Source organism: Peromyscus leucopus, chromosome 4, assembly GCF_004664715.2.
Source record: "Peromyscus leucopus breed LL Stock chromosome 4, UCI_PerLeu_2.1, whole genome shotgun sequence".
Classification (NCBI taxonomy): Eukaryota; Metazoa; Chordata; class Mammalia; order Rodentia; family Cricetidae; genus Peromyscus; species Peromyscus leucopus.
Genome location: NC_051066.1, coordinates 50,517,960 through 50,789,103, shown reverse-complemented (window position 1 = coordinate 50,789,103; position 271,144 = coordinate 50,517,960). Strand labels below are relative to the sequence as shown.

Genomic DNA, 271,144 nt, shown 5'->3' with positions numbered 1-271,144 from the left:
TTTCTCTTAATTGTTTTTAATTTTTTATTGAAAATAGATTTTTTTCATACAATATATTCTAATTGCCTCCCCCAACCCCTCCCAAGTCCTCCCTACCTCCCCACCCACCGAAATCCACAGCCTTTCTCATTAGAAAACAAACAGGCACCTAAAAAATAGTAAAGACAAACAGAAAAAAGGAGCCAAAGAAAAAGCACAGGCAACAGACTCAGACACACACACAGAAATCCCATAAAAACAGAACCAGAAACCGTAACAGAAGCAAAAGAGCTGTAAAGTTTTAGAGAATAAATGCCACACAAAGATTCTAAAACCCAAACCAGCATCGAGCTTATTCGTGGTGCCCGTGTGCTGCTGGGCATGGGCCCTGCCCTGAAGTCATCACCATTTTTCAGCAGTACTTCAATGTGTGCATGTTGCCTTTGTGCATTAACAGGCTATTATCTAACAGAAACACCACTTTCCCATGTGAAGGAGAGACCCAGAACTTCTTACTGTACTGCAGTGATACGGAGACAAACCCACTCTATCCCCAAAGCTGGGTTTGTTTTTTCTCTGAGAAGATTTTCTCTAATTTTCAGTAAATGAGGGATGCTTTGAAATTTCAGATTTGTGTTTTCTTGACTTCCGGGGACAGGAAAGATAATTGCTAGTTAGTATTAAAGGTTTTGTGAGTCCCCCATCTATAAAACTTAGTTTGATGCCTGGTACTTTGTGAAAATATAGGAAAACCCCCTTCACTCCGAGGACTTAGGACTTCAATTTTGGTAAATCTACATGCAAACACACAATACTTAGAGAACATAGTTGCCTAAAACAGTACTTTGAAGATATTTTGAAAAAATAACTTTTAAATCTGACATTTCTAGATTACTGACAGAGTTAGACCATTTTGTGGCTGACGGTTGTGAAAGCTCATTTCTTTAAATACAAATGAACTTTCTCCATAAGTACTCCATATGCTTGTCTGTGTGCTTTTGAAGTACAGCAGGACTTTCCAGTTACCAGAGCTATAAACTGAGGCGTGGGTGTTTGGAGAGTTAATATCCTTTTTCTGTGTGAGGAGAGATGGAGACTAGAATCCTTTGTAAAGAAATGTTTCAACTCTTTAGTAAATTCAGTATGCAAGTAACATCTACTGACACAAAATTCGGCCAGTGGAAATGTTAGTAGTGCTCAGGGGATGGACCAGGTGCTTCCAGGTTCTTGGTCTCTTAGCCAAAGAATAAAAAGTAAGGACCCATACCAATTTGCAAAGAAGTAAGATAATTTTATTTGGAGTAAAGTAGTTCGTATTAAAGGGGTACATTGTCAAGATTGATAGTAGACACGGGAGTTAATGATTCTATGGGGCCTTAGGTGAGGGGTGCTGGTTTCTAAGAGTTGTGGTTTGGATGGTTTTTTTTATTTTGATTGATAGGTGATATTATATAATAATTTCCTACACATGGCTCTTCCAATAATACATCTGCTTTTATTCATATCCATACCCAGTTATGCATAGTCATAAGATGATAAATAGAGTCTCTCAAAGATTTTTTGCTTTACTGTGTATATTAGGGTTCTCCAGAGTCACAATGTTACAACTTATGGAATGGATTTTATATATATAAATATACAAATATATATATAAAGGACCAAGCAGATGCCATAACAGGCTGCTCAGGCTTCTCCCAGAGGTCAGGCCTCAATTTCAGTTTCCTGAGACTTAAGCAAGCAGTTTCTGGGAGGGCCATGAACAAAAGACATAGTCCTTGCAGAAGCTCCCTTTCTGCATGTACTCTGATTGCTCAAGGTTCAGTCAGTCGATTGTTTACTGTCTGGGACCCCTCACCAACTTAGAGCTATGTGCATGGGTCAATGTGAACATGCTAGGCCAGCCTGCCTTTATGGCAGCTCAAGGACAGAGCCTGGGCCACTGAGTCAGCCCCCACAGTCAGCACGTGCTTGGCCAGCCAGCCCCCATAGCAGCTCAAGGACAAAGCCTGGGACTTGTCTCGGACAGCCCCCAAAATGATAATTGTAACCCCCAACCAGTAAATTCAAAGGTTACATACCCTCACCCAATTAAAAGAGAGCAGAGACCTTCAAAAATAAAAATAAACCAATCCGAGTTGCACCCATGCAAACCTGCCCCTGCAACCACCCTGAAGGGCTTGCTGTTTTTTGCCTTTAAATAGCTAGCCTCACAAAGAAAGCAACTCCTCCCTGCCTCACTGTATTGGGTGTAGGAACGAGTTCCCTGTCTAGATTTGTATCTATAAAATGAACCTTGCTGTTGCATTCTGGACATTTTTGGTCTTCAGTGGTCTCTTTGGGGTCATGATCTGGGCATAACGTGTGTGTGTGTGTGTGTGTGTGTGTGTGTGTGTGTGTGTGTGTGTGTGTGTGTGTTTATATACATATAGACATACACATACATGGGATTTGTTAGAATGACTTATAGGCTGCAGTCCATCTAATCCAACAATGCCTGGTTGTGAGCAGAAAATCCAAGAATCCAGTAGTTGCTCAGTCCACAAGGCTGGGTATCTCAGCTGGTCTTCAGTATATGCTGGAATCCTGAAGAAGTAGACTCCAATACTAGTGAAGGAATGGATGTGCAAGCAAGGTGAGGGCAAGCAGGCAAAGAGCAAAACTATCCTTCTATGTCCTTATATATAGACTTCCAGCGGGAGGCATGACGGTGTCTTCCCGCCTCAAGATTTGGATTAAAGGTTCGTGTCTTTCCGCCTCAAGATCCAGACTAGAAGTGGATTCACCCACTTCAAAGCAAGCAGAAAAATCTCTCACAAGTGTGTCCTCCATTTCTGGATTGTAGATCATTCCAGATAAAGTCAAGTTGACAACCAAGAGTAGCCATCACACTGCATGCACACAGAACCAGTTCAAGACAGATGAGCCCTTCTCTTCTTCACAGTCAGATACATTGGGAATATACTTAAAATGTTCAATTTGTTACCAGAAGTAGGAAATGTACATCATTGCTCAAAGACAGGAGTATGTGTAGCCCAATGCGGGTGTGCAATGAAGGGTATGGTGGTTTGAATGAGGTGCCCCACCCCCATACTCTGGTATGGCCTTGTTTGGGGAGGCTTATGAGGTGTAGCCTTGCTGAAGGAAATATGTCACTGGGGACAAGTTTTTTGTTGTTGTTGTTGGGTTTTGTTTTTTGGTTTTTGGTTTTGTTTTGTTTTGTTTTGTTTTGAGCTGAGGACTGAACCCAGGGCCTTGCCCTTGCTAGGCAAACACTCTACCACTGAGCTAAATCCCCAACTCCTTTTGTTTTGTTTTGCTTGGTAGGTTTTTTTGTTTTGTTTTTTTGGGACAGGATTTCAATATGTAGCTCTGGCTGTCCTGGAACTCAGTATGTGCACCAGGCTGGCCTCAAATCCACAGAGATCTGCCTGCCTCTGCCTCCCAAGTGCTGGAATTAAAAGGCATGTACCACAATGCCAGCTTTGGGACAGGTTTTAAAACCTTAAGAGACTTGTGCCATTTGGAGTTCACTCTCTTTGCTTGCTGTTTGTGGTTTGAAATGGGAGCTCTCAGCTGTGCCCGCTGCCCCGTGCCTTACTTCCTAGTTGTGATGGCATTGAACTCGCCCTCTGGCACTATAAGCCCTTCTACAAGTTGATCTGCTCATGGTGTTTTATCACAGCAATAGAAAAGTTCTAATGCAGAGGGATTCCAAAGTGCTAGGTGCACTGTTCAGAGAGACGTGTGTGTGTGTGTGTGTGTGTGTGTGTGTGTGTGTGTGTGTGTGTGCGCGTGCCTTGCCTTGGAGGAGGTGGGAATGGGGGGTGTATTGGGGGGGGAGGGAGGACAGGGGAATCCAAGGCTGATATGTAAAATTAAGTTAAGTATAAAATTAAAAAAAAATAGCTACTTGTATACATAACACCATGTGTCACTCAAACCTACAATAAAAGAAAAAATACACATTGCTTTATTCTGTTATCACAGTCGAGAGCACCAACTCAAAGGTTAAATTTTTTTTTTAATGACAAATTCCAGCCAACAAGCCGCAAAAGTTCTGTAATGTAATAGGCCAAACACTTGCATGGTTTTGCCTCCAGCTGATGAAAGTGGCTTTCTGGGTGTGTTCTCATTTCCATCATAGCATCCTTGCTAGAAACTCACGAAGATGCCTTACCTATCTTCTGCATCCGATTTTACATTTACATTGAGACAGAACTTTTAAAAATCATCTTTGTGGTTTCACTATGCACAACCTCAACTGTTTGGGAAAGTATTTCTGACTCTAAATGTCATAATAACATTGGCTTATTTTATTCACTTAGCACTTAGTTTTTCTGGGGTTTGCTTTCTGTGAAAGTGCACAAATGAGAATGTTCCCCCAAATGAGCTCTTGTTAAAGCTACTTTTGCTTACTTTAATGTTAATTACAAAGAGACGCTCTTTTCCAACGGCAATCCCTTTGTCTTAGGTCTTATATTGCTGTGATGAAACATTGTGACCAAAAGCACTGGGGGGGGGGGGAGGTTATTTCATCTCACAACTTGTAGTCCATTATACAGAGATGTCAGGGCAGGAACAGATACAGAGACCAAGGAGTGATGCTCACTGGCTTGTTCCCCATTACTTGCTCGGCCTGCTTACTTATAGCACCCAGGACCACCAGCCCAGGGGTGATACCACCCACAGTGAACTGGGCCCTTCCATATCATTATCAATCAAGAAAATGCACCAAAGCCTTGCCCACAGGCCTATCTGGCAAGGGTATTTTCTCAGTTGACATTCCCTCTTCCTAAGTGACTCTAGCATGCTTCAAGTTGACATAAAACTAGCCAATGCATCCTTATTTGGTATAAATTACTTGGCAGAGTTTAGGAGGATAGCACTGTCCATTACAAGTTTTCATAATGGACAACAAATGCAGTCTGTGATGCTTATGAGGAAATATGTTATTGTCTTCAGAAATAAATTCTGATTATTATCCATTAATACTGTGTTATCTTTGGTTTGGTTTCATTTCTTTACCAATAATTTTTTGGTAATCTATGTAATCTAAATATATAGGTAGGTAGTCCATTTTGGGGGGTCATGTTTGTTAAAATTCATTACCACAGGGTCTAATTAACACCAATTCCAATTAAATGAGTTATGTATGACAGCATGGTTAATTTGAACACTCAAAAGATTATTCGACACATACTTACCAACTTACCCCAATGTCTAAACTCTGTTACACATCAAGTTACCCGACCAGTGCTTTCGAAGCTGTCTTCGGGCATCCTGAGGCGGTCTGCTGACCCAAACAACCATGGCAAATAGACCAGCCTACAAGCAAAGACCCTCAGGTCATTCTCATGGCCTGAAGTCTAATGCAAATAAAACTGGCTGCAGTTCTTTATGGACTAAAATGTATCTGTGACAAGACAGTATTCTGAAAATCAGATGTGTTCCCATTGTCATTTTTATTGTTAAATATCTTCTTTACCTATAGAAGCTTTCTATGTGCCTCAGAAGTAGTGAGTGGTTTTTGAAAATGGTATTGATCAATAATTCAACAACTTGAATAAAATAAATTTGTATTTTGTCGTGGCTGTCTAGAAGTACATTGGCATGTAAAATTCAAGTCATAATTTAAACTTTTTGCATCTTGCTTGAAATCTACACACACACACACACACACACACACACACACACACACACACACACACGATCTCTTAACACATAAAAAACTGATTTATTTTACAGGTGAAGGTACTTATGAGTTCACTGAGGCTGTGGAAAAGATGACTTTGGCTAGTAAAGACGCATTAAGCATCTGCTTTGTGCTTAAGTGTTAGATGCTGTCAGGACTACAGTGTAAAAAAAGACCTTACCTGCAAGTAGGGTCCATTTGGAAAGACAACGTGTTTGCTATATGTCTATCCAGAAAATAAATCCTAACAACTAACAGAAACAATTTGGTTTTTCAGATGATCTCTTGTCACCCAGGATGGTCTTAAACCCACTGGATAGCTGAGGATGACCTTGCATGCCTGATCCTCCTGCCTCCACTTCCCAAGTGCTAGGTATAGATAGGCATGTACCACTAGACTAGGGATCAAATGCAGCCTTGTACATGCTAAGCAAGTACTCTATCAACACAAGCTACAGCCCCAGCCATAAAATGGGTTTTATGAGATTAAAAAAATAAAGGCTAAGTCACATTCAGTCTGGGATTCACTTGGAATTATGGATGGGATTAGGAAAAAGGAAATAAACACGGGCGTAAGTTTTCAACAAACAAATGTGCTTTATTCATGCTCCATGGGGCAACAGGAAGAAGTGTGTTGGGAGTGAGAAACTGTTGTAACTCCTCCAGAGAACACAAGGACTCTTAAAGTCAGTGAGAAGTCTTCACTCGTTGGCCAGAGGGCTACACAGAAACTTGCCCAATCATGTAGCCTTACTGATCTTGGCTTTTTATGCACAAAAATCATATCCTGACTGACACACTTCAATTAGCAAGAATAATTAACAGTAAGAGGTAACAGAAGCCAAAAAGCAAGCTTAGTGCATTTTGGGACTTGCCCAGAACTGTGGACTGTGATGGATGAGGTTTTTTTTTGTTGTTGTTCTCATCGGGCAGCTGTTGGGGTCCACGTGTGGGGCTCTTCAGTCAGAATGGTGCCTGATGCCTCTAACATGCCATCAGTTGGGCTAAGGTCTGGGGACCTGTTACCAAAAAAAGTTCCATAGATAAATTAGTACAAGAAATTTTATAGTCTGAAATATTTAAAAAATCTCTTCCACAAGCAATGGTGGCACAAGCCTTTAATCCTAGCACTAGGGAGGCAAAGACAAGCAGATCTCTGTGAGTTCGAGGCCAGCCTGGTCTACAAAGCAAGTCTGAGGACTGTTACATAAAGAAACCCTGTCTCAAAAAAAAAAAAAAACCAAAAAACAAAAAACAAAGTTTCTTCCTTTATCAGCCTTTCTTGGTAACAATATAATTCAAGGAACTGTGAAGAAAACAACCATGAAAAGTCAAAAGTAAAATAGAATAAATAACAATGGGAATTTATTTTTAAAGTAAAGAAGAAACCAAGTACATTGACTCACACATACATGTAAAGTGCATTGGGTGCTTTTGTGACATTGCTAATTCTGCTGGTTTTCCCCCAAACATCACAAAATGAAACAGTTTAATCTCACAGAATTCCAGAAGAGACGGGGACACAGGCCGGATTGTGACAGGTGCTCCACTCAGAGACAGTGGAAACTGGGGAGCTAGTGAATTGGATAGCATGAGATGACAGACTGGGGACCTTATTTGGTAGGTGAGTAAACCAGGAGGCAAGGCCGGGCGGTGATGGCGCACACCTTTAATCCCAGCACTAGGGAGGCAGAGCCAGGTGGATCTCTGTGAGTTCGAGGCCAAACAAACAAAGCAAGCAAACAAAAAAAAAAAAAAAGGAGGCAATAAAGATGGCTGTAGTACAGTTGTGATGCTACAGGGACCTAACTCCGCCATCCAACTCTTCATCCATGCCTCAGCACCATAGAATGTTGAGTGTGCTCAGAAGTCATGCGGCAAAGGAGAAGGTGTGGGGCTTCCCTCTGGGCTCAAAGTTGTTATCAAGAAGACCCAGACTCTTCAATTTCCAGCACCCATATAGCAGCTTACACCCATCTGTAACTTCAGTCACAGGAAATCCAATGTCCTCTTCTGACCCCTGAGAGCCCTGCATGGATGTGGTGCACAGACATTCATGCAGGCAAAATATTCATGCACACAAAAATGTTTAAATAAATGAATACACAAAAGTCACATTTATTATGTATGAATGTATTTATCGTGTGGACGATGTTTGGATGTCAGTTCTCTCCTTCCACCAGGAGGGCTCCAGGGATGCAACTCAGGTCTGTAGCCTTGGTAACAACACCTTTACCCTTTGAGCCATCTTTGGCCTGGGGAAGCTTTGGCCTCTTTCAGATGCAAAAATTTGTGTTTAGGACAAATTTCACCAAGATATTGGAGTACAGAGTACTCTGAGTAATGAGCCACCTAAGGTTATTTCTTGTGGCGGCTGGAAAATCAGCTGATTGCCTGGATTCCTGGGCGTTGGCAGGGAAAGGATCTATTTAAATGAGCCAGCCCTCCGTTTGTGATTTCCCTCTCTCCCACAGTCCCACTGGCCTTTCACTGCCCACCAAGAGTGAAAGCAACAGAGAAGCCTCACCCGAGGCAGCCACCAGTTTTGGACTTCTCGGCCTCCAAAATCATGAACCCAAAAATCTATGTCCTTTATCAATTACTCAGTCTTGTGTATCCTGCTAACCAATAGAAGATGAGCTGGGACCTACGCAGAGTCAAGGCTCAAACCCAGGTAGAACACAGGCGAAAAGGAAGTTCTGTGGTAATCACATGAGGTCCTATTTTGCACCCATAGAGAAATAAAACATTTATTTCCCCTAAATAGTTGCCTGATTAACTGAAAACACTTTAAGTGATTCTTAATTAGGCAGCTTGGCTTTTAATGAAGGGTTTTAGTAATGAACTTGACGAACACGTGGGAATGATAGAAACAAAGAGTCTTAAAAAACCAGTAAGCATCTTCAGCGTGTAAAGAATGCAGGAGCAGTGATATCCCAGAGCCTGTGCAGCGGGGCTGGCCTCCGCATACATGTCCTTGTTGTGGCACATGTGTGCAAACACCAATGATGATGGTGGTGGTGGTGATGGTAATTATAGTGGTGGTGATGGTGTGGTGGTGGTGATGATGGTGGTAATGGTGATGGTGGTGGTGGTGATGGTGATGATGATGGTGGTGGTGGTAATTGTGGTGGTGATGGTGATGGTGGTGGTGGTAATTGTGGTGGTGATGATGGTAGTGATGGTGATGATGATGGTAGTGATGGTAATTATAGTGATAGTGATAATGGTAGTGATGGCTATGGTGATGGTGGGGGGGGTTGATGCTGGTGGTGGTAATACTTTTAAGGAACTTTAAGCATAAAAAATTTGTTTCAAAAGAACTATAAATTCAAAAAGATTTCTCAGGTAGGCAACGAGTCACATTTCTGTCACGTGTCTGGTCTCTCTCATCATTTATTCCCCTACTCTTAAAAGAAAAAAGAACCCCATCCTCATCCCATTTCCTTTAGAGACAAATTGAACAGGAGGTAACACTTAAGCAAAGCAAAGTTTTCATTTATCCTGTAGCTGGTCTGGAAAATTGATATTAGCCAGAAAATAAACATTAGAAGCAGTACGCAGCTGGTAGAGCATTTACCTTTCAAGCATAGCTCATTCTGAAATTGGAGTCAAAAGAAAAATTAATTGAGCAAAACATCACCTGGTGGTAGCAGAAAATTCTTTAAAAGTGAAGGGAACATTGGCTCTTGGGAGAAATTTGGGAGTCAGTGCAGTATCAATCTATTTTATATTAGGTAGATATATTTAGTATTAAATACTAAAGGGCTTGGTTTACTGGTTTGCAGTTTAGGAGGTGGCTATGACTGGCTGGACAGATGTAATCCTGAGGCACAAATGTTCACCCTGCACTCCTTTGTGCCTGTTCCAGCTCAGTGAGTGGAACTGTGTTAGGTTCACGTCTGCTGCGGTGTCAAAATACCCCCAAAAAAAGCCACTCAGGGGAGAAAGCATCTAAAAGGTTTAGTTCTTAATTCCGGGTTACCGTCCATCATAGCAGGGAAGCCAGGCATCAGGAACTTAAAAAGTCAAGTTACATCCACAGTAAGGAACAGAGAGAAACAAAAGCTTGGGTGCTACTCAGCATCCTTTCTCCACTCTCACGCAACCCAAGGGGAAGGCGCCACGCCCAGTGGACAGCGGTCTTCCTTCAGCAGTTAAGGTAATCAAAACTGTCTCTCACAGATGCAGCTACAGGCCAATCTGCTCTAGACAATCCCTCCCTGAGACTCTGCCCAAGGTGATCCTAGAATCTGTCAGGCTGATAATTAAAACTAGCCACCAAAGTGGTCAGTGAGATTTGTGCAGGCTCTCTATTTTGAAACCCAGAATAACAGGTTTCCAATGTTTTAGAATTTTAGAATTAAACTACAGTGATCATTTGCTCCATTAGGAATAGCAGTGTCCCACAGAACCTCTCCCTGAACAGTCTCCGGTACCACTTTACTCTTCTCAGACCCAAACCCATGCCCCCATCTTCCAGAAGGTGCTGGCTCTGCCTATTCACGGGGAACAGAGAAGCCACCTGATAGATCTGACTCAACTCCCCACCACCTCCCCTCCCCTTCCTGTACATGACCATCTCTCTGGACCCATCTTCTCCCTGCTGCCAGGACAGAGATTTCTTTTTCTGTCGAAGCTGGAGTCCTATGTTTCTACCTGCTTCAGGTATCTTCCCCAAAGCGCCAGGTTCCTCTACCTTTCTCCTTCTCTCCTACTGACCCATTTGAAAGTTGGTAAGTGCCGGGATGTAGGCCCCATCTTAGAGACATAAAACTCCCATGACTCGCTCTGGGGTGCCCTGTTGCCTTGACCGCCAGGCTTCTTTGAAAAGGTAGTCTACTCTTGCTGTCCCCAAATCTTTATCTTGACTCCTTAACCCAGTGGTACCTGCACGTTGCAAGGCTCTTGGCAGGATTTACCGTGGGTCATTTATCCTTCCTGTAATCCTTGTGCCTCATGCCATCACATTCCCCTGGTTTCCCTATCACGAACCTTCTGAAGTTCCCACTTCCTCCGGAGGCCTTTAAACATTGGTGTGCTTTACTCTGGTACCGTCTCCGGGTATAAGTACCTGGGTGGTCTGAGAGTCTACCAGCTGTTAGTGCTTTCCACGTAAACAATTACCTCACTGTTGCTTAAAACATTTAGTACATTCTTTTGACAGCCATTCAAGTCTACTTTGTTGCAAAATGGAATTGGGATAAGTCTTCCAAACCAAGAACTCAGCCCAATATATTACATTGACTCTCTGGGAATTGCCTGGTAATCTGTAGAACAAATGTGAGAATAAGCTTTCATTTCTCTTTCCTATTTTGCATCTGAGGAAACAAAAACCCTCCCACAGTGTTAGAAAGCAACAGAGCTGGGATTCTTTTTTTCCCCTTATTTTTTTAAACATAATTTCTTTGGGAATTTCACATCATGCACCCCAATTCCACTCACCTCCCAGCCCCTCCACATCCTCTCCTCCCCCTTGCAGCAGCTCCCCCAAACAAAAATTAAAAAAAAAAATCAATCAAACCAAACCAAACAAACAAAAACAGAAAACAAAGGAAGAAAAACAACAACAAAAACCCTCTTTCCTCCTCCACCCTTCCCTCCTCTCCAGCACCTCTGCATCCGTCCTGGAGGCGCTGGGAGCCGCGGTGTGTCACACAGTATACATAATACCCTTTGTCCTATCAGCTGTCCTAGCAAATGTTCATTGCAATGAGTCACTGGATCGGTTCAAGGCCTCTGGTTTCTGGTTCACCATCCTCACCAAACTCTGCTCGGATACCCCGCTGCCACCCCCATCAGACACTAACAGTTTTCTAGGGCATGACTTACAGAAGCCGTATTGGAAACAGTCTGGAACAAGTGAGTTATCCCGTAAGATATCAATAAAAACAGAGAGTTCAAAGGCCATGTTAAGAAAAGTAGCAACGAGAGGCTGGAGAGATGGCTCAGGTTAAGAGCACTGGCTGCTCTTCCAGAGGACAGGGTCTGATTGATGGACGGCTCTCAACCTTCTGGAACTCCAGCTCCAGCAGATCACGTGCACTCTTCTGGTCCCTGCAGCACCAGGCATACATGGGGTTCACATATTTGTAACAAAATACCCACACACATGTAAAAAATTAATGCTAACAATTAAATAAATTTAAAGTAGCAATGAGCAGCTGGCCTTCTGTCTCCAAACACTGAGAAATGAGCTTGGAGGTTTACTCAAGGGTTCACCATAAACCACTGAAAAGAGACGCTGCAGAATGGGCCATAGCAAGCCCAACTGCCAGGCTGGGAGAGGATCTTGCAGAAACCTGGGGGCCTAAGTGTCACATGTGTAGCCCTATTCCTCAGTTCCATTGGGGCCAACATGACTGATGGCAGGCAGCAGATAGAGATGTAGAAATGGCCACATGGCTAGTTTCCTGTTTCCTGGTGCAAGATGCAGTGATTGTTGCAAAGCTCCTACCAATTCCTGGGTTTGGAACACTGTCCCAACACAGGATCGCACGAAATGAAACAGAAGTGGATAAGAGAACCCTGAGACAGAACCATACCAGATTCCCTTGGGCTGTGCCCCTCTCGGGGGGGGGGGCAGGGAGTATAGACAAAATGTCCTGCACTCCCTCCACAGGCATGGGCATGCTGAAAGACAGGAGCCTGCAGGAACCTTAGAGTCAGGAGAGTGCAGACTCAGCCTTGAGCTCACAATCAGGTGCTCAGGTAGGAGTCCCCAAGAGCACCAAGGCTTGTACACACATATCAGAGGCCGGAGGGCTCCAGGCCATATGAGGGAAAGACCTCAGGCGATTCCAGCAAGGGCACACAGGATAGGATCACAACAGAGAGACTAGGGCATCCTTCCCCACGGCCATTATATTATTTGAGCCAAAAATGTTTGTTTCTTGCGAAGAAAAGCAGGATGAATGGGAAGCAAACGCCCTGGAAGATGGAGCGCTCCTGCCGCAGAAACGTGGTGAGCTTAGTTCAGGAGGCATGGTAAGACTGGAGTTCAAGAGAACCTGGGAGAGAGGGAGGAAAAACTCTAGGCATGGAACTAAGAGGTCTTGGGAAAGATGCCATTGGCACATCTCTAGAGCTCTGTTTTTCTGCCTTGAAGTGACCAGACTCAGCAAGCCCGGCAGCCAACTATCCTAGACCCATTTAGGAAAATAAAGCTGCTTTTTTCTTTCCATGAAAAAATAAAAATGCTGAAAAGAAGCATCTGAGGGGAAGAGGACGTGCTGGCTTACAGTCTGAGGTGGCCCAGGCCATGAGGGCTCAGAAGGCAGGTGACTGCGGCTTGAGGCAGGTGACCACGCGGTGGCTACAGTCGGGAAGCAGACAGATAGAGAGATAGATGGGGTGCTCAGCTCGCTTCTCCTTACACCTGCTAGGACTTCATCCCGATGGTGCCACCCACATTCAGGATGAGTCTACCCTTGTCAGTTAAACCCCTCTGGAAATGCCCTCAAAGACACTGTTTCCAGAGCTGTTTCCATGGTGATTCTAGACCCAGTCAAGCAGACAATGAGGATAAACTATCACATGGTTTTTATTTCTTTGTTTATTTGTAATTTTATTTAATTTATTCTTTTATTCATTCATTTATTTACTAACTAATTTATTTATTTTTAAGTAAGTTTCTCTCTGCATAGTCTGACTGTCCTGGAATTTACTGCGTAGACTACACTGGCCTCAAAATCACAACTTGCCTCCTTCGTGCTGGGACCAAAGGCGTGGGTCACTGTGCCTGGCTTGGCTTAGTTTTTATTTCTAAGTAAAGAAATAGTTTATTTCTAAGGAAGATGGTAGTATGAATGTAAATACTTTGTGGGGGGGGGCGTTAGTAAGAGATCGTGGTGGTTTTACTAAAGATTAAAAGTCAGTCCGTCTGAAGCAACGCTGATTGGACGGTTTGTCGTTGCTGAGTCTTCTAAGTGTGACCGAACATCTCAGGGTGGGAGCAGGGAGTTCATTCTTCTCCAGAGTCCACTGCATCCGGCCTCAGGCATGCGTGGGCTCCAGCAACCTGTTCTTGTCATCCCAAGCCCTTCGAAGGAGACACACAGCCACAGACTAAATTCTGGCCCCCCCCCCCCCCCCCCCCCCCGAATAAATGAGGCAACAGCTGTTGGGCAGGTCCTAGGAGAGTTTTCAAATGACATCTGTGTTTGTTTTCTGAGACTGACATAAGAAAAGTACCACAACTGGGTGACTTAAATAACAGGTACTTATTGTTCCAAATTTCTGAAGGCTGAAAGTGTGAAACTGGGAGCTGGAGAGTTATCTCAGGCGTTAAGAACACTTGCTGCTTTCCCAGAGGACCTGGGTTCAACTCCCAGCACTCACATGACAACTCCCAACTGTCTACTTCCAGAAGATCCAACACCCTCTTCTGGCTTCTGAGGGCACTACATGCATGGTATGTAGACATACAAGCAGACAAAACACCCATACACATAAAATAAAAATAAACCTTTTAAAAAAAAATGTGCAATCACAGTGTTGGCTGAGGAGGCTCCTCCTTAAGGGCTGACCTGTGCCCAGTCATCCTCGTGTTCACACTGTGTTATTTCCATGTCCAGATTCCTCCTTGTAGAATACAGTTCAAGGGACCCAGAGCCCACCTTAACTGATCTGTTTAATCTGCCTTTGTAAGACTATTTCCAAGTAGGGGTCACATGCTGAAGTTTGGGGATTAGAGCTCCAAGATGGGATTTTAGTGCACACAACTCATACAGATATCTCTTACAAGCTTTGGTTCAATCAGAAGGCACCAGACCCTGCCCCTGTATGTCTAAGGGGTCCTTGAGTAAGACTTGGGGGTCTCTCCTGTCTCTCTGTGACTCAAATGTGCAGCTCTTCCGTTCTTAGGACAGCCTCTTTTCCTGACTCCCAGGTCACTACCCCCTTGTTGTCCTTTTCTGTTTCTCTCCATCTCCCCGGCAGACCTGTGTTAACCTGTCTTGTTCCTTCTATAGATGATTCCCACAGCCAGTGGCTCCCCTCCATCTACCCACAGATGACTCCAGCATCTGGATTTCTTCTGCCCTGGATCTCCTTCCTATAAATCCAGATGCGTAACTGCCTGATGAATATCTCCACCTGAGGTCACTTAGAGTTATTATCCCATGTGCCTCTCACTCATCTCAGCAGATACCGTCCTCATCAGGTGGAGGCAGAGTAGAGGTAGACTGTGGAAAACAAAGACTCCCAGTAGGTACTGAGAAGTTGGCGAGACTCTGAGTACCAACAGTGAAGCGGTCATTCAACATCTTCGCAAAGGCAGGTGTCACTGAGGACAGTGGGTGCTCTGATGGAGCACAGAAAACAGCTTTGATAACGAACAAAGGCTCCCCACAAGCCCACCATCATCTGGGTCTTCCCTTTGCCTCTGCCGCCTTCCTTCACCCCTTGACTCTGTTTCTTTTCCTACACCAAGGCTGTGCATGGATTCATCTCTACATTTTACATCCTGTTTGTTTTAACGCTTACCGGGAACATGACCTTGTTTGCACATAGCTGTCAGCTTTATCCGTCAGGTTGTTAAGGGCAACGACCCAATGTTTCAGCCTTTTCTCCAGGTCATTCTGCTCCAGGTAGCAAGTGAAGTTACACTTGGCAAAAGGCAGTATAAACAGTGATTTAAGTGAGCCACCAAATTAATCAATAAAGCAGTATCTAATGATTAATCTTTTTACCGTATTCTACTTTAATGAGGCAAGCCTGGCTGTTAGTAATTTCCTACTCTAAACTTTTGAGTGGGTGGGGTAACCTGACCAACAGAGTTTGGGGGGGATAACTAGATGAGAGCAGGGGGTCCAGAGTTTTCTGTTTATCTGCAATTAGACATAAACTGACTCAAGACACTTTTATTTTAAGATGGGAGAGTCTACAATAAACACTAAGAGTAGTTATAGCACGCATTACTGCTGTGGGATGTCTTTCTGTATGTTGTAAATATGTGTTGCTCTGATTGGTTGATAATAAAATGCTGATTGGCCAGTAGCCAGACAGGAAGTATAGGCAGGGTAAGCAGATGAGGAGAATTCTGGGAAGAGGAAGGCTGAGTCAGGAGTCACCAGCCAGACACAGAGGAAGCAAGATTCAAGGCAGAACTGAGAAAAGATACCAAGCCATGTGGCTAAACACAGATAAGAATTATGGGTTAATTTAAGTGTAAGAGCTAGTCAGTATTATGTCTGAGTTAATGGTCAAGCAGTTATAATTAATATAAGCTTCTGAGTGAATATTTTATAAGCAGGCCCCTGGACTGTGGGGGGCCTGTCAGGACCAAGGAAACTTTCCGACAACACATTATAATCTCACTAAATTAGCTATTGAGAGATATAATTGAGACCCAACCTTGATTTCCATATTTAACAAATCATAAACATAAATTATGTTTCTATACTGTCTCCCTACTGTCTCTTGAATCTTTTCAAGAAGGGAGAGGTTATCAGTCATGAGAGTGAACATATGGCTGCTGTTACCACCTTCATTCAGGCCACAGCTAGTTCTCAGCAGCATGAATATAATCACTTCCTACATGGGTTCTCACTTCCAACTGCACTCCACGGGCAATTTCTGTTCAACATAAATATCATAATACTTTTCATTCTTTTAAGACAAAGCCTCATGTAGCCCAGGCTGGCCTTGGACGGCTGTGTAAGTGAGGATGGCTTTGAATCCCTAATTCTCCTGCCTTCACTTCCCAAGTGCTGGGAGTATAAATGTGTGCCAACTCCCCTGACTATTACAGGAAGTCTTCACACCAGTCAGTACTATCCCTCTGCCTTCAAAGTGAACCCCTGCTCCTCACTGGGAACTCAGGCATTCGTGAGGCTTCTTCCTTCCCTCTCAGACCCGTGCCTCGCTGTCTTCAACCGTGCACTCTCAGCTCTAGCTAGAGCTATTTGCAGATCATGAAGACAACCAATTACCGTGTATGCTGCTGCCTGCCACTGAGGCTCTCTGCTTAGGAGTCATTCTCTCCAGAAGGGTTTCCTCAACTAAGTTCTATGTGTGTTTGCACAGATTTTTGTACTGTATATCTCCAGAGAGTGTTTTTGTTTGTTTTTACAAAAACTGATGAATCAACGTGGAGAACCATTTGCAAAAGATGAATGGTCTTTTGGAATCTGGAATCCTTTCTATATATTCCCTTACACCCTGCAACACATGCATTCCTCACATTATTTTAATGTTCTTTCCATTAGACTGTAAACTTTATGAAGGCCTGAATCATGGTGACTTCTCTGTGTATGATTAATGTCTACATTCTGGAGATCTGATACACAGTGTGTGTTCAGTGAATACTTGTTGAATGGGATAAATGAATTTATCAGGACGTGAATTTGCACACTGCTTTTGAAATGATGCCTTTTAGTTCAGTGATGGGTGATTCAATTTCATTCTACATGGTGATGATAAAAGCCCTTCTTTAGGTTTCCAAAGCTGATAGAGATATATAAAGCTCCCCTGGGTGGCTTTTTCTGTTGGGAATGTCTGGTAGGCCCTCTGAAATTCAGAATCAGAGTGGTGGGCTCATAGTTGACCTCTGCTATCACCTCCTGGGCAGAGTCCAAGAATCAGGAGGCACACAGCTTTCTCCTCATGCCTTTTTAGCATGCCCTGCCATGTTCTCTCTGCCCAAGTAGCTAATAGGGGGAAGACTTCCCTGCTAGCAGCCAAGGCTCAAAGATACATACCCCTTTCTCACAGCACTGCTCTCTTACGGTGCAGCCTCCTTTTCCTCTGACCTCCACCACTCAAAGTGAAAAAACAAAAACAAAAACAAAAACAAGAGCAGTGGCGCACGCCTTTAATCCCAGCACTCGTGGAGGCAGAGGCAAGAGGACCTCTGAGTTCAAGGCCAGACTGGTCTAGAGTTTCAGAGTTTCAGGACAGCCAGAGTTACGCAGAGAAACCAAAACTAAAACAACAATGGAATCCTTTTTTTTTTTTTTTCTGGTACTGAAGGTTGAACCCAAGGCCTCCTTCATACACACACACACACACACACACACACACACACACACACACACACACACACAGAGCAGGTGCCCTGCTGTGGGATGGTCTGTATGCCAAATTGCTCTGATTGGTCAATAAATAAAACAGTGATTGGCCAGTGGCCAGGCAGGAAGTATAGGTGGGACTAACAGAGAGGAGAAAAGAAAGAACAGGAAGGCAGAAGGAATCACTGCCAGCCACCACCATGACAAGAAGCATGTGAAGATGCCAGTAAGCCACGAGCCATGTGGCAAGGTATAGATTTATGGAAATGGATTAATTTAAGCTATAAGAAGAGTTAGCGGCCGGGCGGTGGTGGCGCATGCCTTTAATCCCAGCACTCGGGAGGTAGAGGCATGCAGATCTCTGTGAGTTCGAGGCCAGCCTGGGCTACCAAAATGAGTTCCAGGACAGGTGCAAAGCTACACAGAGAAACCCTGTCTCGAAAAAAACAAAAAACAAAAAAAAAAAAAGAAAAGAAAAAAAGAACAGTTAGCAAGAAGCCTGCCATGGCCATACAGTTTGTAAGCAATATAAGTCTCTGTGTTTACTTGGTTGGGTCTGAGCGGCTGTGGGACTGGCGGGTGACAGAGATTTGTCCTGACTGTGGGCAAGACAGGAAAACTCTAGCTACAGTGAGCTATATATCATGAGCTATATTTCCACCCCTTTTGTACTTTTCATTCTGAGAGCAGAGTCTTGCTGGGCTGGCCAGGCTGTTGGCCAGGCTCATTCTATGGCACAGACAGCTCTTGAACCTCCCGCTTCAGCCTCCCACATAGCTGGTGTCAGAGACCTCTGTTCTCAGACCCAGCCTCACCTCCTGCATAGCTGGTGTCAGAGACCCTCCTGCATCAGCCTCTGAGCTGTTCATAGTTAGACCTCTGTTCTCAGACCCAGCTTCAGCCTCCTGCATAGCTGGTGTCAGAGACCTCTGTTCTCAGACCCAGCCTCACCTCCTGCATAGCTGGTGTCAGAGACCTCTGTTCTCAGACCCAGCTTCAGCCTCCTGCATAGCTGGTGTCATAGACCTCTGTTCTCAGACCCAGCTTCAGCCTCACTGCATAGCTGTGTCGAGTGTTCAATAGACCTCTGCTATGCTTCTCAGACCCAGCTTCAGCCTCCTGCATAGCTGGTGTCATAGACCTCTGTTCTCAGACCCAGCCTCACCTCCTTCTTCCCTCATGCTCAATAACGATGCTAACAGCTGCACAGCACTTAACGTTTGGTCGACAGAGTTGCCAGTGACTGGGGCTACACTTGTCAAACCTCACATCAGCCTTGAACCCTCTGCCACACTGTTGCCAGAGAGACAACATGACATTACTTTTCTGCCAAAATGTCTTTGTTGCTCAGTTACAGAGTGAGAGCGGAGGTTCATCATTGTAATTATTATCTATAGGCAGTAAAAGAGTTACCTCTGTCGAACTTGGGTATGTAGAAACCTCAACTATCCAGAATATAACAAGGAACTAAGAAGAGTGGAGACTAATGCATTTCAGGAAAGCGAGTCTAAGGTAAGATTCAGGCGGACACACGCTGTTTTTTGGACAATGTTTTATAATTAAAAAACCAGAGCACGGCAGACACATTCATGTGGTGGACTGTTTACTGCGCATGTGCAAGGCACCAGGCGCAATCACCCGTGAGAGCGAGAACAAGCGTGCATGTCTGCCGGCCTAATGGAAGAAGGGACATGGAAACACAAAGGACGTCTAAGACTGTAAGCAACATAGAACTCTAGGGACATTTTGCACCAGGACAAGCTGCTTTATGCCCGTCTGTAGACAGCAAGGACATTCACTGCATCGTGGTGCAGAATAACCCTTGATACTTCCCAAGACAGTTCTTTGCTATACAGAAACAGTTCAATGGTGGTTAGTTCGTGATGTTAGGAAAAGGAGCATGGAACATTTTTGAAGGAGCAGCAGGATGGCTCTGTGTGTAAATGCTTGCCTAGCAAGCCTGACAATCTGACTTCATTTCTTCTTTCTTTCTTTCTTTCTTTCTTTCTTTCTTTCTTTCTTTCTTTCTTAAGATTTATTTATTTATTATGTATATGTGTATCCCTGCAAGCTAGAAGAGGGCGCCCAGATCTCATTACAGGTGGCTGTGAACCACCATGTGGTTGCTGGGAATTGAACTCAGGACCTCTGGAAGAGCAGCCAGTGCTCTTAACCTCTGAGCCATCTCTCCAACCCAGTCATCATTTCTTGGAACCCAAGGGAAAGAGCTGAGTGACGTGGCACGCACCTGTGATCCCATCATCTGCGCTGAGATGGGAGGGAGAGGTGGAGCCATGAGCAAGCTCCTGGGCCTGCAAGCCTGTAGCGAAGGCACAGCAAACAAGCTGGACTGACTCAAAAAGGTGGAAGCCGAGAGTCCACTCCCAAATGTCCTTGGACCTTCATACAAGCACACACACACACACACACACGCACACGCACACGCACACGCACATGCACACGCACATGCGCACGCACACGCACACCAGTTATAAAATGTTGAAATGTATTTGCACGACCTCCATTATAGACAGATGCCTTCACTTAGGTCACTGAGCACAAAGCAGTTGTTCCCAACCAGGAACGATTCCCCCTCTTCGAGGATATCTGGCAACACCTGGAGACATGTTGGGCTATCACAACTGATTGTTATTTACTGGCATATAGTGGATGAAGGTCCAGGATGCCACTACACATGATCACAGTGTGATGCTCCAGAGAGCTTCCCTCTCCTGAGTATGCAGCCCAACAGCGCTGGGCTTGGAGAGTAGATGGTTTCCCTGGGTCTTTTCTCCCTCTTTGGAACTTTATTCAGCATGAATGGAGATTGCTAAAGATTTAGGAGCAGCAAGTAGCAAGGCGTTGGGTCAGAGCCATAGGAGCTAAGTGGAGACTACAAATTTCTGTTAGGTTTTCTATAAAGCCACATTGCAGAACCATTAATGTTCACACCCACCTTAAAGTCAGCTTGCATAGGGGGCGCCTTAATTTATTCTTTGGAGATTTTTCATTAGTGCAAGAACTATAAAATTTCTTAAGCAACAGAAAAGTTACTGTGGTAAGAATACCTTTTCTAAACCAACCTCTTGCTTTGTTTCCCGTCCCCCCCCCCCTCTCACTCAGTATTGAATCCAGGGTTTTGCATGTGTAAACAAGTGCTTCATTCCCAAGCTCGCATCTCCAGCCCTCCCTCACCTTTTCTGATCAAGCAGAATGCAGCGTCAAGGCTCTTCCAGGAGGCTTGGCTCACTAATTGGCCCATTCTCTAGGCCTCCGCTTGCCTCATTCGTGGAGACAGGTTGCATGGAATAAGCTGGATGCACTTCCATCAGATGTTGGTTACGTCTTCGGCACGCTGACATCAGTGAAGACCAGGAGTGAGGAAGGGCTGCCAGTAGCCCCTTGCCCTTCCTTGAAGTGGTGTTGAGTGAAGAGGACCCATCCTGGAAAAATACTTCCTTGCACAGTTGAATAAATACCCAGCAGGGGAAGAGGGACAGGGCAAAGCAACAGGTATGAGTTTACTTTGTTCTTTTGGTCCAGATCTTAATGGATAATAACACGTCAAAAGAATTGTGTTGAAATGAGAAGTACTAATTTTATTATCTCTTAGGTCCTAAGTTCCATGGTGACCTTCACTGTCAACTTGGCGAGATTTAGAATGAACTAGAAGATGGTGTGTCTGTAAGGGTGCTTTCGGAGATGGTTAAATGAGAGCCCAGACGCGCCTTGAGTGTGAACGGCACCATCCCACGTGTAAATGGAATAAAAGGGAATGAAGAACACCAGCAGCGGGCTGGCTTTGCCCTTTGTCTGCCTCCTAGGCCACTGTGATGTGAGCAGCCCCCAGCACACGCCATGACCTGAACTGTCCTACGCGCCTTCCCGACCACGGTAGACGGAAACCCTCTAAGCTACGAGTCCCAGTGATGCTTTCCTCCTCTGTCGGATTTGCTGTGTGTTCTGTCAGAGATGTAAAAGCTGTTGATGCAGTCACGTTCACAGAAGTGGGCTTCCTGACACAGTCAACATTCTCCAGGATCGACTCTTCAGGTGTATGCACGTGTCCTCATGAGTTTATATGCGCCAAGGGCACGTGGTTGCCCATGGAGAGCAGAGGGAGTCAGGAGTGGAGTTCCAGGCAGTTGTAAGCTGACTGACAGGAATGCTGGGAGCCGGAGCCAGCCAGGACTTCTTTCTGCAAGAGCAGTATGTCCTCTGAACAGCTGGGCCATCTCTCCATTCCTGAGTCAACATTATTTTATTTCTGTTCTGATAACTAAAGAACTAATTGTAGAATATCTGCTTGCTACATGGGCCAAAAAGGTAGCATGAGAAAGACTGTTGCTAGACTATATTGGTCGGCAGGTTACCACAGCACAGTTATGAGTGGGCAATACAAGATTTGGATCATCTACAAACTTCATATGTCTGCACTGAGGGATTGCCTCTGGTAATTAAAATTCCTAGGACACAGCAGGAGATAACAATGACACCAATTGAACAACCATCACTGTGTGGTAAGAACTTACCAAAGGGTTCTATGAAGAGACTAAATGAGGTGTTAGCTGTTTTCTGAATGAATCAACTTTTTAAGATTCTACAAGTTTTGCTGACTTCTCTATTTTCAGATCTTTTGTGTATTTCATTAACAGAGAAGGATTCTGTTAAATCCTCCTACTCTGAGTTCGAATTTCAGGAGTCATGTTTCTTTACTTGGGTAAATCAGCAGCTTTAGACTAAACGGCTGCCGAGCAATGGTGGCGCACGCCTTTGATCCCAGCACCCGGGATAGAGAGGCAGGTGGAGCTCTCTGAGTTCGAGACCAGCCTGGTCTACAAAGTGAGTTCCAGGACAGCCAGGACTGTTACATAGAGAAACCCTGTCTCGAAAAACCAACCAACCAAACAAAAACAAAAGCAAACAAACAACAACAATCAAAACCCAGAAAACTATTTTAAACAGTCCTAGCAATTAACACGGGGAGCATTCCTGAACAGAAAGGCAAACTTCCTGCCTTGGTGCCTTTTGATGTGGTTCTTACAAGATGCTACAGGCTTGGCTTGGGTCTTAGAGGCCAAAGATGGACGCTCACGATTCAGAATTAGACCTAGTTTACAGTTGAAGGGCACATCCAGAGTTTGGGACAAAGAGCTCCGGAGCAATACTCTCCGGCTGAGGTGTTCTAGGAAGTCCCATAATCCAATGAGCCTGTAGACAGGAAGCTGCCGGGCCTCTTCTGATGCTGCCTTCCCACAACCAGGCTACACTGTTGTCCCCGAGAGTCGTTTCTGAATAGCGCCTCATCTTTGCACTCCTGCTCAGTTATCACACTGATCACAGCAGCAGCTGGGGCACTGGGAGAAGGGATTCCCAGGCTCCCCAGGGACAGAGAAGGTGTTCTCTGTCTCTTTGAGATTCTAGAGAGGAGAGGAGGCCTTTCCCAGCAAGAGCTCACCAAACTCAGAAATAAGGCTTGGATGCGGAGTAGCCAAGGGAAGCAGGCATCCATCCTAGTGAGGCAAGTAAAATAAACAGAGGTAAAACTGAGTACGAGCTGGCTCCCACACCCCTGGGGCTGCTTCCAAGGTTGCAGTGGCCTGAAAATGAAGGGAAACTATGATTTCGATGGGAAAGTTCTTACGATGCTTGTCTACATTGCTGGGCAGGGTGGAGCCTGGAAGACACCTTGCGGGGAGTTCTTAAAAGTCACCCCTAACTCAGAAGGTGAAGGGAAACAGAAAACAATGGTAAGGACTCCAAAGCTGGCTTTGAGGCGCCTCCATGTGGCTGGAACATGAGCAGCAGGTGTGATAGTTTGGCCTCTGGGTCCACCTGCTGGCTCGCTTTTCTTTCACTGAGATCCCTAGACATGGCTGCTGTTTTCCTGTGGTGTGGCCCTTAGCAACACAGCTCAGGATGTAAAAAAGCCTGAGTGAGTTCCCTGAAAACCGAAGAGGGAGTGTGCTTGATGGAGAAGGCGAGTCTCTGTCAGGCAGGATGGGAGTGAGAGAGCTCAGTGGATGCGTTTTCATTTCCGAGGACACAGGAGATCACCCTCCCCCCCCCCACACACACACACACACACACACCCCGTAAAGAATTTCTGCAGTTCTGTGGCTGGTTGCTGCACAGTTGACTCCAACGCTATCAGGAGCTTCACTTTACCACCACTGAAGGCCAAGGCAGCCAGCAGGTGCCTGCAGGAGCTGCAGTCCAGCGGGACCTGTGTGAGACCCATGTATAAGTCCCCTCTCTCCACCCCCCTCCCAACCCCCAACAGTCCACTGCTGACCTATGTCCCTCTCGGGGGCCACATCACGGAGGACATGCTGCCTGAGCAGGTCTGCTGTCGATGCTTGTGTCTAACATGGTGTCTGGCACAGCCTCTGTGCCTAAGACTTACATGCGCTGGCCAGTCAGCTCGATTTAATCTCTGCTTCCTAAATTTCCCATGCTTTCCAGTTTCGTCCTACCTGCTGATTTAGATGGCACATTTGGGTGTCTCCAGGTGATACCTCACAACCCGACATACACTCAGGATGATGTAGCACTTAGAAGTCACTCACTGGTAAACTGCATTAGCTACTTACCCCCTGAGGGCTGCTGCAGACAGATCCTTGGTTGGCAGTATGTGAAATGGCCCATGATGGCAGGTTAGATATCCTGGCGAGACAGAGAACAGGACTGCTGTGTCTAAGGTGGCTGGGCTTAATTAATCACCTCCATTCAGAGGGACAAAGTGAGCCCCAAACAACTTCAGAAATTTAACTGGCTTGTTACTGTGTTTTAAATATAGGCTTAATTAAATCCAGCAAAATGCATACATTCGAAATGGAGATCTGTGAGTAGTCTAACAGGTGTGGAGACCTGCTCCCGAACCGCTACATGTACATGCAGTTTGTGAAGCAGTTAGAGTCAATTCCAGCGTGGGTGTGTGGAGGGTGGGATGGTGGTACCCAAGTAGTGAGCATCACAGTCACCTGGAGGGCATGTCACCAGGTGCTGTGAGCATGCCGACTCAGGGACCATGCTCACAATCAGGGTCAGGCTAACCAGGAGTTAAGCTACTCATATGTATACAGAACAGTCAGGCAAGTGTTGTGCTCCTGTCTCCTACTTGAGACAGAGGCAGGAAGACTGTGTGAGTCCAGGAGTTTGAAACCAGTCTTGGCGATATAGTGAGACTCTGACTTAAGAAAGGAAAAAGGGGCAGAGGCAGGCAGAACTCTGTAAGTTTGAGGCCAGCCTGGTCTACAGAGCAAGATCCAGGACAGGCTCCAAAGCTACACAGAAAAACCCTGTCTTGAAAAACAACAAAACAAAACAAAACAAAACAAAAAACAAAAAAAGGAAGAAAGAAAGAAGAACAAAAAGAAAAGAAAACTAACCATACATAGGAAGGAGGAAAGCCTTTTATACAATTTCAATTAAAATGAATTTAACATTAAATTAATGTTAAATTTTAAAAATTTAATGAATTTTTAAAAAATTATTTGTTTAAATCCCGACTACAGTTTCCCCTCCCTCCTCTCCTCCCAGTCCCTCCTACTCACCTCCCCTACCCCATTCCACTTCTCCTCCATTTCTCTCCAGAAAAGGGCAGGCCTCCCATGGATACCAACCAAACATGGCATATCAAGTTGCAGTAAGACTAGGCACCTCCCCTCATGTTAAGGCTGGGTGAGGGAACCTAGCATGAGGACTAGGGTCCCAAAAGCCGGCAAAAGTCAGAGACAGCCCCTGCTTCCACTGTTAGGAGTCCCACAAGAGGACCAAGCTACACAACTGTAACATACAGGCAGAGGGCCTAGGTGAGTCCCATGCAGGCTCTCTGGTTGTCAGTTCAGTCTCTGTGAGCCTCTATGAGCCCAGGTTAGTTGATTCTGTGGATTTTCTTGTGGTGTCCTTGACCCTCTGGCTCCTACAATCCTTCCTCCCTCTCTTCAGCAGGGTTCCCTAAGCTCAGGCTAATGTTTGGCTGTGGGTCTGCATCTGTTTCCATCAGTTGCTGGATGAATCCTCTCTGATGACAGTTGGGCTAGGCACCGATCTATGAGTATAGCAGAATATCATTAGCAGTCATTTCATTGACTCCCCCGCCCCAGTCATGTTTGGCTCTATAGTAGGTCTCTGGGCCATCCAGCTTCCCGGTCCTGGCCCTCCAGGCAGTATCAGGGGTAAGCTTCCTCTTGTGGCATGGGTCTCAAGCTGGACAAATCATTAGCTAACCACTCCCACAGTTTCAGTGCCACCTTTACCCCAGCACATCTTGTAGGCAGAATAAATTGTAGGTCGAAGGTTATGTGGCTGGGTTGGTGTTTTAGTCAGGGTTTCTACTGCTGTGAAGGGACACCATGACCAGGGCAACTCTTATAAAGGAAAACATTTAATTGAGGTGGCTTAGGTTTAGTCCATTATCATGGCAGGAAGCAAGGCAGCATGCAGGCAGATATTGTGCTGGAGATGGAGCTGATAGTTCTCATATCTTGACCTGCAGGCAACAGGAAGTGGTCTGAAACACTGAGCATGGCTTAAGCATATATGAGACCTCAAAGCCTGCCTCCACAGTGACACACTTCCTCCAAGAAGACCTACTCCATAAAGGTCACGCCTCCTAATAATGCCACTTCCTTTGGGGGCCATTTTCCTTCAAACTACCACAATTGGCGCCCCAATCCCTCACTGAAAGTCTTGCCTGGCTATAGGAGATGACCAGTTCAGGCTCTGTAACCCCCATTGCTAGGAGTCTTAGCTAAGGTCACCCTCATAGATTCCTGGAAGTTTCCATAGCACGTTTCTAGCTCATCCCTGAGACGCCCACTCCCCAATTCCAGTTGTCTCTCCCAGATCCCTCTCCCTCCATCTTCCCCCACCTGATCCCTCCGATTCCCATGTTCCCACCATCTGTCCACCTGAGATGTCTCACCTGATCCCTCCAATTCCCATGCTCCCGCCATCTGTCCACCTGAGATGTCTGTTCTATTTCCCCTTCCCAGGGAGATTCATGAGTTCCCCCTTGAGCCCTACTTGTTACTTAGCTTCTCTGGGTCTGTGGATTGTAGCCTGGTTCTCCTTTACTTTACAGCTAACATCCACTTATGAGTACATTCCATGTCTGTGTTTCTGGGTCTGAGTGACCTCACTCAGGATCACCTTATCTAGTTCCATCCATTTGACTGCAATTTTCATGACTTTTTTTTCAGCAGGGTAATACTCCATTGTGTATATGTACCACATTTTCTTTATCCATTCTTCAGTTGAGGGACATCTACGTTGTTTCAAGTTCCCGGCTACTACAAATAAAGGTGCTATGAACATAGCTGAGCAGGTGTCGTTATGGTATGATGGAATATCCTTTGGGTATATGCCCAGTAGTAGTATAGCTGTGTTTTGAGGTAGATCAATTCTCAATTTTCTGAGATACCACCATATTGATTTACAAAGTGGCTGTACAAGTTTGCACTCCCACCAGCAATAGAGGAGTGTTTCCCTTGCTCCACAGCCTTGCCAACAAGAGCTGTCATTTGTGTTTTTGAGCTTAGCCATTCTGACAGGTGTAAGATTTCTGAATCTCTGTTTAGATCTGTATCCCATTTTTAATTGGATTATTTGGTTTGTTGATGTCTAGTTTCTTGAGTTCTTTATACATTTTGGAAATTAGCTCTCTGTCAGATGTGGGGTTGGTGAGGTTTTTTGGTTTTGTTTTGCCATTCTGTAGGCTGCCATGTTGTTCTATTGATGGTGTCCTTTGCCTTACAGAAACTTTTCAGTTTCATGAGGTTCCATTTGTTAAGTGTTGATCTCAGTGCCTGTGCCGTTGGTATTTTGTTCAGGAAGTTGTCTCCTGTGCCAATGCGTTCAAAGCCATTCTCCACGTTCTCTTCTGGCAGATTCAGTCTCTCTGGTTTTACGTTGAGGCCTTTGATCCACTTGGACTTGAGTTTTGTGCACAGGAATAAATATGGATCTATTTGCATTCTTCTGCATACTGACATCCAGTTAGACCGGCACCATTTGGTGAAGATGCTTTCTTTTTTCCACTGTATAATTTTGGCTTCTTTGTCAAAAATCAGGTGTACATAGGTGTGTAGATTTTTGTCTGGGTCTTCATTTTAATTCTGTTGATCAACCTGTCTGTTTTTATGCCAGTATGATGTGGTTTGTATTATTAGAGCTCTGTAGTAGTAGAGCTTGAAATCAGGGACAGTGATACCTCCAGAAGTTCTTGAATTGTACAGGATTGTTTTAGCTATCTTGTTTTTTTTTTTTGTTGTTGTTGTTCCATATGAAGTTGTGTATTGTCCTTTCAAGGTCTGTAAATAATTGTGCTGGGATTTTGATGGGGATTTCATTGAATCTGTAGATTGCTTTTGGTAGGATGGTCACTTTAACCATGTTAATCCTACCAATCCATGAGCATGGGAGATATTTCCATCTTCTGATATATTCACCAATTTCTTTCTTCAAAGACTTGAAGTTATTGTGATACAGGCCTTTCATTTGCTTGATTAGAGTTACACCAAGATATTTTATATTATTTGTGCTTATTGTGAAGGGTGTTGTTTTCATGATTTCTTTCTCAGCCCACTTACCATTTGTATATACTGATTGTATTACTGATTTTTTTTTTTAGTTAATCTTGTATCCAGCTACTTAGCTGAAGGTGTTCTCTGGTAGAATTTTTGGGGTCACGTATGTATACTATCATATCTTCTGCAAATAGAGATACTTTGAATTCTTCCTTTCCAATTTGTATCCCCTTCATCTCTTTTAACTGTCTTGTTTTTCTAGCTAGAACTTTGAGTACTGTATTGAATAGGTATGGAGAGAGTGGACAACCTCATCTTGTTCCTCATTTTAGAAGAATTGCTTTGAGTTTCATTCAATTTAATTTGATGTTGGCTATCAGCTTGCTATATATTGTCTTTATTATGTTTAGGTATGTTCCTTGTATCCCTGATCATTCCAAGACCTTTATCATGAAGGGGTGTTAGATTTTGTCAAAGGCTTTTTCAGCATCTAATGAGAGGATCATGTGGCTTTTTTTCTTTCAGTTTGTTTATCTGGTGGGTTACATTGACAGATTTTCATATGTTGAACCATCCCTGTATCTCTGGGGTGAAGCCTACTTGGTCATGGTGGATGGTCTTTTTGATGTGTTCTTGGATTGGTTTTGAGAGTATTTTGTTGAGTATTTTTGCATCTACGTTCATGAGGGAAATTGGTCTGTAACTCTCTTTTTTTTTTTTCGAGACAGGGTTTCTCTGCGTAGCTTTGCGCTTCCTGGAGCTCACTTGGTAGCCAGCTGCTCGAACTCACAGAGATCTGCCTGGCTCTGCCTTCCAAGTGCTGGGATTAAAGGCGTGCGCCACCACCGCCCGGCCAGTCTGTAACTCTCTTTGTTGAGTCTTTGTGTGGTTTGGGTATCAGGGTGACTGTGGCCTCATAAAATGAATTTGGCAATGTTCTTTCTGTTTCTATTTTGTGGAATAATTTGAGGAGTATTGGTATTAGGTCCTCTTTGAAAGTCTGGTAGAATTCTGTGCTAAAATGGTCTGCCTGGGCATTTTTTGATTAGGAGACTTAGGGATTATAGGTCTATTTAAATTGTTTATCTGATCTTGATTTAACTTTGGTAAGTGTTATCAAGAAATTTGTCCATTTCTTTTAGATTTTCCAATTTTGTGGAGTACAGGTTTTTGAAACATGACCTAATGATTCTTTGGATTTTCTTGGTGTCTGTTATGCCCCCCCCTTTTGTTTCTGGTTTTGATGTGGCTTTAAGGAATGTTAGCTGGTGCTTACCTGGGGTTCCTAGTAACTTGGTCTCTGGTGGAGCAGGGGTATTCTGTCAGAGTTGTGGGCCAGAATATGGAGCTGGGGAGTGGGGGGGGGGGGGGGCAGAGAGGGAGAGTATTGGTTACTTTTAAAATTGGTCTTCTAATGTCTGGTCTAGAATCCTTTAACCCTTCCCTTATTGCTAGCAAAATGGTCAACAGAGTTGTAAGTATGGATTGGATCATTATATTGCCTGTTCAGTGCTTCTTTCTAGTGAATTAATCAGTATTGAGGCCCCAGTGAGTTGAAAAGGATCAGCAAGTGTTTGAAGACTGTGTCCTTCACCAGCTGGAGAAAGGACACTGCTGAGCTGCTTTGTGATCTCTGGGGGTGGGGGCCTTGGGCAGCAGGGCAGGGAGGAAGCTTAGGGTCAGCACTCATCACTAGGACAATTTAACATTTAAAAGTAATAGAGGTAATGAGTAACACTGAACTGGTGTGGTGGCACACCACTGCAATCCCAGAACCTGAGAGTCTGACGCAGGAGGATTTCAAATTCCAGGCCAAGTACAGAGTGAGTCTCTCTCTCACATACACAAACATACACAAGCCCAGTGTAAAAGTTACTACAAAATATGTGATATTTTTGAGTTATATTTATTTCTATTACTCTAAAATGTTCAATAATTTTTATATAACTGCTAATTACATAAAAGATTTCCTAATTATATAAAAACGTTTCTAGGATAAAAACTGGTTCTTGATGCCTCTATTTGATCAAACAAACTGAAAAAGTGCATTTAAAGAAGCTAACACGGGGTGGGGCAGGGGCTGGAGAGATGGCTCAGCAGTTAAGAGCACTGGCTGTTCTTCCAGAAGATCGGGGTTCAATTCCCAGCACCCATATGGCAGCTCACAACTGTCTGTAACTCCAGGTCCAGGGGATCTGACACTTTCACACCAATGCACATAAATTAATTAAAGAAGAAGAAAAGGAGAAGAAGAAGAAGAAAGAAGAAGAAGAAGAAAGAAGAAGAAGAAAGAAGAAGAAGAAGAAAAGAAGAAGAAGAAGAAGAAGAAGAAGAAGAAGAAGAAGAAGAAGAAGAAGAAGAAGAAGAAGAAGAAGAAGAAGCTAATACCATACTTGCAGTTACAGAGCTGATACACTGAAGAGCTGGGATTCAAACCCAGGTAGCCTGCCTTCTAAAGAAGTGTGCTTGGCCACTGCTTCTGGATGCAACCTTTCCAGTTTTCTGTCATACAGAGATCTGATGAAGATGTCTTTTTTGAAGAGGTTGGCTTTCAGCCTGGGCTATAGCTCAGTAGTACAGTGCTTGCCTAGAATACATGAAGCCCTGGATTCAATCCCCAGTGCAGAAAACAGAGACTGGCCTTTGTCCAGCATTTTCTGGCTCCCAGACCTTACACTTGGCAGTGGGTATATAATATCCAACACTGATGAGGGAAAAAGGTTAGGCACAGGGTGAGTTGAGTTCCCAGTGCCAGATATATGATCAAGCCACAAGGGTTTAGTTTGGTTTGTATGCCCAAAGGGAAATAAATTGTGCTTCAGAGACAATAGGATCTATAGGACTGAATGTGTAACAAGGAGGTGTGACATGTGGTTTACCAGTGAAAGATGAGGGAAAGCTTGCCTTTCGGGAAACTAAGGGGCAGGGATGTAGCCAGGGCTAGACCACCGACGACCTGTACAATGTGTGTGAAGCCAGCACTAAAAACAACAACAAAACTCAACACAACATACACACACATAAAAACAACAACAAAACAACCCCCATTCTACAAAGGACCAACTCAAGACCTGGCAAAGAAGCTGGGCATAGCAGTCCCTGCCTGCAGTCCCAGCTACTGTAAATGACAGTACAGGGGCCCCTTCTCTGCCCACTTGTCTTGCATACGCCTCCTTCACCATGTAGTCTGGGCCACTGCAGTCCCAGCTGCTGTAAACGACACTACAGTAGGGGGGCCCACTTCCCTTGTATATGCTTTCTTCATCATTAGCTTGCCCACTGTTGAGGAATTAGAGTGAGCCCAGGGCCCCACACACACGCTAATCACATGACCTGCCACTGAGCTGTGCCCCACCATTTTCTTAGTGTTTGTTTTGTAATTTAGCCTTGGGAGGTGTTTACTTCTGCCGGTTTGATCTCGCACGAATGCTCACGCACAGGTACACACAGGGAGGCCAGGCTGACATCACATCTTCTCCTCAGTTGCTTTCTACCTTCGCTTTCCAATTGTGTTTCTTTCCCGGTGGGTGCTTGCCCGCCTGTATGTGTGTGCACACTTCCATGCCTGGTGCCCTTGGAGCGCAGAAGGCAGCATGGGATCTCCTAGAACTGGAGTTAAGATGACTGTGAGTCACCATTGGGTACCGGAATTAAATACTCTGGAGGAGCAGAGTGTGCTTTTAACTGCCATCTCTCCAGTCAGCTACTTTAGTTTTTGAAACATCTCTTATTGAACCTAGAGCTCACCAATTGGCCAGCACTGATGGTCTGCCCATCTCTCCACTCCACTGCTCCAGCACTGTGGCTGCAGATGCCACCGAGGGTTAGGATCTGACCTCAGAGGAGGCTGGGATCTGACCACAGAGGGGCTGGGATCTGACCACAGAGGGGGTTGGGATCCGACCACAGAGGGGGTTGGGATCTGACCACAGAGGGGGCTGGGATCTGACCACAGAGGGGGCTGGGATCCGACCACAGAGGGGGCTGGGATCTGACCACAGAGGGGGCTGGGATCTGACCACAGAGGGGGCTGGGATCTGACCACAGAGGGGGCTGGGATCTGACCACAGAGGTTATTGGGATCTGACCACAGAGGTTATTGGGATCTGACCACAGAGGGGGCTGGGATCTGACCACAGAGGGGCTGGGATCTGACCACAGAGGGGGCTGGGATCTGACCACAGAGGGGGCTGGGATCTGACCACAGAGGGGGCTGGGATCTGACCACAGAGGGGGCTGGGATCTGACCACAGAGGGGTTAGGATCTGACCACAGAGGGGTTAGGATCTGACCACAGAGGGGTTAGGATCTGACCATAGATGGGGCTGGGACCTGACCACAGAGGGGGTTGGGATCTGACCTCAGAGGGGCCTGGGATCTGACCACAGAGGGGTTTAGGATCTGACCACAGAGGGGGTTGGGATCTGACCTCTGAGGGGGTTAGGATCTGACCTCAGAGGGGGTTAGGATCTGACCTCAGAGGGGCTGGGATCTGACCACGGAGGGTTTGGAATCTGACCACAGAGCCTTGTGCTTGTGTACAGGCATTTTCCTGACTCAGCCCTACCTTGAAGGATTTTAAATGCCCTGAGAAGTTTAATATTTGATGTTTCATACAACACAATATATTCCTACATGGGAAAGCAGTAGTTTAGAATTTTATGTTACAGAAGCACTAGAAATTATCTGGCTCAACTGGCATTTAGTATAATTTGGTTACTTGACCCAATTTAACATTTTTTAAAATTGTTTCATTTATTTATTTATTTATTTATTTATTTATTTATTTATTTAGGTTCTGGGGATGAACCTAGGTCCTTGTGGATGTTTGCCTAAGTACTTAGATCATCTTTTTAAAATTACCATATATCAGCCAGCTGGTGGTGGCACACACCTTTAATCCCAGCATGCAGGAGACAGAGGCGGATCTCTGTGAGTTCAAGACCAGCCTGATCGACAGAGTGAGTTCCAGGACAGCCAGGGCAGTTATGCAGAGAAACCCTGTCTGGAAAAACCAAAACCAAAATAAACAAATTACCATATAACTAATTACTTACAAATTACTTTAGCTGGCAAAGACAAACCCTTTAAATAAGTACTAGTTGGCCACCAAGATGGCTTAGTCGGTAAGTTGCTTAACCCACAAACCAAACTCTCTGAGTTTGACACCAGAACCACCCCCACAAAAAAAAAATAAGAAAAGGTAAATAATATTGTAATAGGAAAATCCGCAAAGACCTTAAATAGGCTACTTCACGCACGCACGCACGCACGCACGCACGCACACATCTATATATGTATTATATATCGTATATAGAAAATATCCAGGTGAAAAATGATCATAATGATCATTGACACACTCTCTGGTCAAGAGATAGGTAGACTCCATTACTCGTCTCTCACTTCTAATTTAATACACCAGACAGGGTATACCCTTGAATCATATATAGGACTACATCGCTCTCCACAATCCTGCCAGTGGCTCTCCATGTCACCTGGAGCAGACCAGAGTCCTCGGGACCTAGTGACAACTGGCATCACCTCACTAGCCTCCACCTCTCCTATTTGTTCTCTCCTCCTCCTTCCTGTCTCCTTACACACAGTACAGCCTTCAGAACGCTAGCTCCCCCTGCCCAAAATACTTTTCCTGGGGCTGGGGCTCAATGGTTAAGAACACTGACTGCTCTTCCAGAAGACCTGGGTTCAATACCCAGCACCCACATGGCAGCTCACAACTGTCTGTAACTTCAGTTCTAGGGGACTGACACCTTCCCACAGACATACATACAGGCAAAACACCAATACACATGAAATAAATAAATAATTTTAAAAATCTGACTTGACTTTACAAAGCTCGGCCCATTGAACCACAAACAAACTAGACAGGGAAAGCCAAGCCCTCAGCAGTTACAACCTTCCGTATCCTGGTGCACCCTAGACTGCTATCATGCAACCACGCGGCAAGCTGAACTTTAAAGAAAACTCCCTGTTTTGCTTTTATCAAAAGTGTTGGCTGGAGCAAGGCAATGCAAACCATTGAGCAGAATGCTAGCCATATCCAAGCATCCTCTCTCTACGACATCCAGTCCATATGCAGCCAGTTTCAAATCAGTGTGAATGCTCGTGTTTATGTTAGGTAATGTACTTACCAGTTCATTCAGCGGCTGCTTGCTGAATATTTATAAGCTGGGAATATAAAGAAAGGCTCACCAGTAAGAAAAGCTTAGTCTTAAGGGTCCAGGATGGAGCAGGTGAAAGGAGGAAGAGAATGAGAATAAAAAATATATTTGCATAAATAATTATAAGACACATACAATGTAAACTGCACTAAGATGCATATTTAAAGAGTTCTCTGGGAGTCCAAATAAGGATGAACTACTTCAGGATAGCGTCCTGGAGAATCTCAGATAACAGGGATGTGTTGAGGTCTCAGCTAAACAATGTCTGCTTGTCACTGTACTGGCTGGTTTTGTGTGTCAACCTGACACAAGCTTGAGCCATTCGAAAGGAAGGAGCCTCAGTTGAGGAAATGCCTCCATGAGATCTGGCTGTAAGACATTTTCTCAATTAGTGATCAATGGGAGAGGGCCCAGCCCATGGTGGGTGGGGCAACCCCGGTGCTGGTGGTCCTGGGTTCTATTAGAAAGCAGGCTGAGCAAGCCAGGAGAAGCAAGCCAGTAAGCAGCATCCCTCCATGGCCTCTGCATCAGCTCCTGCCTCCAGGATCCTATCGTGTCTGAGTTCCGGTCCTGACTTCCTTCAGTGATGAACAGCAATGCTGGAGTGTCAGCCTCCCAACCTGCTTTTTGGTCATGGTGTTTAGTTGCAGCACTGGAAACCCTAAGACAGGCATCGACCTGCTCACCTTCTTGTAAACAACCATCTGAATGGCTGCATTCCGTCAACTGCCACAGGATGCCCAGGCCTGAGAGCAATAGGGAGCTCAAAGAACCGATGGGAAATATTGTTAAAAGATTTTATTTATTTTATGTAGATGAGTGCTCTATCTGCATGAATGCCTGCGTGACCGAAGGGGGCATCAGACTCCACTATAGATGGTGGTGAGCCACCATACCGTTGCTGGGTGCTGGGAATTGAACTCAAGAACTCTGGAAGAGCAGCTAGTGCTCTTAACTGCTGAGTCATCTCTCCAGCCCTGATAGGAAATATTTTCAATTACAGAAACTCTCTCAGTTAACAGAGGCAGAGGGTTGGGGTGAAGCCCCGGAGTGCCGCCCCGCTGAATGAGAAAGACTGCTAAGCCTAAGACTCTCACTAAGGGATAGCTGGTCACTAGGACAAGCAAACACCAGCACTTCCCTTCAAGAGACTGTACTGTACCAAAAGATAAGCCGAAGGACTGAGTTAAACAACTCCATTAGGTAATGGAATCGGTGGAATAAAAATATTTCTCACTATAGTTGCATTAAAAAAAAACGTTTTAGACAAAGGGAAACCTGGCATGAATGTGCAGGGAAACGTGACAAAATGCAGAGGACAGAAAAGGGTGGTGGACAGAACCACTGCCAAGTCCAGTGACAGGCATGGAAAGCTTCTGGTCGGGAAGAGCACATTATGTCATCCTGTCGCTGGAGGTCATCTTTCTCCAGCTTCCATTGTTCCTCAGGAGAAACACAGGAAGCCATTCCCGGGACAGGCACCTTCCCTCACAGCGCACGCGGCAGCAAGCCCTTACATATCCTTACAGCCTAGCAATCAGGCTGGGAGCAAAGATGAGAAAGGAAGAGGCCTCAGTGAAGTCCCTCGTGACTAGACAGTAATGGGTAGGAAACTGTTCCACCTAAGGAAGTTTAAAGTCATGCTTCTCGGCAGAATAAACTTTGTCCTGTCATTCATCTGCTGAAGGACTTAGCAGCTTAATTTCCGATAGTCTTGGTGGCACTGGTGATCTAATGACAGGCAGACTCAAACGACCCCTTTCCATGCTTCTCTCCCTCTCTGTACAGCTGGGCCAGCTGTTTCCCACCAGTCACCATTTCACAGAGAGGTCTGAAGGCAAGAGATGCAGGTTGACCATCCCTAGAAACTGTTCTGTGGGACTGGAGCTCAAACGCAGGATCCAAGAACACACTAGACAAACACTAGCCCTCATATTCTTCTCTTTTCAAACTTTTGAATTCTTTTCATCTGTCATCTTTCTTACCAGTTCAGTCTCTAATTTAAAAATGTATTTCTCAGCTGTTGGGGTGGTATACAACAGCTTTGTGAGCATAGAGACCAGAACCAAGGGCAGAGAACACGGAAGATTCTTGCTTGCTGGGCCAGTTCCTACGTCCCATAGGCAGGGAAGAACTCAGCAATAGTTGAAGGGTAAGGAAAGCAAACAGAAAGCAGAGACCAAGCTGCATAAGAATGGGGGTATGGGATGTGGCAGGAAAGCTAATGGGACTGAGATGTGGGGGGATGGTGGGGTTAAGAGTGTTTTGCTCTAGGTCAACTGTAGGTTGGGGGGGGAGAGAAAGGAGTTTTTAAGGTGTATATATGGTGTGTGGTATAAATTGGATACTTAGAATATAAAATATCAATAAAAACTTTGATTTTTTTGTTTGTTTTTTGTTTTTTGAGACAGGGTTTCTCTGTGTAGCTTTGCGCCTTTCCTGGAACTCGCTTTGGAGACCAGGCTGGCCTCGAACTCACAGAGATCTGCCTGCCTCTGCCTCCTGGGATTAAAGGCATATGCCACCACCACCTAGCTTGATTATTGGTTTTTTTGAGGCAGGGTCTTGCTGTATAGACCAGGCTGGCCTTGCACTCACAGAGATCCATCTGCCTCTGCTTCACTAATGCTGGAATTAAAGGGGTGTGCCATCATACCTGGCAAAATCTGATCTTTACAAAATACTTTTGCTAGGTGTAACTTTCTGCAGAGATAGGCTGTGATATACCGGAATCTGTTCACTGGTGAAAGCTGGAGTTACAAGCTGATCACTGGCATACTTAGCACTTGCCTGTCTTAGGAAGACCTCCAGTCCGACATATCCAACTGGAGATCCTAAAGCACAGAGGAAGCAATCTCCCTGATGTTGAATCAATTACATCTTCAGAAGAGACTGAAATTACTTTGAAACTGAAAAACAGGATGGAACAAATGGCCAGTTTAATGAAAAGGATCCACCAGTCTGGTTGGCATCGCATAGTAGACAGACACACTTATCAAACAATGCAGCTCAATTGATATTTCCAGTAGGCTTGTTATAATGATGTCACCTTAACTGTTGAGCAGGGGAGCAAATGCCTGCGGGGGAAGATGGAACACATTTGTTTAATGTCCATTCTGGCTTCGTTAATCCTAAGACTAACCCAGAAGGTGTGGTCACGGTACATCCCTGTTCTCTCCTCAGCAGTTTCCTGGCTCACCTCTGCCATGCTGAGCACATGAACCTGTGGCTGGCATGTATTCACTCTCTGCCTCTACCACAGTGGGGATTTATGGATCAGACACAAACCAATACAAGTCAATGGCAGGGAGATTCCAGACCAGGGCAAGACTCCAGCAACACATACACACAAACGGGGCAGTAAGAAAAATTTCAAAGTAGAATTTATATGATGAACTCAAATTCCTAGCTGTCTTAAGTGTTTGTAGAAGGCTGGCAGAGTTCATGAAACTATGCTAAGACTTACCAGCTCAGTGATCTCATCTACATCTTTTGCACTGCTTCCTCCCTAGGCACAGCCATGTCCTGCCTGCTTTGCCCATGATTTCCTCACAGTCCTCCATTTCCTCCAATTTAAACTCTAAGTCTCCCTTTCGATGGTTTGCTTAATTCCTCATCCCTCAAGGCACAGCTTGCTCCTTCATGAAGCCTTCTAGGATCTGAATATGCTTTTAGGTTCTTTTGCCCGAATCTTGCACGAGGCCTCGTATGTTAATGGTACATTTGTTGAATGGATGAAAGGTGGATGTATGAATCTAAATTTGTTCATTGTCACAAATGTCTGGGAAAGTCCTAGACAACTGGATACAAGGGAGCTTTATGAAAACTCCATCATAGGAACAGAACCAGACTGTGATTTCAATTACGGGAATTCACTACATCCCTTTCAGCTGCTACTTACTAGATATTTAATTTTCACACAGAGATCACAGGCATTTTGCTGATTTATAATTCCCAATGTAATCACCTTGAATAAGTCACCCTTACTATGGACACTCACATTAGCCAGAAAAACCACGGCCATGTTGGAGAGATTTGATTTGTAGCCAAATCCGCTTATACACTCTTGAGCAAAGCTGGCAGAAATCCAACTGCCCAAGTTAAATAGACATTTAGCCACACTGTGCATTAGATATGCCTGGTAACCTCAGGAAAATACACTTGAATAGCAATGCTGGCTTAACTGACTATAATATGATTGTAGTATAGAACAAAAACTTACTGGCAACCGAATCATTGTGGTTTTATCTAACATGTATTTGAGAATATAGTGAATTGTGAGTCTATATAAAAATCCCAAGAGATCTGCTACACTACTTACCAGAAAGTAAGTATTCTTTTTAAAAGCATTTATTCAAAACCAAATTAAAAATAGACTTTCCTCCTTCTTCTTCCTTCCCACCCCCTCCAAACAGTGGTCACTCTGATACATCAGAACAAACTGTTGCCAGGCGGTGGTGGTACAGCACTCAGGAGGCAAAGTCAGGAGGATCTCTGTGAGATCGAGGCCAGCCTGGTTATAGCGTGGGTTCCAGGACAGCCAGGGCTACGAAGAGAAACTCTGTCTCAAACAAGAAAACAAAACAAAACCAATCACAATTATTTCTTTAAAAGGACCTGTGGCTTTTAGAATGTTCTAACCTAGGTTGTATAGTAATCCCCAAGACTCGAGCACCAACTGACCTGAGATCTCTTCTTACTGAGTAACTAAAGAAACTTACTATCCTGGGCCATTCTGATTTTTGAATTGAATTCCCCTTTGTGTTGCTCCTCTCATCCTAAACACAGGGCTGCACAAACGCTAGTTGGTTTGCTTAATTTGGAAGGCCTTAGTAAGATGCCATCAGAAGCCAGATGGCCTCTAGCATACTTTTGATGTAAGGCATTGAATAGAAAGCCTCGTCTTTGATTCTTATGGTTTCTTATGTATTTTTCTCAGATTGAGTTTCATGCCATTTCTAAGGCACAATATTACTCCGGTGGATATAATTTAGGCACCCTCTGGTGGTCAACAGAACACAATCAATTCTTCTGATTGTTTAATTAATTTAAATTATTTAAGTGTAATGGCCAGTTTTATAGTTTGTGATGCATTTCCCCTCTTAGTTTTCTGATCGAAATCCTTATGTTCGAGGTAAGTGCATCTTAGTTACTTTTGTATGTTTAAAGCTGTGTCCTTTTCGGCCAGGCGGTGGTGGCACACGCCTTTAATCCCAGCACTCGGGAGGCAGAGGTAGGCGGATCTCTGTGAGTTCGAGGCCAGCCTGGGCTATCAAGTGAGTTTCAGGAAAGGCGCAAAGCTACACAAGAGAAACCCTGTCTCGAAAAACCAAAAAAAAAAAAAAAAAAAAAAAAAAAGCTGTGTCCTTTCAAAATGCTTCTTCCAAGTCATGAAATGCCACAAATATCAGGCAGAGTATTTATTCAGAATACCTTCGATAAAAGGGAGGAGCAACGTCATCCTCACTAAGGGTTTAAGGAAAATGTTATTAATTGCAAACCCAAACCACTTTAAACTAACTCACACAATGGAAACAAAGCTGTCAGCTGGAGACCTAAGCACAGGACAGAGCTGTCACACATGGGCAGACACTGTTAAAACTCAGAGAAAGCACTTCCAGACCTTTGTAACCGCTGTGTGAACAGAAAGATTTCTATCGAGTTAGCGAAAGCAAACGGCGTCATTTTTTACTTCAACAGCAAACTGCGGCACTACTTTGGGAACTGTGCTAATACCGCTGGTATTCCAGTGTTTAAAGCTGTGCTGACATGATAAAGTGCTATAATTTTAACCTGTTATTGTGAGACAGAAGCTGCCTCATTAATTTCCGCTTCACTCAAAACCGAGGAACAAATCAATGTTTACCAATGGGAATGACGGTAAACGAGCAGCAGGAAACCTAAACACTGTGATACGCCATTAGCTCACCACGTTAAAAAAAAATAGTTCAAAGGCTTGTCTAAGTTCTGTTCAATCAACAAATCAGATAAAAATGAGAAACTGTTTTAGTCATTTTAAAATAGGTTTTCCACATATATTTAATTTTAAATGCTGTTGAACCTGAAAAAGATTCTTTTATGCAATAATGGAATTATTATTAGTATAACCCATAATGAATGAAAGAAGAGTGTCAGTGCTCTCAGAAATGTGGCCTCTTAGTTATAGTGAACACTTACGAACTTCACAGTACCTTAAAGATACTAAAGATCCAAGCATCTTCCAGTTTACCCATAATCCACTTGAAGACTTTAAGATCTCTGAGCAGCAGATACACCTAAGGAAGGTGTTAGAATTAATCTGCTCCCACCATTCGATCCTTTCATTTTATGAATGAGAGAGATAAGGACTAGAAAGAGTAAAATGTTTGTTTAAAATCTAAGAACTAATTAGTAACAGAACAAACAGATCTGGCTCTTCTAATTACTTTCCTGTTAAGCATAAAATTAAATTTGTGAATGAAACCATGTGTGTTTTGAAAAGTCAATTCTTTCTTTGTCTGGTTTATAAATGACCAAAGCCACCACCCATAATGATCACTTTTGGGTAGTTAACGCCCTTCCTCACATTGAATCTGAAGTAGAAGGCTGTTGCTTGATTTCCAGCTAAGTGAGCAAAGACACACACTCATTTCTCAATGGCTAAGATAATATTAAAAGCACCAGTGTTACTGACAAGAGAGGACACTTGGATTGAGTATGGAGAGCATTTTTGTTGACATCAAACTATCCGGAAGTCAGTGGGAAAACATCACAAGAGCTAGATGTTGAGAAGAAAGAGGGCAACACTGTGTTCACCCCGTGTTGCCTCAGTTTCCTACAGACAGCTGTCTGTGTGGCGTGTGGTTTACTAAGGTCTTGGATAGACAGGAGGAAGGCAATGGGAAACTCTCCACGGAAGTCTCAGCTGGGTCTGTTACTACTACTAGGACTCAGCCCTGTTTAGCTGCTGTTAGTAAAGAGTGAAATGTTGGTCCGGAGACCAAAGCCTGACTGTACAATGGGTGAATCGGAGCCTGAGCCAAGGGTACTGAGTTCCCTCTGACTGACCCTCAGGGTAACTCAAGGGGCAGAGAAAACTCCCAGCAAACTGGACAGTAACACCCAAAGTCTTAATGCTCTTTAATTTCATTAAACTGACCCCCCCCCCAGAAAAAAGGCACTTTTCTGTTCTTAGCCTCCATAGACATACAGTTCTGAAGAGAGGTGTGTATGAATAAAGACCCTGGGCAAGATGGAGCCTCCTGAACTGGAAGAGGACCCGGATGTGTGAAACTGCTGGGGACAAAGTAGATACCTTGCTTCTTTGCTTCTAATAGCAAACAGATAAGTCTTTTTTAATTCAAACTAAACATGCTCTAAACTGGTGGGGAACTGGGACGGGTGAAGGAGGTTGTCTGGGAGAACAGCATAAACCCAAGATTTTCTTGTTAGTTGTCATTAAGTAGGTAAGATCTGGGGGAAAACCTCAAACCATTAGGTCTTCAATTTTTCTGTCTTCTTTAAATCTGTTCAAAATAAGGTGAAAGATTCTTTAGATTATAAAAGTCAAAACCCTTCTGAGATTAAAAACCTTTCTGAAATTGTGCAAAAACAAACAAACAAACAAACAAAAAACTGGTGTGCTTATGTGTAAAAACACTTTTCTAGGAAGAAGGACATATATTTCCACTAGAACCTCAAAGAAATCAGGCGACTGAAAAAGTGGAAGACGGCTGGTTGAGACAATGGGGTCTCTAGATACTGATTTATCTGGTTGCAGAGAAGTCAGCAGAGATCTTAATATGGTTATAAAATCTGTCTCACAAAGCCTTCTTGAGTTTCCATTTATCTTGATGAGCTGTATGTGATTTATTTTTTTTCTCGAAAAAAAGGGAGGGGGATGAATAAAATCAAATCGAGTATATTCTCAATAAAGATTTAAAACGCCAGAGATTTCAAGAAGTATTTTATACCAGTGGCAAATGAAATTTTATTTTATATAAGATCAGACTCTTAGACATTTGTCCACTCGTGAATTATTTTAACATTTCTTTCTTTTTGAGTTAACTGACTTGAAACAAAAGGCTTGGCTCCTCCTTCCAACCGTTTTTTTTTTTCCTTCCCCTATCTGATGCTTGAGTATGATGTGAAATAATGATGGATTAGCTGTAGTTCTATTTGAGGTAGTAATTACCATTCTAATAAGATTTGATCCCTGAGATATATTAAATAGAAGCTATTTATATAATCTCACAATAACTGGTTGAAAATTAGAGAAAAAGAGGAAACCGACACGAGGGAACTCGAGGAGCTTGTAAAACGTGAGGTGCATGCAGGAGAAAATGAGAAGCTAAGAGAAAGCGAACACGATTATACATCGAAACAGTATCAAACCCTAAACAGAAACTAGGGGGAGGAAAGACTGCCTTAAGAGGAACAAAGGTAGCAACGAGAGAAATAAAGTGAAAACGACGAAAACATCACAGTTGAGCCTTTCAAAAAATCGCAAGGCCTCTCGCTAATTAAGGCGAAGACAAGGCAAGGAGAAAACATCGGAGCGTGAGACGTTGCCTGTGATTATCAGATAAAATACCAAAAGCTCAGGGGAATAATCTTTTGTGGCAGAGACGTGCCAGGCAGGAAGGAACGCTGATTTTTCCCAGACAACATCCACAAGGTATAATGTAAAAAGGAGAAAGTGGGTTTAAGCACCTGCCTTTTAACAATTATTTTAGGTAACTCCTGATGCTTTTCAATTACCCGTTTCCGGGTATACTGATCGGAAGCATGAGGGGCTCCTCGATCCCAAGGGAAGGCTGGCACCATCCACAGGCAGGGACCGCTCGCCGGTTAACCCTGACGGCGCCGGCAGGAGCCCCTATCCTCAGACGAACCCGGTCCTCAGGCGACCCCGCTTGCCGGCGAGCCCCAGCATCTTCCTCCCGGCTCTCATCCCATTCAAGAAAAAGCCTGGGATTTCAGGAACCGCCACCACCACCACCACCTCCGGGCGGCCGCCGCCTCCCTGGTGGTGGGGGGCGTAGCCTCACTCGGCGCGGCGCGGCGCGGCTGGGGCGCGCCCCCGTGGGCCGCGCGCTCCCGCTCCCGCTCGTGCGCGCCGCCCCGTTGCCATGGTAACGCCCGCCCGGCCGCCCGAGGGGCCCGCGGGAGAGCGGCGCGCTCTGGCAAGATGGCGTCCGCGAGGTCGCGGGGTGCGCAGTGAGCGGCCCTCGCCGTCGCTCCGCCCGGCCCGCCGCGCCTCGGGTCCGCCCGCCCGCCCGCCCGCGCGCGCGCGCGCCCCCGCGGGCCCATGGCGGCGACAGGTGCGGGCGCGCGGCGGGCTGCCGGGCGGCCGCGGGCCGGGCGCGCCCCTCGCTGCTAGCGCGCGCGTAACTTTTCCTCGCCGCGGCCCCCCGCGGCCTCCGCGCCACGCCCCCCGGGCCGCCGCCCCGCCGAGGTGCCGTCTGCCGGCCGCCGCGGGAGCGAGGAGCGCCGGGAGGCGCGGCCCCACCATGGCCCTGACCCTGTTCGGTGAGTGCGGTCCCCGGCTCCCCGCCGCGGGTGGGCGGCGCCCCGGAGCCGCGTGCGGGGGCCGGGGGGCGCGGGGCGGGCCGGCCGCCGAGTCGGGGCTCCCGGAGCGCAGGCCCCGCGCGCCGCTCCCATTGTCTCCTCTCAGGCAGGGCCGATGGGCGTGAGCTCCCGGGCCAGTCCTGGGGTCGTGGTCAAGGCATGGTGCCTCGCAGACATGCCAACTTGAGAGGGAAGTTGGCTAGTTATTTGCAAACCAATTTTTCCCCGAGTCGGTAAATAAAGATCCTGGAAAGTTTATTTATTTTGGACAAGACGTGAGAGCATCCCCAGCCTCTCTAGAATTGCCCCGTCCATGTGTTGATTCCTGCTGGATTGTTGGGCATTTTGAGGGGCGGGAGGGACTTGGGACATTGCATTGGAATAATATGTGAACTTAATTTGGTATTGGTTACGATTGAAAGTGTGTGTTCTGACGAAAGAGGACAGCAGAAAGTTGGTTACTGGAGGGTAACTGATCAGAATCGTAATTTTGAGTATGGGAGGGGAAATGTTATTTGGTGGATGTAGTTACTGTAACACTATTGTTTCAGTGGCTTGGGAAAAAGCACTGAAAAGATACATTGTTTCCTTTTACAAAAACAGGCTTTGGTACATCATTTCAATAAAATTCATTTTGTCAAAACTTAGATTTGCAAATAATTCAGTTTTTCCAAATAGTAAGGTACAATGATGTATTACCGATGGCCACGAGAACATTTCTCCTAAGTTATTCAGCACATGCAGTTTCCAGTTAAGTTTTAATTATGTCATCTGATCAGGCACGTTATGTTGCCACATACCATAAATGCTTTTTTGTTGTAAATACCTCCAAGTGAATCCAGCTGCTGGAATCAGTTACTTCTGTCTCTTCTTCACTGACAAATATAATCTCACTGTTGCTTTGCCCTACCTTGTATTTAATCGGCATTATTTAGCAGAAATGGGGACGTTTTTTGTACAAAGGTTACAGATGATGTAAGGCTTACTCTTAGTTGATAATTTTTTTAGAAGCAATGGTGGCAGCTACTTAGCAACTGTTGCAGCTGAGACATAGAGCAGGATTTCCAGAGGAAGATCTTTTTAAAACTGTATCTGATTAATCTGTCCTAGTTCCTAGTGAGGTAGTTTGCGGTTTTTAGGGATTTCCAAAGTAAGTTGTACTCATCTAGTATTTTTTTAGACTATTGACAGTTCTGATAAATAAAGCAGTTAAACTGGGAAAACAATACTCTTTTTTAAAGGATTCCTAACTTGGAAGACTTTATCTAGGTGGAAATATGGAAAAGAAGGGTGTGTGGTTCTACCTGTATGAAAAATTCCTCCTGCCCCTCAGCACAGATGACTTGGTTTCTATATTCTAATAGGTGCTTGTGGAAAATAGAATTCGGTTTACAAAAATTCACTTTGCTACAATGTGAATGTTGGTGTATTGTAAAGCATACTTCTGAACAGAAAGAAGTAGGGGTGGGAGAGAGGGGGAGGAAGAGTGAGAGAGGGAAGAGGGGGGAGGTGGGAGAGCAAGATGGAGAGAGGGAGGGAGGGAGAGACTGAGACTGACTGACTCTGTAGCCTAGGTGCCAGGATTGTAGGAATAAGCCACCACACCCACTTTTTCTGTCTTCCTTTGGTAGTGATGGAACAGCAGCTGTTTTTAAGTGTGTCAGTTGCAGACCACACTCCCGTCTCCTGTGTCTTCTGTAGGTCTGTTAAATGTAGATGCTTTTGTCAAAGTCTGGGGGGAAAGGGATTTTTAAAGGGACTCTCATGATTCTCTTAGGCACGAGCACAAGTTTGAGAGCTATTGGATTACAGGAAAATTCCAGGACATTGGATCAACTTAGCCCAGTTCACAAAACCTTTTTGCGTATGAGAAGAGAAGTACCTGAAAGTTAGAAGAAGAGGATTTTATTTTAGATTTTACTGCTGTTTACTTGGGTTTAGAAGCCCTTCTTGTCTTTTCAGAGTTGGAAGAGGACATGCTCACGGCCTCCATCATGCTACACCCTAGCCTATTTTTCTTTTCTCTATTCTGCTTTTGTTTTGTTTTTGAGACAGGGCCTTGAACTCAGCGATCCGCCTGCTCCAGAAGGCTAAGACTGCAGGTGCATTTACTCTCGACTACACACTGACAGGATCGGTAGGAAAGTTCTGTGAGATGGTGATAAGGACGTGCGGATAAGAATGGAGGTTAGATGAATGAACGTGCTGTCAGTCATCGGGGAGAGTGCAACAGTTTGCACTTGGCCTTCCCAGAGTAACCCCTGCTGACAGTCTGCCTTGAGTGTCTTGGTTTCGTTGGTTTACCCCAACAATAGAATATGGTCCAGTTCCTCAAGTTGTGTTTTAAATTTTCATTCACACTTTTCTTAGATGTAATATTTTTATTGGTAATTACTAGAAGTTAATTTAGATAATTTTAAAAGCTCTTATTTAGTGTTTCAGTGTGTATATGTGCACCTGTTTGCAAGTGTGCAGTATCTGTGTGTGTGTGCATGTGTATGTGTTCATGTGGAGGTCAAAGGTCAACCTCAGGTTTCATTCCTTGGGCACCATCCTCTGTGATTATGTGTTTGTCCCACTGTGCATTTAAACTTCAGTGTAGTCCATCAGGTTCCTTTTACCGTATGTTCAAGCAGGGTCTCTCACTGGCTAGAGCTTTGCCAACCTTGCCAGTAGCTCTAGGGATCCACGGGTTTCCATCTGTCACCATGGGTTTTCAGGATCTGAACTCAGGATAAGCATCGTGTAAGGCAGGATCTTTACCTGCTAAGTTGTCTCTCAGCCTGACTCTGTGTGTGTGTGTGTGTGTGTGTGTGTGTGTGTGTGTGTGTGTGTGTGTGTGCAATCTCATGTTCATGCATGGGGCAGTCAGAGGGTATCTTCCTTTATTGCTTCCAGGTTATATTTTGAGGCAGAGTGTTGTTTTGAACCTAAATCTCAATTTTGGGATTTTACCAATGAAGACTCAGGAGGCAGATGCTGAGGTGAAAGCCTGCTAGCTCAGAGAGGCAAAGGAGCAACCATCTGACCTTCCTCCTTAGCTGGCGTCTCATAAAGAACTTCCCTTCCGCCATCCCAAACCAAAAAGGACCTCCAAACTCAAAGTCCCTCCTCACTACTTCCTGTGTGTTTCTCTATCCATTTTGTGGACTCCCTCTAACTCTCCATGGCTACTTCCTGTCAACTAGTTGCTGGCTCTGCCTTTTGACCCAAGGTTGATTTTATTTAATTAACACAATCTTGGGGTTCACAGTGCGATCAAATGCCTGAAACAGCAGAGTCTCTCATGAACCATTGTTTCAGTTAGAGTGGTTGGCTGGCAAACTCCCAAGATCCTCCTGTCCCCCTAGTGTGAGGGAGGGGGGATTACAGATGTGTCTGCTACACCCACTTTTACCTGGGTGCTGGGGATCCAAACTCAGATACTTGGGCTTACCCAATGAGCACGTGGCCACTTTCCCCAGCTCCCTCTTAGTTTTGGAGACAGTCTCCCGGCCACCTGGGGTTTGCTGTGTAGGCTAGACTGGCTGGCCGGAAAGCATAGTGATCCTCCTACCTGTGTCTCTAGTGCTGAGAATATAGGAACTGGCCTCCAGTCTTGACCTTTTTATTTGGGTCCCGGGGATTGAACTCAGGTCCCTGTACTTTGTGGGCAGCCATTTGACCTATTGTTTCCAGCCCTAAGGGTTTTATTTTCACTTTTTAATACTCGAATATGCATTGAAAATGTTCATCTTTGAAAATTCAGAGATTTGAAACTGTTTTTCTCTGCCTTTCAAATAAATCCATGTCTCACTATCAACTCTGCTACAGTTTATTTTTGTTTTAAAATTACATTTACTTATGGGGGAGGAAGGGGAAAGGGGCATGCTAGGGTGCCTGTGTAGAGGTCAGAGAACATCTTTTGGTAGTCAGTTCTCTTCTTTCAACCCGTGAGTCCTGGGGATTGAATTGTCAAAATGCTTGGCAGCGGGCTGGAGAGATGGCTCAGAGGTTAAGAGGACTGACTGCTCTTCCAGAGGTCCTGAGTTCAATTCCCAGCAACCACATGGTGGCTACCAACCATCTGTAATGAGATCTGGCGCCCTCTTCTGGTGTGCATACATACATACAAACAGAACACTGTATACATAATAAACAAATAAATCTTTAAAAAAAAAATGCTTGGCAGCAAGTGCATTTATCTGCTGAACAGCTGTCTTACTGGTGCAAAGTTAGGTTTTTGTTGTTGTTGTTTGAGACAGGGTCCCTCTGTGTAGCCCTGGCTGTCCTGGATCTCATAGAGATCCGCCTGCCTCTGCCTCCCAAGTGCTAGGACTAAAGGCATGCACCACCACCAAAGTTAGTTTTTGTTTTGTTTTGTATTTGGTATTGAACCCAAGACCTCATTCATGCATGGTAGGCAAATGTTCTTCTAACAGAGTCACATCTCCAGCTTGATACAGTTTTAAAATCTTTGCCCTCAAAAATAGCCAAACATATTTCAGATAGACTTATCTCACTGACTTTGGTCTGCAGACCTCTGTTGCAGTGTTCAGGATGTGTGACACCTTCTGTGGTACTGCTTGTCTCTTCCAGGGCTCTAGTGCATCCTTGCAGTTCCGCACCAATGGTTCTATAGTCAGTCATACACCTTGGCCATTTTGCTGGAATCAACAGATAGGGGAGTGCTTGTTCCCTAGTAATTACTAGGGTAGTAGGGAAGTCTGAGATCATCTAATTTAGGCCTTTTGCTGCTGTGCCTGACAGGATGTTGGGACAGGCCACACCTGTAGAGCTCTAGTTGGCAGAAGTGGGTGAATTTCCACCCTACCAGGTCATCCTTTGGCAGGACTTTCATCATTTATTGCTTAAGGGGCTGTGGTCTGTACCAGGCCAGTGATGAGGCAGGGAGTTCAGGACAGTCCCTGCCTGCCTGAACCTTGGACAGTGCTTGTCTCTGTCCTGGTAGCTGGTACCAGTGCCACCTCACCCCACTGCCGTGTGGTTGCCGTCATTATAATCATAGGTCTCTTAGAGCACTTTCTTACCATTTGTGGTGGTTTGAAGGAGAATGCCCCAGTGGCTCATATATTTGCATACCTGATCCCTAGTTGGTGGAACTGTTTGAGAAGGATTAGACAGTGTGGCCTTGTTAGAGGTATGACTGGGGGTGGGATTTGAGATTTCAGAAGACTTGAGGCATTCCCAGTGTGCTCTCTCTGTCTTGTGGTTATGAGTCAAGAGGTAAGCTCTCAGCTGTTCCTGCCACCATGCCTTTGCTCTGTCATCAGGAACTGTGGTAGTTTGAATGTGATTGGTCCCCATAATCTCATAGGGAGTGGCACTGTTAGGAAATAGGACTTTGTTGGAGTGGGTGTGGCCTTGCTGGAGGAAGTGTGTCACTGTGGGGGAGGGCTTTGAGGTTTCCTATGCCCAGGATACCACCCAGTTTGTCAGTTGGCTTCTGTTGCCTGAAAGATGTAGTTCTTTTAACTCTATCACCACATCTGCCTGCACACCACCATGCTGTCCGTTGTGATGATAATGGACTGGACCTCTGAAACTGTAATCTGCCACCCCAATTACATGTTTTCTTTGTAAGAGTTACTATGGTCATGGTGTCTCTTCATAGCGATAAAAACCCTAAGACATGGACCCTAACCCTCTGAAACTTCTAAATTAATTGTCTTCTTTCTTTCTTTCTCTCTTTCTTTCTCTCTCTCTCTCTCTCTTTCTTTCTTTCTTTCTTTCTTTCTTTCTTCCTTCCTTCCTTCCTTCCTTCCTTCCTTCCTTCCTTTCTTTCTTTCTTTTTGTTTGTTTTTGTTTTTTGAGACAGGGTTTCTCTGTGTAGCCCTGGTTGTCTTGGAACTCACTATGTAGACCAGGTTGGCCTCAAACTCAGAGATCTGCCTGCCTCTGCCTCCCTAGTGTTAGGGTTAAAGGTGTCACTACTGCCTGGCAAATGGCTTTCTTTTATAAATTGCCTTGGCCATGATGGGGGTCTTATCATAGCAATAGAAAAGTCACTAAGACAGAATTTGGTAGCAGGGATTGGGCTATTGCTGTGACATGCCTGACCGTGCTCATTTTGGAGGAATGTGGAAGGCTTAGGACCTTGGGGGAAAGTGACTGAACACTGTAAATGGGTCTTAATGAACTGGGAAGACAGTGGTGCTAACAGCAGTGAGGGCTATGCAAGCCCAGCTCAGGATGGTTCAGAGGAGAACGGTCTTAGCACTGAGCTCCAGAATATTCTTGTGATAGTCTGCCCTGTCCTAAGAGATTGCCTGAGGCTAAACTGAAAAGTATTGGATTAATTTCCTTGGTGGAGGAGATTTCAAGACAGCCTACTATGGACTCTGTCACATGGTTATTAGTAATCACTATTATGCAGGTTTACAATGGAAAAGAGCAAGTTGGGCAAAAAGAAATGCAAAATGTAGTTTGAGGAGAAAATGGCACCATGAAATTTACAGAGTCCAAAGCTGTGCTAGAGGAGATGAGAAGAGTAAAAAAAAGCCTAATCTGCAGTGGAATAAAGGGAGGGCTGACTTCAGGGCAAGACCCCTCGTAGCTAAGTTTCTAACGTGTAAAAAGGAAAAGCTTGCTTCTAGAAATTGCCAACAGAGAAGCTTCTGCAACCGTGAGTCAGGAGAGCTGCTGAGGCCAGGTGTGTGGCAGGGAAGTCCCTGCTTGGAGGCCCAGAGAGGTCATTTCTTGAAGCTATGAAAGAAGCTTGGATTGTGTTAAAGATCCCAAGATGTTGAAGATGCTAGAGCTCTGGGATGTCTGCTGAGGAGAGCTTCAAACGGTGTGAAGCCAGCCCAGGAGAAGGAAGTGTGGTTTAGTCAGCAAAGCTGGAGGGGCAGGGCCATCTAAGACTCAAGCCGTCAGACATCAATTACAGGATTCGGGGTTTCCCTGGCTAGTTTGTGGTCTTACTTTGGCTCAGTATTTTCTCCCTGTGCCCTGATTCCTCCCTTTTGGGATGGTCATCTATATTCTGTGCCACTGTATGTTGGAACTATGTAATTTGATTTTTGATTTTACAGGGGGCTACAGTTAAGAGATTGGCTTGAGTCTCCAAAGAGACTGGACTTTTAAGAAGTGTTGAGGCTGTAAATGACTATGAGGACTTTTGAAGTTGTATTGACTATATTTTGCATTATGATATTTGTACAGGCCTTTGGGGGCCAGGCTATGGAATGTGGTGGTTTTCGTGAGAATAGCTCACATAGGCTCAGATATTTGAATGTTTGGCTCATTGGTGGAACTGTTTTGGGAAGATTTAGGAGGTGTGTCCTTGTTGGAGGAGGTGTGTCACTGGGCCCCCAAAATGAACACTTTCTCTTATAAGTTGCCTTGGTCAGGGTGCTTTGTCGTAGTAACTAAGAACTAAGACACCATCTTTTCTTAGCCCTTTGGCCACCGAAACCTTTCGGGATCGTCTTAGTTTATGTAGGATTTGTCACTGTCCTGACTCACTTGCTTATAGGCATCTCTATAGAAGAAGTCCTTCAGAGCAGTTAAATGGGAATGGTGTGTGTGTGTGTGTGTGTGTGTGTTGTGTGTGTGTGTGTGATGTGTTTAGCAAATTTTGGTTGTCCTGAAGTCAAAATTTATTTTCAAAAAGACAAGTCCACTGAGTGCTTTCAGCATCTGTGTGACCAAAAGCTAATTGCAAAGGAAACTCCCACTTCACTCTCTGCTGACATTTTTCACATGTACATTTTGTGTGTGTGTGTGTGTGTGTGTGTGTGTGTGTGTGTGTGTGTGTGTGTGTGTGTGTGTGTGTGTGTGTGTGTGTGTGTGTGAGAGAGAGAGAGAGAGAGAGAGAGAGAGAGAGAGAGAGAGAGTGTGTGTGTTCTGTCTGCATATATGTGTGTGCATGCCTGGTGCCTGAGGACGTCAGAAGAGGACATCTGATCCCTTTGAACTGAAGTTACAGATGGTTGTGCGCTGCCATGTGGGTGCTGGGAACTGAATCTCTACAAGAACATTAGTGTGCTTAACTGCTGAGCCCTCTCCAGCCCTCTGCTGACATTTTTGTCTTTCCTTATTCTAAAGGATATGAGAGGGGAGCCTGATGGTCTGAGCCCATTGCCTTTCTCAGGCTTGCAGATTTTCATCTGTCATCAAAACCACTGCCCTAATCATAAGTATTTCTCCTCACTCTTTTTTTTTAACTGATGTCAAATACTTAACGTTTCTGTTTTAAAATTTATCTTTAACCTGGTATTGTGTAAAAGAGTGAAAAGAACCCGTTGTTATAACTGATGTTTACATCTGTGTGCAACATGTAAAGGACTATGATGACACACACCTGCCCCTTGAGGGTACCAGTCTGTAAATCACTTAATCCTTGGAGGTAGAAGTTGGGAACATATATGGTTACAAAAAGTTAATGTTTGTTGTTAAGAAAAGACTTAACTTTTCACATCCATGTTTGTCAACATTTTCTGTTTTAACATCATTCTGCCCACAGACTCTTTATCTTCTTCAGTTCTCTGCATGGAAACGTAGTGGCCCCAGAGGCACACCTCAGACTGGGCATCTCTTTATAGACTGTGGCTATTTTACTCATGCAGAAAAGGAGGCTAGGAGTGGAGGTGCACTCTTTTAGTCCCAGAACATGAGAGTCGGAGGCAGGAGGATTACCAGGAACTTGAGGCTAGCCTGAATTACTTGGTGAAACCCTGTCTCAAAGGGGGGTGGGGTGCAAATTATTTGTCTTTTGACAAATACAGCTACCTCTGTATTTTAGACTGATTTAAAGCAGGTGTAAGACAATTTTGGTAGAAAAATACTCTTTGAGCATGCTTTCTAGGTTGTAGTAATAGTTCCAAAGAGATGGCTTAAGAAAAATAAGTTGTTCTTTTTTAACCAGGTTGCTATAATGTGGGGATTGCACTTTGCTAGTATTTTGAGACATCTGAACCAAACAGGACCTTGCTGGGGCTGAGCTGGTGTAACTTTTCTCAGTTTCTCTAAGTGGTTTTCCTTGATGTGGCTAAAGGATGCTTCCTTACTCTCACACGAAGTGTTAACACTCTTCAGAATTTTATTTCCAAAATATGTAAATGAGACCAAATCAGTAAACTTTCTGTGTAAAACCTTAACTTATTCCTACTTAGAAAATGGCTCCTTTAAGCTGTGATTCCTTCCTTTCTTCATTCTAAGTACTGAGATTACAGTCTCGAGTCACCACATCCAGATCTTTGATTTTTATTGGTTGATGTAAATCTTTTTCTTTTTTCTGTCTTTATTTTTGTTTTTGTTTGTTTGTTTGAAGACATGGTTTCTCTGTGTAGCCCTGACTGTCCTGGATGCTTCTGTAGATCATCAGGCTGGCCTCAAACTCACAGAGATCTACCTGCTTCTGCCTCCTGAGTGCTGGGATTACAGGTGTGGCCACCGCCGCCTGGCTGGTGTAAATCTTACACTCTTTATTTATGTGTGCTTTCCACTTTTCCTGTGCACACCGTGGCACACATGTGGAGGGCAGAGAACAACTTGTGAGAACCAGGTCTCCCCTTCTACCATGTGGTTTTGGGGATCAGACTCTGGTCCTCAGTCTTGGTAGCAAATGACCTTACCTGCTGAGCTATCTCACTGGCCTAATTGTTACTCTCAAATGAAAAATAGGAAGAAAGTAATAGGATAAAGTGGCCATATTTAACATGGAAAAATCATGTTAAGTAAATTATGTCAGACAGCGTTATAATTTATATTCCTTCGTGGACTTTTTGTTATAAAAACAAGTACTTCCCAATAACACTGAAAACCCACTGTGTGACACTTTGAAAGGATGAGTGTTACAGGATGTGAAGTAGATTTCAGCTAAGTTCTCATTAGTGAAAGACCCTCTGAGTTTAAAACATAAGCTAAAATGAAAGGGAAAATTACACCCCTCCCCCATCAGACGGAGTCTTGTGTAGCTCAGGTCCACCTCAAACTGTGTGGTCAACTCCAGGTGGCTGGCCTCTATTTCTCAAGTGGTGGGATTACAGGAATGAATGTCTCTTCCACTGTAAAACACACTGCAGTAGCATTAGGAGAATAGCTTTGTATCCAAGAACCTCTAAGAAAATTTCGTATTTGTAGATAGCTTTTTCCTTTCCCCAGAGAACAAAAATGCCCCTGTGTGTTTTGAGTAGTTGTTTTAAACGGAGAGAAGTGTGCACTTGTTGAGAGATAGGCTGTGATTTGTGGAGAAGGGACAGTGAGTCAGGGCAAGTGCATGGTGTGGTCCACAGCTGCCTTATTGTTCTTCATCCAGATGATCTGCAGGTTGTTCCTTCCTCTTTCCTGACTTCACCTTTCTCGTTTAGATTGTATTCTTGATGTAAAGCAGGACAACAAAGATGTCGTCAAGAACGATTGTTACTCGAGTAGATTTTCTGACCATAAACTAAAGGGGTCTGCTAGGCTCGCTCAGCAGCTACCCTCCTCCTTGGTGTCCCAGTTTACATTAGCACTTTCCCTCAGCCTGTGCTGCATGTGCCTTCTGTTTGCTCCTGTGATGGGATCTTGTCCCTGGCTCCATGCGGCTGTGAAATGACTTTGGTAGAGGTGACTTCGGATTGCAGTGACTTAGACGGGATAGACAGCAGGTGAGTGCTGTCAGTGTCTAGCCAAGGGTTGTGCTTGGCTTAGTATTTCCCCTGCAGTCTGTATGACAAAGCAAAAAACAAAAACACAACTTTAGGGCATAATAGTAGAGCTGAGGCTGATGTTTGCATGCTACCTGTGAAGAATACCATGTTAATTCTGCAGAGAGCCTGAAATTTAATTTACAGTCTGAGGACCGTGAAGGGGCAAGACAGGATACAGGGCAAGTATTTGATAAAGGAATCGCACTGTAAGAGAAAATAAAGCAGTTTTATTTAGAGGGTGAGGTATTACTAAAACGGGTTTATGGAGGCTGGTGTAAGAAAGAAAACCATACTGGAAACACACAGAGCCCATGAGGTCGGAGGAGGGGATAGATGGTAGCACCGAGAGGAGGAAGTCAGCACGTACTTTTGCTTTTGAGTGGCTCTGGGGCTGCAGGTGTGTTTTTCTGCTTTTTGATTTGTTTACTATCTATTTGATGAATATTGATTGGGTGTTCAATATGAGCCAGGCAGGTATTAGTTTCTGCCTTTAAAGAATCCATAATTACAGAAGGGAAAGCAGAGACAAAATGTATATAGTATGCCAAGTGTCAGGGGCTGCGGGGAAGGGTAAAGCAGAGTGAGAGGATCAGGTGCTCTGTGTCAGTGTCGGAGAAGGTGCAGCAGCTATGACAGACAGGCAGCCAGGGGTGTTTCTAAATGACCTGACATCATTAGAGAATAATGTCTACTTCGTTAAACTAGTGTTCATTTTTATTTCAGCAGCACAAAGGCATCGCATGTAAACTAGCTTGTTTGTTTGTGCTTTACCTCTGCAGTAGGGAACATAAATAATCAAATTGAATTGGAGTTCCTTATCAAAATGGCTGACTCAATTTTTCAGGGCTCAGAAAGTAAAAGCAGTCCAATGTTTTGTCATAGTAAATATTTGGGCTACATGCCTGTTAGTTTTCAAATGACTTTTGTTATACATGTTTAAACATTTTTATTTCCTGTGGATTAAAGGATTTTATTTCTGTTATTTATTAGTATCTCTTGTTTGTTCAGGAAGATTTGAGGTGACTCAGAAGATATGGTGCAGGAAGATAGAAAACAGGTTCTGGGGGAATTCATCTTTCTACACTTTGAATCATTAGTTTCTTTCTCTCCCCTGAATTGTTTCCCTCTTATTATGATTATGCTCTGTTTTTTATGTAATAAAGGCTTCCCTCAGCCTTTGGTGCCCTTGTAATGATCATAAATAATCAGTATTCACCAATTAGAGTTTCGGGGGTACAAAGAAACTAAATGTAGTTAAAGAGTGAGGCAGGTAGACAGTGAGAATTATGAGAACATGAAGAGGATGGGATCCCCTCAGCCTGGGTTTGGTTGAAGTCTCTTGCTTTCTGAGGATCAAGAATTTAACACGGTTAACAGCATTTGCTAAGGCTGCTGGCATAGAGACACTTCTTAGCTGGGCATCTTAATCCCAGGACTCGGGGGTGGGGGGGCAGAGGCAGGCACATAGCTGAGTTGGAGGCCAGCCTGGGCTACAGAGTGAGTTCCAGGACAGCCAGGGCTACACAGAGAAACCCTGTCTTGAAAAACCAAAACTGAAAAAAAAAGGACACTATTCCTTTTATGTAGAAATATTTTTGAGCGAGAATATTAACATTCTTAAAGGCCTCCTTTCCCAGCTGTTGACCTGCAGTTTTCTTGGACTTACACCAGAAACCCCATAAACACTTAAAGAACATGGAAATCTTCTTGTGCAACCTCTGTGGCCCATGGTTTATCAGCTTGTAATCCTATCCAAGGTAACACTGGAGTCACCCTATATCTCATTTATCATAAAAGAGAGAGCAAGCAAAAGGAAAGAAGTCCTGATAACCCTTTGGGATGTAACTTGAGAGCCACCAAGAGGAGACTCTTCTGAGATCTCCACACTCATGCTCTTGGGTGTGCTTTTTTGTTTTTTGTTTTTCCCCTGAGTGACTCTTATTCTGCTAACCTTCATGCTCAAATCTGTGTTAAAAAAATGAATCTCATTTTAATAACCTCCAACTCTGCTTGTGCTGTTTAGTTCTGCAATTCTTTTCTGTGGTGCACTCCAGGATCTGGCTTTACCTAAGCAGAGGTTCCCGAGGGATAAGGGGCTCCTCAGGCTGTGGGTACAGTTTTGCACTGCTCCTGAGAAGAGCAGCCTGCTCACCCCACTGTGGCCTTCTGCATGCCTGCTTATCCTTTCCTCATCTCCCATCTTTCCTGCACAGTGCACTGGGCAGTGTTTCCTTCCCAACTAAGATGGGGTGTTTGTGAGTGTGTGTCACCCCTGGTGGAAAGGGAGGTTAAAGAAAGAATTCTGAGACTTACTAAGACATAAGAAAGTTACTCAGATGGCCGTGTTAAGTGTCAGTACTATTACAGTAGTGGAGAAAGAGGTTTTATATCCTACATTATAACAGCATATAACCAAGAAACAGGTGTGTGGTGGGAACAGGAGGGTGACAGCGGGAAGAGGAGACATCAAGGATGGGGGAGAAGTCCTTGCTAACCTCACCTACCAGGATATAAGCACCCACACTTACTGGGCCAAGGTCACCTGATATGGCTGAAAGGAATGAAATCAGGCCGGTTGGAGGGCCGCAGCACAACTGAGGCAGTGACAATTTTATTGAGAGCGACCAGACTTTTATACCTTTATCAGAGACAGAATACAGTGGCGATGGCCAGGATCAATACAGTTGTAGTTGACAGGATACAGTGATTTTTGTAAACTCTACAGGGTACACAAGGTTAATGTCTGAGACCAATTGTCCTGTCAGGTCTCCACGTTTTCCTTGACTTCCAAGGAAACATGCAGACTAACACAAAGGGGCCTGAACACTTCCTTGCTTGAGGGAGGGCAGCCATCTCTCAGGAACTGGAAGGCACATTGTGCTCCAGGAGCCATGCACTCTAACCTGAAGACTATGATGCATGTCTCTCAAGGCAGCTAGGCCAAGCCAGCTCCATGGTTCTCTGCGGTTGAGGGTTCTTGTTGAGAGTTGCCAGGTGACTAGATATCAAGTGGGAATTTAAGTAGATAACAAGAGTGATTAGGTACCACAGGTGGAGGGAATTAACCAGCAGCGATGGTAGGCTTGCTTCTTGCCAAGTCTGGGCTATGCTGGTCTGACAAGAATGATGGCTAAGGAGAAGGTCTGTCCAAGGACCTAGAGCAGTGGTTCTCAGCCTTCCTAATGCTTCAACCCTTTAATACAGTTCCTCATGCTGTGTCCCAGCCTGCCGGCTGTCAGGACAGATCTCTCCCATTCCTGTCCCCCAAGTAAACACACAGAGACTTATATTACTTATAAACTGTATGGCCATGGCACACTTCTTGCTCTCTGTTCTTATATCTTAAATTAACCCATTTCTATAAATCTATACTTTGCCACGTGGCTTGTGGCTTACTGATATCTTACATCATGCTTCTCCTCATGGCGGTTGGCAGCGTCTCTCTGCCTCAACCTTCCACCTCCCAGAATTCTCCTCTCTCCTTGTCCTGCCTACACTATCCTTCCTGCCTGGCTACTGGCCAGTCAGCGTTTTATTTATCAATCAATCATAGCAACATATATTCACAGCATACAGGACATCCCATAGCACTTCCCCTTTTCTGTTTTTTCAAAAAGGAAGATTTTATCTTTAACATAGTAAAATTACATATAACAAAACAATTATCAAGCAAGAATTACAGTTACAATATCTAGTCTATTTATATATATCTAGTCTATTTATATTTGGCAGAATTAAAGAAAATATCCTATCTATATATATCCTATATCCTATATAGGTTTCATATCTAACTTATTTTTTATCATAACTAAGGAAATTATAACTATCTAGTCTTCAACTACATCAAAGACCTCAGAAGGATATAATATTACCTGAGAAATGGGAAAAGGACACAAGCAACTTTTGAGTAGACAGAGACAGCCTGGACAGTCATCCAAAGTTCTTTTGTAAAGTTGGGGCATCTGTCTTCAGCCCACATGTCTAGAGTCTCTCAGTCCCTTTTCTCTGTGTCCTGTAGAATGTCTGGCAGTTTCCTCTGTGAAGTAGGAACCTGAAGGGCCATTTTGCCAAGCAAAGTTCAGTGGTCACCTTCCTATGGGTCCTGCATGTCCAGTCAATCAAGCAATCCAGGCAAGAACAGTTTTTTGGCCAAATGGCTATTTTTGCCAAGAAGAAGATAAACTCCATATAGAGTGTCTTCAGTGCCCATCCTCCTCTCTGAAGTAAATCAGTGCTGCCAGGAGCAGACATGTCTCACTGTCCAGAAAGTCTAAATTTTTAAAACATTTTAAATGCCATATTCTATAGGTCTTTGAAGTGTTTGAAGATTACCTACCTAATTGAATTAAATCTATGTATACCTAGAAAACTTAACATGACTATAAGTTTGACTATCATAGAAGGCTAATTATTAATCTGTATTTCTTAATTATCCATTACAATTTCAAAAGAGCAGGCTGGAGAGATGGCTCAGTGGTTAAGAGCACCGACTGCTCTTCCAAAGGTCCTGAGTTCATCTCCCAGCAACCTCATGGTATCTCACAACTACCTGTGATGAGATCTGGTGCCCTCTTCTGGCCTGCAGGGAATACTGTATACATAATAAATAAATCTTTAAAAAAAAAAAAGCGCCAGGCGGTGGTGGTACACACCTTTAATCCCAGCACTTGGGAGGCAGAGGCATGTGGATCTCCTTGAGTTCGAGGCCAGCCTGGTCTACAGAGTGAGTTCTAGGACAGACTCCAAAGCTACAGAGAAGCCCTGTCTTGAAAAACAAAACAAAACAAAAAACAACAACAACATCAAATGAGCTGTACAAACATAATACCTTAAACAAGAGTAGAAATATACATACAGTATAACAAAATTAAGTTTAAACTTGTATCAATAAACTAAAATCTATATTAATGTAAAACATTTTAAACAAGTTGTTCTTTAAAAGTAGGTTAATAATCTACCCTTTCATCCTATCATATCTAAACTATCCCTTTTTTTCTTTAGAAAGAGATTGCATTTATAATCAACCTGCTTTAAATAAAAATATTGGTTTTTCTCTGTCCCACATCAAAAGATGCTTGGGGGGGGGCTGAGTGGGACTGGAGAAAACTCCAGCTACAGGTGACCAACCATAAAACTATTTTCACTGCTACTTCATAACTGTAATTTTTCTGTTATGAATCATAATGTAAACATTATGTTTTCCACTGGTCTCAGGTGAACCCTGTGAGGGCCGATGGACCCTTAAGGTTGAGAACCACTGGCCTAGAGGAAGCTGGCTAAAGTTTGGTCAAGGAGAGCATCTTCCACCAGCTCTCCTTACATTCTGCTGCTGTTCAGCTGGAAGTGCTTTGTCAGTGGCCAGTACCTGGTGGTCCCTTCTCAGTTCTCCTGTGGCTCTCTCTGCATTATTTGATCTTTCAGCGCTCTTTTGCTGTTCTCTTTCTTCCCCTGGCTGTTCTCCCTGCTGCAGTGTACATGGTGTTCTTTAAGAGCTGCCTCTCCCATCTGTCTTGGAAGTCCTTGGCCTTCAGCAGGAGCAGTGTAGATGAGTCCCAGCTCTCTAGCATTGTCTTCCTGGACACTCCAAGTCTGTCTGGACTTCCTATAAACACTCAGATAGTGTGTTCCACCCCAGAGCTTAGTGTCGCTCTTCTGTCCTCCCCTACCTTGGATGCCCAGCCATTTGCTAACTCCTGCAGCAGGTCTTTGCAAGGCTTTCACATCTGTGTGCGCTTGCTTTTGTGTTCTCTCTTCTCTCCCCTCTCCTTCCCTCACTCCCTCTCTCTATGTGCTCATGTAGGTGTGTGTACGTGTGTTTGTGTGTACGTGAGGAAGCCATAGGTCAGCCTTAGATGTCATTCCTCAATAACTTTTCACAGTATATTTTGAGACAGCATCTCACTGAATTTGAAGATTGTTGATTCAGCTAGACTGACTTGCCAGTGAGCTCTAGCGATTAGCCTCTTCCTCATCCCACACCACCACTTGGGTTACGGATGAATACCACAGTGCCACCTTCTATGTGACTTATGGGCATCCAAACTCAGGTCCTTCTGCATGGATGGTAGCATTTAAACTGAGCCATCTCCCTAGCCTCACCTGTTACTTCTCTGTTCTCATCTATGGCACCCCCCATTCCTTTCAGGTCAGACAACCCTCTCTCTCCACTTTCTGCCCCCATCAAAAGTAGTCCCTTTATCTTCTGAGTATTTTTATTTTTTTATCATTTTACTTGTGAGCCTATGTCCTTTAGTAGTACACTGGGGTTTTTTGTTTGTTTGTTTTGGATTTGTCAAGACAGGATTTCTCTGTGTAGCCCTGGCTGTCCTAGAACTCGGTCTGTAGACTGTGCTGGACTCTAACTCACAGAGATCCCCCTGCCTCTGCCTCCGGGTGCTGGGATTAGAGGGGTGTGTCACCACCGTCCCTCAGGTAGTACTGTGTTCACAGTAGTTCTGTATCTTGCCATTGCCCTACCTTTTCTCTCACAGATCCCTGGGTAAGCTTCCTTCTTTCGTCCATACTGTGTTCAAACTGGGCACAGTGCTTCACACAGTGTAGTACTCAAGAAGTGCTTGTCCAGTGAGCCAAGTAACCTGTAAAACAAGGGAATGGGAATGCTTTTTCCTTTTTTAAGCTTAGTACACTTTATTTCCCTTTTAATGTATATATGTATGTGTGTACACATGTCATGGTGCCCATGTGGAGATCAGAGACTAGGAATTGTCAAATAGGAATTTTTTATGTTCTTCCACCATGTAGTTTCTGGGGATTGAAACTTAAGTCTTGGTGGCCTAAACCAATGCACTTCTGTAGTTTGTGTTCAGGGTTGAAAATTCATGTTTTTGTCACTTTGTAGTTTTAACTGAGTTAGCTACAGACCATAGCTCAGAATGCTTCTTTCATATTTTCGTTGTTGACCCATTATCTTATTTTCAGTAAAGGGAAGATACATGTATATTCTTGCAATTGTATGGCCTGTAAAGGCAATCGTATCTCTTACTATGAAATTGGTTTCTTTTGTCAACACAGTTGTTCAGGTTGATGGTGAAACAGTGATTGGATTTACACTGTTTTATAGATAGCATCTAACAACCTCTCCAGTTGACAGCAGAGAACAGCATCTGCACACAGTGTTCTGTGTGTCTAATGCAGTGTTGGAAACGAAGCCTCCTCTGGAGGGGCTTTGCTCTCCAGAGAGAAGAAACGCAGGGGAGAGAAATGCAGGAAGCTTCAGGTGTCATAGTTCTCAGTTCTTTCAGAGCTTTGCAGGCTGTTCTCAAGGAGCAGTGACGGGAAGTCCTTTCTCTAAGCCTCCCTTTCAGACCTGGTGGGTAACCTCTAGATGGAATTCTGAACGGTTTTATTAAATAAAAACACAGAGCCAAATGCAGAGTTAAAAGCCCAAGAGGTCAGAGCAGTAGCCAAAAGATGAGACTTAAAACCACCTTCTTACCACCCGCTGCCGTCCTTCCCCTCAGAAAGAGACCTACTTCCTGACCTACTTCCTGTGTGTCTGTCTTTTTACTGACTTTCTGTTCTGCCTTCTCATTGGTTATAAACCCAACCACATGACCTCCTCATCACTGCTTGTCTATACAGACTTCCAGGTCTCTATGGTTGGTATTGAGATTAAAGGCGTGTGTCTCCATCCTGGCTGTATCCTTGAACACACAGACTCTGCCTGCCATGTGATCGGGATTAAGGGAGTGTGCTACCACTGCCAGACTTCTGCTATGGCTAGCTATTAGCTCTGACCCCCAGGCACTTTTATTTATTAACATACAAATAAAATCACATTTCAGTACAAATAAAATATCACCATAGTAACCAGATTCAGAGAGCATTCACAGACATCCTCTACCTAGACACCGGCTGGAGTGGTTTTGTTTTTCTTTCTTTCTGTTTTTACTTTGGTAGAGTAACCCATGTTAAGCCTTAAATTCTATGTAGTCCAGGCTTGACCAGAATTTATAACCCTCCTGCTTCTGCTCCCTGAGTGCTGCATTTACAACTGTACCACTGTGCCCAGCTCCCTGAGTGTTTTCAATATTGCTCAGGAGAAAAGAATAAACAGTAGGACACAAAGCTCACACAATTGTTTTTCAAAATGGGCTAGAATATATTAAGCTGTGGTCACTAAAGAAAGCAAATCCAGTAGCCAGGCATAGTGGTGCACATCTGTAATCGCAGCACTTGGGACATAGAAGCAGTGAAGTGTGGAGGTCAAGGTCTTGCTCAGTTGCGTAGTGAGATGGAGGCCAGCACACACCACAGAAGACAGTGTTAAAAAGCAAGGGAGGTCCTCAGTGGCTTACAGGACATTCCATGTATTGCTTATAACATTCATTTAATAGTGAAACTTGATGGAGTTGCCTTTGCTACTTCTCTTTGTTGTGGTGGTGATGTTTTGGCTTTGGTTGTTTGATGGCATTTGTTAACTCCTTAAGGTTCCAGAGATGCTCATGGTGTGTGTGCAGCCTATACAGCTAAAGAAGAGAACCTTTAATCCCAGCACTCAGGAGGCAGAGGCAGGTGGATCTCTGAGTTCAAGGCCAGCCTGGGCTACAAAGTGAGTTCCAGGACAGCCAGGGCTACACAGAGAAACCCTGTCTCGAAAAAAACAAACAAAAAGCTCCAAACAACAGCAACAAAGGAGAACTTTTAAAAGACAAAATTTATACTTTTTCTTCATTGTGGTGTTTAAAAGTTAATCCTAGACTTTAAACTCCTTGACAAAAACCAGATCCTCTGGTCTTGTCATCTTATTCTTTCAGTTGAATTTCATTTGAAATCATAACGATAAATTATCTCAGAGTTTTCTAGGCTGACGGAAGCCATGCTCTAGAGTGCCCGCCCAGCCTCTCCTGTTGCTTTCCTAGGTCCGTCCAGACAGGGGAGCTCTGAGCTCTTGCTCTCTCTGTCTCCCTGTCTCCACCCTTCCCTTCCTTCCCTCTCCACACAGGCACACACAAGTGTTCCAGCTTCCGGAGGGCTTGGTGGGGAAAGAAGGCAGTGACTGCTCAAGCTACTCAATCCCCAGCCCTTGTTTCTTTGAGCTGTGACTACACACACCCTCTTAATGCTGGGTGATTTCACTCTTCAATCAAGACAAAAGCATTTGCAATTTTCCTACAGTTTTTGAAATAATTAAAAATGATAAGATTTCAGTAGATAACAGCTGCATTTTTTAATCTTATAATAAGCTGTTTTCTGCTATCAGATGAGGAAGGAAAATTAATGCATTTTAAGTATGTTAATATTAGATGATTTAAGAAAGAGATGCCCTAAAATGGTTTTCTCATAGGCAAGTTTGGCTAGACAGGTTGACCACTGAGCTCCAGGATCCTGCCTCTACAACTTTGGGGTTGCAGACACGTGCCACTATACCTTGCTTTTTATGTGGGTGCTAGCTATCTGAACTTAGGTACTTTTTACCAATAGCCATTTCCCCACCCCTGCTATGTGTTCCCATCTGACATCTTTTACATGACAGGAAACAGTTACTATATCGGGTAGTGCCAGGAATCAAACCTAGGGCCTGGACTTGTTAGGCAAGATCCATGTTTTTTAAAATCCAGACAGGTTGTGGTAATATTGCTGAACCACAAGGTCTCCAAATTAAGAGGCCACACTGTTTAGCGGGTGGGCATCATTCACTGTTGTGAGAAAGTGGAGCTGTTCATGTTTTTTGTTTGTTTGTTTGTTTGTTTTTGGTGTGTGTGTGTGTGTGTGTGTGTGTGTGTGTGTGTGTGTGTGTGCGCGCGCTACATGATAGCTCTTTTATGGAGCTAGGATCAAACTCAGGCCTCACCTTACATTACCACTGAGCTGGGACCCCAACCTACATCTTCTGCTTATCAGACAGATGAGCAAAGGTTATGGACTTATGGGTGTATCATCCATCCCACTGTATTTTAGATTTATGATAACTTCTTTTGGTTTGGTTTTTGTGAAAAGTCCCCTCCCCCATTTTTATGAGACACAGTGTTTTATAACTTTGTTTGCTATATCATAAAATTGGAAGAATTATTCTAACTTCTCCACCAACTAGTTGCTTTTTAAAGTCTATTTGATAGACAGGGGTCTCAAACTTCATCCAGCCTAATTCCTGAAGGTTAAGGGTTACATATTGTGGTGTGACTATAACTATTCCAAGTTCTTTAGAAAGATCTTACGCCAATCCATCAATGTGCTGGGTATGGTAGTGCATGGCTGTAATCTCAGCAACTGAGAGGCTGAGGCAGGCAGAACACAGGAGTTTGAGGCCAGCCTGCACTATATGTGTTCCAGGACAGCCTGGACTGAACTGTCTCAACTCCCTCCTCCCACAAATGTGGCTTATTATAGTTATTGACATAAGGTCCTGGCAAAGTTAACCTTGATTTAAGTTACAGTAACATTTTGGTTATTTAGAACCTTGTAAACATTTGTAATAATTAGCTCTGGAATTCTGAAACAAAAGAGAACAATTTCTAGGCAGTCCACAAGATGGCACTTGCTACTCTGCTTCCTCTTCCCCTTCAGCTTAAGGAGATTCAGTAAAATGTAAGAAGTTTGAATCTTAAATTTAGTACTTGGAAAAATGTTCATTTCTAGAGAGGAGCCAGTTCCTCTGTGGAAGATGTTAAGGTTATGTTGAAAGCACAGTGGGATCGCTAGACTAGAAAGGGGCTGCCTCTGCATTGTATTTGCCCTGTAAACATCTTAAAAAGAAAAGAGGTTTATTTTTTGTACCTATTTAACGTATAGAGTCTATTATGAAATGGAAGCCATTTATAAACATAACACACATTGCATGCATATTATCAGTGGAATATGTAATATTCTGGAGCCACTCAAAATTTAATATATCAATAATAGCCTTTACGATAATGGTGTCTCCACAGGCACCACACTCCCAGCTTCATTTCCTTATGAAAAGGCATTGTCCTCCTATTTCATGGTAGTATCTCCAGTTACCCAAATCCAATGAGGAGCCAGAGCACAAGTCTGTAGATACCAACCTTTTGGAGCACAGAGTAAACAGAACTAGCCAGAGTGGATCTGGATGGACTGATATAAATGGCCATTGGTAATCTATATGTTTCATATAAGTCATTTATTCTCTCCCATACTGTTTTCATTTTAACTTTTCTTTGTGAAATGGGGAACACAGCACTCTAGCTACTTTATGTTATAAAGAAATTGTAATTTAATGATACTTCTAATAGAATCCTGTATTATGGTTGGTACCACTAATAAAAATGCTTCATTGTAAGAAAACCTGGGAAATGAAGATAGACAATATAGGTTTATATGACAATTTATAGTTCATAAAACAATTGCCACTAGCAATTGTCTCCAGGTAATTGTGTTATTTTTATATCTAAAGACACAAGAAAGCATATTTGAAATATGCTATGGAATATTTCTAGTTCTAATAATTAGGAATTCCTAATTCTAATTATGATTGAGATTTGCTGAGTGGAACAACAGTGCAGTCGAGGAATCATAATATGATCGTAACATGAATTACTTGAGGCTCCTTTTTACCCCGTGTATGTAGCGTTTAACTGATACGGTTTTTCCTGTTTGCTATTTACATTAACGTTATGCTGTGTGAAGGGAAGGATGCTGAGCTGCTGGTGAGATTGGTAGAGAAATGTACATTGTGCTCATCTGAAAAACCCTGTCAGCAGTTTCCCTGGAAGGAACACTGTGTTCCTAGTGGCCGAGGGAGGAAAGTACATTCAGTATACTTCAGTGCTGGAGCATGGCTTCTTGGGGACATTCTGAGTTTCTCTGCCTCTTCATAGGGATCAAGCAGGAAAAGCAAAGCCATAGAATGAGAGCGGTAGAAGGAACTTCCTTTGTCGCCAGCTGAATCAGATTTACAAATGTCTACATTTAAGCCCCTAAGCTAACACTTTGGCAGATTTTGAAAGTGCTCCTTTTCCACCATTCTTAGGAAGGTTTGTGAAGAAGAAAGAATCGTAAAGCTTGCTTTCTCAGAACAGCTGTTGCAGGTCCTTGCTAAGCTGCCCACTGACTGCTCTGTGGGCAGGCCGCACACAGAAAGCATTCCTTTGTTAGCCTGCCCTTTCCAGTGCCAAGGGCTCAGTGTTCTGTTTCAGGTTGGTTACTGACACCATATCATTTAGCACAAGATCTCCTTTTAAAAGCTTGTGAAACATCCTTTTTTAAAGTTCAATTTTCATCGACTTCATGTATACATTGCATTTCATCATTTGATTTCTGAACTAGTAACTAGAGAAATTCTGGTCAGAGGAATGCAGTATGGGAACAGATAAGGGGCAGTTTGCCAGCGTCTGGGGCTTGTTTACCCACTGGCATAGTTGAGTTCTAAGATGGTAATGTTTTATTTATAAAGTGACTTAGTTACTTTTTTCATTGATAAAATAAAAACCATGCTTTCAATTGTATCCATTTCCAGTTTGTTTTTTGGGAAGGGGGGGCAGAGAGGGGTGGATGACCAATGATAACAAACCTTTTACACTGTAAACATTCTAGTCTTTATTTTGTTTTCTGTGTTTAGGTTTGTAGTCTGCAGTTGACATCAGGTGGATATTACATAGCTTAAATGGAGTTCTCTTCTTTGTGCATTGTTTTGCCATGTCTTGTGAAATGCAAATGTGTGCACTTTGTCAAGGAAAGACTTACCTTTTTACGTGGATAGCTGCCTAACTGGGCTTTGAAGCATGTGCTACAGTGTTCTGGTTTATACTCAGATGCATTTTGTTCATTTCTTCTAATTCCTCATTATTGTCATCTGAAAACTCTTGTATGGGAGGGGTCTCCTTGATTTGCTGTGGCCTCTGGCAACCCTGTCTGTGGTCTTGACACCCTCTTTACCCTTGGTCCAGTGTAACTAACTGTAAGGAGTCATGTTTGCTAATTTCTCAATGTTAAACCAACGAAGTGCAGACATACATACAGAAAAACAAAAACAGAGAATAGATAATGTTCTTAAATGAAATACACATAAAATGAGAGAGTAGGTAAAGGACACAAAATGTAAGCTCTGGATTATTTCTAAGCGAGCACACCTTAGTTCATCTCCCTGGAAAGCTCCTCGGTCCTGATACGATTTGATGGTTAGTTATGAACTATCAGAGAATCATGTATTTTGTCATATTACAGGAATTTAAAATCTCATTAATGATACATATTCATCTCTTACAGAATATAAAAGCAATGGAAATGTTTTTTCCATTGCTATTATTTCTCTGTGCCTAGTGTTGGTTTGAATCACATAATACTTTTCACTTTCCAGTGACAATGACCCTTTGTTTTCCAGGCTCTAGGACCCCACATTTTGGAGGGCACTCTAACAGTGCTAGTGCAGTAAAGCATGCATATAGTATTTTAGACTAAATGCTTGTGCACAGCTGTTTGACATCAAACACTCAGTCTTCTTTTAGAATAGCCATGTTGTTTACTAGGAAGTTTTAACTTGAATTTCAAATTAAACAAAAGAATCTATTTAGATTTTTAAGACTAGGATAATGTTTGCCTGTCCATTTTGGAAACCCTACTGGACCACATTTCAAACATGAAGTATATTTGGCATTGTCCAGTATCTGGGTCCTGTGGTAGAATGAAAACAATGTAGCTTAAATAAAGATATCTTGGAAGGTTCTTCCAAGTGTAATGTCTTCTAATTATTCTGTTGACATGTGTCTTCTTATTAGTTGGTAGGAATTCACTTACTTCTAATTGTGTTCATATGAGAGGTCTCTTACACTGCTTATAAATCACCCCTTGCTTTATATGGCTTTAACTAGTATCTGGATCTGCACTGTGTTTCGTGCTTGATTTGAATGTGTATATTTGTGTGCGTATGTGACGTGTGCATATATTATACACACATATTATGTCACACGCACTTTTGTCAGGCTCTTTGCTGTTTGTTGTATAGGAAATGCGTAGGAGCTGTTTGCTGCCGAGTGCCAGCAAGGAGCTTTCCTCTGTTTTTCTGTAGACTCTGGCATCACTAGTGTCCTAAAGACTTTATTTGGAAATCTTTCTAATGACATCTATGTGTATTTTCCTGAAAATTTCTTTAATATTGGATATCTCAGGGGGAATAGTAATAATAATGACAAATATTCATTTGCCCTTGACTTGCCCAAAGTAAAATTCTGCTTAGTAAGTTCTAGCTAGCATAGGCAGGTTTTCATAACCCTAGATCCCACATTGTTGATCTTTCCTGCATTGCCAAAGCTAGCAGCTCAAAGTGAGGCAGGTTCTTATAGTCTGCCTTTCAGAAAGTCACATCAGCCTGCCAGAAAATGTAGAACCCCTGTTCCACCTAAGCCCCACATGGGAAGCTGTCAGGCACCCTTTACCTTAAAAAAAAAAATAATCCTTAAACATTTTATAAAGACAGTGTCTAGCCTAGGCTGGCTTTGAACTTATATGTAGCTGAGAATGACCTTGAACTTGTGTTCCTCCTGCCTCCATCTCCCTGAGTACCGGGACTGAAGGCATAAGCCACTGTGATTCAGGTGACGGAGCCCAGGACGTGGTGTGTGCTGCCTAAGTCCACTACCAGCTAAGCTACATTCCCAGTCCTGCCCTCCATCTTTGCCATTGTGTGTGTGTGTGTGTGTGTGTGTGTGTGTGTGTGTGTGTGTGTTTCACTGGTATCATGCAAGAGAACCATGGTGGTCTGTGGAATCTACAGCACTTGATAACTGCTTCGTATCCATGTTTGCTGTTTATGATCTAGCAAAATGTTGAGTCACTGCTGTTCTGCACACCATATGGTGAAGCATGGGCTGTGGTTAGAAGAGGCAGGAGGTTGGATGGCAGCCCACTTGACTGTGGAAAATACCAGGGAGCAGGTTATTGTATTGAGCATTCTGTTTCTCAAATTCACAGTTAGTTCAGGAACTGCAGATAGAAGAGTTGGGTCTGATGAACGGAGAGATTCAAGGCAAAAATAGTGTTAGGGTGATCTGGACATTAATGAAGCTGTGAAACTCCTGTTTCTTTGTGTAGTCACTGACATAAAGTGAGAGAATACTCAGAGAGAAAGTATTATTGTCGTTTGTCACCCATTGTATGTTAGAAGCTTTCCTAATCTCATCTAAAGCTTCAGAGAAGCTTGTACGTTCTGTTTTTCTGTTGTAGATTTTAGGCATGCTGTGTTTTCCATTCTAGTCTCTCAAATGCATAACTGAGTCAGTTTTCCACCTCTGTTTCTCTCAGGATGACATAGTCTGCCTCTCACTTAGTAACACATTGTACAGGGATGTGGATGAACTCTGATAACCTGGCTTTATGGCTTTGGCTTTCTCCCTCCTTCCCCAATACTGGTAACAGTCCGAGATCTCACTTTACTTCTCTTCCAGCTTCCGTAGTTGCTGAATGCTGCATTGCAAAAATCATAGTGCTGCTCTGCCACCCACTTCTCTTTTTCTTCCATAGATTAGATCCCTCATTAAAAAAATCATCCCCAACAAAAATGATTCATAGTTTAAACATTACAGGAAGGAGAAAAATGCAAGATTATGCAGAGTTTAATCTGTATATCCCAGCAGAATTTTTAGCTTAGGAGAATTTGAAATTGGAAGAGAATGCTGTTTTTGTCTTTAATAGCACAGTATGTGCCCTTCCTGTCACTAATCCCAGTCAGGATGGTGTCAAGATACGAACATGCTGTGGGCCTGAGAGTTAGCCCTCTTCAGCCTTAATGCTAAATTTAAGATATGCTCACTCCCCCTGGACATGACAGCTAGGAAGTGTCCGAAGACTTTAAGGTTGTACTACCAGGAAGCTGGCAGTAGCGGGAGTGCATCAGGAGCTTGGTGACCTCGGCTCGAAGGCATATCAGCATCCCTCCGCTAGCCTTCCAAACCTGCGATTGGAATCCGCTCTGTAGCCTAGTGTTGAATCCTTAGACCCACATTTGAAGCAGCCACTCAAATACCTGTCTGTGCGCAGTTTACCTGGCCTTTTTCTGTTCATGTGACCTTCCTTAGATTGCCTCCTTTCCATTCTTAAGTAATTGGCTTTGGGTTTGGTTGTTTCTGACTGCATGGGTAGTGTTAGATGAGCTACCTGCTCTCACTTTTGCCTTGTTTGTGAGCCTCTCTGTTATCAGTCACGGTTATGAAAATGTGCTGTGAAATCATATGCTCTGGGTTAAGGATTGGCTGTGTGCTGGGGATGTTTAACTGTGTTTATGCCTTGGTCTCTCACTTACTGATTTTCTCATCTTTGAACGACACTATGTATTATACCTACTTCTTAAGCTTGTTTTGAGTTATCAACAACCTTAAGAAGTAGGTATAATACATAGTGTTTTAAAAGCATTTAACAAAAGCCTGGTGAATTGTAGGTGTTCAGGTCTGCAGAATCTGCTACTGTGAACTAGCTATTGGTTTAAGTTGTTTTTGGCACCCAAACTAATCTCAGGACCCATTCATACTACTCAGCGTTATTGAGAGCCCTGTGGCCTGTTTTGTTTTGGGGGATGGTATATGTTTTACTGTTACAATGAGAACGCCCGGTAAAAGCTCTGGACACAAGAGATTGTGTTGCCCTCTCAGAGGCTAATTAGTTTACCTTGGGCTGTTTTTAGGGGTTCCTTACCCCACTGGGTGCCAACCTAACGTCCTAACAGATCAAAACAAAACAGCCCAAACCCTTTGTAACGTGTTAACAACACCTAGTTTTCCATCAGTCCAAGGGCTTCTCCGTGTTGAGCATTGAAGGCCCAGCGCTGTTCTCCACGTTGCTGGTCACCAGACGGCTTTGTCCGTGTTCCCCGCATGTTATTTAAAAGTGTCTTCATTTATGGCTTTCTTTGTCCTCTTATGTACAAACTTTATGAAACTGCTTCCATGTTAGAACATGAGTTTGGGGTAACATAAATCAAATTTGATCATTCAAATTTGGCTACAGAATAAAAAAATCTCTTATTTCCTTTGAGACGAGAGCTGTGCTTTTGTGTTGACTATATTCACTGCATTTAAAACTAAAATTGAGTAATTTAAAAATTATCAATTAATTTAAAAATAATATTAAGGCTATTATGTGCTAGAATAAATATCTTATGAAAAATAATTTTATAAAGTAGAGAGAAGAGAGTTGTGGTGTTTTATGTTTGTCTGTTATTACATTTTTACAAGCTAGTGTGTTAGAGAATTGAATTCGTATCTGCATCTGTCTTTAGGACTGTGATTTTGAGTGATGAAGAAACTCTGGGCTTCAGACAAGTACATAGTTGGAAAAAAGGGAAGTATTTGAACAGTCTTTCCAGATAGTTCGGATTTTCTTTGACACTGCACTAAAACTTGTCAAGTAGTAGTTTCATGTGTGTGTGTGTGTGTACATATGTGTACATGTTTGTGTTGTGTGTGGCTGTGTGTGTGTGTGCGTGTTGGTGACTTCTGTAATCTTTGTCACTTCATTGTTTTTGAGACAGGGTTTCTCACCAACACTGGAGTCCAGCGATCTAACCGCGTTTGCAGGCCGGCAAAAGCCCCACTGACCTGTCTTGTCTGTTTCTGCCTCTGCAGCACTGGGATCACAGGCATGCACATCTGTACCAGACCTTTCTCTTTTCTTCTTTCCTTTTTTCAAGATGAGATTTCTCTGTGTAGCCTTGGCTGTCTTAGAATTCACCCTGTAGACCAGGCTGACCATGAACTCACAGAAATTCACCTGCCTGTCTCCCAAGTGCTGGGATTAAAGGGGTGTGCTATCACCCCCAGCCTTACCTGATTTTTATGGGGGTGCTGGGATTAAACTCAAGTCCTCATGCTTGTGTAGGATGGCGGTTTGAAAGAAACCGGCTCCAAAGGGGAGAGGCACTATTAGGAGGTGTGGTCTTGTTGGAGGAAGTGTGTCACTGTGGAGGCGGGCTTTGAGGTCTCATATATGCTCAAGCCATACTCAGCGAGATAGACCACTTTCGGTTGCCTTCTGGTCAAGATGTTGCCAACACTATGTCTGCCTGCACACTGTCATGTCCCACCATGATGATAATGGACTAAACTTCTGAAAATGTAAGCCACCCCAATTAAATTTGCTGTGGTCATGGTGTCTCTTCACAGCAATAGAAACGCTAATTAAGACATGTGGCAAGCACTTTACCAACAGAATTATCTCCCCAGCCCCTCAACATGTAGTAGTTCCATAAAAAGTGATTTGATTCTGAAACAGGATCAGGAAACATTTTGTACTGTTAACATTAAAATTCATTAGTGTACCTTGTATTTAACTGGATCTTTTACCCATATATGATATTATATTGTTGTGTATTTGATATTTCAAAAAGATTAGTTCATGAAATTATATGCATCTTCTCATGTTAACGCAGCCCATTCTACAGTGTATTTAAAAATCACCTTCTTTAATTATAACCATATATCTCATTGGAAGCCTTTAAATATTAACAATCTGTTAAACTCATGATGGTTGACATAGTTTCTTCAGATTCTAATTTTCACTTGAAAGCTTGAGTTTTATGACTAGTAATAAATACTGTCAGTTTTGTTGAAATGACAAGCTTACTTTGAAAATAACTATCAAATCCCCACGTTTGAGTAGTCATAGTTTGTCAGCCATTCTTTCAAGTGAAATGATGTTTTTGAAGTTGAAGCCACCAGCTCTCAACTGTGATGATCTCATACATGCTTTTATTCAAGATTGTTATATTTATTTTTTTATTTATAGTACTTTCACTATCCATGTAGTTGGCTATACCTTACCTAGTTCCCATTTTGTTACACAGAATATAAAAGGGTGTATCTTCAGGGTTGAGATTTAATACTTCATTAGGAAATTCTGAAGTGAAATGTATTTTTTGTTGTTGTTATGAGTGTAGTGTTGAAGTATATAATGGCAACTGTAGCACATTACTGCTTTGTTTGGGTTTGAGATGCTGACGGTTCTACCTACCATTGCTTCTGCATCACCAGTGCAGTTTGAAGAACTTGAGGTCAGGACATTTTTACTTTTCAGATAAAGGAAAGGGAGGACCTCACTGAGTGAAGAACTGGGCGAGCCACAGAGATAGCATAGGGAAACACATGGCAGCCTGAAGAGGCCGCTGAGTGAACGTGCATCTTCCATGTCTGATGAACAGTAAGAAAGCCAGAGAGGCTGGAGAAAAGTGGGTAAGAGAGAGAGAAGTAGATGGCCTGTTGGGGTAAGAGTAGCAGACCTTTTGAGGTCTTGCAGGTTATGCTTCTGATTTATAAACGGGGTCAGATCTGGCATACTACGTGTCTGACAGGTTCCCAAGTAATGTCTTATATCTCAGCCCTTTTAAAAATAGCAGTCTTTGTAGGCAGTTACAGAGAGTCTAGTTTTTATTCTGAATGATCCAGAAAGCCATTGGAGGTAATCCAGCAGAACAAGTTTTGATTATGTTTAACATGATCAGCTATAAATATTAATAACTGTAACATGTCTATAATTCATACCCCAAACCCTAGAGACTGGTATGCTAGAATTCAGGGTATTTGAGAGTTTTGTGTGTGTGTGTGTGTGTGTGTGTGTGTGTGTGTGTGTGTGTGTGTGTATGCTATAGTACCCCCAGCAGCATCTGAGGCATTAGTCTTTAATCACACGTTAATAACCACATACAAGTGAAACTGATGAACAGTTACATTTAATAGGGGAAATAAAGACTATTCTCAAATCCATTGAGGTGAAGCTTTTACCACCAGCCAGTATAGAAGCATTATAAAAATACTTTGGGTTCAAGTCAATACATTTGGCTGCCAAATGAGTTGTAAAAATACTTTCACTTTTCAGAACATTGGGATTTTAAAATTGAGAAAATGTGGACTTTGTTGTTATTACACTTCCAGTTAGTTGTTCCTCATGTTTTCATACTTTAGGAATTTCTTGAAGACAACCCAGTTCATTACATGTTCGTTATAGGTCCTGATGGATGCATGTGTTAGCCTGAGTCACCATACTCCAGCTCTAGTTCTCTTCAAAGCAAGAACAACAAGCACCCATCAATTTGGAACACAAATCCTCCTTTCTAGAGACTTTTTACTTCTTGGTACCCTGTACTATCATGTGAGCAAAGTATAGTTAATTAAAATATGCCGAGTATTTTATTGTACTTTGGTATGTTTAGCATTTACTTAGAATTATCCAACTCTGGTCATTTGTGGTTGGCAAATCTGAGTTTGTTTTCTTCTTTCTTTATTCCATATTTGACTCTGCAACTTGTAATTTAAAGCAAAGTCCTGTAGTTTCAGTGTCTACTTTACCTCCCTAGTGACTGTGTGGCTTTCCTTAACTAGACTAAATGAAATAGAATGCATGTAGAAATTACTATAAGGCAAGAAATGCTGTAATCTTTTCTCATCTCAGTGAGCCAGGGTGCCGCTTAGTAACAGCCTTCTTTACTCTGCTGTCTCCATAGACTCTCATGTAAGATTAGTATACCTGCTCTCTGAGTGCCCATCCTCTTACGATCCTTGAAAACAGTGGTAGAGGGGAGACTTTGAAAGAGTTTACTTTAAGGCTTGATTGACTTCTCACTGGGGAGTTCTATGACCATATGAAGAAGAATGCACATTGTAGTGCTTTACCCTTAGATCCCTAGTGTGATGGGAGATTCTTTTCTTCCAGGGTTAGGGGCTAGGTAGGCCATTGCTACAGAACTATGTTGAAGTGTAGGAGAAATGTGGGATAGGAATTATTTGTCCAAAAGGATGAGTTGGAAGATTTTTTTTTTTTTTTTACTGTCTGCTGAAAGACATGAAGGTTGAGACAACTGAATTAGAATTCTTAGGTAGCTGAATAGGAAGAGCACCAATAAATGTAGAGTTGATTTTTGTTGGTTATTTTCTAGGAAAAAAAACACAAACTTGTATTTATAAACAGTCACGTTTTTGTCTACTTGACACAAACCTAGACAGAAAGAAGGAATCTCGGTTGAAGAATTGACTCCATCAGATTGGCCTGTGGGTATGTCTGTGGGGCATTTTCTTGATTGATAATTGATGTAAGAGACGCATTGTGTGTAGCACCATTCCTGGGAAGGTGGGCCTAGACTGTATAAGAAAGGTAGCTGAGCAAGCCAAGAGAAGTAAGTGACAGTTCTTCATGGTCTGCTTCAGTTCTGCCTCAGACTCCTGCCCTGATTCCCTTAGTGACGGATTGTGACCTGTAAGCCAGCTAACCCCTTCTTCTGCAGTTGCTTTTGGTCAGTGTTTATCACAGCAGCAGAGAAGGAAAGTAGAGTGGTAGCAATGCTGAAAACAGTGCTCACCGGGTTACATTTTAATACATGGCATTTCTAGTGCTAGAGATAAGCCGTGGTCAGAAAGTGTGCTCGTCAGACGTATTTTTATTGTGGTAATATATAAAACATGCTATGTTTTAAAAGTTTAATTAAAAGAAATTAATTAAAATTAATTTACTACATTTTCATTTTAGACCTGTGAAAGCAGAGTAGAGTTATATACACTGTTGCCATGAATGACTAAGTTTTGCGTGTTGTGTTTTCTGGGCTAAAGAAGTTCAGGAAGTGTGTCATATTATTAAAGGTAGAGTGTTTTATGTACCCACTAGAGTCCATATGGTGGACTTGGGAATGCTGAGATCCTAGAGAGCCTTGGCAGGAGTTGAATCTTTGCCTGAAGAGTCCTTTAGAAACCATGGGCAAGCAAATCCAAGGACTTTCTGTAAAAATGCCAGCGTGCTGGGGCAAACATAGAAATCAGCAAATATTTTAGGGAAACATTCTCAGGGATCTAAGTTGTATCTAGAAAAACTAGCTTAGAAACACCCCCTTCCCTTTTCATTGAGTTGAGCTATATGTTACAGCTTCTCGCTTTCAAGAACGTAATGGAAAGGTCTGTATGAGCAGAAGGATTTTGTTTGTGTTGTCTGGTGGCCAGCTCTGCCAAGTTGGTGAGAGGAAGCTTTGCTTAGGTCTTGAGTGAAAGGAAAAGCTGTAATTGTGAAGAGCAAAGTTTCCAAATTGGCTTTGGTCACGTTTAGGAGGAGGCTTTGTTGGGCTGGGCTGTGGCTGCTGCTGAGAGGATGAGCAAAGCATTTAACAGTACTGTTTCTGGATCTTTGACAAGGGTTATCCATGAGCATGGTAGTTGTCCCATCTCAGACTCCCTTCCCCAACTTACCAACACTTCTAGGTTACTGTTCTCTGAAGAATTAAAAATAACCGTCCTTGGGATTAAAAGTAGTTTATTTCTGTTGCAGTTGGATCATGACACATCAGTTTTCAAGTTAGAACAGTTTTAAATGATTTGGTTACTTGTTTTTTTTTTAACTTTTAATTTTGATATTATTTCTTCCTTCCCTTTCCTTTCACCAAACCCTCCCATGTATCCTCCACCTCCCTTTCAAATTTATAGCCTCTTTTTCCATTAATTGTTGTTACATGCATATATGTGTATATATATATATATATGTGTGTGTGTGTGTGTATGTGTGTGTGTATATATATATGTATGTATGTATGTATAACCTCCTCAGTTTGTATAATGTTACCCATATGAATGCTCTCAGCATTCCTTAGTTGCCTGTCCTTTATGTAAAGCTGAGACCTTTGTGAGAGCTCCCCTCCTCATCCATATTAGCATGTGTGTTGATGTCGCCCTTGTTCAGGTCATATTTCGGCAGTCATGTCAGTGAGTCTTCCTTCAGAGGTGTGGTTTCTGACGTTACCGAAAGACTCAGGCTCACAGCAAACTCCCTGGTCCTCTGGCTCTTACAGTCTTTCTGCCACATCTTATGCTCCCTGAGCCGTAGGTGCAGGAGTGTTTTGTAGATGGACCCAGTGGGACTGGGCTCCACAGCTCTACATTTAGATTGGTTTTCTGCAGTGGTCTCCATCTGTTTTGAAGAGAAGTTTCCTTGATAAGAGGTGAAGACTGCACTTATCTGTGAGTACAAGGACAAATAGTTAGAGTGTACTTAGGATTGTGTTGGTTTAGTAAAGTGGTGGTTGTACATTCTCCAAGACCAATGACTTGATGAGCCCTAGGTAGTTGGCAAGTTTCTGAGACAATTTCTCTCTTGTTAAGTGAGTCTTAAGTCCAATTAGAAATTGGGCTTGTGGGCTGGAGAGATGGCTCGGAGGTTAAGAGCACTGGCTGCTCTTCCAGAGGTCCCAAGTTCAATTCCCAGCGACCACATGGTGGCTCACAACCATCTATAATGAGATCTGGTGCCCTCTTCTGGTGTGCGGGCAGAACACTGTATATGTAATAAATAAATAAATCTTAAAAAAAAAAAAAGAAATTGAAATTGGGCTTGTGCTGAGTGGTGGTGTACACCTTTAATCCCAGCACTTGGGAAACAGAGGCAGGCAGATCATTATGAGTTCAAGACCAGTCTGATCTATATATTGAGTTCCAGGACAGCCAGGGCTATACAGTGAAACACTGTCTTGAAAAACCAAAAAGAAAAAGAAATTGGATTTGTATGCCCAACCTACTGCACCTGTAGGGTTATCGTGCTATGCTGGTCGTTGTTGTGGTTCATAGGTGCCATAGCAGGGTAGGACTGTTGGTTACTTCCCTCCTTTGGAAGTTTGCGTGGTGCCTTCTGGTAGGAGACTTTCAAGTCAGCTCCAACTCAGGGGCCTTTGCACCCTGTATCTGAAGTGATATGGACTTACCTTCCACCTCTAGGGGGCAACCAAGGGCAATAGCAATAGCCTTTGTATTCTGGGAATCCTCCTGGACTTCTCCTGCCTGGTGGTGGGGTTTTTGTTAGGTGGTCTTGGAGGGAGCATTGTCAGCCCAGATGAGAAAAGTTCATTAAAACTATGTATGTATATTTATTTATATACAGATATATTATAGGTGTTTTTTCTTTTTTGTAAATAGTTAATAGTATGAGTCCTTATGAGTTTCTCAGGCATCCTTATTGTTATTTTACCCTCTTTCCTCCCTCTTCTATATTCAGCCCTGTAGACCAGGCTGGCCTTGAACTCACAGAGATCCATCTGCTTCTGCCTCCTGAATGCTGGGATTAAAGATGTATGCTACCATGTCTGGCTGCTGTATTCAATTTTTTTGTTTTTTTGTTTCTTGTTTTTTGTTTTTCAAGGCAGGGTTTCTCTGATGTAGCCCTGGCTGTCTTGGAACTTGCTCTGTAGACCAGGCTGTCCTCAAACTTGGAGATCCATCTGCCTGCCTCTGCCTCCTGAGTGCTGGGACACCACACCACTGTTAAGCAGCAGTGCTCTTAATCGCTGAGCCAGCTCTCCAGCCCTGTGTACCACCCTTTTTATTGTTCAGTTGTCAACTGAAGGACATTCAAGTTGCTGTAAATAGAGCAGCAATGGCCATGGCTGAGCAAGTGGAGTAGGATGCTGAGTCCTCTGGGCATATGTCAAGGAGTGGTGTAGCCGAGTCACGTGGCATGGGTTATTTTTAGCTTTTGAGAATTCTCCACTCTGAGTTCTGTAGGAGCTGCACCAATTGGCAGTGCTTCCACGGTGAATGACGGTGCCCTTTCCCCCGCAGCCCCCAGCATTGGCTGTCCCTTTTCTATTTTTTGTCTTTGCCATTCTGCTGGGCTAAAATGAGACCTTAAAGTTCCTTTGATTTGCATTTCCCTAATGGCATTTTCTTCTCCATTTTTTTTGAGCTATTCCTTAAATGTTTCTTTCTTTTTCTTTTCTTTTTTTTTTTTTTTGAGAACTCTGTTCAAGTCCCAGACTGAATGGGTCATCTGTTTGGTTTGTTTGTTTGTTTTGGATATTCATTCTCTGTCAGATGAATAGCTGGCAGAGATTCTCTCCCATTCTCTGGGCTGCTTCTTCACCCAGTTGATCGTTTCTTTTGTTGTTGAGAAGATTTTTAGTGGGTTTATGAAGTCCACTTGTCAACTGTAGGCTTAATTGGTTTGGCTACTTCTGAGGATGAATTTAACTGACCCAATTTGGCCATGACTTTGCAGGCTGAATTTTAATTATTTCAGTTGAAATGTCTTCTTTCCACAGTTTGAATCATTTTCTAGGAAAAAGGTACAGTCAGGATGTAAAGTAGCTAGAAATTTAGCAAACCTCAGTTTTAAATGATTTCTTGTTAGTTTAAAATTGTAAGAGCCTTTTCTTTACTGTGAATTGTTTGCTACAAGAAACTTCTTGTAGAGGTTCATTTTCTTGTGACTCTTTCAAGCACTAATAGTAACACTTATTTGGTATTTATTCTTTGAATGCTCTTATTCTAAATGATCATGTTGTTACCACAGGGTTTTGTGGTCATGTTATTATTTTGCCATGTCCAGATACTGTGTAGAACAGAATGAAAGGGGCAGGAACTCAGCGTCAGCACCTGGCCATTTTAGACAGGACAGCACAGGAGAACTGCCTTGGTTGTCAGTAGATGCTCTTCTTTGTAGACTTGTTTAAAAATGAGACAGGTACTCTGAGTGCTGGATTTATTTATTTATTTATTTATTTATTTATTTATTTATTTATTTATTTTGGTTTTTCGAGACAGGGTTTCTCTGCGTAGTTTTGCGCCTTTCCTGGAACTCGCTTTGGAGACCAGGCTGGCCTCGAACTCACAGAGATCCGCCTGCCTCTGCCTCCCCAGTGCTGGGATTAAAGGCGTGCGCCACCACCGCCCGGCGTGAGTGCTGGATTTATAGTTGTACACCAGCTTATGGTTTATGTGGTGCTGGAGAGTAGAACCCAGGCCTGTGCATACCAGTCTACCATCTGAGCTGCATCTCCAGCTGTAAAATATTATTACAGAAGTCAAAATTACTCATTTTTAAATCAGAGGCACACTGAATGAATATACTTAAAATGTTTAAAGTGTTCATCATGAACCATTAGTGTAAACTTCATTTAGAATTGAATGTTGTCTTTTTTTTTTTTTTTTTTTTTTTTTTTTGAGACAGGGTTTTTCTGTGTAACAGTCCTAGCTGTTCTGGAACTCACTTTGTACACCAGGCTGGCCTGGAAGCCTGGAACTCACAGAGATCCCCCTGCCTCAGCCTCCCAAGTACTGGGATTAAAGGTGAATGTTCTTTTTAAAGAATATCTATTCTGTGATTTAAAAAAAGTTTGGTTTGAACCTTTGTAAAGGAGCATTGGAAGTTCACCATTCTAATCTGTTCTTCAGTGGACCATCTACCCTTTCAAATGGAAGGTTTAGCAAGTTTAACCTCACCAGAGGAGTATTCTTAAAAGAATGAGACATGATATATGCTGGTACATAAAGCCATATTTAATAAAAGAATGAGATCATTGAAGCAAATTTCCTTCAAAATTTAGCCATTTTTTAACATCTGTTTATATACTAGATACAGATGCGGTCTAATTGGATAAAGTATAAAGATTCAATCATATATTTTAATCTCAAAGAATCAGAACATTAGGGTATTTATAAATAGTTGGAGTCTTGCCAATCACTACATGAACACTTTTGAAAATGTCTCCTAAGTGACCCTAATGTTAATATTATAACATTATAATTTATAATATTATAAAACAATATAATTTGTATATATCCATATATATAATTTATAATATTATAAAAGAATTATCCTAGATGTTTTACTATAGTTTTTTTTAAATTTCTACCTTTAGGCACAGATAATATCTTGAAATATTGTACTATTTTGGGAAAATGGGTATCCTAAAAATACTTCTATGTACAGAAAAAGACAACATTTACAAAGAGACTCCATGTAGCAAAAAATCTAACACTAAATCCTGTAAAAATGTTTACCTTTAGGTTTAAAAATCCATGTGAAATTTTTTTTAAAATTCACAGCTCTAGGAGCTAATCAAAATCAAGGGAAATTTAATTAAGAAACTGTTGTTTTCTCTATAACAAATTCTTGATATTCCACAATCTTATAACAGGGAGTAGAAGACTCCAGAAGGAAGGTGGTGCTTTACTATGTGTAAGTTTATTAGAAAACGGACTGGTTTACTGAACCTCACAGTAGGAGAGAGCACATGCTCATGTTAAGGGCCTTGCAAAGCTCCTAGGCTTTGTTAAGGAGAATTTGCCTCAGTGTCCATGTTTTCTTTTCCTTTCAAATAGTTAAACTTGTACTTTTACATTTAATTATTATCTCCGCTGTGTGTGATGTGTGTGTGCGCGTTGACACATTTGTATGGTGTAAAGGTCGGGACAATGGCAGGAGTTACTTCTCTCCTTGCAGCCTGTGTGAGTCCTGGGGACCCTGCTCAGGTCACCAGGCTTGCCAGCAGACGCCTTTGCCAGCCCTGGTCTTCTGTGGTCAGTGGTGGTGGGTTTGCCGCTGTTCTTTGAGTTAGTACAAAGGTCATAGTCACTGCATAATTTTCTAAAGAACATACAACTATTTTTTAAATTGTCCTTAGAGATACCTCTTCGGCACTTCTGGAACCTGAGAAAATGGCACAGTGTCTGGGCTCTGGTTTAGATGAGGACCCTGGTTGAGATGGCTGATTTAGAGTTGGCTCCTGTTACTGTTTCTGTAGATGTCTCCGGGTTCCCTATAGCTTCTCCACTGCCCTGTTCATTTATACACATAGAGATACACATACTTACATCTTTTTATTTTTTCAAAGTGAGATGATTCATTTATGAGATAATTAACCTAGTCTGTATTTTTCAGTTTATCTTTTTCTTTCATTTGTGCATTGTGTCATAAAGGAGAATGTCTCAGAAGAACTCATCTTCGTATGATCCAAGATGAAGCTTTTCTTCCACCTTCCTGGGCCTTGCTTAATGCTATGGGTGGGATATGTTGTTGTTTTTAATTATGATACTGGGGATTGCTTAGCTTCTGTATTTTGGATGTTAATTCTTTACCAGGCATATAGTTTATAAATATTTCCTCCATTCTATAGACTGTCTCTTCTTTCCTGATACTTACCACCTGTACCATGCCAGACTGTCTCTAGCAGCTGTTCATAAGTCACCTATTGTCTGGTTCCCATTCCCAGTTGTTCTCTAATGATGGGAGTTGACACATTTGTGTTCTTGGTCTGGCTAGATTCTCTGATGCAGAGAGATGCCAAGAGCCCTTAAGACATTCGTGGAAATCAGCATCTGCTGCTTTCTTTCAATGAGCTGCTGCTCTGTGCTAAGAGAACACAGGGTTTCTAATCCTCTCTGCTCCCATTATTTTCTTTGTATCCCACTCTGCCCTGTACCTGCAGTACACTGAAGAAATGGGGGTTTAGAGGAATCATTTTCAGAGTGCAGACCAGGGACCCCTAAGGTCCCACAGAGATCCCCCCACAGAGTTCTTACAGAGTCAAAACTAGTGTTCATGGTAATTCCAAGACATTTAGCCCCCCTCCATCAAATAGTTGAACTTCCAAAAGTTACTTGGCCTGCAGTGTAACAATGGGAATACATAGGGAAGTCTAGCTGTTGGATAACTAGGCTCAACATTAATGATTTGTAAAGTGGAAAACTAGAATTTTTTCTTTTAGAACTTTTTAATTTAGTCTTTGACAATTTCTTGTCTGTATATAATGCACTGATCACACACTCCCCCCCCCCCTTTTTTTTCACTTTTCACTCTCATCAACACCTCTTCTCCTCCCTGCAAGACTTCCTCCCACTTTCTGGCTTTTTGTTTTGTTTTTGTGCCTTCAGCGTCAGTATGGGTGTGACTATATCCACTGGACCATGGGTGCTCACCAGTGGATACATCACTGATGACATGACTCTCCCTTCCAGAATCCATCAGCAGCTAATTGTTCTACAAAGACAGTCAGTTTTTGTTCTGAAAAGTCATGAAAATATTAATATGTAATGATATTATTATTTATTATTGAGTGAAATGGTGTTCGTGAGTGTGGGCACATGCTTAACACAGCACATGGTTGAAATGAGAGAACAATTTCTTGGAATTTTGTTCTCTCCTTCCACTGTGAGCTTGGGGATCAACCTCAGGTTGTCAGGCTTGCTTGGCAAGTGCCTTTAGTTGTGAACCTATGATATTTGTGTTTAGATGACTTGTCTCATCCCTAAGACATCTTACTGTGTGTCAGTATTCCATGTCTGAGACTCTCTGAAGTCTGAAGCACTTCTGAAGATCCCAAGCATTTGGGATAAGGAATACTCAACTTAAATCAACAATATTAATAGCCTTTTAGAATCCAGATTTCTGAAGCCAGAAAGGTTGACAGGCACTGGTTTATAAGATTTAAACTATTTTCAGCAACAAACTAACAGAAAGATGGAGTCTTATTATGTAGTAAAGGTATTTGCCAGTTGTGACTGTTTAGCTTAATTTCCTACTGTTGGCATTTTGGTCATGTGTAGTCAGTCAGCCTTTGTCTGTCTGTCTGTGACCCCCATCACCACTACCTTAAGTACTAACTGTGGAATGCAGGGCTTCATGCAAGTGCTTCTGCACAGAACTATACCCTTTGCCTTTGGTTATTATAAATAATATTGCAGCGATAATGTAACCAGTATTATTTAAATGTTGACTTTTACAGTGAGCTTAGAAATACAGAAACTGCCTTCCAAGGTAAGCAGAGAGAACTAGCAGACCTGTCACTTAACCTCAGGACTGAACAGACTCCTTTGCCATGTAGTCAGTGTTCCAGATACAGCCTCTCCCTGCAGGCTTTGAACCCCAAGAGGCCTCTTTAGTCTCAGGGTTCCCCTTCCAAAGGCCAGAGAGATTGATAGAGTTTACTAGAACAGCACTTGTCCTCCTTGTCTCTGTTTCTGTTGGTGTGTGTGTGTGTGTGTGTGTGTGTGTGTGTGTGTGTGTGTGTGTGTGCGTGTGCGTGTACGGTAGCCAGAGGACAACCTCAGGAGTCACTTCCCTCTTTTTATCACATGGTGTCCATGGGTTAAACGCAGGCTAGCAGGCGTGTGTCACTGGGTCCCTGCAGCATCTTGCCATCGTCTATTTATTTATTTATTCATTTATTTATTTATTTATTTGGCCAGAACTGAAGACCAGCCCTGCTCTGTTGGTTGATAGAATGCTGTCAGACCATGGCCAAGACCACAGCAGTGACTCCAGTGAGGGTCAAGATTGCAAGTATTTGGTTCCCTCTTTTTCCTAACAGTGTAGTGTGCCAGGAGGCTGAGGTCTGAGATACAGCATCTGCTTTATAGGCTATGTCAGGTCTGTCCTTCCTAATAATCGCAGAAGTCTTTTGTGGGGTCCTCAATTACTGTTTTCATTAATATATCTTTTTTACTTAAAATCTTTTATTATTAATTAAATTTGTGGTTTAATAATTACATACACATATATTTTTATTTTTTAAATTAAATATATAATTATACCAATTAATCCTTAAAGACCAGTTTTCTTTAAGAGTGTATGCCTCTTCTTATTAGTGGGACTTTATGGGTGGCTTTGGTGTGACACAGCTCTTTAATTTTAAATTTCAGAAATCAATCATTGTTTTGTTTTTGTTTTCTTGACAGGGTTTCTCTGTGTAGCCTTGGCTGTCCTGGAACTTGATCTGTAGCCCAGGCTGGCCTTGACCTCAGATATGAGTCTGCCTCTGCCTCCCGAGTGCTGGGATTAGTCAGGTGCTGCCACCTCGTAGCCAGAAATAAATGATTGAGGTGTTTTTTTGTTTTGTTTTATTTTGTTTTTTTCCTTCCTGTAAGAGTTTAGGGTCCCTGACTTTGGCAATGATTCTGTAAAAATGAAGGGTTGTATAATAGGTTAGGGGAGTCAGCTCTCCCTAGGACACTGGTTAGCAGCATTGTGAACTAGTCTCAGTCAGGATGGGAAGTGGGGGACACCTCCTCAGGTAACTTAGCAAGAAGCCAGTGACTGGTGTAGTATAGGACTTTGGCTTGCTTCTTATGAAAGGCTTAAGGCTGGTAGACCTGGAGGCTGTGTTGTGATTGGCATAAATAGAACCCTTCATTTGCATGCCGCATGCCTTCCTGTCTTTGTAGCTGTCTGTTGAGCTCACTTTTTGAGTCAGCTGGGAGGCAGCCTTCTGAGCTGCTCACTGGTATTCAAAGGAGGGCCAGTAAAAGCTTTCTCCTCCTGGTCCGTTCTCGCTTGTGATCTTTGTAGTTGGTAAGGCAGGCTTAGGTGCTAACAGCAGAAAGGACAGGGAGGGGAACAGTTGTTAACAGTGCTGACAGCTGTAACCACAGCTGTCGCAGCAGGAACTTGATGAAAAATTCCAGAGAGCAAAAGCTGTAGAGAGCTAAGGTAGATGAGAAAAGGAAGGACACTGAGGAAGATGGGGGCTGTGAGGAGATGAGGATGAGAAGCTGTGGGCCCTGGTGGCTCAGAATTCCAGGGAGCTACCAAGACATAAGGGCCAAGAGTTCTGATACTCAAGGCCCACAAGCTGTAACATAAGCCATGTAGGAGCTGAGGGTCACACTCAGGGCTTAAGAACCACAGCACAGGCCATTGCTGACTCTCTGAGTGGTAGCTGTGAGCCACAGTGCTGGTTGCTAAATATAGAGTCACTAACGGACAAAGCCTAGTACAGTAAGCTTCTGAGTTTCGTCACTTCTGATACCAAGTGCATGGTAGGGGTAGTGCCCTGGATGACTTCCACAGTCTCAATTCACTAAAGACCACCAGAACCTACTGACCTAACTTGTACACTTGCCATCATGATTTACTCCATGGAAAGGATGCAAATGAAGTTCAGCCCGGGCAGGAGATAAGCTTGAAGCAGGGGCAGGACAGATAGAAAAGTGGAGATTCTGTCCTTTCTCCTGAGTGAGGACACATGGTTTTATTTCATGGTGTGACTGTTTACAGGGAGTGCTTCCACCTGGAAGAGAAGCCTTTCCAGTCTAGTTCCTCAGAACTTTTATGAGATTTTCCCACATATACTTTGGGCCATTGGTACCCTTGTGGTTGGTTAACTGGTACCAGACAAAAGCTGCATTCTCAATTTCATTGCTACTCTCTGGGCAGCCCAAGGCAAGCCCAGATTATTTGCTGGGAGCTGAAGGCAAAGCCATATTTCTCCATGTCTTTGGCAATGACTGTAAGTTGAAGAGGCTATAAAACAGGTTAGAGGGATCCAACTCTCCATAGGTCACTGGGACAGAGGTTAAGTATTCATAAGCTTTGGGAACTTTAGAGAACTCTGCTTATTTGCAGCCAGGATGGGGAGTCGGGGACAGTTCCTCAGTAATTTAGCAAGAGGTCATTATTTGTACAGTATAAAACTTCTGGTTGGTTGTTATGTAAGTTCTGTGTTTGGTAGAACTGGAAGCTGTGTTGCGATTGGCATAAATACAATCCTTCATTTGCATGCCACATGCTTTCCTATCTCTATAACTAGGCTATTGAGTTCACTTTTTGAGTCAGCCACATATGGAAGTCAATCTGGTTCAGTGTTCACTCTCTTCTATGCCCCATGTGACATCTTCTACATAGTAGATCACTTGTATGGTTCAGAGTTCAGAGTAAAAGGAGGCCGAGACATGGACTGTGATGGGTAGTTTTATGTCAACTTGACACAAGCTAATGTCATCTGAGAGGAGGGATTTTCAATTGAGAAAACGCCTCCATAAGATCAGGCAGTAGGTAAGCCTGTAGATTATGTTTTAAATTAATGATTGATGGGGGAGAACCCAGCCCATTGTGGGTGGTACCACCTGGGCTGGTGGTCCTGGCTTCTATAAGAAAGCAGGTTGAGCAAGCAACTAGGATCAAGACAGTAAGCAGCACTCCTCCATGACCTCTGCAAGAGCTCCTGCCTCCAGATTCCTTGGAGTTTGAATTCCTGCCCTGGTTTCCCTCGGTGGACTGTGATTCAGACTATGTAGGCCAAATAAACCCTTTCCTCCTCAAGTTGCTTTTGGTCATGGTGTTTCCTCACAGCAGTAGTGACCCTAAGTAAGACATGGACTGCGAGGATGTGCCAAGATCGTGAATTTATACTCTGCTGTTAGAAACCCTGAGGTGACTGGCTACACATTATACTCCTAAAGACTCAATGACAAAATGGCAGTGTTTGTGTATTGTTAGTGAAGAGTTAGAAGCAGGTTTCCTAGTATTGAAAAATGTATATGAATTATGATTTTGTCTCATTAAAGCAAAGTTAATATAATTAATCCCTACAGCATGTGTTCATATTGTCAGGTCCAAAGGAAACTCTAATTCCCCAAGCCCCAAAAGGCAGTCCAAGTATCCAGATATGAGCTCAACCTGGACTAGAACGATTTCTGGTGGTTAGATAAAAGCCAGCCTTCCTCAGGAACTTGTGAAACTGGTTCCCATCTATCAAAAGGAATAGTTTCCTTTACCTCTGGCAGAAGGGATATATGGTTACATGTGGCTCCTATCCACATATCGAAACTCATGCTTGCCTCCCGGCTCCCTCAGTATCACAAGTACCTGTTACATACTTCAAAGTTCATGCTAACAGCCTAGCCCTTCACTCTTCCTCCCCTCCCCTAAACCCCCTTCAGCTTAAGGCTTCCCTTCCCACAGCTAACCCTACTGTTCTTGATATGTTCGTCCTCCCCCCCCCACTTCCTCCCTCCCTCCCTCCCTCCCTCTCCTCTCCTCCTGCTTTCCCCACTGTTTTCACTATTCTCTATCCCCTACAATTCTCTCTAGAAGAAAGCCTTGGCCATATTCAGTCTTCTTCTTTCTTACTCTACTGTGGACTTTTCCTGATGCCTCTGACTGTTCTCTCTCTCATATCTATAGTAAAACCTTCCCCCTTAACCACACCATAGAGCAGTCATGTCATAAGTTTATACCCATATGTATATGTTTCCACATAACACATTAAGCATTGGTTTCAGTCTACATTTTTATTATTTTTAAATTTAATTTTTATTTTTTTGAGATGGTAGCACTATCTAGCCTTGAGTGGCCTGGAACTTGCTATGCTGATGAGGCTGGACTTAAACTCCTAAAGAGATTTGCCTGCCTCTGCCTCATGAGTGCTAGGATTAAAGGTGTGTGCCTCCATACCTAGCCTTAATTACCATTTTTAAGTTCACCTAAACTGGATGGTTTCCTAAGTAATTGCTTAGTATTTATAGTCAGTTTTGACAATTCACAGGATGTGTATTTGTAAATTTGCCTGCTTACTAACATTTGTTGGTAACCCGGAAACAATTACTCAACATTTTCTAGGTCATTTGTGAGTATTCTTAGAGCTGTAAACATTGGAGCCTTTGGCCTGCCTGTGACCAGCTATGGTCAATCCTTTTCTCCTCCTTTCAGCTTTCCTTTTGCAAAGCATTCTTTTGTGGTCGGTTTTGTGGCATTTCTGTAGTGATTTTTTTCTCTATAAAATGCCTGTGGTGTTCCTCAATGTGAGAAGGCTGTGATCTGGCTCAGAGAGTATGCATGTTAGATAAGCTACTCATAGCATGAGTTCTGAGGGCTGGGAGTTCAGTGTTAACCAGTCAACAGTGTACATTAAGGAGTTTCTAAAGAAAAACACACAAAGCAAGGCTGTATACTGATTGCTTGATGAAAATGCTGTGGCAGAGACCCAGAATCTGATCTCTGTGCTTCTCCTAAGAGGTGTGGTTCATTATTTCTCCTAAATTCAATGTTGTGGAGACTTCATTCACTGGAACTACAGCAAATAAGGACAATGAGCTAGTATTTGCTGTGTGACTCATTATTTACTTATTCACTCAGCTTTTCTTGTTCTTTAAGCAGATGTATTTTAATACTTCTCCAGGTTGCTAGGCAGTTTTTACAGAACTCAAGAATTTCATTTATGTCCTAAGTCCATGTTGGTAGTTTTGCTCTGTCCCTCTGACACAGAGTGTTTGTGTGACTTATGATAACACATCATAAACCAAGTGTGATGTTGCATTTTAAAGGTTGAGAATTGAGAGCTGAATGTTTTGATTCTGTGATCCTTTTACTTAAGCATCAGGTTTGCCCTCAATAAACTTTCCAGGATTTTTCTTGCTTCCTTGGGGACAAGATTTCCTAATGGGTTCATTTTAGATGCCAGTAGAGCCAGGTGATGTGACTGGCTGTATCTTTCCACATCAGAAATACTCTGTGTCTGTTCATTTGGCACCATAGCCTTGCAGAGGCTAATGGCTGGCAAATGACTCCTTAGCTGTCCATGGTCAATGAGAATCTAGAGCACATTGGCTCTTTGCCTTTCTCTGTTACTTTATCTCCTTCCCTTCATATGCCTGCCTTTCCATCTCCGTCCGCTGCATCCTTAAACTCAAATAGGGTGAGAGAAATGGACTTGAAGAGCAGATGTTCACATCCTGTTCTTTGTTGGTCCCTGGGGACATTCTCTTCCATGGGAGCATTTCTCATTTCCTGGTTTTGATTGTCCAGGACATTTGACGACTAGCATTTGTCCCTGCACTCTCCTCTCTTCATGTTAGTAATTAACTGGTTACACAAGAATCCCCCAAAAGTAATGGGAAAACAGAGAAACATCTGTGAAGGTTAACATTATGCAGTCAATTGGATTGGAAAGGGAAAATTCCAGTGATTTGAGGAACTTTTTGATGAAATAAGCATTAAGCCTAAACAGTGGCTTTGTTGACTATTACTTGGTGGATATAAGGAATGATTATGAAAAATCAAAATCAACTGATTTTTCTTATGTTGTACAACTGAGAAGACACAATAACTTTCTTTAAATTTTTTTAGAACAGTATTTTAAGAAAGTAAGGATCAAGGCTAAAAAAAAGTTTGCATTTTAGTGCCTTGCACTAGGACAGATAAGACAAAACCAGTATACATACCATGTGAATTAATGATTGAAGCATCATATTCAAGTATAACTTCAGTAATATTAATTTGGTGATTTATTCTTTCAGATACGGATGAATATAGACCTCCTGTTTGGAAATCTTACTGTAAGTATACAAGTAAATTTAATTGTGTGGGTTATAGTGTTTTTATAAGTAATGTAGTTATTCATAGCAAAGTTTGGGATTAATATAAAAGGGATTTTTATGGTAAAATGTGTTTCTACAAAGCTCTATGTGGTTTAATGTTTGGAATGCAGCTCATCTGTTTTAGTGTACAGAATTCTATGTAGTGGAGCTTGAGGTGACTTATTTGAGCAGTCAATAACACTAATGCATGGAGAAACTAATAATTTGAGCAGTTTAATTATTCTGATCTCAATTCTTTATGTAACAAAAGGAATATATATGATAAATGAGGGAGTCTACAAAGAAAAATCAGTAAAAGGAAGTAAAAGAAAAATGATTTTAAAATTGCTTTCTCAAAATATAAAGGGATAGAGAGAGACTCTGTGTGTGTATGTGTGTGTGTGTGTGTGTGTGTGTGTGTGTGTGTGTGTGTGTAGCTGACAATTCTGTTGACAGTTTTGGATTAACAGTGAATTCAGAATAGTCCTTTGATGTGACTTAAATCTAGTTATTTTTAAAAAACTTCTCAAATTTAATGAAAATTTGTACTTCACTTTTTGTATTATGCATATTAAAGTTAAGTAGGTGATTTATGTAAAATGTTGCTGTGTATGTTGGATTTTGGTGGGGCACGGTGGGCTGTGAACATCTTTTCATAGTGAGTCTCGAAGAAATAACCATTTCCTGATTCTTTAGAAATCCTTGTTACATTTTATCACTTACTTTGATTGTCCGTGCATGCAGCACAGTGTGTCTGCGTGTGCACACATGCTATGGGAGTTGACTCTCCCCTTCTGTGTGGGTGTCCAGGACTCCGTTTAGGTAGCTGGGCTCGGCCACACTATGAGCCATCATGCTGTCTCTTCTGTGAGTCTTTGAGACAATGACTTTACCTCTGTTCTGGGTGTTTTCCTCTTGGGGTTCAACTGAACACAGAAACATAAAAACACAGAAACATAAAATCTTAAAAATATAAACCAGTACGGAAACAGAATTGTGTTTAGTATCCTTCTTAAATGTAAGAACTGAAAGTCTTAACATAGTAATTAGGCAGGGAGTGCAGTGTCGGGACCGTGAGGAAGTGGTGGGTGGGAGGTAGACGTGCCCTGCCGTGGAGAGAGGGGCTCAGAACCGGCTCTTTGGTTGCTGTCACAGCCCACTCTGCATCTACTGGTGTCACAGCTGAGGTTTGTTTTTTTAAGAGAAATGGGAATTTCCTGCTGCTTTTATTGTTGAAACAAATTCAAATTTGAAAGCAAACAAACCATATGTGAGCTGATTTTGACTTTAAGATACTAATTTATGATCTCTGAATTTGATTGTTGTTATTGCTAGGGACTGAAAATTTCATTAATAATTACATAAGCATTGGCACTTCTAACATGACTGAAAATACATTAGGTTCTATAATTGTGTATCCTGTCATCTTGAATTTAGTTAATAACTTCCCATAAATAAGTTAATGATTGCCAATTTTAATTCAGCTATGTTTACATTCAAATTATCAGAAGTTCTAAACTAAGGAAGAAATTCCTGAATTAATTATAACTAGACCTTTCTATCTTATTTTAAAATATTTATTTATTTTGGAAGAGAGCAGGCATACAGTCTTACTATGTAGACTTGGCTGATTTGGTACTCACTGTATAACCCAGACTGGACTTGAACTCATGGTAATCCTCCTGCCTCAGTCTTATAAGTTTTGGGTTTATAGATTTGTGCCACCACACCTGGCTCGTGTGTGTGTGTGTGTGTGTGTGTGTGTGTGTGTGTGTGTGTAATTATTATTATTGTTGTATAATCGTTGTTCTTTGTTTTTAGAGATAGGGTTTCTCTTTGTAGCACTGGCTGTCCTGGATCTTGCTCCTTAGACTAGGCTGGCCTTGAACTCAGAGATCCACCTGCCTCTGTTTCCCAAGTGCTGGGATTAAAGATGTGTGCCACCACCACCTGACCTATTGTATATAATTTTTAAATGAAAATTTTCACAAGTGTACTGTGAATCTAAACTTGCTGTATTTTGCTATAAAATGCCTAAATACATATATACTTTGCATATTACTTCCAGAGGTGTTTTATCTAGAAACTTTTCTCCAAATACGAGAACCGTGCCTTTTTGGACAATTAGAAGTACTGAACGAAAATGAAAATAATTATACACAATTTAATGCTAGGAAAAACACAGGGGCGCCTCCTTCACCAGGTTCTTTGGTGTGATGTTGTCACCCTTTTATTCTTGCTGGATTATCTTACTATTTACTTACTAGACAGGCAAATGTTTACTAATTATAACCAGAAACTGCAGTCTGTGTGCTTGGACTCACATTTACTTTGGTTCTAATGGTAATTTTTTTAATCTTCTTGACTATGACTCAGTTGCCATAATTGGAGTTTTATAGGTGACAGTACTTTCTAGAACATTTTATTGAGACAATAGATCTTTGGGAATTACAGACAAAAGCAACGTGTGAACTGGATTTTCACCTTGTCATTGTACTTACCAGTAAGGAGCCCTGGGCACGGACTGTCTGGCATACCTAGCGTTTGGCACACAGCTCTCGGAGTGAGGGCGCGTCCTCACTGTCAGGCCCAGTCACTGCAGCAGCTCTTTCTCCCCTTCTGCAGCTCCATTATCCCTCACATTATCCCTTTACTCTCTGGAGTCACAGATCACATAAGATACTGAAAACGATTTTAATGTACCACCCAGGGATATTTGTAGCCATGAAAAAAAAAGGCCAAGGAAGACATTTGTGTCAGAATTGCAGACACTTCTGAGGAAGTGGGTTTTTTTGTTTGTTTTAGTTTGAGATTTTTTTCCCCTAAATATTAAAAAGTAAAGCTGCAGGAGCCAGGCGTGGTGGGTGGCATATGCCTTTAATCCCAGCGCTTGGGAGGCAGAGATAGGTGGATGGTTCATTGAGTTTGAGGCCAGCCTGATCTACAGAGAGAGTTCCGGGACAGCCAGGGCTACACAGAGAAACCCTGTCTCAAACAAAGCAAACAAACAAAAGTAAAGCTGCAGCTTCTCAATTCTTTCTAAAAATGTTTTTGCTGTATTATTTTTGAAATTATAATGTAATTACATCATTCTCCCTTCCCTTATTCCCTCAAACCCTCCTATACACCCTACTTGCTCTCTTTCAAATCCATAACTCCCTTTTTTTACCAATGGTTGTTATATACATATATGTATATGTATATATTCCTAAATATGTAAATACACCCTGCTGAGTTTAGTATTACTGGTGTGTATGTTTCAGGACTGACCATTTGGGATTGATAACCAATTGATGTGCTCTTCCCTGGGGAAGACTGTTCCCTACCTGCTCTCACCATTCCTTAGTTGCCTGTACTCAGTTTCTTTTACATCATAGCATTATCCAGGTACTGTGTCCTAATGGTGACCTCAACATGCATCATGAATCAGACATTACTGTAGTGAACTTCGTATTTTAATATCAGTTATCAACATATAATACTCTTTATGATACTCCTGTCTACCAGGGATTAAAGTCAATGTTTCATGTAGTCAGTAGCAGTAGAGAACAGTGATGTGTTCTGTATTTATTCTAATTATATATGTTTATATTGTCTAAATGTATATATTCATATATATTCGCATGATATATATGAATTACAAGGGCAAGAAATGGAAACTATAAAATGATACTTCATTCAAATGAGTCATGCATGTATTGTCTGAAGCCCCAGATTTTTGGGTAGTTTGATGATGTTGACAAACTATTGTAAGTATTTAACTGCAGTATTAACTTAAGCTTATTTACCTACAATTGCACATTTAGAAATAGAAAAAATAATAATCTCAAGAGATAAACATATTTGCATGCTTCCTCTGACAGCCACAAATCTTGTTTATTTTCATTTTTAAATATAAAACCTAATATGAGGCTGGAAAAGGTCATGTTATCAGTTCAAATTTTATTGATCATTTATAGATACCCTAAAAATTATCTATTCTTTGGCAAAGTGTTTCAGTGTCAAATTCTTTCTTTTGCTGAATTTGCCCAAATTGAGTAAGTCCTAGTAACTTGGTCTCTGAAATTTTGTTTTTAAGGAGATTGTATTTGAAAATATATGAAAATAGCATGTATGTTAACTTCTGACCTATAACTCTGTATTTTAGTCTCATGTTTGACAGTAATGTGCTTTAAGAAGTGTAAATATTATTGGTTTATATTAGGAAAAACAAAGAGTGGATTAAAGAGAAGAATGTAAAAATTATAGCCCCAATTTGTTCTAGAACAGTGGTTATCAGCTGCAATCTTTTAATACAGTTCTTCATGTTGTGAACACTAACCATAAAATTATTTTCATTGCTACTTTGTAACTGTAATTTTGCTTCTGTTATGAATTGTAATGTAAACATCTATGTTTTCTGATGGTATTAGGTGACCCCTGTGAAAGGATCATTTGATCCACAAAGGGGTTATGACCCACAGGTTGAGAAACATTATTTTAGAAGATACTTGTGTGGATTATGATTTTTCTGCTTGTGTTCTCCTAAAATTTGGTAACTTTAATTTGGTTTACAGTCTTTGTTTGGTTCATAACAAATTTTTATTTAGCAACAAATAGGACTATAACTTTTCTTGTAAGTATAAAAAGCAGCCAGTTTTTTCTAGTATGTTCCTAAATTCTCTATAAGGGAAATTGACACTTTGCTGTCTGCCTCCTTGTAGTATACCAGCTGCAGCAGGAAGCCCCGCATCCTCGAAGGATCACCTGTACTTGTGAGGTGGGTGTGGCACAGTTCTTCTTCTGTTTCCCAAAGCTGGCCGTCCTTGGAGGCCTGTCTGTGGTGTGACCATTCGCTCCGATTCAGTTTTATTGATTAGACATTAGACATTTCAGTTTTATTGATTAGACATGTCTCATTAGACATATGTATGCTGCTTACAATATTATATATAACATCTTTGTGTAGTTTTAAATACTATAACTTTCATAAGCTAATTACACATTCTTACATTTTAAAATGTTTTGTTCCTCATTTCTGATAATTCATTTGAGAGTATCATTGTAGGGTAATTTAACAAAATGAACCAAGATTGAGCCAAGCATGTGGCCTTTAATCCTAGCACATGGGAGGCAGACCCCTGAGTTCTAGGCCTGCCTGTCTATATAGCAAGTTACACACACACACACACACACACACACACACACACACACACACACACACAAAACACAGAAGGGGCGAGGGGTGGTTATGGGTGGATGTGATGTTAAAAGCATTGTATACATGTATGAAATTACAAAAGAGTAAAAAGAAAAAGGCACTTCAACAAAATAAACAAACAACATGGATAATTTTCCAAGGAAAGATATTTTGTATTACATGAAAAGGTGCAAACACCCCCCCCCACACACACACACCCAAAATACCCAAACAAAAAGCTCACAAAAAATCATGGAGTCAATTTTGTGTTGGCCAATGTCTCTTGGGCATAGGGCCTGCCCAGTGAAGAAAACTGATTTCCCTTTGCCAGTGAGTGTCAATTGCAAATAGCTTCTTGGTTGGGGTCGGACTCTGTGTCCACTTCCCCTTCGCAGTGCTGGGACCTTATCTTGTTTGAACCTGTGCTGGTCTTGTGCATGCTATAACAGTCTCTGTGAGTTCATATGTGTATCAACCTTGTTGTGTCTGGGAGACACTGCTTTCTTGGAGCCCTCCATACCCCTGGCTCTTAAAACATCTTCTGAATGGATCCCTGAACCTTGAGGGGAGGTGTTTGATGATGGCACTTCATTTAGGACTGAGTGTTCTGAAGTCCCTCTCTGCACATGGTCCAGTTGTGGGTCTCTGTGTTAATTACTATCTGCTACAAGAAGGAGCTTCTCTGTTGAGGGTTGAGCAAGACACTGATCTATGGTTATAGAATGTGCCATTAGCTCTTATTTCATTGCTACTTTCCTTTTGCAATATAATATGTGAATGTTAGCTTTTAATCTGTAGATTTGTGTGTTTATCTAAATAACCACAGTTTAAACCACTGTTTAAATAGCTAGTAAGGGACCTGGGGGGCTGGATGGGGGAGGAATCTTCCAGAGAAGGGGAAATAGAATATAGTGTTACAAACAGATACAGGGAAAACTAGACTAGATTAAATCAAGATGGGTATGGGAGAGTAGGGTAAAGGAGAGAATATGGAAAGGGACAGCTAACACTAAAGACTTTTGAAAAGCCATATGGAAACGTAGATGCAGATGTGAAAGGAATTTAAATTTAAATGGAGCCACCATATAAGGGGGAAAACAATGCTCAACCAGACAGACATCTTCTGCCACCAAGTAAAACCTCCAGAGCCAAGAATGGGCTATATCTAGTTGGGTCATTGGCCAAAGGGATCCTGTAAACTCTCCCAAACACCAAAGGTTGTTGTCACAGCTATTGGTCACAACTGAATGATAAGGCTCTATTGCTGAAGATTCCACTTATTTGGATCACTTGAGCTGGTACCCAACTAGAAGCTTCACCTCAACTGACGAGTGTTCATGGTGCTAGAAGGTACTTTGTGTGCTATTGGAGGAGAAAAGTAGTCATCAGTATTACCTTTGACCTACAGCAGTGACTGCATGCAAGATATGCTGGTGTGGTCATGACTCATATGTTATGGGAATGCTGACTACTTTTTTAAAATATTGAATTTAACTTTCCTCCATGATATAGAACCCATACCTGATAGTGATAAAGTCCAAGAACTGAGACATTTATATTTTTATTCCTTCAATTGATTAACCAATATCCTCTGAGGTGCTGCTTTCTGCTCGATCCTCAGAACTCAGTCAAAGCAATATCTCTCTCCCGGAAGAACCTGAAGTCTCAGTGGGGGGGAGGGCAGTAGAGTAGCCAATGGCGCAAACTGGCAGCAGTTCCGGTATCTGGTATGGGTTTGTTTGTTGGTTTGTTTGTTTCCTTTTGGCCCCTTGCAGGGGATTGTGGTAGAGTGTTCAAAGATGGTACCAGATATCTACATAGACAAAAAATAATAAAAATATTTTATATCCTAAGTATAGAGTTCAGACCTTGTCCTTGTAGTCGTAGAGGTAAAGATACTTTCAGCACAAACACATGATATTAGGTTTAGAGCACTTAGCTGCAATGCAGAAGGTGGATTAGGAAGGAAGATGGACATTTGGAGGCAAAAAGACTGTTTCAGGAGATTGTTGTAGTATTCCTAAGGATGAATGAAAGGACCTGTATGCACTGGTTCTGGGAATAGCCAAAAAGGGGCAGAAAGGAATCTATGAAGTACAAGAATATGTTTGATTTGGTGGACTGAATGAGAGGAAAAAATGACTTTGGGGAACTAGTCATCTCTTGATTTTACAAACTCCTGTCATGGGAATCTGAGGAAGCAGAGATTTTCCTTTTCCTGCAAAAACATTTAGATGTTTTATAAAACTTAAAAACAAGCATATAAATGCTTAAATAAGCATAAATTAGTCTATTACATGACATTTAAATTTCCAACTTGAGACATTTATAAGTCAACTAATTTGAGATTGTTAATCATTTTTATATTTCTGACTAATTTTTTAATTTGATTATCTGAATAATGTCTGTAAGTTTGGAGACAATACTTAATATCTTAGATAACCTTAAAACATCTAGATCTTGTTTTAGGAAAAGAAAACCTTCCCTGTTTCCTCTGACTCAAAAGATGTGCAGTGAGTTTTATAAGCTGAGAAATTGTGGAACAAAGACAAACTCAGATGGGATTTAAGATAAGAAATAACCTGGCTGCAATTGCAACAGAAATAAAGGTTCATGAGGGAATATTTCTTAGGGGAGGAGGGCTGGAGAGATGGCTCAGAGTTAAGAGCACTGACTGCTCTTCCAGAGGTCCTGAGTTCAATTCCCAGCACCCACATGGTGGCTCACAACCATCTATAATGAGATCTGGTGCCCTCTTCTGTATACATAATAAGTAAATAAATCTTTTTTAAAAAAAGAAGAATTCTTAGGAAAAAGTAGAATCATGACTCCTATGAAAAGATGAAAACATGTTAAAAGCAACTTAACTAGTAAGATAGGAAACAACCAGCAGAAAAGTTCGTTACCATGGGAGAAAAAAATATGTATCAGAAAGATAAAACTCACTTTCCTGTAGTATGGAATTTGTGAAAGAAGCGTAGTATGTTATTACCATAATTCTACAATTGAGAGAATTTGAAGATGCCTCAGAGATGGTGTACCGGGTTAGATTCTGAGAAATTGTTATGGTGTACCCTTGAGGATGCATGGCATGTCACCAAAACAGATTTCTTGCTATGATGGCAATAAATGTCTCAAGTTTGTTAGAAACAGTTCTAGGTCTGGATGACCAGTGAATAGGAAATCCAAACTTGGCAGCTAGGTTTGGTGCAGAACTACAGGAAATCGCTCAATAGGCTTTTGAAGTTGCTTTGGGAACTGTCATTTAACCACAGTCAGCTGAGGCAGCATCAAACAGGCAAAAGGAGAGTCTTTTTGGCTCTGCATAAGAATCACAGTATTAACTGTGTCTCTACCATTTGAACAGGTAGTGTCTTCAATAACAGGTGTAACTTCCCTGATACTCAGTTTCTTCTTGTACTATACAGTCCAGCACCCCCACTACTTGGTACCTCTCCAAAGGAAATGAATTCATTATGTTGAGGACGTATCTGCACTCTGATGTTTTGCTGTATTAGTCACAATGGTTAGTCAGTGAATGAGTGGGTAAAGAAAACGCACATATACATGATGAAATACTGTATTTCACACCAAACACAGCCTTTAAAAGAAGCAAGTCCTTTTATATGCAGCGTTGTGGGTGAACCTGGAGGACATTATACTAAACGAAATAAGCCCGGCGCAGAAAGTCAAGCACTCATCTCACTCTAGAATCTAGAGCGTTCAGCTCAGAACTACAATGTAAGTTATCCTCTGACCTCCACTCCCCATGATGCGGCATTCACCCCCCCCCCCACACACACAAATAATTAGAAAAAGAGAAATGCCTGTCCCATTTTCTCTTCAGTATTTCTTGAATGAGTTGGGCAAATCCCCTCTCCCTACCTATCTGCCCAGTAGGAACTTGTCAGAATCCACGCTTCTGGGTGTGTGACGTGCTAGGAATGCTGTGGGAAGACACTGGTGAAAGGAGAGCTGTGGAAGCCGGAAGGCCGATGCTGTGTTCAGATATTTGTAACAAAATGGACACAGAGTGATGGGGAGGGAGAGGACGGGGAGGGGGAGGGGGAGAAAAACCAGTTGGTAGTGACACTGTTAGGACGTTAAGTTTTGTGGATATTTTACTCTTTGAATAAAGTGATTATCTTTTCTAATTCGTCATGATCTAGAAACTTCCACTGTTTACTCACACAGCATGGGTGCATCAGAAACATGATGATGTTTAATATTACTCAGATTCTTTGTCTTGATATATGCTTTAGTTTATCATATGAAAATGTGTTGACTTACATTTTGTGCATTTGGATTTTCGTAAGTATTCATTGTTTTTCTTCTTTTCTATAGGTAGAAAACAGACCAAAGTATTACGGAAGAGAGTAAGTATGGATTGTAGGTTTATATATGTAAAAGATATATGTAAATGTATGCTTTTGGTAAAAATATAGAATGAAAGAAATATTCTAGTTTGGTGGAATTAAATTCTCTTTATCTGATTACAGGTATAATTCTCACTGGTCTAAAATAGGAAAATAAAGACAACTATAAAAAGAAAATACTATGATAAAATAAATGTGCAAAAATATTAAAGGAGCAAGAAGAAAGCCATATAAATACATACTCCTAGATCGATGTCAAGAAAGTGTATATATTTATGTACTAAACACAATAAAACATGCAGCTAGATTCAGTGAGATTTAGACAGTTTATTTTATATTGTCCCCCTTTCTTCTGCTTTTCAATATTATGTATTGTCTGTCATACCAGAAAAAAGTGATTCATGTTACCCAGAGACATATTAAAATTTTTGCATACTGCCCTCTGAGGATGTTTTCATAATGTTAGTTAATCATTGTACTTCCTTTATGTTTTCATGTTATTTACTTTAAGACAGCATCACTGTGAAACCCAGCTCCCTTTTGTGGTGGAGCTATAGGCATGTGCCAATGTATCTGTCCCCTCTCAGGTTTACAAAAGTTTACATCTTGTACATACAGATTTGTAGCTTGAGTTTTCTGCTTAATATTGGTGATGAGCATTATAATATTTTTATTTTATTTTATTTTGGATTTTCAAGACAGGGTTTCTCTGTGTAGTTTTGTGCTTTTCCTGGAACTCACTTTGTAGACCAGGCTGGCCTCAAACTCACAGAGATCCGCCTGGCTCTGCCTCCTGAGTGCTGGGATTAAAGGCGTGCGCCGCCGCCCGGTGTAATATTTTTAAAATTGACTTTTAGTTTTAGTTCTATGGTTGGGCAACTGGCTACCGGGAAAACTATTTAAAGTGCTGTTTTAATGTCCAAGGCCTTAGTTTTTCTGATTATTGAGAAATAGAAATATAGCACTTTGAAGAAAAGAGTAAAAATCACCTATAATCCTTACCATTCCCAGTTATTTCATTGCTACTTCATAACTGTAATTTTGCTGCTGTTATGAATCGTAATGTAAGTATCTGTGTTTTCAGATGATCTTAGGCAAGCCCTGTGAAAAGATCATTCGGCCCCCAAGGGGTCGCTACCCACAGTTGAGAACCACTGCCCCAGATAAAAACCTTTGTTTTTCATTGAGATAATATCAAATAACAATGTATACAGCAATTATTTCTACATTACTTAGAATCCCAGGTGTGTTTTTTTGAGTCTTGGAATGGTCCATGGGCAGCTGCCTGGAGCTGAGAGAGAGTGACTCCATAGCTGAGAGGCACTGGCAGTCTTTAGAGTTGCTCAGCTGCCCTTCTGATTGAGGTTCTCATCAGGAGTGCTAGAGACAGAAATGTATCAGATTTTAGATCGGGGATTCATGGGGAAGGGAGGCTTAATTTCTAATATTAATAGTAACTCTCAGAAACCTCTCACGGTTTTAAAGGGATACAAATAGTAGATCAATTGGTATGAATTCTTTTAAGGTTCTTTAAATTCTTTCATTGTTAAGGTGTGTTTCAAAATTTGAATTTGATTGCCTTTTAAGGCAATTGATCTTTGTTTTAAACAGCTAGTACATTTTGCCAACTTTATTCCCTGAGGGCATGGCACAAGTATAGACTTCTGGAGGGTGTCACATCAGGAATGGGTTACCCTCTTAACTGCAGCAGATAAAGTATATTGCCCATGGACCTAGTTGTAAAAGATTGAGATTTTCAGGAAGATGAAAAATCCAGGAGTCCAATTAGAGCATTTCTGGGTGATGTGATTTAAAACATAATTGCCATGAACAATTTTTAAGACTTGAGCCAAACCTACAAGGAAAAACTTCAGAGAGTTGCCAATTACCCCAAAGCAAAATTCTATTAAGGTGTCAGTGAAGAACCTTTAAAATTTAATCAAAAGTCAAGTGACTATTGTCCTTTTGTGCTGTGGAAGCTGTGATGTTTCTTTTTTTTTTTCCTTTTTTTTTTTTTTTTTTTGGTTTTTGAGACAGGATTTCTCTGTGTAACTTTGGAGCCTGTCCAGGAACTCTCTGTAAACCAGGCTGGTCTTGAACTCGAACTCATAGAGATATGCCTGCCTCTGCCTCCTGAGTGCTGGGATCAATGGCTTGGCTTATGCCGCCACCACCACCTGGCCTGTGATGTTTTTGTTGTTGTTGTTTTTAAGCAGTGAGTTAGCTGTGAGGAGAGACTTACTGCCATCCTCTTCTGTGATGCCTGAGCCTTTGAGATAAACTCAACAGGTAGATCACAGCAGACAGTGTAAACGTTGATAAAATGCAAACAAGGCTATCACAGAAAAAGTAGTGACTACCCATGGAATGTCAAGAGTTTGTATACTAATAGTTATTATTTATTTAGTTTTTAATAATTTAAAATGTCCTTAGGGACATTGTGGGTCATTTAGAGAAGAATAGATGATTTTTAGGAAATGTGATTTTTCCTGCCTTAGGAGAAAGAATGGGAGAGAAGCAAGTTTGTGTGTGGCATGGTGTTACCTTTATATCTCCTCTTCTGCATGAGATTCAGTCTCCAGGGGTGGGGGGAGCCTGCTGGGATTCAGGCCCTTTTGGATGATGTGTCCCTAGGTAGATAAAGAGAGCTCAGAAAGGCTTTTCCTGCCGCTGGCTATATGTCTTGTGCTGTCAGATGAAGACTAAAGCAACACATCCGGGGTGGCGTGGCCTGGAGTCCTTTATCGCCTGAGTTCCTGAAAGGACACACTATATGAATTTACAAATTGCAAATCTTCATACAGGTGTAAAATGATTCCATATTTTAGATATCTGCTACCACTGCCACTTTTACTTTCTCAGTGTTCTGTATCAGGTTGTTGTGAATGAATCTTTGCATAAAAGATGCATTCATTATTTGTGTTTATTCTTTCTTTTTTTTTTTTCCTTTGTTAATGAACGATAGGGTTTGGAAAGGAAGCCAAGGCATGTGCTACACTCTTTGCATGTGGTCTGAGTATTCAGCAATGCACATTATGCACATTATTGGGTGATCATGCCAATTAAAGACAACCCAGGGTCCTGGAAAGTTGCCAGCATGGACTTCTAGCCAGAAGCTTGGATCACAGTACCAACTGGGCAGAAGAAATGAGATAAATTCTGTGTATTATTCTTTAGCAAGCCCATATGGTCAAATGGTTACATGAGAAAGGTCTGTCCTCTTAGGTGAGGTGGTGGATCCTGCCTTCAGTGGATGCGGATTTTGTTCCAATTTGGGAAGTAGACTCAGTAGCTGCTTTGGTGCTGTTCTTATCCCAGAGAAGCTGGCCAGGGCCAGGCCAAGGGAGGCACAGCACAGTTAAAGCCAAGTGCTTTCTTTCCTCCCTCGGTGTGGCCGAGACCAGCAGGTGAGGGCATGGGCTGTGTTTTGTCCTGTTGTACTGAAGAACTGTGGAGAGCCGGCTCTCTGATTGGCTTTGTTCCATAGGTTTCATGGCATGATCTCTAGAGAAGAGACTGACCAGCTCTTGAGTGTGGCTGAGGGGAGCTACCTCATCCGGGAGAGCCAGCGGCAGCCGGGAACATACACTTTGGCTTTAAGGTTGGTCATGGACCTGAAATTAACTGTGCTTTATTTTAGACCCTCTTAATGAGGGCTTTAAATTTGAAGACAGCAAGTAATTGAATTGGTTCTTGTTTTCTTGGGGCCTAATTACCATTTTAATAGCTTTGAGACTCCTTAAAAATTCTTCGTGAATGGTAGCCCTTGGTGACTAAGGATTCTGACACCTTAAAGCATGTTTGATGTAGCCACTTCCTTCCATCATTCCCTTGCTCTCTGTCTCTCGAATAAGGAAAGACACTAAAAGAAAGTTCTTGGTAACTGATGAACCTAAAGCCAGTGTGTAGCTAGAGTTTTCCTGCCTTGCCCACAGTCAGGACAAATCTTTGTCACCTGCCAGTCCCACAGCCGCTCAGACCCGACCAAGTAAACTCAGAGACTTATATTGCATACAAACTGTATGGCCGTGGCAGGCTTCTTGCTAACTGTTCTTATAGCTTAAATTAATCCATTTCCATAAATCTATACCTTGCCACGTGGCTCGTGGCTTACCGGCATCTTCACATGCTACTTGTCATGGCGGCGGCTGGCAGTGACTCCTTCTGCCTTCCTGTTCTCTCCATTCTCTTCTCTGTTAGTCCCGTCTATACTTCCTGCCTGGCCACTGGCCAATCAGTGTTTTATTTATTGGCCAATCAGAGCAATTTAACATACAGACCATCCCACAGCACCAGTGTCATTTCTTAGGTTGAATTTTGGTTGAAGTAGTTTTTCTTGGGAACTCTTGGCTCTTATCTGCTATTGGATTTCATCTAATGTTTTGGCTGTTCTTAGCTGATGGTGTGGTGCCTAGAAACAATATTTCTGTTAGCATTACACTCAAACCAATCATAGGAACAGCAGTGCAGTAGCATGGCTGTCCACTGGGCTTACCCTGTGCCAGGCTCCTCAGTGTACTTAATCTTCAAGACAACTCTCTCTGTTATTACTGTTTTCACTTTACAGTTGAAACAGAGGCCTGGAGGTCGAGTGACATGGCCAGCCACAGTCACACGTACAATAAGTTGTGCTAGTATTTTAAGCCAGTAAGACTTAGAGTGTGCTTTTAAATGCTGTGTTCCTGCCTGCCCGAAGGTGTAGAATAATTACTTGTTTTTGTCCAATTCCTCATGGGTTAGTTCTCTCTGAAAAGACTGGTTAGCAGCTGTAACTTCTTAAGGAAGTGGTGCAGAAATCATAGAGCACAGAGAGGATAGAGAGGTGCCAGAGCTTTAGCCTGACTCCTCCTTCAGCTACCCTGCCTCTGGTAGTGAGCATGGAATCCATTCTTGTCCTAAACAGATCAATTAATCTTCCTGATAACTTGACTGATACAATTCAGTATTATTTCAAGTAGAGTTCTGAGTCCTCTGTGTTCTTGGAAAGACGAGTTTCTCATAGTGTTTGTGGAACTTTGCCTTTTGTTACAAATTATGACATATAAATCCCCCTTCAGTTACTTAACTGTGTTGCTTATTAATTTTGATTGTGGTATACAGGGGAAAATATCTACTTTGGCAACCCAAATATCTTTATTTTCCTACCAATTTTATTAGAAGACTGATTTGGAGAAAAATCACAGAATTACTTGATGTTTACTTTTCCTATTTTTTGGTTTTGTTTCTACTTTCTCTGCTTTTGGGGGGCCTCAAACACAGGGCTTGTGCATGTCGGGGACATCGCTCAGCTGCATCTGCAGTCTTTGAGGTCAGTTTCTTTGTCCTTCTATCCTTTAACTTTATACCAGAATTCGGCATCACTGCATCTCTCCTTTGGGGCAGTCATGTGATTGTCTAGGATAAATGAGCCTTGATGTAACAGCCGATGGGCCAGGGTATCTTGAAGGAGGAAGAACAAAATCCTCCCTAGGCTACAGTTTCCTTACTTTTCTCCATGACAGTGTGGAAGTTGAAGGACTTGAGTAGCTTGAACTCAGTTCTGCCTCTCATCTTAAGGTGCAGTCTCTTGTAGTTTTTCCTGGCTCACACCATCAGACAGTCAAGGAACACAGATTTAGTTTGGAGTAAAGTAACCCCCAGACTGACAAAGGTCTTCCTGCTCCTCACCATCTTGTCCTGGCATTCTACTTATTTCCCATCCATGGAGATTGGAGAATAGTTGAACATTAGTTTGAAGGGAATGGTGGGTTGTTTTTTGTTTTTTCTTTTATTTTTCTGTTCTGTTTTGTTTTTCTCGACAGGGTTTCTCTGTATAGCCCTGACTGTCCTGGAACTTACTCTGTAGACCAGACTGGCCTCAAGTTCAGAGATCCACCTGCCTCTGCATCCTAAGTGCTGAGATTAAAGGTGTGCGCCACTACACCAGAGTGTTTTTAATTCAAGGTCTGTGAGAACCTATTGACTATCTTTGTTATTGAAAAATCACTACATGATTCTTGGAAACACTGAGTAAAGAAAGCTGTGGGGGAGGGTAGGAAAAGGAATTTATGAGGATGTATTTTGAGTAATTTATGCATTGAAATGTAACTAACAATCTTCACATTTAAACTAGATGTATGGCAGGGGAATGTTAAGAATATGAAATAGAAGTTGTATTGAAATGTGTCCTTATTATTATTACCTCATACTCCCTGCAGCTGGTAATTCCCCCAATTCATATCAGTTGGTTTGTAACATGGAGTACAATCTATTTGTGGTCATCAGCTTGCCTCGTTCGTCGCATCTGTGTTCATTGTGCGTTTGTTGTGTTGCCAAGGGCTCTCTAAAAAGGAGTAAATCTTCAACCTCAGGGTCCTCAGGAGACACATCAAGACCAGTTGTCCCAAACCAAGCTCATGACTGGCCTTCCAAATACCCTGTGTCTCCATTCCCCTTATTAGCTGGCAACACTGTTATCCAGTCTCTTCTTAGAGAAACCAAGATGTTGTTTTTGTTTTTCTCTTGGGTTTTAGATCCGCGCAGCCGTCATTTGCTCCTACCCTCCCCTAGAGCACACACGGAATCTCAGAGCAAGTGTATAGTTTGCTGTTAAAATAAGTTTACTATTTTTTAATATAAACTTCAAAAATTAACTTTGGTTTTGTAATTTTCCTTTAGTGCTCTGGATTCATATCTTTTCTAGTTTATATCTTTTCATAGATCTCGAAAGCCTTAGACACTGTACCATATTACCTAGTAATTAAGAGGAGTTTTCATTTGCCTATTTCATATAGCCAAGCCAGTCTTATCTCTTGGGTGTTTTTAAAAGTTTCCTTTTCAATTTTATGCAATTTCTTAGATTGGTAAATGTGTGAGGATCTCCTGAGACCAGTTTTGTCTCCATAAATGATCATCCTGAAATCTCTTATAGTTGTCAGGAATAAAAGCTGGCTGGGAAGACTGAGGCAGAAGGATTACTCTGGTTCGGTAGTTCAAAGTCAACCTGGTCAATAAAGTAGGGCCTAGTCTCAAAAAAGAAAAGAAAGAAGATGAGTGATTAGTAAGATTGTGGAGGTGATAGGACCCAGGCTTGAGAAAACATGGCCTCCTTTCATTGGCCTCTCCTGTACTCCCTTCACTGATGGTCTCTGTGTGCACTGTAGAGTATCAGGGTAGTGTCCAAATGCTTCCATGCTAGTAGTTGCCTGCAGTCAAAAAGGAGAGGCATGCTTCAGTAAGTTCTAGTGTGCAGATGAGGAGAATGTACTGTTTGGACACTTACTGTGAGCTGCCTCTTATTCCCAGTGATTTGGAGGTTTCCTAGGAATTGATTTGACATTTATATTAATTACAGCTTAAGGAAATAGACATGAAGTAATTTAATGTAGTTTAGAAATTCAGCTGAAAACATGTTTTTCATAGTTTTAAGACTTTTTTTTCTCAGTGCTGTGAATCAAACCCAGGTTTTCATGCTGACCACTGAAATACCCTATCAGTTCAAGAATATATAATTTTATGTGCATTGGTGTTTTGCCTGCATGTATTCCAGATCTTGGAATTACAGACAGCTGTGAGCTTCCATGTGGATGCTGGGAACCAAACCCAGGTCCTCTAGAAGAGCAGTCAATGCTTTAAACCACTGAACTTCTTGCCAGCCCCTTAGGAACTAATTTTTAAAATACATACTTCACTGGTCAGGGGAGATTCCTCAGTTGTCAAACACCGAGGATAGTGTGGTTTGCACTGAATTCCAGTCCACCTGGTGCTATATATTGAGACGCACGCACGCACACACACACACACGCACGCACGCACGCACGCAGCTTGATAACACTCTTAGAACCCCAGCACTGGGAAGACAGAGACAGGTAGATCCCTGGGGCTCTCTGGGGCAATCAGCTGAGCCTGCTTGGTGAGATCCAGGCCAGGGAGAGATCCTGTCTCAAAGAAAGTTGGTTGCACCAAGGGAACAACTTCTAAGGTTGTCCTCTGGCACACAGAAAGACAAAAATACACCATAAGCCTTTTATCTCTAGAAGAAAACTTGTCAGATTCAGTTTGAACATTTCCTATTGGCAGTCCTTCAGTTCCCTGGTCTTGCACATGCTTTCCAGGCGTTCTGCCAGTGAGCAGCTCCCCGCCCTGCTCTGCTCTTTCTGACCTGTTGTTCAGCCTGCCCTACTGAATTTGTCTTTCCAGTACTGTGTTGTCCACTTCTGAGACTTCCATCCCATCCTGACAATGGTGAAATAAAGAGGTATAGAAAAGTACGGAAAGCTAATAAATAGGAGCAGTCATACGACGTTTTCTCTTTGCTGTCACCGTACCGGATAAAATCTCAACAGTTTATGGGTATATGTACCGCTGCAGCCTGTTTCCACTCTAGAGGCAGTGAAATCCGGGAGAATGGAGCCTAAAAAATGAAGCGGACTGAAGTCTCATGTAGTAGCCAACTTTACAGAGCATCAGACAGTTGATATCCTAAGGGTTAAGAAACGTCACCTGAGTATATAATCACAAGAACAAGCTGCATGTGGCCAAAACAAATAACGATGTCTATTGTAATGAGGAATCTGAAGTGTACGCACTGCTATCTACTATACTTGGGAGGGCCACAAAAGCACATTCCAAGAACATCCAGTCAAGCAGGGAGGGCGCACGCCTGTAATTCCAGCATTCAGAGGCAGAGGCAGGTGGGTCTCTGTGAGTTCAAGGCCAGCCTGGACTACAAAGTGAGTTCCAGAACAGTCAGAGCTGTTACACAGAGAAACCCTGTCTCCCAAAACCATGCAACAACAACAACAAAAGAACAATTCCTGTTGTTGAAGAAACTGGGGTCATAAGACTTGTTTTCTAGGAGTTTTCTTACAAGCACTCAGAATTCTCCTCATACAACTTCAGTCTTGGGCCATGTTCCAACAGCAACCCACTTAAACTTTTTTTTTTAAAAAAAATCTGTCTTTTATCTGAAAAATTCTATTTTTATTGAAATTGGGTAAATGTGAGAAGCTGTTTGTAACTCAACAAATGTGTCACTAACACTTTTATGCTAATAACTATGTACTTTCTTAACCCAAGTAACTAAGTGTGCACACAGGTGAGCTCACTGCTGAACATCATAGTCTTGCTGTTGCTCTCCCGAGCTGTTTAATTCAGGGCGCACTTGCCAGACTCTGTCCAAGAGTTTTCTTGGAAGTAAAAACAAACAAACAACAACAACAACAAAACCCTAAGAAACATATAACTGTCACATATTTAACCTGGCAGAGGACTAACCCTGTGTATGCAGTCACTGGGTTCTGTTAGTGTGGGTTCCCTTTTACACAATGCATGCCTTTTCTGTTAGTGTGGGTCCCTTTTACACAATGAACACCTTTTCTGTTAGTGTGGGTCCCTTTTACACAATGAACACCTTTTCTGTTAGTGTGGGTCCCTTTTACACAATGAACACCTTTGTAGCAGTAGCTTGAGCTTTTAAATTTAAATTTTCTTTAGAAGAAAAATCTTAAGTATATGTTTACAATAGTCATGGAATAAAGCCAAACAAATCATTTAAAGCAACAGCCACTTGAACAGGAACCTTAATGAATAGATTGTAAAACAAAAGAAAGATCAGAGAAATTAAGAAGTTAAGATTTTTAAAAGTCTGTCACAAAATATTGACTCTCCCTGCTAGAACTTTGCAAGTGAAATGATATTGTACATTTAGAGTCTGACAGACTGGACTCTTGTTGTCTAATATATATATATATTATATATATATATATATATATATATATATATATATATATACATACATTCATACCTGTGAATCTTGAGTTTCTGGTTTAAACAAGTATAACAGGCCTGGTATTTTTCAGAAGAGGTCATTTTAAAGTCTTTGCAGAATTTTGTTCTCTATCAGTTGAGATGCTTTTACCTGTAAGTATCTGATACTCAAAATCAGCAAGCTCTACTGGCGGAAATGTGAAATGATTTAAGGAAATCCCATTAATGCTACAGATGTGTAATGATGGCTTAGATGTCAGTACACTTGTGATGAAACAAAGGACTTGTGATCTTCTGTTGCTATTCATGGATAATCAGCTTCTCTAAAAGGTCAGGTTTCACTTGGGATCAAATGTAGCTGCCACGGCAGAGTTATGTGCTTCCCTTTTTATCTCCAATGGGAGGATATCAAGGAGCCTTGCCTGTATCATGCAGTGAGCAAGCTTCCCTTCAGGATGGTGAGATGCATGCAGGTGAAACCTTCCCACCCCTGGAGCTTCTGCAGGGGAGTACAGCTAGGCACCGAATGCTTGTCTAACTAGTACCTGGTGCTGTGTCCTGCAGCCAGCCTCTTCTGGAAGAGGACGGTTGTAGGGAGCTGAGGGAGCAGATACACGTGTCTTTCTTGTCTTGTTTTAAATAGGAAGAGGCTGCAGGAGGGGAGGAGAAATGGGTACCAGTAGGTAGAGCTTGGGAGACTGTAGCACTAAGGGGGTTTCCTCGTTAGGCCCTAAGGATTGACCTGGAGTATAATTCTCAAAACTTAGAGTCCTCAGGGCTGGGGGCACGGCCCCATCTGCAATGGTGGACAAACATGGGGGCCCAAGTTTGGGTACTCTGAACCCATGTAAGAAACTGGGCACAGCAGATGTATCTTAAACTGACACTGTCTGGAGCCAGGCAGACCTGGGGGGCACACTGGCCAGCCAGTATAGCTGAATTGACAGGCTCCATTCAGTGAGTGGAGAAAGAAGACATTTCAGGCAGTTCATAGTAGCCTGTGACTCCAGCTCCAGAGAGGTATAATGACTCTGGCCTCCATGGACATCCACACACATGTGTGCATATCCACACACAGACATAGACATACAAACAATTTAAATTTTCTTAAAAGAAAAAGGTGGGAAAATATAAAAATGAGCACTTGGGGAAGGAGGAAGTGGCCATGACACTAATGTATACAACAGCATGGAGTATTTGGTATGTGGAGGCTGGTGTGGGGTTAGGGATACAGGAAATTTAGCAGTAAAAACCAGGATGCCTGATAGCTCACACTGAGAATTGATTTTTCCTGTCAGAAATGGCAGCTGCTGAAGGTTTCTTATAGAAATCTTACACTTGTAGTTTAATCAAAGCAATAAGAACGCTGAGTGATTGGGAGGCAGAGGCAGACAGATCTCTGTGCATTCAAAGCCAGCCTGGTCTACAGAGTGGGTTCCAAGACAGTTAGGGCTACACAGTGAAACCTGTCTTGTGAAAAACTAAAAAAAAGAAAAAAAGAAAAGAAAAGACTGTGGAGTGGAATGGGTGGCAGTCACTTACCAGAATTACTCTGGGTGTGGGAGTGTTGATGATGCAACCCAGGATGCATGCCAGGCAACATTTGTCATGCCCTAAAGGATGTATATATGTATGTGTGGTTTTTGCCTTGCTGGAGATGAAGCCCAGGGTCTAGAAAATTAGTTTAGTAAGCAGTTTTCCTTTGGTTATGGAGATCTTTAAAAGGATTTCTTAATAACTTATAGATTTGCTTTGAGAAGATGTGTTAGCTCCAAATTTGGCAACTCCAGAAATATTTCTGTTAATCTGAGTCATTTTAGCTTCTCTAAATTAGGAGAAGAACACGATGTCATATGTGCAGGAGTCTTAGAGTTCCCCAAACCTGGTTCAGACATTCCCGGGACAGTTCTGGACATGGGCCAGAAGATGCTCGGACCCCCAGTACTGTCACGTCCTTGTCACGTCCTTGTTTGTCATGTGCCAAGATAGTATTATTTGGGAAATTTTTAAATAACGGGAAAAAAATTATTTATTTCAAACCAAAAAAAGCACGTTTGGACAGACTATATTTTCTTTTAAAATACATCACACTTTTTATTTGATAAATTCTGAAGCATATATAGCCTATGTTAATCTGAAAAATAAAATTATACGGAACAGTATGTGTAGCATCATACTACTTATGTAAAATTATGTATCTGTGGTGCATATGTAATTAGAAAGTTGTCTAAAAGAATGATCACAAAAATGTTCAGGGTTTATCTGAGTATTGAACTTAAAAGATGGTTTTTATTTTGTACCTTTTAAGTTCATTGATTTTGTTTTCACCAACTGTGTGTCATTTTATAATCAGAAAAAAAATCAATGGGGCTGTTTTTCTTTTTAGAAAAAAAATGACATTAATTATAACCTTAAGCAAAAATGAAAGTCAGTATTCCTAAATATACGAGAATTATAAACAAGCTTATCAACTTGCGTTGGTGGCTGATCAGAAGGAAGTTTGGTTGGCAGCAGGGGACAGGTCAAGGCAGTGTTTGAGAATCTGCAGGGCCTGTGTAAGAGGAGCCTTGTCCAGTGTGGCAGTGGTAACCACAGCGTGGAGGTGGTGGGAGCCCTGTGTGGCCTGCCTGTGAGGGTTGATGGGACTCTGTCACAAGGTCGTCATGGAGTATGCCTGGGGAGCCTGTGAGGGTTGATGGGACTCTGTCACACGTAGTAGAGTATACCTGGGAAGACACTTCACCTAGCAGTTTGGTTCAGCTTTTCTCTTGCCTCCATGCTGCCAAGCAGTCCTCTGATGTTGCTTCCCATGCAGTTGGTTCACAGGGAGAGAAAACTGAATAGACAGCCTGGCTGTTAAGATCCTTGGCATTAGTTACCGTTCTCAGCTAGCAAATTAGTATTAAGGGCTTGGAGCAGGGGAGACAAAGGAGGAGAGGTAGGGAGCCAGAGGTTTTCTGTTTGCTGAGGTCATCTGAAGGCCTCGCTACCCCTGCCCCTTCACTTCTTCTCAGACCCTCGCTTTGATCGGCCACCAGAAAAGATGACTTGCTGACGTGTCAAGTTGATAGGAAACTAAAATGAGCCAGGAACTTTTCTTGCTCTCACCAACCTCCCTTCCCAACCAAAAAGGTCTCGGCTTATCCTGAGTGCTCTGAAGCATCTCCCCTTGGCAGCCAAGCATGGCTCTAGGGACCAATCATTGCAAGATCTTTCTAACTCTCCAGGCATATGCATGTCCAGGGACATACTCAGTCTACCTGTTCACCCATTCACAGTGTACAGTGGAATAATTACTAGACTCACAAAGTTGTGCAGCCTGATTTCACCCATTTTAACTTCTCATGTCTTCCCAGCTTTCTCAGCCCTAGGCAACTAGTAATCTGCTTTTGTCTTTGTAGATTTATGCATCCTGAACATTTCATATAAACAAAATCAAATAATATGTGACATTTAATAGTTGATTTCTTCCCCTAGCATGATGTTTTCAAGATTTATCTGTGTCATGGCATGTGTCAGATTTTATTCCTTTTTATTATTGACTATTATCAAAAAATATTCCAGCATACGAGAAAGCTTTCTTTTTGTTCATTTACCAGTTAAAAGACATTTGTATTGTTCCCACTTTTTTGGCTTCTGTGATTAATGTTGCTATATATACAACATTCGTGAATAATGATATATATACATTTTATGAAGAAATCTGGTTTTGTATTTTGGATATATTCTTAGGAATTAAATGACTGGGTCATATTATAACTTTAAAACAATTTGAGGGTCTTGGGCATATTGCTTCAGTGATTAAAATGTGTGTGTGTTCAGCAGACAGGAGACTTTAGGTTCATTCCCTCACAACAGCAAAGCAAAACAAAAACAAAAAAACAAGTTTTGAAGGCCTGCCAACTTCCTTTCCAAGGTGATTGTGCCATTACAGTTTACAGCAGAGAAGGAAGAGGGGTCCGGCTGTCCCTGCCTGTGCTCCGCAGTGTCTTTGAATGTAGGTAGTATGGGGTGGGGTCTCGTCCAGTTTGGATTTGTATTTTACTCTGAAATGGCATTTCATTTTTCAAATTTTTATTATTGTCATGGTTTTTATTCACTGGCAGTCTGTCTTCAAATTTCACTTCTCTTAAACATGTATAAGCAATAGATTTAAAATGGAAGCTAGACAGAATTTTGTGAGCCATCTGCAGTGGGTGCTGAGAACTGAACTCCAGTTCTTCAGAATATGCTCCAGTCTGCTGAGCCATCTCCACCAGCCCCCAGGTGCTCTTCAAAACCAACTGACAGAAATCTGGTTCAGTGATGATTCTCTTAAGTTGTTACTTTGCCAGGAAGAACTAGAGTCAGACCTGTGTATCTTCTTGGAAGTGAAGTAGGAAGTCTAAATTCTCTTTAAGACCTCTTCTTCGGTAACCAGGCACAGCCCCAGAATATGTTGGTAACATGATTCCTTTTTTAAAAAAAACAAAACCCTACAACCTTGGCAAATCCAGACATTGTACAAACAAATGTAATCATTTTATAAATATAACTGTTCTCCAAATACTGTGCAGGCATTATAGTGAATATTTGATGTGATGTAACTCTTGGTGTTTCTCAATCTATTTTGTATTGTGGCAGTCATAGAAAGAATGCTGTTGGATGGCACCTTGGAGATAAATGAACAAAGCTGACATGGCCTTGTGTGCCTAACCCAAGGACCCCAATAAATCCATCTTGGCTTCCTTGAAGGCTGCATGGGTTTAATACCTTGTAACTAGTCACCTCTGTTCATGACAACCAGTTGGAAAATTCAGTTTTAATCTATAATGTAAGTCCATACAGTACATCTTAGTGGTTTGGGTTTTTTTGTTTTGTTTTGTTTTTTTTCTTTTGCATTTAATAGATGAGAAAACTAAGTCCTAACTGTTGTAGAACAAAAAACCTAAGAAACAAGAAATATAGCTTTTTAAAACAACAGCTTGACTAATACTGAACACATAATCTATATGTACAAGGGGATGTGGCACATGAGTAAACTCAGTTTATAAAAAAAAAATTGGGGCTTTTAAAAAATTAATATTTTAAAATTAGTGACACATTATCATCTTTATAAAGCAGAGAGACTATTGTTTAATGCTTTTAAAGATAGTAATTATATCAACTAAATCTCCAGGGCTACATTTTTACTTCTCCCAGAAGAGAAAGCCAAATTAAGTGTCTTCAGAATTTAATGATTTAAACTAAAATTCCACTGTAAGATCACTTTATGATCATTTGTACAGGAATAATTTGGTGCTAGGTTTGTGTAAGTTGGTAGTATAGCTTGGGCTTAGCATGAGCAAGGACTTGGGTTTAAATACTAGCCTCAAAAAAATGCATTGTAAACTTGATTAACTACTCAGAGGAAAGCAACAATGGTTCTGTATTGAAATAAGAATATTTGCTTCCATGTCATCTATTATATCTTTATGGTATTGAAAGTGGCAGGTAGATGTGGGAAAGTTTTTCAACCAAGAGAAAAGCATCTATGACAGTAAATGAGGCACTTCTCTGATATATTTCTAGTTCACCTTGTAGAGACAGTGATATTCAGTTATTTGTCAGGTCTCCCAGAAATTGGTCATGCCTACTATTTTATGATGTGCTGTCTGTAAGCCGAGTTCTCATTGAGAATTGTAGAAATTGGTCATGCCTATTATTTTATGATGTGCCGTCTATAAGCCGAGTTCTCATTGAGAACTGGTTGAGGCAGGTCCGTCTGCCAGCAGAGGTGATTGTCGTCCTTGCCTGAGTCTGTACTGCTCTCCACCTGGCTGTGTAGTTGGACAACAAGCAGCTTGTGCCCGGCAAAGGCCGTCATGGCCTCGTTTCTTTCATTTTCGCAGGTACTTGGTAGTTTACAAACATGTTCAGCCCCATTCTGTGAGCTTAGCTTTTAGTAAGCTGGTTAATCACTGGTGAGAAATAGACAATAAGATGTAATTTATTGTGGCTTTAGCCTTAAGTGCTGATAAAATGTTATTAAGCAAGGAATTCCTATGATGTTAATTCATCTTCATATTTCTGAAGATTTAATAGGAGGAATCCAGTCTTATTGTGTTTGAAATAATAAAATAAACTGAAATAAAAATAATTGAGTTTTGGAATATTAGTTTGAGTTTTCGAATTAATTGAATCAGAATTCCCAGAGAACCACAGTAGCTGTTTGTAAAGGGGATTTTAGATTTTACTGGTACTGAGCATTGGTTGGAGGCTTTTTTCATGTCTAGAAAAAGGATCCAAAGGAACTGGAGAAAGATTATGCTGCTAGTAGGCGTTGACATGGTGTGTACTATGTGTTCTTTTGATCTGATCGCTCACAATAGGTTCAGTTGGTTGCTATGGTTTCATTTCAGTTCCTACAAAGCTTCCTGTGCTATTTGGAATAAATGGAAAATAATGCAGAATTATTTCTCAAGAATATTTTCAGCTTCTTTTACTTAAGATTACAAATTGTTACAAGGGAATTTTCTGGATATTAGAATAGGGGTAGCTCACATGACGATAGAATTTAGTAGTCCTGAAGTGTCACAGTTGATAGTGATAAAAGGCTAGCATAATTAACTTTAAAATATAAGCTATGTTATTAGTGCCATAGCTTTTAAAATGTTTGTACAGGTTGCCACAAAGGCTTGTGGCAAATGTGTTTTAGAATTCAGCACGTGAATTGTGTGTGTGTCCTTGTCCTTGTCCATATATCTAAACTTAAAGTGGAGTTGCTCAGATTTCACAAACCTCTGAAGTTTCACTGTAGAGAGGAGGAATTATCCCAGTAGCCACATGTTTAGTGTGTGAGTTAAGAATAAAAACTTCTCTCATCTCACATCAAGAGATTTAGTTAGATACACCCAGGAAAGGAAGGATTTTGTCTTAATGATTGTCTTTTATTTTTCTTAATCTGTACCCAGGTTTTCTGAACTACTCTTATACAATCTATTTTTAATCTCTTAATAATTGAAATACAACTATTATTATTAACAAATGTTCATTGCTGCATAGCAGAGCTCTGGAACTTTTCATCTATGCACCTGGAACTAGGTACCCATTGAACGACTGTTTTCTCCTCTCTCCTAGCCTCTGCTACCCACCACCTGATCTTTCCTTCCGTTGTTTTAATATTTTTGAAATTCTTCCTCAGGTGATTCATGAGTATCTATTGTTTTTGGACCCAGGTTTGTTCATTGATTGGGCTGTGCTTCTGTAGCTGTATTTTGATGTATTTCAGTTTCTTGGCTTTTGTTCTTGTTTGGGGCAGGTCTGCTGTCTTCCCCCACCTCCATGTGTATTTTCAGGAACCGCCATCTCTCTCATTCTCTGTATGCTGCTTGCATATGGAGAGCTTTTATCAGTCAGCTTTTCTAGACATTCTGAGAGGCTCTGAAGTTTAGGGAGTTGGATTGGCTTTTTTTCAGGGTTTGTGAATATAATCTTTCAATTGGAGAAATTTTTCCTCCGCTGGTGTTTTATATGTGTTGTACCAGGTTCTAAGGTACACTGCAGCCAGATGGCACACCCCATCCTTCATTCTCATCAGTTTCTGTTCATCTAACACAGCTGACCTGTGTAGCCATGGGTTCTGAACTAAAGTATCCTTCCTCTAGTATTGCATTGGTACTGTACACCTAGAGATGTTTTTCTTGTCATTATGCCCAGAAGAGTACAGTATATGATGTTTACAAAGTTTTCATTTAATTAGATGTTTCAGTAGCTGGAGATAAAGTATATGGAGGATATGATATGTTTTATGAGACTACTATGCCATTTTATTGAAGGGACCTGCAGCATTTGGTCTCCGTGGGGGTCCTAGAACATTATGCAGTTATATGCCAGTCCTGGAAACGAGTCAGCACACAAGTCGTTTGTACACCTCTCTGAGTAGAAGAATGTCGCATATACACTTGCAGCACTTGCCCTTCTGCTTGCTAAGGGAGAAGCCATGGTTTTGAGCAACCTTGCCCACTCACATTGAGCTGCACTGGACTTGTGGGTGGCACTGCAGGACGACCTCTTTTGCTGCATCAAGCTTGTCCTTGCTCTCTTTGGCTTCACTGGCCCCCCACACTTCCAAACAATGCTGACTCCATTAGCATTCTGAGTCAGGCAAGAGAAAAATGAAACTCTCAGGAAGCTCTGGAAAAGCCCAAATGAATGCATTTTCCTTCTTCTCCTCCCACCCACCCAGAAGCCACAGGCATTGCTGAGCTGTGCCAGCATGGAGCAGTGCTTGTCACAGAGGAATTGAAAGGCTTTCTTTCCCTTTGACTGTAGCTCATCTGGCCTTGGCTTGGAGTATTAAAGCCTTTAAATGACTTTCTGAAGATCCCAGATAGGTGTTTGATATATTGATAGAGTACCCTTAGCCCATTAAATATACGATCTCCTTCAGCTTAACTCTCCTCCTATGTGCCCTGTAATCCTTGACTCTAGTAGAACAGCTAGCTCCCTGTGAGTATCTCCTGCTGTCTCTTGCTGTCGTCTGTGGTTCTTGCAGTCTGTGTGTCTGTCCTGCCTTATTTGCCGTGGTTTTAGGTACTCGTCTTAGCCTTTGCCTCTGCTTCTGCTCTCATTTGTGATTATTTTGCAAACTCTACAGATTGGCCCTTCCTGCTAAGACTTCAGAATTTTTGCCAGAAATTCCAAAAGCTGTTTCCTGCAGGGATCTTAGTTTCCCTTACAGATCTCCTGACTCAAGTGCTGTGACTTTTTAGGAATGGTACCTAGTGTGCAAGGTTACATTTGAGACACTGTTTCATGTGTATGTCTGGTGCTTTTATTGTTACTAAATTGATTTTCTGAAAAGATCTTAAGGTGTTCTTTAAACACAGCTAAGCAGGAGGTACACATACAGAGAACGGCTGTTTATGTGCCCCACTGTCTTTAAAAACAAAGTGAGGTCCTCCGGGGAGGGAGGACGCCTTACACATCTTGCCTTCTTGCCTTCTAGGAGATGAGTGCCTGGGATTTGTTCAGTATTGCACTGGATCAGGAACTGTCACATCCCCAGAACCTCCTTAGGATGCAGTTCTCTGCATAATAGGAAACCAGAGAGCAGTTTTTCACTCATTACTCTTCTCTGAAAATCACTCCAGTAGACAGAGATTTGTGACTCCTTTGTTGTGTTACTCGAAAAGACATATAGTCTAATTATGGGGCTTTTGATGACTAATTTAGCTCTGTAGTTTTAAATCTAGGTGGTCAGTGACTCAGAACATGACTCTAAATCACACAGTTCTGGGTTCAAACCTTGATTCTTAAGTTCTCTGTATGACTTTGGACAGGTTGCTTAACCTCCTTAATGCTTAGCTTCCTTTGTTGTAAATGAGGATGTAATAGTAATTCCTCGTAGAGTTAGAAATATTATAAGGTGCAATGTACATGTATCCTAGCATATCACTGAAAATTATTGTTATTATTGAAACAAACAGATATGTAAATTATAGTTTATGCCTCTGCCTTTCATACATTAATCAACAATTGGAAGTCATAGTTACAGTAGAATATCTTGGATTCTTAAATATTTGCCTATATACATTGAAATCTTGGGGAATGCCCCAGTTCTAGACACAGAATTCTTTTTTTTTAAACATTTTTTTAAAGATTTATTTATTTATTATGTATACAGAAGAGGGCACCAGATTTCATTACAGATGGTTGTGAGCCACCATGTAGTTACTGGGAACTGAACTCAGGACCTCTGGAAGAGCAGTCGGTGCTCTTAACCTCTGAGCCATCTCTCCAGCCCATACAGAATTCTTTTGTATTGTATGTCCACTTCCTGAAGGAACTTTATACGGTGTTTCTAGTGCTCTTTACCTTGTCTGTGTCATGTGAGGTCACGTGTAGTATTCCCACTGTCACATCATGCTAGTACTCAGAAAATGAAGTTTTCGACCGTTCAGATTACTGATTTCAAATTGGAGATGATGAATGTAGACTCCACTAGAGACAGAAACACGAAGTTGCATATGTAAGTACAGCTTACTGCCATCACCCCTGGATAGTCCTGGTCTGGGCACACTTGAAATTTCATGAGCACAATATCTGTCAGTTTAAAGTGACTCTTTATGTTAAACCCTTGAGCATCCAAAGACGAATGTATATGTTGTATGGTTTCATTAATTCATTGTTGTTTTTATTTTATTTTCTGTATGTGTATGTGAACTTGCATGTGGCTGTCAGAGGACAGCTGTCAGAGGGGTGCTCTCCCTCGGCCTTGTTGCACGAAGCATGGTCTGTCGTATTGCTCTTGCCACTCTGCACTCTAAGCTAGCTGGCCCGAGAGCGCCTAGGGAGTCTCCTCCTGCTGCCTCTCATGTCACGGTAGGAGTGCTGAGAGAACAGATAGGAACCCCATATTCACTGTAGCGATGCTGAGAGAACAGATAGGAACCCCGTGTTTACTCTAGGGGGTGCTGAGAGAACAGATAGGAACCCCGTGTTTACTCTAGGGGGTGCTGAGAGAACAGATAGGAACCCCGTATTCACTGTAGGGGTGGTGGGCAGCCTAATCAGCATCGAGGCAGACAGGCGGATCCTGTAGTTCGAGGCAGTGGGCTACCGTGAGTCCAGAAAGGTGCAAAGAACAGAGAAACCTGTATAGAGAAAACCCCGTATTCACTGTAGGGGTGCTGAGAGAACAGATAGGAACCCCGTATTCACTGTAGGGGTGCTGAGAGAACAGATAGGAACCCCGTATTCACTGTAGGGGTGCTGAGAGAACAGATAGGAACCCCGTGTTTACTGTAGGGGTGCTGAGAGAACAGATAGGAACCCCGTGTTTACTGTAGGGGTGCTGAGAGGACAGATAGGAACCCCGTGTTTACTGTAGGGGTGCTGAGAGGACAGATAGGAACCCCGTGTTTACTGTAGGGGTGCTGAGAGAACAGATAGGAACCCCGTGTTTACTGTAGGGGTGCTGAGAGGACAGATAGGAACCCCGTGTTTACTGTAGGGGTGCTGAGAGAACAGATAGGAACCCCGTGTTTGGCTTGTTATGTGGATCCTTGGGATTGAATTCAGGTTGCTAGATTTATGTGCAAGCACTTTTCCCGTCTGAGCCATCCTGCTGGCCCCTGATTCTGTCTATGTAAAATGAAAAGTATAACGGCAGCAGACAGTGAAGTGGGTCGGCAGGGTAGAGAACCGTCAGAGAAGCTGGGCAGGAGCATGCAGAAATTTTGGGAGCTGTTTGGGATGTTTCTGCATCTTACCTGTGATGAAAACTCATTGAATTGTACCCTATTGATAAATATGGGATGGGGTATGTAAGTAATGCATTAATAATAGGCATTTAGTGAGGAAAATGTAATAATCTGTTGACCATTAGTAGTAGATGGTTGGGACTGAACTTAAAGGTATATAACAAAGCAAATCAAGTTCCAGAATATGGTCTAAAAACTGGAAGTAAATGAGAAATGGCTATTGTTGGCTAAATAAAACAAATAATCCATTTGCTCCTGCAAAGGAACACCCAGTAAGCCCTAGTAGAGTCTACTTAATATAGTCTTAAAACATTAAAACAATTTTTGTTTTTTTTTCTACATTATGGTATGTTTAACAATAGCAGGTTATTGGTTCCATTGTCGTCAGAGAAGCACCATCCAGCAACTGATGGAGACAGATGCAGAGACCCACAGCCAAACATTGGGTGGAGTCCAGGGATCCTGCAGAGGAGGAGGAGGAAGAGGAGGAGAAAGGAGTGTAGGAGCCAGAAAGGTCAAGAACACCATGGAAAGATTCACACAATCAACTAACCTGGGCTAGTAGGCTGAAGTGATGACCAGGAAGCCTGCATAGGGCTGACCTAGACACTGCATATCTGTTATGGTTGTGTAGCTTGGTCCTCTTGTAGGACTCCTAACAGTGGGAGCAGGGGCTATCTCCTACTCTTTTACCGGCTTTGGGATTGTATTCCTCATACTGGGTTGCCTTGCCCAGCCTTAGGTACTTAGTCTTACTGCAACTTGATATGCCATGTTTTGTTGATACTCATGGGAGACCTGCCCTTTCCTGGATGGAGACAGAAAAGGAGGGAATTGGGGAATAGAAGTGGGAGGGGGGATGTGAGGAGGCTGTGGCAGGGATGTAAAATAAATAGATGAATAAAAAAAAGTAGGTTATGAGAAAAACACAACTGATAACCTACAAAGAGGATTTTGAAAGTGTAAGATCCAAGAACTAAGTGTTGAGTAGCTTGGGTACAGAGGAGATTGGAGGAAGGCAACTGTCTTAGTTAATTTTCTCGGGGCTGTGAAAAAACACCCCGACGAGAGCAACTGAAGGGAGAGAAGGCCCATCATGTCAGGGAGGTCAGGGCAGCAGGAGCTTGAAGCAGACATTCACAGTGTCTCCACACCAGGTGTGGAGATGGAGGTGCACTGCCACTCAGCTCCCCTTCTTCACTGCCCAGTCCGGGATCCCACAGGGAATGTCACCACCCGCCCCCCCAGTGAACACAGTCAAGATAATCCCCCACAGGCCTGCTCAGAGATCCATCCTTAGGTGATTCTTAGATCCTGTCAAGTTGATAGCACTCACCATCACAGCAAACCAATGCTTTACAATAACCGCTGGGGAGTTTCTGTTTTCACTCACCAGAATAACCCATTAATGAACCAGGATCATCAAGAAAAATCTTAGATTGTAGTCCATATGTAATACTTAGAGTATATAATTTATACAGGAATTATTTCACAATAGCATTGCGCTGTATAAAGGAATTAAGAATCTGAGAGACTATAAATGTGTAGGCTTATGTTTGTGCACACATACTTACATAAGGGTATAAAAGAACTCTCCAAAGACATTCATGTGGATAACTCTGCTTTCTTACATTTGTTTGTAGGGTGAATTTTTTATTCTGTAATGCAAATTCATTTTAAACCATTTAGTGGAACTGGTCATCAGTTCTTAAATAAGTGAAATCTGTTATTAATTCTACAGACTCAGTGAGCATTTCTGGATATATTGTGGTTTCTAAAAGGTTTATATCTGGGTATAATGTTTTTCTGTAAATAAAATATATAAATACATATACTTATGAGCAAAGTATTAAGTATCGGTTCTCTGCGTAAGTGATAAGTAAAAAAACGATAACAAAATTCTCCTTGACTCCCTAGAGTAGAAAGAGCATCTTTGAACTTCCAGCTGTGAGTATAGGAAGAAGCTGCCTGTCATATTCCTCACACTGAGATCATTAGGGAGCTGTAATGACAGTGTGGCATGGTACTCATAAGCCTATAGGAATCTCATTGTATTTTGCCAGTTCTATGTAACACCAATGAATTTTTTGAAATAAATGTAATTGTTATATGTTGCCATCCAATTTAGGAGAAAGTCTTAATGGAACCGTTTAGGAATTCTTCCTAATAGAGTATATTAGTTATACCCAACAGTAGATTTCATTATGACCCATTCGTACATGTATGTAGTGAAATGGGGTGATTTTTTCAGCCCGTTTCATTCTCTCAACCCTGTATCACACTGAAACCCTCTTCCCTACACATTCCCCTATTAGTTTCCCACTCCTCTATTTTGAGATAGGGTCTTATTCTAAACCCAGGCTGCATTAGTGTGGGATTACCATTTGCCACCATGTCAGGCCCATTTAGTCATTTGCCTGGACATCATAAGGGCCCGGTATTGTGTTAGCGCAGAACTGACAGTCCGCACTCTGCCTGGCAGCCTGCTTAAGTGTTTGACCTTTTCTCTAGAAGCAGTTTTCGTGTGCTGTTAACTCTCAGGAAGGAGAGAGGATATGGGAGAACTTTACAAACCCATGGAACTTACCATCCCAGCTTTGTTTTTCTATTTTACTGGGGATTTATGTGGTTTCACTTTTTGAAGATTGTTGATATATGTGTTTTTATGTGAAGTTAGGGGAAGTTCCTAAATGTAAAAATAGCCTATGGTGACCCGGGCAGTGGTGGCACACACGTTTGATCCCAGCATTCTGGAGACAGTGGCAGGCGGATCTATGTGAGTTTGAGGCCATCCTGGTCTACAGAATGAGTTCCAGGATAGCCAAGGCTATACACAGAGAAACCCTGTCTCGAAACTCTACCTCCCCACCCACCCCCCACAAAAAAATAGCCTATAGAGGCTGGAAGTAGTGGCCCGTGCCTTTAATCCTAGCACTCAGGAGGCAGAGACAGGTGGATCTGTATGAGTTCGTGGCCAGCCTGGTCTACATAGCTAGTTCCTGGATAGCCAGAGCTATATAGTAGAAAGATCCCATCTCAAAATGTATATATCTATACCTACATATAGATATATTAGCCTATGGCGACAGTCATATATATATATATATATGTGTGTGTGTGTGTGTGTGTGTGTGTGTGTGTGTTTATTTATAAACTATAATATAAAAATTACATGTTTATTTATAGAATAGCCTACATTATATGTGAATTATAATGCAATATTTCTAGGTATTATATTCCTTTAGGATGGGTATATAACTAGATATCTAGCTCCTAGGACTGGGCTTTCAGTGTCCTGGGGTATATGTGTGTGCTGGTGTCCAGCCTTAGCAAATAAATCTCTGTTAAACAGTGTCACAGACACTGGCTCTGTAGCAGCTCTGCATCCTTGCTGTGCTCAGTGACGTCAGACATTACATTGCCAGTCTGAGGGCTTCATTTACAGTTACTGCTCTGTGTTTTCAGTGCCTTGTTACGTTTGCCCACACACCGTGGGCCTGTTTTTGCAAATTATGTGCATTTCTGTCTTTCCTTTGTGATTATTTTCTTGGATTATCTCTTTTGATTTCTACCTTGACTCTTTATTTTGTGTCGTCTTTGTGGCATCCTGATTTTTTTTTTTTTGCTAACTTCTATGTAAGGATGGAAATAAGAGAAATTCTATAGTTTAGCATATAGATACTTCAAGAATAATATTTTTTGCCTGTGAATGATTTGTTTTCTCCAACTTGACCTGATTCTGTCTGTTTATCTTTGTCCTTTGTGAAGGTTTTTCTTTTCTTTTTTTTTTGTTTTTGTTTTTCGAGACAGGGTTTCTCTGTGTAGCTTTGCGCCTTTCCTGGGACTCACTTGGTAGCCCAGGCTGGCCTCGAACTCACAGAGATCCACCTGGCTCTGCCTCTCGAGTGCTGGGATTAAAGGCGTGTGCCACCACCGCCCGGCAGGTTTTTCTTAGGTACCGGGTGGTTGCTGGCTGATTACCATATTTACATGTATTTGGCACTTAGGCTCAGATGTAGTTCTGAGCGCTTGGGGGAAGCCTGACAGTTACAGGATGGTGCTCTTTATTGTAGAGTTAATGAGATTCCCCAGAGAAGTCTTCAGGTCTCTTATGAGGAGAGGAGCTTCCCAAGGACCTAGTAAAGTGGTGCTCTCAGCTCCTCGTGTTCAGGGTGGCACCTCTAATTTCTGCTTTGCCCGTGCTCCACCCGTCTGCCTCTTCCTCTCTAGTGAGCAGAACTTAGGTCTACCGGGGGCAGGGGGAGGGGTGCAGTGGGTGCTTAGCTGAGTCTTGTGTAGGTTGTCGCCTAATCCATTTTCTAGAGCTGTCTGGTGCCATCTTCGGAAATTTAGTTAGGCATATGGGAGGAGAACATAGTCATAAATTAACACACTTTAGTAGTGTCCCCCATTTTATCATCAAAATTATGTAGCAAGATAGGCAAAAGTCATAGCCTAATGTTTTAAAGGGGTGTTTAGATCATCAAGTGTCTCATCACTTACTCTGTTCCCGCCTGTCTACCGAAGGCTTGTTTATGACTGCGTGTGCGTCGGAGGTGTTTCTAGTGTTCCACCATCGAGTTGGATACTTTGGCTCTGGGAAATAATACAGACTGTGTTTATGATGTAAACATTTTCGTGTGTTTGTTGCTAGAAACTCCTCGATGACTCAGTATTAGTGGACATAGTTGTAGGTGTGCTTTATTTCCTGTTTGTAAACAGGAGACATCTCTTTGCTTCTAGTCCTTTGAACCGACACTTCAAAATAACTTTGGCCTCAAATCAAAATTAATTTTTGGTTTTACAACAAGTAACATTTTATACATATTTTCATCATTTTATGTATTTAGACTGAATTTTTTTAGGAATATGATTCACCCACAAAGAAACAAAAGCTGCAAAAGAGTGTTATGTTCATATTTTTAAAGCTAAATGGTAGAGTTACAAATTTTGAAATACAGCTGAATGCAACTGGGCCCAGTATTCCATAGTTCTTTAAAGAGGAAAAGCTAGCTGGAGAGGATAGTCTGTAGGAAATGGTAATTCCATACCACAATCACAGCGCAGAGCAGATTGACCTCAGTCTTTCCTGCTTGTTAACTCCAGCACCACTTTGGAGACCATGAATTTCATCCTCTTCAGCTCTGTCTCGGCAGAGCTGGGACTGCTCCAGTCCAGGCATGTTCCCTAGGCCTTAGGCAGGCAGAGGCAGATGATGATTTCAGAAAGCAGGAGAAATGAATTGTCCTGAAGAAATGGAGGGACAGCAGTCACAAATGACTGAGCTGGTAGTGGTGCTTCTACCAAGCCTGGTATTCTGAGTTCAGTCTCTAACCAAATGATATAAGGAAGGCACCACTTCCTAGAAATTGTCCTTTGACCTCTGTGTGCTTGGGCATGCACATGTATGCGTTCACACATATAAATAGATGTAAAAAAAGATTTTAAACAGTCTTAACTTGAGGTTTTTGAAATTCAGCATTTCATATCTTTCTTTGATCTGTTTCTATGATTATCATTTCCCATTGTGGTTGCTATGTGAACAGGACATCATGAACTTCCTAGTGTTGAAAATGTCTGAGTATTTTCTTGAGTATTTGTTGAATAAAGGACATACCAGCAGAGCCTGTTACAAGGAGGGGGTCCCCCTCATCCTCAATCTGATGTCTTCCTCTTTTCCTTTTTTTGTTACAGCCATCCCTCCATTCTCCAGGATATTCTGCTTGACCTCTACTTCTGTTCCCACAGCAGAGCACAAAACAGCAAAGGAACAGAGTGGTCTCTGATAGCCGCACTGTTAGCCTGTTCCCTGTGTCACTCCCTGAGTGACGAGGAAAACCTGCCATTCCGTCAGTAAAGATAACGTCGTTTTTCTAAAGAAAGTGCTAATCAAAATTCCAATATGGACATTTGCTTCCATGTCCTTTGAGACTAAGTTTAATCAAGTACATTATGACCGTGTGCTCCTTCAGTAATCTCATAGCTCCCTCAAGGCTGGCAGGCTGATAAGGAGCTGGAATCATGGGGGGGACCTCTTGAAGTTAAAGAGTAAAGCAGAAGTCCAAACCTAGACTTCTCTCTCCAGCCAAACCATGCCTAACCCGTTTGGGACCAGTTCCACTACCTGCCCCCTCACCCTCAGCCCCCTGTACTGCTCAGGCTTCAGAAGACACTCGTGTGCCCGTGTGCCCAGTGTCCTGATGGCCATAACCACCGTGGGAAGGAGCTTAGATAGCTTTTAATCTCTCTCTCTCTCTCTCTCTCTCTCTCTCTCTCTGTTTAAATACATATTAGAAAAAGGAAGTCATAGAAGTATATTAGACTGAAAAATTTTAATTTTGGCATAGACATTTTATCTTTCTAGCTTTTGAGACATATAGAATTATAGAATGAAAATTTGCTTGGGAGAAATGTTTAAGTTTAGAGGAGAGTTTAATTACATGGCTCATGTACTTGAGTAGAAGTAAAAACTTGATTGCTTTTGAAGAACAAAAGGTGGATAGTTAGATGTTAAAGGTCAACACTGATATTAGGTTGGGTTCTGGATTAAGTATTATTAGAGTCTAAATTACAAAAAACAAACAGAACATTCTAGACCCATTATTTAAAAGTGTCTAATTCTTAGCAAGATGTGGTACTGTACGCCTTTCATCCCAGCATTCAGGAAGTAGAGACAGGCAGATCTCTGTGAGTTCAAGGCCAGCCGGGTCTACATAGTGAGTTCCAGGCCAGCCAGACCTATACAGTGAGACCATGTCACAAAATAAAATTAAGTGGAATAAAATGTCTAGCTCCTACACATTTGAAATACTGTCTATGCCAGAATTTTTTTGCTTACTGAGTTTGCAGCTTCATGTGGAGCAGAAAATACTTCGGTTTGAAAATTCATTTCTTGTGTGTGTGTGTGTGTGTATGCGCGTGTGTGTTTACAACCAAATGAAGAAGATCCTTTCTGACTTGCTTAGTTTTATTGGTGTTGATTCTGAAACTGGCAGATCTCCCGCTTTGGCGTTGGCATCTATTGAGTTGCCTGTGCCTCCTGGCAAGGACACTGGTGTCAGCTATGCCAACTTGGAGTCAATTCTGAGGTTTCCTGCAGGAAGCAAAATACTGAATTTATTGGGATGGGAAACGACCCGTCTCCAGTTTCTAAAGCATATCATCCAAACAGACAACAGATTTCTATAGTCTGATGGTATGTGGCTTTCATGTACTGTATTTGACAAGCATTTCTTGCCTGTACCTAACCAGCAGATAAGTTTACAGGGAAGAACAAGTCCTTGACCTCTGGCCAGAAATGCCCACGTGTGTTTCTTTGCGTTCTGCTACTTGGCTCAGTTCTGGAGGCAGCACAAGTGTCGTGATTGCTGGCATCCCACTGGATGAGCAGTACAGAGGACTTCCCTGTTGAAAGACATTGAATACTAGCCTTGAAGCACATTGACTATTTGCATTATTCAACTTGAAGAAATTTTATGTATTATAGTTGACCAATTGCATATTGAATGTACCTTCTTAGGTTATAAAATTTATTTTCCCTGCTTTATTATAAGAGTAATGAATTGGCTTAAGTAAGTAAAAATGCTTTCTAGGATCACCATACTAAAAGCCCTAGTTATTTCAAGTCTGTTGTTTGGGTTTAGCAATTGAATTTTGGGTATTCCAAGTGACTAATAGACATTAGTCACAGCTGATCTAAACAGTAATATACAAGCAAAAGCAATGAATTTCAGCTTGGGGGTGTTTTTTATTTGTTTCTTCTTTAGAAAGAATTTACTGTTCTCTTTTCCTAAAAGCATCTTTCCCATTTCATTGAGGCAGATTTGGAAGTCAAACCAGAAACTTCAGGCTGTACTACGATGGAAAGCACTTTGTTGGGGAGAAACGCTTTGAGTCCATCCACGATCTGGTGACTGATGGCTTGATTACTCTCTATATTGAAACCAAGGCAGCAGAATACATTGCCAAGATGACGATAAACCCAATTTATGAGCACATAGGATACACAACCTTAAACAGAGAGCCAGCATACAAACAGCACATGGCAGTCCTGCAAGAAACACATGATGAGAAAGAGGCTGCAGGCCAGGATGGGGTGTCAGAGAAAAGGGTAAGCTCTCGTGAACCACACTGTCTTTGTCTGGGGGGGTCCTTGGCAGAGCACTTATCTGCCTGGAAGTCTCTGGTTCTCACAGCACTTTCAGAAGGAAGTGCGGTTTTCTTAGTGTCTGGGTCTGTGGGGATGAGCTTTGCATATCTCTTACTTGTTTGATTAAAATATGCCAGGTATATATTTGCTCCTGATTGTGTCCCTTTTAAAAAATTCATCTTCAGCTTTAAAAATATGTTGGAAAATGGCCCAGTAACAAAAAGTTAAGGGGCTTTGGTTAAAGCATAGCTTGTGACTAAGAAAGACAGCTACCATCATATAAGGAACTGAGGCAGTCACATCAGAACTTTTTGTTTTCTTTAAAGGTAGTTTATAAATAGTTCTGTTTTTAACAATGTTATTTATTTGAATATACATGATTTAATTCTATCTGTCGATAACTATTACACTGTTATGAGAATCAGCCAGCCTTGAGTGGGAGGATTTATCCCTTAGTATTTAGAAGGATTTACTTTCTTTAATTGTAAAATACAGTTGAAACTCTCAGTTGTCATGTTTTAGTCATGATGCATTTCAGAACAGCATGAAAAGTCTTCATCCTCTGGTGTTGGGATTGTCTACCCTTGTTGCCATTCTCCCTCACCCTTCATTGCAGAGACAATGTCCTGTTGTTCCACGTTACGTGGGTCTGAGTTAAAAGATCATTCTCTGTCTGGTTGCAGCATGTTACTTCATTTGGTGTCTGCAGGAGTCTGGTGGCTAAGGGTGTGCAGAGGGGTGTAGAGCCCAGCTTCTGTGAGCTAGTCACTCTGTGTCTTGCCTTACTTGTAAGTTTGTGACAAGAGCCAAGTCGTAGGGTTGTGGGATAGTGTGTGTAAGCACTCCAGCAGTGCTTGGCTGGTAATAAACCTGCAGTGTGGTCTCTGTCTGTGACCTCAGCATAAAGCAGCATAAGATTAGTTTGCTGTGGATGGGTAGGAGATGGGAATTTAGTGCTCATTGGCCAGCCCTAATTTTGGGTCTGGCAGATCTTAGCTCAATTGGTGTTCAGTAACTACAGAGAAACCAACATTTTAAATCATTGGCCCTTGAAATTTTGCTTTAAATATGATCTTTCCTATATTTATATTTGCTAAGAGATGCAAATCTTGTTTGGAAGTTGCCAAAGTTTAAAATCATAAATGTGTGCTATATTGAATAGTGTTCTTTTCTGTCTCATTCCCATTTCTTTCACTTTTTATTTTCTACCTGTGATATTTCCAGGAACAACTGCACTTTCCATATCTAATAATGGCATTATAGCAGTTTACGTAGATGTGAATTTACATTCTTGAAATAACTTAAGTCTTTGAAAGTTTATCATCCTAATGGTGATCTTAGCTAATGTATATATTACTTTTCGATCCTAGGGAGGTGAAATAATGACACTTAATGTATTTTATTTAGCATTGGAATCTTTATTTAACTTGATAGGGCCTATCTTGTCTCTAGTATAAAGTAGAAATGGTAATCACAGAGTCAGGAGACTGAAATAAATACCACCTATAAGACTCGCATTGTTCTGATTGGGTTCTGACAACACTGTGTGTAAACTCCCAGGACTGTTGTGTTAAGGGGCCAGTAAAATCTATAGCAAGTAGTTAGCACTGGGGATTCTCTCTCTCCAGTAGTACATCATTATAAGGACATTACTCTTTGCTTAAACTGCATGCACTTTAAATAGAGTTGACTTAGAAATCTCACTCAAAAATAGATTTATTTTATTTACAGGTGTCATCCAACAAGACAGGGATGATGACCTGTTCAACAGCTTGAAACACTGATTCCCTGTCACAGTGGATGACATTTGTAAGTAAAAGTAATTGTACTTAATTGATTCAAAAATACCTATTGACACAAACGTGGTTTAATGAACATTTTAATGGATCCTTGACAGTTAAATCACCTCCTTGTCCATGACTTCTTACATAAGAGGCAACAGTGTTGGTTGGTTTTGCAGAAATTGGAGTGGTGCTATGGGCAGGATGCTAGTGGTGAAATCACGAGCTGGGTACTGCTTTCCACTGGAGACATGTATTCAGGTGTCCAGATGAGGCAACTGCTTCATTTCTGTGAGGACATCTTTTATCTTTACCACAAGAGTTTTGGACTAGATTATTCAGTTGTGTGCTCTAGGGACGAGAGAACACAGGACTGAAAGATGTCCTGGAGACTCTTGAAGGTGAGGGTTGTCAGTCACCTCCCAACTAGTCCCATACCTCCGCAGCTGTTACCTGACCTAACTGGACTTGGGCTGCTTCTTCATATGAGATCAGGGGTTTTCTATAAAAGATGACTTACACAGAGTGTCAATAAAAATACACAGAAGGAGTCAGTGCTCAAATAAATTAGAAAAAAAAATCAGACTTTTAAAAGCCATTTTCTTGTTCTTAGACCTCCTTCAGTGGTGACCCAATGTGATTGCAGCTCCCCAAGAGTGCTCTAAATCAGGGCTGCCTGAGTTGCCTGCTCTTATTAAGAATAGTTTTGGGAAATAATGTTGCACGGAGCTCCCCTTTGTGAAGTTTGGTGTGGTGATTGGTCTTTGTTTCCGAATTAAAGAGTAAGAGCGCCACAGGGGTGTGCATTGTGGTCCTTAGGAGTCAGTTCTGAACCTGAACTTCTGCGAACAATCCATTACATGTGTTTATGGCCATGAGCATGTAAACAGTCTGTTGTATGGATTTTGTACACGGTTTGCTATATGTTTTTATGGACATGAACTTGTAAATGTTAAATGTATGGATTCATAGCCATGAACATTGATGCCACAGGAAGTGAATCCAAGCCAGCTCTTGTCCCTAGAAAACCTGGCAGCCTATTGTAATGACCAGAGTTTTCCTTCCAAATGATAACTACGATATTTTCTCATTTACTACTCAAATTGTTTCCTAAGCTTGAAAAATTAATTGTAAACAAGAAAATTCAAGCATTGTAATCCATATACTGGTGAAAATGCAGTGTATAAGGAAGCCAGACTCTCTTCTCTACAGTAGCTTGATTTAGCAATCCAGACTGGACAAGGGCCCAGTTTATTAGTAACTTCTATTTCTCTTGGAACTGAATTTGAATAGTTTCTTGTTCCAAGTAATAAATATATGTGTGTCTCTACAGATCCTGGACCAATGGCTGCATTCAGTAGTTTTTATGATAATTTCATACTAATTAAATTACTAATTTAATTTTAAATCTTTTGGAAAACATGATGTAGAAAGTATTTCTTATAAACATTAATAATATAAACTGACTGACAAACTGTGTAATTTACATTTCAGAAAGCACACTGTGAGCCAGGACATAATCTAGGCAGAATGGCCTTAGCTTTGGATCCATTGTCTAAACGTCACCCCTCTCACATGAAGATGCCTCTGATGGCATGGGTGTGAAAATGTTTGGTACAGTAAAACTTCAGTAAGCTAAAGCATACCCCTCTCACAAGAGTGTTCTCTTTCTTTACACACACACACACACACACACACACACTCCCATACATTCCCATAAACACACATGTACACAATCTGTATATGCACACATATATGTGTGTGAATATGTATTCCTTTTTCTATGGAAATTTAGAATAAATGCAGTGTCTTACTTGTCATTAATTTGATTTTTAGGAGTTTCTTTTATATTAAAATTTTAATTTTGGAAGACTTCTTTGGGATTACCAAGCTACATATGTTTGACATTGAAATATAATTGATACCTTGCCAGATTATTGTTATTACTAGAATCTTTGGATATCTCTGTAAACATTCAATTTTTTGTTCCTTGGAACAACTGGATGAGTCTGGGTGATCTGGTGTGCTAATTGGCCTGGTCTTCCATATAGTAGCTCTTGTAAATGTTTTTACTTTGCTTAAAAAGTATGTACCATTTTATCTATATCTACACAGTCTCAACTTAGAAGTCAACAGACTGACTGTATGTAGACTTAATCTTAAATAATACAGTTAGCAACACAAGAGGGATTGCGTGAAGCCGTCTTTAAAAATCATGTCTTAATTCCTCTCTCTCTCTCTAACTCTCCCTCTCTCCCCCCCTCTCTCCCTCTCTCTCTCTCTCTCTCTCTCTCTCACATTCTTTTGGCTCATACCTTGTCATTTTTTATTTTTCTTTCTTTTTTTGGTTTTTCGAGACAGGGTTTCTCTGTGTAGTTTTGGAGCCTGTCCTGGATCTCGCTCTGTAGCCCAGGCTGGCCTCAAACTCACAGAGATCCGCCTGGCCCTTCCTCCCGAGTGCTGGGATTAAAGGCGTGCGCTGCCACCCGGCCCTTTTTCTTATATCTGTTTAGTCTACTCCTTCTCTTCATCCTGCATGTGGCTGGAGAGATGGCTCAGTAGTTAAGAGCAGTGGCTGCTCTTCCAGAAGACCTGGGTTTGATTCCCAGTACTCACCTGATGGCTCACAACCATCTGCAACTCCAGTCCCTAAGGATCCGGTGCTGTCTTCCGGCTTCCCTGCATACTGCATGCCATGGTGCACAGGCATGCCTGCAGGCAAACCACCAAGAAACAAAGACAGTGTTTGCATGTGGCCCAGCCAGCCATGGCTCCTGACCCTCCTACTTCACCTCTCAAGTGCTGGATTGCAGGTGTGTGGCACCATACTGAGTTTTAGCTTCTTCCTCCTCTTCTCTCTTAACCTACCTTCATCCACCTCATTCCCCCACAAATTTACATGTCCAAGTTTCCATTGTAGCTTCTTCAAGGATCAGCTCAGTTTATGAACACCCTTCACAGAACTCTCCAGTATTCTAGGTTTTACCAAGCTGATATAAGAAAGTTACAACTTGTGCACGGAACTTCTGATAGTGGTTTATCCTCTGTAAGATACTCTGCCTAATGTAGCACAGTTGGTTTGTTCAAGGAGCAGGTCTGGTCAGTGTGCATCAGTTACGGGACCCTGAACAGCCCTTTACTTTGGCCTTCCTAAATCTCAGTTCATCCCAATCTCAGAGCAGTTTACAGATGCCACTGCATGGATTAATAGGAGATTGGGGTTTTTACATTTATTAATTTTATTTTATGTGTGTTTTGCTCTCATGTATGTCTGTGCACTGTATGCATGCCTGATGTCTGTGGAGTTCACAAGAAGGTGTCACATCTCCTGTAACTGGAGTTTTAGACAGTTGTGAGCTGCCATATGGGTGCTAGGAATCAAACTTGGGTCTTTTGCAAGAACAACAAGTACCTTTAACCACAGAACCATCTTCTGGCCCCTAGTATAAGTTTTGATGAGATTTTGTAATGTGGTCTTCCTTGAAAATGTAAAACACTAGCCACATGGGCACTATTGCTCTCTTGAGTCTACCTGAATACTACATAATCCCCAATTTGTACTAAAATCACAGCTTCAGGTTTCTCTGGGAAATCATCTTTTCTATGCTCTGTCTTTTCAGTTCACAAAAACATCAAAAATCTCCTAGTTGCTTCATCAAGAAAGTAGTTTCTCTCAATAAATAACATGGTGATACTTGTAATTATCTCCAGTGGCGCCTGGGAAATATTTGTTTGAGTCTCATCTTTCCTATCTTATTCCCCACAGAAAGGAAAGCTGGGTCTTTATCTAATAACTTTCTAGTAACTATCATTAAAGTGTGTTGTCTCCTTTAACATGTGCTGTTTGGTATGAGCTGCTCCCCAGCCATCCTTTCTTTGTGTATAAGATGCAAGCTTTGTGCTACTGGGCCTGTCAGGAAACATTGACTGAACCTCTCCTGTTGAATCCATTTACGATCATTCAGATTCCTTTCTCTGTTGTTTTGTTTTGTTTTCTGGAGACAGGGTTTCTTTGGGTTTAGCTCTGGCTGTCCTGGAACTCGCTCTGTAGCCCAGGCTGACCTCCAACTCTCTGAGATCCGCCTGCCTCTGCCTCCCGAGTACTGGGATTAAAGGTGTGCGCCACCACTGCCCTGACACTCTCTGTTTTCTCTAGTCCAACTAAGTCAATGCTCTCCTTCCTCAGCCACTAATAAATGTTGTCAGACTTCGGTCTCTAAACAGTCTTCCTGGACCATCCATAAAAACAATCCCTTCCTGTAAACTAGAAGTGACCTTGAATTTAAACAAACTAAAGAAGGCAAGGCTATCAGCCCTTTTCCCTTTAAGCCTCCATGAACTAACTCTCGTCTTGCAAAATTAACTTCATTTAATTCAGCATTTGTTTTTTTTCTCCTGTTTGCAGAAAAACAGTCTAGACTCTGGAGGAAGAAAAAAATATACAAAGTTTTGGCTCAAAAATTTTATTCATTATTTCTAGATGTTTAACAGACATTTGGAGAACAAGATGCAAGCCACCTGTATCATCTATAAAATATGAGTTCAATACATGTTCAAGTTAAACTAACTTCAGTTTGAGTCTGCTACTACAACAGCCAGCAGATCACAGAAACTAAATACAAAATTATGCCATTTCACCCCAATTTCAAGGTTTTAACCTCTCAGTATTATTTCATTTCTGATTCAGCACCTTGAATTTTGTATAAACAGTTGTTGACTAATCAAAGAGTGAATAAATAAGTATTTTTTTACTCAAATCCAAGGTCCTAATAGAAATCCATCAGAAGACAGAAGGAAAGCATAGTTATTCAGCTAAACTTTATACTGTATGTTTTTCCTGTATGAACTCAGGACCCTTGAAATGTTCTGCAAGATAGGGAGGGCCAGTCACCATTTCAGGTGAAGCATCTGAGCGCTAGGACACTTGTCCTTTTGTTTGGAATAATGTGCGGATGGTGACTAAATACATTTCTGTATGGGGTATGTTCCAAGGGGCCAAGACTAAGTTCGTACTGTCAGTCATATATTGAGTCCGTGGAGGCCATACTGAGGAATCCTATGCTTTGATGATGGAGGAAAACTTCGGGGAAGCCTGGGAAATTCCTGACGTGATTTTCATCTGTCCTTCTATTTTATGACCTGTAGAAAGGAGAGTAATTGAAAGTCACTGGGGAAGCCAGATGAAAAGTGGAAGGTGGAAGATAAAACCCATCAGTTCTTCAGCTCAAATGAACGAGGCCAAAAGAACACCAAATTGCAATTTCTAAGCCAGCTGAAGTGTGGGGAAGGTTTCTGTATCTAGGCCAATTGAGCAAATAAACTATCTTTTTGACTACTGGCTAGAAGGTTTGAAAAGAAGCTATTAGAAATTCACCCACAATTGACATTTCACAGTCTTTAGGGTTTGGTGAGGAAATTATCACTACTGGCAAAATCTCCATTTAAAGTTTGGAAAGGAAAGCCAACTCTTCACCTTTAGGGCTAATAGTATTTTTGGTGCAAAGCAGCATGTAATTTTGCCTTGTTGCTCACAGATGAACTATGAGAACTCCAGAAGGATCCACAGCCCTTACTGCACTCATTGGTCACCCTCACCCTGCTGCCACCCCAGATCTATGAGGGTAAAGGAGGGACCACCTGGAAGAGGAAGGGATGGGAGAAGGTACTAGGGATGAATATATTCAAAGTACATTATATCCGTGTCCACCTCGTCCAGTTTATATGGTCCTGGGGATCGAACCCACAGTTTCATGTATGCTAGGTAAGCACTCTCGCAGCTGAACTACACCTCAAACTCCTTGTTACAGTTTCTTAAAAATAGGTTAAATCTTTTGTGTATTTGTTTTTACAACTGATTTCAGTGTATCTTGATTAGAGTAGGTTGGTCCTCCATGGTCTAGAACTACTTTCTTAGCAAGCAGGATTTAGGAACTCTTGTGACCTTTAATAGTCTTATGGTCACATTCTGGAGGTGTTTCTTAAGGTTTGGAGAACTGTGCATATTGGTGGACAGAAGTGAGCAGCAGCCAAAGGAATAGGAACTGTGTCAAGGTTTATCTGCCGCCTCTTGCCATGTCATGCTAAAATACATGGGCGTAGTGGTGAGTAGCTCAATCACTTTATTTTTATGAACATGTATTAAGCAGGGCCAGTGAGAAGGCTTAGACAGTAACAACACTTGCTACCATTACTAACAACCTTAGCTCAATCCCAGACCTATGTGACAGGGGAGAACCAACTGCTGCAGATTGTCCTTTGGCTTCCATATGCATGCCATGATATGCATACCATACACATACAATATTAGTAAGTATAAAAAGACAATACATAGAATAAGTATGTTTCATCACAATATTTTTAATAGATATATGCATTCTTGTTCACCATCTTGCCATTCATTCTAAATGTTTAGCTAAATTTATTGTTTTTCTTTCTAAATAGGATGCTTAAATAATATTGGCTCTTTACTATTTAATCTGAAGTTAAGATTCATAAAATAAGTTCTGGTGTGCATAGTGGCACAGCCTTGTAATTCTAGCTACTGAGGAGGCTGAGTCAGGAGGATCATAAATTCAAGGCCAGCCTGGGCAACTTAAAAAAAAACTCTATCTTAAAAAACCAAAGAGGGGCTAGGAATCCAGCTCAGTGCAGCTGCTCAGCATTCACAAGGCCCTGGCACTGAGAGAGGGAGGGAGGGAGGGAGGGAGAGAGGGAGGGAGGGAGAGAGGGAGGGAGGGGAAAAAGGCGTTCTTAGTTCTGGACCATCATCTAGCCATAGTTTTGAAGCGATGACAGTATTTGATCTGAAGGAACTTTCTAACTTCTTTCTTTTTCCTTTTTAAATTTTTTTCTTTATTATATTTTTATTATTTAAAACAAATTTTATATTTAAATATATTTTGATTATATTCTTTCCCTCCCCCAAGTGTAGCCAAAACTTTCCCAGTCCTGCCCAGTCCTGCAGCTGCTGTTATTATAATAATCACTCAGAGGCTTGATATTCATTACAAACTGTTTGGTCTATGGCTCAGGCTTCTTGCTAGCTAGCTCTGTCATCTTAAATTAACCCATTTCTATTAATCTATATATTGACATGTGCCCATGGGGTTACTGGTCTGCTGGCATGTTGTTCCTTAGGCATTGAGGTGGTGTCTGCCCCTGACTCTGTCCTTCTCTCTCTATCTCTGCTTGGATTTTTTTTCTTGACTCTTATCCTGTCTTACCATAGGCCAAAGCAGCTTTATTTATTTACCAATGGAAGCAGCTCATATTCACAGCCTACAGAAAGACATCCCACAACACCCAAGTCTTTCCAGATCCTTCCCCTTCCCCACTCACCCAACTTTTAAGTTCTTTCTAAAAAAAAAAATCGCCCCAAACCAAGAAAACACCCAAAAAGAAAAACAAAAACAAAATACACCAAACTGTAACCAAATAAAAGCACATAAAAGCTGGACATTTCTTTACTCTCTTAATTCCATACTTTTTGAGATTTGTTTTTCATGGAATTCCACCTTATCTCACATAGAAGCCCCTCAGAGAAAGCTTGGGTGATCCTATTTATCCAGCACCCCATCCATGCACAGTTCTCTTTGCTAACTCTTGAGAGGTTTGGGTTTGGGTTTTTTGGGTTTAGGATTCTTGACTTCTGAAACTTCAATTCTAAAAGCTAGAACAGGCTAGGGATGTGCAGGTTCAATATCAACTTGTTTCTTTGCCCACCATAGTCTGTCTTTGAATTTACCACATGGTTTCCTTGGGATCAGGAAATTGTAGCCATCTGCTAGTATACATCTAAAGATTCTAGTATACACTCTTTTCCCTAGTATACAGTCTAAAGATTCTAAGAATAAAAGAAACCTTATGAAGTACCTCCTTCAGACTATTTTCTGCAATCTTCGTGACAATCATTTAGGGATGGGTTTTATACTAACAGTACGATAGGTCCGTGCTGAGGTTTCAAGGGATTCTAGGCTAGCCTTAAGAACACAGTCTTCGGGGCGGTGGTGGCGCACGCCTTTAATCCCAGCACTCGGGAGGCAGAGGCAGGCGGATCTCTGTGAGTTCAAGGCCAGCCTGGGCTACCAAGTGAGTTCCAGGTAAGGCGCAAAGCTACACAAGAGAAACCCTGTCTCGAAAAACCAAAAAAAAAAAACCTATGGTCTACGGTGTGTAGTGTCACGAGGCTGGTGTCGCTTCTCAAAGTCCCCCCACTTCTCTCATCATTCCAGAATTCTCCTAGCCACACTATCTCCTTCTGTAGTCTTCTTGGCCCTCTCCTGGCCATTCTTTGCTGGTTCCCTTATGTTTGATCCTGTCCATTGGAAGGGAAGTGCACAGCTCTCTGGGAAGAGTGCCCTCCCTCCCGCCCTGATCCACAAGGTTTACATTTACAACTAAAAAGATGCAGATGCAATTCAACTGAAACCAGCGGACACACCCGACTTTAATATTCGTTTTCTTAGCTAAAATTGTAGACGGATTTTCAGTTTAACTTATGAGAAGTTTATCCCTTGCATTTTGTGTTGACTCCCCCTTAGTGATTTTGTCTTTTTCTGCCCATCTGTCAAAAAAAAAAGAAAAAAAAAAAAAAAAAAAAAAAAAAAGAAAAAAAAAAAAAAAAAAAAGAACACAGTCTTCATTGGAGAATGAACTCATAAAAGACAGCCAGACCTTTTGACCAAATCTTTCTTGGTGCCATCATGGCGCTTGAACACTGGACTCTGCAATCTTGAAGTGGGTCGCTGTCTATCCTTTAAGTTACTGAATTACTCCGAAAGGAGAAGGTAGACTACCAGAGGTTGATCAGATGGCCCTTCACCGCGCCCGCCCCCCACCCCCCACCCCGGCCATGCCACTGCAGAACCACAGCTCTTCTCTCGGCTTTACAGAAATCTCCATCTAACGTCAAAAGACCAAAGACTCCATTGTACACAGTAGGAAAATCTGTTCCCATTCGATTTTGAATTGAATTGTATATATATATATATATTTTTAAAGATTTATTTATTATGTATATACAGAAGAGGGTGCCAGATCTCATTACAGATGGTTGTGAGCCACCATGTGGTTGCTGGGAATTGAACTCAGGACCTCTGGAAGAGCAGTCAGTGCTCTTAACCTCTGAGCCATCTCCCCAGCCCGAATTGTATATTTTTAATAAAGCAATATCCTTCCTTATAATGTAGCTTTATTCTCAACTGTCACTTGTGGAAAATGCTACTCTCCTTTCTTTAAGTATCACAGAAAGAGCCGGGCAGTGGTGGTGCATGCCTTTAATCCCAGCACTCGGGAGGCAGAGGCCGGCGGATCTTTGTGAGTTCGAGGCCAGCCTGGGCTACCAAGTGAGTTCCAGGAAAGGCACAAAGCTACACAGAGAAACCCTGTCTCGAAAAACCAAAAAAAAAAAAAAAAGTATCACAGAAAGACTCAAATTCAGGGAGGGAGAAAAATACAAATTCCAAGGGTCATAGGGACAACAAAACTAAATATCTAATAAAGGATTGATATTGAAAGTGATAAATGTACAAAATTGACACTGATTCAACATGAGCATATCAAATAGTAATGTACTTAGAATGAAATGAATAAATTTCTTTTGGATGTTTAATAGTTGAACCATGTAATAATGGTTTATCGTTATGAAAACTATTGATAACTAAACATGTATTAACATTAATAATATAAAACACACCACATTTATTATATTTAAGTCCTCACACCTTCACATTTTTTGATGTTTGACTGAAATTAGGTTAGACAACCTCAGATTTCCAGCATTTCAGTCTTCAAAGTGCTTGTTAGCATTTCATTATCAATATTGATACTCAGCTCTTAGAAACTGATAATAGACCAGTTACTCTCACCTCCTTAGTAAACAAGATTTCCAAGGCAGTTGGAGTGCTTTTCAAATCAGTGTCGTCGTCCCCCCTGGAGACTATAGAGAACTTACTGGAGAAGTTTGTTACAGTGTACAAGCAGAAGGGAACCGGAACAAGCAGTAAGCGAATGAACTAACAGCCCTCTCCATCTTTAACACATCTTGACAGTGTATCTCTTCCCATGCTACTTCTTGGCAATAGGGAAGCCTGAAACAATAAGGATTGGCATTTTATAAGGATGCTGTTACTAATGCTAATGCTGGGGAAATGGAATGTAAACACAAGAAAACACAACTTTAAAATACAGTGTTTGGGGCTGGAGAGATGGCTCAGAGGTTAAGAGCACTGGCTTGTTCTTCCAGAGGTCCTGAGTTCAATTCCCAGCAACCACATGGTGGCTCACAACCATCCGTAATGAGATCTGGTGCCCTCTTCTGGCCTGCAAGCATGCATGTAGGCAGAACACTGTATACATAATAAATAAATAATAAATGTTTTAAAAAAAAATACAGTGTTTCTGGTTCTGAAATGCATGGTGGTAAAGAGACTTGACTAAAGTATCAGAGCAGTGTTCTCATTCTGAGCTTAGCATAAAGTAGAAGTGTCACAGTAGACTGACATGGAGCCGTCGTCTGTGTCTGTGCTGACCTCTCTGTTTGCACGTTGTAGTTTTGTTGTACAGGAAAACCTAAGTCTGTGGTTCTCTAATTTCTTGGACTCAGATCTATAGCATATTTTAAAATATTGAAACCTGTTAAGGGATTTTGCTTCTATAGATTCTTTCTGTTGATATTATACTGGGAATTAAAACAGGTTTTAAAAATAGTTATTTCAAGGAAATAATATAATTACCTGGCAACATGATGACATTATTATTATTATAATATTTGATTAAACAAAAAGCTTTCAAAAATGGCATTATAAAGTTAGTCATGGTAGTGCATGCCTGCCCAGAGGCTGAGACAGGAGGATTCCACTGAGTTTGAGGTGATCCTATGCTACATATTGAATTCCAGCCAGTATGGGCTACAGAGGAAATCCCTGTCTCAAAACACAGACAAACAAAAAGAATGCTGTTGCTTTACATTTCTGTAAATCTCTCCAGACTGAAGTGCTGCTGAGGGGAAAGGGTTCTCAGAACTGATTCTGCATTCAGTTCATGGTGGCACATTGTTTTGATTGGAGTAGAAGGAGAAAATCGGACCTAGCTGCACCTGAATAGGGGAATGGTTTAGTAGCTTTTTCAGGGAATTGTGGGTGCTTCTCTTTGGTACAATAATACCATAATAAATTTGTTTCCAAATGGAATCTGAAATCCCTTCCGTGTCTTCCTTAGTTGTACTGGAACCTCTTGGTGTGTCCTGAGCTTTGAGTGGATCTGCCCACTGTGCATGATTCTGTAACGTGTATATCGGTCATTGGAAGTTGCACCTTGACTCACAGAGTTACCCGGTTCTTACAAATGTTGACACCTTTTATAGAGTTTCAGAAAGCACCTGTGCTGATCTCCATCTTCAGAGTGGCTGTTCAGTGGCAGAATCGCTGGGTTGGGGATGGCAGGTACAAACTTGCCAGACTTGAACTGCTGGAAAGGTGGCAGTTTGGTAGTGTCTTGTTGTCCCCACATGGAAGGCTCTCTTCACTCTCCGTTTATTTTCCAGATTAGAACTTCTTCAACTTTTCTAACGTGACCACATTTCACCCAAACATTTTTGAATGGCCCCTCATATATAAGTATATTCCTAACCTACAAGTCAAGCATTTCTGATAAGTCATAGAGAAATTAATTTTAAAATGATTCTTTGGTATATATAATGCTGTGGATATCACTCTATATAAATAAAACGCTGATGGCCAATGACCAGGCAGGAAGTATAGGCGGGACAAAGAGAGAGGAGAATTGGGGAAACAGGAAGAAGGAGGAGAGAGACTGCAGCCACCGCCAGGACAAGCAGCATGTAGAGACTCTGGTAAGCCACCAGCCACGTGGCAAGGTATAGATTTATAAAAATGGGTTAATATAAGATAAAAGAACAGTTAGCAAGAAACCTGCCACGGCCATACAGTTTATAAGTGATAGAAGCGTCTGAGTGATTATTTTATAAGTGGATTGTGGGACTGCGGGGCTTGGGGAACCTGGAGAGAAGCCCTCCAGCAACAAATGGCGCCCCACGTTGGGTGCCAGATATTGGGGAAAATTATAAAGGCCACTCCACGTAGTTAAAAGGAAGATTTATTTAGTGGATGACTTACAAGTGAAGGAATGGATAGGTCGCGGGGGTCTGGGGAAAGTGTATCGCAATCCAGCGGTGTTCTCTGGAGCTCTGCACAATCAATCTCCACTGTCCAGGGTCCAGGCGCAGAGAGCGCGCCCAGAGCGAGCGCTTGCCCATCCAGCTCTCAGGTTTCCAGCACCTCCCCTCGCCCCGCCTCGTAGGCGTGACAGTTGCCAGAGTCTCAATGGGGGTTGGAGCTTCCAGATCCAAGCTGGAATGGCTACCCACTACAATATAATTTTACTACTTCTTAAAGACTAAAGCAAATGTGCCTACTAATAAGATGAATGTACTTTATTTTTACATAAATCTTGGCTGAATGCTTGATGCAAAAGGATTTAGACCATCTTTAGCATTTCCAGGGATAATTCTATTTTGCTTTTGATCATTAGTGCTGAGAATGCTACCTCCCACAAATCCATAGTCCAGAATGCAAAAATACTTCTGTTTAGGGCCATTTCAGAAATTGTTGGTAATTCTGCCTAATCCCCATGCCAAACTTCATTTAGTGATTTATTTTCATAGGACTCATCAGCAGCTCAAATGGCAGCTTTTAAAATCAACCATTCTAACACAATATAACCCAAAGACATACTAATTTGGTTCTTAGATGCTGAAGTTTCCATAACTAAACCATTACAGTTCTTTAAGAGCAGAATCTTTGGAATATAAGGGTACAGTAGTTTTCTCTCTGAGCCAGAGGATTTCAGGCAGCATTTCTTGTTATGTGTGGCTGGGCTTCATGCACAGTGCAAAGTGTACATATTGTGTGTTCAGAACCAAGGCTAAGTGAAGTCACACTCTGCAGTGCTGCTGAGCATTGGCAAACACCAGGTTCATTGCTCACTATTATTATTCATTAGAAACAGTATCTTTGGTATGATGTAATACATTAAACCCTGTGCTCAGTATCTTAAAGAACTGGCTCTTATAAAAATGAGAACATTGCTAAGATACCCCTCTTACCACAAATTTTCTCTCCTACATGTTTTCAGTTTATTGTTTTTTAGCCATTTTGGTTCTCAAATGAGAATTTGAAAGTTCTCTACTAGATGAGGGGCTTTTCTGGTGAGATTAATTCTGATACTATCAGTGTAATTTTAGATATGATGTAAAATATATCAACTGATAACACAGTTTGGTATTTTGACAGTGCAAAATGTAATAAATGCATCCACTTAAATTCTCTAGCTGGCCCTATCCTTCTTTCAGTGTCTTTCTTGCTTTTGAAAATGATCAAATAATCTCATCCCAGAATGAGTTGTAGGCTTGAGTTTATAGAAGAAAATATGATCAAACCTGGAACTCTGCTTGCTTAGGATAAGCAGTGCTCACGTTCTTTTTCCTTCTAATCTTGTCTTAAGATTCATTCTCACAGTTTCTACTCATGAAGGAATTTTTCTAGAACTGTGTTAGTCTTTAATTTTATTCCAAAAATAAATTTTTGGTCCTGTAAACAGTCTTTAGAAATGAGATCTGCAGTTCAGGAATGCCACACATTCTTCTTATTTCAGGTGCCTCATGCTCCCTCAGTGCTACAAATATTTTCAATTCAGTGTCTCCTTTGGTCAGCAGTGTTGCTAAGATACTTCTGTCATCACAGATTTTCTCTCCAACATGTTTCCAGTTCATTGTTTTGCAGCCATATTGACTGTCAAATGAGGAGATAGTATTTTTAAAGCCTTTCTTTCTTGTAGCCCTGGGCAGCCATTGGATTTCACTAATAGCTGTAAAACAACAGTACATTGTTGTGCAGCATTTTCTTTATATTCAGTGTGTTCCAACAGTACACAGAGGAGGCTGGAGTAGTCGTTCTCGCCCGTTTATTCGTACTTCCTTTTTCTAAGCACTGTGTTAAAGGGATGAGAGCAGTCCTGGTGGTGTTCCCACTGTCAGCACCCTCCCGTCTTCTCTGGAGCTGGGAACACGGGCAGTGTCCTGGAACTGAAAACACGGGTTTTGCCTGCATGCTGTGCATGCTACGTATTTCTACTCGGTCTCCCAATATCTCTGCTCGGAGAGGTGCTCTTCATCATTCCTGTTTTAGGAAAAAGAAACAGACTTACCTACAGTCCCTATGAGAGACTCATCTTAGATCTGTTATTTCATCCCTTTCCTAAGATCTTAGATCACTGTTAAGTTGATCTGAGATTCATTTATGCACTATCTGAGTTAAGAGCCAAATTATAAATAACACTAAGCTTTACTTATTTTAAAAAATAGTTTAACTCGTTATGGGAAAGTGGTTAGGCTGACTAAGTCGCAGCCTCCTGTCTACATTATTTCTGCTAAAAGACTGTATGAGGTGATCCACACTATATGGTTGTTTGCTCTTTGAGAGTGTTTAAAGGCACACCCGTCATGGAAGGAAACAGATCTAGACAGAGGGATGGAAGGAAGTGAGCTGTCCAGAAACTCCCAGAGAGGGTGGAGCAGCTTGAAGGGGAATGTAAACAGACCAGTGGACAAATTCAGGCTTTCTTAGAAAATGAGATTGGGGACTAATAGGGTGAAAATACCTATTATCTACTAATATGTACTCCAAATATAATTAATTCATGAAACATGTATTTATCTCTCTAATATCTGGCCCTTGTGAAGATAGCATGTGACCCTATACTCTGTTATTCACCAATTTTACTGGTGAAACCACAGCATATCATACTCAGTGAAATACTTGTTGATTGAATTTAATTCATGAGTGCTTATTATTGCAGTTGTATGTATTAGACATTTCAGTATCCTTATTTAATGAACTTATGGGGTATATAAAATATTTCTCAGGCTATCTGATCTCTATTCAATATTATATTTTTTTTTAAATGAACTCATATTAATTTATGTGATTTCTATATTGGTCAATATAGAATCTCTGTTTAGGCTTTGTCCATACAATTGGAATGGCTTGCTGTCCTATACATTATAATGTCTATTTGATGGGGTAATGGAAAGTTTACACATTTTTTGTTTTGTTTTGTTTTTGTTTTTCGAGACAGGGTTGCTCTGTGTAGTTTTGGAGCCTGTCCAAAGTTTGTAGACCAGGTTGGCATGGAACTGAGATCCAGGCTGCCTCTGCTTCCTGAGTGCTGGGATTAAAGGTGTGAGCCACCACCGCCGGCTAAGTTCACACATTTTAAAGGTAGCTTCTTAGTTGATTAGCTGACTACTTTTTTTAATTGATCATATTGGAGAACAGTCTTGTTTTCATTCAAGAAACAGGAAAAAAAAGTGTAACAACAAAAAAGATGTTCAGCTTAGTAATACTTCTCCCTAAAACTCATGACAAAGGACCACTTGTGACTAAGTACAGTCAACATGTCACGATGCCTGCCTTAGGCAAAATCATGGTTTTTGGTTTTTGGTTTTCCAAAGGCTTTTAAAGTGCCAGGAGTTAATTGTCAAGATTATCTGCTTTAATTTGGACTAGAATGTCCCCCAAAGTCCCATGTATTGAAAACCTGGTCCACAGCCATGACAGTATTGGGGAGTGGGGAGCCCTTAGGAGATGGGGCTAACAGGAGTTAGGCCCATAGGTATATATATGGTCTAGAGGGGGATGTTAGGACCTAGCTAGCTTCCCGGCTGCCATGAGGTAGACTGACTTACTGTGCTGTCATAAGCTCAGAGCCGTAGACCAAGTAACTGAGCCGATGCCTCAGAAGCAGCAAGCCAAAGTAACCCTTTCTTCCTTGTGAATTGGGTCTTAGACGTCTTGTTGCAGCAGCAGATAGCTGGCTAGCACACTGACCATTTTACTCTGAATGCTGTAAACCAGTTGTCAAGCTTAGAACTCAGTCGGGATGGCTCTTTTCAGCTGTGACTATCTCTGCTGATGGTTCTCTGTCCCACTGAGCCTCACAGTTCAGTGTCAATCACGTCCCTGTACCTCAGTGAAGTGCAGCAGAGAGGAGAAAGGCAGGGTATGACATCATGAGGCCTGCATTTTCATTGTGGTTGCTTTGATTTTTCTGCTTCTAAGCAAATGCCTTAATATCAACGGATTTTCCATCTGAAAAAAAGTATGTGAGAACAGAATGAAATAACCTGTGTGACAAAAATTCTTGTGGAATCTTAAGTTCTGTAAAAGAGCCCTGCTGTGGGGCAGCATAAAAGCTGAGCCTGGATATTGTTTTGAGTGAGTGGATTGTCAGAAGAATACAGTAACTACAATTCTTATGAAGGAGGACTAGAATGGGATTACTGCCCTGCAGGTTACTTCTGGATATGGAACATGATTATAGAATAAGACTTGGGGCAGAAAGATTTTTCAAGGACTCCCCCATGCACTCAGGCCTGTTCTATTGCCATTCATAAACCCAAAGGTAAATACCACCTGTCTTCCCAGCTACACAGAGCTACACAGAGAAACCCTGTCTCGGAAAACCAAAAAAAAAAAAAAAAAAAAAAAAAAAATACTCTACACTATACATAATAAATAAATAAATCTTTAAAAAAAAATACTCTACACTAGCATCACTGCTGTCACATACCATCTCCTCTAACATGCTCCTTGACTGACCAAACATTTAAACATGAGACATGATGTACCTTATCTGTTTAGATATTATGTGAGGTTTCGATCAATATTAGGTTACTGCTACAGGGGCTGTGTAATGAAGACTGGGTTAGAAGGTGTAATCCGACTCTTGCAGTAACTGAGACATTAGCAACCAGCAAAATGGAAGCTTCCTGTGAAACATAAATATTTATTAATCTGAACATGACAAGGAATTTAAGACTCCTAAACTAGAATTCTCTAATATCTGACTTAAAAGTCCACTTGGAAATTTTGGTTCTACGTGTAATCCGATAGACACCACAATCCACGTGTAACAGTTGTAAATGCCTAGTGATATAATGTGCTTAAGAGAAATGATTTAGGATTTGTACTAACCTTTCAGTAATTCATGTTAAAAACAGACATTGTGAGAGCAGGTAGTGGTGGTGGTGGTGGTGGTGGTGGTGGTGGTGGTGGTGGTGGTGGTGGTGGTGGTGCACACCTTTAATCCCAGCACTCAGGAGGCAGGGGCAAGCGGAGCTCTACAAAGTGAGTTCCAGGACAGCCAGGGCTGTTAAATAGAGAAACATTATCTCAGAAAACCAAAGGGGGAAAATAGATACTGTGAGAGCCAAGGTAGTCAGGAACAAATTTAAGAATTTAAAGTCCTGGAAAGCTGAGCTCAAGCCCTGTTTCCACATTTGAAAGCAACATGGCCTTCAGCAAGATTCTTAATCTCTGAGCTTCTTTCTTCATCTGTAAATGGCAGTTGACACATCTGTCTTATTTGTTTGCTTTGATATCTAAATGACATCATGCATGTAAAACATTTAACCACTACATGTTGTTGGTAAGTACCTTGGGATATCTTCTACTCTTGTCTCTCATGGAGAAAAATTAGACTGCAGGTCTAATTCAGGGGACGAAGGTAAGACCCATCTGAATATTGGACTGGGATTTGTGTGAATTTACCAACCTTTGTGTTATAACTTTCCTCGGTGTTTACATTCTGTAGAAATTGCAAGATTTCACTATACTTGAACCAGAAACTTTAATTCCTGATCACTCAAAAATTAATCCAGTTTCACAACTCCCCCAAGCCACAGGGCATGACGGCTAGAATACTGACATGAGGTGCTCTGGGGATAGAATTCTAATTTAACATGTGTGTCGGACCCATGATGTACGTAGCCAGAATATTACAGAGAAGGGTTCTTTGTGTTGCATTAGGTCCCTTAGGAAAAGGTATTTCTAGAGAACACCCTTGCCACAGATGAGTCCTGACATTAAGTAGTTGGAGATTTATTCCTTTGGCTTAAGCTTTAGTCCTACCTAAAGAACAGACACTTATGAAAAAAGAAGCATAATCAGTCATTTGTATTTGGTATATGTGCTGGTTGGTTTTTTTGTCAACTTGACAAGCTGGAGTCATTTGGGAAACAAGAACCTCAGTTGAGAAAATGCTCCCATTTCATTTGCCTGTAGGCAAGTCTTTGGGGGCATTTTCTTGATTAAGATTGATAGGGGAGTGTCCAGACCATTGTGGGCAGGCCACTCCTGAGCAGGTGGCCCTGGGTTGTATAAAAATGCATACTGATCAAGCCATGGCGAACAAGCCAATAAGCAGCACTCCTCCATGGTCTCTGCTTCCATTCCTGCCTCTAAGTTCCTGCTCAGCTTGAGTTCCTGTCTCAGTTTCTTTCAGTGATGCACTGAGATCAGGAAGGGATGTGTAAACCAAACAAGCCCTCTCCTCCCCAAGTTGCTTTTGGTTGCGGTCTTTGTCAAAACAACAAAAAGTGGACCAGGACAATGTGAATAATTTGTTAAGACTTTTTTTCCCTGTAAGCAGGACTTTATGAGATTGCTCAATCTGAGCATAAGGATTTTCACAACTTAAAATTGCCACAGTAGGGTTAGATTAAAATTAGAGAATGCTCTTGCTTATAGCAGTGGTTCTCAACCTTCCTAACACTCTGACCCTGTAATCCAGTTCCTCATGATGTGGTGATCCCCAACCATAAAATTACTTTGTTACTACTTCATAACTGTAATTTTGCTACTGTTATGAATCGTAATGTAAATATCTGATATTTAGGATATCTGATATATGAACCCTGTGAGGACCATGACCCACAGATTGAGGGCTCCTGGCTTACAGTGTGTCCTGAAGTTTACATAGTATAAGACAGCAGCCTTGGATTTTTTAATTCATGCCATAGTCACATAGAATACAGCCCTAATCTCAGCAATAAGGGCCTTTGAGTACAAGGAAAGAAGGGGAACTTACTGGTTACTTATTGGCTCAGAATACTGGCAAATTCTCCTCCCATATATCTCATTTAATTGTTGACAGTGTTGTATTGTTGCATACTTTCAGTCAGTTTACATGTCCGGAAACAAAGACTTGACCCAGGACATTCCCCAGCCAATTAGTGATGGAGTTAGAGTGAGCACTTGTGCGTGGCTCCGTGTTGCGCTTCTGGCTCTAGTGCACTTGGTGAGTGTGGGAGGCCAGCCCAGCCCAGGTCCAGCGTCCACAGAGGACAAATAACCGGGGGGGGGGGGGGGAGCCTTTGATTTCCAGCAGTGAATGCAGCACTCCTTCTCCTGCCCCCCTCACTCCTGCCCATTGCTCCAGTTCTCTGTACTGCAGGACGGGCACAGGGAGAAAATGCAGGCTGGAAGCTGCCCCGTCCCGTCCTTCAGGAGAGTAGTTGTGCTGCCTTAGATGAACCCCCAGAGATACTAGTTGGTGTCAGGGATGGGCAGAGTCAGATCTGATGTTAGTTAGGCCAGAACTCCTGCTCTAAGTGAACGCTAACCCCTGCTGGTGCTTCCACCAAGAAAGAGACCACGTGTACCACAAGTTTGGATCCCGCTGAAGCTGCTCCCTTCTGTTTCACGTTACTGAGTGAGACTGTCAAGCATGTGTCCCCAACACCCCGAGCTGTATCACCTGCGCATATTGAAGGTAACAGAAGGAGCTTGGAGATTAAAGACATGGGTTCAGATCTCAGACCGTCTACTTCCTGCTGTATAACTGAAGGAGTCACTAGTTTCTTCTCCTGATGATAGGATTGCCATTGTTGCATACTTCTCAGAGTTGATGATAGGATTGCCATTGTTGCATACTTCTCAGAGTTGATGATAGGATTGCCATTGTTGCATACTTCTCAGAGTTGATGATAGGATTGCCATTGTTGCATACTTCTCAGAGTTGGTGTGACAGCCGTGGAAAGCAGTAAGCAGTGTTGCAAAAAGTATTTCCTGCTGACTACATCCTGTCTCCTTTCCTTCCCATTTTTCAGACCCTTCTAACCTTGTTTCTTCAGTTGGCATTCCTGTCATTATAATATGCCTTGGAAGAATATGATTAGAGCTAGACACTGGGCATTGGGTAAGGGCCATAACACAAAAGCGAAGTCTAGTTTCCAGGCATGCTGTATGGTATGGACCAGGGTTTCTTAAGCTTTTTCTGCTTGCAACTTCTTTCCACCTAAGAAATTTATACAGAATCTTGGGTATATAGACATATAAAGTAAGTATATAAATGTTTGATTTATTATATATTTATAAAACATTTATATACTTATATGTTAATATGTAACTTTTAAAATTTAATATAAGTATATATACTTACTGTTATATCACTGATAATAAATCATCTAAAAATAAAAATAATTCATATATGTAATTTACCATTTCTTAACAAGAAAGGCAAATTTACATGCCAATGATATGGCTGTAATTCTTATCTAACTCAGTATAGTCCAAAGACACTGATTTGATACCTCCTGAAGAATGACTGTAGGAAGTCATTTGTTTAATTAAACCTTTATGTTTCTATAAGAACAGAAAATTTTGCCATACAGTAAAAATACTGTGATTCACAATATACAGTGTTTTACATAGCAGTCTTTGGCATTGCAAGGTATGGCCACTTGCGTGGTAAGAAGTTCACATGTGCAGTGAGACCCTAGCCTGTGGTAAAGTCATGCTGTGCAATGTAGGAAGACTCTACGAGAAACACCTCAGATTTAGAACATGCATAAAGTATTTTATGGCATAGTGTTTGTGGTATAGATGTCCCATTTGTGGCTAAGCACTTAATCTCTGCAAGTTGACCAGTTGTAAGTTTCTGCATTGACCATTGTCCACTGCACAAAGAAACGTCTCTGATGAGGTCTGAGAGCTGCACTGATTAACAGGGAAGAGAAATGAATTTAGAGAGCGGTTGGATACTGTGGCCACTTAGAATAATAGTAGTAGGCTCACCCCTGGGGCCTGTGAGCTCCCAAACCATAGGTTCTTGGCCAGATTTACAGTACCAGGCGCATACTTTCTCATCTGGAATGGGCCTTAAATTCAACCGGAAGCACTTGGATTACCCCATACCATTCATGCTACTGCTGAGATCACAAGCCTATCTTGCCAGGCTGGTTGTTAATAGTTCACAAGGTGAATGTATTATCTTATCGTTAATAAACAAGCAGAGGACTTCTAGGTTTACAGATGAATAAGGTCACACCTAATCAGTTTAAGTTTTCCAAGGCTTCCTGGAGGAAGGAGTATTTGGGTTGAGCCTTGAGGTTAGCATCTCCTACTCCATGGTCTGCAAGTTGAGCTTGAGGAAACATCAGTTACTTCTCCTTTTCTTCACTGTTCTCATTACTCTTATTTCTTGTCTGTTACCAACCTTTGAAACTGAAAGTAAATAAGCAGATGAACCACCATGAACAGAAAAATAACTCCCCTCAGATTCCATAGTTCCTCTTGTTTTCTCAACTGTGTGGATATACCATACTGTTAGTAGCTCAGCTCTGCTTTCTCCTAGCTGTCCATGCAGCTTTGGGGATTTGGTTTTTGTGGGTGTTAATTCTCTGGAATACAAAATGAAGATAATGTATGTGTGCCTTACAAAGTTTATCTGTGCATTCATGAGATTGTATATGTCATCAGCAGAGTACCTAGCACATAAGTACTCACTGACAAATTACAGCCATAATTAACAGTGCATTAACTATTACTTAACAAGATAGCAGTGGCCAGATACATATGAGCATAATGATGGACGTTTGTCTAGAACATCAGAGCATTGATAGTGGTTCAGAGTTTCAGAGTTTGAACTTTGCTTACTTGAAACTGGTCCCCAAAATTAATGCGAAGTAGCAAAGTTGTTCTCAGGCATAATACTGGGCAAGCCTTTGGCGGTTATGTGATACAGTTCTTTGTGTGTGTGTGTGTGTGTGTGTGTGTGTGTGTGTGTGTGTGTGTGTGTGTGGTTGTACATACATACCCACCCTACAATGCTGTTTTCTATCTCCTTTAAGAGCTAGTTGCTGCCCATACTGTAATTAACCCAGCATGTCTTGATTAATAGAAAAATTAAGAAAAACAGTAGAACTCTTTAATTAACTTTATCTTTAGACAAAATATTCACTTTACCTGACCATTTATTTTTCTTGGCAAGTGTGTATTTTTGTGCATAGTTGAATTTTAGTTATTTTAGTTGAAACTCAAGGGTTGATCTGAACATAATAGAAACTTGGTCAGACTATTCAAGAAAAACAAAACAGACAAACCCACCTGTGGTGATATTGCATTCCCCAAAATATTGTGCACCCTAATAAACTTATCTGGGGTCAGAGAACAGAACAGCCACTAGATATAGAGGCCAGAAAATGGTGGCACACACACCTTTAATCCTAGCATTCTAGAGGCAGAGATCCACAATGAAACAGCCAGGTGTGGTAAAAAGAGCCTTCAATCCCAGGAAGTGATGGCAGGAAGCAGAAAGGTATTTGAGGTGTGAGGACAAGGAACTAGTCTGGTTAAGCTTTTAGGCTTTTGAACAGCAGTTCAGCTGAGATTCATTCTAGATAAGGACTCAGAGGCTTCCAGTCTGAGGAAACAGGATCAGCTGAGGAACTGTCGAGGTGAGGTGGCTGTGGCTTGTTCTGCTTCTCTGATCTTCCAGCTTTCACCCCAATACCTGGCTCAGGTTTGATTTTATTAATAAGACCTTCTAACAATTCGTGCTCCACCCACCACTTGGGTTACACCTTTAGTTGTTTTCTTTACTTAGGAACTTTCCTTTATACGTTGTTGAAAGAACGAATACCATTCTTTTTGCCTTTGGGGTCTTATTTTTTTTTTTTATCTGATGCCTACTGAGGACTGGGTTAACATGACTCTCAGCTGAACATGTCCAAGGAGTTAGTCCTCACATGACAAATCATTTATGTCAGGCAAGAAAACTTTTTTCTAGTGTGTCTCCTCTCAGTAGTGTTGTTTATAGTCTCCTATCGATCATCTGAGGCTGAATTTGTGAAATTGAGCCATGCATAGAGTAAATGTTAATGTCTCCCTTTGTCTTTTTTTTGAGATTTATTTATTTATTATGTGTACAGTGTTCTGTCTGCATGTATGTTTGCATGCTGTAAGAGGGCACCAGATCTCATTACAGATGGTTATGAGCCACCATGTGGTTGCTGGGAATTGAACTTATGGCCTTTGGAAGAGCAGTCAGTGCTCTTAACCGCTGAGCCATCTCTCCAGCCCCTCTTCCTTTGTCTTTTATTTACTTAAATTTCTTTTAATACAAAGAATCTGGGAATATAGTGTGGTGGGAGATACTTGACTAGCATGCCTGAGGCCCTGGATTAAATTTCCATTACTATTAAAAAGAAAGAATAAAGGGGACTATATATACTCAAGAAAATAGAGATTAACTGGGCCTGTTTTCAAGTCAGTCATGGGGCTGGAGAGATGGCTCAGGAGGTAAAGTACTTTCTTTGTAAACATAAAACCTGAATATGGTAGAGTATGTCTGGGCAAAGGATCAGAGACAAACAGAGCCCTGCTCCTCCTGAAGCTCATTGGCCAATAAGACTGGCCAAATCAGTGAGCTCCGCATTCATTGATGATGGTATCTTAGAAAAATAAGGTGCTATACCTTACCAACAGTGACAGCCAACATTGATCTCTGGCCTTTACAGGTGCACACGTGCACAGGCACCAGTACCATTCATTACTTCCAATGTTGTAATATAATTGAAGGACGTCTCATATTTCAATTAAATTAGAATTTTCAGTGGAATACCTTGTCTATTTTATGAAATCTGAGATAATGTGTAGTGGTTAGTTGACTGAATTTCTGGTTTGGTTTGATTTGTTTTGGGTCTGCTCAAACCCAAGTCTTTGTACAGTTCAAACACATGCTTCTCTGCTAAGCTACAGCCTCCAACCCCCAATTCAATACAAACTTTCAGATTCATAAGATTAATTATGTAGCAAGCACAAGGAAACAGATGGGAGATGGTTAGAGAACCCAAATGGGAAAGCCTGAAACTGTGTATGATAGTGCACACCTTTAATCTTGGCACTCGGGAAGCAGAGGCAAGTGGATCTCTGTGAGTTTGAGGCCAGCCTGATCTACATAGTGAGTTATAGAGTGGCCAGGGCTATACAGTAAGACCCTGTCTTGAAAAGGGGTGTGGGAGGCAGACTGAATTTCTCATAGCCCCTTAGGGAGCTGTAGTCGTTGCTCTTGAATAGAACTGGGTTTGAGTCTCAGCCAGCAGCCCCTTTCTCTACAGTTTCAGACAAACAGACCAGGGTCTGGTGAGCACAGCCACACTTCATCTGGGCTCTGTGCAACTGAAGGATTAGTCTTAGCTCCCTTCCTCTGGCCTCAAACTCCGAACAAAAAGTATTGAGGCTAGAAAACTAGCTTATTGATGTTATTGATTAAGTGTAGATCTACACCAAATACACACAGTGTGGGCCAAACTACACTAGAGGATATCAGCATTGCTGCATGTATGCTTTCCATTGTGGATGAAAATGCAAGACTTAAGTTCCTTATCTTTTTCATCAAAATATGTAGCCATTCTTGTTCATCTTTAATAAAACTGGATTTTAGTTAACCAGCCTCACCACAATGCACAAATAGGAAGGCTGGATTCACCTTAGTAGAGCAGCTCACACCTCACCTGGCACCAGAGTTTTTGGTTTGGTTGGTTTTGCTCTTAAATAAAAACCTGGTACTGTGTGCTAATTTTCCTCTGCCATTATTGCATGACTCAGTCATTGCTCATTACCTTCCTGCATAATTTTTTTTTTCTTTCCTTGAGACAGCAAGAAAAATCTTGTGCGAGAGGAGGGGGAACCGGAGTGAGTTGAGGAACACAGCACTTAAATACTGTTTCTGGGTTTTCATTGGTTGTCTCGTCTCTTACTGTGGCCAGTCTAATCGTGCTTCCTCCTGCAAATCCCTCCCTCCCCGCCCCCTCCTGCAAGTGAGTTCGCAGGCTGTCTGTTGCTAGCGACTGACTGACTGCAGGCTGTATGTAGGCATCTCTCATTCAGAATGGACCTTGCTATACTGAGCAGAGAAGAAAGCTTTCAGCAATGTGTTATTTGTCACAATTGACTGCCTTTTTAAAAGGACTCCCAAAGAGAGATACTGCATGGTCTGTGTGTTAGCACAGACTGATTTCCTCTCCAGACTCTTAAGTTTCCAGAAGCTTAAATATAGAGCCCTGTTAAGAAAGGAAGAGAGGATTTGTGTGGTGCTCGGCCTTGTGAAGAACTGCTTCATCACCTCCCGCACCTCCTGGGCTCTGGCGTGTGGCGTGGCCGCTGTTCTCTAGGTTAGGATTCTGAGCTGGCTGCAGCATGCTCATGCGTTAGCTGAGTAGAGTTCACCGACAGTTACAGCTGCTGCAAGGTTGTTTCTTGGTTTTTGTTTTTGTTTGTTTTTCATTCCTTTGAATTCCAAAATGCCATCCAAAGAGTCTTGGTCGGGGAGGAAAACTAATAGAGCTACAGTTCACAAACCAAAACAAGAGGGCCGGCAGCAAGATTTATTGATAGCAGCCTTGGGAATGAAACTGGGTTCTCAAAAGTCGTCTGTGACAATCTGGCAACCTCTGAAACTCTTTGCTTATTCGCAGTTGACATCGCTTGTTAGAAGAGCAACTCTGAAAGAAAATGAACAAATTCCAAAATATGAAAAGGTTCACAATTTCAAGGTAAGAATGTTTGTTTCTGGCCTTTTCCTATAAGGAACGCTCATTACTTAGAGTGTGCAATGTTAGAGGCTCGTCTTCTGATGCCTTTGAAAAATTAGGATGATTTGATTGAAATGTTCTTGCTATTCAAGGAAAGAGATGTCTAAATCCCGATTTTATTTAAGGAATGGCTGGATAGAGCTCATAGAAATCCAGCCCCATTTTCTCAGACGCTGTGCTCATGCTCTCTTGAATTACTGTGTGCACACTGGTAAGTCTCGACTGATATGATCAAGGTCTCCTATCATGAGTTTGCATTGCATGTATCTGTGTTGCAATGTGTCTAAGTACCTTGGTTGGAGAGTTAGGGGATTAGATCTTACATATTCAGTTCTGGTTAAAGGCTTTGCTGTAGCAGGCATGTGCAGTTGCATCTGGAGTGAGCAGATGGTATGCATTTCCCATAGTTTCTGTCTTTTCTCCTCCCTCCATTAACAAATTGACCACGATAAAAGGAGAATCGCTGCCCTGTGACCACAGAGGCTGTGACTGGCAGCTTCCCTTCACTTTCTCGGTGTTGGCTTTCAGCCTGCATATGTTGTTTTTAATTACTGCTGTAACATGTTTTATGCAGTGTACCTGAATCTTCTCTTATGAAGATGATATGTGTGTTGGTCTGAGATGTGTCTAGATCTTGCCTGTACTTCCTGCATGGTATAAAGCCTTGCATTTCAATTCAGGCAGTATGCAAAGTGAAGTCATGTGTAAAGAGACCTAGTTACACTGAATAGGCAGATGAGCCAGCATTTCTGTGGTAACTTCCTAATAGTCAGAAGTTGTCTAAGACTCAAGAGTATTCAGTTTAGACAGATTATCATTAATGCTCATGTTAGAATGGAAATATTTGTTTGCAAAAAGGTGTTAGAGCTGAAAATTTCTCTTTGATCTGTTAATTTATTCAACTTTTTTGAACATTTATTCAGCATATAGAATGTACCAAGCTCTCTCCCAAGTGACTTCATCCCAGCTTTATAAACCACCCTGATTTTTAACACCAGCATTTATTTTGCTCATGCTAAAAAACAAAACACTATGCCTCAATGTACTCCACATTTTCTATAGTGAGGAATAGAGTGTAGTCTTCAAACCATTTGGCATTAACCATATGGACCTTACTTCTCAACTGATAATTTTGCTTTAAAATGGAACTGAGACAGTTCAGCAAATTAAAACTTGACAGAAAATGGAAATCATGTGTACATCCAGTCTTAGCCACATTATAAACCAAACTTAACCTTTTATAAACCAAAAAATAAATAAATAAACAAGTAAACAAGCAAATAAATGCTGCAGGCTACTGAGCTTGAGTGATTTATAGCCTGGTCTTACAGGACTTTGACCACAAAAATGGCCCCCAAAATGGCTATTAAGTTTGTAAGCAAGAATCATCTGCATGTTCTAGAAATTCTGGGACTTCCAAGGCATCTTCAAAGAGGTTCAGTCTGGTTTACTAGCAAATTATGCCTGTGAGATTGTCATTTTAGTGATAAATCGGGTTCTGTAAATGCTTTTTATCATTATTGTTTGGAAGTTGAAAAATGTACAGAAGCAAGCATATACTTTCCCTTCTCCTGCAGATACATCTTTTAGTTCTTTTCACATAGCTTTATAAGAAGTATGTCGTGTGTGTGCTGTGTGACCGTGTGACCCTCGCCCCCAGATCACTATAAAGATGCCCCAGCTGGAGACTGAGCCTGGAACCTTGCACACGCCAGACAAACCCTGTGAGCTCACATCTAGCCTCGGCATACTTGTTTTTGTTGACTTGGGTTTTGGTTCTTGTCTGTTTTGTTTTAAGCAGATAAAACGTGGGAGACTTCTTCCTTCTCTGGAGCTAGACGATGAGGCCCAGCTGAGACTTGCTCTTTAAAGCTGGCCTTGTTAGGAAGGGCCTCCTGTGAGCCAGGGAAGCATTCTCCGTAGTTTTAGGATCACTAACTAAGAAGGTCAGAAGTCTCAGAATTTGACTCTTCCTGTTATAAATAACTCCATTATTTTTAAAATGTGCCTGTGGGGTAACATTATTAAACAAAAAGAGAAAAAAGGGTCATACTTGACTTCAGAGAATCTCCCCGGAAGGATTCCAGCCCCCAGCAGGAGTTCACTCCCACACAGATGCTGGCTTAGAAGGGCACTGCTTCTTGTACACATGTGTAGTCAGGTCTGCTGTGGGAAAACTGGAGTGTTTCCATGATGATTGTCAATCATGTGATCTGCCGGTGGCTCTCTCTGAGCGGCGTGTGTTCAGAGTAACCTCAGGCCCTCACAAAGCCCCTTCGGTGGGCTTTTCTCGCCTGCCTCTTGCCAGCCTCTTATGTAATGCTGCCTGGTGGGATGCACAGCTGTCGACTCTTATTTTGGGGTGAATCCAAGAGCACCAGTTACCTTTGGTGAAAGCATTCACCAAGGTGGAAGCCATTCAGAGCAGCTGGACCCTGGGATTGGAGATCACAGGGAAATAAAAAGGGAACTGTGCTGTTATGTAACATTTTCTCCCCCTTCCCCTCCTGCCTCTCCCCTCCCCTCCCCTCCCCTCCTCTCCCCTTCCCACCGTCGTTACTTACATCATAGAAAGCTACTATATCTCAGGGAGTTATCATTTCAGAGATAAATATACCACATTCTATAAAAGCTATCGTAAGATGTCAGTATAAATTTGAGCATAATTCCAAAAATGCTAGAAGAAGGGATTCTGGATGTTTTTACAAAAAAGTAAAATAAGCTAAATGTCACAGGAGACATGTTTATCCTGATTTGATATTAGACATGTATATGTATGATAACATCACATATTACTCCATAATTTTCATTTTTTATTTATAGTTGATACATAAATTGGTACATATATATTAGGTACCATGTGATGTTTCAATATGTGTATACATTTTCTTTTAATTAACATAAAAATTGTATAGGTTTTTTTGTTTGTTTGTTTTTTTCGAGACAGGATTTCTCTGTGTAGCTTTTAGAGCCTGTCCTGGAACTCGCTCTGTAGACCAGGCTGGCCTTGAACTCACAGAGATCCACCTGGCTCTGCCTTCCGAGTGCTGGAATTAAAGGCGTGCGCCACCACTGCCCGGCCAGAAGTTGTATGTATTTTTAACGACTGAGCTTCTTTTAGGGATGACTCTCTTCTGAGCTGTGAGGTGGCTCTGTGGGTACAGGTGCTTCCTTGGCTCCTGGCTGAAGGTTTCATGTCTGGGACCTACGCTGTGGAAGGATCGAGCCAGCTCCCCATGCATGCCAGAGGACCTGTGCCTCCAGAAGCACACACTAAATAAAGTGAATTTTTAAAAATGCTTAAAAAAAAAAAAGTATTACTCCATCCTAACACCTTATGTAGAAAAAACAAAAAATGTCAAAAGCAAAACAGAAGCAGTCAGCTGCCTCACCCTCCACAGTCATTGTATCCTACTTTCCCAGGCTCCGGGAAGAACACTAAGACAGCCTTTGCCCCAGGCATTTGCTTGTGATGTGTACCGTTGCTTAATTAGCCTAAATGCTTAATATCTCTAAACCTCTCTTTCTATAGTAGAAAACTTAAGTTCCTGGTCCATGGAGGCACATGATAGCCACTACTTTTATATTATGACATATTACCTCTAACTGGTTATTTTTTTCTGCATTTATATCAATTAATTCATTTATACAGAAGAGTGACTGAATCCTGACCTACTTCCTAGTAGTAGAGATCACAGTGTAGTGGAGAGCCTTCGATGATCCTGGGGGCTCCCACTCAGCTCCCAGGTAGAGTGGGGTTTACATAAGAATATTTGAGTTTTTCATGTACCACAGAGTACGATGAAATCCTCTTCATTTTTTATTTCCTCCCATTTGAATTATGAAATGTTTTGTCTAGTTAGTTGCTTGATTAAAAAAGTTGTATAACATAAGAATCAGTATTAGACAGAGTAATAACAGAAATCTGGCCACACCAGCAACTTAAATACTTGAAGAAAAGTGTATTCGCAGTTATAAAGCTGGGGCATAGCTTAGTAGTAGAGCACTTGCCCAGCATGTGCAAGACCCAGACCTCAGTCCCCAGCACTGCATAGAGAAATTACAGTGAATATGTACTTTAGGATACGACTTTGGTTTATTCGTTAAGGTGGTAAGGGGTTGATTTTAGTTCCACGTACTACTTGCCTTCTGTATGCCAATGGGTGGTGTCAGGTATTAATAGATTTAATGTTGCCACGTGCAGACATGAATCCTAAAGTGTGAATTGGTGATATAATTCAAATAACACCATCGCAGGAGCCTTACATAATAAGGTTAGTGATTCAGTACCCTCTAGATGAAGACATTTTAAGCACGTTGCCATCAGACAGTGTCCTGCCACTTGGTAACCAGAAGGGCAGCAGTGGCCACACTCCCGCTGAAGAGGTCTTCCCTCTCCTCTAGATGCTCATGGACCTGGGCCCTCTGCTTCCATTTGACACATATCTCAGAGGCGTTTGTCTCTCTGACTGCAGTCATGTGCCTCCCCATTCCCTTATGCTGTGCCACTAACCGTGTGACCACCTTCTCTTTCCTTCTGCTCTTCTTTCCCTTTGTGCCATACCTGGGAAAGTGCTGGCAACTGGTACATGTTTAAGAAGTGATGACTGACTGACTGACTTACTGAGTACACAGTGTGATATTGTGGACCTGTAATTTTGAAACCAATTCTCATGACAGCAGGAAATCTCAATACACAATCATTCTCAGGGCCTGTATTGTTTTAAATTAACCAAATTTACAGACTTTTGAAAATGAAATAAGAACTATGATAACATCATGTTTTAATCTCTGTGCTTTTTTTTAAAATGTTGTGACCGTATAACTATATAGCCTCATCTCAGCTACATCTAAAATGTAGCCCAGGCTGGCCTCAAACTCCAGCTCCTTCTCCTTCATCTTCATTAGTGTGGTTGGCCTAAAGTGTCTCATTAATTTTTGGCAGTAATGTACTATCCTTTTATGGATATGAACATGGAGTATCCCACATGAGATTTTAAAGGAATCATTTTTCTGCAAACAGGTTAAAGGAACTGCAATGTATATTTTATATTAAGCACACTCCCTCTCTTCTCACTTGGAATGTGGGCCAGAGACGACAAAAATAGTCAAGATCAGTACATAATGGGATTCTCTCTGCCTCTGCAGTCAGACAGGGAAAGGACCGATGAGCAGAAACTGGGCGGTTTGAGAAATCGCCTGTAAGGTCCCTGTAAGAACTTCACTGCCGCTGCTACCTGGCATAGTGCTCATCAGATGTTGTGAGACCCCAGAATAGTGAGCAGACAGGACTTGGCCTCCACCTTCTGCCTCTGCTGTTGGAAGCCCATTGTTCTTTTCTGTAGTGGCCTCTCTGCTGCCCAGCACTACGGCTCTCCCCCTATTCCACCTTGCTGATGGTTTAAAGGCTGAGGACCTTGTTCTGATACCCCAAGTGCAAGGCTAGATCATTATGATGATCGGAAAGATTGTGCCTGTCATTAATAACCCAGAAAGAAGCATTTTGCAGGAGTCCTGGTGGCTTGTGTATTATGCTTCACAGCCATTTCATGGGGCAAGAGTTATTCTTCCTAACTCAGAAGCAACACATTTTATCCATATTCTCACAAACCATTGCCTTTTAGAGATAGATTTATTTTTATTTCATGTGTTTCTCTGAGTGCCTCCTCATATGCATGTGCACCACATAAGTACAGAGCCCTCAGAGGCCAGAAGAGGGCGCCAAACATCCCGGAACTAGAGGTACAGGCAGTTGTGAGCCATCTGCTCTGGGAGCTGGGAACTGAAGCTGGGTCCTCTGGAGGAACAGCCAGCATTCTTAACCACTGGTCCATCTCTCCATTAGTCCTAAGATATTTTGTAGTCTGGTTTTGTTTTCCCAAGTCTCACAATTTTACTTCCCTTGTTGACACTGCCTTTCTGGTACAAATTACCTTTTGTGAAGGTATTTAACAATGTTTTTTATTTCCCCACTCATATTTGCTAGAATATTATTTTTAAAATGATCTCATTGGGATAGATATGTCTTAGAAACAGCCTCTTGTTTATAGAAGTCCCTCCCACATCTATGTGACCCAGAAAAGATCTACTCTTGTGTACCCACGGTAAGTCACTGTTAAACATACTAAAAGAGAAGCACATTAACAGTCTTGAAACATGTTGGCCACAGTGTTTCTCAGATCTGAAAGCAGAGCGCTTCAGCTTCCCTGGCACGTTCTCCATTTTCTCATCCCTCACCCCTCAAGTGTTTGTGAGCAGCTCCTACATGTGTGCTCCCCTGCCAGACATACGAAGGGTAGTGTAACTGTCACATGATCCTTGGGGAGCAAATCCCAATGTGATGAGTATACATAGAACATAATGTTTTCTGTGTGAAGATGGATGTTAAATACTTTACTAATGCCCTCTTCCCCAGAATTCAGTGTTCAGTGTGTGAATATGATGTGAAATGGTTGTGGGACATCACAATTCTGCTCTTAGTATGTGACAGCCAGAAGCAAGCGTGCAGAGCACAGCTAGAAATGTCGGAGTCCTTTAAAATTTGGGCAATGTTCAGTTTTGAGTCTTGGTTTTTGAGGTTGGGGTTTTGTTTTTGTGAGAAGAACATGAGATCTACCTTGTTAAATAAGTGTGCTTGCTATTAACTAGGCACCACACGTAAGTGGATGTGTAGTTTGTCCTAGTGGATGGGCATGTTTCACTTAGCACAGTGTTCTTCAGGTTCATCTGTATTTATCACAAGGAAAAAGTTCTCTCTTTCTAAAAGCTAAATAAATATTCCTATGCTGGGTGGTTTCTGTCAACTGGGAAGAGGGAATTTATTTAAGGAATTGCCTCCATCAGATTGGCCCACTTCCAAGTCTATGGAGTACTTTCTTAATTAATTATTGATGTGGAAGGGTCCAGCTCACATTGGCAGTGCCACCCTGTGCAACTGGCTTTGTTGGTGTGAGAAGGCAGGTGGAGCAGCCATGAGGAACAAGCCAGTAAGCAGCGTCCTCCATGGTCTCTGCATCAGTTCCTGCCTCCAGCTTCCTGCCTTGCTTGAGTTCCCACCTTGGCTTTCAATAGACTGTGGCCCAGGATATATATGCCAAAACATATCCTTTCCCTAAATTGCTTTTGGTTAGTGTTTTCATCACAGCAATGAGAAGCCAAAGTAAGACTATTTTATTGGCTATATACCCATTTTCTTTACTCATCCATCCATGAATATTTAGGGTTTTTTTTTCCATACTGTGGCTGTTAAAAAAATATCTCAAATGTTACAGTTAAATCTGCTATTGACACCAGGTAGTGGTGGCGCATGCCTTTAATCCCTGCGCTCCGGAGGCAGAGGCAGGAAGATCTCTGCAAGTTCGAGGCCAGCTGGTCTACAGAGCGAGATCCAGGACAGACACCAAAACTACACGGAAGAAACCCTGTCTCGAAAAACCAAAAAAAAAAAGCTGCTATTGACAGAGGCTAAAGATATTTCTTTGAGATCCTGACTTCAGTCTTTTGGGGTATATACCCAGAAAGAGGATTAATCTTTTCAGGACCTGCAATGCTGTTTTCATTAACAGCTAAACCATTTCGCACCATTCAGGGCTGCCAGCTTCTCCACGTTCTCACTAACGTTAGTTGTTGTTTTTGGCAGCAGCCATTCTAACCGGCGTGTGAGGTGGTACCCACTGTAGTTTTGATTGGCATTTTCCTTGTTATTAATGATAGGACATGATCTTTTCATGTATATGTTAGTCATTTATATATCTTCCATTCATAAATGCTTATTCAAGCCTCCCATTCTTTTTTGAGGTGAGGCTCACCATGCTTCCTTTTCAGGTTGCACTTGAGCTCCTGTGACTCCCCTGAGCCCTGAGTAGCAGACTCGTGTGTGCTCCCCCCCCCTCCGTTTTATCCCTAGAATCCAAGGTAGAAGGAGAGAATCAGCTCACAGACGTTGTCCTCTGACCTCCATATGCACGCAGGTGGGCCCCCCACCATGTATGTGCACGAACACCAATAATAATAAATAAAATTAAAGTGAGTGGTGGCTTTGCCATTCAGTGATGGGAATTTCTAATATATTCTGATACTAGCTCCATCAAATATATAGTTGGCTTGTGTCTCCTGCCATTCTCTGAGCAGTCTATCAGCGTTCCTTCCTGCTTACTCTTCCTCCTGCCTTTCAAACTGCCTTTGAAGCTCCACCTCAGACATTCTAAACGCCTGGCCTCATCTCTGCCCAGGCTCAGTCAAGTTCACAGAGACATCCTTTCCTAGGGCCATGCAGGTTTGCTTTGATGCTGACTGTGGGGCCTCAGTGATTTGGTTTGGTTTTTATTTAACTACATGGATCTATTGAAGAATATTTACCATTTGATAGAACAGTTCTGAGATTTTTCTTCGTAAATCTTAGGAAGCCCAAACCAGACTGCCAATGAATGTGTCACATAATCAGAAGTCCATCATTAAAAATGCTCTACAACCTGGGGGGCTTAAAATGCCACCAGAACCCCGTCTTCCAACTTTGAGCTTATTTTTAGGATCATTTCCATGGCAGGATGGTGGCAGAGGCATCTTGTTAATGTTTGGCCTGTTGTGGAGAGACAGTTTTGTGAGGCTGAAGCCTGGCTCATTGCCTGATGGTATGTCCATGTCCATCTCTGCGCAGCAGTTCCTGCCAGGAGGATAGGATGCTAGCTGGCCCAGATCTAAGTCATTTATATTCAATGAAGTAGTTTCTATGGCAAGGACTATCACTGGAAGTAAGGGTAATGTTCTTCAAGAAGACTATTTTACAGTATATATACACACACACACACACACACCTAATAACAGGATTCAGAGACATAAAGCAGCAACTGGGCGGCAAATAAAGACAGTCCCCCTCACAGAGAGTTCAATGATGCTATCAGTGATAGAGCAGACCGAAAGGGAGGGGCATGGGAAGCTTTAATCAGCCAGTTTGGTCTCATTGATATTATAAAAGACTTCATTCAGTAACAGCAGAAAGTATATACCTTTAAAGTGAATATGCAGTTTTAAAAGAGAGAGAGAGAGAGAGAGAGAGAGAGAGAAAACTAATTGGCCAAGCATGGTGGCACCCACACTATTAATCTCACCACTCAGGAGGCAGAGATGGCGGGATCTCTGTCAGTTCAAGACCAACCTGGTCTCCATAGTGAGACCCTATCTCAGTGAATTAATTAAATCTGTGAGCTAGAGTAATAGCTTAGCAGTTACAAATACATACTGCTTTTACACAGGACCCAAATTCTGTTTCCAGCACCTAAGACAGGCAGTTTGTACCTGCTTATTACTCCTACTCCAACTCCAGAAGAATTGATGCATCTGGCCCCATGGGCAGTGGCATTCATTTGCACATATACACATACATACACATAATTAAAAAATAAAGCATCTTAAAAAAAACTTTTTTGAGATTATAATTAGAAAATTTCCCTCTTCCTCCCTCTAAACCCTCCCATGTAAACCACCCCCATCCAAATTTATCACCTCTTTTTAATTGTTGATATATTTATGTATGTATTTGTGTGCTACATATATATGGTTATGGTGTGTGTGTGTGTGTTCCTAAATACAACCTCCCCAGTCTGTGTAATGTTACTTGTATGTCCTCAGGACTGACCATTTGGTACCAATTGGATAACCACGTGGCATGCTCCTCCCTCAGGAAGACTGTTTCTCACTTTCAGCATTCTTTGGTTGCCATAGTTCTTTTGTAGGGCTGAGGTTTCCTGAGCCCCACCACCACCCACCCTCGTTAGTATGTCTGTTGGTGTTGTACTAATTCAGGTCATGTTTAGGCAGCCATGTTGGTGAGGTTTCATGGTTGTAGGTTCTCTGGTATCTCTCAGGAGACACAATCTCACAGCAAACTCTGTTCTGGCGCTTCCTATCATCCTGCCTCGTCTTCCACATGACTCCTGAGCCTTAAGTGCAGGACCAGTGTTGGAGATGTGTCACTTGGGTCTGGACTCCACAACTCTGTGTTTGTACTGCTTGTGGTTCCAGTTTCTTTTCTTATTATCCTTACTATTGTAAGTAAAAGATTGGTTGTTTTTAAATATTGATTGTTGTGTTCAATTTTACCACTGAATTGAACTCTCAAAATACACTATTGTTTTATGATGTTACATTGGATTTTTGATTATTTATGTATTTTTATTTTATGTGCATTGGCGTTTTGCCTGCATGTGTGTCTGTGTGGGGTTGTAAGATCCTCTGGAGTTGGAGTTACAGACAGTTGTACGCTGCCATGTGGGTGCTGGGAATTGAACCCAGGTCCTCTGAAAAAGCAACCAGTGCTTTTAACCGCTAAGCTATCTCTCCAGCCCCATACATTGGATTTTTAAAATATTACATTATTTATTTTATGCTAAGGGTAGGAGACATTTGAATGCCATGGTATGGGCGGACAGTTCTCTCCTGTCATGTGGGTCCCGGGATCAGATTCAGGTGGTCAGGCTTGGCTGTGCTCCTAAGCTGTCTTGCCACCTACGACATCTGGCATTCTTCAGCCTGAGCATCAATGTAGAGGGAATGCTATCAGGAGAAAAGGATGAAAAGTATAGGCTTTAAATGTCAGTGTTTTGAAATGAAAAGTGGTTTGGTTATATTTGTTGTTTGACTTTTTTTTAAATTTTGTTTTGGTTTGGTTTGTGTAGCACAAATTTTAACAGGTCTTATTAATAAAAAAAAAAACAAACCCAGGGCCAGGTATTGGAGTGAATGCTGAATGATCAGAGAGACAGAACAGGCCACAGCTACCTCACCTTGCCAATTCCTCAGCTGATCCTGTTCCTCAAACTGGAAGCCTCTGAGTCCTCATTCAGAATGGATCTCAGCTGAACTGCACTGTAGCTAGAGAGTTTTCTCTCCGGGTCCTGCCAAGTCCCAGCAGTCCCTTAACCCACTTATAAAATAAAATAAACATACAGACGCTTATATTATTTAAACTGCTTGGCCATTAGCTCAGGGCTCAGGCCTATCATTGTCTAGCTCTTACTCTTATATTCAGCCCATTTCTATTAATCTATACTTTGCCATGTGGCTCGTGGCTTACTGGTACCTTACATCTTCCTTGCCCTGGCGGCGGCTCCAGGCAGTCTCCTCCTTCCCTTCCTGTTCCTTTCATTCTCCTCTCTGTTAGTCCCACCTATACTTCCTGTCTGGCTATAGGCCAGTCAGTGTTTTATTTATTAACATATTTGCCATACAGAACAACCCACAGCACTGCACTGCTCCAAAGCCTAAAAGCTTAACCAGCCTAGTTCCTCGTCCTCACGCCTTAAATACTTTTCTGCCCCCTGCCATTACTTTCTGGGATTAAAGGCGTGAGTCACCATGCCTGGCTGTTTCCAGTGTGGCTTTAAACTCAGAGATCTGGATGGATCTTTGCCTCCCAAGTGATAGGATTAAAGGTGTGAGTGCCACCATTTTCTGGCCTCTACATCTAGTGGCTGTTCTGTTCTCTGACCCCAGATAAGTTTATTAGGGCGCACAATATTTTGGGGAACACAATATCACCACAGGTTTGGTTTGGTTTTTTTGAGACAGGGTTTCTCTGTGTAGTTCTGGCTGTCCTGGAACTTGCCATGTAGACCAGGCTGGTCTACAGATCTGCCGCCTCTGCCTTCCAAACGCTGGATTAAAGGTGCAGACTGCCATGCCCTGCTGTTGTTTTACTTCCTGTTACATAGTTAATACTGTGTATTGTGATTAAAAAACAGACAAAAAAGCCCAGGATGCTAACACCTGCCGTCCTAGCACTGAGTAGAGATAAAGGAAAGTTATAAATTCAAGGCCATCCTGGGCTACAGAGTGAGTTCTAGGTAAGCCTGAGCTATATACATAGCAAGAACATGTCTCTCAGGATTAGTGAGTAGACAGACAGAATGACAGACTGCCTGGCCAGAATTCATAAAGAATTTTAACTCTATTAATAATACCCTGTATTGGTTATGGTAAATGTATCTATCTGTGTGTGTGGTGGTGGTGGTGGGGGGTTGCAGGTATGTTTGTGTGTAGTTGCATGTATGTCCGGGTGTGTGTAGAGGTGTGTGCGTATGCATGTGGAAGCTAAAAGCCAACCTCAGGTGTCATTCCTTGGACGCTATCCACCTTGTTTGGGGTTGTTTTTGCTTTGTTTTAAGACCCAGTCTCTCTCTTGGTCTGGAACCACGAGGCCAGGCTGGCTAGCCAGTGAGCCCTGGTAAATTCCACAGCACTCACCATACCCCTGCCACCGTACCAGACTTGTCACGTGGTTCTAGGGACTGAACCGACAGAGCAGCACTTTACCGCTGAGCCATCTACCTAGGCAGGGAATGATTCTTAGGAATGGCGTTAGTAATAACTCACTAGTTTCTCCATATTCAAAGTGCTGTTTCATAGGCCATTTAATAGAACATGTTTTATGGTCCTATCATGTGGGAGCAGAGCTGAGAGACTGTGTTGTTGTCCTTCTGGTAAAGCAAGGCTGGCTGGCTGCCATAGGCTGGCCATGCTGTATCAACTCTCTCTGTGACTTACTGCTTACAGTCAGGACATTATTGATTTGAGTAGGCCAATGTCAGTCTGGAGGGACTTTTATGGTACCTCCCTCATTTTTGAATGGCTTTCCCAGTCTTGAAATAAAAAGTCGCCAGTCTTCTTTCCTTTGTCCTGCTGATGAGATTGATGCTCTCTGTGTGCATTCCCCATTTGTGCAGTTAGGTCCACCCCTGTGCAGACCCTGCAGCCCCCCCCCCCCAGCAGCTAGCTGTCGAGGTCATCAGCACCTAGGCCCCTCACCAGCTGTCCCATGTCTTCTGATGTCTGTCTGCGGCTGGCCACTAACTTGTCCTCCCACAGGCGCTAAACTGTCTCCAACTATGCTTAAAATTGCTTCAGCAAGAGCCCCATGCACTTCTTCTCTCTCCCCAGCTGAGGTCACGGCATTGCCAATCTTTTCCATCAAAATGGCCAGCATGATGACAGTGTTGGTGGCTTAACTCAGCCCAAATGTTCCTCTGTGTGGTTTTCTCAAGAGTTTGAAGGCAGTTTTGATGAAATTTGACTAAGTAACAGGCAAGAAGATACTGTTGATACTAAAGGCCCCAGTATGTTAATTATGACCTCACCTTTGCTTGCAGGAGACTGTACAAATTCATGTATTTACTGCTAATGTTCACAGCTAATATGACATCCATCTCTTTACAGCTTTGTATGTATATAATGTATGTATATATGCATACCATTTAACTTTAGTCAAATTAAGATTAAGATTGTAAATTCGTATCAAGTGATCAAAATTTTTTAAACTATCTTGGTGAGACTAACATTGGTAATTTAAAATTGAAGATCATCTCTCTCAGCCTGATGGTGCAAGTTCATGATCCCAGCACGCAGGAAGATCCTGAGTCCCAAGGCAACCTGCACTATGCACTGAGATGACTTTTTAACAGGAAGAAAATGCATTGTAGTTTCACTAAACGATGAAAGTGAGGAGTGCAGAAGCGGCCCTTCCTGCCTGGCTGCCTATCCTGTGTTCCGTCCATGTGACTGTCTTCGTCTGTTCCCTTCTTTTGTTGCCCAGTGCCATGCTGGAGGACTGAGTCATCAGAGCCACCCGAATGAGAAGGCTGCAGCTGAAATGTCATTGTCACCTCTGCCAGCAAAACCTCCCTGCCCTAATGTTCTTGTCAGTTCCACTGGGGTTTACAAGGCCGCGGGCCTCCGTTCCTGTCTCTAAAGGAGTGTGATTGACTGAGAGGGGTATTGAGGATGCTGATGCTCTGTTCTGTATCTTTGTGGAGTGGGCTGCTTTTTTGCTCTTTCTGTTACTGGTATTCAAAGTGGAGCTGCAGATCATCCTGTGAACATGGTGAGAAGCAGGTAGGGGTGTGTTCATTACAGCACACCCCACGGAGGATGACCTCACTGTCTACCAAGTCCTTGCCCGGGAGACAGGGTGACACTGGCTGTTGCCCCCAGCACACCTCCCATCTCACACCCTCTGTGCCCTTTTCAGCCTGGCTTTGGCTGGTGCCTTCGATGATAAGACTTTATTTGGGGTTCGCTAATTAGCTTCACCTTACTGTTTAAACAGAGCAATTAACACGGAAGGAGTTGTTCACAGGTGAAGAGGAATCGCACATGCCGTGTTAATAAACGACTTTCTCCAGGAGCAAAAGAGGAGCCGGTTTTAAAACTGCCTGATCATGCTGTCTGTTCACTGAGGACTGTGTTGTGCCATGTACTCTGCCGCTTTGACTGTCAAGAGGGACCAACAGCTTTAGAGAGAGGTAGCCTAGGAAAAATAGTCCTGTGTCCTCTTAACCAGGCGGCCATTCTGACTGGTAATGTCCCATGCTGCCAGAGACACTCCTTTGAATTGTCTTACTGAAAGAATCCCAAAGGCATCATTTCTATTAAATTGATACAGTTATTAGTTTCAAGTATCACTGATTATAAAGAAATCTGCCCCCCGCACCCCACCTTACAAAGCCTGTGTGTGTGTGTTCAAGGTCCAATAGCAAGCAGAAGGTGGATTCCACTTGGAGGTATCAAAGTAAGATGTCGACAAAATCTCTCACTCATCACAAGATCACTTCAATCGATGCAATTGTCTAAAACTCAGAAAAAGGCAAAAATTTTGTATGCTTAAAAGGCCTTCAAGGCAGGCTGGAGAGATGGCTTGGCTCTTAAGAGCACTCCCTGGGGAAGTGGGTTCGATTCCCAGCACCCATGGGGTGGCTCACAACAGTCCAAAACTCCTGCTGCAGAGGATGTGACTCCCTCTTGTGGCCTCTTCAGGCACACAGCTAATGCAGAGACATAAGTGCAGGCAGAACACTCATACAAATAAAACTTGAAAAGAAAAATCTGAGATGGAACGTTTTCCTGGTTTATATCCACTACTAGCAAAATTCTGTTGTTAGATTTCCTAGTCTACGGGGGTCTTAGTCAGAGTTTCTAATGCTGTGTTAAACACCATAACCAAGGAAGGAAGTTGGGGAGCAAAGGGTTTATTTCAGCATACAATTCCACAGTACAGTTCATCATCCAGCAAGTCAGCCTGGAACTGACGCAGAGGCCATGGAGGAACGCTGCTCACTAGCTTGCTCATCATAACTTGCTCAGCCTGCTTCTTATAGAACCCAAGGGTAGCACTGCTCACAGTGAGCTGTGCCCTCCCATGTCAAACATTAGCTAAGTCAATGCCCTGCAGGCCAATCTTATGGAGGTATTGTTTTCAATCAAGATATCCTCTTCCTAGATATGTCTAGGTTTGTGTGAAATTGACAAACAGAAACCTAACCAGGACAACATCTAAGAACCAGGAATTAAGAAAGGGACCAGGGCTGATGAAGGAAGAAGCTGGCGGCCTTGGAGAACAAGACAGGAAAGCAAAAGCCTCAAGCATTTTCAATGAAAATGACAGTGCACACAATGCACGTCTCTTCCTTGTGTGTTTACCAAGTCTGCAGTAGTGTTTATTCCTTACATACTGACCAGTTGCTGGTCTCTGATAGGCAGCTACTATATGTAGGGTAGAACATTCCAGGCAAAAGTTACTCGCTGTTGTCGGGTGGACATAGTGGCCTGTAATGATCATAACAGAACTGAAGAGGTGGAGGTAGGAGGATTTAATATTTAAGGCCAGCCTGAGCTCTACAGAAAGACCCTGACTTTAAAAATAGGCCAACAAACAGATGGGCTGGGCATGTAGTTCAGTGGTAGATTGTTTGCCTAGCATGTTAGCATTTGTAAAACCTAAAGGCCCTAACTATTGTAGTCTTGGCCTTCTTGCCAGAGCCCTTTGTAACCCACCCCAGACCTTCCTCCATTTTCTCCTTGTTTTCTTCTTAGTCTCCTCCTAAGCAGTGCCACTTTTGACCTTTCAAATATAGTTGAACATGCATTACATTTTGATTAACTCCTTTTTAAAACATCATTAAAATACAACTGTTTCTAGTAAAACTGTTAGCAGATGTCAGTGACTGTAGAATTGTGTGCAGTAAATACCACCTGTTTGCATTGTGCTAGGCTCTGTACAGACGAAGGCTGTTTCTTTTCATTAACACTTGATTATGCATTCTTTAGGGACACAGTGTAATATTTCAACACAAGTGTAATGACCAGACCAGGGTAATGACATCAGCCTCACTCAGACATTTATTATTTCCTTGCGTTGATAACTTTCAAAAGTCTCTCTACCAGCTATTTTAAAACACTACTGCTAACTGTTGTTAGCTATAACTGCCCTACTGTGCTGTAAAACATGAAAGGCCGTTTTTAAGTCAGTTAGCACTTGCCTATAATCCCAGCACCTGGGAAGTGGAGTTGGAAGGGTCAAGAGTTCAAGGTCAGACTTGGTAGCATTCGTTATCAGCCTATGCTACCTGAGACCCAAGGTGGGGGGTGGGGCTCTTCCTGTTCCTCCTATCCAGCTAACTCCATTCAAAGGTGACTATCCCATCCTGTCTCCATTTAACCCTAAGGACCTGTCCTAGCAGTGACCTTTCTCCCTGCCATCCTCTCCCTCCCAAACTGACTGGCTCTCTCTGCTTTTATATCTCACATACCAGATCTTAAACTTCTCTAGTTAGTCTGGCTCCTTCCCTTCTGCCCAAGTTCATACCCACATCACCCAACCCAATGGCTACCAGAATATCCTGCCCAGTCTGTCTTCCTCCAGACTTGACTAATCCTTCCCTTAAAAAACCCCGGTAGCCTTGCCCTGTGAGCACATGCACACACAGACACGTACACACACACACACACACACACACACACACACACGCACACACACACACACGCACACACACACGCACAGACACACACACCCTTCCTCATAAAGCTTTATCACATCTGCTGCCTGGGAACTTAGCTCAGGGGCTACATCTTCGGTCTGAGCATAGTGTGTCTCCCTCCAACCCCACACTCTAAACACTCTTCATGGGCACTTGACACTTTTCCAGGATCAACCTGTCATATATTCCTTAATCTCCACAAAGTCCATTCTTTGTGTCCATCATCAGTAAATGTTTAATGATAAATACAATGCTCCATTAATTAATGAAGTCACTATTTGTTTTGATGAACTCTAGAGGAATAAAATGAAGAGGCCTAATCCACTGCCATGGAGTCACTGTGATCACAGAATGAAGGAAATGTGAGGCATGTGCATTTTATATGTACAGTCCACAGGGAGTCTGGTTAACTGCACTATATAAGCAGAGGTGAAGCCTCTGAGGCAGGTGGCTGGGGCTATACAAGCTACTTCTTGGCAGTGTTTAGAACAGAATTGCCACAAATGTCAGAATGCCCTTGCAAAAAATCACTACCAGCCTGAAGTGTAGGAGTAATAATTCCATAACAGCTGCTTTCTGATATGAGGTTCTGGTGCTATGGAGACTTAAGCAAGGCCTAGATCTAAGAAAAGAGGAGAGAAGCCTAAATATGGCAGCATGTGTGTCAAGGGTCGCTTAGGCTTATGGCTCCTGTCATATATATAAATATATATGTGTGTGTATGTATGTATATACACACACACACACACACACACACACACACACACATATATATATATATATATATATATATATATATATATATCCTTTGATTAGAGAACATGCAGCCTGCACAGTTAAATTTCTTTCTTCAGCATGTGTCATGTGAGCAGACTCCCTGTGTCTTAAAATGCCACATTCACCACTGCTCTCCCGAGGGAGAAAGGGACTGTCCTGACATTGGTAGTTAGTGCTCTTGTGTTTAAGTAATAAACAAAACACCATCTACTATTGTTCCCCCATTGTAACTTCAGATGCGTCACCACAAGGTGAAGTGGCAGGTATAAAGTCATTCTTGGGACTTGCTCCAAATTCTCATTCCATTTTCACTCGTTCATATCACTCATCTGAGTGATACATACTTGTCATGAGACCCAGCAACCTGTGGGCCATTTTGTATCCCAAAGACTTTCTCTAAGTAACTTTAGGATCTGTAGTGATTTCATCTATACCTCTTTGTGTGAGCCCGACCTGTGGTCTACTTCACGTTCCCATCAGAGTGAAGTGTGGTTCATCCAGTTTCATTCACTCTGAGGAGCACAGACAAGCACAGGGCCATTGCAGAGAATCTGCTGATCTTGGGCCCTCTGCCAGCAGCTCCATGAAATGCCTTCAATTTATAGGCCCTGAACATCATTAGCAGTTCAGAGGCAAGTGTGTATTGTATTCCTGACCCTTTTCATAAAAGATATAAAAGGAATTATGGCTTACTTTTCAAAATTAACATGAAACCTAGCCCTCAAGCTTGCTTGCTTACTATAGTCACAAACACATACCTATTTGGGATGAACTGTGAGCTATCCACTGAAGCCCCATAGGGATATTTGTACCAGAAATACCATATTTCACTGACTATATTAGAGAGATTTTATTTCATATTTCAATATCTTTAAAGTTGAGCTTTATTTTATAATCAGTGATGTTTCATGATCCAGTCAGTATAGTTTTTCTGAATGAAATATGTTACACTTGTAACATCTTAGGCTTGAAGAACTAATACATTTGTGAAATATATATAAATTCATATACGTGCCTCAGAGTTATCACTTTGTTTCTGAGACCCAGTCAGTAGGCTCATGCCACAGTTATGAAAACTGGCATCCGTAGCCGCAGTTTGCTATGCACAGAACTGTTCTGGCAGATCCACACATTGAAATCATCACACTGGGTGATTTTTCTCCATGTTTTCTGTTTCCTGCAGGAGAAAATGACCTTAATTAAGTTTAATTGGCTGTAAATCAACTGACTTCCTGTATCCTCTCCTTTTTTGTTATTTTCCTAGTACAGTTTTAACCAGAATTTGCCCAAAATTGGTAACATTCATTCATTCATTCATTCATTCATTTTTTTTTTTTTTAAAGCATGGTTTCACCATACAGCCCTTTCGGATCTAGACCTCATAGTGAGAGCCACCTGCCTCTGCCTCCCTAGTGCTGAGATTAAAAGCGTGTGCCACACACCAGGAAAGATTTCCTAGTTTTGTTATTTAATGTGTAGGGTTCAGATTCGTGGCTTCTCTGTTCTGGTGATATTTTTCACCAGCATTAGAATACTTTACCTTTCCTATACATGAAAGTCTGTGGGAGCCAATGTGATATCACAGGCCTGAAATGCCAGCCTTCGGTTCCTCATTAACTGTAGCTTTCATAGGTACTAAAATGCATTTGTTTGTTACCACGGTAAATATAAAATGTTGTGAAGCATTGGCCCTCTTCAGTGACTCGGGTACAGTCAGTGTCACTTTAATCTATGTAAAACGTGTTTTGCCAGAGAAACTGGATTATCTGACAGTCTTTACAGATTCAGGACATTGCCAGCCCTGCTTCTTAGCCTCCAGGTTGTCACACTCAGACATGCATGTCAGTGTCAAAGAGGCGACCTGTGCCTGAGGAGACGACTCATTGGAAAATTCCATGGTGGAAATTGTTTCCAAAAGGAAATTGCAGTGTATCGATTTGATGTGTCATCACTTCTAAAAGAAGAACTGAAGCTCTGAAATGAATGTCACTTGTCAGTTCCACTCAGTTTTTCTAAATGTAGTCATGCTGCATCTTCAGTTCAGCGTGACTTTATAATGCTGCTTTGATTGATTGAACAACCTCCTCATGGATGTCTCCCCTCTCCATTTTGCCCTGTTTTTTTCAGGTCCATACGTTCCGAGGGCCACACTGGTGTGAATACTGTGCCAACTTCATGTGGGGCCTCATTGCTCAGGGAGTGAAATGTGCAGGTAAGAGCCCTGTCTCCTCCCCCCATTGGGTCAGCAGCCACTCTGAAGCCTGGGTCCATAACCTTCTCACACTTGGTGAGAGCATCAGGGCTATGTGGCAGTGCCCGGAAAAGGAAGAGGCCAGCTTGTTTCAGGAGACAGAAGCACAGCAGTCATAGTTATCACTTGCCCTTGGTGTTGCGCTAACTGCTTCTGTAGTGGTTTTTGGTTTTTTTAAGTAGTGTGCCAGGACATATGATTGTTGCCTTGGAAACTGAATTTTAAAGTTGACTTGTTAAGCTGAATTGTCCTTACTAAAATTTTTTTATCAAACTCAAAGCTGTAAAAAGTCTACAGATTTATCCTCAAAGATGATTACCAAGTTCTGAAAAAGCATTTAAACATTAATATTTTCTCTGTGATACATAAAGATATTCAATGTAACAAATCCTTTTTGTGAAAAATGATGATGGTATTTTAGGTCTACATTTAGGAATTTTTACCCATAAAGAATACTCGACGTGGTAGGCTAGAGAGATGGCTCAGACATTAAGAGCGCTTGTTGTTCTTGCAGAGGACCTGGGTTCAATTCCCAGAACCCACATAGTGACTCAACCATCTGAAGCTCCAGTCCAGGGGATCTGATGTCATCTTCTGAACTCTGTGGGCACCAGGCACATATGTGGTACACATACATATATATAAGCAGAACACTCATATACATAAAGTAAATAAATCTACATTCAAATTAAAAAATAAATCCTTAATATGTGAAAGCACGTTTTAAAGATAATTTAAATCTCTGTTTTCCCAAATTGGGATCCTGATAGCTCTGAATAAATGTAATTTTCTTTGTCCTACCAATGTGTGTGTATCCACATACACATTGCAGGAATTTGTTACACTTTGGGAAATGAAATAATTATTCACATCATGTGTAATTTATTTGTATAGAACCACTATTCTCAATACTGCCCATTTATTCAGACTACATATTAGCATGACCTTAATTATTATTCAAACCTCAAATATGTAGTATTTTCTCTAAATATTAAATGTTATATTTGATCGTTAAAATTCGGCTATTTAATTTTTAAAAACTAAAATGTCTTCTTACATGTCTTTTAGCATAAAGCTTTTACTCAAATATATGCTAACAGGGCTGGAGGTGTGACTCAGTTGGCAGAGTACTTGCTTAACATGCCCAAAGCCTGGTTTCAGTCCCTGCAACCTCAAAAAAAAACAGGCCTGGTGCCATTCACATGTAAACCTAGCATTCTGGAGGTGACAGCAGAGGGATCAGAAGTTCCAGATTATATATAGCCAACTTGCGTGTTCAAGGTCAGCCTGGGATACTACCTAAGGCCCTGACTTTTTTTTTTAATGTATATTAAGAGTAAATTATTTCAAAATGATAACTGTCAGACTTACCACTAATTTCTTTTTTCTGATTTTCAAATTGAGTAATTTTTTGTGCATTATATGCGGACGTTTTTATGTGTGTTGCTAAGTTGCATTTTCTTTGAGTAGCAGATCACAGTATGTATTGCATGTAAACAGTTAAAGTCACTTCTGAACACCACTGAGGAATTCTCAGTTTCTAGACAGGTGTCACAGGCCAGTCCTGTTCAGGATGCTCCCTGACGTGTGCAGAAGGGTCTGTCCAGGAGTGCCTCAGCTCTAGATCAGGTGTCAGAGTCCATCCACGAGGAAGGCTCCTTGGAAGGCTGTGGTGTTGTCTCTGAACTGAAGTGCAGCAGCAGGGCCGGAAAGCATTGGTCAGATGTGGTAGGAAGACCATCTACACCAGTGCTTCCCAACCTTCCGAAGGCTGCAAACTTTTCAACAGTCCCTCATGCTGTGCTGACCTCCAACAGTAAAGTTATTTTTGTTGCCATTTCATAACTGTAATTTTGTAACTGTTACAAATTGTAATGCAAATGTCTGATACCCCTGTGAAAGGGTGGGTTGACCCACAGGTTGAGAACCACTGATCTACATGATTTTTTTCAAAGGCAGATGGCATACTCCTTCCACAACAGGGTCACCTGCTCAAGGAGTGAGGGTCTCAGTCAGCCTCATTTACTTTCTGTGAGACATCCTTAACCAGCTGACAGTGAGAGAGTCTCTTAGCATTTGATAGTCGCTAACATAAGGTTTCCTCTGAATTAAGGATGTGTACCATTTACCTTTTGAAAGAATGAAGGCTATGTACAGGAGAATCCTGTCAGCCACCAGCAAAATACAGACCCAGTGTGTCTGAGTGTATGTGGTAGCACACTACAGTCCCATTTGGAAGCAATGCCTTGGACAGTTGTGTTAGTGCTCACATAAGCAAAGAAAAGTAAACTGACTTAACTCTACCCCCGCCCCCAGCACCACGTGTATAGCCTCCATCTCTGACCATGAGTGAAGGGCAAGAGCTAAAAGAAAAGCCTGGAGAATTTTTATTCTGTCCTTAAAAATGTTACCTGATGTAAGCACAGGTCAACCTTTATTTTTAATACAGAGGGAGGGGCTGGGGATGTGCCTGAGCAGAGTGTTTGCTCTTGTCGTTCATTCCCAGCACACAGTTTTTATAACTGGGTGTAGTGTGCAGGGTTGTAGTGCCAGCACTTGGGAAGTGGAAGCAAGATCATCAGGATTTCTGGATCGTTCTCAGCTACATAGTAAGTGTAAGCCTAAACTACGGGAAACTGCCTCAAAAACAAAACCCCCACAAACCTACCTTGATGATCTTCAGAAAACAAAAATCATTTTTTAAGTAATTAGAATCTACTTTAGTAGATGTAGCCTCCCAGCACTCAGGAGGCAGTGACCTGAGTTTAAGATTAGCCTGATCTATATAGTGAGTTCCAGGTCAGACAGAGCTACACAGTGATGCTCTTCTTTTAAGAGAAGGAGGAGGAGGAGGAGGAGGAGGAGGAGAAGGAGAAGGAAGAGGAGGAGGAGGAGGAGATGACAGTTTAGACTCACATTAGTTCTGTTTTGATAACCAATTACATTTGTATTGACAGTGAGGATTTTAGGTCTAAAGTGACTCTAGGACTCATCTGGCCTTTGAGCCTCCTACTTTATCTAAAACAGAATTCGAAGACTGAAGATTATAGACAGCACAAACTTACTGTGGTAGGTGGAATAATAGTCCCTTTTGGGGACACCAGGAACTTTGTAGATAGCCTGTACAGCACTTGAGATAAAGTCAGAGGATTATGGTTCAAAAACCAGTCTGGATTCTATATCAAGGCCTACCGATAAATCAATCATACACACACACACACACACACACACACACACACACACACACACACACACACACACAAAGGATGCTCATTCAAATGATTAATTTTCCCAAACGTTTTAAAATCATGAAATGTAAGTTTCTAGGTTCTGCTGTCCTTATGTAATCACTGAAATTTATCAGACATCCCTCTCCCAGGAAATGTTATTCCCCAAAAGAAATTATTCTACCAGAATTCCTAAATTGTATTTATTTTAGTCTTGACAGAATACTCTAACAAAAAAAGGAAGGATGATACTTGCTTTAAAGCAGACATTTGTGCTGAGTTTTAAACTATGAAGATCCTTTAATATTTTCATCACTATTATTGTCATTTCTGCCCTCAAATGAGAAATAGCAGTTTTGTCCTAATAATAATAGAAGTTATTTTAAGTATACAGATACTGAACTTTTAGTTTAAAGAGAGAAAAAATAACTCTACTTTTACTAGTGCCTCAATTGGCTACACATAACAGTAGTGGTTTTCCTTAAAAGTTGGTGAGAATTTGAAGAATCCCTTTAAAAATTTTCATGTAGCCTCTTTTGGTTGAAAGTAATATTTTTATAAATATTCCAAGGCATACACCATTTCTCTTAATTTGCTTTTGAAAATGATGACTTGTGGTGCCTATTAGAATGTGAGATAGTCACTTTTAATAGGGGGTAGGGACTGAAGAGATGGCTCAGCAGTTAAAAGCATGTACTGCTCTTGCAGAAGACCTGAGTTCAGCTCCTAGCACTCACATCAGGGCTCACAGCTGCCTGTAACTGCAGGCATCCAACACCTCTGACCTCTGCAAGCACCTGCAGGAACATGTATATACCCCCACACAGACACACATAGACACAATTAAAAATAATGAATATCTTTCATAGTGGAAAATACCAGAGAGGTACATTTACCAATAAAATTTATTGGCTGCAGATGTCGTTCAGTGGTAGGCACTTGCCCAGCCTACACAGAACCCTGGTTCAATCTTCAATGCTACAGAAAGAAGAAAAAAATATGTTTTTTTCATATCCTTCCCCATGTATAACCTCAAAATGGAAACCCAAGCATAAAACTTGATGTATCCACATATCAAAACATGCATATGGCACCAACAGTCTTACATTTATCCTTTGAAAGTTTTCCGTCATCTCTTGGTTTTTTTGAGACAGAGTTTCTACAGAGTATGTTCTAGAATAGCCAAGGCTCACGGAGAACCCCTGTCTTGGAAGAGAGAGAGAGAGAAAGAGAGAGAGAGAGAGAGAGAGAAAGAGAGAGAGAGAGAGAGAGAGAGAGAGAGAGAGAGAGAGAAGTATTTAACAAAGATAGGAAAAGATCAATAAAGAATCTACATTACTCTTTATTCTATATTTTCTTAAAATACCTATGTTTCTTAGACTCCCAACCTCAGGCTATCTGGTTTTGTATACACCGACTTTTCTATACACATGCATGCTGCACTTCTAGAAAGCACAGAGAGCCATGTTTTGAAGTAAATAACCAACATCATTCATTTACATTCTAATGGTAGATTAAAGGTTAACAGAATTATGGTAATATACATTTTAGAAGATAATTATTCATTGTTTTATGAGTATTCTTATTTAAATAATAAGAAACAAGAATATAATGTCTAGGTTTTATTACTGCTTTTTTAAAGCCCTACAAGAGCAAGCAAAGAGAATTGCAAGACTGGCACAGGTGAAATATAGCAACATTTTTTAAACTCCAGACTATATACTAGTACGACACACATTCTTAACAAGAGACTGAAAGTAGGTGCTTCATCGTCAGTGCTGAAAAAAGTAGTCCGAGTGTGCAGTGTGTTGTGGACAAGAAAAGGAGGGAGCGGATGAGCAGAGCACAGGCTGGCCGCCGTGCAGCCCAGTGCAGCTCTGCTCTTGTAGCGGAGCAGCCTGAACACACGTGGGGCTCATCCTCCTTCCTCATCTGTGCATTGATGGCTTGTTCCAGGCTCTCTTCACAAGTCCACCTGTGACCTATGTTATACGTGAAGTGCAAGGCACAGCCACACTATTACTAAAGTCCAGACTTTTAATACACTTTAAAAGAGTTTTCTAGCTGGCTATAGGCGTTTTACTTTATTTCTTCAATAATTACAACACCTACTGCCATACACAAAAAATTATGACAAGATATCTGCATTAACCATGAGAAAACTTTGAGAGCTGGAATAAAGAGAGAAAGTTCCTGCAATTGGAGAGCTGGCTCAGCAGTTAAGTGACTTCTTGCTCTTCCAGAGGACAGGAGTTGAGATACCAGCACCCACATGGGGCAGCTTTTAACAGCCTGTAACTATATTCCAGATACAGGGGATCCAGTGCCTCCAGCTGCCCTCCAGCTGCACATCTGTGGTACACACACACACACACCACACACACACACACACACACACACAGTGTTTTATAGACTAGGTAAACATTTTATCTTCAAAAGTCAGCCAGGCCTGGCATTGTAAGTTTAAAGTAGAACTTGCTGAAATTGGAGATTTAAAGGGACGCTGTACTCAAAACATTTACAGTAGTCAAGATATAGTTCAGAATTACTTATCCTACTGAGAACCAGGAAAGCCTAAACTCAAAACTTGAAATGTTGGTATTACCAGACAAGAAAAGCAGCTGTCATAAAATGCTCTAGCCAAACATTCTTGAAAATATGAGAATTGTCAGAAAAGAAATACTGCTGTAAAAAGAACTGAAGAAAATCCTGGCAACTGGAAACTGATATGTGAGAGGATACCTGGGCGATGGACTGGATAACAGAACAAGGGAAGGAATCAGTGGAGCTGAAGCCCAGAAGTCACACAGTTCCAACGTGGGAAAAAATACATAAAATCAACTGAAGTGGTAGATAGAGCCCTGCCTGGCATGTGCGAGGGGTGGGACCCAACACCGGTAAACATAGAAAAGGAGAACAGGGCCTGAGATACCCGTAGACAGGAAGGGGTTAGTTTTTGCTGCTGAGATCTCAGAGGGTAGTGTAAGAGACTGGTAAGATATCTGAAAGGCAAATTCATTGAAAACTCACCAAATTTGGTGAATTCAGAAAGAACACATTTAGTTACTTGAAGGTGCTTTTCTCTAAATGAAATGTATGAAGAACCGTGTAGATATGAAGTCTCAACCCCAGTGACTCAGATCCATCTTAGGACCTTGAGTTCTGTTTAGTCTCTGACCTTCAGCCTGTGATGACAGTTCTGTGACACACTGTGCAGCATTGCCTTGAAAAGGCTCCAGCCGCAGCCAGCACACATTACTACCCAGAGCTCTGTCCATACGGGAGCACCAAGACTTGCACAATGCAAAAAGAAGCACACTTTTTACTGTTTTATATAACTAAACACAAACAGTGTGATACCTCACTTCAGATAACACAGTTCTATAACAAACACTAAATTTGACAAGTCCTCTAGAACATGTGAATGTTTAGAGGAAAGGGGTCTTTTCACTGTATGTTTGGCCACTGGTTTGCCTTCTGATCAAATTAGAAATCTCTCATGTAAGATGTTGAGAGGGACTTAGTTTTGGTCATGCAGTTTTTTGGGCCTTGATTAACTACATGGATCAGTGCTGCCTATTTCTTCAGGTGGTCGATTGAGGACTTTGGTCTGGGAACCTTTATGTCCTAAGTGGTGACAGTATTTGGACGTGAGTCACAGCCGTGTTGCCCTCTCTGGGATGTTCGGTTAGGCCCACATGTGCAAAGACCCAGCTCCCTCCAGCACAGTAGCTCAGTTCCTAGAAATGTCACCCTCTCCATCATACTGCAGATGACAGCAAAATGAAACTGCCCAAGAGCCGAGGCAGCTGCCAAGGCATTCTGGGTTTCTCAAAACGATTTCACTAAGGCCTGGCCATGAGCTACATCTGCTTCATTTTAGCTAGGTTTTTGTTTTGTTTTGTTTTGTTTTTGTTTGTTTGTTTTTGTTTTTGTTTTGTTTTGTTTTGTTTTGTTTTTGACAGGGTTTCTCTGTGTAGCTTTGGAGCCTGTCCTGGAGCTCACTTGGTAGCCCAGCTGGCCTCGAACTCACAGAGATCCGCCTGGCTCTGCCTCCCGAGTGCTGGGATTAAAGGCGCGCGCCACCACCGCCCTTTAGCTCGTTTTGTAAGAGGTTCTGATGAGAGTTTTAACTTAACAAACAGAAAGGTTATATTTTCTAAAACATAAAGATGGCATTTATTTTAGTTGAATTATTTATTCAGTATATTTTATCACTTTAGTCTAATTTAGCAGAACACTTTTGTTCTTCTTCATCCCTTATAAAACTTCATTGTACTCTTACTATTGAAAAGGGATCTCGAATATTAGCCAGGAAGTTCTCGAATATTGCCCAAGATGTTAGAGCCCTGCAAAACCAGAGGAGCAGCATCAGTAGAGCGATCCAACATGGAAACTTGAAGGCTCCAGCGTCACCTTAGGGCAGAGTTCAGCAACACTATGTGCCTTGGATAAATTCCTTAACTTGGTATTTTCAGATCTAAGTAGGAAATGGGGAAGAAAAGTAGCTATTTGGTAGGTCTTTGTGGTTTTAAAGGAAATAATAAAGACAAAGCACTTGGAATGGTACTTGGCAATAATATTAAGTCCTCCATAAATGTTACCTACTAATCGTAGTAAAAAGAATGGTAATGGCTATTTTAGACTACTCAAGAAAGTATATGTACTCTTACTTATAAAAAGGGTTTATAAATAGATATAAATAGGGCCCTGCATCTCTCAAAAGGCCACGCCTTTCAACACGTCATAAGAATCATGATGAAAACAAACAGACTCAAATCTTAGCATTGGTGGTGTGACATTCTGTTACGTGTAATTCTTGAACACTTACTGGTTTGGGTGTGGGAACACATCTCGATTTTGTTTTTGCTTCTTCTGGGGTCATTTGAGAAGTTAAATAATGAAGTTATTTAATTCTTATTAACAATAATTCTTACTAGCAAGAATCCTGGCCTCTTTGGATGTGGTGGCACATGCCTTTAGTCCCAGAATTCAGGAGGCAGAGGCAGGCAGATATCTGGCGGCCAGCCTGGTCTATGTAGAGAGTTCCAGACCAGCCAGGGCTCCATAATGAGACTCTATCTTAAAAAGAAAGAAAATCTTGGCCCCTAAGTTTTACTCACACTGTTCTGAGAGGAGAGGGGCTGCTGTCCATCTCCTTGGAGGAGCTGCAGTTCACACCAAGTGTCTTCTGTCTGCTCAAAGAAACGCTCCAGAATGCCAGACTGAAAATGATCATGGCTTTTTCCTTCATTCTTTCACAGATTGTGGGTTGAATGTTCACAAGCAGTGTTCCAAGATGGTCCCAAATGACTGTAAGCCAGACCTGAAGCATGTGAAGAAGGTGTACAGCTGTGACCTGACAACGCTGGTCAAAGCGCACATCACCAAGCGGCCAATGGTGGTGGACATGTGCATCCGGGAGATCGAGTCCAGAGGTAAGGTGTTTCCGGTGCACTGCTCCCTCCCTTCCTCCCTCTGGTGCCTCCTTTGGTGCGGCTGTTGTCTTCAGTGGTGGGAGAAAGGTGTCAGAAGACATCGACTCTCCAAGTCTGCAGTGTGCTAACAAACAGCTTGATTTCAAGGAACATTTAAGCAGTTATGGAAAGTCATATTTTGGATACATTAATGGATGATGTCTGCAGTCTGCAAAGATCTCTGTGCAGAGATTAATTCACCTTTCGGGTTTTAAATTCTACTCAGGCCAGGAAGCAAAGGCAGAAATGCCCTATTAAAACACGAAGACCAGAAACCTGAGCTGCACCCTAATTATTCTTACCCACTAGGGAAAACTGCCACAGGCCTGCTGGTGCAGACTCTTGTCTTCTGTTATGTAAAAGGCTTTATGATAGAATCGGGTGATGAATGATTTCCCTCAAGATTTAATGTTACCTGATCTAATTAGGCAACATGATGGCCAAATTATAAATATCCAGGTGACAGTGGGTCAGAAGTGAAAACTGAGTGAAACAGACTCCTGTTAGGAGGAAAGTGGGAAAAGACTCTAATCACGTGTGGTTTATTATTTTTTTCTGATCCATCACTTGTCCAGCTTGAAGTATGGAGAGAAGTTAAAGTATGAAGGGACGGTGTGAATCAACAGAAACTTAGTTTCCACGCCTTACTGATTTATTTCAGGTCTTAATTCTGAAGGACTGTACCGAGTTTCCGGGTTCAGTGACTTAATTGAAGACGTCAAGATGGCCTTTGATAGAGGTATGTCTTCAGCACAGGTGTGGGCCTGGGACGGTCCCGCTCTGCAGAAGGTCACAGTTGACTGATGATTATCATAGTCTGCAAAAGATTCCATTGGGCACGGTGGCACACACCTTTGATCCCAGCACTTGAGAAGCAGGAGGACCAGGTGGTTAAGGTCAATGATTGGTACACAGTGAATTTGAGCCCAGCCTGTCTCAAAAAATTAAGCCTAACAAACAACAACAAAATTCAACTTACAGTTTCTTATCTTTGCGTCAGCTACCTTAAAAGGGTCAAATATCCTGGTGAGAAAGAAACATGAAGCTGTATCATCAGCGTTTGAATATCTAAGATTGGTTCAATTTTATCACAAACGGAGGTGAATTAAATTTACCAAACCACAGAAAAGGTGGGAGAGGGTGCAGTCACCCCAGCCTGAGTGAGCCCACTCAGCCTTCCTGGGAGCTCCAGGCCCCCGGGCCCCTGTTGACTGACTCACACACAGGAGCCAGAAGGCTGCGGGGAGCTGAAGCTGTGGCCTCCGTCCTGCCCACTGTGGGAAGCCCCTGGGTCGTCTGTTTTGTTTTATGTTGTGCAAAGGGGTGAGGTAAGATCTTGCTGATAACCCTGAATGGCCTCGAACTTGAGATTCCCCTGCCTCTGCTTCCCCATGCTGGGATTTGTGGTATATGCCACGTGGCCAGATGAATCAGACGTTAAAAATTTAACATTTAAGTTTTGATTTGTGCTGGGTGTGGTGGTGCACACCTTGGTTCCCAGCACTCGGGAGGTGGAGGCAAGTGGATCTCTGAGTGCAAGACCAGTCTGGTCTATAGAGTGAGTTCCAGGACAGCCAGGGCTACACTGAAACCCTGTCTTAGGGGGAGGGGAGGAGCTAGTTTTGATTGATTTTTTTCCATGGCCATCCAGTTTATATTGCCTTTGTATACTAGGATAAGGTAGCACCAAAGAAAAGCTATTTTCTTAAATACAAAGTTGGTGATTTTTTTTTTCCAAGACAGGGTTGCTCTGTGTAGCCCTAGCTGTCCTGAACTCACTCTGTAGACCAGGCTGGCCTTGAACTCAGAGATCTGCCTGCCTGTGCCTCCCTGAGTCCTGGGATTAAAGGTCTGCACCACTGCTACTACCTCCCAGCTAAGTCAGTGATCTTTTTAAATGCCTCTTTGCTTCGCTCTGTGTTTGTGTGTGTGTGTGTGTGTGTGTGTGTGTGTGTGTGTGTGTGTGTGTGTGTGTACACACACTCAGGGCCCCATATGCTGGCAAGTGCTCTCCCAGTACAGCCCACCGCAGCCTGAAAATGAGTACACTTCTAGTCTGTCATACGCTTCTGCTGGCAGTCCTCTCATAAGCCACAAAAGCAGAAAACAAAAGTAGTGAAGTATTACCAACCTGCAAAGGGGAATGTAGGCCAGCCTGAGTGCTGTATGCAAGCAAAGAAGGTAAAGTAATGATGTGTTGTATACAGAGACACATCAAGGAGCATCCTGAATCCATACCAGAAGGAATGGTGAGAGGCGTTCCCTTTATCTGAAAGGCAGCAGCTGAGCCTGCCCACTCCCAGGCTGCAGTCATGATATTCAGAACTCCAGAAACACTGGCAAAGAGACTAAGATCACATCAACCACAGAAAGCAACTCAGTGACACATTTTCCTTTTGTTAAACAGCGTGACGCCTTTTTTGTAACACTGCTAACAGGTTTTAAAGTCCCTGATGGCTTCTTTGGTTCCCCATGGCCAGGTCTTTGGGGACTATTCTGAACCTCCTCCAGGACTCGTCCTGCAGTCAATTGTAGGAATTCTATAAAGAGTTTTAACACAGGTGCAGAAGAACCAGTAGTGAAGATCATTTAAATCAGTCCTGCACATAAATGCTGCCCAAATCTCTGAATGTTCAAAGCAGGTATCAAATAAATAACCAAATTAGTAAAATGCCGTAATCAAGAATGATCAGTTCCGGGAAGCTTAGCTTTCAGATAATGAAATTGCAGAAGGAGGAAGATAGGGCCCAAGAGTGCTGTCATGGACTCTGTAGTCCAAGAGTCAAGGTAAAGGCAAGTTTGGGGAAGTCTTGCCGCGCCTAGGAGATGGGAGACGGTCAGCAGCTGGAGCACTACCTACAGTAACGTCAGCAGATGCTCTTACAGCTTTGCTCCATTCTGTCTTCTGGTGCAACTACAAACAGTATCTGGAGGGTACGCTGACAGACCATGGGGGACCCTCACCCCAAGATCCCCGGACATGTGGATGGGGAGCCGAGAGCTGAAAAGGAAAGAAAGAAGCAGAGAACAAAGATGTTGTAGACAGTGCCAGTGAGCTGTCACTCTGCTAATAAAGTGCAGGACCTGGATTTCATATTCCAGGTTGTCTATATTACTTGGAACAGAAATTTCAAAGTTATTTAAAGTGAGACAAATGGAAGACAGTTATTTGCATGTTCTTATGAAAATTCAGGTTTAGAGCCGGTCTGTGATGGCATACACCTTTAATCCCAGCACTTGGGAGGTGGAGGCCATTGGATCTCTGAGTTCAAGGACAGCCTGGTCTACATAGCAAATTCCAGGACAGCCAGGGCTACACAGAGACCCTGTCTTAAAAAATAAAACAAAATTCAGGTTTAGAGTTGGGCATAGCAACTCACATCTTTAATCCCAGCACTCAGGAGGCAGAGGCAGGTGGGTTCTGTGAGTTCCAGGCCAACCTGATCTGTGAAGCAGGTTCCAGGACAGCTAGGATTATGTAGAGAGACTCTGTCTCAAAAATAAATAAATAAGTTGAGATTTGTTTGGGTGTTTGTTTGTTTGTAAGAGATGGCTTAGTAGCTCAGGCACTTGCCACCGTGCCCATCCTGGGTTTTAGCAACTTTACACATGCCAGAGTCATCAGGTGGAAGGAACTCAACTGAGAAATTGCTTCCATCAGATTGTCTACAGACAAGTCTGTAGAGCTGTTTCTTGCTTAATTGATATAGGTGGGTCCCACCCTACCTGGGGATGCCCTACCTGGGCAGGCGATCCTGGGGTGTATAAGAAAACAAGCTGAGCAAGCCATGTAGAGCAAGCCAGTGAGCATCAGTCTTCCATGCTCTCTGCTTCAGTTCCTGCCTCCAGGTTCCTGCCCTGAGTTCCTTTCTGTCTGCACTTTCGCTGACGATAGACTGTAACCTAGAAGCCACATCAACCCTTTCCTCCCTGAGTTGCCTTTGGTCATTGTGTTTCATCACAGCAATAGGAACCGTAACTGGGCAGTTCCTGACAGCCTGAGTTAAAGGAGAGAACCAACTCCTGCAAGCTGTCCTCTGAATTCCACATGCATTACATGATTGATGCATGCCCACACATATGCATATACACGAGAAAAGTAAATGGATTTCTTTTTGAGTTCATGTTATAATACAACAGATATATTCAGTAGTTTTTTAAAAGGTTTAAACTAAGTTAGGTGAAAGAGTACATGTCACATGACCAGACTATGCAGACTGATGTCAGGGAGGTATATCACCCTTGGCAAGGGCCAGGGCCAGGGCCAGGGAGTGGTGCCAGCAGGTGTGGGGACTTCAGGAGACATGAGAAAGTTCTAAAATTAGACTATGGCAGTAATCATACAACTTGGTAAGTACATGGGAAACACTGAATTGTATAATTTCAATGATTAATTATATGATATGAAAATGCTATCAATAAAACTGGTTTCTAAGCTGCGTGTTGGTGGTGCACGCCTTTAATCCCAGCACTCAAGAGGCAGAGGCAAGTGGAACTCTGTGAGTTCAAGGCCATGTTGGTCTATAGAGCGAGTTCCAGGACAGCCAGGGCTACACAGAGAAACCCTGTCTTGGGAGGAAAAAAAAAAAAAAAACTTATTTCTAAAATTAAAAGATGTTGCATACAAATTTTAAATCAGGTTTTAAAAGAATTGTCTTAATAACAATGTCTATAGTAAACCCAAGAGTATTCATCGTTTAGGCTCCTAGCTTTTTAAAAGTTCATTTTGCTGATTTAGTCACTCAAAACTTACATTAAGGTATTGCCATATGCCAGGCACTGAGTTCTTTACTCATTTAGTAGTTTCCAGTGTTCTTGGGCCTTGCATCTGTGTAGGACTCACAGTAAGCACACACTGGTTATTGACTTCATTTTGATCAGTTCCATAAAGGAAAATATTAGAGGGGAAACATAACATCGTCTAGTACAGCAGATGACACTGGTGGTTGGGAAAGGGAGAAGTGTGCACGCTGATGCTAACCTGAAGATGAACACAGAGCACTGGACAGGAAGAGCGGCAAACCCTAATTCAGCCCCGAGAAGAGTGAGAGGAGAGCGGCCTCTCCTGGTGACCTCCACTGAGTGATCTGAATGCTGAAAAGCGCCCAGTCCAAATTCTAACGTCTTCACACAGTGCAGCTCTGAGAATGGAGACTTAATTTCTCAGACTCAAAATGGATGAAGTACCTGCGAACAGGTTATATACCCCGGGAACAACGGGGTTATATACCCCGGGAACAACGGGGTTATATACCCCGGGAACAACTGGGCTATATATCCTGGAAACGGGAATAGTTGAAATCTAGATTCTTCCTAGAAAATGGTAAATAGTTATTGAAACAGGAGCTCAGTGACAGAAAATAGCAAGGAAAAACAAAACAACCCCCCCTCACTGTTGTTTTCCTAAGTCAGGACTTGGATGGTGGTGATACCTGCCTTTGGTCCCTGCCTTTCTGTGGGTTCCCTGTGACCTTCTCCAGGTCCTTAGGTCAAAGCACCTATATGCTTTCTAGTGTTTCCCCAGGGGACACTGCCTTTTGTTTCCAGAAAGCACTCTATCCTGCTTTGTCCTGTCCTACATGGCCTTACCCTGCATGAAAGAAGTACTCGGAAGCAGACTCGGCATCGACTGTGAGTTCAGAAAGGCTTCAGGACTCTGCAGCTTTAAAGAGTCTGGATTATTTTTGTATGGGCTTTTAGTTTTAGAATTTCTGAAAATCTTAACTGAAAGTACAGAAATTTCCTGTGCAATCCCTCCCACTGACACCGTCTCCCAAATTCCTGTTACTAACTTGATTTTGTTTTTTGAGACAGTTTCACTATGTTAACCCAGGCTGGTCTAGAACTCTTGACCTTCCTGTCCCCACCTCCTGAACACTGGACCCAAGCATGCCCCACCCTGCCTGGTTTAGCATCTTGAATTAGTATTGTGTATTTGTTATTATCGATAGCCCAACTTTGATACACCGTTAACTAAAAGAGTTTACACTGGGGTGTCCTCTGTCTACATTCACAGTATCAAACAGAATAGTTTCAGTAACATAGAAGTCCTCAAACTCTACCTGTGTGTCCATTCTTCCCTCAAATACTTGGTAATCACAAACCTTTTCATCTTTTCAAGTTATAATGTATGTCATGAAGGCATCTTAGGTTGACTTCTATCACTATGCATTGATGGTTTCTTTTGTGTGTGTCTTTTGTAGCTTACTAACATTTTTCTCATTACTAAAATCTGTTCACCTGTGCACACACATGGGCATGAAGACATGCACAAATATCTAGCAAGGAAATTATACTAATTAAGTCTTGAATAGATACAAGTTGAGTTTTTTGTTTATTTTTATTTTATGTGCATTGGTGTTTTGCCTGCATGTATGTCTTGTGAGGATATCAGATTCCCTGGAACTGGAGTTACAGACAGGTGTGAGCTGCCATGTGGGTGCTGGGAATTGAACCCTGGTCCTCTGGAAGAGCAGCCAGTGCTCTTAACTGCTGAGCCATCTCCCCAGCCCATGATTCAGATTTTATTAAACACAGGACAGCACTGGAGGACTCTCTGAAGACAGTCTCACTTCAGAATCTGGGTGCCCAACACTTCTAAATGGTCTTCCATTCTATGGTACCTCTTCTTACTTCAACACTCAGAATCTTGGCACATTTTCTTGGGGCTTGTGGGGCGTTTTGTTTGCTTAGCTTTTTTGTTTCTCACTGTCTCGTTTACTCATAAGGCTTGGTTAGGCAAGATCCAGATGTTAATTCTGTGAAGCCAGGTGAATAAAACAAGGGACCTTTTATCATCATCATTGTTATTTTACATTGATGTATTAGGGAGTGGTACATGTGTGGAGGTCAGAGGACACCTTGAAGAGTGGGTTCTCACCTCCCACCATGTGGGGCCTGGGGATCGAACTTGGGTTGGCAGGCCTGGCCTGTGTTCGCTTTTGCAAATTGAGTTTCTATAAAACAAAAGGAAAGCAACACTGTATTGTTCCCCTGGGAGTTGTCAGGCAACTATGAAATGTAAAATTATTACCACTCCAGTGCCTCCCCTGCCCGCCCCTCCCCCCTCCCTCCTTCCCTCTCTCTCTCTCTCTCTCTCTCTCTCTCTCTCTCTCACTCACACACACACACACACACACGTACAGCTGAGCAAGGAAAAATAAGTAGCTTAAGAAGAGAAAAATCTGAAAAATTACTTGCTGTTTTACCAAAGTGGGTCACTAGTATGGATCATGTTTCATGCTAAATTTCGTCTTATAAACTAGAGTGTTGGTTGCTAGTAATGAAAATATGTTTTGTATTTTATTTTAAGATAAAAATCACTTAACTCACAAAGAAAACCATCATAGCCCGGGGTTAAGCCAGCCACTCCAGTGTACACTTGTCTAGTCCCAACGTGATGCTCTCCACCAGCTTCCATACAGCTAGCCTAAAATACTTACTGATGGAAAACAAACAAAAACAAACCTCAAGTGTTGCCTGTCTTTAGAATCTAATCATGCACAAATCATGTTAAAATGATACTGGCTGTGAATTCAGCGTTGACTGGTTTTTTTTGTTTTTGTTTTTGTTTTTTCTTTTAAAAGATGGAGAAAAGGCGGATATTTCTGTGAACATGTATGAAGATATCAACATTATCACTGGTGCACTTAAACTGTACTTCAGGGATCTGCCAATTCCTCTCATCACATATGATGCCTACCCCAAGTTCATAGAGTCTGCCAGTAAGTACCAGTGAGTGAGTTCTCACCCGGGAACTGAGTAACCACTTCCCCTGCAGCGTGTCCCCTGCAGCGTGTCCCCTGCAGCCCTCTCCACACCGGCCTGTGTGTCTGCAAGCGTCGTTACACTTCCCTAGCCAGATTATCGGTGTCTTCTACCCTTCCAAGTTTGTACTGTGCTACTTTTCCAAAATAATTGTACCAGTGCTGCCTGGACATGGACCCACATTTGGTCAGCCGAAGGCCAGAGCTGGACTGCTGCCCAGTTTGATTCAGCAAACATTCCTTTCAGTTTCGGTACTTACCCCAAATGCTCAGACCTTCAGAGTCCACAGACTGCCTCTAGTCCATCAGTTACTCTTCCAAGAATGTGGAGTTTGTTTAGTTTTGCTTCGTTTTCAGAACTGAGACTGAACTGGGGCCTCACTATTCCTCAGCCAAAGTTCTGGGTTTTGGTCTTTAATTCTAGTTGAGAAGAAAATGGCTCATTTGCAAAATTTTATTTCTGTTTCAAAATTCATACCTGCAATTTACATTTCACCTTTAAAGAATAGAGATCTTAACAGATTTTAGGTGTTGGCGTCACTTTTTTAAAGAAAAAATAGTCTATTCCTGTCATTTTGTTTCTGTCTTTAAACCCAGATGGCCTCCCCATCTTTAAATAATAACGTCACTTCCTTAGTAACATAGTGATTCCTCTGCTTGGCTTCTTCACTAGGACTTTCACAGCACAGTGGCAGCCTTTGTTCTGGATTTAGTTTCTCTTCAGAGCTTTTCTTGGCCTTTGATGGTTAGTCTCCTGGATCTCTGATTCTCCTGTGTCAGTGAGAGATCCGGTACAGCCTGGGAAAGCCTGATGAGAAGTTAGGAAACATCGTGCCTTTTGGCCTCCTTGGGGATCAAACTGCGGCCATTCGGATGGACTCAGTGCTGATGGTGATTGTCCAAGGAGTTGGCAGGCAGTCCTCAGCTGATGGGCGCCAGACCAGAACGCGTGTCCTCTGTGCAGGGCACTCACCAGCCTGCACAGCCCTGCAGTATGACAGGTACAGGGTACTCACCAGCCTGCACAGTCCTGCAGTATGACAGGCACAGGGTACTCACCAGCCTGCACAGTCCTGCAGTATGACAGGTGCAGGGTACTCACCAGCCTGCACAGCCCTGCAGTATGACAGGTACAGGGTACTCACCAGCCTGCACAGTCCTGCTGCAGTATGACAGGTGCAGGGTACTCACCAGCCTGCACAGTCCTGCTGCAGTATGACAGGTGCAGGGTACTCACCAGCCTGCACAGTCCTGCTGCAGTATGACAGGTACAGGGTACTCACCAGCCTGCACAGTCCTACTGCAGTATGACAGGTACAGGGCACTCACCAGCCTGCACAGTCCTACTGCAGTGTGACAGGTGCAGGGTACTCGCCAGCCTGCCCAGTCCTGCTGCAGTATGACAGGTACAGGGTACTCACCAGCCTGCACAGCCCTGCTGCAGTATGACAGTAGCTAGACAGGTGCCTGTTCCTGCTGCTGTGCTGCTGGGAAGAAATGAAACCTGCTTTGTCTAGATGAGCCAAGACAGGACGGAGCAGTGACTCACAGCCCGCTTCTCACCCCACACCCTAACTGGTAACACCCAAACCACTTGTCGGATTCTGCGGCCTTGAGCCTCACTGAGGCTCTCAGGACCTCACCTTTCCCCACCCCACCCTTACTGCCAGGAAAATCTTTCCCTTTGCTTTTCTTCCAAACCATTTGCCATTACTGTGGGATTTATTTGGGAAGCCTTCCTGTCTGAAATCAGCAAACCCTTTTTTAAGTCCCTCAAACAAATACATGCCTCCTGTATTATCTAAACTAGTAAGTGACGTGTGTGACACCAGAGCCCCTGGCGCCCTCCCTGTGCCTCGTAAGTGTGTGGTTCCTGTCGGACGCTGATGGCGGTGGAGCAGTGTCCTTTCCCACTACAGTCTACAGCTTCTTGCTGTAGGGGTGTGGACACAGGCATCCCTCAGAAAAGCAGAGGGAAGACCAAAGGCCTTGCCCATTAGAGGTGCACCTGAGGGGCCTGCCATGAGCCAGGCCCGAAATTGGCCAAGGTCCCATTGCCAGAGTGGTCCTGCGCCCAGCCTGCTTGTCCTTCTCTCACTGGGGCCCTTGCTCTCTCCACTCTGCACCCTGCCTAGCTTCTGCAGGAATCAGGAGAAGACATACATGGAGGGGAGACCCCCTTCAAGTGATGGGCAGGATTAGGTGATACTCCCTACTGTGGTTAACTCTTGGCTTTTTAAAAACGTCTCTCAGTTTCTACCCCCTAGAAATTTCTGGCATTGTTTACCGTGCTTTCACAACAGAAATCATAGTTTATGTTAAAGCTTTATTTCTGCAAAAGCTGGTGAAGCTGTGCTGTGAACAGCTTTCCTCAGAGTCCCAGCGTGACAGCTGAGGTGAGAGGCCGTGGGCAGGAGAAGGGATGCTAGTGTAGGGGGTCAGATCACCCGGCCTCTGCCGGCTGCACAGCCGCTAAAATTGGAAATGGTCCCTGAGCTCTGAGTCCGCCACCCTTCCTCTTCACTCTCTTCCCAGTGGAGATTCTGTTGCTCTAGAACAGAGGCCCAGAGGTGAGCCTTGCTACAGGGTCTTGTCAGAAAGCCAGCACCTAGGAGCACTCTCTGACCATGCTGGAAACCACGTGGGGGCTGTCCCCAGTCCAGGAGTCTGAGCACTTCCTTCCAGAAGATCTTAGAAAGCCACACCACTCCCTAAGTGTGCAGCCTTGGATGAACCAGGCAGGGAGAACTTTCTGGGTCTCCTCTGCTCTGCAGTTTGGTAAGTCCTATAGCTTAGGGAAGTTTTATTCTCACACTGAACTTCTCCATAGAGAATTAACAATACACACTCCAGACGCCCCCTTATTAGATCTTGATCAGGCCCTGAGGGCTTGCTTCCTAGCTCTCAGTGTCCACACTTTCTAAGACCCTCTTCCTGGTCCTTCTCCTTCATTACATTCCCACCCCTGGGTCTCACTCCCATCATGGGCAGGCAGTAGCCATGACTTGGTCTCTTCACTGCACTGGCATCTTCAGGACATGATTGATGCCTCCGGTGTTGTTTTCCTCAAGACCTGGATTAGTCCTTCATTTAAGTAGTAGGTGTTAAATATTTGTTAGCTATTAAGCTTGGAATTTGACCTGGAAATGCACAGGCTTAAGTCATTAAATAAATATTCTATGGGATTGTATAGCTAGACTTTTCCCTTTAATTCATTGCTTAGTTTGGAGGTTGTGTTGGTTGGTTGGTTGGTTGGTTGGTTGGTTGGTTGGTTGGTTGGTTGGTTGGTTTGTTTCCCCGATTTTGGTTTGGAGTTGTTTTTTGTTTGTTTGTTTTGTTTTTTTTGGTTTTGTTTTGTTTTTCTTTGGTTGTTTGGTTAGTTTTGTTTTGTTTTGTTTGAGTCATGGTTTCTCTGTGGAGCCCTGGCTGTCCTGGAATTCATTCTGGCTAGCCTTGAACTCCAATTCATCTTTCTCCTCTTCCTGAGTGCTGGGATTAAAGGCCACTGCCGGCTTAAATCTTGTCTTGAAACTCCCAGTAACTTTCACACTGCTTTTCTGTAGACAGCCGGTGCACTGATGGTGGACAGATGTGACAGACACAAAGCCTGCCTGTGTACAGAGAAACCTGCCTGTCTCCATGCCCTCCTGCCCTCCACATGCCAGACTTTCTACATTTGATGACAGCTAATCTGATGCCCATTTGTCTCTGAACACCTTCCATTTTTTCTGTTTTCCTCTTAAATTATGCTGTAACAGTCTTGTGGCTAAAAGTTTTGTTTTCTAGAAAGTTGACAATGGGCAATCTTGTGTGCATGGGAGGAAAGGAGAGTTGATGTCCAGGAAAGACTCTTTGGTCAGTGTGATGTCAGGTATTCAGTGCATTTTGTCCCGTTCCCAGCTGGAACCAGTTGGAATGGGGGAGGGGAGAGCTCTTCCGTAACAGCGGGGTCATCCAGGGCCAGGACATTCATTTGTACATCTGACAATCTCGAGAGAGCTGTCCCCAGACCTTCTCTACCACTCCAGCGTCTGCACCCAAACCTTGATCTTTCTTTGGTCTCCCTTTTCTTAGACATCCCCATCAGGAAATCTTATGGACTCTACCTTCAAGATATACTCGGAATAGAACAGTTTCTCAGCATTCACACTGCTCTCACCTGCCAAACTACTATCATGACCTGGATTTTTGCGTTAGGTCCCGAAATGGTCTTTCTGCTGTGTTCTTGCCCTTCTGTAGTCTGTGCTGTGCATGGCAGCTAGAGGAAAGGGAACCAGAGGAAATAACATAAGTGCCACGTGAGGGCTCAGTGGGTAACAGGCACTTGCTACCCAGGCTGATTGCCTGAGTTTGACCTCCAGTACCCATGTGATAGAAAGAACTGACCTCCACACATGCGCCACGCATACTCACACACACAAATAGATAAATGCACAAAGAAATAGCATGCTTAAATGAGCATCAGATACAGCCCATCTTCACTCGTAACCTTCCCGTTTCTCTCCATAAATCTTCCGAATTGCCCACAGCTGACATGAGAAGAAGGTGTTTTCCGTCCTGACTTCACCCCTCCATTCTCGTACAGCGGTCCCTGCTCCGTTGCCCCTCAGTCTCACCGGCATGCCCCTTAGGACGTTACACAGCTCAGCAGGGACGTCTCCCTCCTCTCTCCTCCCTTCCTTCCTCTGTGGCTTTACTCAAGACCTTTCCCTCACACTGAGGTTTTTCCTGACCTTTAAAATCCAAGCGCCCAGCAGTGCATCCTCGGGGCTGTCTCACAGCGCCTGCCACACTCTTGTGCCCTGTAGACTGCGGTACCGGCCTCAGTATCCACTGTCAGCCCCTCTCGGCAGAGCTGAGCTCCCCTGTGCTAGCACACCAGTGCTCTCCACAGCTTCCCACTGTCTCCAGCTTCTCTTGGTCAAGATTAATTGTAGAAGTTAAAAAGAAAAGTCTGTTTTTGATTTCTGAAATCATGTCATTTCAAATTAATTTAGCCCTGTGCTTAGAGCTAACTTCCATAGTAAACAGAATTTCCTTCTCTTATTCTAGAAATTCAATTACTGAATTTCAGGATCTGAGAAAATAGCTGTGTTATGAACAGATTCTCTTTAAAGTCCCCACGGTTTGGAGGTCATGCATTATCTATCATGGCAAAGGCAAAGAACACATTCTTTGTTATAAAGAAATGAAATGGGAATTGAGGAAGCTTTGGACCAAAGCTGCAAAGCAGTCAAAGGTTCTTTTGAACTAAAAAGCGCCCATCACTAGTCACCTTCTGAGAATCATTGGGCCTGCTCTGCCATACTTTAGCTCAGCCTTTGTTCTGCACTGGCCCTTGCCAGACCAGTAGACATAGTCTACATTGTCATTGAGCTGGGCTGCGGATACGGGAGAGAGACCAGAGTTTCAGCTTTCTGTCTTAAACATGGGCTGCTCAGCAGATGGAGCCTTCCCAGCGGTTCAAGGCTGCCGTCTTGATCAGGACTCAACAGTGGGAGGTCCCGTTGGGGTTGGCCTGAGACCCAGCATTTAAGGCACTCCTTGTAGCCAGAGTGAGAACATGCTGTGGTGGTTTTTCAAGAGTGCAGAATTGCCATAGCTTCTTCAGCTGTTTGTGTTGCAGGTGTGATTGATAGGTGGAGCGGAGTTCCTACAGTAACGGACTGGCATGTGAGTCCCCAGTGCAGATCTCAGATGGCCAGATGGAGAGCTTCCCTTCATGCTCCTCCTTTGGAAGAGCCCCTGATCCCAGGATCCCACCATGGCACAGCACACTTAGAACTGCCTGCTGTGTGTTCTTCAGAATTAGAGTCCTCATGCTTTAAAGGGAGACTTCATTTTGTTATATAACACATAGTATAATAAATACAGCAAGCAAATGTTAGATGATACATTTCTTGGCTTAGAAAGATAAAGGGCTGGGATATTGCTCAGTGGTAGAGTACTTGCCTACTATTTATGAGACATGGGTTCTGCCTGTAACACTACAAAGAAAAACAATGTCATTTAAAAAAGAAAAAAATATTATCAGTAAGATTTTGCCAGGAGTCACAAGAAGTATTGGGCTGGCTGGCTTGTATACTATAGGGGGGTTCTAAAATATTCTGAGCAATATGTGTGTCTTTAATGTTCTCAGATGAACTCATTCGAGTATATAAGGCTTTATTTGTTTTTCTACATGTGCCTGGATTTGTTACAGTTACATTCTGGATATCTAGTGTGTCCATTTTGGGGGGGAAAAAAAAGCTCATTAAACCCTGTTCCCACACTGGACTTAAGATGGCCTTGGACAGCTGTTTTGTTTGAGTAAGGTTCTGTGAGAAATCATTTTTGCTTGCTTTACAAAAGCATCATGGAAGAGTAGTGCATAAGCATTCACCTCAGTTTTCTGCTAGAGCCTCTCTCCTTGCTATTGTAGAAATGATGGACCCTGATGAGCAGTTGGAGACCCTTCACGAAGCTCTGAGACTGCTGCCGCCTGCCCACTGCGAAACCCTCCGGTACCTTATGGCACATCTCAAGAGGCAAGTTGCAGCTTGTAGCTTAGTGCTGTATTACAGCCAAATCCCAAGAATAAGATTAAGCAAAAGGTGAAACAAGGGACATGTTCTCTTGAGTGAATGCGTAGGTGCATAGCAGCCTTGTCTTGTGAGAAATTGCGTTAGTTGGGAAAGGGTGCTAAAAATATTGTACACTGCAGTACCACATGCCAGCCTCATCCTGACATCCATGTCTTGCAGTTCTAGGACCTGCTTGTGAGTTTGCTAGTGTTCTGAGACATCGGTGAACATTTTGTAGAAGGGAAAAGGCTGCTGCTGTCAGTTTGTGAGGCAACTCACTTTGCTTGGCTTATTGCTCCAAGTAAGCACTTCAAGCTTGGCCTAGGATGTTAGGCTATTTAACTGCTGCTGGTACCAACACTGGAAAGGCATAAACAGCGATGGAGTAGGGAGGAATACTTTCAGTTAGAGTTTAAGTTGTTTTATAATTGATGGTCATCAATCTCTAGCAGTTGAAATAAAAAAACTTCTTAGTCATATGATGTCAATGGATTTAGGGCCTCAAACTCTAAAATCAATTAGAAACAAAAATCCTATGTGCCCCAAAGCTTGCATCATCCAAAAGCACATGCATATTTCAGTCATTTGGGATACCTGCTCCTTTCTTCTTTCTTTTTTTCTTTCTTCCTCCTCCTTCTTGTCTTTGGTTTTTGAGACAGTGTCTTCCTATGTAACCCTGGCAGACCTGTAACTTACTCTATAGACAAGGTTCATCTCACAGAGATCTGCCTGCCTTGCCTCTGGTACTAAGATTAAAGGTGTGAGCCACCACACCCAGCCTTTCCCACTTTAAAGGCACCATGAGTTAGAACTTTCTTTGAGTATGCTCACAACTAACGCCATTTGTAAATTGAAGTTTGCTTCATATTTGGCTTTAGTGACATGTTCTATAATACATACTCACTCTGTAACATGCTCTGTGCTGATATCAGCTGTGGGATAGCAGCAGGAGATGCTGTCCTAACTGTAAGCTGCTCTTCATGCCCTCACAGCTGCTCGCCTAGACACTCAGATTTCCCTTGCAGAAAGGCCCCGGGGAGAGCCAGAAAGCCAAAGGAAAGGGAGGGCCGACCTCTTCCTCCTCCACTTCCCCCATTTTTGGAAATATGTCTTAGAAGGAGAATCCACAAATATCTGAATGCACACAGTTCAGATGTGAGCCCCAGCAATCACCGGGGCTTTGAGTTCTTTATCAGCATGACCTCCTTCAAATGAGGTTCCGTTCCTTGAAGTTTACGAGAAGCCCAGAAAATAACTGGGGAGAGCAAGCCAGTGGACACAGACCTTGCTGTGGCTCTGGTTTTCATTTGGGTGCTCAGACTTGATGAAGACTCTGTTCCACTTGTGTTTTTCAGAGTGACCCTTCATGAGAAGGAGAATCTGATGAGTGCAGAGAACCTTGGGATTGTGTTTGGACCAACCCTCATGCGATCCCCAGAACTAGACCCAATGGCCGCCCTGAACGACATCCGCTATCAGAGACTCGTGGTGGAGCTGCTTATCAAAAATGAAGACATTTTATTCTAGAGTTTTAACTTGAGGAAGGAAGACATGTTTTACAGATGAAGGAATGGTTTCTAGTAATTTAATTAGCTTCACTAGCTGAATTGTTCCTTGGTTAGAGGTTTGGCCAAATACCCAGATTAAAATGAAGGAACTTCCTGTCTTTCTGTAGCACCACACAGCTGTCCTTGTAAAACAGTGAACACACGCTTCCGGTTCTGGTCATCCTGGGTGTTCATCATGTTAAGAGACACTCAAGCTACTGCATGATTACCCCTGTTTGGTGAGGAAACCCCACATCAAGGAATCACAGACTTGTACCTGCTCCGCCTCTCTGTCCTGGGTTGTCTGTGGTTGTCACCCAGCATGCTTCCCAGAGTAACTGTCATGACTTCGCTTTTGGGGTCCATGCCATCGGTTTCTGATGCTTGCACACTCGCACACATATGCATAAGCAGTACCCTGGCTGTTACCTCACCATCACTGTACCATACGCCGACTCCACACACTTCTTTCCAGCTTCTCTTTCTCTCCTCCGCCACAGTGCTTCCTGCTCAGCAAAGGCAAGATGTGTTTCCAGCTCTGTTGCTTCCGTAAGCTATCCTACCAATAAAGATGCACCACACAGTATTTCTGTTAAATTATTGGTTTTCAGCTGTAAATTTATATTTTTACCTAGCATGCAGTTATTAATTTATTAAATTTGGCTTTTAGGAATCAAAACTATTCATAGCTCTTTTTTCTTGCCATGGGGAGAATAGTTAGAAAATTGTATCTGGCATTTATTTAACAGCAGTTGCTGCCCTTCCCTGCCTGTGGTCACTGAGGTGTTGTGGTAATCTCCTAAAATAACTTAAACTGCCTGAAGTCAGCATTCACTTCTTGGATTTATTTTTTTCTCCTATTACTCTGGCAGAAATCTGTGGTGTTTTCTCCACTTTGGGGGCAGTTTTCCTCTGGATTCCTGAGGTGAAGAGAGCTCACTGAAAGGACGACTTCTGAGCACCTACCTAGTTTTTCTGGAACAGCTAGGGTCATGTGCTAAAGCTTTACTGCTTTACTGTGAATCACAAGGCAGCTTGTCAGGCAGAGGAGTTCTGCACTTTATGCCAGGAGCCCGAGATCTGTGTCTGGGACTGTCAGCAGTCAGCCATGTGGCTTTGAGCAGACAACCATCTCATTCTGTCTCTTGGACTGTTAGATGAGCACACACCTAGGACTGAAGTTCCATCCTGCTTTAAACAAAACAGAACTCATGTGGAGGTTCACACCTCTAATCCCAGCACTCGGGAGGAAGAAGTGGGAGGATGGAGTTCAGGGCCAGCCTCAGGCACATGAGACTTGTCTCATGCACACAGTGGAACAGCTGAGCACAGCAGTGTACTATGGTCCTAGCTACTGGGGGAGGGCCCTTGGGGCCAAAGGAGGAACAGCATTTGAGTCCAAGGGTTCAAGACCAGCCCAGGCAATATGGAGAAACTGGCTCAAAATAAAAATGAAATGCATTTCTGAGCTATCAAGTCTGCCTCAAAACAATGGGAACTGATGGAAATGCAAGACTTTCCGGACTCCATACTCTGCCCTAGGCGTAGTGGGTGCGTTGTTAGTTTACTTTTTCATGACTGTTTACATTGAGGGAAAGGGTGGCTCTCAGGAATATTCCATCACAGCTGTCCTTTTAACCAGTGTCCTATGAAAAATGGAACCACACTGAGCAGTGTGGAACAGAACATGCAGATTGGTTAAGTACAGAGACTGACTGATGGAACGTAAATCATCTTCAAAGTGGAAACAAACCACAGGGCGGAGGTCAGAGTGCTCCTCACCTAGCAGTGCAGAGAATTCGAACAACTACGATGAAAAATAATGGTAAGTTACAGCCATGAAGTCCATCCATATTTACGCACACATCTCACAGATCAGGGCCTTTTATTTGGGGGGGGGGAACAGGAAGTTACACTGTCAAGGCATCTAAAAGAGCTGACCGGCTTCCTGGATTTTAAGACAGGATCTCTGTACCCAGTCTGGCCATGGGACCTACTATGTAGCAAGCAAGACTCAAACTTCCAGTAATCCTCCTGCCTCAATCTTCAAAGTGCTGGGATTATAGGTATAAGTCATGTGCCAGGCCTCACAATACCTTTTTATTACCCTAAATTATCAGAGCCAATTTTTCCTGATTGCCCAAGTTTTGTAATTGACTGAATTGTTGTGGTCCGAGGCTCCGAATCAACCCAAGCACTCACAAGAGGTTACTGCAAAGCAAGATTTAATGCAGGGCAGCACACAAGAGTAAGGGGAGGGAGGGACTGGTCAACCGTGGCTGAGAACAGACGTGTGAGCTGAACTGCGACCCCTATACCAGTTGAAGCAAGTTTTTAAGCATAAAAAACACAAACTTTTGTTGGCAAGTTACAGTTACAGTTTTCACCAATCAAGATTTAGAGACGAGGGGCTTCCCTGAATGTTCCCTCCTTGTTAGTTGACGTACAATGCAAGCCTTCAGTCCAACCAATCAGATTCATTGGATCTCTCTATTGTTAGGAACAGTCATAATGTTCCTAGAGAACTAAAGATGCATAACGACCATTTCTATGGTTTAGGGATGAGGTGGGCCAGCTACTGGAAGGTTCCCAGCTCCCCTAGTGACTTGGGAACCTGAACTTTGTTTCACCTTACAGGTAAAATGGAATCTGAAGTCAAAATGGCAGTACTTAGGACAAGGTGCTTTTTGCCTGTTCCCAACATTATAATTTAAATAAGGCACTCTACATTGCATGTGGTTGCCATGGCTTAATGGATGGATGGTCCTCCTGAGTCCCTTGTAATTCGTTTGGAATTTTCCAAATTGTTACACTTGCAGTTGGATCCTACAATGTCACTTGACATGATTCTCTGGTCCTTGTTTTCCCTGGAAACTGGGAGCTGGGTGAGGCTTTGACCTACCTCCTAATTTAGAGACGGGGACTCAGTGTTTCCCAGCCTCTCCTTCAGCTTGTGACTTGAATAACCTCCCTGCCTCAGCCTCCTGAGTAGCTGGGACTGCAGACATGCAGCGTGTGGGCTGCCATAGGAAATGAGAAACCTTCACCTAAAAACTTCCATTGAACTGGTGTGGGTGCTGTCAATCCCTGGTTTGTTGTTTATTTTATGTACGTGTGTGTTCTGTCTGCATGAATGTCTGTGTACATGTATGTGCCTGGTGCCCATGGAGGCCAGAAGACAGCATTGGCTCCCCTGGAACTGGAGTTATGGGTGGTTGTGAGCCATCATGTGGGTGCTGGGAATCAAACCCAGGTCCTCAGCAAGAGCAGCCAGTGTTCTTGCTGCTGAGCCATCTCTCCAGGCCTCCAGAGCTTTTGTTCTAAAGATCCAAAAATGTGCTGTTTTTGTCGTGTTTCAGAATTGCTAACTTGACTCCTCCAGGGACCACAGATCCCACAGATCTGTCTCTCTCAGTCTCGCCCAGTGTCATAGAGGTACTGTGGTGGGTCAGTGGAAATTGTCATTGGGAAGAGTCTCGGCGCCCAAGGCCTGTGTCTCCATCCTGTAGCCCAGGTTACAGACATGCCCTGGGCCTGTGAGTATGTGCTTGAGGAAACAGCAGCAGGCTGAAGACAGCGGGGCTCTGAGTTGCTGACGGTAGCTGCCTCATGTTCCAGGCTGCTGATGCAGGAGGGTCTGAAATCAGGCTTACCCGTGCTGTTCCCTCTCGGCTGACTCTGCTCACCCCCACTCCCCAGAACCAACTGTCCCCATCTACTGCTGCAGGCAGGAGACCCCCTCTGGTGAGTCAGCTCCTCACTGCGTAGCTTGCAGCAGCCAGAACCTGTTCAAATTCTTCCTGTAACTTCCTTCACACCTAAAACAAGGCCACATTCCTTGTCACGGCTGATGAGACCCGCTGTGACTGGACCCACTCCTGCATCTCTGACCGCATCAAACTTAGGCATCCTCGTCACCTGAGCAACTTGGGAAGCAAGTTTTCAGGCCCCACTCCAAATTCCTGAGTTAAGGCCTGGAGTAGGCCCAAGATTTCCATTTCTAACTACTTGGAGATGATGCAGACACTGTTCCAGGATTCCACTCTGGGAACCACTGGCCTAGGGTTTCTAGAGCCCAGCTGCCCATTAGATCACCGCAGGTCAATGAAATCCGAGGGTGTTGGCAAGGCCTGGGCAGACAGCATCCCCGGTAATTCTACAGTCCCCCCTTGCTAATTGTAGCGCTTCATCTCCTCTGGGTGTGTTACAACGCACTAGGAATTTGCTGCAACTACAATCAAATAGCAAACAGGGAAGAGACAGTTGACAGGAAGTTCCTACACACAAGAAACAGGAGGCAGGGTGAGCCAAGCACACGGACACGTGGGGAAGGAGCAGCAGGCGACTAGAGAGCATAAGGCCTGGGCCTGGGCCAGAGCCTTTATCAGGTTCTAGACAAGGACTTGCCAGTGGAATCAAGTCCTAGGCTGTGGGCCATGACATTGATTCCTGGTTCCCACCTGGCTCTAGTGATGTAGTGTAAGAACACTGGCTTGATGGCGGGGATTGGTGGGGGTCTCGGCTCTGGAGTGCTTTGGCATCTCAAAGGGGAGTCCTTTGCACTTTCTAGGAATTGGCTAGATATGAGAGGGCAGTCTCTCCAAGACATGGAGAACACATAAAGTTAATTAGTCCAAAGTCCGTCCTTTTCTCCACGGTCACTTCCCTGTTTCTGACCCACGTCTGACTCTGCCCTCAATACATTCTTATTCACATTGAATTCTAACTTGCACAACTCACTAAATATAAATGAGCACTAAGTCAGAAAAAAGGAATGAGACTTCATCAAACTTCATAGGAATCAGAATGAATCATATAAACACCTGCTTATTAATTAAAATCCTTCATTAGGAAACTAGGGAGGAGCCCTAGAAACCACTGAAGGGCATTTTTATGTAACAGGAATTAAACTCAGGGGCCCGATCCCACAGCAGTGGTTTGTGGTAGAAGTGATCAATAACTTCCAGAATTCTTCATACTCTGGCTGAGACTATGAATTGTTCTGAGAGCTAGCTGGTGGAACTCCTAAACTGATACCCCAAATACTGTTGCTTGACAAGTGAGTCAAGGATTGTGTACGGTTAGCACACACTCAAAAGCTGCTTCAGATTAAGGTCCCCTGAAAATTGACCTTTTAAGTTACAAGGCAGGAAGGAAGGGAAGGAGGAAGAGAGGGTAGAAAGAAGAAAGGAAGGAGGAAGACAAAGACAGGCTGGTCTGGGTTGCTGCAGATTTCTCCGCTCTCCCTCCCCTCCCCCTCCTCTCTGTGCCCCTCTGGCTTGGCTCTGGCTTCCCAGGTTTCATAGTTAGCCATCTGCAGAGGAAGTTAGAGTCTTTTATATTGCAAACTCACACTGTTTCAGGTCTGAATATGGGTTATAGAAAGAAAAAAATCCCAGTCTGTACCCCATGAACCACCATTTGTTTTTCTTCTTGTAGCTTTAGGATGGAGAGAAGCAGAGGGTTGGTGGGAGGTCATTCTGGAGAGTTTTCACGAGCAAGAAAGGCCCTGTGCCTAACACACACATCAACCGCTCCATAGTTGGGTGTCAAGGAGTCTACCAATGGCCCAGAAAGGGACAGGCCCTGCTTGGCTTTTACCTGAGGTATAGAGAGATGGCCTACCACCAGGCACTTCCTCTCCCCTCCAAAATCTGATCAATCTGATCAAACACACGGTAATACAGGTGGTAGAGAAATTCCATGGGATCTACCAGCAATACCGCAGTCTCTTACTGGTATGTTCCTCCTGCACTGAAATCTGGTCCCGATCAAAGACAGCCCCCAAACACACATGCTCAGCTCACAGCACAACCAAGGATTTCTGTGGTGTTACAGGGAAGGACTACAGCTTGGGACTGGAGACCAAGCTTGCTGATTATAAATTCCGCACTGTGGGCAGGAGGAGGAGACACCACTGACCAGCCAGGGCTGAATCCCCAAATCACCCAAATTGAGGGCCTGCTTTTTATACCCACAATCAAGAGAGCTGTCCTGTGGTCTGTAGGGGAGGGTGGCCACAGGGATGATGACTAGGTCTTGGGCCACTCCCACAGGAAAGAGAGACCTCAAGGATGAGTGGCCTGCTTCTAGGCTGATCCTGGTGCTGACAGAACCCTGCAAGGAAGGGCTTGTTCCCAAGAGATCAAAGGAGGAAACAGTGCCAACTCAAGGGGTCAGAGCATCTGTTCCAGGGAGCAAAGCATGAGAATGGCATCAGTGTCCTGGCGTTACCAAGTCTGAGCCCAAGCCCTGGCAGCCTAAGAAGCTCGATTCGGCCACCCAGCCTCAATAGGTCAATTAAAGAGACAATATATGGTGATAAGCAGAAAAGGGAGATCAAATCAATGTGGCCACGTTGGAAAGAAGAAAAGAGGTCCAGTGATTCTCCCAAGTCCATCTTCGGGGCCCTGACCCGGTTCAGTTCTAAACAGAAGGAATCAGCATGTATAACTGAGCAGTCCCGGTCAAGATGTGGTACTGCCCATCATCTGAACTCTAGTCTCTCCTGCTAGGTGGTCAGACAGTTATGAGAACTGTATGAATCTTCCAGGAGACAAGTTCCTTCTCTGACTGGCACCAGGTTTCAGCCTTCCTTCCCCCAGCAAGCGATTGCCTGGGAATTTCTGTCGGATAGCCAAAGGGAGAGCCAAAATGTCTCTAGAAGTCTTCATTTCTGCCAGGCAATTACACCAGCTTTCAGTTTGCTTGTCTTGCTGTATCAAAAACTGAGCCTAGGCTGCCTACAGATGCACAAGCTCTCTACTGCTGAGCTACAACCCCAGGCTCCTCTCGCTCCTCCCCATCCTCCTCCATTTCCGCTGCCTCCTCTTTTTCACTTTTTGAGGCAAGAGCTCAATAAGTTTCTCCAGGTGGCATTGAGCTTTCTACAGGCCTTGGATTTAAGATGCCCTTCAGGCTGTGGCCTCTCTGGAGCACTGTAGTCACATATCCATACGGCCAAGCCTGGCTAGCACTGGGTTCAACCAAATGGAGGAGTCCAGGCTATGTGGTTCCGGTGAGCAGCACACTGCGCCTCTAAACCCTTCCCACAGGTAACCCCACATTCAGGGGCATGATCCCAGGACCTGGCTTCCCTCTCTAAATGAAATTAGGAAAGAAAGTGGTAAAGAAAATGGATTTAATTGTAGTTTGATCGAAGTGAGAAGAGATAAGCCTACAGCCATCATGTCATTTAAGGATAACTTTGTGACAGAGACTAGAACACGTGCCAATTTGGGATAGGCTATGAGTCCCTTCCTGGGGAAAGAAGACCGAGGCCTAGACTTTCTCCCCTCTCTGTTAGAAAAAAAAAAAAATTTATTCAAGTCTAGCTGAAGAAAATGAGGTCTTCAACATCTCCTAGTTTTGAAAGAGAAAAGAATTTCTGGTGATATTGATTGCACCCACTCAGGGCCTGGAAGAATTCCTGTCTTTTTCTTTTCATATCAACCCATTCTTCTTAAACGTGCTGATTTTCAAGAGGGAAAAAGATGATAATCTAGCCGGGCAGTGGTGGCGCACGCCTTTAATCCCAGCACTGAGAGGCAGAGGCAGCAGATCTTTGTGAGTTCGAGGCCAGCCTGGTCTATGGAGTGAGTTCCAGGACAGCCAGAGCTGTTACACAGAGAAACCCTGTCTCAGAAGAAAAAAGATAAAAGATAATCTGATCATAGAAAGGAGGGAACAAGGGTCTCTTTAAAGTATCCCCCATCTTGTCAGGGCTTCAGTATGGAATCGAAGCACATACTTGTCCCAGAATCCTGAGCCCCAAAGGGCTGCAGGAAGGGCAGGGCTTGCCTAAGTCTCACGGACTTCCAGGAGGCACTCTGCCTGCTCCATGTCAGGTGGCCCTCCCCCCACAGCACTTGGAGACGAGAGAGGGCCCCAGAGGCCGCCCACTGTGTGGGCGCTGTCATCCGTGTTCCGCTAGGAAGAGCTGATGTGCAAGGCTTGCCAACGGGTGGGTGACCTGGCAGAGATGTACGGTTGGTCGCAGTGGAATCTGGTTGCCATGGGGATGAGAGGTTTTCTGCTCGAGCTGTTTGAGAAGCAAATTTTCCATTGAGTATGTGTCTCACATCTTTCACTTTTTAGAGATTTTGTTTTCTTTTCAAGAAGCATCAAGAGCGGGTTAAACATTAAAGGGCGAGTTATGCAGGCCTGGAGGCTTCGGCTGTAATCCCAGCTACTCAGTAGACTGAGGCATGAGGATCAAAAAAAGTCAAGGCCTCCCATCACCCATCAGCCCTGCGCCACGGCTGCCCTCAACTGTGGTCGGTGGCTACTGTTTCTTTTTTCCTTCTTTTGAGGCAGGGTTTCTCTGTGTTTGCAGTCCTGGCTGTCAGGGAACTCTGTAGCCCAGGCTGGCCTTGAACTCAGAGATCCGCCTGCCTCTGCCTCCCAAATGCTGTGATTAAATGCGTGAGCTGCCACCACCACCCAGCTGGTAAAGTCAAATAAATTAGTGATAGCTTTGCTCTTGATTAAAGGATCCTAGTGCTAATTGCCTCCCCAAAGCAGCCTGATGGTGGTGTCTGTCACCCTCCAGGGGAGCTCACCCTCCCAGACCTCTCTGCACCCCTTCCTACTTGAGTGGCTACTTGAGTCTTTGGGAGCACTGACCTGTCTCTGTCTCTTCAGTTTAGGTTTTTGTTTTCATTTTCTTTCTCTTGTTTCTGTTTCTTCCCGGGGGAGAGGGTTGGGTAAGGCTTTGCTGGACTACAAAGTTCGAGGCCAACCAAGGCCATTTAACCGACCCTGTCTCGGGATAAAAGCTAAAAGGGAGGCATTGCTGAGGCTCACTAGAATATCCCGCTGTTGCCCAGAGTCAGGGTAATGTTGTGGCTGGGCGGGGCGTCTGGGATCAGGCTCTGTGCAGCTCCTGGCTGCTGCACACCTCTCTACCCTGGGTGGCTGCTGCGGTGATGCGGCTTCCGACTCCCCTTTGGGTTCGTAGCCTGCGGGTGCACAGCTGACCCACACCCTCCCTCTCCCAGCAGGCCGAGCAGTACAGGCTGCAGCCTCAGCAGCTCCATGTTGGGGGCCAGCGGGCGGTCCCCTAGGGCCGACTCTGTTCAGTAATGACATGGTTCCGAGGGAGCTCCAGACCGCTCCACATCTCCCTGTCATCCGCGCTGGGAGCCCCAGAGCTTATGGGGCGCGACCTCCGAGCTTGCAGCCTGCTGCTGCCTGAGATGCGCGCTGCTGTCGGCTCGGTTCCACCCTATCTTTCAAATTCGTGAGTCCATGGTTTAAAAGCGTCTTCCCGTCAGACTTTCCTTTTCTTTTTCTTTCTTTCTTTTTCTTCTTTTTCAGTTGTTCTGAAGTTATTGCACCTCCTGCAGACTCCATTTCTGCTGCCGTCACCCCTCAGAGCCTCCATGGGTCTCTCAGACTCCTCAGAACCGCCATCTTTGTTTTCCTCTGGGTTCTTATATTCTAATCTGATATTAGCTCTCAGAGCACACATGGCACTTTGCAAACGGCTACAGAAGGGTTACAGAGGCTACCAGTTCAAAGAGGTCTTAGTGGAGCCAGGGCAGGGGTGCTACGGACACAGAGCACACCAGGATTGCTGCAGGTGTGTAGACCAGGTGTGTAGACCAGGTGTGTAGACCAGGTATGTAGACCAGGTATTTACACTAGGTGTGTGGATCAGGTGTGTAGAACAGGTGTTTACACTAGATGTGTACACAAGGTGTGTACACCAGGTGTGTAGACCAGGTGTGTAGACCAGGTGTTTACACTAGGTGTGTACACAAGGTGTGTACACCAGGTGTGTAGACCAGGTATGAACCGGCTGGACAGCTGCAGGAGGTGTGCAGACCAGCAATGGATCGAGCCAACAGGAGGCACAGGACCAGGTCTGGATGTGTGGGGAGTGATTCGGTAACGGAGCGGGTGTGTCAAGTCAGGACCATGATGAGCTGGAGCTCTGAGGACAGTTTAGAACCCTCCGCCTACTGGTTCCTCCTGCACTGAGTGGGTTGGATGACAGGTCAGTGGGCCATCACAGACCACAGTGCTAAGTGTTAAGAGTTGTCTGTCTATTCCCTCTCTCTCCCCGTCTCTCTGTCTCTCTCTCCGTGTGTCTCTCTGTCTCTCTCTCTCTCTCTCTCTCTCCATCCATCCAACCTTTAACTCCAGATCCTCCTGCTGTGGGATGTCTTTCTGTATGCTATGAACATGCATTGCTCTGATTGGTTGATAAATAAGTTGTTTGACCAGTGGCGAGGCAGAATAAGGTTAGGCGGGACATTCCAATGGGAGAGAGAGGAAGAGACAGGAGAGTGGGGAGACGCTGGGAGCCACAGCCAGGAGAAGCAAGATGTGGAAATACTGGTAAGCCACGAAGCCACGTGGCCAGACATAGAATAATAGGACTGGGTTGAATTAAGTTATAAGAGCTAGTTAATAATGAGCCTGACCCATAGGCCATATAATTTGCAATTAATATTAAGCCTCTTAGTGGATATTTTATAAGAGACTGTGGGAGGGGGGAACTGGTGGGTTAGGGTGTGGGGGGGAATGGCAGGGCGGGACCAGATGGGACCAGAGAAACTTACGGTGACATCCTCCTACATCTGTCTCTCAAGTGCTAGGGTTATAGGCCTGTGCCACAGTGCCCAGAAGTCATCCGTTTTTATGGAATTAAAATTGAGAGGGTACTACCCCCTACATTGGTCTGGTATGTCCAGTAAGCCTGGGGACCTGGTTTGTCCAACATTGGTTTTAATATGCTCATATGTGCATATATGCCCCATCTGCTTTACTGTATCTATCAGTAATACCTTTCTACTTATAGCAAAAGGAAGTTTATCAAGTTTGTGGCCAGCAAGCCCCAATGGTGCCCATTCATGTCTCTTCCACCCTCCAGCCTCCCCACAGTGCTGGGGTTATAAGCGCACGAACTTGAACTCAGGAGCCCATGCTTGTGCAGCAAGCACTCTTACGCACCCTTACGCTCTCTCTCTGGCCTAACCTTATTCTGCCTTGCCCCTGGCCAAACGACTTTATTTATCACTCTTAATCTCTTGAGTGATACTGCGTTGTTTCTACCTCTGTGTGGTGATGAATGATGCTCCCACTGTGGACACCACTGTACGGGGATCTGTTTGAGACACCTCTCTGTCTCTTGGATATGCCCCCAGAAGCAGACCTGCTGGATCATGTGCTAGCTAGTTCTATGTTTAACTTTTTGAGGAGATGCCAAACTCTTCCCCAAGCGAGCCCCTGTGGAGGCTTGATGGAGATGATTTTATAATGGAATTTGGCAGTAAGCATAATTGTATCTATTTTTTAATTCTCTCCTATTTACCTATTTTTCTCTGAGGGTTTCTACAAGTCCTTTTAGTTCATTTTTCTATTCTCTGTTTAACTATAATATACCTGAGGGCAGTTCTGAACTGCGAATCTATTAATTGGTTAACCTGTACTAGCAACAAGGTTGGGGGGGTCAATTCATCCTCCCATTCTCTAAACCCTCTTGAGCCATACCATGGGTCCAACAAAAATGATGTCAGCTTCCCATTTGTGGAGACCTTCATCCTGCTCTTCACCCTCAACCCATCTCCACCCAGTGTGGCCCCCACCCACCCATCCCTGGCAGGAGCTTATACAAACCCAGCCTACAGGACACCACTGAGCTCAGGTTGTGGTGGTAATGCTGGAAGCTTCTGCCGCTGCAGTTGATTTTCAGTCATTCCTAATGGTGTCTCCTCCCTGTGTGCGCACATCACAGGATCTGGTACAACACTAAACATGGAGCCTTCAGGACCCTCACTAATTCATTATGAATATAAAATATATTCCAAGAAACACATGGAGGCTGGAAGTGTGGCCTTCACAGGTCTCCAAGTGAGAGTACTTGCCTAGTGTGGGCAAGATCCTAGGTTCAGTCTTTAACGCCACAAATAAATACATAATACATGTAAACTCAGCAGTTTAATGAATAATTAAAAAGCAAACATCCTTGTCACCACCACCAGGTTAAAGAGAACACTGTCCAGGACTCTTCATCCACCCTGGGAAACCTTGACCAGTGCTGACCCCGCCCCCTCCACCGGTTGGTCTTATTCTGAACCGTATCATCATTTCTCCCTGTTCTTTCTGAACTGTATCATCTTCATCATTGAGGTGTGCATCCCTGAAGATATGGTTTTGTTTTGCTTGCCTTGAACCTCCCATTAAAGACATGATGCTCTCTTCGTTTTGCATTGGGCTTGTCCACTCAGCTGTGCGCCTGTGGGTGACATCCGTGTCATTAGGTGCAATGGCACCTAACTGTGGTTAGCTGGTCTTCACGGATGGACAATGTGCCGTCCTGCAAAACCACTGTTTAGGGAACGTACGCTATGACTGTTGATAGGCCTTGGGTTGGAGCCAAGGACGCCTTGGAGAAAAGGACTTCCCATGATCTCTTTCCCGGGACTGCAGGGGACAGCATGTGCTGGGGTCGGGCTGGGGGGGGTTCTGTGTCTACTTTCAGCCCTACATGCATGGATGTTGTCTGGCCTGCTTTTCAGAGTAGCCGTGGTAGTCTCACAGCTGCCTCAGGCAGGAGAGTGCCTGCTGGTCCCTGGCTCTCCAATACAGGCAGAACCCTGTGGATCTGCCTGTGCTTTCTACGGGAGCCACAAACCTCCGACATCCTTGACCTTGCCACATCCAAACCTTGGGTATCTGTCCACACAGGGCAGCCAACCAGGCAGCATCCAGGACACCTTGCTGCCCCTCCGGGAACTGTGAACTCAACTCCAGTTACAAGCCTGGCCAGCCAGTCTTAAAAAAAGACTTCAAAGGCTCAGGATGCCACTGGCTGTGAGTTCCAGTGGCACCCGAGGGTCCTCCAAAGTTTTCCTCACTGCTCCCTGAGGAACCTCATACTCAGCTGTGTTTGTAGTTGTTTGACCAAGGCCAAAGTCATAGGGCTGGGTCTACCAGGCAGGACACTCCCTCCGGCTAGCCCCCCCTTCCTCAGGAACAAAGCAGGGGTACACATGAGAGGCACTGTCAGCACATAAAATTCATCAGTACCGTCTGCTTGGAAAGGATACGTATGTGTGTCCCTTATTATAAATTTGGGGTCATGGAGGTAAGTGCAAGGAAAAGCCCAGGCAAAATCACTTTAGATTCCAGCACCTAGAAAGAAGCATTTCATCAGTGTGGCTCTAGAAATCTCTCGGTGCAAGCGTGCAGACAGAGAGGTGGGTGTGGATGAGATGATGGAGGGGTAGACGTGCCAGCCATTGACCACAACCCGGATAAAATCCTATTGTACATATCATTTTAAGATAAAAGAAAAATGTATTTCCTTAAAGGTTCGTATCTGTTGTCTTCTTCCTCATAACGCAGAAGCCTGGAGATCACAAAACACAGATCTATCTAAATCAAATGCCTTCTACGACCAGAATATTCATTCCATTAATGCATCCACACGTGTGTCTCTGCCTGTACATGATCTATACTAACTGTGTTCCCCCAAAATCTTGAAGCCCTCATACCCAATGTGCCTACACGTAGAAACATGAGGTAACTAATATTGAATGAGGTCACAGGGGCCTAATCTGAGCTAACCAATGTCCTCAGAAGAAGGAAAGAAACCCCAAAGCTCGCTTGTCACGGAGAAGTGACTATGGTGATGGCGTGAACAGGAGGCTGCCAGCCGTGGAGGACAAGCTCTCCAGGAACTGACCCCACGGGCGCTCTGACCCTGGAGCGGCACTGTTCAGTCACCCCGTCCGTATGATTTGGGTACGGTAACTTAAGCAGCCCAGTCCTGCATCACAGTGCCTTCAGAATGCCTCCATCACAGCAGCAGAGCGGTGTGGCGCTTCACGAAGTGTGGCGCCTCCTCACCCACTGGCCATGCCGTGTCCAGATCCTCAGCGGGCCGCTCAAAACCGCAGGGCAGCTGCACAGGCCTCCTGTCTGCACCCTCTCAGGCCGCAGTGAGAAGAGCATCTCAAGCTACTCCACCGGAGCCCAAAGGAGACAGCAGATAGTACCTCGCTGGCCACACAGCCAGGGCAACGTTGAGCTTCTCAGCGTGGTGGTAAATGGAGGCGTGCACCTGAAGTCAAAGGTGCCAAACTGGTGGTTCTTGTAGTGGAGAAGAGCCGTCGGCATGGTTCAGCCTACAGAAAAGACCCAGCGCGGCAGTTTTTAATAGTCATGCCAGTATTTTAGCATCAGGGCAATAAAATGCGTTGGTCCTCAGCTGAGCTGGAGCTCTCAGATGGCCTCAGCCTCTGACATGTCCAGGTCACAGCTCTCGAAGCTGGTAAGAGGACACTTGCATCTCACGTTCTGTCTGGGCCCAGCCATGTCTTCCTGGATGTGGTGCCCTCTTCCTCCTGAGGTAACACCTATGCAGTCCTTACTCAGATACACACACTCAAGCCTTCATGTCCACTGGCCCTACCAACCAAGGATTCAATAGACGCAGAAGGGAAACTTCTAGAAGCTTAAAAAAAAAAGCAAGACTAGGATTATCCATTCACCAAGGACCATGAGGCATCCCTGTGAATGAAGCAAAGCAAAGGTGTAGCTTCCCAATGTCTCCACACACTGAGATTCACCAGTGCCCATTGTTTGAACCTCAGTCAAGGACTGTGAAACTGGGCCTGTGAGCTGCCTCTGGGCCAGACAAGTACAGGCCTTTTGTCCCTTGTCTCGTTTCCTGAACAGGACAACACAGCAGCTGTTTACATGGCACTTGCATTAGGTATTATATGGAAATCAGAGAACATTTAAACAACACAGGAGTGTGTGTGTGTGTGTGTGTGTGTGTGTGTGTGTGTGTGGTTACACATAACTGTCAATTTGGTATCTAAGGGAGGAGAGGTTCTGGAACCAGTCACCTGCAAATACCAAGGGACTTAACGATACTTAGTGTATATAACAGTCCTTAAAGGTACGTAGTAAGCACAGTGCCTAAGGAGATATACTTTCAAGCGCCATTCAACCTGAACAGAGGGACCAGGAGGCTGGAGTTCCTCTTCAGGACACTGGGAAAAGCTCTTTTGTAAAGTGAAATTTCCCCCATGTGCACTCATGAAAAGAGGTACCCCCTGAAAAGATGTCCATTAACTGCCAGTCAAAAACGCATCACCCCATGAGGCTCTCAGAGTTCAGCCTGTGGTTCAAAGTAAAGATCAGAGACACCAAAGTAAGACTATAATATTCACCTGGTTCAGATGGGACACCATCTTGTGTGGTACCTAAAACCTGTAAGTGAACCAAAAGTAGAGATCAAGTACCTGACTCCCATACCTGTAGCGTCACGAGACAGAATGCACTGCTCAAGTCAGCCCTGACTCAAGGAGTTCTGCTCCCCTGAGCATCTCTTAGACTACCAGAACCAACCCAGGGACCAGGAGTGCAAGAGTCACATGCTTTACATCCAGATGCTCCAAAGGCCTTTAACAAGGCTGCGCAAGGCTGAGACCACGGCTTCCTATCTTCTTCCTGACGCCCCGGAGAGGCGAGGCTGCATCTGAATGATGCTGAGGGCCTGCCTTATCATCCCCAGGCTCTAAGGCCCCAGTGGCCCCAGTTGTCCTGGCTTCCCCTTCTTGCCCAAGCCCCTGACGTGATCCCCATTCCCAGGCACCCCACCCCCACTTACGGACATCCCCTATCTCCAACTCTCATCCCTAGAAACTGCCCCCCACAGCAATCCCTTCATAATCCACTGGCCAAACTCTGTGTTGGGAGGAGAAAGCGGGACCGTATTTCAAACTGCGTCCTTCTAAAGGATGCTGAACTCCAAAACCTGGAAGCTGCCTCTCCAGCCTGACTGCAGGGTTATGCTTGGGGCTTGCAAGCTGTGGGAGCCGCGGTGCATTTGTGTCCCGGCTACCTGCTCTCTACCCAGGTGCTGGGGGGTGGGCGTGACGGAAGGGGGTGCCTCTGTGTTCCTGCTCTGGCCCTGCTCTGTGGGGGCGGAGCAAGCTGGCTCGGCTCAGCTCTGCAGCAGCACCAGCTGGTGAGCTCGTCAGATCTTTCTCTACCCCCACGGCACCTCCTCCTCTCACCTAAAATGGGAGGCGAGAGGGGGAGGAAGGGCTGATTTTCCTCCTGGGCTGAATTTATCCCAGCTGCATGCAGACCGGCTGCAGGAGCCTGGAGGAGACAAACAGAGAAGGCTTGTTAGAATTTTTCAGAACTCGCTCTTGGTGTTTCTCGGCCCTCTCGTTTTCTTCCTACCTTCCAGGGGGAAGAGCTGTGCCCGACTCCTGCCGTTCCAAAGTGCATCTGAGGGGCGCTCACAGCTCGGGGCTGCCTACCGGCTTTCAAGCAACCTCAGCCCCCGCTAAGATGTGTTTCAGCTTGATTAAGTGCCTGTCATTATTCTAACAGTCCTCAAGTTGGCCTTCGCTAATGTGATGCTGGCTCTCTGTTAGGTTTTAGATGTGCTGGTTCAGGAAGACACCGGGACAGATCACTGGTGACTCAGGACTTTGGTACTGTCATGGACAGAGAGATAGGGGTGGGTATCAGCATGGCAGAACCCCCGAGGGTAGTTCAGGCCCTAGCATCAGAGAGATACAGCATGATCTGGTCTCTGGAGAGAATCAGAGCCACAATAAAGGAAGAGGGAGCTGTTTCTTAGACCTTTTGAGGATGAAGGAGGTTCACAGCAGAAGCTTGCAGCCACACTTTCTGATTCCAAGGCAGGAGACTGGCAAAAGGGTGGGGAACAGGATGTAGCACCCCTTGGATGCATACCTACTTCCTAGGTGAAATGTCTGGACACCCAAGGACTCACAGAAAGGTCCCAGTAGGGTGCCTGCCAACGTAAGGTAGAGGAGGCCCTGGCTAACGTACATTCTTAGACCTCAGCCTCCTAAGCTTTCTCTAGAGCAACAGTATGCCTGCTTGTGTCTCCTGTTCTTGCTGTGGGATGTTCTCTATGCTGTGAATGTGTTGCTCTGATTGGTTAATCAATAAAGTGCTGATTGGCCAGTAGCCAGGCAGGAAGTATAGGCGGGACAAAGAGAAAGGAGAATTCTGGGAAGTGGAAGGCTGAGTCAGGAGATGCTGCCAGCCACCATGAGAAGCAGTTGTTAAGGTACCGGTAAGCCACAAGCCATGTGGCAACTTATAGATTAATAGAAATGGGTTAATTTAAGATATAAGAACTAGATAGCAAGAAGCCTGCCACGGCCATACAGTTTTATAAGTAATATAAGTCTCTAAATGATTATTTTATAAGTGGGCTGTGGGACTGCCGGGGCTTGGTGGGACCCAGAGAGAAACTCTCCAGCTACGTGTTCTCCTTTCCCCGTAGAGGTTTGCAGGAGACAGACACAGATGTCAACAGCCTGCGTAAGAGAAGTGAAGAGCTCGGATGTTCACCATGGAGCACACTAGGCCTGGACCAAGAGACAGGCTACGATCCAGAAAGGAAAGTCTTGGAAGGTCGAGATACCACCTTGCTCAACCCTCACTGTATCCTCTTGACAATAATAAGCTGTTGGGTATTCTCCATTGGAAGGTGGTAGAGGCTGCTGGGTAGCAGACTGAGGTCCTGAGGAATTGAGTCAGGGTGGACTGGGTAATAGCCCCTAGCCATGAAGAATGGGTTAGCGCCCCCCCGCCCCAGCCTAACTATTCTGTTCCACTTGTGGAAACAATATGCCCAGGTAACTAAAACAACCTACCTCATTCCTGGTCAAAGAACACACACATGCACACATGCACACGCACACACACGCACGCGCACGCACGCACGCGCACACACACACGTACAGAGAGAGAGAGAGAGCTGTAGCTTCCTGGTACCTACCTATGTCTATGTCCCTGTCCCCAAGCCCCTCTAAATGCACTCAACCTTTGGCCTTGAGGGTGTTTATTGCCTTGCTGTGAGGTACAGGCCACTGAGGTTTTGAGTGAGGAGACAGAAGTGTGGCGTGGCAGGAGCCAGGAGGGACCTCTGCAAACAGCAGTCACGACAGCTCTGTGTTCACACTGGCCTGGGACTCTGGAGTGACTGTGCCTGGCTGGCTGGGGCCAAGGCCTGAGGCTCCCTCTCCAGACTTCCCCATGACTCACCACAGGCCTCTCCCTTCCATCAACCTTGCACAGGCCTTACCTGCTGCCGCCAGCTGTTCCTGCTGCTGACAGGTGACTTCCACAGACACTGCGCTCGGTGACCCTACCCACATTTCCCTTTTCTTTTCTTCTTTTCGTTTTCTGAGATAGGGTGTCTCTATGCAGTCCAGGCTGGCCTCCAGTGCAGGATCCTCCTGCCTCGGCCTCCAGAGTGCTGTAATGACAACACGGATTCATCACATCCAAGTCAACCGTACTTCTTTCGGAATGCTGTCTGCCCGTCCAAAGCCAGAGGCCCAGCCACCACACCCAGACCACCTAGAGCATCAGCTGTCGGGTTAAAAGGGTCTAAGGCCCGGGTTTGGTGGAGAGGGAGTGTGTATAAGCCACCAGGTCTTGCCCAGGCTCCTGCCACCCACTCCTCCACCAGAACAGCTGCAAGGATTAGTGTGTTATGTGGGTAGCTGAAGACACCTAAGACAAGGCCACCAATCAGAGTAAAGCTCAATGCCATTGGAAGTCCCTATACCAACCAGCTTTCTGCATGGCTTTTGAACGTCTGATTCAAGCCTAATGCCCTACTCTGGCAGATGCTTCTAAGTGGGGCTTTTGTGACTCAGTGACTCTCCAACATTGTGGTCCATGTCGCCGTAACTGGTGATCACCACCGTCATAGTGACCAGTCAGAACCTAGGCACTGTTCTTCCCGCATTTGCCATTTTCAGTGACATTTATCCCTACGCCCAACCTGTTAGGGACTTCGGTCAATGTTGATAGTTCAAACCAACTCAGGGTGGACCAGAACATCCTACGAAGCTTTGAAATGACTTGGCGTCTCAGGAAGAGTCACAAAGAAGGATTCCTTAGTCTTTGGGAGAGAAGTCATACAAGATGTCAGATCAATCCTGGAGACTTGTGAGAGCCACTGAGAAACTGCTGGAATTAAGGCCTGAGCAAGTCTTTTGTCTCTCCCTCCCCTCCCTCCCGGAGCCGAGGACCAAACCAGGGCTGGGCAAGTGCTCTACCACTGAGCTAACTTCCCAACCACGCACGTCTTTTGAAATGATCTTTGAATAAAACAGTGATACTCTGAGACCCAGAGGCCTTGGGTAGACAGGAGCTGGTCTCTGATTATTAACGCCCTGGAGTCTTGTAATGCACCCACAATAGTAGGAGGCTCCAAGAGCACACAGCCCCTCATGTCCCCCGGAAGCCCCTTCCCGATGACATCCACACGTGTCATCCTTCCACGGGGCTGATTAGCTGTAGAACGTGGTATTTCCATGTTCCCAGGATGCATCTGAGCTAGCTCTGTGGCTAATTGGGTTTGTATCTGGCATCAGTGACATCAGAAAAGGGTTTTGTAGTCAATTATGTTCCTCTGGAACACACAGGAAGAGGTTGTCCTGCCAAAGCCTGGGCTGGTCTCTGCCTTAACGAGGTGCCCAGACAAAGGCACCAAAGGACATTGTTGTCCCTGAGTTCCTGTCTTTCGTGACTTCTGTTCAACAAGACGCTGAGCTCTCTGCTGCACCCCGGGACAGCCTGCCCCAGGAGCACCCCCAAATGTGATCAGGTGCATTAGAGCTGCTTTCCAAAGTCAGCCCGGGGGAAATGAAACCTGCAGCTCTGGCCCAGCAGCCTGGCCACCCAGGGCTCCCTTTAACTGTTCCAAAGCCAGGAAATGGCCATTTCCAAAGCCTGTTACAGCCCCCTCTGCTTCCATAACCCTCGCCACATGGCATACACCTGGAGGAAGAGACATGGAATGCTTCCACATGGTGTTCCCCACCCCACTCCAGTCCAGAACAAATCATTCTTCAAATGTTTTAACATCCTGCGTGTGGGTGGAAGTGAAACTTACTTCTGTCTTCCGGAAGAGGCGGTCTGTTTAAAGAAAAATCAGCAAGTTAGATGGCTGATTGGGAGCAGGGATCTCGGCCGCTCAGAAAATACAAGAGTCCTTGGCGTTTCTCTCCTCCTCCCCTGACCCCTGACTCTGCCTTGGGTCTTGGCGGGTCAACTGTCACTTTTTCAGAATCCTAGAATTTTCCAAACCTCTGACCAAAAGCCCTGGGGTCATTTCTTTTATCTGGTTTCGAATTCTTTGCTCCACAGCAGCCAGCCTGGGAGGAAATCGCTTCCTCTGGTGGGTAGCTGCCATGGGGGTGACGGTCTGAAGGAACTTCGGTTACAAGCAGCACTGCATGTGAACTGGCCTGCGGTCAGCTGCTGGGAAGGAGAGAGTCTATCCTAGGCCAGGCAATGCCCAGCGTGTGCTGTGCCAGCCCAGGCCTGAGCCTGAGGGCTCCTTACCCTGTGTGTGCCTCGAGGATCCCGTGGACTCCCTGTTAAAGTGACGCGATGTGGTCCAGCCACTCCCAACATGGGAAGAGGAACTGCACATTTCCTGCCTTTTATCTTCTGGGTGTTGGGGACAAATATGTCCAAAAGATCAAACCATAGCACCACCCCTGGGGCAAGGGCCAGAGTTGTGGCTCTGCTGTACAGAGAGGACTCCGAGAAAGATTGCAGGCAGCCTTTGCAGATGGGGGAGGCACGCACGGGGCGCCATCTGCTCGCCCCAGGCCAACCCTCCTCAGGCTGAGGACATGGCACACAGCCTGTGTGGGGACACACACTGCAGTTCTCACAGTCTGATTGCTAATTCTGGGTTCCTTCCTGGGAATGCCGGGAAAACTTCACTGTGGAATTTTATCATTAACTGGTGAGCATCATGCCCACCCTTGACTGCTGCCCGAGTGGAGTTTTGGAAATGAGCTCAGCTTTGAGAAGGCAGATTGAGAACACGAATGTACCAAGTGACTTTTAGGTGATGGAAATAATCTTGTAACAAATCAAACTCGTCAGAATTTAGGTCCCCAAACAGGTGTCCCAAGTGATTCCCCCTGGGGGTGGCAGGGGCATAGGTCTATTTGCAGTTATCCTGGTCTAATACAGAGGGGAGAATTGCTTTGATGAAGTGTGCCAATTGCCAAGCTCTGACTGCCTTGCTGAGTTTTCTTCGTAATCCTGCCTGTCCTTCCTCTCTGTTGCCCCACTGTACCTGGCCCGTCCCCCTGCCCTTCCAGTCCTTGTCTGCATCCAGGTTTCCCCCCTTGGCCTCTCACCTCAAAGGTGCGGCAAGGATCTGGACGGAGTCGACTCCCAGGAAACACCCTTTGCTTTCTCCCAGCAACCTCTCCTTCTCCCAACCTGCTTCCCACGTCTCCCTTTGGTTCCCTCCGCCCACAGACTTCCTTCCAACTTCCCGGGCTTGGTGCTTCTGCGTCCTTGCCCTTTACAGATAGTAGGGGAGGAGGCAGATGGCCTGCTTCCTCTCTAGAAGGGAATCCACAGAGCCTCAGTTTTCACGTACATGGGCCAAGTGCATTCTACACATGGATGTGTGCCACTGAGGGTGCTGGTCCCAGAGTCACCCCCTGAGAATACATCCTTAGGTGGCTGTCCTAAAAAACAACAAGGTCTCTTCTCTTCAGGTAACGTGCTAATAGCCTTCGGACGGGACGGGACCCCCCTCCGCCGCCGCCATTGCCTCGAAAAGTGCTGCCCTCCTAACCTGCCCTGTGCTTTCCCCTGGAAACAGTCTCCAGACAATTGCATTTTTAAGAAATAGAGCTTGAAGTGCTCTGAGCAGGACAGGCACATCATCCTTCTTACAGAATTAATTCCTGTTACGTCTGGAACCAGTCTGGCTGGAAGCAAAGACTATCATGGCCAGATCTCCCATTTGTGACTCCTCTGGCACTTTGTTGCCAACCCAAAAGCCTCTTAAATGTCCCTCATGTCTGTCTGGGCTCCCGATATCCTGAGAAAGCGGCTGAGGCAGGGGCCCTGTGTGCTGTTTTTTTTTTTTTTTTTCTCTTTGTTTTCTTTTCTGAAATTCTCTTTATTGCACTTGTTCATGTGTGTGAGCACATGTCGTGGTGTGTATGAGGTGGTCAGAGGACAATTTGTAAAAGCTGTTTTTCCACCATGTGGGTCTCGGATGGAACTCATGTGAATCAGCTCAGCAGCAGGTAGCTTTGTTAGCTGATCCATCATGTTGGCCCACTGTGTGCTGGTTTAAGAGTCAGTCCCTAGAAGCTGGAAGACAAAGCAGGAGAATCAGCAGTTCAAGGACAACCTCAGCTGCATGCCAGATTAGAAGCCAGCCTAGACTACGAGAGACCCTGGCACCAAGCTCAGGGAGTCCCTGGAAACTGTCCACTGCTCTGGGAATAGGGGCCCCAGCCAAAGCTGCCTTTATTTTTCTTGAAATGCAAAGCAAGCAATATGGAGTTGAATGTTATCAAAACAACATGAACTACTTCTGAAAGCAATTTTAGAGAAAACCAGAGAAAAGGGCCAGTCTGCGCGAAATCAGCACAACCATTATTGCTTCTGTTACCGGAATCGGAGGTCTGTACTGCTTTGTTGGTCTGCTGCCAACCTGGTAGAGGGAGCAGGGGAGACCCCCATCTCAAGTCTCTATCTCAGGGGGTGAAGGAGACCCCCATCTCAAGTCTCTATCTCAGGGGGTGGAGGAGACCCCCATCTCAAGTCTCTATCTCAGGGGGTGGAGGAGACCCCCATCTCAAGTCTCTATCTCAGGGGGCAGAGGAGACCCCCATCTCAAGTCTCTATCTCAGGGGGCAGAGGAGACCCCCATCTCAAGTCTCTTATCTCAGGGGCAGAGGAGACCCCATCAATCTCTACAAAGAATCTCTCTATCTCAGGGGGCAGAGGAAATCCCCATCTCAAGTCTATCTCAGGGGGCAGAGGAGACCCCCATCTCAAGTCTCTATCTCAGGGGTTTTAGGGTGCAGACAGCTTTTATAAGAGGGATGAAGAGAAGTCCAGACAGACAGTGGGCAAGAAGTCCAGTGCTAGGTGAGGCTCCATCCTCTAGAGGTGGGCTCTCTTTCCGCAGCACTTGAAGGACACTTCACAGTGGCGTTTGCTCTGCAGCAGCTGCGTACCCTAACGTTGATTAATACTTACAGTGATATAATAACGATGTGTAAACCATGGCTATGTCTGCTTGGCTGTCAGACTTCCAGCCACTGGACAGCTGGTGGTGCAGAGAAAACCATCCGAAGAGGCTTTTCTTGCAAGTGAGAAAGCTTGTGCACGCTCCCCCCCATTCCTCAAACTCCCCCTCCCCCCCTTTTTCCACTGAGGGTTGAATTTGGGGCCTTGCCCAGAAGCACTCCACCACCAAGCTATTAATGCATTCCCAGACCTTAAAGTTTTGTGGGGCAGGTGAAGGCAAGAGGACCAGGAGTTCAAGGACATCCTCAAGCTGCAGAGTAGGTTGGAGCCTCGGCTATAGGAGACCCTGTCCTGAAGCGAAGAGGGTCCCTGGAATCCATCCACTGCTCTCCGGGAGTAAGGGCTTCTCCTGGATAAAGGAGGGGGAGAAAAGGACAGTTTCAAGTGAACCCCTGTTTTACACTGACATTTTGCAGATGGAGTGGAGGAGATAAGACATGGTATAGAGTTTGGCTGGGAGACTGTTTGGAAAAACATGGAATCTCCCCCGAGTCTAGCAGGACCCTAGCCTTCTGAGAAGCCCTGTCCTCCATCCCATTGGCTCTCATTTACACCCTCTGTCTTCCCCTTCCTCCTCCTCTTTTTTTGGGGGGTTGAGCACAGGCTACCTTACTGGGAGGGCAGGTGGGGGCTGTTCCCTTCTCCCTGCAGAAAAAGCCTCTTCGGATGGTTTTCCGTGCGTCACCAGCTGTCCTGTGGCTGGAAGTCTGGCAGCCAGGCAGACATGGTTCATGGTTTACACATTGTTATTATATCACTGTAAGTATTAATCAACATTTGGGTTTTAGTCATAACATAGCTAATGCATAATTTTGTTTGCTTCATGGAAAATTAAATGAAGAATTGGCAGCACATTCAACAAACGGTTAAATTAATTTTTTTTCTCCAAGTCTTCAACAATAATCATCAGTGCTCCCAGCAGACTACTGTGTTTACCCAGAGGCCCCAGGTGCTCCGCCCCTACCTCTGGGAATTGCCAGTATGACCCGGATTGTGACAAAGTCCAGCACATGGAAGGGACTCCTAGAGGGTGGTGACGTAAATAACACTGACTATGGGTCATGTACTAGGTGAATGAGGTCAATGTACTTAAAATTAGGGTGACAAATGAAAACAGTGCTTGGAGGAAACTCGGGCTTGGAAAGTCTAGTTAGATGATTGTGGACCTGTTACCTGCATTCTAATTTCTTATAAGAAGAGAGAACACACACCGTCAATAAACATGCACTATCCCCCCACCACACACATACACCAATAGAGCCCTAACAATCCCACCCATGGCATGTCCGCACACAAGCCCATCCCGCCCCAGCATTGATACACTCCCAAGATGAGTCACTTAGACTTCAGAAAAACCATGACCATGAGACCCTAAGTGTTGTGCCCAGATCGTAACCCCCAGAGAGACCACCAAGTTCGAGCATACCAGAATGCAAAAGCAAGGTTTATCTGTTACAAGTCATGACAGGGAACTCAACTCAAGCCATCTCAAGTGAGGCAGAGAAGAGTCCTTCTTTCTTGGGGAAGTTGGTTTTTATAGGCAAAACCCATAAAATTTCTTAGAGGGGAGGGGGTTAGTACGGGTCCATCCTTGATTGGTCCAGTTTTTCCCAAGCCTGGACTTTATCTTATTCTAGCTAATCTGTTTGCCCTGTCAGGAGTTTTACAACTCCTCTCCGGGGTCTGGTCATGTTATCTCCGGAGAGGGGCATCTTGTGGTTAATTGGTTACCATCAGACATCCTGACTCTGTTCTTTTGTTCCTGGGGCTGGCGCCATCATTTCTGGGGACTTGAAACTGGCCTGGGTCTATCTATATTGAGATATCTTTGTCTAAGGCCCCCTTTTTGAGACAATAGAGTGAGGGTCTTGTTGTGCCTAGATCACATCCCCAAAGCTGCCACTGGAGACTTTAGGTACAGAATGCAAAAGTAAGGTGTTTTCTAAGTTTACAAGTCTCCAGGGAGGCTCTTCCAAACCTCTCACTCACAGCAGGGAGGTTGGGAGGAGCGCTCCCCTTTCTTTGTGAGGCTAGTTCTTAAAGGCACAGACCATATAATTTATTTTAACCTGCCTCCCTTTTTAGTCTTTTGGTCGAATATCCTGACTGTGTTTTCCAAAGTCCTGTAGCAGATACAGCCACCTGGGGAAAAGGGGTCTAAGTTCTTATCTACACTTACGAATCCTGGTTTAAGCTTCTCTTTGTCTGTAGGGATAGAGTGGGGGGTTTTACTGAGGTATCACACTAAGCACTTGTCAAGTTTACTCTGGCCTTCTCTAGCACTGGCTGTTCTTCCAGAGGTCCTGAGTTCAGTTCCCAGCAACCACATGGTGGCTCACAGCCATCTGTAATGAGAGCTGGTGCCCTCTTCTGGCCTGCAGGGATATGTGCAGACAGAACACTGTATACATAATAAATAAATAGATCTTAAAAAAAAAAAAAAAAAAAAAAAAAAAAAGAAAGAAAGAAAAGAAAAGAAACGTGCCCATGCCTGGCAGTGGTGGTGCACACGCCTTTGATCCCAGCACTCAGGAGGCAGAGGCAGGAAGAACTCTATGAGTTCGAGGCCAGCCTGGTCTATAGAGCAAGATCCAGGACAGGCACCAAAACTACACAGAGAAATTCTATACTGGAAAAAAAAAAAAAAAAAAAAAAAAAAAAGGAAAAGAAAAGAAATGTGCCCATGCATTTATCACTCTGCCAATTTAGAGCAAGCTTAGACCATGTTTGTGTGCACAGTCCCCACAAACGAGCTCCACCTCTGCAGCAGAAGCCCTTGGAACGGCTGCTTTGATCCCTTCCAGGTTGTTGCTCAAAGGGATTCAGGCCTTGGGCTGTCCCCTGGAGTCCAGCTTTGATAGCTGTCCATCTTTTAGCCACACAGATTTGCAGCCGTTAGAACTCTGCTCAGCTGGGTAGACAGCCAGGTCTGTTGTCTGAGAAGGAGGAGGAGGAGAAAGCGGGTCCATTAATACTCCATCTAGCACTGCTCTTACATGTGTTTGCACGGTAAGCGTTCACCTCTGGCAGTATTTTAGGAGGGTTTGATCACCACTCCAGTGCATAATGAAAACAGTCATCACCCAGCTAGACACTTTTTCAAAGGCTGGAGACAGTCACAATTGAAGATTCGAGTGTGTTTCTTGCATTGATGTCATTAATTTCACCGGAAGATTACAGGAAAATTCCATTGTGAAAAAATACACCCAGGTGGAAAAATAACATTTAGGTGACTTCTTTACCTATGCAGTTCTTCCTGTGAGAAAACTCTTTAAAAAACAAAATTAGCCCTTGCGCACGCCTTAATCCACATCGAAAAACAGTGATCTTGATCGAGCATACCAAATAAAAAAACTAACAGAAAACTGTCGAAAAAAAAAAAAAAAAAAAAAAAAAAAAAAAAAAAAAAAAAAAAAAAAAAAAAAAAAAAAAAAAAAAAAAAAAAAAAAAAAAAAAAAAAAAAAAAATAAGCTGGGCGGTGGTGGCACACGCCTTTAATCCCACTTTAATCTTCACTCGGGAGGCAGAGGCAGGCGGATCTCTGAGAGTTCGAGGCCAGCCTGGTCTACAGAGTGAGATCCAGAAAAGATCCAAAGCTATGCAGAGAAACCCTGTCTCAAAAAAACCAAAAAATAAAATAAAATAAATAAATAAATAAATAAATAAATAAATAAATAAATCATCTGTTCCTGGTGAGGTAGATAAAAAATGCTGTACTATTAATGTAAGGTTTTTTAAGAATTCTTCATTAATTTTATTTTTTGATAGTTTTTGTCAGAGTGTCAACAGTAGAATATTCTTAGTCCAAATTGGAACTAATTAAAAGTTATTTGAGGAGCCCAAGTGAGGAACAATGTTCACCATTTCACACCTCTCAGAATAGAAACGCAGGCAGCTGACAAATGGGGGCGGAATGCTCCTGATTTTGACTCTTCTAAATCACGGCAAAGACTAAAGTTTGCTTATGTAACTAACACAAATCCAGGATTCTACGTGGTCCAGGCTTTGCATTGGTCCAGACCAGGAAAAAAGCGAATAGAAAGCAAATCTTTTATCTTTCTTGAGAAAATGCCAAAAGTAAGAGTGTATTTTAAATATCTAGCAACGCTCCTTAAAATGAATACCAGTCTCCTCTCACCATGGGTTCAGTTCTTACTGCCTTCCTGCATGCCCAGCCCCTGCACCTCACTCAGGTTCCTCCCTGGGCTACAAACCCGCCCCATTCACTGTCATTCAGCGCAGCCTCCCAGGCACCAGCGTTTCCTACAGACTGCTGTTACTGAGACCCTGCATAACAAAGAATAGTTCATAATGGACTCTGGGAGGCAGGGCGTATTCAATTTTCGCAGGAGACCCCCTTTTCTTGGTCTGTGCCTGATGCAGGGAATGTGAGGAGGTGAAGAGCAAAGCAGAGAGCAGTGTTTGCCTGTCAAAGCATTTCCCGACATCATCCAAGGGTTCTGCCCAGCTGCAATTCCTGTTCACTGTGGTCTTCGTTAGGGTTTCTATTGCTGTGATAAAATACCACGACCCAAAGCAACGTGGAGACAAAAAAGGTTTATTTGGGCTTAGAGTTCTGCATCACAATGCATTACCAAAGGGAATCTTGCAGGAACCCAAGCAAAGCAGGAACTCGAGGCAAGAACCCAAACAGAGGCCATGGGAGAGTGCTGCATGCTGGCTTGCTCTACCTGTCTTTTTTTTTTTTTTTTTTTTTAAATAGCACCCAGGACCACCAGTCCAGGGATGACACCACCCACAATGAGCTGGGCCCTCCCGGTCATAAATTAAAAAAAAACGCACAACAAGCTTACCCATCAGGCCATTCAAGTCGGGCATTTTCTCAGTTGAGACTTCCTCTTCCAAAATTCCAAGATTCTATCTTGTGGCAAATTGACATAAAGTTTGCCAGCACAAAGCAGTTATTATTGCCTTCTCCAAGGAAAATCAAAGTGAAATTTTACATATAATACCAAGGATGGGAAGCAAGAAGAACCACCTCTGAGGCGCTAGGCTCACTCTTGTCTTAGAAGGGATTGGTTGGGGTGCGGTTTGAACCCCGAGGGTAGTGGTATGGAGCATCATCACTGGCATCAGAAACCTCAGATTCTGGAGCTGGAGAGATGGCTTCGTCAGCAAAGTGCTTGCCACAGGAGAATGAGGACCTGGATCCAGATCCTAAACCCCGAGGAAGTGCCCTGTGTTTATAACTCCAGAGCTGGGGAGGGAGAGACCAGGCCATGCAGTTTGCTGACCAGTCAGTCTAGCTTAATCGGTGAGTTCTAGGTTCGGCGCCCAACGTGTTGGCAAGAGTTTCCACCTAAAACCTGAGAAAAAAGATTCTAAAACGGAGCTAAAAACAGTTCCTAATTGTCTCTCTCAATGAGGCAGCTGCCGGTTTGAGCTACTATGCGGGTCTAGGTGCGAGCTCGACTGCAGTAGGGGGAATGAGCCTCTGCAAGTGGCACATTAAGCTGCGTGGTGATTTAGCCTTTGCTAGTACAAACAAAAAAGGTTTCTGGCTACATGCTGCTTTGATAAGAAGCATAGACCCACTATTCTGAGAGTTGATGGCTCCAGAGCTGGAAAACGTACCACGCCATGTGGAAGCTGAAGTGGCGAGCCAGCAGCCACAGCGCCGTTTCAGGCTTAAAAGGCTGCAGTTTAAAGCAATAGGCTCAAGGTAATATAAAAAATAAGCCATGTAAAGATGGCTACCACACAGAGAATCTGGATTATGTTCTCTTTGATATTTGTAACTGAAGAAAAACATTTGATTGCAAAAGCTGTTGAGTTATGCCAAAATGTGTATTTTAAAGTACCTTGACTTCAAAATTTGGCTATAAGGATATGTTGCTTTGGAAAAGAGGTTCTGCTTTTGTTTCTACAGAAAGCCAGAGGCTATGGATTTGTTCCAGATTAAGATACATCAGATTTGACCAGCCAAGACCACCTAAAGGTCTCTGATGACACCATGGCCCAGATGATCCAACATCCAGAACAGTTTCAAGGCAACTGGCTCAGACGATACAGCCTCATGGACTACTCCATGATCCTAAAATTTTCTTTGTGTCCCCTTAAGATACAGCGCCCCCTCCAGCAGGAAGTAGTAAGAGAAGCTACGCCCAAATTCCAAATATACCAAGCTGGCTTGGAGATGTATAAAATTAAAACCTCCTTTTAAAAAAGAAAAGGGAAGTGCTGTGGATGGTCTGTAGTCAAATAAAACACTGATGGCAGTGGCAGCAGAAGTAGTGGGACAAGGAGAGAGGAGAATTCTGGAAGCGGAAGGCTGAGGCAGAGAGACACTGCCACTGCCACCATACAGCAGCATGTGAAGTGCTGTAACACCAGCCACGTGCAAGTATAGATTTATGAAATGGATTAATTTAAGCTATAAGAACAGTTAGCAAAAGCTCACGGCATACAGATTTATGCAATATAAGTCTCTGGTTTACTTGGGGTCGAGCAGCTGTGGGACGGCGGGGAAAAGATTGCCTGACTGCGGGCTTGGAACCGGAGAAAGCCCAGCAACACCCTATCTCCAGAAATAAGGTGGGACTGGGCATGGTGGCGTACACCTTTAATACCAGCACCTGGGAGGCAGAGGCAGGTGGATCCAAGTTCAAAGCCAGCCTGGTCTACAGAGTGAGTTCCAGGACAGCCAGGGGAAAGAAAGAAGGTGAAGAGTGGTTGAGAACGTTGGCCTCTAACTGCCCAACACACATGCATGTGCACCTGTCTGTATGTACACATGCATGTGATCATACACACCACACACATGAACACATAGACACACAAAGAAACATCAAATTAGTCTGCAACTTGCAGCCTAAGTGATCTCTGGACACATCACAGGCAACACCACCCTGCTGAGCTGCTGTGAGAATGAGCAGGGAGACAGCAGGACCCTGTCTGGCTTACAGATACTCTCCTTCCTTCTATTCCTCTCATGGACAAGGAGAGATTATAACTGGACAGGACGGCCATGCTTACTGCTATGAACCGCACCGAGACTGGGAGACCCTGATGAATTGGAAAGTCTGGTTTGTGATCCATGTTATCACAAAACCATCAGCCTGACGTGTGGGGTTCAGAGCTTGTCTGTGTGTTGGGGGTGAGGGTGGATCTGAGAGCACAGGTATGCAAATAAAAACACTCAGGGCGATGTGACAGGGGAGTCACAGTTTGAGGTCAGCTTAGCGCATGTAGAGGGACCCTGTCTGACAAGCAAAACTTCAAAACCGCAGTAATAACGAAATAGAATTTAAAAGCCCGAGCATTGCTGGCAGACCGCAGCCCTGACAGAGGCAGGTCACTTGGTGTAAACTGGATAAAACCTGTCGCAGCCAGCTCTCCAGCCACCCTGCTCTGGTCCTCTGGACTTGATGCTGAGCAATGGCGGGAGCTGAGCTGGACTCTGGCTGAGACTCTTCTGAAGGGAGCCCACCGCTTCCTGGGAATGCACCGAGCTTCTGGCGGGAGTCCTAGGACTTCCGGGCTGGCCGGCTAGGTGTTTCCACAGTGGGGACCTGGGGACAGCAGGCCGGAGAACCAGCCCTTTCCGTGGGCTCTGACGTTTATCGACTGCCACTTTAGTGACGGTTTGTTGCCACCTGCTGGCCGCCGGGCTGCTGAGCAGCATTCTGCAAAAGGGATGCATGGGCTGAGGAACCGCGGGGCTCCTTGGAGCCCCATCAGAATATGGCGACCAGTGTGGTGGCACACGCCTTTAATCCCGGAACTAGGTGAGCTCAAGGCCAGTCTTGTCCACATAGCTAGTTCCAGGCCAGTCAGGGACCCCGTCTCCGTAAAATTAAATTAAATTAAAAAATGTGAGTGGGATAGAGGCAGCACTAATTGGATCAGTGGGTTGTAATTTTGTTTAAAAGAATAGGGTGTGAATTTGGGAGGAGAAGGGATACAGGAGGAATTAAGGATGGGGGTTGAGAGTGGATATAATCTAAATACATTGTATACATGCATGAAATTACTTAAGAATAAACTTTCTAAAATGTGAGTGGAGACAGAAGTGAAGGATCTGCAATTATCCATTCATCAAAACATGAAAATGAGTGTGCCTTTTATTTACTTATTTATTGTTTTCTTTGGTGTGATTTTTATAATTATGTTACCTTTCATTCACTCATTAGTCAATCATAAACACTTTGGAGGGACCCACAATGGCACAATCTATCAATGGTTTATTGATAGATTGATAGTCACATTCTCATTTTATCCTCAAATAAACGCATGCAGCACGGTCTATCCCAGTCTTTTATGATTATTTTGATACAGGTCTGACAATAGCCTGGACTGACCTGGAACCAGTAATCCCCCTGCCTCAGCCACTCTACTCTTGAATTATGATTTACCTCCGTTCACTCCTCACAACCATGACTGACTTCCCATCAACCAGATGTGGCTACAGTGGTGAGCAGAGACCCAGTCATTACTCTCTCTTTGCAGTGGGAGAGGCAGATGCTGGTCAACCCCAGAGCCACCCTCACAGTGCAGTGTGGTAGAATCAGAGGAAGGGTTTCACTAAGAGTGGGCCTGTGACCCATCGGTCCTAACTAGAGAGTCAGGCTGTTTGAAACGCCTGACTGAGGTTATTTTAGGACTTTCTACTCTGGGGAGTGAGTGTATCCTAAACGACAATCAGGAAAGGTAGTTCATGGTATGATTTTGCAGAAAAGCTAATGTAAAGAAAGCTGCCCAAGCATCCATGGATAAAGAGCTGCTTAAGCAAATCATGATGTACTCTAAAAAAAAAAAAGGAAGGAAGAATATTCTAAAGCCATTGGACATGAAAGAGTAGAACCCCAGGGTTCGAGCAGGATGAGATTTTTATTGTTATTTTGCAAGTTATAGTAATAAATCTCACCTCCAGAAACATTTTTATGTCTCTTTCCTTCTGCTCCTAGCTACATTGTCCTTGTTACTGGATCACTGTGATCTTCATGCACATATGTTGTGATTTCTTCCCTGGGGATAAAAGGGCACAATCCCCACCCCCACCCCCGCACGCGCGCACGCGCGCGCACGCACACACACACACACACACAAAAGTCTTTCCTCTCTAGCTCCTATGATGGTTTTTAGCCATGCTCTTTCCCTGTGAGGAAACACAACAGAATCCACTAACAAGAGTTTTATTAAGACATGGAGAAAGGGATAGATGTGATCAGGCCTGCTGTGGGAGAAGGATGTTGGGGGACAATGACATGGGGCCTGCCTTTTTAAAGGCAACCCCCACACATGCACACACAGGCCCACCTGGCTACTCCACACATGCGCATAGATCACGTGGTCCCGCCACACGTGATTACATGACCATGCAGCAAATGGGTTAAGTAGGAAGTATGACCCGGAAATGACTAAGTGTCCCCCCGCCAGAGCATGCACGACCATGGGGGCGTGGCTGGAATGCCTGTCACCCTACTGGCTCCCACCTCATCTCTGCCACCCTTTACAGAGGTGCACCTCTGATTCTACCCCTCCTAAATCCGCCCTGGCCAGGATTTTGTGCATGTCTAAGTGGCCAATGGTCTGCATATTGTTAAACCCTGTACTCATGTTGTGTTGGCTCCATCAGTCATGTTAACACAGCACAGAGCACCCTTCCTCCTCCCTGCCCAGCTCCTCCTCCAGGCACCCAGAACGGCCCTCGGCCTCATTTTCTCCTGCCTCTGACTTCCTCCTTCCCACGCTCAGTTGCTACAGCCTCACTTCCTCCAAATCCTTGAGGGTTCATTTGCTTCTCTACCTACTCATGCCTTTGACCTGATTCAATCATGGCTTTATTTATTTAAAGTGTTTGGTTTTTTTAAGCTTCTTTTCTTTAAAATGTTTATTGTACTTTGTGATTTGTGTGTGTGTGTACCTGTGTATATATATGGACCGACTCATGTCATAACACATATATGAAGGTTCAATGTTCCCTTTCCTCCCTATGGATCTGGGGATTTGAGCTGAGCCATTTCATTGGCCCTATTCATTCATTCATTCATTCATTCATTCATTCATTCATTCAGTGCTGGAGATGGAACCCAGTGCTTGCCAGGCAAGCTCTCAACGATGAGCCACCCACCCCGGCCCACCCTTTCTTTAATGAGAAGTCTAAAACAGCTGTTGTAGCTCACAGCCCTCTTGCCATGTGATCCCTTACTCTTTGGAATTCAAAGCAAAAGGTTCCAGATTTCCAGGTTTATTTGCTACCTCTTCTTTGTGCCAACTTGCTAACTAAGGCCAGTTAGTCCCCGAGAGATTCTTCTGTGCCCACAGACTGCCCAACAGAGGAGTCTGGCCCCTCTAGTCTCTGGGGGGATGGATGCTGCTCCCACAGCAGCCTTGGCTTTGCTTGGGACATCCCGAATCCTTGAACGACTGTGTGGAGGTGAGCACCCGACTGCCTTCTCCCCACTCAGAATTTCATGAGTGAAAACAAAGTATTTATTGTGTACAGCTATAGAAATTCTGGGGCTTATTTGTTCAGTAGCGAGAGGTGATTAAGGAACTGGTCCTTCGCCTTGGGACCATGTGGTTCAAAATAAACTCTAGAGGTTGAGGGACGGCTCAGCAGTCAAGAGCATGTGTTCTTGCAGAGGACCCAGGTTCGGGTCCCTGTACCCACAAGATGGCTCACGATCATCCACGGCTCCGGTTCCAGGGGATCCGATGCCTTCTGACCTCTGCAGGCGCCAAGCTCACATATGGCGCACAGACATAATGCAGTCAAAATGCTCACACACATAAAATAAAATAAAAAATCTAAAAAGTGCTTTTTAAAGAAAAACAATTAAAAGCAGAGATTAAAATGTGTAGCATTGCAGAGGAAGGCAAGGAAACTGATATCGGAGGCTAAGAAGAGGCTAAAAGCCGTGTTAGGTACCAGAAAATTATTTAATAAAACTGTGGTCCTGGATCACTGAGTGAGCAAAGTGTCTGCTGAGCCTGTGCTCTAGGAGGAAGGTGACAAACGCCAGAGCCTCTGCTCCAGTGTGGCTCTAGCGCTCAGTCGCAGGGCTCCTGTGTGGATGGGAGGAGTTAGCAGGAGCATTGTTGACCTGTCTGGGCAGTCACAGGGTCACAGGAGGGAGAAGACCATTACTTTTACTGGTTAACTGGTATCCTAGAATCTAAACAGGAAAATATAACGTAGGCTTGCAGTCTCTCCTCCATCCTGTGTGTCCCCTGTCTGTTGTTCGGACCCTGTGGAATGGGATGATTTGACCGGTGCGAGACTGCTCAGGACTCAATCCCTGAAGGAGCTAGGGAGCAGGGAGCAGGCAGGGTGCCCTCAAAGGTCTGCTTTCTGCTGGAACCCAGTCCAAGCCTACAAAGAAGCGCGTTTGGTTTAGAAAGAAAAACTTCAGGGAGTTGAACAATGGCCAGCTGCTCACTGTGGAGCAGCTCTTGTTTTTAGGGATCTTTTAAACACAGGGCTTGAAAAGCTGAACTCCTCTGCTTTCTGCGTCCCTGAGGGAGAGTAGGCTGAGAAGGGACAGCAGGAAGCAGGAATTTGGAAGAAATGCCACTGTGGCGGGCGCCTTTTCCCACTAAGTGCTCTGCTGTAATAACAAGACATGGGAGGCTGCAGTGGGCCCAGCTAACAGCTCTGGGTGGGCTAGGTTCTGCCCGACACAGAGACGGGGGGGGGGGTGGGGTAGCCACTCGGGGCCCCAGGAAACCAGTTCACAGGAAAGCTGTCTGCGTTAATGCGATCATATGTGGAGTTCTGCAGCAGCTGATTCAGCACCAACCACTCTTCCCAAACTCCTGCAGGTACAGAGGATGACGGTATGCTCTGCCCGACTGGGATACAGAATTGCATCCACGTTTAGGGAGTGTGGCCTTGGGTGATTAAGGACAGTTACACAAACTGGTGTCTACCCAAACCCAAGGCCTCCACTGATTCATGCACAAGGTTTTCCATTAGTAACTGACTCATGGGCCAGCGAGATGGCTCAGCAGGTAAAGGTGCTTGCCACCAAGCGTGAGGACCTGAGTTTGATCCCCAGGACCCACACAGTAGGAAAACCAATTGTTCTGTGACCTACACAGGCGCCATGGCATACCCACCACAACCCTCACACAAATGAATAAATGAACGAATAAAAAAATAAATAAGCAAACAAACAAATTAACATACTTTCAAAACCCCATATGTAAGGCTGGGGGTGTCGTCCAGTGGTAGAGCATTTTGTAGCTATTTTTCTTTAGTCCATGTTTAGGTCAGAGTTTGATCTTCAGCACAAAACAGAACAATAAGCCCCTGCCTCATGGTATATGGAGACTTTCATGCAGCTTACACCCAGCATGACTATAGTGATCATTTAAACCAAGGCGTGACCATAGCCGCAGAAGGCCGGAGTCGCTCTCCGGGCTCTGGGGCTGTGGGCAGCTCAGCTGTCACGCATGCACACAGGTGGTGTAAAACAAGAGCTGCCGAGTCAGCTGGCTTCCAAAGCCCGCAGCCAAGCTCCAGCCAGAGTGCCAGGGAGCAGACAGGCAGCTGGCGGCTGGAGGCCACACCAGCGCCCACAGCCCATGGAGTTCCCGGCTTTCCTCGAGTTGTTAGTCCTCTGCTCCGGTAAGTGCCACTGGGGATGGGGGCTCTCCTCTGAGTCCAAGTGCTAGCGCCCCGGCCCCCTCCACCAGACCTCAGTGTCTTTGATGGGAACCCAGGATGCCCAGCCACACCAGCCTCAGGCTGCTCTACCACGCCTTTCCTGACGTTGGCTCCCATCGGCTCCTGAGTATAGATTTTTAGTTTGTTTACCCAGTTAAAGTGGGAGCTGTCTAGTCAAAGGCCACAAGCAAGATATCCTGGTTGCTCTAGTATTGCCTGGTCCCAGACTCAGCTGCGCGAACACCTTAGGTCACTTGTACAATCTGGGCGGCTAGTAGACCATGGGAGCATTCTGAACTGCCTCCATGTTCAAATCCCTAGCAGGCATGTTCAACACATAGCCCGAGGGCTGCATGTGAGATCAAAGGTACCTAGGAGTGTGTCCCAACACAAAATCATAAACGTACTAAAGCCTTATTATTTTTTTTTAGTTACTTTATTTTTGCTTTTTTTTTTTTTTTTTTTGTAACTTGATTGCATGATTTTGGGTGTGAACTTTGTAGATGATGATGTGTTGCAAGGTTGGAATCAAAACAATAACGTATAGTGACAAATAAGGACAATCACGGGCCTTTTGTTGCTCTAGGATCTGTCTGAGAATGAAGAGGATTGATTGGCAGCTACAGGTGCTGGGAAGGGAAACCTGTTAGCTGGAGGTTTAAACTGTCTCTACAGAGAAAATGTTTTGTCTCTTTGTTCAACTTCAGAGCTGTTGCTTTTTTAAGACATATGAACGCACAGCTGCTGCCCGCTCACCCCACCCCGGTTTCAAGGCTCTTACTAACACGTGGGTTTAGTTTGAGTTGGACTTAGGAATCTTTGCACAGCCCTTGACCTACTCTCTGCTTGGAATGCGTCACATCACAGGCGCTGAAACGCTATCCCGCTCTCCCGAGCCCCAGACTTCCGGTGGAGGGAAACAGGAGCTGTGTGTTGATTGCTTCCGAAGGATGTTTACTGGTGATATCATCCTGTAGAGGTGCAAGGTCCCTGCACCCTGCCTTCCAGGCAAGAGCAGAGAGCAGATCCATACACATACTTATTTTCAATAGCGAAGTTAGAGAAAATATCTAAACTCAGATCGACTAAATCCTGTGGAATCTGAAACTGATCCAGCCAGATCGGGTTCAGTACGAGTACGCATGTGTTTGCAAACACTACACTCACTGAAAACTCATTTTTAAAAAATTTAAAAGATAGCCGGGCGGTGGTGGCGCACGCCTTTAATCCCAGCACTCGGGAGGCAGAGCCAGGCGGATCTCTGTGAGTTCGAGGCCAGTCTGAGCTACCAAATGAGTTTCAGGAAAGGCGCAAAGCTACACAGAGAAACCCTGTCTCGAAAAAAACAAACAAAAAAAAAAATTTAAAAGATGTATGTGCCCCGCATGTGTGCCCAGTGACCACAGAGGTCAGAAGGGGGCATTGGATTCCTTGGAACCGGAGTTACACACAGTTATGAGCCATCCTGTGGGCACTGGGAACAGAACTTAGACCCTCTGCGAGAGCACCAAGTGCTCTTAACTTCTGAGCGTCTCTCCAGCCTCCTCGGTGAAAACTCTTAAGTGATATGTTTCTAAAAATACCTACACAATCTCCTAGGACGACAAATCCTCTGCAGCTCTTCAGAGAAGCATGTGTTGTCTGCTTGGAGCAAACCTGAAGTTTCCTGCCTTGACTCCCATGTGTAGCCTGTGGGAAGCTGAGGAAGCTCTCAGGAGGGGAAGTCCTGGGTAATGTGTGCTGGTGACATGGGTATATGGCCATGTCAAGTACCCCAGAGCCTCAGACCAGAGAGGAATAGAAAAGCCTTCCCCCTAGAGTAAGGCTCAGGGGGAAATGACAAAGCCTTCCTCTGGTCCTTGTGTGAATACTGAAAGTGTGGGCAGAAAATGTCTACCATAGTTTTCTCCCCCTGGCTATTATGGCCTGAAGACTGCTCCCCTACAGAGCTGTTCCTACGGAGGTAGCTAGTCCTGTCCCCTTGCTCCAACTGGATACCACAAACCCTGCCTCCTTGTTTAACGGACCACCGTAACAACCACTCCATTCTGTTCAATCTATGTAATAAACATGCTGAGTTTCCGGGGTACTATGGTTTCTCCATCTGAGTGACCAGCCATCTGACCCAAGTTTTTCTGTGTCTGTGTGTCTGTCTGTGTTTCTTTCATAATTCCCTCACTGCCCAAGCCAGGTCCTTTCCTGGAGCCATGCAAAGGATGTGACAGTAGTCCACAGTAATTTAGAATTATAGTCAGGCGTGGTGGCGCACACCTTTAATCCCAGCACTGGGGAGCCCGAGGCAGGTGGATCTCTGTGAGTTCAAGGCCAGCTTGGTCTACAAAGGGCCGTTACACAGAGAAACTCTATCTCAAAAAACAAAAAATAAACAAACAAAAAAATAAGAAAGAAAGAAAAGAAAAAGAAATTTAGAATTATAAAATGCAGCCCAACAGCCTCAATTTTTTATTGTAAGGAAACTGAAGTTAGAAGATGTGAACTGACATGTGGTGGTGAGATGACCTAAATCCTGGAATGTGATCACTTACAAACTTGTCCCATGCACAAACCGAAAACAACCTGAAATCACCCAGACAGAGACACAACACAAGATTGGGGTAAGATTTACCTATAGTGACTCACTGCAGTTCAGAATTCCTTTTGTCAAAACCAGAAGCCAGTTCCCTGTGTACGAATGCTAACCGGGCTGGTAGGATGGCTCAGTAAGTAGAGCACTGACCTTACAAACACAGGAACCGGGCTGGTAGGATGGCTCAGTAACTAGAGCACTGACCTTACAAACACAGGACCTTAGTTCAGTCCCCAGAACCCATACTTTAAAAACCAAGCATGGTGGCGCACATGTCTGTAATCCCAGGGACATAAAACTAGGGAAGGGAAGGCAGACAGATGCCTGCGCCTTACTGGTCATCCAGCCTAGCCTACACGGTAAATTTTAGGCTAATGAGAGACTCTGTCTCCAAAACGAGGTGGATCCCTGAGAAATGACATCTGAGGTTGTCCTCTGACCTCCACATGCATGTACACACACATGTGCAAATACACACAGTCTCACACGTAGATTACAGATAAGACCCACATGATATAGAAAGCACATTTTGAACTTGTGTATGAATTCATCTTCTCAGCATCAGTCTTCTGTGGGCAAAATTCTCATTCATTCCTGTCAGGGACACTCTCTCTGCTCACCGAACACACCGCAGTCACTGTTCTGTTTACATGACACCTTTTATGGAGATCTTCTCCTGTCTTCCACTCAAGAGTCCCACCGCCACCTTTCTTAGGACACGAGGCCTTCCAATGTGTTCACAGTTTCATTTATGTAAATGCAAGTGTCAGTCACCATGTGGACAGAGAGAAGAGGTTCACCTTTGTTGAGGAATGTAAAGTGTTACATTTGGTTATGTAATTATGTAAATTAATTATGTAAAGATGTGTTGCTCTTTCAGGTGCCTGCCTAAGGCACATGATCAGTCTAATAAAAAGCTGAATGGCCCATAGAGGGCATTAGAGGGATAGGTGAGCTGGCAGACAGAATAAGTAGGAGAAGGAATCTACGAGAGAGAGAGAGAGAGAGAGAGAGAGAGAGAGAGAGAGAAGAGAGAGAGAGAGAGAGAGAGAGAGAATGACAAAATGAGGGAGAAAGAGAGGGAGACGCCCGAGGCCAGCCAGGCAGGCAGCCTCCAGCCAGCCAGACACAGAGAAAGCATGGAAATAGGATGTACAGAAGGAAAGAAAGGTAAAAAGCCCAGAGGTAAAACACAGATGAAGAGAAACAGGTTCAAATAGCTGTAAGCTAGTTGGGGCCAGCATAAGATAAGGCTGAACACTCGTGGCTAATAATAAGTCTCTGTGTCATGATTTCGGAAGCAATGTTGGCATGCAGCAGATGTTCAGCTGATGTTTGGTGAGTTAGCAATGTCACCACCATTGGAATAAAGAGTATCAGTGTGACTTGGCTAACAAGTATCAATGTGACTTGGCTAAAAAAGGGCACTATTGACTTGCTTTGTTTTCTATGTAGAACCTGCCTTTTTAATGAAAGCCTTTTACAAGCATGTGTTGACTCCCGCTCTCCAAGCCATATTGTAGTTGGGAAGGGGATTGCAGAATTTTTCCTTGGAGTCTTGTAAAATTCACATTGGCTTGCTTACTCATTCTATTACTGATGGTCCTGTGGACTGTTTCCTGGCATGGGCTACAGTAAGGTTTCTGTAAACAATGTGTGTTTCTGGAGGGGGAGTGTTTCATCTTCTCACCTTGCCCATTGAGATCAATCTAAGAAAAAGAGAGTAGGGTGGATATTCCCTGTGGAGGGAACAAGGCCCCTGGCATGGGCTAGGCAGGAGCTAAGTGCCTCTGGAATGCTGGTAAGCTCATCCCAATTCTCCCCTTCTTAGTGAGCCATTCGGCCGACTCAGAGCTTTCCTGGGACACAATGCTGACCCACCGCTCTATCCGTTGCTTTCGAGCATGTTCCTCCTCTGCAAAACAACCACCACCACAACAACAACAAAAAGTGTCTTACACAACGCCCTCTCTTGAGGGTCATCAGCTTGCCAACAGCTTGAGGGTCGGACGTTTTGAGGTTCAGGAAACTCAGGAAGCTAGAATGAGATGTGGCTACATCAGGGTCCACGAGGCCACAGTGAAGAGGTTTAAACTATGCTGAAAGGTTTCAAATCCACATGGAGATTACTCTTTGCCTTTAGAGAAGAAATAAACTGCCTGTTTATAATCCTGCCTCTCGCTAGGAGGGGACATGGGAGAGCATGGCTACCAACTGAACCTCAGAGTTCTCATCTGTGAAGCTGGGGGTGGGGAGGGGTCAGCAGCTGAATTCAGGAGGATTACAGACGTTCATAGGATTTTACATACTAATTCATCACATAGCATCAGTCACTTCATAAAGATCCAGGCTCTAAGTGAGAATCAACACTACCACACGAAGATGGAACATACCTCATTCATTCAGCATCTAAAGCCGTCTTGGCCCATGGAGAAGTCATGGTAGCCTCAGCAACAGCCCTTGGAAAGGGAATATCTGGTTACATGAATCGGGGCAAATGGATTGCCCCTTGGTAGGCGACCTCAGCATATGATGGATTTGGGAGGGATTTTCTCCTAGGGGGAGGGTAGATGCGGTTGGGAGGTTGTAGCCAGATCACACCACACTCATAAAATTAAGAGTTGATAAGGGATTACCACAGGGATGTGAGGGTTCTGCTAGCTGAGTGACCTTGGGCAAGTTCTGCGCCTTCTGAAGGTCAGGTCAGAACAGTCAGCTTGCCTTAGCAGCCTCAGGGTAGTACCTGGTAGAGCCAAGAAGGAACTGTGTTCTGAGTAAAGTCCTACCCAGGTCATCAAAGTATAGGGGGGTTGGGTTTTATTTATTTTTTCCCCTCTGTTTTAATTGGTACATGGCTCTATCGGAAGTGACTTGAAAAAATTGAGGTAAAACACACATTACATCAGTTTGGCTATTTTAAGCATTTAAAGTATGCAGTTCAGTGATATTATCACTATTACCTACTTCTGGAACTTTTTCATTCTCTCCAAAGGATACTCTGATCCCGTTAAATGGAACCCACCTGTCTTTCCACCTCTATGGACTTACTGTTGCAGATGTTTCAAACAGCATGTACCCTTGGTATCTGACTTTTGCACTAGCTTAATGTTATTAATGTGCATCCATGCTGCAAGAGTATCCTCACTTCATTCCCGTCTTGTGACTCAATAATATTCCATTGTTTGACTACACCACAATTTATCCATCCGCTTATCTGGTAATGACACTTGGAGCACTTTCCACCATCTGAGTATTATACGCAGTTTGGTTATTCTTTTGGGTGTACGCCCAGGAGTGAACTTGCTGGATCACGTGTTAACAACTATGGATTTAGATAGTTGAGGAACTCAACATACTGTATTCTCACCAATGTGTGTGAGGTTTCAAGTTTTCCATAACTTCACCAACGCTTTCTACTTTCCCTGTGGGCAGCCTAGGGCTTGTAAACCAGCACCCACTTTCAGCTGTTCACGGCATCCTGAGGTAGGAGGCCAGCCAGTCCAAAGTTGTCTTCGACCACGTCGAGACGCTAAAGCACCTGTGCAAGCCTTTCTCTGGTTTTTTCTTGGGTGCAGTCTCCTGGCAAATGTGAGGTGGTCAGGGGCTGCATTAAGTAAGGTCACCCATGGAGAGAACATGCGCTGTCCTACCCAGCTGTTTCTGGGTAAGGGACCCCACCAGCAACTGTGTTTGGGAGGAGACTCCGAGGAGCCTTTGACAGGGGCTCTGTGTGCCCTTCGTTGGCTGGCTATGCATCTAACCCTGGTGAGAGTGTGTGCAAGACGGGGAAGAGTGTCTGACAAGGCATGTGTCGTTTGCTGCCCAGCTGGCCTTGTTCTGGGCTCCGAACACGAGACCCGTCTGGTGGCGAAGCTGTTCGAGGGTTATAGCAGCGTGGTGCGGCCGGTGGAGGACCACCGTGAGATTGTGCAGGTCACCGTGGGTCTACAGCTCATCCAGCTCATCAATGTGGTAAGAGGGGTGCCGGGGGGCTCCCTCTGGCACCCACTGCATGCCACCACCCTCACACTGGACCCTCGCCCCTTGGCGTCCCTATCCATGCCCTAAGGAGGGGCTTCTCTGTTTTCAGGATGAAGTCAATCAGATTGTGACAACCAACGTTCGCCTGAAGCAGGTAATGGGCCTGGGTGATGGCGCTTCCGTTGCTCTTATTCACCTAAAATCAAAGCTGGGTCCAGATGAGCTCAGTCTAGGAAATGGGGTGGATTACCAAAACGATGAAAGGAGGTCCCTCGGAACGGTGGGAGCGTACATATCCGGTGTGTCTTGATATCCTGTTTGATTTGAGTTCACTGTTCATGTTTGTTCTTCTTTCTCTGTGTGGATTCTTCTGCTAGGGAGACTGTAGCCAGGGATACAAACTAGAAGCCCCAACAACAGGAATTTGTCATTGCTCTGTTCTGGAGCCCAGATGTTCCAAAGCTGATTGTTATTGGAGTTGGTTCCTTCTGAGGACTGTGAGGGGGAATGTAGTCCAGAAGCTTCTACTAGACTTGTAGATAGCTGCTGTCATGTTCACTAAACATTCTCTCGGTGTATTTGGTGTCTGTGTGTGAGTGTGTGTTTGTGTGTTTAAATTTCCTCTTTTTATAAGAACGCTGGCCTGGGGCTTACCCTAATGTCCTCATTTTACATTAATTCCTCTGTAAAGATACAACTAAGGGGCCATTCTGAAGTATGGCTAGCACTTGCAGGAGTGAATTCCACCGAAATTCAAATCCACCGGTGACATTGCGTCCCTAAAGCTTGCTGGCCCATGGGCACTCTGGATCACTCTAGATAAGATGTCGATTCCGCGCTCTAATTAGGGAAATGTCTCCCCTTCTAGCAATGGGTAGATTACAACTTGAAATGGAATCCGGAAGACTATGGCGGAGTGAAAAAAATTCACATCCCCTCGGAAAAGATCTGGCGGCCGGATGTTGTTCTCTATAACAAGTAAGCAAAGCCATTTGAAGGGTGGGCCAAGTGTCCCCTCGGAAGGACAGCCACATGCATTTCCCCAGCGTTTGCATTAAATAACCCTTAAAATCAGAGCCACGTTGACAGGCGAGGGGTGCCATATGGCGTCCCATGTTATGAATAGAAACAATTATGGGACCAAATTGAATCAGGGCTGTGGGTGGGGACGTTAATCCCGGAGAGCCGCAGTGGGGCGTGTGGCGACCATCCGAGTCACCTGGACTTCCATCTCTGAGTTCCTTGGAATCAAATACCACCACCCCCCGCACCCCTTCCGCCCCCCCCCCCCATCCTGCCACCAAATGGGTCTCCACTCCCAGGAGTCTTATTCGTCACGTCTGGTACGCCGTCCCAGCACCAATACCCGGATGCCTGCGTTGCCATCCACGAGGCCCTGCAACAGACTGCGTGTTGTGAAATTATAATGTGATTCAAGACACTTGGCTTAATGGCACGTTCATTATCATATGCCCTTCATTTGTCAGGGAATATTCATTTCAAAGAGCATCCTTCCAAGGCAGGAGCAGGAGCATGCGCAGTCAGCTAGAGGATTTGCAGTCAGAACCCACACACACCGCGGCTGGGAGAGCTGTGCGGGCCTGCAGAAGTTCCTGGGGGTTGGTCGCGGCGGTGGATGAAAATGACGCCCTCTGGCGGTCCTCCTAGCTTCTACCACACGCCGCCCAGCGATAGCTGGGATTCCAGCTTGACCCAAATTCCCCCATGGCTGGCGGTCCCTTTCTGTAGAGAGATGCTGATGGACGCAATTTAATGGGAACCCCACGACAGCTCTGGCCTCTCCACAGTCTCACAAGGAGCACCTCCATGGCTAAAAAGAGCTGGTGATGCAGCTCAGGGGCAGAGGATTTGTTTCTCGTGAAACCCTTACACTGAATCCTCACAACTAGAGGAAATGGAAATTGGGGTTTTTAGAGGTATATGAGAGGGGACCCAGCTATGAAGCCATGTTGGGTCTTGCAGGTTGGTGCTGAAGGCCCACACCTGGGGGGAGGGACTGGCTCTGCGCGCTTCTCTCTCAGCTCCAGCGGCCCCTCCCCTGCTGGCCAGAAGGCGTCTGAGTTTGTGACCTGCCCACCAAGTTCTAAACAGCCCTGAGAAGGGCACCAGTCCTCCCCCACTGTATTCAGCTGCTAGCAGTGTTTTATTTTAATTTTCCAGGTTTCCCAGTCAACTCTCCAAGTACACAGATCGGGGGGTGGAGGGGGGCTGGCTCGCATTACCAGAGTCGCTGGGGGCTGGAAAGGAAAGCTGGGTTGCCATGGACCCATGTCACCTGTTGCTCCTGTAGATTCCCACATTCTTCTCTGATACTCTGACTTGGGGCTTGCTTCACGCTCAGAATCTGCGTTCTTTCTTTCATTGGCTCCCTGACTGATCGATAGGGTAGGTCTCGGGATGTAGCCCAGACTAACTGAGGACTCTTCATCCACCTGCCTCAGCCTCTGGAGCGCTGCAGTCACAGGAGCACACCAGCACACTTGGCTAAGGCTTAGGGATGTGCGTTTTTGGAGCATTATCGCAGTGAGTCTTATTATAGGAGGACTTTGGGGAGCACTTCCATAGATTAGGATGCAGCATTGGAGCCATCTTCCTCCCTTTTCCCAACCGTAGTGCGATGGAGACTTCGCCATTGTCAAGTTCACCAAGGTGCTCCTGGACTACACCGGCCACATCACCTGGACGCCTCCAGCCATCTTCAAAAGCTACTGTGAGATCATTGTCACCCATTTTCCCTTTGATGAGCAGAACTGCAGCATGAAGCTGGGCACCTGGACCTATGATGGCTCTGTGGTGGCGATCAACCCGGTAAGCGGTGGCCTCCCAGGATGAAGCTGGTTTCAGGAACAGGGCCACCCAGGTATCCAAGTCAGCCTTCTGACAATCACAGGCTCACTCCGAACTAGAGAAGCATCCAGTTGTATGGCTTCCAATTGCGTGCCAAGGTCCCTCATGCACTGCCTGGGAGTTCTAAGTAAGAATTCCCTTTGCTATGTGTTGTCTCAAGAATTTTGATGAACAAGTCTTGAGCGGGCCTTGGGTATCAGTGTTTTATAGTTTCCCAGAGATTTGAGTGTGGGGCCAAAATGAATAACCCTAACTTATTATACAATACGTGCTATGTGAAATAAACCCATTACCCCGACATGGGGGGCCCAACATCCCTCTTGGGGAAGTGCCCCTCCAAATGGTTACCACATCACTGATCCTCCTCAGAGTGGTGTAGAGGGGCTCCGCAAACCTTATTCTGTTTCTCAGGAAAGCGACCAGCCGGATCTGAGTAACTTCATGGAGAGTGGAGAGTGGGTGATCAAGGAGGCCCGGGGCTGGAAACACTGGGTGTTTTATTCCTGCTGCCCCAACACGCCCTATCTGGACATCACCTACCACTTCGTCATGCAGCGCCTGCCCCTCTACTTCATCGTCAACGTCATCATTCCCTGCCTGCTCTTCTCCTTCTTAACCAGCCTGGTGTTCTACCTGCCCACAGACTCAGGTGAGTGCGGTTGCCATGACTACAGCTGCCATGGAGTCCGTGCTGCTATTTCAGGGGTAGCCAGGAATAACTGTGTGCTACCAGAGGCACAGGGACCCAAATCCACAGGACCTGGATCTGGACAGGATGCAGACGGACAGTTGCTGAGTCGGCTGTATGACTTGAGTGGAGCTCATAGCTGGGAATCAAACTCAAGTTCCCTGGAAAGAGCACTAAGTGCTCTTGACCATTTAGCAAGCTCTGCAGCGGCCCCCACCCCCATTTCTACTTCTTTATTTTAACATGTATGAGTATTTTGCCTACATGTATGTGTGTGCATACATGGGTGTGCCTGGTGCTAACGGAGGCCCAAAGAGGGCATCAGTTCCCCTGGCATCGCACGTACAGAAGGTTGTGAGCTGCAGTGTGGATGCTGGGAACGGAGCAGCCAGTGCTCTTGACGGCTGAGTCGTCTCTCTGCCTCCCGTATTTCCTCTGGAACAAATACGTGCAAATAAATATTTCCAACTTCCCAATCAATGAAACTTCTGAAAGCAAGTGGAGAAAACACTGCCTAGTGCGACACGGAAACTAATTAGCATCTATAAATGCTGAATTATGACTGTATAATGAGTTATGACTACTTAGTACATAGCTAAATAGTAGTGTTATTAGAGAAGAAATGGTAAGTAACTTGATAGCTTAACCTTCATAATTCAAACTTCCTTGGGGAGTAGAATTGAGAACTTCAAGCTTTACTCTGTGTCTGCTGTGTTTAGTTACTCCCCAGGATTCACAGGAGACCAGTTCTAGGATGCCATGGGTCCTGAAATCCAAGGATGCTCAAGTCCTTCGTATACAATGGCATCGTAGTCACATGGAATGTCTGCACAACCTTTGATACTTAAAATTATTTCTTGATATGCTGTAAAGGCTACACAAATAGCTATCATACTGTATTGTCTGGGTGATAGCAGCAGAAAAATCTGCATATATTCAGTGTAGATATAATTTAATATTTCTGAATATTTCCAACACGAGTTTGGTTGAATTCTTGCAAAATATTCAGACACAGAAGGCTGGCTGCATGTTTACCATCTGGAAGGCTACGAAGAGGTCTATAATAACAGCAGGCAGGGCAATATGAGAAACCCCACTACCACCAGGACTCCCAACAAGAGCAGCCCAAGGTTCTCTATAATACCCCACCTGACCTTCCTGCTGTCTGCCTAGCCAGGACTCCTGAGTCTCGGGGCCTGCAGAAAAAAGACAGGAGCTTAGGGAAATCCCTACTTAACAAAAAACAAACAACAACAAAAAACCTTATAAAATGAATGAGAAGACAAAGTTTCTAGAGGGAGGTCAGGAGCCCCTGGGCACGCTGAAGACAGCTCCTCAATGGCAGAGTTTGTCTTTTTTTTTTTCAGTTTGACCTTGTACCTCACTTCATACTGAGAGCAATATTTCTGGACGGCCCAGCCATCTGCTGGCTAACAAAAAGACCAGTACTGAGGTTTAGTCAAACTTCCACCCTGGGTCTAGCTTGCCAACCCAGAATCTCTCTTGTTTTCCTGAGTCCTAACAAAAACCAAGAGTCTAGGGCATGAAATGAAGTCGCCCTTCGCTGCTTGGCAACCTGTAACGGAAACAGCGGCCACTTGATGCTCAGTAGGGTGAAGACGCTGTGGTCACGCAGGAGAGAAATCCCCAGAATTATCCTTTGAGAACATGCCGGCCACATTCCTTCGCCTTGGATGAGTGTCCAAGGATTGCCTTGATGGAATGCCACATGGGGCTTTAAACCATAGCAGCATGGGGTTTTCACAGCTCTGAAAGCTCAAACTGAGAGGAGGGAGCCAACAGGCTTCGTCTATTCTGAGGCCAATCTCCTGTCCTGGCATGGATACCTTCTCCACGTCCTCACATGGTCTTCCTGTACACGCCTGTGTCCAAAGTCCCCCTTACTGTGACACCGGTCACTCCCCCACTCCTGTTTTGTCATAATTATCTTCTTAATACTTATCCAAATACAGTCACCCCTGAAGTCCTGGGGTTCCAGGAGTGGGCGGGCGCTGCATTTCTTCCTCGCGTCTCTCCAGGGGAGAAGATGACTCTGAGCATCTCTGTCCTGCTGTCCCTCACTGTGTTCCTCCTGGTCATCGTGGAGCTGATCCCTTCCACCTCCAGTGCCGTGCCTTTGATCGGGAAGTACATGCTGTTCACCATGGTGTTCGTCATCGCGTCCATCATCATCACCGTCATCGTTATCAACACCCACCACCGCTCGCCCAGCACCCACGTCATGCCCGAGTGGGTGCGGAAGGTGAGTGCCCAGACTCACAGGTCTCCCCTTCAGTGACACCAGCCACGTCCTAGCTAACACCTGGAATACTCGGGACTGAAAGACCTTCCTGGGCTTAGGGAAGCGGGAGCAGTGTTCTGTGGGGACAGATCATGTAGCCTTCCTCGAGACAGAAGAAAAGTAAAATGAGTAAAACCCACAAAAATTTATGGAGTTCTGATTAGAAATTAATAGATCCCATTCTTTGCTGTTGTTGTTTGTTTTGTTTTTTTTTTTTTTTGTTTTGGGGTTCTGGTTTTTTTTTTTTTTTTTTTTTTTTTTTTTTTTTTGAGACAGGGTTTCTCTGTGTAGTCCTGCCTGTCCTGGAACTCACTCTGTAGACCAGGCTGGCTTGAACTCACAGAGATCCACCTGCCTCTGCCTCCTGAGTGTTGGGATTAAAGGCGTGTGCCACCACACCAGACAAGGACATTCTTAAGACTTCTATTGGTGTGTTTCCCAATTTGTGAACAGACATGCTTATTTTCACTGGTAAAAATCGTCAGTTGAGAATAGAATAAGCAGGAGGAGAGAGAGGAGGGCCCTGGTGTGAGGAGAGTGCTCTCGAATATTTATGTTATTGAACTGAAAATGTGTTAATACCTCACGTATGTCTTTTTATTTTAATCAGTTGATTTTGTGGTCATGCTGGGGATTGAGCTCAGGGCCCTGAACATTCTTGACAAGCATTATATCCCTGACCCAAATATGCCCGTATTTGATAAACATCATACAGATTCTAAGCTGTGTGGAATTAGTGTCAGTAATAATGGCTTACCATGGAGGCTTTCTGGGGGACACTAACTGTTCCTGTTAGACGACTCTGTATACTTAACATCAGGAACAAGAACAGAAGGAAACAGTCGAGTTATTCTGTGTGGCTAAGTGTTTACGTACTTGAGGCTTCAGGACTGGTCTTTAATCATATGGCCCCCAAAACACGTTGTCAAGTCTGGTGGCTGCACACAGGCTCCCTCCAGTGGCCAACTGCTCACATTACAGAACATAGCTGTAGCCTCCAACCAGATGTATTGTCCTTGACCCTGCAGAGCTGTCCTCTGGTTTTAAGTTCAAGGAGGGTGAGGACTAGAGATGCTGAGTGATTCTCCCAAGATTACATGGCAAATTCAAAGACAGTGGTTCTTGAAATGTTGACAAGAAGTCTCATGCCATGAATTTCTTTTTTATGTTAGGTTTTTATCGACACTATCCCAAACATTATGTTTTTCTCCACAATGAAAAGACCATCCAGAGACAAACAAGAGAAAAAGATTTTCACAGAAGACATAGATATCTCTGACATTTCCGGGAAGCCGGGGCCTCCACCTGTGGGCTTCCACTCTCCGCTGATCAAGCACCCCGAGGTGAAAAGTGCCATCGAGGGTGTTAAGTACATCGCAGAGACCATGAAGTCAGACCAGGAGTCCAATAATGTAAGCTTTGTGGCTTCAAGTCCGCACCTCTGGGTTTAAATGATCAAACGCATGAGTGTGACAGGTGGATTTGACCTGAGCATTGAGTTGGCTCCAAGCTACAGCTACTGACCTCAGATGTGCTGGGTTGACTACCCCTAGGGCACTTTAGTAACTCATTTTAATCAATTTCAAATAATTACACGAAAAAATAAGATCATAATATCAGACTCGAGTGTTAAGGTTGGAGATTTATATGTTGAAGGCCAGGCCAGTAGGGGATGCTATGAGCCTGTGCCCCATCTTAAGGGATCCTGTCTACTGCCCTCTTCCCTTCCAGGCATCTGAGGAATGGAAGTATGTTGCCATGGTGATGGACCATATTCTCCTTGGAATCTTTATGCTGGTATGTCTCATCGGGACACTGGCGGTGTTTGCAGGTCGGCTCATCGAGTTACATCAGCAAGGGTGAGCAGAAACTGAGACTGAGACGGCCTCTGCCCCCAGCCCCCAGCCCCAGCCAGCGCTGGGGAAGATGGGAAAGAGGAAGTCCTTTAGTCCTTTCACGCTTACCACACATGCCATTTCCCTCAAGTCCTGTTAATGGCGGTGATCTCTGTTCACACTGCTATGATCTTGTAGTAAATAAAACCTTTGCAGTAAATAAAAGCGAGCCTCCAAAAAAAGTGTTCCTTTCTGAGTTTGGCTTGGATACTCAGAGTTTTCTGTTGTATTGACATTGCTAATTATTTTTGTTTTCTTTTCTTTAAAAAAAATTGTACATGGACGGGTGCTTTGCCTGCATGTATGTCTGTACACCACACACATGCCTGGTGCCCATGGAGGTCAGAAGAGGGCACTGGAGTCCCTGGAACTGGAATTACAGATGGCTGTGAGCCACCGTGTAGAACCTGGGAATTGAACCCAGGTCTTCTGGAAGAGCAGCCAGTGTTCCTAACCACTGAGTCATCTCCCCAGCCCTATAACTGTTATTTTTAAAGCATAAAGAGTGCTTTATTTAGACATACAGTTTCATACCTACTAGGAAAACCTGTCTACTAGACTCCCCCAAAGACAAAGCATTTGATGTGGACACAGAGGAAACAACAGAAAGGAAATTAGGTAGCTTTAAACTTTAAAAAAAAAAAAAAGCATGCGTGTGTGTGTATGTGTGTGTGTGTGCGCGCGGCGCGCATGTGTCACACATGCCATGCCACATGCATGGAAATCAGGGGACAACTTTTAGGGGTCGGTTTTCATCTTCCCCTTCATTGAGGCAGAGCCTTTCTTGTTATTTCTGCAGCTCTGTTACCTACTCAAGGCAAGCTTGGGGGAGGGGGAGGTGGCGGGAGGGGGGACAGGGGAGGGATTTCTTCTCTCTATGCTTCCCACCACCCGCCAGCGGAGTGCTGGAATTATAGCTTCATGCTGCCAACTCCAGCTCTTAGCACAGGTTCTAGGATGGAGTTTAGGGCATCAGGCTTGTGCTGCCATAATTACCCTCGCCTGCTAACCCATTTCCCTGGCCCAAAGGTAACTTTAGGGCAATCAACAGGCAAATACTACAAAAAACTCTTGATTTAAAGTATGTTTCTGAAACCAGGAAAGGGAGAAAGGTTTCTGAAGTGGTTATTATCTGTTGAAGTGTTAGTTACATTTGCTCTCTTACTTCTCAGCAGAGTTTAGGAATGTAGCTAGAAACACTGAAAAACCACAACAGGAATGAGTAAGACAAGGCAAGCTGGCCTCGGAAGTTGCAGAACACAACACATGCAATACATTTGCAAAGAATTCAGTATTATTCTATGCTCTTCAGGATTGCACCCAGAGACTTGCAAACGCACGTGTGCATGGAGCCATAACTGAGCCCAGCTTTCCCAGTTCAGCAGGGCCCCAGGGATTTGTTCTCAGGACCTAGGAAGAGCAGAGTAAGCCGCTGACACCATGAGAATCATCTCACCTATGTGGATTTATTTAATCCAAATAATTTCACACAGTTTCCATAATGTCCTTATTTTACAAATGAAAAAAATGTAAATTTGGGGAAAGTTAAGATCTACCCCAACTAGAAGCAGAAAAGCTGAAATCTGAACCCAGACCTTAAGATTCTAAAACAGGGGTTGGAGAGATGGCTCAGCATTTACAAGCACTGAGTTCAATTCCCAGCAACCACACGGTGCATAGTGGCTCACAAGCATCCTTAATGGGATCTGATGCTCTCTTGTGGCATATGGGCATACATGCTAACAGAACACCCATACATAAGTATATAAATCTTTTTAAAGTTAAATAAAAAGATGCTCAGACAACTCCCTGTCACCTGCTCCCTTGCTGTCCTGGCCACACCTAGCTTGATCTAAGCTGTTCTGTAACTCTGGTCCATGTTGTTGGGCTCTGATCTTAGCGACATCCCACTTTCCACCTTCCCAGTTAAACTTCCTGGCTTTTCCTTCAGTCCTTACAGCAATCACGTTTGGAGTTCAAGTACTAGGAATGAAACTGGAAATGTCTTCACATACCATGGCCATTTCTGAAGTCTGGAGACTAATTTCTCTGTGGCGAACGTTAAGCTTTAGTATACAGTTGATCCCAGACCGAGAAACCATGCAGCTCTGGTGTGAGGGAAGGCCTTTGAGTCACAAACACATCTGATCCCTGTCATCCCCAGGGAGAGCTAGAAACTGCACAGCCAGAAGGCCAGTCTGAGCCCAGGTGGCTTCAGTCTCCTTCTCCGAGGGACACCCATCACCCCTGGAACAGCGCTAAGCACTTTCAAACAGTTCTGTTTTAAAGTGAAAACAATTGGCAGTTTCTCAAACGAGAAAAGTGGTCACACCCAGGGCCACCACACAACAATTCCACTCCTAGGTAGAGAGCCAAGGAAGAAAAAACTGATACTTATTTGTGTGAGAATGTACTTCAAAGGAAAGAGCCAAGAGAAAGCCATCTCTCATAGGTGCCTATCCATAGACAGAGGAGTAAAATGAACACATAGAGACTGGGGTGGTGTGTGTGTGTGTGTGTGTGTGTGTGTGTGTGTGTGTGTGTGTTTGGGTCTCAAGTGCCACTCACCTTTGTGTGTGTGGTTTTTTTTGTTTTGCTTTTGGTTTTTTTGTGTATCTGTTTTGAGACAGAGTTTCTCACTGGTCTAGAACTTGCCAAGTAGGCCAGGCTGACTAGGTAGCTGGCTCCGGGCTCGGGGATCTGCCCGTCTCCTCTTGCCCAGCACATGCCACACACAATTTTGTTGACATGAGTTCTGGAGCTCCTACTCAGGTCTACATGGCTCCAAAACAAGCATTTTAGCAATTGATCTGATTCCTAAACCTTTTCCATCATGACCACTTTTTGCTTGAAAAATGTTATATAGGAATATAAAATATGTATAAAAATAAATAACAAAGAAATTTAATTAAAAATCCTTCGGTGTGCACATAATTTTATCATCTATTAAGGATAAAACACAAATTTGCTTTTGAGGAAGATGTGTTTGTTTTCTAACACAATCCCATTCAAAGATATACTAATTTGATGCTTACATCCTAGGGAGGAAGGGAGATAAATGTTGAAAGTCTTTGCTTTCCGTAATTAAACCATGAGGTATTTAGAAGAGCAGGAGGAACAGTGCAATTCCTAACACTCACTAGCTTCCAATCTGAGCAGAGGTGTATCAGGCAGCATTCATGGATGTTGTGTAGCATGTTGGCAATGCCCAGTGCAAAGCATCGTGTGTGTGTGTGTGTGTGTGTGTGTGTGTGTGTGTGTGTGTGTGTGTATGTGTTTGTGTATGTGCATGCAAGCGCATGCACACCACAAGGCAACTCATGGGAACATTGTCCCAGATATCTCAGCATCACGACGTGTTTGATTTAACTTTTGATAATTGCACGTTTGGCAACATTTTACTGTTGTCAAATTTTTCTGTGACCTCATATTTGGTCACATGACCATGTGACCATAAGCCATAGTTTAAAATCCACTTACATAAGGTACCTCGAAATGCACAGAGTAGAGGTTGTGGGGGGTTGGGAGGAATGCGGGGTTACTGCTCATGGGGACAGACTTTGACTTTGGCAAGGTGAAAAAGTTTGGGAAGCCGATTGAGGTGATGACCACAGCATCATGGATCTAATTTGATGCCTGAGAGCTGTATACCTAGAAATGGATGAATGTTACATCCTGTGTCTGTGTGTTCTACAGCAAATGTAATAGAAGAGTAACCCTAAGGCCGCAGTATTGAACTCTGACTACAGGTTCTGAGAACAGACTGAAGACATGCTTCCCACTCAAGGAATTTACAACCCCCAGAGAGTTCTCTCAAATCACAGAGCTGCCTAGTGACAGACGACCAGGTCTGTAACTCCTGCTGTTCTGCCACTTATTTGGGTTTTGGAAGTTTTCTTGGTGTGTGTGTGTGTGTGTGTGTGTGTGTGTGTGTGTGTGTGTGTTCTTTGTGCATGCGATTGTGTGTGTCTGAAAGCCAGAGGACAACCTCAGATGTCATTCCTCAGGCACCATTCACCATTTTTATATTTTGGTTGTGAGTCTAGCTTTAAAGGCTGAGACATCTCTCCAGCCCTTACCCACCATTTTCTTTTTAAAAAAGACAGGGTCTCTCACTCATGTGGAACACACCAAGTGTGCTGGCTGGCTAGCCTCAGGGACCTGCTGGCTCTGACTTCTCAGAGTTGGGATTTCAAGTGTGTGCCACTGTGCCAGACATTTTGCTTTTGAGTAGGAGTTCTAGGGACCAAACTCGGGTCCATGTGCTTGCAAGGCAAACATTTTATCAACTGAGCCATCTACCCAGGCCCATCATGCATGATGCAGTCCATTGCTTTTCAAGAAGTCATGACCCCCACATGTCCTCCACCTCCTCCGTCCTAGCAGTCGGCAGCTTGGCCCTGGGTAGCTACAGGTCAGCACCAGTGTGCACTCCACCAAACTCCAAAAACGGCTCTGTCGATCTGGCCTCAAGCCAGAGTCTCATTCTTAAAGTCCATTAGTTAAAGCCTGATTTTCAGAAGGCTACCAATAAAATTAATGCAGGAGCTGCAGGGAACCAGCCCCACCTAGTGTGTTTGTGAAGGGTCCAGCTTGTGGGTCCCATGTGTCTGCATTCCTACATCTCTGGATGGCAGGAAGGCTTCCTGGGAAAGGAGGGCCTAGAACACAGGCAAGTGCCTTGTTATGGAGATGAGTTTCCAGGGCTCAGTGAAGAAGGGGGTTCCAGGAATGTGAGGAGGGGTCTCACAACAAACTCCCCCATCCTGGGTGTGGAAGCAGCGGAGATTCTCTCACCCTCCGTTCTGGTTGCACTACAGGCTGAACCGTGTTACTGTGTCTCTCCCACATCCAGATGCCGAACGCTAACTTCCGGTGCCGCGATATCGGAAGATGGGGCCTTTGGGAGGTAGTCGGCTTCAGACAAAGTCTCGGGGGCTTTTCAGTGGGGTGAGTGCTTTGATGGGGAGAGGCGTGCCAGAGAGCTTTCCTCCCCTCTTCCTTCCTCTCCCCTCTCCTCCCCTCCCACACCATGAGAGGATGCAGGGGGTCAGCTGGCGAGAACAGGCCACTGAAGCTGCAGTAGTGACCTTCGGTGTTCTAGCCCACTATTCCATCCCGTTCACCTCTTCAGTCCCTTCTAGCTTCTCCAAGCGTCCGGAGAGTCGACGAACATGGTTCCCACTGGACACAGGGCAACATGAGCCTGGGAGCCGAGGGCACTAGAAGCCTTGATTAACAAGGAGCTGAGCTGCGGGCACTTTCGGGGTCCCCGCTGTTCTCTGGGACAGAGAAAAGACCTGGCCAACTCTGCAGCAAGTCTAACATCTGGTTACCAGTTAGCATTGGGTCAGTCTTAAAGGCTTCCTTTCCACAGACACAGCACTATGCCAGCATGAAGGGAAACGGGGTGGGGGGCACAGGTGAGCTCTCTGCACCCTCTGCCACCTTTTTATAAATCTAACATTTATAAAAAACAAAATAAAAACAACAACAACAACATATTAAAAAGCAGAGCCGGTAGGACGGCTCATCTTCATTTTCACCTGGGTGGATTGAGAGACACACGGGGGTCAGTAAAGCCCACTTCTGGACGTGCTAGTGAGGGTATTTCCAGACAGGCCCGGCTACATGGGGAAAGACTCACCGTGAATGCAAACAGCATCTACTAGGTCGGTGGACTGAGTGGCATCAAAGCGGACAAGAGAATAGTCCCTTGTCTCTTCCGTGACAGACACCGGACAAAAGCGACGGAAGGAAGAAAGAAGGGTTCCTTCTGGCTCGCAGTCTGAAGGTGCTCTTGCACGGCAGGGGAGTTACAGAGGTCAACAGAAAGTGGGCGGGTCCTCAAGACTCCAAGGCCCGCCCACAGCCAGCCGCTGCCTCCTCCGAGGCTCCACCTCCTCTAAATTCTACAGTCCTTCCCAAACAGCACCATCACACAGGCCTGCAGGGGGCGCTGCCTCGTCAGCCCGCACTGCGTAAGCCCCCTTGTTTCCTGAGCAAGTGTGTCTAACCGTTCTAGCATCCTCAGCTTGGACACCGGACATGGACTCAGCAAGTCCTGCCTTGCCCTTCAGTGACGCGGCACAAACGCACGCCACAGGCCTAGCACTTCTCTGTGAAGTCCGTGGCTGGAACTCAGTTCCGCAGGCTTCCACAGCAAACACTTGACCCACTGAGCCATCCTCCCACCCTACAGTGCTATTAATTCTTCTACCTCCGAGTTCAGGACTTGGCCCATACTCCTCCGTAGCTGCTGACCAGGAAGGCAGAGACGTGGGAACCGGCAGGTAACGCTGGAGGGTTTGTAAAGTGGTTCAGCTCCGTGCAAGGCAATTGGGTAGTTTCCTCCAAGGCGACCCAGAATTACCACATGACCCAACAATTTCACTTTGATGTATGTGTCCAAATGTCTACAAAACAGGAACAGGAACAGACACCCAAATGCTACTGTTCACAGCAATGCTGTTCACGGTGGAGGGGCCAAGAGTATGAAAGTATCTCTTCCATTCTAAGAGCCCGGAACTTTTGCTGGACCTCACAGCCCGAGTTAATGACACACCTTGAAGTCACCTCAGACTTGAGGCTGCTGTCCTACTGTGTACCCAGCCTGATTGTTTAAGCTGTAATCTTTTATTGGGGGGGTGGGGTTGAGACAGAGTTTCTTTGTGTAGCTTTGGAGCCTGTCCTGGATCTCGCTCTGTAGACCAGGCTGTCCTTGAACTCACAGAGATCCGCCTGGCTCTGCCTCCTGAGTGCTGGGATTAAAGGTGTGCGCCACCACCACCTGGGGCAAAGCTATGATCTTAAATTAGATATTCTTCTATGCCCCTGACCCAAAACAATGCATGTATGTATCATTAGCTGAAAACAGCAAATACAAAGGTTGAAAGCAGTCTTCTAAAATAAATATCTAGCTTAAATGTTAAACACAACATGTGGATATTGGTTGATAAACAATGATGTTTATATTATTATTTCTTGTCTGGATCAGTTGGACCCAGTGACTTAATCTCATGTAAAACTACCCCTTTCCCATGTGATAGAGGCAGGCAGAGTGGAGGCGGCTGAGATGCGGTTGTAATAAAGACCAGAAACTAAGCTATTACCCACTGAGGAGTAAAACAAGGAGATTGAGAGCTTGGAACAGGGACGCCTTTAATCCCAGCACCCAGGGAAGGAGCCATCTCCGTGGTTAGCAACCAGAACACTCTGTCTGAGGCCAACCCAGGGCCCAGCTGCCGATCCTACGAAACCCAACAACTTGGAGGTGTTGGTGAGATTGCCCTACTAAACAACCCGCTCAGCTGAGATCCATCCGGGAGAGGATTCAGAATCCTACAGTCTGCAGTCTGAGGAAACAAGATCAGCTGAGGAGTTGACGAATGAGCAAAACATGACCTGAGAACACAAAAGAAGGCGCCGCCCAACCACCGAACCAGATCACCAGAATCATAAGCCTACACTACACCGACCGGGAACAGGTAAGCCCCCATCTCCGGACTGGCAGATCAGGTCTCTAACCCATAGGCCCTACCCATGTGATACTTTCTGGGCTGTCTAATAAATACAGATCAAGAAGTCCTCTGTGAGGAGGATGGAAGACACAGGGAACATGAAGTAGATTACTCAAATCCAGACTTGCTCTTAGTTAAATGTCTCCAAGGAGAAGAGCCTTTATTTCTTTCCTTAATGTGACATTGATGCATTATTGATAACTTGGGGGTTAATCACTGATGTTTTAATACATACAATTTACAATAGTCAGAAGAATGAAACAGCCCAGAGTCCACCAGCAGGAGGGTAGGTAAAGGAAATGCATGCCAACGTGGATGGACCTCAAAAATATCGTACTAAATGGAAATGCAAGATAAGATAGTATAAAAATTGTTGGGCTGGAGAGATGGGCTAAGTGGTCAAGAGCACTGCCAGATCTTCAAGCGGTCATGAGTTCAATTCCCAGCATGCACATGGTAGCTCACAACCATCTATAATGGGATCAGATCCCTCTTCTGTCCTGCAGGCATACATGCAGATAGAGCATTCATTTACATAAATAATTTTTTTTCAAATGTGTGATTCCACTTACATGAGAGATCTTAAATAGTCAGGTTCTTGGAAACAGAAGGGACCTGAGGTTACCCAGATAGAGACATGAGTTACCATTGTGGTGAGTGGTGGTCATCCAACGCCATGACCATGCCTAACGTCACTCCACACTAAGATGCAGTAAGACGGTAAAATGTACATTATTTTGCAACACAAAGAGGTTTCTTCTCTTTTTAAATTACAAACTGTACTTTTTTCTTCTCCAAAAGGGTTCTTATATGTGGAATGGGTCAAAATGGGTACCAGTAGAGAGCACTGGATGAGATGGATCCTTCTGTTCCATCAACCCTTTCTTCAAGGAATGAGCCTGAGCCTTTAATCTCAGCACTTGGGAGATAGAGGCAGGCAGATCTCTGTGATTTCGAGGCCAGCCTGCTCTACAGAGCAAGTTCTAGGACAGCCAGGGCTACACAGAGAACCCTGTCTTGAAAACAAACAAACAAACAAACAAATAAATAAATGATCCTGAAAGGATGTAGCAGAGTTATTGTCCAGATTAAATTTTAAACCCACTTTTAACCACTTGGGTTCCTACCCCTAGTCCCATTTGTCTCTTCCCTAAATCTTGCTCCTCTCCATCAGACAGTGGAGGCCAGCTAAGGAAGTCTACAGAATCTTCTAAAAGAGTATTTTTGTTTAGCCAGAAAAAACAAAACTCTTGAAAAAAAAAATCAACTCTTATGCAACACAGTGGTTTTTGTTTTGTTTGTTTGAGAGAAGGAAGGAGGGAGGGAGGGAGGGAGGGTCTAATTCACAGTCTAGTGCCCTGGAACTCCCTATATAGCCTATGCTGGCCTCAAATTCATAGAAATCCTCCTGCCTCAGCCTCCTAAATGCTGTTATGGTGGGAGTCTTCATGCCTGCTAACATCGCGTTCTCAGGTCTGTGTTTCTGTTCTTTTTTTACAACCCTTTCCTAGAATGGCGCTTGGCAATTTATTTTACTTTCTTGTGTATCTGATCACAGCTCCTGGCTTGGAATCTTCTCAAAGGAAGATTTTTATTTCTAGTCTCAGGTAATAGTCAGGTAGGCACTAAAATTAACTTACCACATAAAATGAAGTGGGTAAGTGGACAGAGAGCCAAACAGCCCAGTTCGTTTTTACTCTTCCCTTCTTTGGTAGAAACTTGACCTTCAATGCCTTGGTCAAAACAAACACCAGCGACTTCAGCTGTGTCCGTGTGAATTCTAGTGTGAATATAAAACCCACACGCATCTCAGTGTGTTAAAGGGAACTTGAGTGTGTGCATCTTTCTATTCCGTGAGCCCTTCTTCCCCATCTCTGAACACATAGGCTCACTGCAGTGGGGAAACCTTACCTACCCACATGCTTTTTCTCAAAGCCTTAGCCCGGAAAACCTCCCCAGCTACTGGCCACTCACGGCCATCTTTTTTTTTTAACCTTTCCTTACCACACACCTGCACCCAGTAACATCCTGCAGTGTCTGCTTGGCTGATTACTTTATGACTGGAAAGCCTTTGTCCTCAACATGATCCAAGGTGGTTTGCTGGAACTAGCCAGCTGGTCCCTGTTATCTCTACTTCCACACTTCCTATGGGACCTTGGGCAAGTCACCTACTGCAGGTTCTAAGTCCGGAAGTCACAGATGTGGATAGCAACATCTTCCTCAGCAATTAGAGGGGAAAGGGCTGACTCTCTACTCTGAAGTGCCCCCTAAACAAGACCCACCAGTGCCAGGACCTTCTTTTATACTCACTCCAAAGTCAGGATAGGGTTAAGTGCCTATTATGTCCCCACACATATATATGGAATTGACTTTTTCTCCATTACATTTTTATTGAGATATAATTCACATACCATAAAATTCACCTTGTAAAAGCCCACAATTCAGTGGGTTTTATATATTAACAATCTGTACAACCATCACCACTCTATGATTTCAGAATATTTTCATCACCCTGCTACCTTCCCCTCATCTACACTTTTTCTTTCCTCTTAGATACAGCCTTCCTTAGGTAGTCCTGGTTGATCTGGAACTTCATGTCTGGATCAGACTGGCTTTAAATTCACAATTCTCCTGCCTCTGCCTCTTACATGCTGAGACTGCAGGCACTGGCCACCATGTCAGGCTTAAAGCTTTGTTTGACTTCTAAAGTATTTTTAGCTACTTCATTCAATGCAATCACTTCCTTTCATAGACAGCAACACTCTCAACTACGAGTCAGACATGCTGTGAGCACTCTCTACACTACAGATCCTCTGTGTGGAGTCTTGTTACCACCATCGTCTCCAGTTATCATAAAGAAGCTGATGGGGTCTAGAGCCATGGCTCAGTGGTTAAGAGCACTGGCTGCTCTTGCAGATGTGACCTGGGTTTGATTCCCCCGGTACCCATACAGGGGCTCACAACCATCTACAAGTCCAGTTCCAGGGGATTTGATGCCTTGTGGCTTCCCTGGGTATCACAAATGCATGTGTTACACAGGCAAAGCACCCATACAGTAAAAATAAAAATTTTTTTTTTTGTTTAAAAGGAGTTACCAATCAAGCTACAGGATCAAACAAAATACTACAACCTTTAATCACAGAAAGTTCCATTGCTTTTTCCTTAATTTTATCAGTCACCGTGAGCTGTTTACCACTCTAGTTGGTAGTGGCACCTGGGAGAATGGAACGATGAATGAGGCAGACTGGAATCTCATGCAACAGCCGACTGTATTCAGGGCATCAGACAATTAGAGTCACGTGAGTAAAGTGTACAATCACAAGGGCGAGTCACATGTGGCAGACGAGCTGCACATGGTGGACAAGCACACAAGGCTAACATACGTTATTCCACACAGGCATATAAACAAGTAACAATAACCACCTGTAACCAGTAATCTGAAGTAAACTCACTCCTATCTGCTACACACGTGAGGATCGCAAAAACACATTCCAAGAACAACTCCATGTTTTGAGGAAGCTGAGGTCACAAGACTCTTATGTCCTTGGCATTTTCTCAGAGTACTCGGTAGTCTCCTCAAATGGCTCCATTCTTGGACTGTGTCTGGCAATGGCCTAGGACCTTTTCTAAATGATTGCCAGGGTGATGCTTCTCACTAACACAGCAATCAAGTAAACATGGCCCTGCCCTCGAGGACTGAACTGTAGGGGACAATACCAGGTGAGAGGTGACATTGAACATCATCATTCAGACACAGGAGAGGCTGGCCCCAGGGAACATAGCTCCAATCTGTGACTCCTTCATAGAAGAATCACAAATAATGACTATAGGAAGCCCCCAAAACTGTCTCCTCCTCCTCCTCCTCCTCCTCCTCCTCCTCTTCCTCCACTGAGCAAAGGTTGAATTCAGCCAGGAATGAAGAAAATCTTCTTTCATGCTATGAGGATTTCATTTTCAGGTGTGTGAGATCACACAGCTCTCTGCCCACCCTGGTGACGCTTCCTCCCACTTTAAATGAATGGTAGCCTGCTATTTCTTTATGTGAGACCATGTAAGACAGCAGTAAACTTCATATGTGCCGGGCAGCAGTGGCGAATTAATCCCAGCACTCGGGAGGCAGAGGCAGGTGGATCTCTGTGAGTTCGAGGCCAACCTGGTCTACAGAGGGAGATCCAGGACAGACACCAAAGCTACACAGAGAAACCCTGTCTCAGGGAGAGGGAAAGTGGTACCTATGAAAATAGTGTATAGATTCTACTTCAGTAATTCAGACAGTTGATACTTTTTTATTTTTATGATGCTAGATTTCAGACTCCTGTGCAGGCTGTTAGCACATCCTCTACCACTGAGCTACATCCCTGGCCCCAGGGTTTGCCTTGTTTGTATGTACAGTACTAAGGAGTTTGCTATGGAAAGAAATTCTGTAGCATATCCTTTAAATAAAGCAAGAAATCCTTTAAATCACGTCATTACTTGTAAATTCCCCCCAACAGTCTATTCAGATGATCTTGAGACAAGGCTAACTTGAATTGGGTTATTTCATTATTTAGTCTTTGTCCGTCATTCTACATTTGAGGTCTAGACTCCACAACATCTCAGCATGACTTTGACCCTCATGGAAAGTCCAACAGAGTGGCTCTTACCCCAGCCTCTGTGCTCACACGACACCTAGAGGTGTCTGAATAATGTAGCTTTCTTTATTGTGAACCTCAAGACTGGAAAAAAAATCTCTGTAGTCTAGCTTAGCAGTATCTGCTTACAAAAATAAATATAATTATGTCTTCTAACCATGTAACTTCAGAGAAATTTACTTTAGAAAACAATAAGCCACTGGGTGGTGGCGGCACATGCCTTTAATCCCAGCACTTAGGAGAAAGAGGCAGGCTGATCTCTGTGAGTTCGAGGCTAGCCTGGTCTATAGATTGAATCCCAGTACAGTTAAGGCTACACAGAGAAACAAAACAAACAAACAAAAAAAAGAAACAAAACAACAACAAAAAAATAAACCACAAAAATCCCAAACAACAACAACAAAAAAGAAAGAAAGAAAGAAAGAAAGAAAGAAAGAAAGAAAGAAAGAAAGAAAAGAATACACCATGCACAACAATATCATTGGCTTTGGTAGGATAGTTGGGGCTGTGTTTTGGGAAGATGGCCAAACCACACACAGTCACCACACAGCAGTGTTTTAAATGGTGCAGAGTCGTAAGGAGGAACGAAGTTACGTTAATTAACTGCAGGAAAATGGATACAACTGGAGATAACGTAGTAAATGAATTAAGTCGGTCTCAGAAAGGCAAATATCATGCTTTCTCTCACTTCAGGGTCCTAGATTTTATATAAATATGTGAAGTCGTATGTGTCCAGAGGATTGAAAGCGGAAGTGAGACTGTTTGGGGAACAGGAGGAAGGGTGGGGAGAGCCCAGGGGAGGGAGGGTGCCTGGGTGTGGAAGAATATGCCTGAAGTGCATTATATACCTCCATGAAAAACGTTTTATGTAGTCCACTACAATGCAAATTTTAAAGATTAAAAATAAATGGGGCACGCCCAGAAAAAAATACTACTTAAATAAACTAGGCAGCAGTGCCCCCTTGTGCTAAGACGTCAGTACTACAACCAATGAGTTAAAACGGAATGCAACCAGTAAAATCGCATAAAACTTGCATTGAAGCTCTCTCCAAATAGCCTAAAGTCGGGGTGTACCTCTTGACACTGACACACTGACATTGTCATTTTACAAACGTGTTAGGTCACATTCATTGCTGTCCCAGACACACGTGGCCTGTAAGGTCTCAGGTTAGATACCTTGCTTGAAACTGTGTGTGTAGGGCGAGGCACAGTGTAACCCTTCATTGACTAGCACACATCCACACCATTAAACTTTGTTAATTAATTTTTGAAAATTCAGTGGGCAGGAATCAAGTATATCGGGGTGATTTCATAGTTGCTGTCCCCAATTGCTCCCTGATTCCTGTTTATCTAATGGCTTTTCTCACGATGTTGGTGGCCATCAACAAACTACACTTGTGGTATCATAAGGATGGCCATGGGAGGGAAGATTTATTTCATCCTAAACTCATGGTACCGAAGAAATCCTGCCTGCCATGGACCCCTGGTCAGGCCTTTGAGAGTGGCAGTTCGCTGTGGCTCAGCAGTATGCTTTGCCCATTCTATACTTGCGTGGCCAAGATTCTAGTCAGTGATTCTTAGATTTCATCATTTCATGTAGAGTATCTGAAATGATTTTTCCAGAGGACAGCATAATATTGTCAATCACAAGTGGGAACGGTTTTAAAACTAGCCATTTTATTATAACCATTATTTTATGGGGGAAAAAAGAGAAATTTTAACAATGAAAGGTAAACTAGTTCAGGAAGAAGAATAACAACTCAGAATAAGTTTTTTTTTTTTTCTAGAAACATTAAGCTCTTTGTGCATGTATTAGTTCTTTGGGGATTTCATATCTGTTTTGATCATACTCACCCTCCCCTGACTCCTCCCAGACCTGTCCCCTTCCCTGTTCACTTAGCTTTGTATCTTCCTCCTCTTCTTCTTGGCCATCTAGTCCGATGTGTGTCGTCCCCATTTTCTTGGACATGTGGCCTTCTACCGGAACGTGGCTGACGTACCAGAGGCTACACTCCCAGAGAAAACTCATCCCTCCTCTTCCAGCAGCTGACAGTTGATGACCGATCATCAGCTGGGATGGGACTTGGTGCCCAACTGCCTTCTCTGTGCTGGGATTTTGTCTGGCTTGGGCTTGCCCAGGATCCTGAGGGACTGTCATCACCACTGAGACTGTGCAGATGCTCTTCCATGTCCAGATGACAGGTCCTTGTAGTCACGCACCATCTCTGGCTCTTTCCCCCACCCCACTCAGCTATGGTCCCTGATCCTCGGGAGGAGAGGGTCCATCACATAGATCCCATTTAGGGCTGTAACTCTAGTTCTTTACCATCCAACCAGGAGCCCACTGGCTGGCCCACAGCACTCATAGAACTCATTTTTTCTAGTTCAGAACTGTCATTTTACAGATGAGAGATTGTTGAGGAATGTTTGTTTACGCTGTGTGAAGATGTGTCATTGTGACTGGTTTAATACAGAGCTGAATGGCCAATAGTTAGGCAGTAAATGGTTGAGATTTCCAGGGAGAGAAAACCTAAGAGACACCAGCGAGACACTAAAGTCGGACCTACGGTACAGAGGAGAGGAAACTGAGCCACATGGCAGAACATAGATTAATAAAAACAGGTTAATTTAAGTTATAAGAGCTAGTTGGGAATAAGCCTAAGCTAAGGCCAAGCTTACATAACTAATAAGTCTCCGTACTGTTATTTGTGAGCTGGTGGGCTCGATGAGAAAAATCAAACAAAAAGAGATAGAGGCTAAAATGTATGAATCGGGGCAGCTACCATCTCTGTAGGGAAGTGTCTGGGCCAGAATCACGCGGACAGCTCCACGGTAGAGCTGACACAGAACCACACAGGTACACAGTGTTCCCAGCCTCTCCCCTGCCCTCAGCCCTGGTCAGGTCTGATGTGTGCCAGATCTCCCTGTAGATCTGGCTAGGAGAACAGACTTCTGCCTCAGGAATGAAGAGTATCTGGCCTTACCTGCTCCCTGCTTTCTATGAAGTCTGTTCCAGGAGAATTCAGTATAGGTCCTGCCTCTGCAAAGCTGACAGAGATTGGCCTTGACAAGAAGAATCAGTAAAACAAAAGGAAACACCAGAGTGGTTTACACACGAGAGGCTGGAATGGAGACATCGTCGTCACTGAACTCCTTGGAATCTTTTATGAACTGGATCAGAGAATGACTTAGAGTCTTAGTTTGGTACATGTGTGGGTCCAGCTAAGACCTACAGGACCGAGGCTGGGGATGCCACAGAACCTCTTTAACACCCAGGAAACCCCCAGCATGCATAAGGGAAGGGTCAGGCCAAAAAAAAAAAAAAAAAAACAAAAACAAAAACAAAAAAAACCCCACTCCGGTCCAGTGATGGGGAAGTAGGCTGGAGCCAGGGTGAGGGCTGCGTCCTCCAGCCCACCTTTCACTTTCCCTCTCCAGCTTCTGGAGGCCGCTGTGTGGTTTGGCTGGGTGACAGTGGCTTTGCAATTTCAGGGGGAAGGAGAAAGGACCCCAGAGACTCACCTGTCCATGTCTATCTCCTGAAAGCCCCCACCTTCTCCTGCTTCACCTTCCCAAAGGCTTCCACACTAGCTCTTGTACCTGGCCATGTGATTTTGGGAACATGCTGAGATTTGAGAGCCCTCCTCTCCAGGACTCCATGAGAGAGAACAAGACGGGTGTTGTTTACAGGAGGTTAAGGACCCTAGAATGTCTGCAGGTTATAATGGGGAAAAGGCCTGGTGAGAGGAGCCCAAGGACTTAAAAATGTCGCTTTGTAGACCAGGCTGGCCCCAAACTCAGAGATCCGCCTGCCTCTGCCTCCCCAGTGCTAGGATTAAAGGCGTGCGCCACCACCGCCTGGACATTTTCCCACTTTGTAAATTTCCTTATGTGAGGGTGCCTCCGTGAGGGCATCAGGAGGTCTAATGCCCCATGGAGACCCAAGGTTTGCCTGAGAAGCCAGTGCTCCTACCGCAAAGATAGCCTCAGTGCTCAGTCTGGTCTGAAGAGGCCTAATTTAACATTAATGCAGCCATGACAGGGTGCAAATCAACAATACTAGAATTGGTCCTCACCCTTACAATAACCAGGAAAAGCTACAAACTGTACCCTTCGGGAAACCAATCAGAATTGAGACAAACAGGGACTAGATGCTCTAGAACATGAAGGAGCGCTCACATCACTTGGTATAGGCTGCCAATTTCCTTGCAGCATTGCCAGTACCAATCCCTGTTTGACAAGACGTCTGTTGCCCAACTCCTGCCCAACCAGGAGTTCAACCCCCATCTGAATTCACAAGTCCCCTACCCCCCATCCTTTACTCCTTAAACCCTGCCATAACTGAGCTCAGCACGCACTGATCCAACCACTGAGTCAGAACGGACAGAGAGCCCAAGCTTGAGCTTGCAATAAAGGCTCTTTGCTTTTGCATACAAACTCGGACTCCTGGTGGTCTCTAGGGGGCTCATATCAGTGGCATAAGAATCCAGGTGCTTTTTCCAACCTTGGTCTCAACAATTCTTGCTCATACAAACCTTCCTCTTTCTCGCCAATTGGACTCCTGGGGCTCCACCTGGGGCCTGGCTGTGGATCTCTGCATCTGGTTCCCTCAGTCATTGGATGAGGTTTCTAGCACGACAATTAGGGTGTTTGGCCATAATAGCCAAACTAGTGGAAACACATGAACTATGAACCAAAGGCTGAGGGGCCCCCAACTGGATCAGGCCCTCTGGATAAGTGAGACAGTTGATTAGCTTGATCTGTTTGGGAGCATCCAGGCAGTGGGACTGGGTCCTGTCCTCAGTGCATGTGCTGGCTGTTTGGAACCTGGGGCTTATACAGGGACACTTGGCTCAGCCTGGGAGGAGGGGACTGGACCTGCCTGGACTGAATCTACCAAGTTGAACTCAATCCTCAGGGGAGTCTTTGCCCTGGAGGAGATGGGAATAGGGGGTGGGCTGGGGGGAAGGCTGGGGGGACAGGATGGGGGAGAACAAGGGAATCCGTGGCTGATATGTAAAATTAAATTAAATTATAAAATAAAATTTAAAAAAAAAAAAACAAAAGAATCCAGGTGCTACAGGATCCTCACCCCCCCCCCCCCCAAGTAACAACCCTGTCCCTCTGACCCAGACATGAGGTGGTATATGAGCCTTGTAGCATCCGGCCCTCTCAGGAGCTCTCAGGGGCTGGCAGTGGAGAGGGGAGTCTTCACTGCCCCTCCTTCCTTCCGGGACACAGACCTAGTCTTTTCCTCTGGCACAAGAGTGCCTGTGTGTCAGGGCTGGTCATGGTCACCTTGGCCCTTGACAAGTTTCCCAGTGCCCCAGGAGTTCTCAGGTATCTCACTTGAATACTCCAAGGCGCGTTCTGCTTTCTTTCCCATAACAATCTCCCATGAGGAAGTTTCTATTATCCACATTCTGTAAACAAGGAAGTCAGTTTTCATGAGAAAGAAACAATTAACCTAACGCCACACAGGAAGCAAGAAAGGTCGACGCCAAGACTGAGGAACATGGCTACCCAACCCCAAAGTCATTCTCCTCGAAGACACTGTAAAGAGGGCAGTGGTGGAACGGACATCCCATCTGCAGTGGTTTACCCCCAGTGACCAGAATCATCTCTTCCCGATTTGGAGTCGAAGCTGAGCTCACAGTGCCCCCCACCTTTAGCTGAGGGGAGGAAGGTTCTTCCTGAGGCTAACAGACAGCTGAGTTTGGTGGGGAGACTCCTGTGATCAGAGCCTCACCGGAAGGCACTGTGAAATAGGTTGTGGGTGGCAACAATGATACACATCTTCCCTTCAGTCCTAACAATGCAGTTGGCAGGCAGAAAAGCCATTGAAGGACCAGGGCTATCGCTCCGGGGGAGAGCACTTGCCTAGACATCTAGGGCTAAGTTTGATCCCCATAATCACCAAAACCATCAAAACACAGCCAAGGAGAGGCAGAGGATGGGGAAGGATCTTTCCACTTGAGAATCATGTCTATGACCGCATTATTCGATTCTGTATTTGTTCACACAGTACACCTAGAATATGTACCTGTTGCCTGCCAAACAAAATTCTAGACTCACACGAACCTCATGGTGAGAAGGAAGACCCGTCCTTAAGCAGCTTGGGGTCTAGGGGGGAATCCATGTAAACAAACGGGGTAGATGTCTGACCTCCCAGACCTGGTCCCCTTCCCTTTCTCCTTTGCCTGTAAAGGTTCAGATCTGCTTCCCTCTAGTACCCACGTCCCAGCATCTTTGAGCCATGTCCTTGCTAGGCAAGCAGTCCAGGAGCATACATGAGCTCACACCATGGTCTCAGGTTAGTAGATGCCCACTGACAAGGCTAAAATGAACGTTCAGCACCAGGCTTGGCTGGGCCCTGGTACACGCATCTCCCTCTATGTACATTCAGCATCCCTGTGGGCTGGGATACCTCTGCTCTGATCTTAACAGGAGGAAAACTGATACTCAGAGCAACAAGGAAACTATCCAGATTGCATGTGCACCTTAGGGCAGGTGCTGAGTCAGGGCCCGAGGGCATTCTGCTTTATCATCACTTAACCGCTGCCACCTGTGACCCCTTGAGGGCAGGGTTTAGAGATGACTTCACAGACACAGGGTGTAAGAAACGTGTCCAAAGGGACAAAATCGGTTACTGGTGAATGTCTTGGAGCTTCTCTATCATCATGGGTTTTTTTTTTTTTTTTTTTCCATTTTATTCTTTGTGTATGGATGTTTTGCCTGCATGTATGTCTGTGTACTGTATGGAGGCCAGAGGAGAGTGTCAGATCCCCTGGGACTAGAGTTATAGACAGTTTGAGCTGCCATGTAGGTTCTAGGAACTGAACCCAGGTCCCTGCAAGAGCAACCAGAGCTCTTAACTGCTGAACCATCTCTCCAGTTCCAACACCAACGTTTCTTTTTCTTTCTTTCTTTTTTTTTTTTTTTTTTTTTTTTTTGGTTTTTCAAGACAGGGTTTCTCTGTGTAGCTTTGCGTCCTTTCCTGGAACTCACTCTGTAGTCCAGGCTGGCCTCGAACTCACAGAGATCCGCCTGCCTCTGCCTCCCAAGTGCTAGGATTAAAGGCGTGTGCCACCACCGCCCAGCTCCAACATTTCTTTTTATAAGTTTATTTTTAATTGACAAGTAAAAATTGGACATATTCTGATGTACCATTTCTGATGTACAAATGTATATTTACATATATTCATTGTGAATTGCCAACTTATTTAACACATGCATTACCTCCTATACGTGTGTGTGTGTGTGTGTGTGTGTGTGTGTGTGTGTGTGTGTGCCTGGATGTGTGCTGAGAACCCCTAATCCCTATTATCACTGTTTTCCAACACAATATGCTGTCACTGGTGTGTTACGGTGTCCACAATGCCCTGTCAGGGTTTCTTGAACTTTAACTTACTCAGAGAATCTTTTAAGGCTCAGGCTCAGTCAGCTCCAGTGAGTGTCGGGTAGGGCCCTAACCCTGCAGTTTTAACAAGCTCCCCATGCGGTGCCCTTGTGGCTAGTTTTTGGTGGAGGCGGTGGGGCAGACCATGAGGCTGACTGCTGCATGAGAGCCCACCAGGAAGCAGGCAGCAGCCGAAGATGGGAAGCCCCCCCCCACACCCACACCCACACCCACACTGAGTCACTTCCAACCGTCAAGCCCCACCTCTTCAAGGATCCACAGCCCCCTACACAGGGCCACCAGTTTGGAAACAACCACCCAGAGCAGAAGCCGTGGGGGGCGGTTTGCATTCAAGCCGTAGCACAAGGCTTGGATCTGTCTCTCCTCAGACAAAGCCTGTTTCATCTCTTCCCCCGCCAACCACGGGCAAATGAATCCCATAAGAAACTGTTTCCCAAGACGGCAGTGTCAGCCAGAACTGAGGGAGTTTTTAGCCAATCCGCCATCACTCCCAGAGGCTGACTGGCCGGGCACAGCCATCTCCCTCCTCAGAGTCTCTCCATCCTCAG

At 43.7% G+C, this 271,144-nt stretch overlaps 2 protein-coding genes and 1 long non-coding RNA gene across 8 annotated transcripts; 2 read left to right on the top strand and 1 right to left on the bottom strand.

Annotated features, from left to right (window-relative positions):
- The first annotated feature begins 43,704 nt into the window (after positions 1–43,704).
- Chn1 (chimerin 1) lies at positions 43,705–201,634 on the top strand. Of its 6 annotated transcripts, XM_028880630.2 has the most exons (13): positions 43,705–43,903; positions 90,294–90,332; positions 95,057–95,112; positions 99,877–99,908; positions 103,396–103,509; positions 128,702–128,990; positions 156,426–156,503; positions 176,252–176,336; positions 184,867–185,040; positions 185,741–185,818; positions 192,666–192,803; positions 199,267–199,372; positions 200,764–201,634. In XM_028880630.2, exons 1-13 carry the CDS (start codon positions 43,885–43,887, stop codon positions 200,933–200,935), a joined length of 1,380 nt encoding a protein of 459 aa, XP_028736463.1. In that variant the 5' UTR covers positions 43,705–43,884; the 3' UTR covers positions 200,936–201,634. The 6 variants fall into 6 exon arrangements, with proteins under 6 accessions (XP_028736463.1, XP_037060779.1, XP_037060780.1 ...); XM_037204884.1 differs by lacking the exon at positions 103,396–103,509 and having other exon boundaries at positions 43,853–43,903; XM_037204885.1 differs by lacking the exons at positions 43,705–43,903; positions 90,294–90,332 and adding an exon at positions 93,726–93,740.
- An 11,248-nt stretch (positions 201,635–212,882) lies between these two features.
- On the bottom strand, positions 212,883–222,853 carry LOC114700830. The gene is made up of 4 exons (XR_003735739.2): positions 219,056–222,853; positions 216,996–217,083; positions 216,147–216,186; positions 212,883–215,093 (listed from the first exon to the last, which is right to left on the bottom strand). It is a non-coding gene; the product is annotated as an uncharacterized LOC114700830 (long non-coding RNA).
- Positions 222,854–236,475: 13,622 nt separating this feature from the next.
- Chrna1 (cholinergic receptor nicotinic alpha 1 subunit) lies at positions 236,476–251,207 on the top strand. The gene is made up of 10 exons (XM_037204883.1): positions 236,476–236,665; positions 243,118–243,263; positions 243,382–243,426; positions 244,141–244,250; position 244,282; positions 245,907–246,101; positions 246,552–246,789; positions 248,868–249,091; positions 250,303–250,542; positions 250,862–251,207. The coding sequence occupies exons 1-10, from the start codon at positions 236,491–236,493 to the stop codon at positions 250,991–250,993; spliced, it is 1,506 nt and encodes a 501-aa protein (XP_037060778.1). The 5' UTR covers positions 236,476–236,490; the 3' UTR covers positions 250,994–251,207.
- Positions 251,208–271,144: the final 19,937 nt, after the last annotated feature.

Coding starts and splice junctions, on each gene's coding strand:
- Chn1 (XM_028880630.2), top strand. Junction 95,113..99,876: donor GGATCACCTGTACTTGTGAG/GTGGGTGTGGCA, acceptor TCTTTTCTATAG/GTAGAAAACAGACCAAAGTA. Junction 192,804..199,266: donor CAAGTTCATAGAGTCTGCCA/GTAAGTACCAGT, acceptor TTGCTATTGTAG/AAATGATGGACCCTGATGAG.
- Chrna1 (XM_037204883.1), top strand. CDS start 236,491: ATGCACACAGGTGGTGTAAAACAAGAGCTGCCGAGTCAGCTGGCTTCC. Junction 249,092..250,302: donor TGCCCGAGTGGGTGCGGAAG/GTGAGTGCCCAG, acceptor TTTTTATGTTAG/GTTTTTATCGACACTATCCC. Junction 250,543..250,861: donor CAGACCAGGAGTCCAATAAT/GTAAGCTTTGTG, acceptor CTTCCCTTCCAG/GCATCTGAGGAATGGAAGTA.